The sequence below is a fragment of the Cupressus sempervirens genome, chromosome 3 (genome assembly GCF_028749045.1).
Source record: "Cupressus sempervirens isolate cs-2001-9-10 chromosome 3, ASM2874904v1, whole genome shotgun sequence".
Taxonomy (NCBI): domain Eukaryota; kingdom Viridiplantae; phylum Streptophyta; class Pinopsida; order Cupressales; family Cupressaceae; genus Cupressus; species Cupressus sempervirens.
Genome location: NC_143120.1, coordinates 360,718,494 through 361,006,851, shown reverse-complemented (window position 1 = coordinate 361,006,851; position 288,358 = coordinate 360,718,494). Strand labels below are relative to the sequence as shown.

At 35.2% G+C, this 288,358-nt stretch overlaps 1 protein-coding gene across 2 annotated transcripts; it reads right to left on the bottom strand.

Moving 5' to 3' along the window:
- Positions 1–59,875: 59,875 nt before the first annotated feature.
- On the bottom strand, positions 59,876–203,853 carry LOC149566492 (Nucleotidylyl transferase superfamily protein). 2 transcript variants are annotated; one of them, XM_089819810.1, is made up of 12 exons: positions 203,496–203,853; positions 165,268–165,387; positions 164,935–165,120; positions 143,869–143,920; positions 140,330–140,395; positions 140,042–140,128; positions 133,530–133,622; positions 113,255–113,335; positions 112,837–112,908; positions 111,044–111,112; positions 110,717–110,827; positions 59,876–60,221 (listed from the first exon to the last, which is right to left on the bottom strand). In XM_089819810.1, the coding sequence occupies exons 1-12, from the start codon at positions 203,708–203,710 to the stop codon at positions 60,171–60,173; spliced, it is 1,203 nt and encodes a 400-aa protein (XP_089675936.1). In that variant the 5' UTR covers positions 203,711–203,853; the 3' UTR covers positions 59,876–60,170. The 2 variants fall into 2 exon arrangements, with proteins under 2 accessions (XP_089675936.1, XP_089675937.1); XM_089819811.1 differs by lacking the exon at positions 165,268–165,387.
- Positions 203,854–288,358: the final 84,505 nt, after the last annotated feature.

The following is a 288,358-nucleotide window of genomic DNA, read 5'->3' as shown; positions in this document are numbered from 1 at the left end:
TATCTCTATGTAATACATTTTGACTAGTTGCAATAGAAAACAAAGAAGAGGAAAAGAAGGCCAACCCAGTCAAATTCATCATCAAGATTTATAAAAAAATTGAGAAAATAGAAAGGGAAATACAAATTCAAATAACGGGTAAGAATTAAGATGCAAAAAGATCATAGGTAAATATAAAGGATTTGTAATAGACAAATTATATAATGATATTGAAAAGAGAAATTTAAAACAATAAAGTAAGATGATTGATGCAAGCTAGCAGAAGAGAGATCTAGCAATTATGATCAAAACATAGAGAAGAGAAGTGCATAGTGTAGAATAAATAAATTAGAGAGTGCAAGGGATATGACAGACAAAGAGTTCCATGCCCATATCAAAGATGTATTTTTTATCTAATAGCTATAACTTGTAAATCCCTAGATAGGATGGACCCTAACAAACTCAAAGTTTTAAATCCTCTTACAAAGTAGACTCTTGAGTTCTATAAATCCTCTTATAAGGTACATATTAGTAGATTTCTTTGTACTTTTAACAAGGTACAAAGTCTCTCCTAATAGGGTGGACCCCCAAAAGGTAATTGTATGCTCTTAACTAGACAAATTCATTTACTACATTACTAAAGATTTGTGGGTAGCATCCCCACCATAGTTTTTACCTTCTAACAAATTTTTTTCACAAGACAAAAATTATATTGTTATGTATCTTATATATGCAGTGAATTAAATTTATTATTCTTTATTCGTTGATGTCATTTATATGCTTAATAAGTTGGAATTTGTCAATTCAATTATACAAATCAATAGTAAAATTTTGCATGTATTGATTCATCCCTCCCCTCCTCCCTCTTAGTACCAATTAATCCTTACAATTGTTATCAAAGTGTTGGTTCTCTTGGTAGTAATCCTAATATCTAAAGGGAAAGATCCAAAATCATGGAGAGGTATGAATATGAGAAAGAGTTTGAGAAGCAAGCTAATATGATTAATGAGCTACAATAAAATCATAGGAAATCATTTGCCATAAGAAAGGAGCTCAATATGAAGCTGAATGAAAGTCATGACTACATAAAACACATGGACAAACTATCTAAAGGTGCTACATCAGAAGAATTAGAGAAATCTATTGAGAAACTAATGGAGAAAAATGAAAAGCTAAAAGAAATATTCAAAAATATGAAAAGGGAATTGGGAAGTCATTTAGTTAAAATGTGTAAACATCAGGAAAGGAAACAATTCTTGAAGATGCTAGGAAACTCATTGAGGATGGAATGAGGAATGTTGAAAATGCACTACATGAGAAGTATGCACAACTCTTTAGTATATGGGTGAGTGCACCAAGATGGTGTACAAAAAGGGGGGTATAAGTGGACTTTTTTTTTTCTGAAATCAAGTAAACCTCAACTTGGATAAGAAATTTGAGGGTCATCCACTAAAAATGACAAGATGTGTAACCCATATAAATTGTAGTAATTTAAATATACTTTATAAACTACTAGAGTTTTTACAAAATGGATAATATTAGGTTGGTAAAACCCTGTGCACATGAAAAATAGTTCCTGATTTTTTAGAAAATATAACATAGTTGTTTTTGTGTGCAGCACAAAATACATAGTTATATTTAGTATTTTTTATTTCCCTTTGGTAGGATGATAGTTAAGATTCATATCAAGAAGTTGTGTATTTTTTTGTAATTTTATGATGAGTATTTTTTTGTTATGAATTATTGAATAGAATACATCCTAATATTTTGGTACATGTTCAGGTGTTGAGCATAACTTGCATCAAAATAACTGAAAATGGAAACTTTTTTTTTGAAAAATGTGTATGTAATCAAGTGTTAATATGTAATTTATTTTGAATTTGGTTAAGTATATCAAAATTTATTTTTAAAATGGTAGACATATTTCTGTGAGGAATGTCAAGGCATTGGTAAAAGTAATTAAAATTTACAATGTTAGTGTTGTCCAAAAAAATAAAAAATTATACGGTTAGAAAGCTAAGAAGGCATGTAAGATTATAGTGGTGATTTTAGAGATACCCACTTCACCATTAGCGTACCTAATGAAGACAAAGACAAAAATTCATCTTAGAAGATGAAAAATGTCTAAAGGAAAAAAATGGAGGGAAAACATTCTCACTTTGTCCTATCCCCTCCCTCTCTTTCTCCTATCCCCTTCTCTCTCTCATTCTCTCCATCTCTCTCACTTATTCTATCATATTACCTAATCTCTCTCTCTCTCTCTCTCTCTCTCTCTCTCTCTCTCTCTCTCTCTCTCTCTCTCTCTCTCTCTCTCTCAATATCTCCTATCCTCCTCTCTCTTTCTCCTATCTCATAATCTCTCTCTCTATCTCACTCATATCCCCTCTCTCTCTTTCTCCTATCCCCTTCTCTTCGACTCTTTCTATCATATCCCCTAATCTCCCATAATCTCTCTCTCTCTCTCTCTCTCTCTCTCTCTCTCTCTCTCTCTCTCTCTCTCTCTCTCTCTCTCTCACACACACACACACACACACACACACCCATATCCCTAATCTCTCTCTCTCTCTCTCTCTCTCTCTCTCTCTCTCTCTCCCTCCCCTATCCCCCTCTCTCTTTCTCCTATGCCCTTCTCTTTCTCACTCTTTCTATCATATCCTCTAATTCTTCTCTTCATGCCATCCTCTCTCGAGATCTCTCTCATTATCTCTTTGTCCTATACCCTCCCTCTCTTTCTCCTATCACCTTCTCTCTCTCTGTCTCATTCTCTCCATCTCTCTATCACTCTTTCTATCATATCACCTAATCTCCCCTAATCTCTCTCTCTCTCTCTCTCTCTCTCTCTCTCTCTCTCTCTCTCTCTCTCTCTCTCTCCCCTATCCCACAATATCTCTCTCTCGTATCCCTCTCTCTCCTTTCTCTCTCATATCCCCTCTCTATCTTTCTCCTATCCCCTAATCCTTTCTCCATCCTCTCTCTCTCTCTCTCTCTCTCTCTCTCTCTCTCTCTCTCTCTCTCTCTCTCTCTCTCTCTCTCTCTCACTCACTCATTCTTTCTCTTTCTCTTTATCATATCCCCTAATCTCTCTCTCTCTAATATCCCCTCTCTCTCTATCTTTATCTTATCCTCTTCTCTCTCTCTCTCTCCCTTATTCCCTCTCTCTCTTTGTATCCCCTCCTATCTCTCTATCCTAGCCTCACCCTCTCTCTCACACACATTGTGTCCATCACTCCCTCCCTCCTTCAATCTACCTTTGTGTAGTAGTAATACAAAACTCGATTGAGTTATTTATCCATATGGATAATGCAGTTAGAACTCAATAACCTAATCAGGTTATACAAAAATCAATCAAGTTATTGAAAACTATAAATAAAATAGCATGTCAACAGTTATTATGTTGTTTCAGTGCAGTACACCAAATTCTACTATTGTTTCACATGTATTTCTATACCAGGTATGCAAGTGTATGTTTTTTTGTACTTGGAAATGCTAATTTTTTTACTTTCCATGTGTCAACATCTTATTTTATGTTAGATCTTATGATTGAGCATAAAATAATGATGCAAATTTGTTTAGTTTTGAATTTTATTATTTATTTTATTCATTTTATTATTTGTAGGGTACTTTGCATCTATAATCATGGGAAAGAACAAGAGAGGAATGATTGAAAAATGAGAGGTAGCAAAGACAAAAAAAGAGAGGGTATGAGGAGATTACATGAAGATAAATCATCAAATGCCTCCAATGTAAGTGATGAAGATCTGCATATTGATATTGATGTCATAAATGCACCTAATTTGACAAACAAAAATGTTCAACATACCCCAACTAGAATGATTATGACAAATACACTTACGTCACTTGATGCCCCTAATGTGACATCTCAAGTTGAAATGATGAACGCACATGATGTAAGTAATAAAAATATAGAGCATGCACATATATCAACATCTCCTAGAATAATTCATAGAAAACCAAAGTTTCTAATTGACATTGATAAAAAAAATTTGAAGCCAATGCATAATAAAATGTTCGAAAGAAATTGTAGGAGAATTGTTCAAAATATTTAGCATAACTATTATAAAAATTTAAATCAAAGTGGAATATTCCAACTTGTTGAAATGGTTAAAAATCTGAAATCTAGAGAGACAGCGAGAATTTTGGGGTTAAGAACATCTAAACATAGTAGTGAAAAAAGTATTGTTAGAAATCTCTTTGATACATACCAATTCATTGGTTCAAAATAATGTACTAAAGATGCTAATACAAGTTGAAGGGTCCTAACATCAACCATAATGGGAAAGGAAATGGAAAAAATTTATATGGTAAGCAAAAGAAGTAAATCATTAAGGATAAGTATAACAATGTTACTCAAAGCCTTAGTGAGGCGAGAGAAAATTGAGAATTCTAATGAGACTTCTTTTTTGTCATTCCAAGGTAGACTCCCACATGAGGATAAATTTATTGTTGATGCACTAAGAACATTAATAGATAATTTTCGGTGTGACAACACAAGGGCTTCACCAAACCAAAAAGATGTTGTCAAAAGATGAATTGGAAAAACAAACTGTGAGCCACATGCAAAACATTTTTTTGGATATGACTCAAATCCAATTTTATGAAATGTTTCTTCAAATATTTCATCAAATTAAAATCAGCCAAAGGCTTTTTGAGATGACAAAACCATTCAATGTTAAGATAAATCATACACACACTACATGTTATTGTAGGGTTCATATTGTGTTTTCTGTGTCTATGATGTTTATTGTTATATATGTTGTACTTTGCATACTAACAAAATATTGTGGGAATGTGGTCTACAATTACCTCCTAAGTCAATGAGAGAATTTATTGCAAGTGTACAATGTAAATGAGATGATGGGTGCATTTATTATAAGACCATATGTTTCAAAGGTTTTGGCCATCAATCTGGTGGTTTACAAAAGTTGCATAGATGCCTACATCTAGATAGCACACATGAAATTGGTAAGACACTAGTTTCTTTTAGGAAGTACAAGTCAATTATATATGTTGTTAAAGATGGAAAAAAATTTAAGAGGTGTGAATTAGTGAAAAGTGATGTATGTGTAGCTAATTTTATGAAATTGTTTCAAGAGAAAATAGTTTGACTACATAGGTCATACACATAGAGATATATGGTTAGATGAGCAATTCAAGTTGTGTAAGGACACTTTTCTCTTGGGTACAATTGCATCATTTGTTGAATTTGCTGAAAACTATACACTAAAACCTCAAAATTAAGTGCAACTAATGTATTAAAACTCTATACAAGTGTCAATTTTTGTACACAACATTTATTCATGCACATGATACCACAGAGGATGACAGAAAAGTATTAAGAGAGTATCACTTCTATATCAGCGATGATACAACTCATTCATCGAAGTTTGTGCAAGGATGTTTTAGAGTTTTCTATGACAATTTGAGGGAAAGAGATGAAAGATACAATCAACACATTATATGTTCAGAAAATTGCATTGCACAATTCAAGAATGCAAGGATGTTTTATTGGTTGAGTAGGATGCATGTGACAAGTGGAGTGCAACATTTTTTGAATTTTATTGAGGTGGAACATGGAAAGGGGGAGCATGATGGTGTTGGAACATGTGTGAAAAGAGCCCTTAGTAGAGAGGAATTAAAGTATGAAGGTGGTGCAATATTACAAAATGTTCAAACAAATGTCCAATGGTGTAATTCTATGGTGGGACTAGGTAATACAGGTAAGTCTATGGTTTCTAGATATTTTTTGTTGGTATGTGAACCTAACATTGAAAATTGCAAGATTATTGTACACTTACAAAATCAAGTGAGATGCATTCATTTCGAGGTTCAAATGCAGTGTCACTATCTATTCATACTTTTAATCTTGCATGATTTTTCTCTTCATGTATGCATCATTTATGGGATGAATGTGCATCAAAAGAGTGGGTTGACCAATGGTCTTGTAGACCTTTACATCCTACTGATTCATATCAACTTCCTATAGCACTACAACTCAACCAAGTTGAAGCATCAACAGACTTTGAGCATGTATCTGACCTAGTTGAACTAGGTGCTAAGTTATCAATTTAATACTTGGTTAAAATAGATTACTTTTAATTTTTCCATTAACTTAAACTTCTATTACATATAAGAATAATGATGAAGGAACAAATTACCTTCTATGTCAGCGTATTGAGCCCAAAAAGAAATTGATAGCATGGCTTAAAAGGTAATATTTTTTTTTCCTCTGCCATGAAGATCTCTTTAAGTCAATTTGTCATGTATAATGTATCAATTTTGACTTTAAATTATCTTTACAATTAAATGTAGGTACCCCATCAATAATTCTACCATGTGGTTATTTGAGGATTTTGAGACACAGACATTTTCTTCATTACTCTAACCTTATTGTTGCAACAAATATTCAATTGATATTTTATCGTGGTAGGCCTCTAACAAGAAGTTGTGGAAAGTACATGAATCTAATCATGAGGCAACACTTGATACAATAAGGATTAGAGCTTATCTACAAGGTTCCCTTGATTGATTGTGTACTATATAGCTGAATCATTCTACATATGGTAGAATAATTTTCAAAATTGTGTATATATGTTATGTGAAATGTTGCAACTTTGCAATGATGTGCATATGTAGATGCCAAATTTTCTATATAAATCTGATAAGAGATGTCACATGTTAGACACCAAATTTTGTATATAAAATCGATAAGTCATGTAACATGTGCATATTTATATGCCATATTTTGTATAAAAATCCGATAAGAGATACCACGTGCATATTTAGATGTCAAATTTTGTATATAAAAAAGAGAAGACATGTAACATGCGCATATTTAGATGCCATATTTTGTATAAAAATCTGATGAGAGATGTCAAACTTATGCATATTTAGATGCCAAATTGTGTATATAAAACTAATAAGAGATATAATATTGTGCATTATTGTTATAAATTTTTCCCTTGAACTCTTTTTTGTGGGTTTGATGATATCCTTAGAAAAAATTCAATTATCTTCAACTTATATGGATTTAGATGGCTGTCCTATTGCATTTTTCTCCCAAATTTTCCAAAACATCAGGAAAATAAATTATAGATTTGGATACCCATTTGTCTACTCTACAACATATGCAAAGTTTGGATGGGTTGTTTTTGGATCATGTTCTTTATGTCACACTATGTCACCCCTTTTTAGGCTTAAAATAACCCTCTGATTGGCACAAGGCATGATGATGACATCATCATGAGGTCAATAGGGTCTACAAAGAGTTAGGGTTTGGTTTTTACCATATGTAAGGTTTGTGGCTAAGTTTCAGATGATAGTAAGGCCATTTCACCAAATTGGTTAAAAGTTACAAAAAAATGTAAAAGTTACATTGTGCAACTTTGGATCTTTCAAAAGTTGCTTGAGCAAATTTTGGCAAGAAAGTTGCAAAGCATTGAAGAGGAGTTCCAAAATATGTTCCCCATTCTCATATACCTAAGAATGGGTAGTTACAACTTCCCAAACCTCCATTTGGAACTTTTTGCAAAAATTGCAAAAGTTGCTCAAGCAGCGTTTTGAGCAACTTTACAACTTTTGAGCAATTTTTGCTCTTGACGTCTTTTGGTAAAATGGATCCATCTAGGACTATTCTAGGACCCTAGTTAAGATTCCTAGGACCTATTAAGTAATCTAATACCTTTGTTTCCCATCCCTAACAACCTTTAACCTATTGAGCAACTTTTGGCTTATTGAACAACTTTTGACCAACTTAAGACCTCATGAGCAATTTTGGCTTTTCCTAGAAATCCACGACTACTCCATTAGCTCTGGTTGGTTAGGTTTAGGCTAGGACCAACCTCATTTCAACCACAATGTCCCTTTGATGGTACTGACCACACTGAACAAAAGCATCCCTAAGGGTTTGTAAGCACCATCGGGCTGGGATCTTTGATCGGGCATTTCTCTGAGATTGTGTGAGGTATTGATGAACTATTAGGTGCTACAGGATCATGTTATCTAGGCCTAAAACAACCTATCTCATTTTTTAGAGATTTAATTTTTTTTGGATTTGGTATTCGTATCTAGCCTATTACCAAAAGTTGCAATGTTGCTCAGTTAAAATGAGAAAGGTTGTGTATATTTCAAACAGTTGATCCTAGGATCAAATCATCTTCTCTATTAGCTCTAGTTGGTTAGTTTTAGGCTAGGACCAACCATGTTTCAGACACAACATCACTCTAATATTATCGACCACACTAAATAGAAGTGTCCCTAAGGGTCTCTAAGCATCATCAAGTTGTGATATTTGATTAGCCATTTCTTTGAGCTCGTGCAAGGTATTGAAAAAATTTCAGGTGTTGTAGGATCATGTTCTCTCAATTTTTAGACATTTGACTTTGTTTGGATTTGGCATCTGTATCTCACCTATTGCCAAAAGTTGCAATGCTGCTCAATTAAAATGAGCAAGGTTGTGTATATTTCAAACTGTTGGTCCTAGGATCGAATCATCTACTCTATTATCTCTAGTTGGTTTGGTTTAGGCTAGGACCAAGCTCATTTCAGCCATAATGTCCCTCTGATAGTATTGATTACACTAAATGGAAGTGTCCCTAACGGTCTCTAAGCACCATTAGGTTGCGATCTTTGATCAGGAACTTCTTTGAGCTCGTATGAGGTATTGACAAACTTTTAGGTGCTACAAGATCACATTATCTTGTCCTACAATAGCCTATCTCAGTTTTTAGAAATTCAACTTTGTTTGGATTTGGCATCTGTATCTTGCCTATTGCCAAAAGTTGCAATGTTGCTCAGTTAAAATGAGCAAGGTTGTGTATATTTCAAACCATTGGTCCTAGGATCAAATTTTCTTCTCCATTAACTTCAATTGATCGGGTTTATCCTAGGACCAACCTCATTTCAGCCCCAACTTTCCTTCGATGATATCGACTACACTGAATAGAAGTGTCCCTAAGGGTCTCTAAGCACTATCAGGCTGCGATCTTTGACAAATACAAAAATCATGACATATTTTTACCTTTCATGTCTTATTACATCAAAATAAGTGACATATGATTACATGTTATAATGAATTTGATAAACATGTTACATTTTCTGTATAAAATAATGAATGTTCATGTGTTTGATTAATTGCAAGAAAGTAAGTTAAAATACAAGTTTGTATGCACACATTAAACAAGTTGGATGGAAATCCAAGTTTAATGTATATCAAAATGAATAATATATTATGTCATATCAATCATATAGTTACAAAAAGATGTTATGTCTCATCGGTACAATACAAAAGTCAAATACCCAACAAATGCCAAATGTGTACAATAGAAATGTTGAATGTGGACAATACAAATCTCAAATATATACAGTACAAAAGTCAAATACCTAACAAATGTCAAATGTGTACAATGGAAATGTTGAATGTGCACAATACAAATCTTAAATATATACAATAAAAAAGTTGAATATATGTCAATGTCATGTGATGAACACAACCACATATGTATATCACTATCAATATCTATGAATGTGCACGATCATCAAAATTGAGCCTCTTTGATGCAGTTTGTGGCTTGCCAAGTGTTTGCAAAAGAAAAATTAAAATACACTATCAAATATTTTATCTATAAGTAATATTTAAATAACTAGAAATTGGGTTCTAAATTGTGGATAGTTAAGTTTTTCATTATCTCATCCCTTTGTCCCATAGTTGGGCTGAATGATAATGGTAATGGGCTCCTTCATCAATGGGCAGGACTCCTAACAAAATGATGAGGTAGAGTGACAATGCAAGACACAAAACCAATGAATCAATGCTCATGAGAGGCACAACCATCGATGAATCAATGTTGGTATTAGGCACAACTTGTATGGTAAGAAACAACATGTTAGCATTATAGAGTGGAATTAGGGATTCCAAATAGAGTTTTAAAAAAAATGTACTGCAGCCTGAGCTAGATCTCTCATGCTAGCATGAGGTGCAACCACTGATGAAATAGTGCTGGTATGAGGCACAACATGTATGGCAAGAGATAAAATGTTAGCATTATAGAGTTGCATTAGGAATTATAAATAGAGTAAAAAAAAAAAAATGTATTGCAGCCTGAGCTAGATCTCTCGTGCTAGAAGGAGGTACAACCACTAATGAATCAATTCTAGTATGAGGCACAACCTGTATGGTAAGTGATAAAATGTTAAAATTGTAGAGTAGGCACTAGGGATTCCAAATAGAGTAAAAAGTGAAAAAATGTACTGCATTTTGAGCTAGATCTCCTGTGCTAGTAGGAGGTACAACCATTGATGAGTCAGTATTGATATGAGGCACAACCTATATGATAAGTGATAAAATGTTAGCATTATAGAGTGGCATTAGGGATTCCAAATAGAGTAAAAAACTAGAAAACATACTACAACCTGAGTTGGATCTCTCGTGCTAGAAGGAGGCACAACTACTGATGAATTAATGTTGGTACGAGTCACAACCTATATGGTAAGTGATAAAATGTTAGAATTGTAGAGTAGGCATTAGGGATTTCTATCACACACACAAGCAATCCAAATTGAGATCACAAGAGGGTTCAACTAAGACTCTACATACATACCTCTGACTTCTATTGTGTTTGACCTCATCTTTGATGCTCGAGACTCCTAAAAAAATGAAATGGGAAAGGATTTGCACGAAGTCTCAAAGAGTGTTTTAATAGGTAAAAGATAAATAACACATGTTAATAAGACAAATTATTGATAATTACTATAAAAATGAAAATAACCATGTACTAATTTGTAAATACAGCTATTTAAAATGTATATAGAACAAATGCATACTATAACCTAAATGAGAAGGAAAATATGAAATTTTACCTCTTCCATTGCCTCAACATTGGCAGTCTTAGGTACATTCATCAACTCTACAAAACTAAATTGTTTCTACATATATACAACAAACAAGTCAATACGTATTCATTAATATTAAGTACATGTATATACATTCATTCATAATAAATTTCAAAATATAAACTTGACTTGTATTTAATACCTTTTTTTGTTTCAGTGTTCTAGTTGATTTCCTTCCCTTTCCTCCAGACCTCGAGCTATGTGGAGTACCCTAAAGAAGAAACAAATATAGCATAAGAGGAATCAATAAGACACATCATGAGTTCAACTCAAATTGTAAACTTGATAGGTGTGAAAGTTATGATACCGCATAGCTCTCAAGGACAAAGTTAATGGAAAAAAGCATGGCATCATCAATTTGAGAAATTTGAGCCCCCGACAAGCCGTATAAAATAGTAAAGAGTATTGTTATAAATATGAGATAATGTTGTAAATGGAAAGAAGGCATAGTAACAACAAGAAGATCATAAGAGGGAAAGAAGACACATTTAGGACTTAAAGGATGATATTGGAAGCATAGTTGAAAGATAGTAAAAATTGGGGCTCAAAAAGACTACAACACCTAAATTGAAAACAAAAAGATCGATAAGGAAAAGAGAGATGGAATGAACTTTTGGCACCTTGTCAAGAAATAAAAGTGGAGATTCATGATCTCTACACTCCTAGAAGACACCCTATGTGATATGGAGGTTCTTCGATGCATATGGGTATATGGAGGATGAACTCATGAGGTTCATTAGATGGAGTTAGGGTATGCTAGGAGCAAGATATGTGGATGAGAATTGGATGGATTTGATGAATTTGGGAGGGTTTCAAAGATGGTAGGATATGGAAACGTATTATTGTACTTTTAAGAATACCAATTAAGAAACAATATTTCAAAGCCAATGTATTATTGTATTTTTAAGAATATTTAAAAAACTTTACCTTGGGTGTTCTTGCTCCTAGCCTCACACCTCTAGTAGAATGAGTATTGTGTGGTGTTCTCATACTGCTTGTTGCACCCTGAATTGCATATTGTTTGAACATATCAATCTAAAGTGCTCTATAATTATTATTTTTAAATTACTTTTACAATATTAAGGTGATTAAATAATATCATTTCTAAACTCATGAGGTTCATTAGATGGGGTTTGGTTAATGCTAGGAGCAAGAAATGTGGATGGGAATTGGATGGATTTGATGAATGGGAGGGCTTCAATGATGATAGGAGATGGCAGAGGATTTATAAGCAAGTTGTTAGTGTCATACCAATTAAGAAAGAATATTTTTAAGCCAATGTATTATTGTACTTTTAAGAATATTAAAAAAAATTAACCTCGGGTGTTCTTGCTCCTAGCCTCGCACCTCTAGCAAAACAAGTACTCTATGGTGTTCTCAAACTGCTTGCTACACCTTGCATTGCATATTGTTCACATATCAATCTAGAGTGATCTATAAAAAAATATTTTTTTACTTTTACAATATTTAGGTGATTAAATAATATCATGTCAAAACTCAAACAAACAAACTTGTGTATCTTGTCCACCGAAGGCCATTTCCATCAAATCATCTATGAGTGTGAAATCCCCACCTTCATATGAATAACAAGTATGCCCACAATGTACACATGGATGAGATGACACTCCATCCTCAGATGCCTCCATATCTATCCCATCACATATGTGCTGATAGCTAAAACAAAAATGTTGATTGGGCCCTGAAGATTGTAATGATGCATGTGATTACAATGCAAGTGGAACAAGTGAGGATGGCACTAGTGGTGGAAGTGACACAAGTGGAGATGACACTAGTGGTGCAGGTCATGCTAATGGAGTTGTCATAGGCTATGATGGCCAAGGTTCCATAGGTGACAATGATGGAGTTGTCGCATGTTAAGATGACCCTAGTGCAATAGGTGAGATGATGGAGTTTTTGCATGTTTTGATTACCCTAAAGGTGCATTTGATGATGGTCAGGGTGCCATAGGTGAAGGAAAACCACCTAACTATGAGCCATGCTCAATAATAACATATGTCAATGATGTAACCACATGAGGAGTCTATAAATCAATAAACTCCTTTACAATTGATGCGAGCACAACATGGGGCATGGTTTTTCATGTTGTACATCTCCTCTCATTTTTTGGTACCACCCTAAAAGCCCTAGGTCTATCTTGCATAGAGCCTCTCCCTCTACCTTGGAACTAATGGATGTCAAAGTAATTTGACTTCTCACCAAGGATGAACTCGCAATATAGCTTTCTCAAAAAATATAGAGGCACCTCATAATTATTACATGGTGGTAGGTCAAATACCATATACCACCTATCCCAAAAATATGATCTCATCCTAGCATGAGTACAACAATGAATAGGAAACTTTTTGGTTGTGTGTAATAAGGAGTTGTCAAATATATGATCGGTGAAAAGAGAACATATAGTACCTTTCTTTATGTTTTTATCTTTCACTTGTTGATATGATAACCCATCGACATAAAATGCATGACACCTATCCCTCCATGTACCCCATTTCATAAACTCTCTAGACACCTCATTTGTATTTTGGGACATTTGTTCAAGTGTATTCACTAGGGTTGAGTGGTGAGAAAGTGTAGATGACCACAACCTATTGACCATTTGGGTAATGTTAGCACTATTTTGTGAGTGGTGGTTTATGAGGTACTCTTGTGTGGAAGTTAAATGATGTAATTGTATAAGCAAAGGGTTTATAGGAGGCAGTGGTTGTTGAATGCAAACATTGAGTGGAGGGTTTTGTGGTTGTGTCACAATGAGTGGAGTGTTTTGTGGTTGTGTCATGATGGGGGGAGGGTTTGATTTTGTAGGAGGTGGTCTTTCTTCTCTCCCTCATTTTCTTGGATTCCTTGATGCATCTATATTTAAAAAATTTAAAAATAATTACAAAACTTATAAATTACAAAACCACATTACAAAATTTGATAAAAAAATACATAAATGATGAATAGAATGAAGACTTACCTCATTTGTGGGGCATCATGGATGGAAATGCAATCAAAAATCACTTTTTAAGCTAAACCCAATCGAGTTTTGGTGTTCTCCTCCATAATCCACATTGTTGTTGTCGTTTGAGGGTATAAAAATGCCCTCAAACACAGACAATAGTCATAATTTATACTTTAAAAAACCCAATCAGATTATTAAGTTAGATAATCCAAAAACCCAATTGATTTTTACAAAACCCGATCGGATTTTTTGAATTATATTATTTAATAACCCGATTGGGTTCTACAAAACTCGATCAGGTTTTAAAAAGTATAATGGCCATGCTTGGATGCCAAGCCTGGCTAGCATTTCACTTTTGAATAACCTAATCAGGTCATTGAAAACTCGATCAGGTTATTGAAAATTTTACTTTTTTGGGGGGATGTCCACTTTTTTGTGCACCAACTTGACGCACACACCCATATCACAAGAGAATTTTACTATGCATAACCACCTTCATGAAAAATAGTGGAAAATCAAGAGATTGTAGATGAGAATTTGAGGCTAAAAGAGGAAAATTAGAAACTAAAGAATAGACTACATAAAGAGAGTGATGCAAATGAGAAGATAAAACAATGTAGTGAGAGCTTACAAAAAATAGATGAATAATTGAAGAGCTAGAGAAATCCCAATGCTTCAATTATTCTTGGATAAAAAGGACATAAGCTAGAGTTGATTGGTGAATCATCAAAATAAAATAAAAAGAAGTCTCAAAATCATCCAAAGGCTACCACAAGAAAATCATGTAAGAGATCTAACAAACCCACTTGCTTCAATTGCAAAAAGATTGGCCTTATTGCAAATGTATGTAGAAGAAAGTTTGTCAATAGGGAAAATTCATTTGAAGGTCATTGTTATAACTATTATAAGTATGGACATGCTATCTATGAGTGTAATTTTAAACCTAAGGATAGTAATAATAAATTTCATGGTTACTATTATAAATGCAATAACTATGGACAAAAAGCTAAGGAATGTAGATCTAAGACTTCTAAGTCACTAATTGTACCAGTGAATACTAATAGAAGGGAATGAGTGTTCGATCCCAAATGCCTAGGGTGTGGAGAATTAGGATACATGTTAGAAAATTAAAAATTTAAAGAACAAGGAAATAATTATGGGAATAATCATCCAGTGCTATGTTTTCCATGCAATATGGTTGGTCATGTTGCAAAAGACTACAAATTCATAAATTGGTCTCTTGATAGGTCAGAGAAAGGAAAGATGAAGAACCTTGTAAGAAAATCATAAATGAAATGAAAAATACTTGGATAAATATGGAAGAAAAGTAGGAACAAAAAAAGTCATTTGTATCACCTAGTTCAATTAACTCATCTTCAAACTATGAAGTTTAATTTCTTAGGGGAAGTACACAAAAGAATCCTATATACCAGTCCTCAAAGTTAAGAAGGGAAGGATGAAAGGAGAAGGAATGAGGCTAAGAAATGTTACCTTAACATTTTGAAACTTTTGACTAATCATAAAGGTCTTTAGTCATATTAAGTTGTAACCGATCATACTAATTGGAGAATAAAGAAATTGATAAAGTATTCATTAATCGATGGCAAGACACTATTCTTACTGTTAGTAAAGGTATTGAGGTAATTGTTAGAGACAAAAATGTCTATATTTTGATGATAAATAGTGATTAAGTGATTCATTTCACACCTTTACTTTCATTTGTCTACTCAAGAGAAAAATTAAGAATTACCAAATGATTAATCAAAAAATGTATTAAGATTTGAGCAAGAAATTGTGATTGAATCATGAGCTCTAACTGGTCACTAGCGAAGTTGAAAGATTTGATTACTATTGAGATATTGTTTTGTATCTAAAACAATGGAAAAGAATTTTGAGATGATAGCTTTGATTAGAAATAGAGATGAATCTAAACAAATTTATACATCTTGGGTGGATAGGAAATTCAAATTGCACATAAATGGAGCATTTTCCATGATATCATTGGCATTTCTACAACTAGTTCATATATTCAATCTTATATCCACTACAAAATTGAGGAATTAGGAGTTGAGACTATCAAATTTATTGCAAGAACACGTGCATAGATAGAGTATTGAAAAATGAGCACAAGCATCTATAAGAAAAATGTTTAACCCAAGTTGTAGACATCCCTACTAGGTTTCATCCAAACTGGATAAGGATTATATTAAGTAGGGCACATGATTGGTTTGTGTGGTTGGACAAACCACACAAGATGTCAAAGAAAATCACCCATAGAATAACAGGATTCCAATCACCAAAAAAGGAATGTATAGTTAGAAAAATACCATATCATTTTGTATGTATCTAACCAAATCAAAGAATGATGGGCAAGTCAAGACTATAGAGTATATTGAAGACCTTGAAGGGCATCTTGCTTCAAAATTGATTAGATACAAAGTGTATCAATCTAGCAACTCCAATAGTGTACCAACAGGTGCAGTACATGTCACTTATGAGATTTTAAAGAACAACATGTTTATGACCTATATGAAATGGTCAGGATGCAAATCCTAGCGAATATGAATAGAATAAAGAAAGGAAGAAAATAATCAGTCAATTATGGAGCTATTTTGGTATGTGATTTCTTTTATATACAAAACTGATTCCTAGGCACAGGAAAATTTAAATGGTCAAAGAACATACCACTAACTACAAAAATAGGTGAATTGATATAGGCACGGTGAAAATTATATTAATGTTATGAATGAATTCTTTCATAATTTTCAAGCTAACATGCATTCTCATGTTAGTATTGTACAAATATATATAAAGATACATTTTTATATTGATCCTCAAGGCAATCATTGTATTTTTAATTACTACAAAATACGTATTAATTCATTAGACAAGGTTGGTCGATGATCACTATGACCGAGTCATCCTATATAGTTCAAGTACTGTAATGGAAGACTTATATATATTTTAGTTTATGTCAAGGTAGTAGTTATTACCGAGCAAGTCTATAGTCAATAAGTGTTCCAGTATTATCTGAGTTGTCAAAGAGCAATATATAAGCCAAAATCATTCTTATGCCAAGCACAAAAGAAAACTAAGTAACACAAACTGAGTCGAGAAGAATTGAAGCTGAGCAATAGCATGTAGATTAGACATGGTCAAGCATCAACAAGTTTAAGTGCTAAGTAAGCTAGTTTTGACATGATTGTTCATAATGGGACAAATATTGAGGTAAACCATTTTTTTCATGCTAGAGAGGTTTTTATGTGATCAATGGGTTATTTATGGAGGTGATTACTCATTCTAGGGAGGATCATTAACCCCCATAAAAGAAGTTTAGTCAATCATTAAGGACTAAGTGAGAAAATGAATGTATCTAGATTGTTGATCATGATCTAGAAGCTTCACCTAATGGTTATTTAAGAATGGTTTATGACCTAGTTTTCATGTGTGGAGCACAAGTGATTAAGTGTATGGTTATATGCGAAGTGTGAAGGTGAATTAGGAAGAGTGACCGATCATTGCAGAGAAGAAATGAAGTGCAAGGTTAGAGATAAATCAGATGAGAGAAGTGATTATTGATTGTATAGAAGATATCTTTTATCACCATTGTAGTGTAGACTAAAGGATTGGGTACTAAACCATTCTAGCTAGTGTTTTAGGATGTAAATATCTTAACATAGTGGTTTTAATGGACCTTTGTGAATATCTTAATAGAATGCTCCATTAGTAGTGAGCTAAAATCATTTAATCAAGGTAGATTGTATAATTCTTCTAATCTCTTAATATGGTAGACCCTTCACATGATAGATCATTAGAAGTGATCAAAATTGTAGCCTTAATAGGAGAACTTCATTGCTATAGTACTAAAGACTTTGTGGGTATCATCCCCACTACATTTTTACCTTCACCTTGGAGGGTTTCTACATAACCAAATCTTTTTGTCATGTGTTATGTGTTGTGAATGTTATTCATGCAAGTAGATATTAGATATGATAATACATTACAGTGAATGTTTGATTTAGTTTATGGTGATGTTGAGATAAGGGTTAATGGTGAAGTTATCAATTTTGGTTAATGTTTGAAGTGTTAAAGTTTCAATAGATCTTATGCAGGGAGGAAGGAATAACTAGGGCCAAAGGCACACCCAACTATTCAAACCACTTGGGCAGAGTCAACACAATAGAAATAACCACAAATACAAACAACTTGGGAGACAAAGCAAGTAAATGCATTTGTTCATATATTCATTCAAACATCTATTGCATGCCTAGCTATAAGGCCTTCTGGTTTACAACCACATATATCGATTCAATTGCAATCTACGATGATCAAACTTCACATTATGATCTCTCTTTCTCTAAACCTCTGCCTTTTCCTTCTCTAAGTCTCAAACCAAGGTCTCTTAAATACATGCACAGCCACAAGTCAGCTTGTTGCAAAATACAACCAAATAAATTCTCATATTAAATCCTAGGACAAGCCACAAGTTGGCTCGCAGCAGATATCTAACACTAAATTAAATGCAAAGGTCAATCTCAATAGGAAACCACACACAGACAACTCAGCAAATGAAGACTCCATGAAATACTAACACTAAGCATCCAAATGAACTCAACATCCAAATGAACTCAATAACCACATGAACTCAGCATCCAAAAAAACTCGGCATCCACATGAACTCAAAAACTAAAGGATAACTTGGAAGCCACACGAACTCAACGTCCAAACGAACTCTACATCCACATGAACTTGGTAACCAAAGGATTACTCGAAAACCAAAGAACACTTGATAGCAACTATGAACTCGGCATCAACTAGGAAGCTTGACATCCACTAAATGGTTAGCAATGACTGAGAACTCAGCAATGCAAGACATTGCAACTCAGTAGAAACACAAAAAATTGAAAACATGTAGGATAGTAGCACAACCCAGGATCCTCCTGTATCAAAGAATTGGGGTTGGAGAAAATAATTCCCCTGAATCATTGAGATGTCACAAGCTGAGCTGAATCCAACTTAGATTGAGAAATCCATGGAGCATCTTTGCTAGGTCTGTTTTTCCATTTTACCAAATACTCATAGTAGTCTTTTTCTCTCGTGCTCTTAGTAACTCTCTATTCTATTATCTATTCAACCTTTTCCATCTTCTTCTTAGGATAATCATCTGGTACATCCAATTCATCTTCTGACTCATGATATCTATATAAATCAACAACATTGAATATAGGAGATATATTCATGCCATCAGGTAACTCAACTTCATAAGAATTACCATTTTCAAACTTCCTTAAAATCTTACAAGGTCCAAACTTCTTCATTTTTAGCTTACTGTACATTCCAACAGTAAATCTTCCTTTCATTGAACAAACCATCACCTCATCACCAACTTCAAAAACATGATTTCTTCTAGACTTATTAGCATTCTCCTTATACTTCTAATTACTTTGTTCCATCCTCAATTTTACTTCATTATGCAAAGACTCCATAAAATCAAAAAATTCTTCCCCTATAGCACTTCTCTTTTCTTCACTAGCAACATCCTTCAAATCTAATACTCCTCTAGGCTTCATTCCTGTAACATTCTCAAAAGGTATTTTCCTAGTACTCCTATTCATAGAATTATTATACACAAAGTTAGCTTGTGCTAATACCATCTCCCAATTACTTGGCTTACCTCCAACTAAAAATCTCAACAAATTACCCAAGCTTCTATTCACAACCTTTTTCTGTCCATCTGTCTATGGATGGAATGTGGAACTAAACTTCAAATCAATACCCATTTTCTTCCACAAAGTCTTTCAAAAATAACCAACAAATTTATTGTCTCTGTCAAAAATAATACTTCTTGGTAATCCATGCAATCTCACAATCTCTTTGAAGAAAAGTTCCACAACATGCTCAACATCTGATGTCTTCTTACATGGTATGAAATGAGCCATCTTAGAAAATCTATCAACAACAACAAATATAGAATCATACCCCTTCACTATTTTAGGAAATCCAAGAGAAAAATCCATACTAATGTCACTCCAAGGTTTCCCAAGAACACTAATAGGTGTATACAAACCAGTATTTTGACTTACTCCTTTTGCAACTTGACAAACTCCACAACTCGTTACAAATTTCTGAACATCCTTATACATTTGTGGCCAGTAATACTTATCCTTCAACAAACTCAATGTCTTATCAATTCCAAAATGTCCAGCCAATCCACCACAATGCTTTTCCTTAATAAATTAACTCTCATAGAACTTCCAGGGATACACAACTAAATTCCTTTGAACAACATACCTTTTTGAATGAAATATTCATCTATATGGTGCTTTATTTGGAAAACTAGCTCCAAGAATTAGATCCATACAATGACTTATACTTCTCATTGGAGGTAAACCATCAGGTATATCCTCTGCAACAATCTCCTTCTACTCATTTAGCAATTCAACAATTTCTTCTGGCACTCAGTCAATACTACCAACTGTCACTCAGTCACCACTAACTGGCACTCGGTTAACACTATTTTCCAGCACTTTGTTGTTATTGACACAACTTGGTCTCCATGGAATTATAAAAAAATAGTCTTGATTCTTTTTCATTTCCTTTTCAAATTGTTTCCCATTAACCATGGAAATTCTTACAGTAGTACAATTAACCTCATCTAGACTTTCAATCAAAGGCAACACAATATTTGCTTTCTCCCATTCATCCAAAGAGTATATTGATTCAATCTTCCATCATGTATAGCATATCTATCATATTTTCAAGGTATATCCAACAAAATATGACAACAATCCATAGGCATAATATCACACAAAACTTCATCAAAGTAATGTCCAATCTTGAACTTCACATGGCATTGCTCACATACCAATATCTTATGCTCATATTTGATTCATGAAACATGATAGGGTTTAGGATGCTTCGGTCTCTACAACTGCAAATTTGTAACCAACTCTTCTAATGCCAAATGTGTTGAACTTCCAATGTCAATGATTACCTTGCAACATTTTCTAGCCATCTTACATCTGGTCTTGAAAAGACTTCTCCTAAGGATAGGTTCCTCGTCACTTCCCTTATTACATAAGGTTCTTCTTACCATCAAATTTTCTCTAGCCTCAGGTCCACTAGGTGAACCCTCAATGTCTCCTTGAATCATAACATTTATGTTACCTTGTCCACTTTCAGAGGATCTACATTCAAAGTAAATATGGCCTTCTTTACCACATCTGAAACAATTACCATGAAATCCACCTCTAGAATAAGAATTACCTCTTCCTCGGTAAGAACCAGTACCTCCTCAGTAAGAATCACCACCTTTCCACTGGGTCTTTCCTTTGTCATCATTCTTCCATTTAGATTTTCCCATATCATGCATAGAATTATCAGATCTACCACTTTATCCATAAGATCTACCTCTACCTCTCTGGAATCTACCACCTCTACCTCTTGGTCTTTGTTCATGCTTCTTTGTCAAGATCTCCTCAGCTTTCAAGGCATATTGGTATGCTTCTTCCACACTTTCTAATTTCACAAAACTTATCTCATCTTGAATTCTAGATCACAATCGATTTATGTACCTTGCAATTTTCTCAACATCATCATCCACATGTCTAGATTTGATGTCCAATCCATAGAATTCCTTAGTATACTCCTTCATAGTCATGTCTCTTTGTCTTAAATTCTACATCTTTCATAACAAGCTAACTGGGTAATCAGTAGGAAGGAATTTGTTCTTCACTTTTTTACCATCTTCACCCAAGTTTGGATCTTCTCCTTTCCTCTCCTTTGTCTATTAGTTTTTAAATACTCCCACCATAGTGAGGCATGACCTTTCAACCTTGAAACTATAATTTTCACCATCCTATTATCAGGAGTCTTTTCATAGTCAAAGAACTTCTCCATATCATAGATCCAACCCAAAACAACATTAGTATCCAAGTTTCTATCATAAGGAACAACTTCTACAGCAAGCTTTGAATTTTCCCTAGACAACACTCTCAATAACCTTGCCTCATCTTGATCTTCTTTAGGTTCTAGATTAGGGTTTGGTGCTACTGCTTCATCATCACTTACATCATCAAGATGTGCTCATCTCCTCTGGGTTGTCTCTATAGTATCTAATCTAGTTGTAATTTGTCTCAATGTATCCAATACTGTATTATCATTATTTCCTCTACATCGAACCACCTTTACAAATTAGGTTCTTGCAAGATTGTAACTCTCTACAAGTTGTAGGTCAAATCCTCAAACCTGCTACCCCACAACTAAATTCACTTAGGGTTCTACACAATCCAATCTCCACAAGGGAAAACTTTATGCTCTGATCCACCTGACACAGGGATAGAGGAAAAACTAGGGCCAAAGGCACACCCAAAAATTCAAACCATGTACACAAAGTCAACACAGCAAAAATAACCAAAAATACAAACAACTTGGGAGATAGAGGAAGTAAATGCATTCATTCATATATTCATTCAAACATCGATTACATGCCCAGTTGTGAGGCCTTCTGGATTACAGCCACATATATCGATTCAATTACAATCTATGGTGATCAAACTTCACATTTGTCTCTCTCTTTCTCTAAACCTCTACCTTTTGCTTCTCTAAGTCTCAAACCAAGGTCTCTTAAATACATGCATAGCTAAAATTTGACCTATTACAAAATACAACCAAGTAAACTCTCATATTAAATGCCAAGACAAGCCACAAGTTGGCTCGCAGTAGATATCTAACAATAAATTAAATGCAAAGGTCATCCTCAATAGGAAACCACACATAGACAACTTGACAAATGAAGACTCCAAAAAATACTAACACTTGACATCCAAACGAACTTGGCAACCACACAAACTCAACATCCAAACAAACTTAGAAACCACACAAACTCGGTATCCAAACAAACTCAGCATCCACACAAAATCGGCAACCAAAGGATAACTCGACAACCACACAAACTTGGCATCCAAACAAACTCAACATCCACATGAACTCGACAACCAAAGTATGACTCAAAAATGAAACAACACTCGATAGCAATTGTGAACTCAGCATCAACTAGGAAGCTCGATATCCACTAAATGCTTGACAACAACTGAGAACTTAACAATGCAAGACATTGCAACTCGATAGAAACACAACACATTGAAAACATGTAGGATAGTAGTACAAAACAGGATGCTCCTACATCAAGATCCTTATTCACCCCCCCCCCCCACCCACAACACACAGTATCTTACTTTCCCATTAGATTTCCAACAATTGGTACTATAGGTTTGGTTCTCTTATTAGAAGTCTAACAACTTGAGAGACAAGATCTTGGAGATGAAATCCTATAACTTGGGAAAGACAATTGAGAATAAGAAGATTGATTTGTAGATTACCTTGGGGAAATTCAAGGTTGCTAAAGAGGAGATCTTAAAAAAAGGAATGAGATAGAAATAAAACAAAATAAAACACAATACAAGGAAGAAAGTGTTGAGAACTGACAGAGGATCAAGTGACACTGATGCAAAAATAGAAGATCTACTGGAAAGCAACAACAATCTGAATGAAGAAATAAAATCATTGAAGAGAGAACATGAAATGATGTCAGTAAGGTTATGTGAAGTCGCTGAACAAAAGAACAAGGTTGAAGATGACAAAGCTAGGATTAAAGAAGACAAGAGACAAACCACTACAAAGTTGGATGAAAAGATTACTAAGGTACAAACTTTGGCACATAATCAATTTAACATGGTCAATTAGTTGTTGGGAGCTACTCAAGAGAACACTAAAAGGAACGTGAGATCATAAATCTGAAATCTGAGAATGAAACATTGAAGAATGAGTTGAAGGAAGAGGAGTTCATTTAGAGGATGAATAAACCTAAAGAATCAATAAAGATGTTTAATACAAAGATGAGAGCACAAATAAGACCTCATGATACTTATGGACTAGGATATACCAAGCAAGGAGAGTCATCTAAGAAAGGAGAACAAAGGAATGCAAAGCCAAAGAACAAGAAGCCTATCATTATCATTGTGGAAAACCAAGCCACATAGAAAATATCTACAAGAGAAAATTTTGTAAGTCAATCTCTAAGCCCAAATCCAATGGTTATTGTTACAATTACAATAAACACAGATACTGAGAACATGAATGTATAGAAAAGGTCAATAAGACACTAGGTACTTCTAGATTTTAAGGATACTATTATTCATGTCAGGAAGTATGGTCATAAAGCACAAGATTGTAGATCTAATGTTAAGCATAATTGGACACCTAAGAATCAAGGCAATGTACCTAAGAAAGGTAACAAGATCAATTGACATTATAATACATGGTACGACTGTCAATTATTTGGAGATTATGGTCATATTGCATAAAATTACATAAGGACACATTTCAAAGGAAAATTCAAAAGTTGGATGAATGGTGGCATAGTATGTTACCACTATCATAGGTTGTTCACTTAAGCAAAAACTGCATGAACTGAGTACCAATATTCAACCATGAACAAGACAAGGCCAAATTAAGTAACAGTTGGAGTTGAACAAGTAAGAAGCTAGATGAATCAAACCTAGAGAAAGAAGGAAGATTGGGTGATCCCCCTACTATGAACTAATTAAAGAGGTAAGTATGGAACTTTGTTTCAACATTTAAAATGTTACATCACTTCCTTAGTTGGAATGCATTGAAGTCCATATCAGCATGTTAAAGGATGCAAGAGGATAGAATTTAGCGTTTAAAAAAAGTTGTATTTATACCAAGTTGAACTGTTAGTATTGACCGAGTGTCAGTATTAAAAATTTAATAAGCATTATGAGATTGTGGTAGAATGGTAGTTGTGACCAAGTTGTGGCATTGACTAAGTTGATGGAGTGTAAAAGTATGATATCTGAGTTATCATGTATTGACCAAGACAGTTGTATCTCACTCACTATGAGTATGAAATATTAATGAGGCCCTAAAATTGGTATTATGAGGTATCTATAGGATTTTTGAAGTCATTTTGATCATAAAGCATTCAAGTTTTCAAGAGAGCAAAGTGAATTTGAGCATTTGGAGAGCATTTAGCAAAGATTGCAAGGAGATTCAAAGTGTGTCATCGACAATCATTGTGAACTGAGAAGAAGTTGTGGTTGTCAATTTGTGTAGAAGATCATGATCAAAACCCTGATTTGAAGAAATTAAAATCAATTCATCATCAAGTGAAGCAAGGATAAGAGGTTAATAACAATCAATTAGTTAAGAACGATGCATGTCCCTCACCTAAGTGTTAGCAAGTCCCTAAAATCATGATGAAGGGTGATTCCTTAGGTGCCCTATCATCAATTCCACCAAGGGTAATTATGATTAATGATGTAAGGTCATAATATATGTGTAAGGTTGGAGAAGTGGAAGATTATGAAGTGAGATTAGTGTATGAGAAGTCCTTTGAAGAAGGGGTGTTGAAGGATTAACATAAGAATGTCACCAAGAAAGGGTTGACCCATGTCCTAAATTTCCCTAGGAACTCCAAGGTAGAATGGATTAAAATAGTGTTGAGAAGGATTCATGACATGCAATTATGGCTATAAAATAGACTGGTGAAGATCAACAAGGAGATCATTCATAACGTGAATGGTTAGTCTATGACTAATAGGAAGAAGATGATGAGATGCTAGAGCCAAGATGCAATTGAGGAAAATACTTTGGTAGTCTAAAACAAGGGGCAATTTGACAATTTCCACAATTATTGATAGTGTCACATGTGTTGTAGTTGATCAGGCATGGAAGATTGTTGTTGTCTAACACAAGGATGTCTATGATATACAAATATCAAGAGTGAAGAAGAGTATCAAGGATATCTAAGATTAGGACACTAATTTTCAATCTATAGCCATGAATATAGTTGAGTAAAATCTAGAAAAGAATATGGCAGACAAGATAGTAGAGAAAATTATTGAAGTTAGTGAACAACTAAGTAACTTGGTAAAAGCGGTAAAAGTAACGTTAACTGTAGTAGAAAATATCTTTACCAGGATATCAAAATTTTTAGAAACTATGAAATATTTGGAGAAATAGAAGGAAGAAGCTCAAAAGGAATTGAAGAGTCTATGCAGCCAACATGATCCATTATCAAGTTCAATCACCTTTTTTCAGTGAAGAGATAAATAAAAGAATGAGCAAGACTAGACAACTACAAGATGAGCATAATAGAAAAATGTTGAACATTCTAAAAGTATAGACACTTCTATATCTTGTCATAGAGGCAATGCAAAAAAGCATAAGGATAGTAGAGGAATCTTTGGCACTTCCAAGTGCAGAGTTAATTAAGAAGTTAGAGACATTAGAAACAAGATGCAAGAATGGGTTATTGCATTGGATCATCAGAAGAAAATGTGGGAGAGATCCATAGAATCAACCCAAGATAATTACAAGGTTATCTTTGACATATTGTAAATCAATGGTTAAGATGTTTTTGATTAATGAAAATAGGTTTTAACAGGGTCCTGAAACCCAAACCATACATAGAACTAACAAAAAAGGAATGCTTAAAGTATCAAAAGAAACTAAAAGAAACCAACTAAAAAAACTCCCCACACCAAAGGATAAAACCAATAAAAAGCTAGGGAGTCAAGATAAAAACTAGGACAAGCCAAGAAAAGCCAAGGAACTTAGGAGATATCTCTTAGTATTTCTACTACACTGATTTCTAGCTCCAACAATCTACCAGCTGCCTCCTTCATGTCTAAGAGTTCTTGGTTAGGTTCCAGGGTGTCCTTCTTCCTCATGTTGGATCTAGTACACTTCATTGAGCTATCATTAGGGGTCCTTTCCTTTGCGTTGTGGGGGGTACGGTCCTCCTCCTTACTAATTCTTTTCCCCTCCATTTTGTTAATGAGTAGTTTAATATTCTCATTGGCCTCTTCGAGAATATTATAGCTTTGTTCCATTATAATCTGCATTGAGCTCTCCATCATTTGGACCTTGTTCTTGACCTCCTCCACTCTATTTCCCATACTCTTTTCTTCCTCCGTTATACTATTCTTCAAGTTGTAGTTCTCCCTTTCCAAGCTACTCACCCTATATTTGAGCTCTTGGATTTCATGAAAAATCCACTTGGTGGTGCAGAAGTTGTCCACTGCATTTTTTTTGGCATTTTTGAGGACATCCATATCTGGGTTTTCCTTAGCGGTGTCACTAAAAATCACCAGGGCAGGGTCAATCAACTCTTCCATTTGGATTTTACTCTCTTCATTCTCTTTGACCAAAGTTCTGATCAACACTTGATTGATCCCCATTTTAGTAGAAGTTGTGTCAAAATTTTGCCACACCACATTCCTATCCTTTCCCGTGATCGAGCATCTATATTTGTTGGTTCTGAATTCCTCACAACCATGCTCCTACTCCTCCCTTTCAGTCTGATTGAGGTACCCTTCCACCCCCTCCTTCTCCACCCCTTGTTTATCCTTCTTGGCCTTAGAGAGTTTCATTTTCTGGCCCTAGGACATCGGGACATCATCCTCTTTATTTTTTGACATTTTGATGGTGATGATTCTCTTGCCCCTCTTCCTCTCCAAACCCTCCCCTTCTCTAGGATCCCCCTCTCCTTATGCACTTTCTTCCCTTGTATCCATGCATTTGGCCCTTTCATTATAGTCCCTATCCGAGGAGGTGTCAAGGCCTTGTTTGGGTTTAGGAAAAGCTTCCCCCCCTTCCTTTCCATTTTGATGATTTTTTTAGCAAAGTCACACTGTGGGAAATCATCCCTCTGTAAGTCAATATGCATCTAAAGGTTGTCCTCTATATCAAATGGAAAATAGTCCTCTTTTGACTCTTCAGAATCCCCTTTGTCCTTCTTTCCCTCTTTCCTATTCTTAATTTGTTTCCCCATTGTTGTAGCCTTAAAGAATTCATAGATTAACAGTAAAAGCCCCTCATAGAGTGTTGGATTCCTAGTATGCTTATCTTAATCATCATTATTGTTCTCATTCATAGAGGAGTAGAGGTAGAAGGGAATAGAAATCTTCACCCCATACCTAAAGTGGTTAAGTAACATGAAGTGGTGGGTGCAAAGGTAGTCAAATCCGGTGTCGAGGGAGATATATTTGATGAAAACTTGCAACACGAACCTCCATAGTGGCTTGATGGAGCTCGAAAGATAATGAGTTCCTTTCTTCACCAGTACCTTTTTTTCTTATTGATCCTTTGTGAATTCCACCACCACTTGCCCTAAGATTTTTCTGTCTTTGTAGAATTTCTTTCCCATGATGGGAATGCTAGTAATAGTAGATATGACATCCTCTGTCACTATGAAATCCATACCATTGATTTTAACTATTCCCTCATTCCATCTCTTTACCATAGTCTTGGTAACAGAGGGTTTCCAACCATGGAGTCGTTCAATGAAATTCATGATTTCCCCTTTTTTCAGAATGTTCCACACCTTGGAATGTCTATGCCACTTTTGGGCTTCATCCTCTAGTTCCCTCCCGTGTCTTTCCCCTACTATGATATCTTCCTCTATGCAATCTATATATCCAATATCAAAGCCATTCAAATCCAAAAAAACTTTGGCGCTCCTCGTTTTCTTGGACCTTTTTTCCTTCTTGTGAATTTTCTGCCCGAAATCAATCCTTGCAGTAAGTTGATAGATATGTTTGATGTGAGAAATATGAGTGCTATCATACTTCCACATCACATTTTTTTCACATTCCCCATTAATCACTAACAATCATAATAAATCTACACATTATATTTATGACCATTCCTCGTAATTCATTAACAATCATAATGGATTTTTTATGATACCCAATCTACCCAGGATCCTTTCCCTTTTGATCAACTCATTAATTTCTGACGGGATATTATATCCATTTGTCCACTTAGCCACTTCATTTTACTTGACTACCCAATTAGCCAACCTATCTGCCACTTGGTTGGCTTCCCAGTACTCATGTGCCACATAGGTTTTTTTGAAGGTCTTGAGATGTTGAATGCATTCATCAATGATATTCGTAGTTTTCCATGTTGGCTTATTCTTCTCATTTAGGAAATTAATAATATTTTTTGAATCTCCTTCTAGCCAGAGATATTTCACTCCCATTTCTCTTGCTAGTTTAATAGTATGGTGAGCCGCAATAGTCTTTGCATAATGATTAGTTTGTATTCCAAGAGGGGAAGCAACTGCAACAATTCCTTTTGCAAAAGCATTTCTGATGATGCCTCCCACCCTAGCCTTTCTTGGGTTGCCTTTGGCCACCAATCAAAATTAGCCTTGTACCATCCCTCTGGTAGAAGAGTCCATTTGTATCCATCCCTCTTGTTATTGTCCCTACCCTTTGAACTGAGAGAGGGAATAGGACCTTTGATTTTGGTGTAGTTTTCCATTAAGGCATTAAGGCATTTGTGGAAAATAATGTCTGCCTTTGTTTCCCTATCGCTAAAAATTTTGTTGTTCCACTCTTTCCAAACCCCCCAGCACACATGGGGTAAGGTCCAGTTCCACAAAGCTACGGTGTCACTCCCAAACATCCCAAGGTTTCATTGTTCAAAGAACCCCAAAATGTTGGATGGGAAGCACCAAGACATGTTGAAAAAAAGGAAAAGAGACCAGATATTTCTAATGAAAGGATAATGGATAAAAATATGCTCAACACTCTCATAGTGATTTTTTCATAAAATGCATTTGTTGGGCATCATATTCCCCCTCTTGGTGAGGTTGTCAATCATAAGAATATGGTTTTGGAGCATAATCTAGAAGAAAATATTAATTTTTGGGATGAGCCCTGGGTACCAAGCTTTGGCCCACATAGGTATCATGCCAAAGTTTTGCAAAGTCTCATAGCTAGAGGCTACAGTATAAATGTCATTCATAGTCTCCCCCCAGATAATGGAATCTTTGTTATGGGACAAAGGAATATGTCTAACCATTTCCATCAATGGCTTGAGCTCCTGGGACATCTTAGCTAGATCAATCCACTCATTATAGATCATGTAGTCACTCACCCTGCTCCCAAATCTTTCTATGCAAACAATCACCCATCTATTGAAACACTCTATGTCCCAAAGAGGTCCAGATCTAAGCTAGTCATCATGACAACAATAAATATCTTCACCATTTCCTAGTTTCCATTTCGCTTTCTCAAAGGCTAAGCTCTTTATCCTCAGAAGGCCATTCCAGATATTAGAGCCCCTAGGTTCATGATCCTTACTGATGAACTATTTGAAACTAAGATTAGTAGAATACTTTAACTTTAGTATATCTCTCCATTCACCATTGGAATTGAAGAGTCTACAAATCTGTTTCACTTGTAGAGCATAGTTGAATTGTTTCATCTTTCTAATCTGTAGACCCCCTTTCTTCTTTGATCTGTCGATGTTCTCCTAAGCCACCAAAGGGTATTTCTTGTTCTCATCAGTGCTTGACCACATGAAATTCATCTAAATAGCTTCTATATGAATAGACACCTTAGAAGGGATAGAGAAGAGGCTAAGAGGATAAGTGGGTAAGTTCTGCAAATTGGATTTAATCAGCAACACTTTGCCATCTTGACTCAGAGTGATGCCTTCCCATCCCACTAGCTTCCTATTGAATCTATCAATGAGATTATCCCAAAATTTGTTAAGAGGTTTAGTCTCCAAGGGGAGGCCCAAATAAGTGGAAGGGATTGCCTCAATATTACAACCCAAAATGATAGCAATTTTCTTTTGTCTGCCTAAAGGGGTGTTGAAAAAGAACACCAAACTCTTGTCCCAGTTGATGAGCTGCCCAAAGGACTTGGAATAAGTATTGAGGATGCTTTTCACAATCCTAGCTTCTCTCACCGAGGCCTCACCCCCCAAAATGGTATCATCCACAAATTGCTGGTGAGTGAAAACCAAGGGACCAAAAGAAGGTTTTAGGCCCACTAAATCCCCTCTACTCCTTTTGAAATGTATGAGCCTACCCAAACCTTTAGACAAAATGATGAAGAGGATAGGGGATAAAGGACCACCCTAACAAAGACCCCTAGAGGAATTGAAGAAGTCAGAGCGGGTCCCATTAACCATGACCGCAAAGAAAAGGGTGGAAACCAATTGAGAGATAATCTTTTTCACTCTGGCATTGAAACCAAAAGCTTCAAGAATTCTATCCAAAAACCCCCAATCCACCCTGTCATAGGCCTTAGACAGATCAATTTTTAGCACAAAACCCTCCTATTTGCCAACTTCCAAGGAATGAATAACTTCATGAACCTCAATGATGGAGTCCAGAATTTGTCTACTAGTGACAAAACCCAATTGTTGAGGTGCAATAATCTCTAGAAGTAATTTGATAACTCGGTTAGTTAAGACTTTCACGAAAATCTTATAAAAAGAATCGTAGAGGCTAATCAATCTGAAAGAGCCAAAAGAATCTACACTAGTGACTTTAGGGATCAAAAGAAAAAAAGTTGCATTAATTTCTTTTAGCAGGTTCCTAGCACCAAAAATTTCCTGAACAGCTTTGACAAGCTCAAATTGAATAATTTCCCAATACATCTAGAAGAAAAACATGGGGAAACCATTAGGGCTAGGGGTCTTCTCAGTAGGCAGAGCAAAAACCACCTCTTTAATTTCTTCAAACTTTGGGATAGCCACTAAGGCCCGATTATGAGCATCACTAATAACAATGGGAATGGTGTTAAGAATAACATTCTAGTCCTCTTCTTCCAAGTTAAGGTCTTTAGTAACGATAGTAGAGAAGTACCTGATAGCCTCCTCTTCTATCTCATTATCTTTCCTGATAGTTTCACTCCCCTTTTTAATCTCACAAATTCTATTGGTAGCCCTATGTTTCATAGTGGAAAGGTGGAAAAATCTAGAGTTTTCATCCCCTTCCTTTAGCTAGACCGACCTAGAGCGCTTCCTCCAAAACATTTCCTCCTTCCCCACAATATTGTGAAGATCAACAAGGATTTCCTTCTCAGAATTCATCTTAATATCATCATAACCCAGGGTCTAGATCTCTTCTTGCACCTCAGCAAGTTCCTCCAAAATCCTCTCTTTAGCATGAAAAATATTGCCAAAGTCCATTTTGTTCCATTTTAAAATTTCTAACTTAATGAATCTAAGTTTTTTGGCTACCTTGTACATGGTTGTTCCATCAACCTCTATACCCCACCACTCCTTGATTTTTTCAAATAAGCTTCAGCGTGTTGACCACATCTTCTCAAATCTAAAGGGGAAAGCCTTCTTTCTATTAACTCTATCAAGAGTAAGAAAGATAGGGGAATGGTTCGATCCAAGACATAGCAAGGATGAAAGCTTGCATTGAAATTGACTCATCCAATCCAAAGTTATAAGGGCTCTATCTAATCTCACCTGGATGTACTTTGGACCAATTCTCCTATTGGATCAAGTAAATTTACATCCCCCAAGATCAACATCCATAAGATCCAAGTCCCTTATCAAGTCAGCCAAGTGTTGTCTGCTATCCACATCAGGCAATAATCAACCTAGCTTCTTAGAAGCCAAGAGAGCGATATTGAAATCCCCCATAACAATGTCCTTTGATTCACCCATCTTGGCTACCAAATCAAAAAATAAAATCCAAAAGATTCTTTTTCTATTCTTAGTATTGGGGGTAGAGATGTTTAAAAGAAACCATCTATCCTGAGCCTTAGGATTAAAAAAATTCATGAGCAAAATATTACCTTCATCAAAGATGATGTTAGCTTCAAAGGCTTCCTTCCATGTTATTAGCAGACCACTCGAAGCTCCATTCGAGTCAGTAGTTGTGTTCCTCATTCCTTTACTAAAGGAAATCTTTTCAAATTTTTCCTTCTTCATTTTAGTTTCATGAATTAAAAATAAATCTAGCCTATGATCCCTAATCATATTCCTAAAAAATTCCTATTTTTGGATTCCATTGAGTCCACGTATGTTCCAGGAAATGATCTTCATGTTTTATTTTGGCTACATGATTCCTGGATGGTTCTTTGGGTCCCGTCCAAAATATTCCTCCTTGTTTCTTCCCTTCTTATTTGATTCTTTTTCTTCCTACCTGGGGTACTAGATTTACTTCTAGTATCAGCTTTCATTCTGCTACTCATGACTACAGGTGAGATAAGCGAAGGTTCCCTACTATTTTTCTTTTTCTTATGCTTGACTAATATCCATGGTCCTTCATTTGATTCCTTGTAGCTATCAAAGAGGGCCTCCAATCGGGAAAGGTGACCAGGAGTGGTGGCTAAAACCCTTTCAAGGAATCTATTGACCATTGAAGGGGAGACCCCTTTGTTTGTGTTGTCTTGTGAAAGAGGTAGTCTCAGCACCTCCACAAGAGACCCATCCTAAGCATCTGGAACACAAGAGGCATCATTTGTTTCTATCTTCGTGGTTTCCTCAATGAAATTCTTCCCTACATGCACTATATTACCAACCACATCCTTCCCTCCATTCTCCTACGAGGTGATTTTGGGACTTGGAACAACATCTATCAAGACCCCTGTCATTGTTTGTCAATGAAGCCATTTGATGTGCTTCCTTCTCAGATTCTTTGATTCCTTCTAGAGTGTTATGTTCCAGTGGGGGTTCCCTCTTGTCATTTTTCACAATAGCTTTTTCCTTCCACACCTTTCTGGGTACATCTACTTGGTTTGGGGATTTTTGTTGGTTGTCCTTGTTCTTTTCTTGCTTGTTTAGAGCTTTACAGGCCTTCTCCTTCTCTCTAAATATTGGGCAAGCCTTTGCTTTATGTCCTACCTTTTTGCAATGGAAGTAAGCAAAAGGAACATTCTCATAGTCGATCTATTCCACTCATCTACCCAGACAAGATTGAAACTCGATCACTTGAGGCATATCCTACCCTTCAACTACTCCAACATAGATTCTAGCATACGTGAGCCTTTTCTTGGTTGTAGTGACAGGATCAATAGATAATAGTTCCCCAAAAGAGTTGGTGATGCCATCAAAAACATCTTCATGCCAGTATTCTAAGGGAAGCTCTAGCAACCTAATCTAGACCAGGGCCTGGCTTAGCAAGTCATTATTTAGGTCAAGGTTGGAAGTCCACTTTTGAAGTATAAAATTAGATTTTCCCATTGTCCAATTTCTCACACAAAGAATCTTGGAGTAATCTTCTGGGTAGGAGAACTCAAAAGACATAAAGTCTTTTGCCATAGCTATTACTTCAACCTGACCTTTCAACTCCCATTTGTTTCTAGCAAAAATCCTTACCAAATCAATATTTGGTCAAACACTAATAAATTTTCCCACTAGGGTGGCGGCCATACCTAGAATGTTATGGTCAATAATTTTAGTGGGAACTTCTAAGGCAAAAATCCCCTTATCCTTATCAGATTTATCAATGATCTTAGGGAAAGAGGATTTACCTAATGGTTTGACTCCAAATAGATTAATCCATCTCCCCTAGGCCCCTGGGGCCCCTCCTCCTAATGCCCTTGGTAATGGAACAAAGATAATCTTTTCTCTTGGGTGTGGCTACAAAGAATGTGGGTCCCCATCTTCTATTGCATCTCGATTTCCTTCATCCTTGTCCTACTCAATACCCACAGACTAGTTGCCCTACCCTAGCTTGGTAGTATTCCTACTCGAAATCCTATTCAAAATTCATCCCCACTCCACTCTGCCCTCTAACTCCTCAATGGTTAAGATGTTGATTTACACCTTTGACATTGTTTTCAAAGGGGGAGAAGATAATCGAAGAACAAGACTACAAGAACATATTGGGAGACAACCAAAGGTCCAAGGGGATATGATCTAAGAGGGAGTAGATCGATGTTCTCAAATATTTGAAGTTAACATTTTAAGGGTATTTCCATCAAATACCTAATGGGGGGTTGTTGATATAATTGGTATTGAAAGATACAATGAAGATAACTGGTATTGCCTAATAATTTCTCATAATTGAAATGTATATGACTATAAGATGGTTATCATTAATGTCAGTCATAGAATTCACAGTATTCATATTTTAATTACCGTTGATCAGTGAGAACTATGTTTGTCAAAGGTTACCAAGGAATGGGGTGGATACCTACCATAATTGATGATCACTAAATGAAAATTTGTGATTACACGACAAAGTGTGGATAGCCAAAGAGGTCAAGGAAGAATTATAGTGCATAATGGGATTCCAATAGTAGATACTAAGATATGTATTACCTATCCCTATGTAATATTTTGGACTTCATATCTCATATGTCTTGTCTAGTCCAAGTGATGGACAAGGAAGCAAAAAATAAGGATGACCCAATCAAATTGAGTCATCAAGATTTCTAACATGTTTGAGAAAATAGAAAATGAAATAAAAATTCAAATGAAAGATTGGGATTAAGAGGAAAAAGATGATAGGTAAACATAAAGTATTTGTAACAAACATATTGTGTGATGATATTGAAAGAGAAAGACAAATCAATGAAGGAATATGATTAATGAAAGCTAGAAGAAGATGTTAGAGTAATTATTTTGTTATGCTTATTAATTAGATCATCTTGATTTAGTTAATTAAGTGGTTTATTACTCTAGTTACTTAAGCTTACTCTTAGGTACATATAATTAATATTTTATATTAATAATAATGTGCAAACCTAGTTTTTCTTTCCTTTTAGGGTTTTGTTCACCTTTAAGGTTGAACCTTTGTTCTTTTCATTTTTTATCACTTGGAATATGTTTTGCTCTCACTTTGTTGAGAATTTCCAAGCTTTTCTTTTTTCGTTTTCTGGTTTCTCTTCATTGTAGGATATTTGCATGCAGGTGTTCTTGGTGATCTGTGAAAATAGTTTTCTCAACTTCTACATGGTATCAGAGCGAACCTGCTACTTCCTCATCTGAAGATTCTTGAAGCCACAATTCAGAGTCAGAAACCCCAACTCTTTTGGAGTTTTTTTTCTTCAAAAGGGAGAAGGATGATTTTTTGAGGCACTTTGGGCCCAAACAGACACCGCCATTAGATTCAAAAGGCCATTTGTAGTCAAAATACATATAAAATTTGTCATTTTTGGCTTCTAGACATCTAGGAAAAAAATTTAGCCCCCCAAGAGGCTGTACGAACATGTTTTTCAAGAAAAAATTAAAAGAAATTTAAAAAGGAGCGGCCACCACCATAGAGCTACCCCCACTCAGCCTATGTGCCACTTAGACGGTAGTGCCTCCAACCCATCACCGTAGGTCCCTCACAACCCGCGCGCTGCCAACAGACTGCCTCCACTCCGTCGCAACCAACAAGCGCCGTCAAGTTTTCCTCCCGGGCACCACCACCACTGGCAGACCTCCCTCTATCACCATTTTGACCAAACACGTCATGCCTACATCACTTTTTAGCATTTCCATGTCACTTTCAGACTATCGTACAACTTTTTTGATGCTAACATCACTTTTTTGGTAGCTGGCGTCATCTCGATTGTTCCTCCTACTGATGTCACCATTCTAGTTAGTGAGGTCATCATTCTAACTGTTGATGTCATCTTTGTAGTTTCTGATGTCATATTTTTGGTGTTCAAATTTTTTCATTGGTGATGACCGTACGGGTGTCAAATTTAACACAATGACTGTAATTTTCTAGCAAGGTGGTCTTTTGGAGTAGTAGTCAATTTTTTGGCTATAACTTGAGCATACAGAGGTATTTTTCCAATCCAAAAGAAGTGCCGAAAAGCTGACTCAAAGATAAAGAAAATGGTGCTAGTTTCATTTGATTCTAAGTTCATTTAAGCTCCCTTTTTTGGCATTGAAGTATAGAATTTTTTTCCTCCTTCTCTACATCCGGAATTTAGGTTCTTTTCTCAATTTTTGTGTTTTTCAATAGTTGTTGCTTTATTTTTTAGGGATATATTTATTTTTTGTGGGGAGTTGAATTTTATTTTCTATAATTTACTTTAGAATAAGATCCTTCTACTTCTATCTTCTTCTCTCAATGTCGAATCCTTATGTGATCCAGCTCACACCGCACAACTATCACACTTGGAAGAAACAGATGACTAAGCTTCTCATGTCAAGAGGCTTATGGTCATGTCTAGATGTGAACCAACCTATTCTGTAGTGCCCTTTTGAGTTTCTTTAGCACAAAAACAAAATGGATGAAGCCATGGGATTAATTGCACTGAACATCTCAGATAGTCTATTGTTTCACTTTGATGGTTTGACCACTCCACTAACTATTTGGACCAAATTCCAAGCTTTGTTTGGCACAGTGAATGAGTTCCAGGCACTACAACTTTATGTAGAGTTGACTTCTTTGACACCTACTAATTTCCCCACCATTGAGGACTTCTTGATGAAGTTCAAATCTTTGCGTATAGTTTTGCAGGGATGTGGGAAAACTAAATTAAATGATGAATGTATTTTTTTGATACTCTCAAAGCTATGAGGACAATATCATATTTTCTCTTCCACTTTCTACTCCACTATGGATGCCTTGGGTAACAGACATCAAATGCCTTCTTTTGAGATATTCTATGACAAGTTAACTCATGAGCAGTCCAAGCTCACTCAAATGGATTCACTTATAGGTTCACCATCACAGGCATTACTTGCTAAAGATACATAGGAGTAGAAGTTGAAGCAGATATCTGATTCCTCTTCTCAACACTCTATTGGTCCATCCTCTTCTTCTAAGAAGAAGGAGAAAAAGAAGATTGAGACTCCTTCCTGTTCCTATTATCAAAAAGGAGCCCATGATGAGGCACATTGTTTTCAGAAGAGATTTGATGGCTATGAGAAATAGATTGTAGATTTGCAAGTCCTTCTTCAAAAGAGCTCTATTTCATCCCCATCCTCTTCTACCTCATAGGGGTTTTCCTTTCAGTATTCTTCCACCTCTTTGACATCTTCACTAGATTTTGGATAGGGTCATGCATTATGGGCTTCCATTGCATCCCCTTCCCAGGTCCCTTGGATACTAGGTTCAGGTGCTTCTCACCATATGACATCTTCTCAAGGAGTCTTCTCCTCTATTGAGGCTTCTCCCATTCCTCATATTCTCATGGGCAATAACACTACTCTAAAAATTTACGAGAAAGGTTTAGTTTGCATTCAGGATGGCACATTCAATGATGTATTGATGTATCAGATTACACACAGTGGATCAGGGAAGACAGTTGAGTTCACTGCAAATTTAGTCTACATTCAGGATAATGCAATAGGAGGCCTTATTGCTACAGGGATAGTTGGTCATACCACTTGTCTCTACACCTTGTCACACTTTGGTCCACCATGTCCATTATCGGAGCATACTTCTTCTCTTTCAAGAGAGCATCATGTGGTGCAATCAGGACACTTGAACCTTTGTATTGTTCTTGAGATCACCACTCCACATCCCATTAAAGTCATTTCTTCTTTAGCTCTGCAGGACCCTCCAACTCCACTCATCGAGCCTTTAGGAGCACTTTTTGTAGATTCTATAGAGGATGTGCATCTCCTCTTTCATGACAGTGTCAACACACCTACATTGGGGATCCCTTTTAAAGATCATCATATCTACTCCATTGAGCATCAGTTAGGCCTTCCTGTCATTCAGTGGTTTCCTTGTTCTATGTCCTTGTTTCTTCTGTATTGGAGTTCCATTGTTTCATTCATTTCTATAGGGGCTCCATCATTCTAGGGGGGCTTTGGTGTCTCATCTCTCTCTCATGGGGGTGGGGGTGGGGGGGTTGTTTATGGTTTTGAGAGAGTCTCTTGAGCCATTTTTATTTTTTTTGTATTTTCATCTCTTTTTGGAGAGGGTTTTTTCCCACTGGGTTTTCTCCTTTGTCTCCGATTTATAGAGATTACCTTGTATTGGGTACCTGATCAAACCTTGTTGCTGGGACCCATTTTCCTACTTTCATAGCTTTGCTAGGTTAACTTCCTCTTGAGCTTCACTTAAGGGGGGGGTGTTAGAGAAATTATTTTGTTACACTTATTAATTAGATCATCTTGATTTATTTAATTAAGTGGTTTATTACTCTAGTTACTTAAGCTTACTCTTAGGTGTATATAATTAATATTTTATATTAATTATAATACGCAAACCTAGTTTTTCTTTCCTTTTAGGGTTTTGTTCACCTTTAAGGTTGAACCTTTGTTCTTTTCATTTTTATAACTTGGAATACATTTTTCTCTCACTTTGTTGAGAATTTCCAAACTCTACTTTTTCCATTTTCTGGTTTCTCTTCATTGCAGGATATTTGCATGCAAGTGTTCTTAGTGATCTATGAAGTTGGTTTTCTCAACGTCTACAGAAGAGAGTTATTGTGATTTTTATCAAAACATGGAGAAGATAAGTGCACACTATAGAAGAAACATATCAAAGAGCATAAGGGATCTATCAAGCAAAGAGTGACACACACAAATCATGAATTTAGTTTTTGTTTAACAATTACAACTAGTAAATTCCTAGATCAGGTGGACCCTAACAAGTTCAAAGTTGTAAATCCCCTAACAGAGTTTTGTAAATCCATTTACAAGGTAGATCTTGGAATATATGTGTGTACTTAGAATAGGGTACAAAGTCACTCCTAACAAGATGAACCCCCAAACAGGGAAATCATAATCTCTTAACTAAGAAAACTCATTTACTATAGTAGTGAAGATTTGTGGATACAATTCCCATCAAGGTTTTGACCTTCTAACTAAGGGTTTTCGTGATACAAAAATCATTGGGTTATGTATCTCATATGTATGGTGAATTAATTTTATTATGATTTTCTTTTTTACACCGCTTATATATTTAATAAGTTTTGAGTTAGCAACTCAATCATATAGATCAAAAGTGAAAGTTTGTAAAAGTTTCCATGTATCCCCCCCTCCCAATACATGATAATCCTAACATGACTTTCCTCATATCTCATTATTTTAGAATCCCTTCTCTTGGCAAAAGGAGGAGCTTCTATACCAAAGAGATCACACATTAGTACTTCTCTTTGTACTAATTAGTTCCCTTTTATAGGGGGAGCTTTGGTATTCCTCCTCTATTTGTAGTCAGGTTTTGTATCACATTTCATCCCATTATGTTTACGCCTTCTTGATTTGGGATTTAGGTCTTCCTTGTTAGATCATCCTTGGGCATTAAATTTTTAGGATTAAATTTTATTTGTTTATCAACATGAATATGTCTAAGATGGCTTGGTGTGAAATCATTTTTATTGTTATCCTTTCTCTTATTTTAATCATACTTTTGCGGTATATGATATTTTATTTCATTTTATGATATTTACGTCCTTACATTGTTTTTATGCATATGGTATAATGAGTTAACTAATACAAGGTTTCTCAATAAGTCATATTTCAAACATATTGTGTATTTCATGTGGTTTCCTTATTCATGTCTTAGATCAGAGAAGGATTATGTTAATGAACCTAATATTAGTCTGCCTAATCCTATACTTAATCCTCAAGACCAACCCCTTCATGATCCTCAAACTTTTCAACATCTTAAAATTATTTTTCATGATCTTGATATTAAACATTTCTTAGATGAATGCTCTTCTCCACCATCTACTATCAAGATGCCTATTGTTGCTAAAGAAAATATTATTCCCACTAGTCCTACATATACTATGTTTTCTCATTCATCACATATGCATCACTTTCTACATCTCCCCTTAGAGCTACTTATATTGTGGGTTATAATATTACTATTTAACAAGGTTACAAAGGTTTGGGACTTGGTATTAATGAACATGGCATCAAAGTTCATGTTAATCCTCCCAGACAAAAAAAAATGAATGTGTTATAAGTTTTCTTCCCCTTCATAATTTTCCTCTTACATCCACTCCACCATGACTTCCGCTTCATCTTATTTTACCAACCCCTTCTCTACCTTCTCATGATACGTGTCAAGCTTTAGCCAAGAGACTATATCACCATTTTACTACCAAACTTAAAATGAGATTTTGAAATTTTGTCAAATTTTTTATTAATAGTTTTTCGTTTACTTTGTGGTTGTGATTATTTTCTCTTCACCATTCATGATAAGGTTGAAAAGAATAAAATTTATTGTACATAATATATTTATTCCCCCTTCATAAATACGATTAGCATTACTAACACCTATTGAGTTTCTCTTTGATATGACATATAATGAGTTTGAGAGCCCCGATAGGTTCTTCCCCCTTTTCTCTAAAGGGGGAAAGGATCATCTTTTGTATCTATTCTCATGAGGGATCTGTTTTTCCCCCTTTAATTATATGTTTCTATATATAGTAGTAGCTTTCCTAATGTACATAGCCCCATGTTCACTAATAGGTGTGTAAATTTAATATTGAAGGGGAGTCATTTTGGGAGCTTAATATGTTATCTCAATCTCTCTCTCCTTTCTAGCATCCATTTCCCTTTATGGAACTTGCATATTTTATGATATGATGTTATTCTTTGGCATAGATTTCTTGAGTTACATTCATATGTGCAACTTTATCTTTGCATCATAAGTATGTCCATGTTATAAAATCTATCTCCATTAAGGTATTTTGTGTTGCTTCTCTTTCTTTCTCCAAGATGCATCATCTCTTCTCGTGCCTCTTTTTTTCTATTATGATATGTATTTCTTTCTGGTTTAGGATATTTCTCGCCAGTGGGAATAGTATCTCTTTCTCACAAATATCTCCTTACTTCAGGGGGTATATATTCAATATAAATGGGATGGTCCCTTTAGAAGGTATAATATGGTATCATCCCCTCTTCTCATGCCTCTTTTTTTCTATTATGATATGTATTTCTTTCTAGTTTAGGATATTTCTTGCCAGTGGGAATAGTATCTCTTTCTCACAAATCTCTCCTTACTTCAGGGGGTATATATTTGATATAAATTGGATGGTCCCTTTAGAAGGTATAATATGGTATCATCTCCTCTCCTCTTTCATATCTCTATGGTTTGTATTATTTTATTATACATTCTTATGTTTGCACGTGATACTTTGTTTCATGGAAAATATGATCAACTTTGTTTCACAAATTATTTTGATGTCTTAAATATGTGTGTTTGTCATTCAATAATCATCTATAGTATCATTATTTCCATATTTCTAACTTCATGTGTGATAATTTTTCTAGCACCTTGTATTGTTGTGAATTGTATATCCTATGAGGTATCTTTCCTTAATTCTTGGGGGAAAGATTGCTTGTATATTATTTCTCTCTTTGTCTAAGGATATACTTTTCTTAGTTTAGTGGCATTTATTTATCATGTGAAATTATTTTCCTGTGAGGAATTGTTGTTTAGATTAAGATTCTCTCTTACATACAAGAGGTGTATTTCCCTAATCATTGCCTCTTTTGTATTTGCATAATTATGTTCATAATAAATATCTTCCCTTACTAGGAGATCCAAAGTCTAGCATCCTTCATCAAGAATCATGATGTCACCTTGAAACAAGAGATAAATGGGTGAATAGTGGTTCTCTCCCCCCTTTTTTTTCTTGAAGATGTTATCTTTTTTCATATGCTACTCCTGAAGGTGGATGTCTTGTAAACAAAATCTCTTCATTTCAAGGGTCTCTTATCATAAGTGAAATATCCTTTCATGGTTATCTTTTATTTTAGCTTATAAGAGTCCACTAAGCCAACTAAAGTTGTTGCATGCATTGTTGTTTAAGGGTATATCCTTGTTGATAGAAGTAGGTATCCTTGGTTCTCTTCATTATGATGATTACACATGCATAGCCATCATAACAAGGGGGGCATGCATACAACATCCCTTGTATGATACTTATGATTTTTTTCTTTTATTTTTGTTGTGGTCGATTCCTTGTAGGTTTAAGTGGCTCTTGTCCATCTTTGGGATTCATATTTGCATACATATCTCTACGGATAAAATATTCGTGTCCATCCACAAAGAGCACAAACACAAGAATGGCCTATGGTGATCTCTGTGTGTGTGTGTGTGTGTGTGTGTGTGTGTGTGTGTGTGTGTGTGTGTGTGTGTGTGTGTGTGTGTGATGTGCTCACAGAAATATTTCTTCATGGATGGAACACAATAAATTCATGAGGAGCACATGTACACATGCACACAAAGCCTCTAAAAAGGCACAATTTTTTATAGGATTGACTATCAATCACACAAAACTGTTAGACTATTTATTCATACTAAGAAACACAAATCTTATTGGAAAAGGTAATAATCTCTCTCTCTCTCTCTCTCTCTCTCTCTCTCTCTCTCTCTCTCTCTCTCTCTCTCTCTCTCTCTCTCTCTCTCTCTCTCTCTCTCACACACACACACACACACACACACACACACATGCACGCACGAACACATGTGTGTGAGCGCACGTGCGCACACATACACACAAAGAGTAGTAGTAGATTAGATCATGGATTTTGTATCATTATTGGTGGTTCTCATATTTTCCTATGTGATCATTTATGCTTTTACAATAACTTTTCAGACATGAAATTAGTGGATGAGGCATTTTTGGTCAAGGCCTCTTTCACAAGGTGATTTGGAGTTTGTTTTATTACTAACTCATTTGACTGTGTCATTTGTTTTTATTATTTTCTTTTTCTTTGTGTGCTTGTGCATCAATGTAGAGCTCGGATCCTTAGTTTGGGGGCTTATGTACTTAGAATTAGTGATTTCCTATCTCTTTGCAATTCATGTCATCTTCTCACTCTTCTTATTTCTTTTCCTTTACCATGATTATAACTTGTCTCAAACTCCCACTAAAGTGGGAATAAGTGTATCATCTTCAAAAATATACACTTTCTTCATAAGACATTTTCTCTCTCCTTAGTGTGGTTCGGAACATTGGGACCTCCTGTTGCATTCAATCACTGAAATCAAGGTAATTTCCTCTCTCTCAATTGTTCTCAATACTCTATGTTGGAATTAATCTTTTTTCATGGTCTCTCATTTATTCCTCCAATCTTGAAAATTGGGATTTAATTGAATTTTTTATGTATTTCCTCACATTTATTATCATTTTCCTCTTATCAATGATATCTAGGACCACCATACTATAGAGTCTACAACTTCAAGTAAACATCAAGATCAACCTTAAACCTAGGTAAGGGTCGAGGTCAGCCTTTACCCTTGGGGTAAATTGGTCAACATTTACCCACGAGGCCAATTTTGATTAAGATATTGGGCTCTGATGTAGAGTGTTAACTTTTCTCCTGCCTTGCGTATTTGGCCCATTTGATTGATCCCAATTTTGGTACAAAAGAAGACCTTCTCACTTCATTTGATCCTCAATAACAATCTAAGGTGATCCACCCTATATGCAAGATATTCGACCATAATCCATTTATGCTCAAGCTCTCAAGGTGCATTCAAGGGGTTCTTAAGAAAGAAAGAAAGCAAGGCATTCATCATTTGAGTATTCAAGATCTTTATCATCATCAATCTCTTCTTCTAGATCTAGCTTCTTTCTTCATGGAAGATAGTGGGGGAGATCTATGGTCATTACATTCATCATTAAGGAAAACTTACAAGCATCCATATACATGAGGTTATATCTTACATAATTTCCTTTTGGTTATTGTGTTGATTCAAGGTTATTGTACTAGCATACTTGATCACATGTCAATCATAATTGCATCAACATTGCTATGATATTCTACTACATGTTAGAATTCATTTATCTATCTTTATTTCAATTTAAGGTTGATTCCTTGATTGGAGATTGACCAAGGTAAGCCCCTACCCACCAAAAAAATACCCCTTTTCTTGTGTGCATGTCTATTGGTTTTTGAGTTAGAGCTATGATTGTGAAGCTAGGGTTTCCCTCTTTGTCCAAGTTTTGAATTTTAGAGAATTGGTACAAAGAAGGTCTAGGTAAACTTCATGTGTCCAAGTTGACTTTTTCCTTTACCTCTCTCCATCTTGGCATTGACCCTCCATTTTGGCCTTGACCTATGTGCTTCAACTTTGTAAGGTTCATAGTTTTAGGTCATTTTTGTCAAGGTCTCGCTCAATTTTTGTTTCTATTACAATCTGAAAATCCATTTTAAGGTTTTTATCTTGGTAAGTGTATCTCTTCGCTTTGTCATTTCGTAACATTTACTTTCATCATATCTCATATTTTTATGATTTCTTCTCTTAGGGAAAGGAGGAACAAAACCCCAAGGAACCTTTATACCAAGCAAATCGTGCATTAGTACTTCTATTTGTGATAATCGGATCTCCTTTATAGAGGGACTCTTGGTATTTTTCCTCCATATGTAGTGAGGGTATATACACATTTCAGCCCATCACTAGAATCAGTGCACACTTCCTCTTTGGAAAGAACATGGTGTGAATCCATATAAATTTTTACAAGGTCCTTAAATTATCAAGTAATGAAATTAGTTCAAAACTCTTTAGGGTGTTCCTATGGACGATGCATTTGCATTCCCTACTACTTTGTCTAATAGACAACAGGTTCAACTAGTTCAAAAAATGCAGTGACAACAATATTTTTCTACGCATATATCATGTTAGAGATGAGGAATGATATCAAGGTCATCCTCATGATCTTTGTCAACTCAGGGTGCAAAAGGGGAGCCTAATAGCAAGGGGAAATGCAAGGCAAGAAGTAACCCCATAGTTGACTTGTTCAATTTGTAGTTGAAGAATCAAATTGATGATTCTGTTAGCAAGTTCTTCTTTGTCAATGGCATCCCATTGCATATAGGTCAATCTCCTTATTATAGGGAGATTATGCCCACTTCTATAACACTTGTCCAAATCTTCGATTTGGTCTTTCTCTAGTGTCAATGGATTACCAATAATATTGAGCAAAACAATGAAGACTTTAGAGACTTGGAACAATTGGAAAAATAGGGTGACTCTCACCAAAACTACAAATGTTAGATTAGGGAGGATCTTGCACATCTAAAATAATGAACAACATTGAATTCCAACTCAAATTGCAAGTACACAAGACATATAAACTACACAATTCTTAACTATGGTGTCTGTCAATGCCTTATAAAGGTGCCTCCAAGAAGTTTCTAGAAGGTTACAATGAACTAACATTGTTTTATTTATTATTTTATTATTTCGGCCCCTTCATTATTAAATTAAATAAGTTCTTATGATAAGGTTTAAATTTTAAATTCACTTAATTAACTCTATTAAGTGAATCTTTAATCCTAAAGATTCATTTTACTCTAGCAATCTGTGAATTGTCTGACATGTGTTAAGCTCCAAGATCCCAAATAATGTGTGGACACTGATAACTATATCCATTGAGATCTCTATGTTTGATCAAGACCATGTGTGCTCCCTCCTTAAATCCTATGTATCCAATGTTGTTAAAATCTCCATAAAATTTTCATTAGTCCACTCTCATATAAACAATGCCATTTCTGGAGTTGTCAAGATCTCATTGAAGCCAAGCATCAAACACATTGATGTGCATATCCCAAGATTTCATGTTGTCATGTCAATTGATCAATTTCAAAATTGATCTGGAACCTCAAAGTTAATGTGCAACTTGTTCTTCCCATAAGGAAGTCACCCACATGAAGAGATGAAAATCATGCATGCATCATGCATAACCAAAGGGTGAACTATGTATTCAACCAATTAAAGAGATTTCTTCTACAAGGGATCATTGTTAGAGTCTAGATCTCCATGAAGTTGAGTAACTATTGTTGGCTTGACAGAATTAATACAAACATCTTCTTCATCCTTGTTCTTGTTGTGAAAGTTTAGATGACCTCCACTTGAAGGGACAATTATTGTCCTATATCCTCCTATAGATGGGGTGGACATAACAACTTTTCTTCATCTTCCTTTTCACTCATGGTACCACCAACTTTCTCAAGACTACACATATTTGGCCTTCTTTTGATTCTAATTAACTTTCTAATTCAAGGTCCATCTCCTTTTATTTTCCTTAGGTAGCACCTATCAAAGTATTCGGTAGTTTTGATCTCCTTAAGTTCACTGGAGTATCCATCAAAGATTTTAATAACTTCCTCATGCAAAGGTATACATTTTCTTATTAGAACTAGATGTTTTGGAAATGACAGAGGATCCTTTCTTTTGTTTAATCTTTTTTATATCACTTGGCAATTTAGTTGCAACAATTTTACTATCCCTTTCTTCCATTTCTTTAATCATCCAAGCATTCTACAATTGACATGATTTTGGCTTTGGTACCATGGTAATGTATCAAACGATGGAAATCATTTGATGGCAAGTCACCTAAGGGTAAATACCCACAGAAAAATACTCAAAGGCAGTGATCTGAGGCCAAGTACATGATGGTAGTATACCTTAGGGAAAGTCCCCAAGGGAAATGTACTTGAAGGTAAGTATCCAAGGGTAAACACCTGATGAAAATGTGCCCCAAGGGAAATGTACACGAGGAAAAACACTCGATGACAATGTATTTGGAGTCAAAATTGTGACGATAATGTACCTAAGGGGAAGCACCCAACAATAGTGTACACAAGTGAAAATCCTTCCAACGCCTTCAACCATTAATCATCAGCTCTCTTCAATACTTCAAAGCCTTTGGCAATTAAAATTCAACACACTTTAACACTTAACAATTAAAAATAAGATTACATATTTTCAATCCTTCAAAATCTACATGTAATTTTTTTCTTCGATACAAGACATAAATATTGTAGAATGAATTTGTATAGACATATCCCAATACTAATAAGTAGATAGTGAAAAGAAAGTGATTATACTGAGAGGGGGGTGAATTAGTATAATAAAAAAATCACCATTTTAAAACCTTATCCAAACACTTACTTCTAATACTAAAATAAACAATTATGCACATGAACAAGATAACACAATATTTACATGAAACCCAATGTGGGAGGCAACAACACCAAAATAATTTTTTTATATAAACTTTTTCTTTTACAAGGATTTGTAGGTTACGACCTACTAGAGGCTCCAACCCCTATGTTTATGAGCATTGACTCAATGGAAGCTCCAACTCCCACACTTCGCAGGCTTCGACCTATTGGAGGCACCAACCCCCATTGTCGTCTTTGTGAGCACCAATCCACTCCACACAAACTGAATCTTCACCTTGATAATGTTGTTTCTCTTCAACATGTACATTTCAAACGCACAACTTCCCTTCTTCAATTTGATATTTTTAATCTTTCCTCAGATACTCTTTTATCACTTAGTTTTCTTTATCTTCAAATTAGTCTTCAAAGATATTATTTTAATCCTCTCCCCTTTTATTTCATATTTATTTTCTTAATAAGAACTCAACTCTAATTATTTTTATTTATTTTATATGTTCATTTACTTCTCTTCTTTCTTATTTTATACTTATATCTCATACGCACATATCAATTGTTTCATTTTCTTCATTAATATACTTCCCATTATAGTCTTCTGCTACACTTCAACCATTGACTCCCTTTTTCACACTCTGTTGCACCGCTTACTTCACCTCTTCTATTTTCATTTTTCCCTCTTAGAGACCTCGAATATGCAAATAAATACCCAAATGTGTAGTGAACAAGTAAAAACCCAAATGCACAACGAATAAATAAATACCTAAATACGTAGTGGACAAATAAATACCCAAATGCACAATGAACAAATAAATACCCAAATACGCAATGGACAAATAAATACCCAAATGCACAATGAAACATCAAATGGAACAAAAATACCAAAATAGGCACACCACACATCAAGAAATATCTGGTTTGCACAAAAGAAATCTTGCTCAAACAACAAAACCCCAAATCCATCAGCTCCCAAAAATAAAACTCCAAGAAATTTCAATATCCATGGCTTGTTAACAGCTAAGAAACAAATACTTGGTCTACAAAAAAACTCAACAAAATGAAGTCGATCCAAGATGAAGATTCTTCTCGTCGAAAATCTGTGAATGATGGAGAAAATGGTTCATGAACAGAAGAAATACTCTAAAAAATCATTCGAGCAGCAAAACAATTGAGAAGCCACGGACCTAACAACCCATCAAATTGGGTTTAATAAAAAGTAGGATAAGAATAAGCTATTCTCATTCCATCTTTTTTAGGAATTCTGTTATCTGATTCCAATTTTGTATTTTGCCAACAACCATCAAATTGGTCAATGTGGGTATTTATATTTTCCAATTCCTGCCCAATTCCTACAACCAAACGGAGCCTGAGGACGATAGACTCGCCTCATTGTTTGAGCAGACTGCCTTTAACTAAAGCATTGTTAAAAAGATGTTATTTGGGTATTTGTTCGGCCCTCCTTTTTGGATTTTCAGTGTATCGGATGCCTAAGAAACCACTCGCGAGATCAATTTCTTCACATTCAACTTGTATTCCCACCATCGGTTTTTATAACTCTTTTACGCTTTCCACTTTCCATTTTATAATCAACTTTCTATTCTCAGAGATAACTAGCAAAGAAAATAATAGTTTGCACGGTCTTGTATGGTCGACATTAAGACTTCTAGATGTGATAAATTTAATAAAATAATTTGTCCGACTGCATCATATTGAGTTTTACGTGGGTTCTTTGTACATCTACGTTAAGGAAGTGCATCATCTGTTTGACAAAATGACAATAGTTTTTTTGCCTATAACATAAACCAATAGCAACTTAAAATGGAGAAGGGCAGATAGAGATTTAAGCAATAAGTATTGATGTTCTGTAGATGATATTTTATGAGGTAGAGATAGGCTAGTTTGATATTTACTGCGTATGCATTAGAATTACTAGGGGAAGTTTTGGATCCTATTCTTGTCCTCCAAATGTTAACACTGGTGATAGTGACAAAATTTTGCCAAATCCCACAAACACATCTGTAGGTTTCATGTGTCACAAAAGAACTGAAAGATGCATATTTATAGTTTTCAGTAACTTCAACTAAGAAAAAGGGCAGTACCTTCATTACCAATAATTTCAATAATTCTAGCCAAATGTGTGTTCTAGGGAATGTGACTAATACTGGACAAACAGGATTGTTGAATCATATTTAGAAGACTTTTAGAAAACTACAGGATGATTAAAAAACACAGCCTAGAGCAGATGTATGTGACTTAGTGGAGCACATAGCACAACCACTTGCCAGAAGTTCATAGTATGCCCAAACATTAGATGAGCCAAGGTTAAGAGTAAAGAATTTTCATTCATTAGTGCTAAGGTGGTTTTAGAACTTCAAAATCAGCTTGAGTGATTTTTGAAATACAGAAGTCTTCGTCGAAGGAAGAGCAACATGCTCAGATTGAGGAGGAATTTTAAAAAGCACAACAAAGTGTCTCCATTTGAAATTGAGGCCTTGTCTACGTGAAATTTTTAGTAGAAATGGAGAATATTTCCAAGTTGTATAAGTGCAATACATAGATGTTTGAGACCCGCACTTCTTTAAATTGAGTTGAAATGATACAAATGAAGAACATGTAATTCCCCTTTCCCACCAATTCAATGTTTATCATGATTAATGCACAAATTTTGTTTTCTGGATTTTACTGTTTAGGGAATTTCAAGAAGTGGAATGTAAACCAATCAATCTTCTAATCGTAAACCAATCAATAGTCTTAAAAAAAGATTAACATCAAACTTCTAATTGTAAACCAATCAATCTTCTGAAAAAAGTAAACCTTTTATTCTTTGAAAAAGATAAAGATCCCAACATCATTAAAGATGAACTCGGTGAAATGATGCATTTAAAAGAATCATACTTTTGAGAGATTCAATATCCATGATGGAGATTGAAGCTTTAATGAGCAAGAGAAGGTTCTCGTGGACTCTCATGGTGACACTAATCATAAGTCATCATTACACTCAAACTCCAACCAGTCAACTAAAACCAATCAAAATGCAGTGACCTCTCAATAGCCCTATTGCTTCACAAACAATTTTCTTAAACCTGCTAAGCAAACAACAATTAAATATAGTTACACACTCATATATGTTAACACGGTTTAAAATTTAACCCTCTTACTCTCAAAACTAGTAATGCATATAACAAAATTGATTAAATATATAGGCAGGTCATATGCCTCATTATTCATAATGTCCATGTGGAAAATCAAGTGCCTTATTATCTATAACTGGACATAGGCAGACCAAATACATAAAATACTTCAGTTCCATAGTTATTCATGGATGCAATCTCAATAGTTGTATATACATCTAAGATCTGATTTCTCATATCATATTAAACTTTTAGATCGATCTCCTTCATCAAATGGAGTTCTATTCTATTTCATTAATGCTTGCTCTTATTCATCTTCACAGTCTGCTCTTATAATCTGAATAAAATTATTTTATTGCTACACTTCCTTTTCAAACTTTTCTTACTTATCTCCAACTTTTCTTACATATATACCACAACCTTTTTCAATGGTCACAACCTTTCATAATTACCACAATTTGAAAGAGTTGTGATCTTCATCATTGTTGTCCTTTGAAAGAGTAAATTCCTCATTTCTAACAATTCCTTTCTTCTTACACTATCCTTACATATTTTGTGTTGAAGAAGTCACAACTCTTCATTACATATCTCTTGACTTCGCATTAAGCTTAATTAACTTGTTATTATATTATATTATATCTTTTATTATTTTGTATTCTTATATTTAAATTTTACTATCATTATTTATTATAAAATCCTATTTCTAAAAGGTGGCATTGCAGATGGCTAAATCCACATTGGAGAATGTTGTAATCATCTAATCTCATCTTCAGCCTACAGTAAAGACTTTGAAGGCCTGCCATGACATCATGGATTCACACAATTTGGTCATCTATGTTTGAAACACTTATCACAACTTGTGGTTGCTATATTAGAAGAATACCTTATTATGAATTTAATTTAGTAGTAAAAATAGTATATTTATTTTGTCACCCACGCAGAAAGAATTGCAAGATGTTGATGTGGTCTAAAATCTAAAGATTGGTCTAGAGAGTCGCACTCCCTCCAGTGACCCCAAAAATTCTCGTTATTCCTTTTAAATATGTCTGAATGTATATTGTATTTTAATATATATCTGTTTTAAATGTAGAAGTAATCAACACTAGAAGACTTGCATTTTGTGTGTGTTTGTTATATCAATATGCTTAGTCTGTATATATTAATAGAGCTGCAAACAATCATGAATCAACCTTAAATAGGTCAAATTAATCCTAAGGTCATGATTTGTGGAGCCCTTCACTTTCTCATTTGGTGGATTGGGAAGCCCTTCACTTTCTCATTTTTTTTGATGTTGTGATGATGAAACCCTTAGGCCTTCTCCCTAAATTTAGTACGCATTCTATTAAGATCATCTTTATTGAGGTTCTTCTAATGCAACACATTATTGCATTGATATTTGTTTCATATTCTATTAGCCTCATCTTTGGTTCTAATTTGTATATGGATCATTGATGAATCTTGCTAATGATCCAAGGATTCACGGCCTCATTGCTAAGAGGACTAGAATCATGCTTTCTCTTGTAGTTGCCTTTGTCACCCTTGCAATATCCATTGCAGCATCTGTGCAAGAAGCTAGAAGAGAGAGGCATAAGCATAGAAGAGATGAAATCCCATTTTATAAGATTATTTATCATTCAAATGAGACTGGTTGCCATGACCAACTTCGCATGACTCGAACAAATTTCTTTCATCTATCCACTATTCTTAGGCAGAAAGGAAGCATTGGAGATTCTTGCAACATGATGTTAGAAGCTTTCTTTCATATATTATTAGAGATTTATGACATATTTGGTCATGCTTTATAAATTTGAGATTTCTATATTTATTTCTACCTATGATGAGTCTCAAACAAGGTAAACTTGTACAATGTTGTGGTTTTGACTTTCCTTTGTGCATATGCTCGAACTCCTTTCTTTGTGGTGTTTCATTTTTAAAGCTAAATAGTCATTGTTAAATTATGGCCACTCCCAAATACCAGTTGTATTAACAATAATAGTCTTGTAATATTTTATTAAAAGTGAACTACAAACAATGCTCGTTGAAGAAGCTTCCATGCAAGCCCTTGCAATTAAATTAGTTGTTTGTTCCATCCATTTCATTTTGGTTGTATATAGGTGGCACATACTCTATAGGGAAAAGTTTCTTACAATTTACAATATTTTCTAATCTAGAACAAAACACAAATGGTATGATTGGATTTGTGTACTCTGTGGTTTGATGAAGAATGTTGTTGTTGTGGAGTTCATGTTGTTGTTTGCAATTTAGTTTATTTTGGATATGGCTTAAAATTTTGTTGTTTGATGTTGTTGTGGAGTTCATGTTGTTGGTTATTGTTGTTGTGCAGTTCAATGTTTGCAGTTTAGTTTATTTTGAATTCTCACTATTGTTGTTGTCTTTTACCTGCCTTTTGCTAACCGTATGTTATTAATGTCTTATATTCAATATTTGTTGTCCTTGTAAATATGCTTATTTGATATGCTTCTTTATTTTGGATATGGCTTATATTCAAAATGAATTTTTCTTTTGTTTATAGCATGGCTGACAATACACAAACCAATAATGTACCTTCATCTTCGAATAGGGTATCGTGGTCAAGAGAGATGGAACACAAGTTCTTTGACTTGCTCCATGAGCAAGTCCAACTTGGTCAACAAGCTGAAGGCAGATTCAAGAAAGAAGCTCGGATTGCTATTGAGCAACGCTTTAATGAAGATTTGAAGCAAAATTTGTGCAAAGATAATTTGAAAAATAAACTAAAAACTTGGAAGGTGGGATTTAGAATCATGAAGGATTTGAGAAACACAAGTGGTTTTGCTTGGAATGAAGCTACACAATCTATGGATGCTAAAGATAGTGTTTGGAATGAGCTTTTGAAGGTAAAATGATATATGGAGTTCATTTGAGTTAAGTAGAATTCTATCTTGTAAAGTTAATATTGAAAGTGAAATAACCATTTCATTCATTTTCCCAACATGCAGAGGAAGGAATTTAAAAATGCAAAAGTCTATAAAAGGCAGCCATTCCAATACTACAACGAGCTAGCCTTTATTATGGGAAATGACATGGCAGAAGGTATTACAACTGCCACTGCTCAAGAAACAAAAGAAGGGCATATGATGGATGAGGCCCTCGATCTAGATGATGATGGGGATTTTCGTATACCAGTTGATGACAATTGGATGATGACTTTGCTCAATCCAACCAATCAACTGCAACTACCAAACAAAGAATATCACCATCCTCCTGAAAGAAGGAAAAGCGAAAGAACGCAAGCATGGCCGGTTCCATGGATACTATTTCTGAAGCCTTGAATCAAATCCATGAGGGCATGTGAAAGCCTTACATTATTAAAGTGGATCAAGAGGGTTTTGATTCAGTTGCAAAGAAAATCTATGATGCCCTCAAAGCCATTCTTGGGCTTACTGAAAATACAATACAGCAAGAGCGAAAGACTTCTTGATAATGACCATCTTGGAGAGAATCAAATACATACTACTTAAGTATGGAAGTCTATAGAAGCAAGACAATATATTTAAGGTTTTTGTTAAAACTATTTTGATTACATACAATAACAACCAATTTGTAATGGTTGATTATATACATTTACAGTCATCTTTAAATATGGCTACTTGGTAGCATGCCTTATGACATTTTTATATGTTTTTAATCAACTTTAATTATATCTTCCTTTCTTATTGTATGTTGTATGTTGTATGACTTGAATGCTATATTGTATGACTTGAATTCCTTGTGTCATTGTGAGTTTCAAAAGTCCAACATGTCAAATTACTAGAATCCCCCACCAGTTTGGGACCATTTAGTTCATTGAACACTACATATAGTCACACTTCATTAGCATTTACATATCTAGGCTATAACATTTACATCAGAAATCTCTTCAACCACGCAACCTTGTAATAGTTTTAGAAACTTATGAAAGTGACTGAGAAATCTATTGCTATAGTTTGAGATTATTCTATTCCACCATGAAGGACAATCTGGTAGCATTTTTGTTGGTCAGATTTCATGTATAATGCTATACTTTTGGTTTGACAACAAAAACATGTTGGGTTTTATTTTACTTGCATCTCAACTATAAATTGTTTTGGTCATTGTTCTTACTATATCTTTGCAAAATGAACAATAGCTACATACCAACCTGTTCATTTTTCATCTATTTTTAATTGTCTATCCTCACTATTGGCAAAATAGTTGCTTCATCTATATGGTACATGCATGCAGCCCTATCTGAGATTGTGTGGCTTCATGGGACTAGTTAGTCAATAGGATCCAATGTTTTTAGTTGCACCATTTTTTGTTCTTGATCGTAGATCTTCTGTCACGTGATTTTATTTTAGTAATATATTATTTGTTTTTGCTATCAACACTTTGACAAAAGTTGTGTAGTATTATGTGCATATTTAAAGGTATTACATAATTTATTGTCAAGTAACATGTGTGTTAAGAAAGATACAAATATGTATAGTATTATGTGCGTCTTTCGTAATTCTTCAATAAGAACTCTGATAACCCACATCTACTTGAATAGTGAAACAAATGAGCTAAATTGTTTTAACTTTAGACAAATATTTACAGTTAATAGACCACTAAAAATCAAGCAACTTTATTCCTTGGAGGGTGATGCAAGCTAGTCATTTTTAAAGCTTTTTTCATGTTTATGAAGACCTTTTCACATAGAAAGTTAAACTAATGACTGGCAATATAACAACTCCTGTAACAACTGTAGTGTATGTTGTACCTATAAGCATTTGGTAGTTGAAAAAATATTAAAAACTCACAAACCAATGGTAATGATATCATATTGTGATGTTTTTATCACAATTCCATATGCGAGAACTTGGTCCATGTTGGTTTGCAACATATTATTTTCACAAACTGTAATGGAAATTAAGAACATGTAACAAATGGTCTTAGATTGTCTACTATGTCTTTATCAAGACCCTCCACGATCTGTAGTTCAAATCCAAATGGTGGGCCTTAAACCCCGACCACCAAGACTTCTTAGACATGTCATTCTTGAAGGGGTTGGCTTTTTTTGTGCATTTAAATGTTATGCCCTATTGCCTACCTAAGTGTTTTTGTTATGCCTACTACTCTTGATTTTGGTGTCAATGTTCTTTGTGAATCATCAAAACAATTACAACATTTGCATAGATGAGTTGTGCCTTGTGAAAAAATACTATGGTGGAAATTAATTATATGAAATAGATTTATGAAGTCAATCTTGGATGATCCAAACTTTGACTATTGTCCATTTTCAACACGACTGATCACTACCTTCTTAGGATGTTGTCACTTACTTGACCCATTTGATTTAGACATGGTTAGTAGCAAGATGAATGAAACCACTTTACTTTTTAGTTAAGAAAGTTGTGTCAAAACTTCTAAATATCAATATTAAATAGATGATGTTTGTATACAAATGTATTTTTGATGTTGCAAGGTTGATGGCTTTAATGAATGTTCCAACATGTTGATATGGTGATGGCTCGTGTTTGTTAAAGACATTGAACACATAAACAAATCCTGGAGGTAAATTTTGGTGTTGCCCAAATTTGAAAAGGGTTGTTAATACAATTAAATTTGTTAAAATTAGCATAATAAATGAATTATTATTATACTAAGAACTAATGAAAATTTTATTTTGTAGGGACATGATGGGTGTGGAATCTTTGATTGAGTTAGTGATGCAAAAAGACAAGCACATTGTGTGATGAAGGAATAGAGTGCAAGTGTTGCAAGGCTCTGAAGGCTGAAATTTTAGTTTTACGATGTCTTTTTTCCCTTATAATTGCACTTATCTATTGGGAACATATGCAAAAAAGTGCATAGCTAAAATTTGTATAAGGATTTTTATAAAATGACAAAAGACATTTTTAATTAGATGACAAAAAAGACTAATATCAAATTTGATATCTTTTATTAATTTTGATAAAATTATCTATACAAAAAAATTCTTGTCTTTAGTTTTTAGTCTTGTCATTAATTGTATTTTTTATTTTCTTTAATATATTTAAACATGAAATGATATTAGTTTTGATCTTTTATTCAAATTTATAATTATATTTAATATTTAATTACAATATTATTGTTAATCAAATTATTAAATGTAATCAAAATTTTAGAAAATGCTATCAAAATATTAACTTTCAAATTCTTAAACAATGAACATACATACATACATAAATTTGTTAAAAATAGCGTAATAAATGAATAATTATTATACTAAGAACTAATGAAAATTTTATTTTGTAGGGACATGATGGGTGTAGAATCTTTGATTGAGTTAGTGATGCAAAAAGAACAAGCACATTGTGTGATGAAGGAATACATTGCAAGTGTTGCAAGGCTCTGAAAGCTGAAATTTTAGTTTTACGATGTCTTTTTTGCCTTATAATTGCACTTATCTGTTGGGAACATGTGCAAAAAAATGCATAGCTAAAATTTATATAAGGATTTTTATAAAATGACAAAAAAGACATTTTTTATAAGATGACAAAAAAGACTAATATCAAATTTGATATCTTTTATTAATTTTGATAAAATTATCTATACAAAAAAATTCTTGTCTTTAGTTTTTAGTCTTGTCATTAATTGTATGTTTTATTTTCTTTAATATATTTAAACATGAAATGATATTAGTTTTGATCTTTTATTCAAATTTATAATTATATTTAATATTTAATTACAATATTATTGTTAATCAAATTATTAAATGTAATCAAAATTTTAGAAAATGCTATCAAAATATTAACTTTTGAATTCTTAAACAATGAACATACATACATATATATCACAATTACAAGGTTGTGATAAAGTCGATTAAACAAAGATAGAAGAAACTTAAAATAATTTTTCTATTTTATAAATTATTAAAATATAATCAAACTAAATTTAAATTTTTAAAATTGAAAAAAACTTATTCCAATTCCTATTTCAATTGTTGCAATCCAAACACAGAATATGCTTCTGTCGACTCCTCTTCCAAAAAAACCAAACTTCCAAATGATATTCCAGAACTTGTTTTAGGAATGCACGAATTCCAGATAAAAGCTTATTCCAGCAGAAATCAATTCTACGTTCAGCAATTCCTACAACCAAATAGACTCCAAATGACAAAAGTCTTGTTTATGTCTGACCTATCCTAAAAATGTGACTTTTCAAATCCAAAAGTCACGCCAATTAAAAAATAAACTACCACCACTATTTTTAAATGTACCTTTTCTTACTCGAACATCTTCAAAATGGCACATAGTGAATTAATTTATATTGTAACCAATATGAATGTCTTCAAACGAAGACCTTAGACACCAGCGGTCTATGAATGTATTATCATTTGTACATATATAATACACCGTCGAGGATTCTTCCATCGCACTTTTGAGACTTTCACGATAATTGCCTGTGAGTGTTAGTATAGTAGTGATGACTACTATAAAGTCTTATGATATCCATTCTGCCCGTAAGCTGATACTCGATTTATGAATTTGTTTGTTGCTTGATGCTTGTCAAGTATATGCCTTCAATAGAACACACTCATTAAACTGTGATTTTTGCCGTGTATCTCCTGAACTTGCCATCATAGAGTTTACAATACTTTTCCATTCGAACATCATGTGTATCGAGCTTCTTTGACTGCCATCAGTAATATCCTTCCAACGTGTCATTTGTCTTCTCATCATTGCATGGCTGTTGTCGCTGCTTGAAACCCAATCCATATATAATATAGTTCTCTTATTATATCGGACCATTTTCAATCTAGAAACTCCATTGCGATTTATTGCCGACTCACGATGCCATTGGCACACAACGTGTTTGCTGTTGTATGCATTCGAGGAATCGCAGGCTTGTGTTTTGTTCATTGGCTTTTTATTGGGTCTTCACTAAGACTATTACCTTACGGTAAATATTGCCGCTTCTCCTATAGATTCAATTACCATTGTTTCATCAATATGTCCTCCTGCAATGTAATTCGCTGATAAACTCCATTGCTATACACACGTGCCCTTTTTTTCACCGTTTCTTGCCTATGGATATCTGACATGGGTTTAATATGATCATTGCTTTCTTTTATAATATTTGCTTCGAGCTTGAGCCGATAATCATGATTTCAGTTTTTCATTTTTCAGTGCTCTATATCGACTTTGCTCAACTTTATTTCGAGAACCTCTGCTAGATTATCATATCTGAACTCAGATGGTATCCTATTGGCACTATATTCGATTATAACATTATTCTTTTCAAAACCGGATATGACTCCTCATTAGACGACAAGTCTTCTCCACATACAGATCGCAATCTCATACATATGCGAAACTTATTATAAGACACAAAGTCTATCGCTCTTTGTATTTCTCTTCATTGCAGATATCATACTGAAGCTCTGCATAAATCATACCTTTATAGGATGTATTGAATATTCCCATAGCTCCTGAAGCATAAAACATATGCAATATACATCAGAAAAATCATGTGGTTTACACTTTTATTTCTTCTATATCCGTGGATCACTTGTGAATGCAGCCACTTAATAAATCTTCTTTCGTTTGCTATTGCTTCAAGCTGTTCTTTGTACTCCTTATGTCTTTTGTCAATGCTAAGAATTTCCATATTGATTATTAGTTTTCACTGCCTGTTATTTTATAAATTGCAACTCTAGGTCAATGTGTACATTCTGTTGAATTTCCAATTTCTAAAAATCAGAAGGATGATGCACAGGTGTTAGCTGTCTTTCCCAATCCAAAGCACATCTCAGACTCCATTGTTTTGTTGTTTAAATAAGCTCATCAGATAATTCTTTCATTGTAATCTCTAGTGATTCGAGTCTTTATAATTCTTTATAAACTTTTCAACTATTTCCTTATCTGGTTATTGACATCAATGACAAGATTTCCATCAATCTCCCTAATCGACTTTGACATCAATGACAATACTTCCATCAGATAGATTTTTGATTAGTCAACTTTAATGATGAAGTACAAGGTGAAATATTTGAAACAATATCCCCATGGAAAACTAAGGTGAGAAATGACTGCCACGAAAACTACGAATACAAAAGGCAATATTATATTTAAGATTAGACCTAACAAATCTTATGAAGACATTAGATTGAACAAAATTCCCAACTAAGATTGCCTTTACTTGTTCTGGAGTTATTTTATATTCCATAGATACTAGTTCGAAATGAGTGACGAGCACCTCATCTTTCATTTATGCTTGCAAAAATAGAAAGAGCAACAATTTCACTACGGCAAAATTAGTGAATTTGATTCCATCATTATTTATCCTCCGAATTTTAACTACCTTTTACCAGCAAAAAAATGACTCAAAATATCAGCAGTGCAAGGTAATTAAAAGGCACACAAATTCATGCTGTTAATAACCCTATTACAAAGTGATTGACGTACCCTTGAGCACAAAAATACTGAAATGCTGATTTATTTTTTCAAAATTTATTCTATATAAATAGAATGCTGTTATATGCTCAGGTTTCTTACAAATGCTGAAAAAATCGTGATATTTTCTACCAAAATATTCAGAAGATTACAATTTTAACCAAACATATCTGGGAGAGGCCTTACTGCCATAAATGCATCCACCATCTGCATAAAAATGAAAAGAAATCAGTACAAAATGCCAAAATATTTGTTTGTAAAACAAAACTTGGAAGGGAATTGTTACTCAAAAGAAAGTTTAAATCATAGATCACTCATTTGGCATTCAAAAGTTTCTCACCCAGTTGGGAAAAAGCCTACCTAAAATCTCTAAGCAAACTAGAACGAATAGGATGCACATGGTCCAATAAGGTAATATAGCTCATTCAAACCAACAATATATGATGGTATCAACTCAACCATCAAGAACATGAAGACTGTTATAATTGAGAAAGAGCAAGATCTGAATAAACATTCTAATAATAGGTGCAAGCAATTATTGCTCAGTAATGAAACAAAACAAGAACCCCACTACATCTTATTGGCTTTGCATAAGTTCCAGAATCTTGTAGTGTTAAGATCCTTCCTTTGCCAAAAAAGGTTACACCATATAACATTTGGATGTCAATGATGGGTAAATCAAATATTTGCTAGACTATTTGCTTGTTTTTATTCGAGCAATGTGGCATAAATGAATGTTGATTTCACATAGTCCAACATATATCCATGACATTTTAGAGATTCAGGTGGCTATGTTTCAAGGACAGCAATCAAGTTTGGATGTTTTACTTTTAAACATATATTTGTTTCAAATATACATGACATCAATAGTTAAAATAAAACTTGAAACAACTAAAAATTGTCGAAGGAAGATCCAAAACTTTAAGGTCCAGGGTTAGAGAGTTAGATCTAACCTGAACTAGATTCATGTGGGAGACAAAGGCTCTTAAGTATTTCTTTAATCTTATTCGAGCTAAGAACCAAAGGGAACTAACTGAATCCATTCAATTTGAAGATAAACAATCTTCTGACCCTGAGGTGGTCGAGAATGCCTTCTATAGATATTATTGTTATCTGTTTACCTTTAAACATGGTCCCCATAATCAGCAAGCTCTTAATGATTGTCTTAAACTGATTCCAAAGAAAGTATCTCCTGAGGATTTTGAAAGATTGCATAGACATATTTCAATAGATGAAATTAAAGGGGCCATTGGTTCTTTGGCTAGTGATAAGTCCCCCAGCTTAGATGGCTTTCTTGCTGAATTCTATAAAACAACTATGAGTGGATTTGTGAGGATCTTTTGTCCTTGTATGAAGATGCTTTTTGCTAGAGGCTCTTTGGGGTCAAATATTAATATGGGGCTTATTAAGTTGTTTCCTAAAGTGGCTGACTGCTACAGGAAATCGCAGAGTATAATGTTTGTTTGCTGGAGTAGTCACATGCTGCTTTAATTGATGTTTTCCTCACAGCAAGCGGTTGACATATAAATGCTTTTGAGGGATTACACTCACATAGGGACATGACCCTTACATGGCTTTTGCCGCATAGGGTCATGACCCTTTGTGGTGTTTACAATTAGTTATAACTTAAACAATCTCCCATTAACTTAACAAGCAATTGCAATATCGAGCAAGTATAAACTGCTGATGATAGCAAGTATCGTGCCCGAGGATGATTACCAATACAGGTACTAATGCACAGTATCACATATTATTATTATGGTTGTGCAGATCTCAAACCTGATCACTTGGTGAGGATATGAGGATTAATCTGCCTCAAGCAAATAGATATATCAATTCATAGATTGATTTATCTCATTATATATGAAGCCTGATCTGGGCATAATCACAAGTACTTAAATAGATTGTGATATCAGTATGTGGAGGAAATCAAATGTGTCTATATGTGTGTGTGTGTGTGTGTAAATTTGTTCCATATATCAGATCCAACCGAAGCTATTACTTTAACACTCCCTCTTAAGAATATAGTCTATCCGATTTCCGACACATTCTGCGACAAAACATAGTCTATTAGACAGTCAACCTTGATCTCAAATAACAAGAATCATGATCTCCAGCTCACTCCGGGACTAAAGTAGTCTATCATGATTTACATATTGTCATGACTTCCGGGACAGCAAATTAACGTACTCTATCATGACAATGGATCACGAACTCAAGAAACAACACAGGTCGCATCATGATTTCCAGCTCATTCCAGGACAACTTAATGAAGTCAATCATGATGCTTTTGTTATCATAATAACCAGTACATTCTGGTACAACAACTTAATGAATCATATGATAACATGTCAATCTATTGTTAAGGTCGTCACCTTACAATAGAGACCTTACATCCAAAAGAAAGATCATCACCTTTCATAAAATAATACACATGTGCACAACTGTTATAACAACAATTTATATATATATAGTTATAACAACAATTTATATATATATAACAAAACTGAGATTTAGTCTCAAGAGTTTACATTTGCATCTTAACCATACTAAGTTTACCGCTAAAATATTCGACTTTTAATTTTGCAAGAGGTTTTGTAAATATGTCAGTTGTCTACTCTTCGGTGCTGATATATACCAACATGATAACATTTATGTCCACCACATCTCTGCTATAGTGATAGGGAATTTTTATGTGCCTGGACCTGTTATAGAAGACTGGATTTATAGAGAGTTTAAAGTAGCTTTGATTATCACAATATATAATTGTGAGAATCAAGGGCTTCCCAAATAGTCCAACCAACAACTTCCGTAACCATACTGCTTCTCGAGCTCCCATAGATGCCACTATGTATTTTGCTTCAATAGAACTCTAAGCAACTGCAGATTGCTTCTTGCTAAACCAAGATAACATAGCAGATTCAAGACTAAAACATCGTATAGTGCTCTTTTGATCAGTAGAAAAGTCGGCCTAGTCAGACTCTGAATATCCAAGAAACTGTAGCTCAACATGTTCATATTTTAGACCAAGACCAATAGTGCCTTGTAAGTATCTCAAAATTTGTTTGGCTGCCACGAGATGAATCTTTTTAGGTTCACCCATAAATTGACTTAATGTGTTTGTAGCATAACAAATATCTGGATGAGTATTCACCAAGTACATTAGAGATCCAATTATATGTTTGTAGTATGTAGTATTTGTGGCTTTGGATTCAAATGCTTCACTATTGAGTTTATGAAGATGTCTCCATTGGTGTGGACAATGGTTTACAATTCATCATACCAAATTTGTTTAATATGTCAATAGTATACTTGCATTGGTTTAGGAAGATATAGTCTTCCTTCTAACATACTTCTAATCCCAAAAAGTAGTGTAAAAGACCTAAATCTTTTATTTCAAATTCAAATGTAAGATCTTGTTTACATTTAGCAATAAGGTGACCTTCACCTATTATTAGAAGATCAACAACATAGATAACAAGTATTAGCATATCACCCTTTGATTCTTTGAAATATATGTTATGATCAACTTCATTTCTTGAGTACCCTAGTTTGATAAGGTAACTCTCTATTCTTTCATACCATGCCCTAGGGGCTTGTTTAAGGCCATAAAGAGCTTTCTTTAGTTTACATACATGTGTGTTCTTGTCATGGATGACAAAACCTTCTGGTTGTTCCAGATATACTTCTTCATCAATAACACCATTTAGCAGTGTAACTTAGAGACTCGCACCCCCCTCCCAAACCTTGAAGTACCCATCCCTGAGACGTCCCCACAACCAGTACTTGAGTGCCCAAGCACCCCGACCTCCGCCATTCCGCAACCATGCCGCCGTTGGGATGTGTACTTGAATTTCTATTTGAATTTTGATTTTTGAATGTTACTATTGGGTATGTAATATGTTACTATGTTGAATGTCAATGGTTCTAATTCATGTTGCAGTTTTGCTAAGTTCAAGTATTTTAATTTGGTATGTTCTAGTGAACTACTGAAACATCATTTCATAACTAGCATTTCAAGTTCTATATGTATACTATACAACACCCCTCTCTGGCCCGTCCTCCCCTTGCCACCATCCCCTAGCCGTCCCCCTGTCGTCCCGAAAATGAGGCCCATTTTCCCCGCGTCCCAGAAACTCACCCCAACGTTCCGAAGTACCCCGTACTAGTGTAACACTACCATTTAGGAATGTTGTCTTTACATCCATCTGATGTATCTTCCACCCTTTTGATGCAGTGATTGCAATGATGGTTCTGACAGATGTATATCGAGCAATAGGAGAAAATGTTTCTTCATATTCATTTCCAACCTTTTGGGAGAATCCTCTGGCCACAAATCTAGCTTTATGTTTTTCAATACTGCCATCAGGTACATGTTTAATTTTAAATAGCCACTTTGGGTACATGTTTATGTAATATGTTACTATGTTGAATGTCAATGGTTCTAATTCATGTTGCAGTTTTGCTAAGTTCAAGTATTTTAATTTGGTATGTTCTAGTGAACTACTGAAACATCATTTCATAACTAGCATTTCAAGTTCTATATGTATACTATACAACACCCCTCTCTGGCCCGTCCTCCCCTTGCCGCCATCCCCTAGCCGTCCCCCTGTCGTCCCGAAAATGAGGCCCATTTTCCCCGCGTCCCAAAAACTCACCCCAACGTTCCGAAGTACCCCGTACTAGTGTAACACTACCATTTAGGAATGTTGTCTTTACATCCATCTGATGTATCTTCCACCCTTTTGATGCAGTGATTGCAATGATGGTTCTGACAGATGTATATCGAGCAATAGGAGAAAATGTTTCTTCATATTCATTTCCAACCTTTTGGGAGAATCCTCTGGCCACAAATCTAGCTTTATGTTTTTCAATACTGCCATCAAGTACATGTTTAATTTTAAATAGCCACTTTGGGAAAATAACGGATTTGTCTTTGGGTCTTGGTACAATGCCCCAAACATCATCCTTTAATATGGATTGATATTCCTCAATCATGTCATTTTTCCAAGCTTGAGATTTGAAGGCTTCTTCAACTACTGAGGGTTCTGATTGAGTGGGCTCATTTATATGAGTGACATAACATGAGTGACTACTTGTTTTCTTATTTTCTCCAAAGATTTCATCAAGAGCCACATTATTTTCTTCAATCATTTTCCTTGTCCATAATGGTCTTTCCTTGTTGAGTAGATTAGAGTCATACTTAGGATTAGGGTTTGTGGGTCCATTATCTTCTGTACAACTCTCCCTCTCAATCATAGAACTTTCATCTAATTCTGGGATGGGTTCATCACTTGATTCTTCTATATCTTTAGAGTGTTTATATGCAACATCTTCTTCAATTTTAACATCTCTATTGATTTCAATTGTCCTTGACCCTATAGCCAACAAATATGTCTTTCTTTCCTAAGGGTTCTAGTTTAGTCCTTTTCTCTTTAGGTATATAAATGTATACAGGGCACCCAAAGATTCTTAGGTGACTTAGATTAGGTTTGATTCCTAAGAATACTTTTTCAGGTGTCACATTTTCTAGAAATGATGAGGGCATTTGTTTTAAATGTATACTATAGTATTAGAGGCTTCAGCACAAAATGTTATGTGAAAATTTTGATCATGCATCATGGCCTTGGCTGCTTCGATAATGGTTTGGTTCTTTCTTTCGGCTACTCCATTTTGTTGAGGATTATATGGTACTGTATACTCCCTCTTAAACCCAACAGATATGCAAAATTCTTTGAAGTTTTCATAAATGTATTCTCCTCCATTGTCAGATCTTAGGATTTTAATTTTCTTCCCAATTTGATTTTCGACTAAGGCTTTGAACTCTTTCAATTTGGATAGAACTTCATTTGACTCTTTTAGTTTTAGGAAGTAGATCCAGGTTTTCCAGGAATAATCATTGACAAAGATTATATAATACAAGTATCCTCCTAGAGAAGGTACTGACATTAGTCCACATAAGTTGGTATGGATGAGTTCAAGTACAATCTTTGATTTATGTTCACTATGAGGAAAAGATGTTTTGGAGTTCTTTCCTAATGCACAACCTTTACATGTTCCTTCATGTTCAGATTTTAGGTTGCATATGCCTTTCACAATTTTCTCAATGGGGGGTAGAGCTTGGAAATGCAAGTGACTTAGTTTTCTATGCTAAATCTCATTGTTCTTTATGACTTCATGATTTAGAGCTAGATTTTGAGTGTTACATAGTTTATATAGAATTCTGTCTCTGAATCCAATAGAGATTGCATTTTTAATATTTGAATTTTTAGGCCAAGATAGGACCTTATCTTCTTGGAAAGTGATGTGATACCCTTGATCTGCTAGACCTGAAATAGAGACTAGATTTCTCTTGATACTTGGTATTTAGAACATCTTTTAGTTGTAAGGTTCCTCTAGTTTTCTGTTGAATTGAACAAGTCCCAATTCCTTTTACAGAGTAAGTGGAGTTATCCCCTATTGTAACTTCTTAAGTAGTGTCCTTCGAAGGTTTCAAATTGGTCTCTAAATCTAGTTGTGTCTTGATGCTCCACTATCAATTATCCAGGCATTCTTATTAGAGTTTAGCTCATTTGATAAGGCAAGAAAGAATTGTGAGTTTTCAGGTTCCTTGACTTCGGATATGGTGACTAGGGCTTTCTTTCTTTTTGGACAATACATGTGTATGTCCAAATTTGTCACATTTGTAGCATTGAACTTTTGACAAATCGTTTTTCTTATAGTTTTGTTTTTTTTTCCCTCTTTTCTTAAAGTGTCTCTTCCTTTTATTGTTTGAGTTCACATGTAAGGCTTGAACTTCTTCTTCTTTATTAGGTATGATTCCTCTTGTAATCAATCGTGATTCTTCCTGAGTACAATCATTCTTGAGTTAATAAAATTTTGTTAGAGTAGGACGAGCACTAACCCTTGAATAAAGGATTTTCATGTAGTTGGCAACCCTTTAAGAGCTATCAATGATAATTTTTGATCATCTACAATATTTCTGAGAGTAGAAAGCTTATCTCTTAATTATGATATTCTTGTGAAATATGATGACAGTTTCTCCTTTATTCATCTTAATGTGAAGTAGTTGTGTTTTTAGAGTAAGCAATCTGCTTGTGTTATTGATTTCATATAAAATTTGAATAGTCATGAACATCCCATATGCAATGGATGGTTTTTCTATAAATGGAAGAATGTGATCTTTTACAGAATTAATTATAATTTTCATAGCTTTATTATTGTGCCTTTTCCACACTGTTTTATCTAGCTCATTTTCAGGCATGGTTTTTTTTTATTCCACAAATTGTTCTAGTTTGAGTTCTCTAAGAACGATCATGATACGAATTCTCTAGGATACGAAGTTTGAAGCTTCATCAAGTCTGTCTTCTAACTTGACTTTGTTCACCATGTTTGTATATTAAATAGATTTTATATTTCAAAGAGCTTTGGGAGATGATTTCACAAATTTTAAAACTCTATCTACCAACCTAGCTCTGATACCATGTTAAGTAATCTAGGATCACAGATAGAGAGTAATGGATTTTGTTTTCAGATTCAATCAGATGAGTTCTTTCTTTGTCACAAATTGATATATATTGTTATTAGTGATAAATAAAAATAGTCTCAAACTATACTGAGAACACCAAACTTAGATTGATACAGTATTTGATGAAGTTGATTCTTAACAGCGGGTGTTAATAAATACAGGAAGCTAATTGCTATAGGAAATCACGAAGTATAATGTTTGTTTGTTGTAGTCACATGCCGCTTTAATTAATGTTTTCCTCACAGCAAGCAGTTGACACATATATGCTTTTGAAGGATTACACTCACGTATGGACATGACAAAACGTGGTGTTTACCATTAGTTATAACTTAAACAATCTCCTATTAACAAGCAATTGCAATATCGAGCAAGTATAAACTGTCGACGATAGCAAGTATCGTGCCTGAGCATGATTACCGATACGGGTACTAATGCACAATATCATATATTTGTTACAAACATAAATGGCAGAATACTTGACTTATTAATCAGAGATCAAATGATCTATATATACAAAGAGGAGAGTTGAGTAGAATAGAAACATTCTATTCTAGACTACACCTAAATATTAGAAACATTCTAATATTTATAGAGATACAATAAGATACAATAGTGAGCATTAAAAAGAAACATTAATATTATTCTAATACCCCCCTTAATGCTCAATCTATTTACTACACCAATAGATCCCTTGAATTTAACAAACTTGTCAGGACCAAGGGGTTTTGTGAAAATATCTGCCGGTTGCTCTAAGGTAGGGACATAGAGTAACTGAATAGATCCATCTTCTACTAACTGTCGGATGTAATGGCAATGAAGCTCTATGTGCTTGGTTCGTTCATGAAACATTGGGTTCTTGGCAAAATTGAGTACTCCCTGATTGTCTGAAAACAAAGAAGTTGGACCTGCTTGAGGATTATGCATATCTGCAAGCATCTGATGGAGCCAAACTGCTTCACAACCTGCCTTGACAACTCCTCTATATTTTGCTTATGTAGAGGAGAGTGCTCGTGCCTATTGCTTCTTACTGGTCTAGGTAACTGCAGCAGATCCGATACTAAACACATAGCCAGAAGTAGATTTCCTGTCATCAACTAAGCCAACCCAATCGAAATCGGTGAATCCACTAAGCTGAGGAGTAGCACTCCTTGTGTAAAGAAGACCACAATCTGAAGTACCATGTACATAGCGCAACACACGTTTCGCTGCAATCCAATGATCAGTCTTGGGGTTCATCATGAAGGGTGAGATGTAGCTAACTGCAAAACTGAGATCAGGTCTAGTAGCAGTAAGGTAGATGAGACTACCTGCTAGTTGCCTGAAGAGTGTTTCAGCTACAGGAGGAGAATTAGATTGTACGAACAATTTCAAACCAATCTCCATAAGAGTGGAGGCAAGTTTGCAATCCTGCATTCGAAACCTATCAAGCAAATTTCTGCCATACTTGGACTGAGACAAAAAAATACTGTTGTTAGTCTGCCAAACCTCAATACCTAAACAATAATGAAGCAATCCGAGATCTGTCATATCAAAAGTTCTGCATAGATCTTGTTTGATTTCTGAAATCACATGTTCTGAACTCCCAGTAATGATCAAATCATCCACATAGACAACAAGGAAAAGAATATCATTACCAGAGTGTTTAATATACAGATTATTGTCTGACGAGCTACGTCGAAATCCTTGAGCAACCAAGTACTGATCAATCTTTATGTACCAGGCCCGAGGGGCCTGTTTAAGACCATAGAGGGCCTTTTGGAGTCTACATACTTTTGGTTCTAAACCGGCAACCTTAAAACTTGGGCGCTGTGCATCATGTAGACTTCTTCTTGTAATTCACCATTGAAAAAAGCACTCTTCACTCCATCTGATGAACTTTCCAAACATACTAAGCTGCAATGACAAGAAGAAAGCAAATAGTGCTCATCTTGGCTATCGAGGCAAAGGTCTCCTCATAGTCAATGCCTTCGCGCTGGGTGAAACCTCAAGCAACAAGTCTGACTTTGTATTTGTCCAAGGTACCATCTGCATGGTACTTGACCTTATAGACCCATTTACAGCTAATGGAATTCTTCTTAGGAGGGAGATCTGAAAAAATCCAGGTGTGGTTCTTTTGGAGACTCTGAAGCTCAGCATCTATTGCCTGTTCCCATTCTGGAATTCCTTTGGCCTCTGCATATGTATGGAGCTCAAGGATACTGTGGATGTTGGCCATAAGAGCAACATTAGCTGTGTGGTGCTGAATGCTCTTATTTCTAGAGGTTTTACCCTCAATGAGTTCATCAGGACGAAGATCACTAATTGTTTGAGCCCAACATTTTGGCCGAAGAGTAGAGGAGCCAATATCAGATGCTATTGGAATAGTTGGATGAGGAGCAGGAGCAGGAGCTATATTATCTAGAGGTGGCTGAGGTAGTGTATCAGTAGCACCAAATGACTCATATAAAATAGAAGGACCCAAGTCAGAGATTGCTGAAGACTGAATCTCGAAATGCAGCGGGGAGGCAAAGAGCTGAAATGGTCTGAGTTCCTCATCAAACACAACATCACAACTAAAGATTAAACGATCAATGTTTACATCAATCAGTCTGTAGGTCTTATGTGTGTGACTATATCCTGTAAACATGAGTTTCTGGCTTTTGGAATCCAACTTAGTGTGTTTGGGATCAGGAATCCATACATATGCTAGAGAGCCAAAAACTTTCAAATGGTTGATCCTAGGTTTGCAACCAGACCAAGCTTCCTCAGGAGTCTTATGTTTAACTGCAAGGGTGGGTGACCGGTTAAGAAGATAGATAGCTATGGATACTGCTTCTGCCCAATATTTTCTAGGAACATTTCTATGTTCTAGCATAGCCCTACCCATTTTTGTGATGGTATAGTTTCGAGGCTCTACAACACCATTTTGCTAAGGGGTGTGAGGCGTGGTAAACTGGCGTCTAATGCCATGAGTAGTACAGATGGCAGAGAAAGCAGAAGAACAGAATCCCCCCCCATTATCGGTCCTAAGAGTATGGATGGGGGAACCAGACTCTTTTTTTACTAGGGCTTTAAACTGCTGAAATACAGGAAAAGCATCTGATTTTTGCTTAAGAAAATATACCCACACTTTGCAATTGAAATCATCCACAAAGAGTAAGAAGTACATGTTCCCAGTAACAGAAGGAGTATTCATAGGACCACATACATCAGCATGGACCAGTTGGAGTACTTTAGATGCCCGTCATGATTCACCATCCTTAAATGGTGTCCTATGTTGCTTCTCTGCTTGGCAAGCTCCGCAAACACGATGGTTCTGGGTTTGGATATCAAGTAGGCCATGGACTAAATCATCCCGAGCAAATTGTGCTAGATATTGAATGTTCAGGTGACTGTATCGTTGATGCCAGAGGCTGCTGAGAGCAGATGATTTGGCGATGAAGGCACGCTCAAGGGAATCGCCTAAATCTACAAGCCTATAAATACCATGATCCTCAAGACCGACAGCAAGTGTAGTGCGAGAAGCACAATAAATAATTGAACACTTATTTCCACTGAAAATGACATCCAACTGAGGGGAATGCTTCATAATCTAACTAACAGACAGAAGATTATGTTTCATGCCAGGAACATAACATACATTGAGGAACATGAGTCTTCTTCCTCTGGATTGAATCTGAACATGGCCCTTATTGACAATATTGTATTCTTCGCCGCCTCCAAAGATTATTGAGTCAAAATAGAGAGTGAATTCAACAAACCAATCACGCCTATGAGTGAAATGTCGGGAGGCACTGGAATCTATGTACCAGGTAGAAGATTTCACATGATCTGCAGGTATGTTGGCCATAAAGGCATGGTAGATAGATTCTTTTTGCTCTAAGTGTTGGGCAGTATTGGCTTGTTTTTTAATTAAGTCTAACTTCTGATGCTGCTGATACAGATGCTCATAATATGTGAATATCTCAAATGGCACAAACTTCAAGGTGAGAAAATGAAAGACCTAGATAAATCGGATAAGTACCCAAAAGAGAGCTCGGAAAACCCAGAAATAATATGTTGTCGAAATCCAGATCCGTTGGCTTGAAAATTGAGGTACAAAAATCGAGGCACCCAGAAAAATCTAACAACCCATTTGAGATCTCGAAAAACCCACCAAGAATTTGTAATCAAAAAAAATTCCAAGCCCAAAAATTAGGGTTTTGAAAAAAAAAAAGGGCCCTGGCTGAAAAAGCTTGATAAAAAACTCATATTTCTTGATAATAATGGCAGATTTGTTAAACAAAACGTAGTTGGCTTCCACCAATGGAGTCGTTTTTGGATTGTGAAGTAAAAAATGGCACTGTTTGTGCAAGAAAGACACCATAAACAGCATTCAGAAAAGACTATGCCCAGATTTTTAAAAAAATTCGAAAGAAAACAGACCCAAAGAATTTCAAAAATTTCAGTCACGAAATTATAAGGGTTTTCGAAAAATTCCTTATAATGGCACTGATACCATGTTACAAACGTAAATGGCAAAATAGTTGACTTATTACTGAGAGATCAAATGATCTATATATACAAAGAGGAGACTCAAGTAGAATAGAAACATTCTATTCTAGACTACACCTAAATATTAGAAACATTCTAATATTTACAGAGATACAATAAGATACAATAGTGAGCATAAAAAAAAAACATAAATATTATTCTAATAATATTATTATTATGGTTGTGCATATATCAAACCCAATCATTGTGTGAGGATATGAGAATTAATCTGCCTAGAGCAAATAGATATATCAATTCATAGATTGATTTATTCTCATTATATTTGAATCCCGATCTGGGCATAATCACAAGTATTTAAATAGCTTGTAAGATCAGTATGTAGAGGAAATCAAATGTGTGTGTGTGTGTGTACATATGTATGTGTATGTGTAAATTGTTCCATATACTGATGTTAGATCCAACCAAAGCTATTTACTTAAACAAAAGGGTGGGTGTAAGAAAACATGCAACCAAAAATATTATCATTTCCACATAACTTATAATAAATCTAAAATAAATATGTAATTGAAATCCACATGCAAGAAAATAGGCAACATACCTACAAAAATGTGACACAAGATATACCCTAGGAAACCCTCATTGAGGGAAAACCCCAACATTCAAAAGCATCCATCACCATGTATTAAAAACCATTGCAATACAACCATAGAGACCTTCAAAGCCATAGCCGCAACCAAGAAATCCATGTGAATAAGCATGAATCCACACATCCCATGCCATGCTTCCTACCTATTGACAATTGGCTAATGAGGATATGTAATTGTTGTCATTCATGGAAACACATGATGTACATGTTTATAAGAAACCTCGGAAATAAAGATACTTAGCTTTTGGCTACAGAAAATTGTCCAAGTATGGAATTTGGTATACAACATTGTATTGTTTTGTTTGTAATTTGTTGCTGACATCATATTATGACTAGCGAAGTTAGATGAAGATAGTATACATGTTAGTGATGATGTGTATAACCTCAAAAGTCTGTACGGACTGTACGAAACAGAAATATTCGTATTTTAATGAAACAAAACAGCAGAATTAAAGGAAATGAATTATTTTGTTTACAAAATAATTACTTGTCCAATTAGGGCCAACATCCTAGATGTTTACTCTAAGTCGAAAAAGTGTATTATGGTTTGAGCCGACCTAGCAACAATTTGTGTAAAGGCATGGTTTTTATGCAAAGGACATCTTGCGATAAGAAGTGTAATTGGGATGTAAGTTGTGCAAGTATTGTGATATGCGAAATTACTGTCAAAGGGATATAAGCGGAGTTTGTGAAGCTATTTCGAGATCCGAGATCGAATTGAGAAAGATTCTATATTCCATAAGTCTGATTACTTGTCTAGGCAATGAGCTCTTCTTGTAATTGGAAATGCATGTTTGGGTAGTGAGCTCATCTTGCATCTACTGTACTACAACTCCTAACAGGGTTGGCACAACTCCTAACAAGGTTGGAATCTCCTAACAGGGATTCAAAGTCTCCTAACAGGGACTACTTATACTGAATTAGCTCATTGACTCCTAAGAGGGTCCATCCTCTAACAAGGAACTCATATATCAGTATATTATCTAGTGGGTATCCCTACTGGGGTTTTCTCTTGGCCAGGGTTTCCCTAGTTAACAAAATATGGTATTATGAGTTACCTTTGTGCATGGTTACTGTTACTGTTCAGCATTACTTTATCACTTTGTTATGTATGGTCTAAAGTAAAGAATAATATCCAATTGGCAACTAAAGTTTGTAGATTACTGATTCACCCCCCCTCTTAGTAATCCTTATTTCTAACAATTGGTATCAGAGTCTAGTTACTCAGAAGAGGCTTAACAACTTGAGTAAGATCCCTATGGATATGGAACAGTTGATGAAGAACCTTGAAGAGGCACTTGAACAAATTGATCTCCTTACTAAAGAAAGAGATAAGTTGAAGGACATATATGAAGACTCCAAAGTATACATTTGACAGTTGACGGAAAAGATTGAACATCTCAAATCCAAGCCTAAATCTACTGAATCTGAAACTAGTGACGATGATTATTCAAAGCTGAAGACCGAGTACAAGATTTTGAAGCATGAATTGAAGATTACCAATCTGAAGTTGACTTTGAGGAGTGATCCTAGCAAAGTTGAATCTGATTTGAAGACTAAAAATGCAGATCTTAGAGCAAGTTTGGCAAAGAAGACATCTGAATTTGAAACATTAAAAGAAGATCATGAAGAACTTCATAAGTACAATACTATTGTCAAAGGTGAATTAACTCAGTGCAAGCAACAACTTGAGAAGCTTTATTCTAGCAAAGAAAAGCTTGATGATTCAATGTCAATACAGAGACTTACTTATGATAAGACTGGTCTTGGTTATCTATTTAACATGTCTGCAAAGAAACCTGAGATTAGATTAGATCCGAAAGAAAAAAATAAATCTGATGATAAGATTGAATGCAATCAATTTTCTAATAAGCCCAAAGAAGTTGGTCAAGACAAATCTTGGATGAACCAAAGCAAGTGGAATCTCCTAAGGAAACCAAGTATGAATTTAGAGGTAAGTGTTTTTTATGTAATGAAATAGGTCATATGAAAAGAGATTGTACAAATAAATCATTTAATCATGATAAGGACTTTTATTGTCATAATTGTCATGGTATGGGTTATAAAGCAATTGATTGTAGGAAACCAAAGTATAATAATGATAGAAGGAATAGTAGAATGTCTAGAAATGCTAACCCTGCAGATAGAAGATCTAATGAAAGGACATCAAGAGAAGGAAGACCTTATGAGGAAAGAATACAGATCGTGTGTTATAAGTGTAACAACTTCGGACACATAGCTCAGAATTATCATGCACATGATGATCAACAGAATCCTAGAAGCAGAACACCAGTATGTCAGTTATGCAACAACTTTGGACATACAGCAAAGTATTGCAGAATGGATAGAAACTTCGGAGATAGAAGGAAGATTGGAAGAAAATTCGAAAATAGGAGGAATGATGGGAGAAATGTCGGAAATGACAGAAGGAACCATGAGAGGAACTTCAGAACTAACAAAGACAATGAGGAACAAAGGAATCTAGTTAGTGAACTTTGAGAAGAACTCAATGAGGCATTTGTAAAAGGATCAAACATCTCTAAAGAAAAACTAGAAGATGATGAGACAGAAAGATCGAAGTCAATTATCAAGTCTGATTTAACTAAGTTGAATTAAGCCTGTTCGCAGCACCAGAATTTGTAACTTCATCTAGAGATCGAACTAGAGGAAGCGAAGTTGGAAAAAGGTGTATCAAGTTAAGTTTAGACTGTATCTAAGCTCGCTTGTAGTTTGGAGCTTATCTAAACAAGTTATGAAGGAATTAAGAGTTATTGTTATTACAGAGAAAGTCAATTCTGTAGCAGAAGATGAAAACTATGTTTTTGCTAAGAATTTCGTGAAGCGAAGTTTGGTGGAGTTTTGTCATGATGAACAGTAGCTATGGCAAACCTTGGGTAGCATCTGAAGATTAGATAGAAGATCTTGAACAATTATTTGATTACAGAATGTAATTGACAGCTTTTTCATGTTTGCAAAATGCGCAATTAATGCAAGTTCAAGTTGATGGAATAAATGGAGTACAGACTCGATTTCTACTTCATTGAATACATCCGAAGCAGAAAGCACTCAGAAGCGACTTGTTAAGGCGATTTCGAAGCAAACCCTATTTTCGGAAAAGGTATTTTACTGTTTATCCGCAGAATTTATTCGATAAAAGTTCATATTTGTTTGAATCATGGATATGTCAGTAGTTCACAATGTTGAGAATGAGGATAGACATAAGTTGAAGGTTGTTTCCATGAAACCTATAGAAGGAAACCCTAATTCAGCATTATCCATTACGCCGAACAATGCAGTTTTTTTGGAAGATGTAGGAAGTTGTCTTACCTATAAGTTTGAATCTATTGGGAGTGAATATATGAACAAGGATATGGAATTAATTTTCAACCGCGATATGACTATGAAGCCCAAATTTGAACATTTGAAGGAACTAGACCTGTTTAAATATCATTTCTACCGTGAATTGGACACAGATGAGTGGACACAGATCATATTAAGCAGAATACATGATAGAAAACTATGGATGGAAGATATTGTAGTTGATTTATCAGCCGACCTTATTCATGAGGTAACTGGTCTTGGTAAACAAGGCAGTGTACCCATAGGTGAGAAAATGGTTAAGAAGAAAGTTGAGAGTTATACCAAAGCAGTGTATAATGGAAAGGCTATGGTGATCAGCACCATTAAGCAAGATGATGTAAGATTCTTGAGTAGAGTCATTGCCTACTCTGTATGTGCAAGCTCAAAGATTGATGAATTGTCAGTTGGATTCATCAATGCAACCTACAAAATATATGTAGAGAATGAACAAGTTAACCTCAGTGAAATTCTAAGAATGCAATTACTTGAAAAAACTAGAAAAGATCAAGAAGACTAAGAATGGTGTGTTTAGATTTCAGCCACTGATCAATAATGTATTCTTTCATGTACTTAAAAGATTTCCATATTTGTCAGTCACAGAGATCATGAACAGGGATAGATGTACAATGGAGAAGATTACCGATGTATGCAGAAGACATCCAGCAGATAAGATATTAGATAGTGGGAATTTCATAATGAAGACATTTCATAATGAAATGAGACAGAGATTCAGAATTACACCTACAATTGTAGATAGATTTAAAGATGACATTTGTGTTATGGATGATACAGATTTTACTTATATTCAAGTAGTAGAACCTTGGGCAACATTTCTTGATCCCTTAGGTTATGAATTGAATGATGAAATAGCAATTGGATATATTGATTTATTGTTGAAATCAAAGAAGGACAAAGCTGAATACAGATTTGGAACCTATGATGAAATTTACCTAGTCAGCTCATCAAGCATCCTTGGAGAAGGCATCTCACAAAAAGATAGAGTCAATAATGAAGAAAGTTTTATTAGAGACCGGTATAATTGAGAGTGAATCACAGGCAGTCAGGCAAACCAAAGAGAAAATCTGAGAGATTAGTGGAAGTTATGACCACAAAGACTAAAAGGGTCAAGCAACTAGCCACTGGACCAAGAAAAAGGCAAAAGACACTATTGACAATTGTTGAGTCCAGCAAAGAAGAAGAAGAAGAAGAAGAAATTAAACAAGCTGAGAAGGTAATCACTTCTAAGCAATCAGCAGGAAAAGCACGGTAACCCTGGAAACCAAAGATAGAAAAAATAAACTCAACTATTGCTATTGAAGGCAACTTTGTTCAGATGAACAAATTCTATGATTTGTATAACAACTTTGAGAAAGATCAGATTGATATCTCTACTGTGAGATATATTATAGCCAACAATCTGAAACTCGAAGATATTGAAGATAAACTGAGGCAAACTGAAGAGGAGAAGAGATTATTAGAGGAAGAGAAGAGGAAAGTAGAAGAGGCCAAGCAGAAATTGCTTGAGAATGAGATGAAAAGAAAAGAACAGGAAGAAAAGAAAAGAGTAGCTAAAGAAGAAATACGAAGGAAAACAGAGGAAGATAAGACCAAAAGACTAGAGGAGGAAGAGAAGAGAGAAAAAGAAAGGAAGGAAAGAGAAGAAAGAGAGGAAGAGGAGAGAAGAGTCAAAGAGGCAGCAAAGAAGCAAAGGGAAGATGACACTAAACCTTTTAGTTCATCTACTTCACTTTCACTTGCCAACCTGGCAACTGATGATGACGATCAAACTAATTTGATCTCATCCTTATTAAAGCTTATTTAGAAGAACAGAATAGTGAAGAGCCTATAGAAAACCTTAATAGAGGTTACTGACAGATTACATAGTACTCTGACAGTACAGCATACAAAAGCAGATCCAGAACAAACGGCACAGGCAGTGCTAAAGTCATTTGATGAGGAATTTACTAATTTGTTGAGTGTTGCAGAATCTAAGGCATAGATCTCACATGATGCTAACTTGTTTAGCACCATTTGTTAGAATATTAAAAATGATTTGATAAGTCTTGATACTTGTATCAAGGAACTTCGGAACTGTCAAGAAGATGATAAGATATTGTATATTAAGTGTACCTGATCTTAAAAACTGACTAAGGACACTGACAATCAGATTGAAGGAAAAATGAGTGAGCATGAAGCTCTATCTAGCCAGGTACAACATCCATCTTGTAAAGTTGATGATTTTGAAGGACAAGTGGCTAGTATTCACAATGATATCAAGAAACTAGAACTTCGGAAGGAACAAATTTTGAAGAGCATATCAGATTTCAGAGAGTCTATTGCTTTGAAAATATGTTTTGTTGAGAAACAGTTGGAGGAATGTGTCAAGGCCAAGGACACTTATTCTAACTTTTTGTATTCAGACCTTAATGCAGTCAAGATTGCATCATATGTCTCATGTGCAATTCTCACCTCTATTGAAGCAACCAAAGATACATGGACTAAAGGTATGGATAGTCTTAAGGCAGATTTTGATGATTGCATGAAGATACTATCAGCTTAAGGCAGAAGGACAACAGATTTTGACATTCTGACCTTTGTCATTGATGTCAAAGGGGGAGAAGTACTTTGAGAAAATTGTAGAGGGAAGAAATGCATGAGAAAATTGCAAACTAGGAAAGTATGAAATCATATTGCAAGGGGGAGCATATGTAAAATGAACAAGTTATAATAGATGTGATGTTACTATATTATTTTTGTTAAGTTTTTTGTCACTTAGCCAATTTTCCCTATTTTGTTGCCATCAATGCCAAAAGGGGAGATTGTTCACAATTGGCTAATGAGGATTTGGCATCAGAAAATTGTCTAAGTATGGAATTTAGTTACGGCAGTGTATTGTTTTGTTTGTAACTTGTTGTTGACGTCATATTATGACTAGGGAAGTTAGATGAAAATAGCATACATGTTAGTGATGACGTGTATAACCTCGAAAGTCTGTACGGACTGTACGGAACAGAGATATTCACGTTTTAATGAAATAGGACAGTGGAATTAAAGGAAAGAAATTATTTTGTTTACAAAATAATCGCTTGTCCAATTAGGGCCGACATCCTAGATGTTTACTCTAAGTCGAAAAAGTATATTATGGTTTTAGCCGACCTAGCAGCAATTTATGTAAAGGCATGATTTTTATGCAAAATACATCTTGCGACAAGAAGGGTAATTGGGATGTAAGTTGTGCAAGTATTGTGATATGCGAACTTACTATGAAAGGGATATATGCGAAGTTTGTGAAGCTATTTTGAGATCCGAGATTGAACTGAGAAAGATTCTATATTCCAAAAGTATGATTACTTATTTGGGCAGTGAGCCCTTCTTGTAATTGGAAATGCATGTATGGGCAGTGAGCTCATCTTGCATTTACTGTACTACAACTCCTAACAGGGATTCAAAGTCTCCTAACAGGGACTCCTTATACTAAATTTGCTCATTGACTCCTAAGAGGGTCTATCCTCTAACAAGGAACTTATATATCAGTATATTATTTAGTGGGTATCCCTACCAGGGTTTTCCCTTGGCCAAGGTTTCCCTAGTTAACAAAATATGATGTTATGAGTTATCTTTGTGTATGGTTACTGTTACTGTTCAGCATTACTTTATCACTTTGTTATGTATGGTTTAAAGTAAATATCCAGTTGGCAACTAAAGTTTGTAGATTACTGATTCAACCCTGCACCCCCCCCCGCCCCTCTTAGTAATCCCTATTTCTAACACAACCTTCACAAATGCTCACCTTGTCTTGCTCGACTTTCCTTTTTCCCTTTTGTCTTTCTGTCTTATTACTACAGCTACCCTTATGGCTGCTATATAGTATCAAGTCCCACAAAACTACCAAGTGGTATTACATAAACCATGTGCTACCCAACCCAATGACCCCACATTTAATATTGACATTTAATTATTTTTCCCAATATTAAATAATTACATCAAGAATATCTCATGAGAATCTCTACATGTTGGATGTCTATCTAGGTGCTTCTAGATAAAATATTACATAATAAAATAAAATAATACAATATAACAATATTATGCAATGTGTGCAACACCCATTATCTCAACAATCTCTCACTTGTTGTATACATTGCATAGGATCAATCTATAGCCACATAAATGAACAAGGGAACAATCCCTCCTAGCACATCCACCATCATGGAACAAAGTACACCATGTGTTTCATCTTGGTACTCGCAACAAAATTAAAGTATCCAACATCTCAAACATGAATAAAGCCACCTCCTATTATGCCACTACCACCAGACATACATAGAAGTCATCCAAAGAGAAAGCCACCCAACCTATACATAAGGAACATAAAATCTTGTACCAACTGTAATGTCAAGCACAAACACCTAATTCAAAGGTAATCACGAGTATCTCTAATTGTCAAGTATCCATAGCTGAAATAGCACCCATGACAAGTGTCAAACCCATCCAACTAACCATACTACCAAAGGTACACTAAGTGAATCTCATATCATCAACATATCCAATTTGTAACCTACAATTACAAGTCTCAAGAGCAATACCTACCACATATATATCAAGAAGTTCCCACTACAAAAGATGATGTCAAATCTGTAACCAATTCACTCACAACATCTCATAAAAGTGAATCCATGTAAACTTCAAGGACATCCACAACACATAAACCAATAACCTGTAAGAACAACTCTCATAACAAGTCTACAACACTTTCCCAGGTACTCCACAACCAACAAAAGAAAGAGATAACGGAACAACCATGTCATCTCTCACATGACATACATGAACACAAACCGGTGATCATAATCTCCAACCAATCTCAAATCCAATGTAAGTGAAACCAAACATCCAAGAAGATAACCAAGACTGAAGAGAAACCATGCAAATCACAACCTGTATCATGTCCTACACACACCTCTAGATGTAAATTGTGCAAGTATGATATCCTCCATAAAACCTCAACCAAGAAGCCAAAATAACACCCAAACCATACCATATAACGAATCACATATGTAAGCCTCTTACAAGAAGATCAAACTCATAAACCATTCCTATACCAAGGTATAACCATTCCTAATCCAAGAAATATGCCCAATATAAAACCATCTCCCAAACTCAACTAGCATAACAACAACATATGCATAAGGAGATAACCAATGCTAAACAATCTCTCAAACGAACCCTCCAGAACTAACTCATGTGCCATAGCTCAAGATCAATATCCATGAAAGACGAACATAATTATAATGCACCTAAGAGAAACAATGGGTTATACCTCTCAAGTAGTAAACCATTGAGTAGACCAAGAGCGCGGAATGAGAATGCTTATCAAGATATCCAAGTCTCAAACCAAGACTCATCTAAGAACAATCTCCTCTCAAGTCCATATCAGGTGAATGCCCATCGGACTTCCTGCTGAAACCAAACAAATGTCCGAGCAAATACATCTCTAATCATAAGAGAAATCAGCATCACCGTCGTTTCTAAGTATCCATGAGCACCTGTAACTGATCAATCTATGCCAACTTCAATTGCAACATAGCAATATCATGAAGTATCCAACAAATAATCAATGTACTCAATACCAAAAAACTAAACCAAGATCAGTGTCAAAATTCCAACCATGGCCTCAAGAATATAAACATGACAACATGATCTAAACCATCTCAACCAAAAGAAATAACATGCTCCATATGAACATATCATAACATGCCAACTCTAAATGCATATCAAGAGTATAGCATGACATAATAATGAAACCATCATAATACCAAGGATAACATGTCAAATGAGAGCATAAACTGCACCTTTACCAAGAACCCCATGAATCTTCAAGATCAAACCATCTCCACACACCATGAAGAAAACCATCTCCACATACCATGAAGAACCATCTCCACACACCATGAAGAACCAAGTGCACTATGGAAATGTCAAAGACGCTTATGCACCAACAGGATCTAAGAAAAACCTCCAACATCTGCAAAAACTCAATAAATATATCAATGCCAACAACTCCCACTCAACTGTGGTACAGAGTCACCCATGGCATCACAACATCCATCTCCTGCATGAAGATCCTACAGTTCTGCACAAACACAACCAAAGTGTCAGTACTAAGTGAAGCAAAGATCTCCAAACCAAAAAGATACAAACCAAACCAGGAACTAATCCTACACTGCCACCTCGTCACTGTCACAAGCTCCCACTAAACCGTGTATCCAAGCTATCCATGACATCATGATGAAAAAAAGCATCCTCTAACCATGAAAATCAACCAATGCATCAAACCATCAAAGAACTCAAAGTGCACATCATGAGCTCCTTAAAAGAAACCGAATAACCATGATCCTCAACCAAAAAGATAATATACCACCATAACCAAATCAAAAATCCAAATCAATGAACATCAAGGATGTACCTCTATATCCAATCATGTGATGTCAACATCTATGGCACCATGATCACATCCATGAACCGACCAACTAATTCTCAAAGTTTCCAACTTGTCAGAATAAAATAGTCAACCATAATCCTCCATCATGACTGTACCTGGTAACATCTCATACCTTCTACATGAAGAAAAATCAGCAAATCGTGTGACTAAGGGCATAGACAACTCAAATCCAAGTTACCAATCTGAATATGCATCAATAATGAAATATCAATGGGTAAAGACAACCCATAACAAAGCCATATATGCAACCTATAAATATAGACCGCTTACAACACTACACAACTTGTAGACCCAACAAGTCATCATACATATCCAAACCAAACACTAATAATCATATCATCATGAGACCAATCGGAAATATGAACTGAGTATACAATGACATCAAATCCAAATCTTCAAAATATACAATGTCGTAAACTCACAATGTTACCACAGTAAATATATATCATAAACCATTCAGATCAATATATCACCAAATAAATCATGTCAAATTTGCATCAAATCAAAACCAATGTGTAGAACTCTCCAAGACCTTTCCGTTGACGACTGGAAGTCCAAAATCCAACTTCGTATGCCCAAGTTATGCTCAAATTTGTACTCAAAATAAACAGCATCCGACTTTCAGGCTCTTAAAACCTGACAAAATGTCAAAATCACAGAATCAACCTACCCCATGTTGTAGTGCTTTCAATTAACTTTTCAACAACTATAAGAAGTCCAAAATCCAATATCCTGAGAGAAAGTTATGCTCATTTTACCAAAACAGTCTTTTTACCAAAACCTTTTGAATTTTTCTATCAACATGGCCAAACTATGACATATTATATATCAAAATTTATGGAAAAGCCATCCTGGATCCAATGGTGAGCTCTGGTTTTGCTCAGGAGGTCATTTTTGCAAGCTCCCCCCTAAAACCCTCATTTAAATAAAATATCCAAAAAACCATTTTGACCAACAATTTCACATGCCCAAAACTTGCCAACATCTCATCTTAACAGCAAATCCAAAACTCTCAAATCTACAATTAATAACCTATGAAACTCATATACCTTGCCCTTTTTTTTATCCTCTCATGCATTCCCATGGATTCAATCTAGGGTTACAACAATAAAACCTGGCTCTAATACCACTTATAAGGAAACTTGCAACAAAGAATATTACCTTTTCCACATAACCGATAATAGATCTAACTAAATATATAATTGAAATCCACATGCAAGAGAATAGACAACATACTGATAGAAATCTTTAAAGCCATAGCTACAAACAAGCAATCCATATGAACAAGCATGAATCCACAAATCCCATGCTATGCTTCCAACCTTCAAAAACGCTCCCTTGGCTATCCTATGAAGCCTTGTCTTGCTCGACTTTTCTTTTTCCCTTTTGTCTTTCTGTCTTATCACTACAACTACCCTTGTGGTTGCTTATATAGTAGAAAGTCCCACAAAACTACTAAGTGGTATTACATAAACCATGTGCTAAAACCATGTGCTACCCAACCCAATGACCCCACATTTAATATTGCACGTTTAATTATTTTTTCCAATATTAAATAATCACATCAAATATTATCACAATGGTACAATACAACTCATCAAGTATATCCCATGGGAATCTCTACATGTTGCACGTCCATCTAGGTGCTCCTAGATACAATATTACATAATAAAATAAAATAATACAATATAACAATATTATGCAATGTGTGCAACACCCATTATCTCAACAATGGGGTCTTAGGAGGAAATTAGAAACAAATTTGGTATCCTCCAGACACACAAAAAGACATTCTCTAATTCTGAAAGGCGCGATTCAAGGAGAGGTGTCTACTAAGCAGATCTATAAGACGCAAAAGGAAGATTCGGACATCTTCCACAAAATCATCCAAGGTTGGGGTTTCCAATGTCCTTTCTGTGAATGGTCATTCCTTTTTTAATATTTCTAGTAATCAATTGTTGAACCCAAAAAGCTTTGTTTTAGATGGCTCTTATTTTTAAAAAAACTTGCTATTGGTTCTACTCAACCCTATCCAATGTAGTCTTTGTAATGTTGTTGAATCCTTTGAACATGTTTTCCTTTAATGTCCTTTTACTCAAAAGGTTTGGTCTATTTTCTTAGGGGACCCTCTTGTTTGGAATAGTCGGCCTAGTCTATCCTGGAGTGAAATTCTCTCTGGATATGTGGAAGCTTTTGATTCTAAAATTAACAAATTTTGGTCTATTCTCACCCGTGAAGTTCTTTGGTTCTTATGGAAAGCAAGAAATGAGGATGTATTTCAAAAGAAGGATCGGAGGGATTACTGAGTTTAATATTAAACTCACCCATTTCTTTATTATGTCATAGGTATCTCTCTTCTTGGAAATCACAATTTGTCAGTTTATTGTGCTAGTGCAGAATGGTTCTACTCTCATTTACAACAATGAAATAAGAGCAGCCCGATATTTGAACCAATATAAATACATTTTAGATGCAAATGAACTTATTCAACTGGAAAAGTTGATGAAAGATCTCAATTCATCTAAAAAGGACAATTTTGATGAGGGTTCACATGATGGTTTCTCATCTGAGACAGTTGGTGCTTTTCCTTCACACGATGATAATCCTGTACCTGTTTTTGATCAATATGATTATGAGATAGCTGGATGGAATAGTGAATTAGTATCTGCTAGAGAGTTGGAAGATTTTAATATCAATAATGATTGGGGCATCTAATTACCATAGTAACACGAGGACACGTCCCCCCCCCTTTTTTGCCCCACGTCCCGAAGACTTCAACGCATCAGGGACTTGGGGACTCCATCCCCACATCCCCAACACTGCCACCAGATTCCACCACCTCCACCAAGGATGGGGGACATCCCGATGTTGACTATTTGCAGATTCAACTATTTATGTTTAATGTTCGATGTTCCAATTCAATGCAATGTTCAAGTATTTACTCTTTTACATCCTTATATCTTATATTGCAATACATATTTTCATAACTAGCATTTTAAGTACCATATGCATATATATGCCCCCCCTCCTGTACCCTACCACCATCCCCCCGTCGTCCCCCCACCATCCCCAAATTAAGCCCCTCTGTCCCCCCATCCCGAAAACTCGTCCCCCCACCATCCCCAAATTAAGGCCCCTCTGTCCCCCCATCCCGAAAACTCGTCCCCCCATTTCGTCATCCCCCCGTCCCCCAAGGTGGTGTAACCATGCTAATTACAATCTAGCTATATTGATTGTTAGTCTTTTTTGAAATATAACTGAATAATAGTATGGTGTAAAAAGTGTGTATCTCATGCTCCCCCTTTTGTTTAATGTTTTGGGGGATAGTATTTCCTTTTCTAGCTGTTTTTTCCGAACTGCTCCTAGTTTTTATAGAGACAATCATGTTTTAGCAATTACTATGAACTTATCTATTGAATGATTGCAACTAATATTGGCAAACTCAAATGCTTTAACTATTCTAATATCAAAATAAAACTTGAAATATTGATATGATGTATCAACTTCAATTTTGAAACACAAAACTTGTAGATTCATTACAACATGGGAATTAACATGTGAGTTAAAATGGGGGAGTTTCATATTTATTGCAAACTTGAAATTCATGAGGAAGTTCACACTGTTGAAAGTGTTGAAAATTTCGCTAGGTTAGACATTTTGATGTTGTCATTTATGGCAACATGTCAGTCATATAAAGTGGGCAAATCATGAAGATGAATTATTCGCTTGTATACTTAGGAAATTGTCTAAGTATCACTCAGTTTATCTAGCAGAACAGATAAAGTTTTGATTGGCTAGCTTCATAAGCGTGTCATGGACACGTGCAAAGTTAGGTATGAATCCCTGACACTATGATGATGGCATATGCGAGAGCCCAGGTTTGTACGGACTGTACAGACATAATTATGGTCAGTTTCCCAGTTACAACAATATACAGGCAGAACAAAGCAAAATAGAGAAATGGGTATTTTGGGTTAAGGAATTAATTTGTTTGCGAAATTACTTAACTAATTAGGGATGACATCCTAGAAGTTAACCCTAGGAAGGCAAAAGTTAATTTTGTATTTTGTAAAGTGTATTAAGACATGAAGGTTGATTGGGCAGTAATTTGTAATCGACAAGGTATAAAGGAAAGATTGCTATATGCGAAGTTAGAATGTGCATGTATTATGTCACATGCAAATTCTGATGTATGATCAGAGAAATGCAAATTGAGATAAAGTTTTGTGATGAGCAGCAAAGGCAAATCAGATATTGAAGATATCAGCAGCAGTGTAAAAGAGGTTTTTTCTATCTATCTCACTATATTGTAGAACTACATTGTATATTGCATGTTAGGGCAGTGGGCTCATCTTGCATACATTTTGTATTTGTATATACCAACTCCTAAAAAGGTTGAGGTTTCTAATGAGGCTTCTAAAAAAACCTAGTCCTCTAACAAGGACTGAGACACTATACAGATGTAATAGACTCCTAACAGGGTCAATATCTTTCACAAGATACTTTTGATCAGTGGATCATTTTGTGGGTACCATCCCAACCAGGGTTTTCCTTTGGCCAGGGCTTCCCTAGTTAACAAAATAGTGTTATGAGTTCTCTTATTGCATGGTTATGTTTACTATTCAGCATAGTTAGTTTGCTTTCATATTAAAGTCATAAGATTGTTAATATTATGGCGTTATGAGTTCTCTTATTGCATAGTTATGTTTACTATTCAGCATAATTAGTTTGCTTTCATATGCAAGTTATAAGATTGTTAATAATATTCTGTTTTGGGCTAAAATTTGTAAATAATATTCTGTTTTGGGCTAAAATTTGTAAAATACTGAATCACCACCACCCCCCCCCCCCCCACCAGTATTTCCTATTTGTAATAGAAAGAATATTACAAACTTGAAATATGGTGTTATGAGTTCTCTTATTGCATAGTTATATTTACTATTCAGCATAGTTGTTTGCTTTCATATGCAAGTTATAAGATTGTTAATAATATCCTATTTTAGGGTAAAGTTTGTAAAATACTGATTCACAAGTTTTAAATAGAATGAGATTTGGCTCAAAATAGAACATTTCAAAATATGTTCTCTTTGAAACACGATGGCAATTTTTAGCATCACCTAAAAATAGACCCCTGAATGTGTTGACCGAAAATGCTTTCCTCTTGAACATGGTAGATCCTCTCAAGCTTAGAAACTTTATAAACTTATCATTCTAATGTCTCAAATCTGGCAATCCTTCAATATTCCTAATCACCATATTGACACTCATTTCAAATAGATTTTATAGAACTCTACTAGAAACGAACTCCTCTTTTGTATTTAAAATTTTGAGATGTATAAGTTGAACAAACACTTCACGAGAAACAAAAATCAGTGCTTGATTATACAAGAATTGGATACAACAGTAGCATTAGATGAATATAAATGAAAAATAAAAAAATATGGATGTCAAACTCTTTCGTCAACAGCTATTTGTCGTTAAAACCAACTTTGACACCTGTAAAAACATATTCCATGCCTCAACAAAAGGAAATAACTTGTATGTTTGAATGAAGGACAGTTCCTTCAGACATAGAGTTCCTAACTTTTAGCTTCATTGATCCCTCTCAAGATAGCACCACTTCTACAGATTTTATATTTTTAAAGACCAAAACTGGATGTCAGTTCTCTATATGTGCAATTTATCTAGAAAGGAGACATTAAATAATCAACTATTCATAGAGGTTACTTCAAGCACAAAATTTGGTCAGTATGGTCAGTATGACAAATTCTAGAATAATAAGCATCACTTTCCAAGGTAGCAGCCAGTTTGAAAGAGGCATAATTCACTTAAACAAATCATCACTTTCTTTTTGCTAACCAACCGATGACAATCAAAACTTTGTCGTTTCCTGATTCTTTTATCATACTTTTACAAAATTCAACCACCTTTAAAGTGTGTGCATGACTAACAAGTGTAGGCCTAATGCAGCCATCTCTAACATCACTTTGTTGACGATGTAATTTTGTCATGTCTCCTTTCCAGAACTAGAGAAAAAACCATATTTATTGAGCCTAATGATACTATTTTTGTGACCGCATTAACATTCAAGATGAAACACTTAGTATCCCAAGATGAAACACCAAATATCAAATCCTCTCTTGAATAAAGAAGCTTAGTTGCTAAACAATGTATATGATAGTGTGATCAACTAAGGAAACCCCAAAGTTCCTTCTAATCGGGGACTAAAACTCAGTTTGTGATGTGATATGTTGTGTATCACAAAGGGACTTACAATAACCATTTGGTGGACAAGCTATCAACTTTCTAAATATGAATGATTTGACATTTGGAGTTCTTCAACTTTTTCTAACAAAGAAAATTGAAAAGGGATGAAGGGTTTAGGAAACTAAGCTAACTCTAACAATGTAAGAGATTATTGATGGTGAGATGAGACTCTTAACCAGTCCTTGCTTTTACAAATCAACTATGTTAGGGAGGGCTCTTGCTTCTAAGGATGCGTTAATGACTTTCATATTCTCAATACTCATTCAAATACCCAATGATGGCACAATTTGACTGAACATCTCCAATTGAAGTTAATACTTGCAATAAGGCCAAGAGAAACCTTACATTGATGCCTGCAATCAACGAGTATTAAAATATATAGACACTAGTTTCACCATGATTCACCAACAACATATTTCATACATCTACTTCTACTTCTATTCAGCATAAATGAAAATCTACTCTAAGTGAGGAAATGTAAAAACCATGCAACACTCCAAAACTTCACAAACATTCACCATGATAACAGCAATGAAGAACAAATAATTTCAGCCATTATTAGCAACGATCTCAGGAAGTCTCCCTCTTTATGAATGAGAAGGCCTTGCCTTTTATAGGGATCTCAAATACAATAAACAGCCAAAAGCGATCAAAGATCAAGGGCTAAGATTATGTCAACTAAACCCTAATGTAACTACCACTTCAAGCATTAAATGCTGACCAACTGCAATTGGGCACCAATTTGTGGGTCAATGAAAAAATTACAATCCTTTTGAGCACAATGAGAAAATTGCTTGGGAAGATGTATTCTATGCACTCCACGTGTACACCTAGAATGATTTGATTGAATGATCTTGGACACGTGAAACTAGAACCCTCTAATTGGTTGGAGATGAGTGGGTGCAACCTCAACATGCTTATCTTGCAACTTAATCAATTACTTGGAGATGAAGAAATATCTCTTGATACTTAACATTATTAAGCCTTCATTTGATTGTAGCGACTCGTATTCCCAAGTTGCTTCATCTTCATCAACTTTTTGTATCATTGAAATGTTTTAAACTCGCCTTGATTGCACTTTTGTAGAGGTGATGATTGGACCATTCTTACTGAACTTGAATTTCTGAAGGAATATCAAGTTTGTGATGATTTTCTATCTTTCACTTGATTGTGATGTTGCACAACTTATCCTTCCTATCTTGATAATCTAGACTTGAGCTAGTATTGAAATATTGATCTTCAATCTTGAACATGAACTTCTTGCTTGCACTCTTGATGAATGGCTCACCATTTCTAATCAATACATCTTTCTCCTAATTTACTATCAATCTTCCTTAGATGTTTGTGACCAAATACACAAACCTCCAATGTAGTGCACAGGCAATCCTAGATTGCGAACAACTATATTTGTAGTGGATCGGAGATGGTGAAGGTTGATTCTATGCTCAGTATCACTGACTTGATTAAGCTCAAAGAAATTGCTGTTCAAGAAAATCCATCAGCTGTAAGAATAACTGCAGATATGAAGTTCGCTGTAAGCTCATGCCTTAATATGGATCTGCAAGATGTTCACTTCAGTTTTTGTTGCAGCAGATCACACCTATAAAACATTGCCACCAATCATGAATTTGATCTCAGACTTTCTAAAGTTCCCGATAAATGTTGATGCCTTCAAATATAATGTCCATCGATAATTGATGGTCCTACAAATGTTAGCGATTGAATATAAATTGTATATAAATCGTTGTCTCCAAACTCAATGAATTGACAGTAAACTTAAGGGTGATTATTCGCTGAGGAAATACTTGTTTTCATCTGTTAAATTGTTATTGGGCAATATTTTAATCTCCCAATATTATCAGACTTCGGTGTAAATGCCAATGTCACATCACGCTAAGAGATATGTTTCTTTGCTGAATCACCTTTATGCTGAGTCCACTCACTTTTCTTCCGTTGGATGTTTGAACCGTATGGTATATCTATTGCTAGGACTTGAATAATGACAATGTTCACTGCAGTCATGACTTTAGTCACTGACTAATACAAGTTTATATTTTATACTTGATATCATCTTATATATATTGGTTTGTTATTTATAAAATTAGATATTAAATCTTCGATATTATATTTTATGATTCACTTATTATTTATTATTAAATATTATTTGAGAAAGGAGACATTATAGAGGGTTTAAACCATAGTTACACCGCCCTCGGGAACGGGGGAACGACAGATAAAGAGGACAAGTTTTCGGGACAGGGGGATAGAGGGGCCTTAATTTGGGGACGGTGGGGGACAGTGGGGGGACAGCGGCGGGGGATAGGAGAGGGGGTATATATATGCATATGGTAATTAAAATGCTAGTTATGAAAATATGTATTGCAATATAAGATATAAAGATGTAAAAGAGTATATACTTGAACATTGCATTGAATTTGAACATCGAACATTAAACATAAATAGTCGAATCTGCAAATAGTCAACATCAGGATGTCCCCCATCCTCGGTGGTGGTGGCGGAATCTGGTGGCACTGCTGGGGACAGGGGGACGAAGTCCCAAGTCCCCGGTGCGTTGAAATCTCCGGGACGTGGGGCAAAAAGGGGGGGGACACGTGCCCATGTTACTATGGTTTAAACAAGCCTGTCCAAGGAGTGGTCGGAAGCTAACTCACCCTTGGACAGCACCATCCAAGATGAGGCCGGATTCCGATGTCTCCTTGGATAGCATCCAAGCCTATCCAATTCAAGTTTTACTATTTTACATACCTTATTTGATTCAATGAACTTATTTTTACTTTTTCATTTTCATTTTCATATTTGAAACTCATATTGGATCATTGATTTGACTTTGAAATTCACGATTTAAGCATGAACCCTTCCTTTCTTTGAGACCTGATTTTATGTTTTTCATGGAGGAAGTTAATTTCTTTGCCTATTTGGATATGATTTTCATAGTAGAAAGGTGTGGTTGTGACTTGAAATGCTCATTTTCATTATGCGAATCAACATGGAGTTGAGATTTCACCAAAACTAGTGGGTATAAATTTGAGGTTCTTTGGACATACCTGTCCATGAAGAGATCAGATTCTAACCTACCTTGGGACAAGTCTCCCAAGAGCTTTCCCTATCTTTGCCAATTAAAACATCGTTTCCCACATGCAAAATCCCTCCTCTTTTCATCAATTCAACCTTTCTTCATGATTTTCTTCTTGTTCCACCTTCAGGTCTGATCAAAAGATCTCATAATTTTATGCTTAGATTTCATCTTGTCATACTTTGCATTCTCATGTTGATTCTCTACCAAATAGTTGTTTCCATCTTGATCTTGGTTCCATACTTCCAATCTTTTCCAACTCTAAATTTCTTCTCTTTTGCTCAGATTTTCATCTTTCTCACATCAAATCTTATGGTTATTAAGGGTCAGATTGAGATTCAAGTGAGCCTCCATTCTCCTTGTGCAACTTCATCTTCTCAAAGATAAAAGCTTGAGCATTTCATCAACCTCTTCAAATCCTTTCATGTCAAAGTTCACCTACAGCTTGCTTTCGCCATGGAGGGTCTAAATACTGAATGCCTTGATTCAACTTTCTTCTATGGATCTGACTCCCAAATAGACAAAGTTGATCAAACTCGTCCTATTGACTTAGAGATTCCAAAATTGACACTTTACTAAGGTTACCTACAACATTTCTTCTACTGCCAAGCGGAAAAGAGGGTGTCCCCATTTGCAATGGGTCGATGGTGTGAAAAGATTACAATAAGGCCCCAATCACTTTAGGCCACTTTAAACCATATTTGGGTCCTATGTAGTGTTCAGACAAACACAGTTTGTGGAAGATATTGAGTATTCTTCAAATTCAGATCTGGGAAAACATTGAATCAAGGTCAATCAATAGGGAAAACCCACATTTTATCAAATTGAAATCAGTCTTAACAGGTGCATATTGCAGATTCATGGTAAAATTTCAAAGTCTGAAAGTGAACCAAGCCTTCTAGGAGTTTGAAATATTCAAGATCTGAGTCTATTTACTCAAAATTTTACTGAATTTAGCAAGATATATGATTAATGCATTTTCAAAGAGGAATTTAATTTTAATAGCAGGTGTGATTAAATTGTTCTAAATTGAAGCTATCATTCAGTCTAGGAGCAATCAGGTTTTGAATTCAAGGAATGTTCATAGTAGCTATTTGGGGAGAGCATTGTCATCATGAGCTTTATTCCCTAGCACCAACACTTTTTGATTTGAAGTGAAAAATGTGAAATTCAATATCTAATGAATGGTGCTTTATTGCAGATCAAGGATGATGGGAGATAAAAATAGAGTGAATTTGAAATCAAAGGCGGGAGCTAAGGATGGGATGAATCAGAGACAATGGAGACGAGTACAAATCAAACATGACTTGCAAGAGATGAATCTGGAAACAAGTTTTACATCAAAGTCAAATAAAATCAATGATAGAAACCATGGTCCTTTCAATATGAATCTAGTGAGAGATTGAATGTCTCAAAGCAATCCATTGACATGAGTAAGGAGGATGGAGAAGAGTGGAATAGTGCATGCAGCCACCTTTGCACCAGAAATGCAAATTAAATGTGCCAAAAAGTATGATTCATTATCAAGATAAATACTCACCCAAAGTGGAGCCTTCTAGTTGCAATCACAGCAGATGATATAAGGGGTGCATTCAACATTCTCTATCACAAGGATGGCATTTCCAAAGGCAAAAGAGAAAGCCTTGAAGACTTTGACAACAAGACAAACACCTACATAATTTTTGTCCACAATGAATGGCTAGCAGGAGCAAGGAAAAATGTCAAATTGCTAAAGTTGACAAAATCAGATTTCAAGGAAGAAATTGGAGATTTCGTCCTCACACTGAACTGAATTACGGGAAGTCCACATGATACCCCTTTGAACCATGGATGTGCTATTTCATTGATAGAATAACTACTGCAAGTAAGATGCTCAATTGGACAATCATGATCGGTGACAATTTGGACAATTTGGACCAACGGTGAGGACTGTTGAGGAGGCAAAGGTGTTCTACATGAGACAATTGGAACAAGACCAAGACTGTACAGGGTATATGATTGCTACCCACAATTGTGACTTCAAAACAATTATGGCTTCAAAATTGCAAATGATGTGTTTTCCATGCACAAGTGATGGTATTGCAAGGTACTCCTCAAAAATGATTATCAAGGAAGCTGAAGATTTAGTAAAGAAGTATGGCTTGTGGTACACTCAGTTTACCAAGTTCAAAGTTCACTTGTAGCAGAATATTAGGGAGTACAACATGTCCGAAGAAGCTTCCAAAGTTTCGACCAAATAAGTTAGTGATAATGGAGGTTGCGAGACCGTTGCTTATATACGACAAGATCTTCAAGCATAAGCACAGGACAGGGGCATCTTTTCAATTCCACCTTGGGAATTCAATTAAAACTTGTCCTTCACTTCAGGCAGAAGAGAAAGTAGAAAAGGAGTTTGAATACTATTGATTGGGGATGCACAATGCTAGAACCAACTTTGATCCATATTATCAAATAAAGAAAGCTTATGGAACCAGATACAAGCATCTGTCACATGTGGAAGATCATTAGGCAAATGCAGATGATGACCATGAAATAAAGAGAAGATTATTTTCCAGTTTTTTAGTGGAGCTGATTAGAACATGCAAGTGATTTCAGATTCTGGATCAAATAAAAGATGATGGGAATCACCTTCAAGATGATTATGAAACAAGGAAAGATACTATTTCCGCAATTAACTGGCTAGACAAAAACAAAGGAAGTTTTGATGGTGTGATGGTAACAGTTAATACATATACCCATGCATGGTTGAACTTGAACAAACAGATGGAAAAGATGCAAGCAAGAGTGATTCCATTCATTTACGAGCAAATGCAAGATGTAGAACAACCTAACAAAGAATCATCTGGACAACCACAAGAGGCATCAAACAGACAAGAGAGTCAATGCAGCAAGAAGAGAAAAGGTAGTGGCAAGGCTTCGCAAACAGAGGGAACCAAAAAGAAAGAGATTATGGGCCAAGAACCACCACAGAAAAAGTAAAAATCAGGAGCAGCTAATACTTACTCAAGACAAGTGAATGTGACATCCGCAGCATGGAATGAAGCGCATGTTGAGGTGGTGATTGAAACAGAAGAAAGTCAAAGTCAAAGCTTCGGCTATTCTCCCTTAAGTCAAAATGAGCAAGAAGTAGACTCTTCTCCCGAAAGAGCTGAAGATCATCTAGAGGAGCAGCATAATGTGAACAATATTGAGGACATTCCAAAAGATGGTAAAGTACAACTTCAATGCCAATGAAGATGTCAATATGTGAGCCTAAGATAAGAATCAAGCGGAGGAAAATCAGGAAGACAGACTAGGAGAATTCACTGCACCAGCATGGTCATTAGAACAGATGAACGGATGAAGAAAAGACAAGTGACAGTTACACAGCCAGTCAAAAACATTGAGAACCTTTTGGCAAATGATGGACAAGAGAAAGAGAAAATGCCAGCTTGGACACTTGATTGCAAAGAACAATCCAGGGACAGTACAGGCTGCAGTCCCAAAGGTGGACAAAGCTATAGAGGATATGCTCCCTTCAGACTATGACATTGTAAAACATGACTTGGGGCCAACCTCAAAGAAGCAAGAAGTTGAGGAAGCTTATGGATCTATTCAGGTTCTCAAAGAAAAATTGAACAACGAAATCAAAAAGAAAGGAAATACAAAGAAGAGGCCAGATAGTTGAAAGAGTACATCAGGATGTCAATGAATCTAATCCAGCAAGCTGATCAGACATTTATTCCTCCAATCACTTTTTCTAGTGAATAAATGCATGGATTGGAAGGGGTAGGATTGACAAGACAAGAAGCAAAGAATTGGGTTGTTGGAGCTCTTGAGGGAGCAAACAGGTTTGTTAGAAAATTTGTCAAAACTTATAACTCTGTCCTTTCTTTCCAAGAGAGGATTCAAGCAGTGTTTAAGGATTGAGAAGAATTCTCCCAAGAAAAAGGACTCTCTCTCTCTCAATTGCAAGCAATAATGGAAATACCACAGTACACCTTGACATAGGCATGAGTCTTGGAAAAAGGATGAGAGATTGACTTTCAGGGATGGACATCAAGCATTGTCACTAGGGAATGAGATTCTCAAATAGGTAGAATTCGATTGTTCAACAGGGAAGGATACAACTCGAGATCAAAAATGGCATCCTTATGTGCAATCTACATTCAAGCATGAAGTGGAAGACAATGCACAGCTAAGTATGGATCAATTGCAAGGAAAAATGAAAGATATCTACTTCATGGAGGCAAACCCAATCATGCTAGAGCATTTGAAATAGGCTACATCAGCTACCACATTTACGAAGTCAGTGGCTATCTGCAATGCTGCTAAGTGGAAGAAGACAAGTTGTGCTTATGCACTTTGTAATGACCCGTACCAATACTGTAATAAACCCAACCAGCACTGTACTGTCCTGAACCCGATTTTTCTGTTTCTCCTTTAAATGTGAATCTCAGAGTACGAACCCACTTAACAAATAACCAGCAATATGAATAACAGATGATATTCCAGATAGATATTTGCTCAAACTCATTCTTAAATAACACATTCAGAAATACATCCACATGCAGATGAAAATACGAATAGCAAATAAAACCTGAACTCTCTCCAATAAATCTGTCTTTTCAAAGAGATATTAAAGACTCAAGCATATGAAAATGCAGTACAAATCAAAAGCACTAAACCAGCAACCTTTCAACAATCTGAAAGCATGTTATTGCCTTATATAGCAGCAGTATAATAACCAGCAACTTCCAGATAACTTCTAAAACATTATTGTATTATACAACAGCAATACAATAACCATCCAACCACAATCCAATCTTATACACAAAGTTTACAATCAGATTGGAAAACAAGAGAAGAACCTATAAGTACAACGAGACACCTATAATGATATCTCCACAGACAATGGGTTTGCGTCCACTGCCTGCGTGCACGAGGGGCTATGTCCTCACACGGGCTGAAAGCTGAAGCTTTCTGAATGACTCTCACAAGAGAGAACTGAAAATCAGAATAATAAATCAAGCATACCCAAAAAGAAGGGGTCTCTTCTCCTTTTATTCTCGCAACAATGACCCTTCGACTCCCTTTCTGGGTTTTTCGTCTTATCTCTCCTCGTCCTCTTGTGACCACTTGGAATATTAATTTGACATTCAATAATAAACTTCCAGCTCATATGGTCAACTTAATATTGTAAATAGGTCCCTTCTTAATATTTCTAATGTCCCCAAAAAGAAGGGACATTAGACACTTGATTTGGAATATCATGAATATAGGGTTAGATTTGTGTCAGGCCCCTATGGATAAGCTCAATAAACAAATGTCTAGGTTCATTGAATACATCAAAAAGGAAAAACATAAAGGGAATGATTGCCTAAATAATGAATTGTTGAAAGCTTAGTGGCATTGAATTTTCTGATTGGCCCATTTGTTGGTTTTTTTTTGGTTTCTACCAAACCCATTTCCTCATTGGTCTATAAAAGCTTTGTAATTTCCTCATTGGCCCACAAGATGAAGCTTCATTGTATTTGTATTAATACTTAATCAGTGTAACAAGAACTTACATTAGGACTTTGTTGGAAATGTTGGAAAAATATGGGCCATAGATCTCAAATCTTAGCCATTCATTGTAATTAAGCTCCCTATATAAGGCTTGCACCTCTCATTTGTAAAGAGAGATTGTTGAAGAAATTGTTGCTAATAAACTACCAAATTTTCTCCTTATTCATTGTTGCCTTTACATGGTGAATAAATGTGAACCCTTTGGAGTATTGCATCATTTGCTACATTCCTCATTTAGTTTAGAGTTGCTTAAGTTGAAGTAACAGTTAGAATAGCTCAAGTAATTGGATAGATTGGATGACAAGAGATTTTGTTTTTGTTGAATGCATGGTGAAACTAGTGCCAATACCTTTTGGTATTTGTTGATTGCATGTACAGTGCAAGGTTAGTCTAGGCCTAATTGCAAGCACTTCAATTACTTGATGCTCATTGATTCACATTACTTATGGTTTTGATGATCATTAGAAATTTGAAAGTCATACTTGCATCTGTTGCAGATTTTACCCTCCTAGGTGAAGTTGACTAGGTGAAGTTAGGACTGGTTTGGTCTCACTGCAACATCAACATCATCTTCCATTAGTAGAAATAGTATTTCAGCTTTCTAACCCATATCCCATTTGTACAATTATTTCGACTAGAAGTTAGAAGTAGTTGATGCCCTCCTATCGCCATATCATTTGCAAGTTAAATTGATAAGTCTAAGTGTACTAGCATAAGTCCCCTTGCATGACCAGCATACAACAGAACCAAATGAGCTCATCTCCACACTAAAGTTGCAAGTCCGCAATTTGAACCTTGGAGTCGCCTCTATGATCTTTAGTGCAATCTTAGCATATGTGGGGGATTTTGATCAAGAAAGGATAGAGTGGTATGGAACTTTATTCTATGTTGGTTTGGTCATTAAACACTTATCAACAGACTCCTTCAAAGGGCAGACATAATGAAGGGATGTGACTCTTCAAAAAGGTGGTAATCATGAAGATTTGTGACTCTTTCAAAGAGACACAATTATAAAGGGATGTTACTTTCAAAGGGCATAAATGATGAAGGATTTTGATTCATCCAAAGGGTGTTAATTGTGGAAGGTTGAAACTTTCGCAAAGGGCAGCCATGATGGAGAGGCGCAGGTCTATGACTCTTCCCCACATTGGAAGATATAAAGGGAGAATGCTTCATTTGAGGACATCCAAGGGTGAACAATTCATGGAATAATATATTATTGTCAAAGGCAACAATGGACGCTAGTGACTCAATTCTAATGAAAGGCGGTGACCCTTTCACCAATAAAAGAGATTTAATTCCAAGTAAATAAGGAGCAACAATAAAAGAGTATTATTCAGATTTTGGTAGCAGACGGAGCAGAAGAATTCCATTTGATAAAGGAGATTGATCTAAGAGATCAACCTGATATGAGAAATCAGACTTCAGATCTTTATACAGCTTATCTCATCTTATTCGAGTAAGAATTACATCTCCAACTACATTTTTGCTCCTGTTTCATTTTGGATTTGTCAATCAAGGGTAAAGTATTAGGTGATCCCAAAAGGGGACATTGCATGCATTTCTTTATATTTGCAGGCAAATCAGATATATACTTTTTATTGGCAGATTGAAAGGCATTTTCAGATCATATGCAAACCTAATTGTGGTAAATCATGAGGATTTGTTTCTGTTATTGCATACATTATTGTTGATTACATTGGCTGTCATAAATAAAAGTCAGATCTGAGACTACTATGTTGGTGTTTTCATGTTGTTGCTGCCATAATATATCCACCAGTCATTGCCCAATTCCATTTACATATTTAATTAATTTTAGTGTATAAACTATACAGGTTTCATTAAACATTGGTGAATGATAGTACAGTCATCCATAAGACATTGGTCACGGATCAAGAGTCTTATTTGATATTATTATGTTGCATTTGAGGATGTACACCAGCATTATGGGCCTTGAGGGTTTAAATTTGCAGTTTGGAAGCATAAGATTGATTTACAAAGGTTTTTATTATTGCATTATTACTAGTTGGTTTGGCATCTACATTTGTCATTTTATTATTGTTTCAGCTTGCACGTGTTTGATAAATCATCCATTTCCTACGATATCCTATAATCAACATTACAAATACATCACTTGCTGACTAATCATTCAATATTCCTTTTGTCCTTTTCCTATGTTGATATCAACCATAGAACAGACTAGCCAATATCTAAAAAGTGTCCCGCATTCTTTGTTTTCCTAGGTGCAAATTAAGGTTATTGACCACCACTTTTCAATTAGCAGATCTGAAAAGAACACTCCGTATTCGTAACTGCAACTTTGCAATCTTCACAACAACTTTCAAAAGAAAACATAATTTTTTTTAAAGTGCACTTACTCGGCATGTCTTGTCATGTTCTCTGGTTATTGCATTCTACATGAAGTCTTCATGACATGGGACAATTTTATAAAATTGACACCCATCTTTAGAAATTGATAAGACCTTTGAAAAACTGTGACCTCTGATTATTCTACTTTGGCTCTATTCACTTGCATAAAAAAATCGTTCTTCATTGATCTGGCTCTCTTTGCTTTGGCTGCAGAAAACAAAGTGACAAAACACCTCATAAAGTGTGCTTTAATTTTCTAAGTCTTTTCTTTGACTGTAATTTACTTCATTCAACATTACCTCTATTTGCCAAACTCCATCCTTTCAAAGCTTCTGACTAGGCCTGATTTTTACAATATCCAAGGCCCCACTATTTACATATATGAAAAATAATCTTCTTTTGTTCAACCAGACATGTTTCACTATAAATCTATCCATGCCAGACATTGCTAGTTGGTTCGCAGGGCATTTGACTTCAATTCAAAATTGCCCAAACATTGTTCTAAATTTTTGGTGTTTGAAGAAGTTATAACCTATTGGGGTTATTACAATGGTATCAGAGCGGTTTCCTGCCATCCTGTGGAGGTCTTATTGGGAATGTGGAATAGTCAGATAGAGAGGAAAAATGTTTGACAAAATGAATGCCGGTCCAGATCAGGGAAAGGAAAGATTCTTACAGTTATTAGACACCTTAGCACAGGGACAGCGATCAGCAGAGCAAAGAGCACAGAAACAGAGTCAGAGATTTGAGCTTATGATGCAGATGATGGCTCGTCAAATGGGGTTGAATGCTAATGTGGGTGGAGGAAATAATCAGAATGGTAATAATCAGGATGGGGCACATAATGGAGGCGAACAAGTTGGGAACAATTTCAATCATGCACCCCAGCAAACTAGGACAGTGAGTTCGAGGCCCATGGTTCCAACATTCCCTCCTAGAGCTCTAGAGCAGCCCGTACCAAAGCCCCAGATCACTGATATACAGGACCAGTTAAGGAGAGATTGGGAAGCCGGAGGTCCAGATTTTATTGCTGCAATCACCTTTAGGGAGTATATAGATGTGCGGATGAAGCATATGCCACGTGGACATGACAAGAACCAGAGCTATGAGCTACAAAAGAAAGTAGGGAAACTTCAATTACCATACTATGATGGCTCAAGGAAGTCTACAGCAAGAGCTTGGGTTCAAAAGCTTGACACATACTTTCAATTGAACCTTATGCCTGAGGAAGAAGCCATTAAGTATGCAGCAATTCACCTGGATGGGTTAGCACACAAGTGGTGGCATCATGGTATGGTCACTATGGGTCATGCACACATTACCTCATATGTGGAGTTTACGAAGAGACTGATTGAACGCTTTGATAGGCCTAAGGATCATACCTTCCCTATGACAGGCAGAAACTTGTATGAGGAGTTTAACAGACATGCTGATTCAATACAGGGAGACATTAGCATATCTTCAGGTAATGATTTATCTGCATCATCTTCACAAGTAGAAGGGGTTACAGACGTGCAGGTTGAGCTAGAAGGTGATATCACAGGCACACCGGATTGTGCGATTGACACAGATAGTGATTCCAGTACAGTTGGGCTGGATGAAGTTACAGCAGTTGAGGATATTGTCATGTTTGAAGATAGTACAGTTGATCAGAAAGTGAGCATTCAGGACTTTGCAGAAAGTGAGTATCAGGCACAGTTGGATGCTTCTTCACATGAGATAGAGGCTAGCAACTCTTTACTTGGTTTGGCACGCCAGCTGAAGACAAGGGACAAGAATATTGTCACGGATTTATCTCATCATGATAGGATAGATGGATTGATTGAGAATCACATTTGGATGATTCAACTGCAGGAGAGACAGAAAGCAGTCACAACAGGTTCTTCTTGTGACAACTTACAGCAAATCAAGGAAGGCATGGAGGCAATGAAGTTGGCTCTCCAGGATTTTGAGAGACATGTGGACGAGCATTGTCTTGAGGTGAGTTCAGTTCGGGAGTTAGCGCATATAGCAGGGACTCAGTTTTCTTTTACAGTCGGGTCACATGATGATGATATGAGTATGTCTAGCATTCACACTCTGGATTCAAAGATTGTAGACAGGTGCGTGAAGTCAGTTGGTATTGTTCACATTACTCAGGTGAGAAGTTTACTTGAATTGCCAGCTGGTTTCCGTTCATGGATTAGATGTTGGGATCCTTATCTTAGTACTTGGGATCGTTTTGACCAGAGATATCTATCATTCCTTGGTAGTAGTATCTATTGCATCATCATGGACTTGATTAGTAGTTTGCAAGGTGTAGTTCTCATCCATGCCAGCAACTTGTTTGATGCTGGAATTAGTTTTTACACACCTGTGTTGGGCATTGTTCATATATCCAGTCGACCATTCTTGTTGGAATGGGTTGATGATCTCTCAGATATGACAGAGTTTACAGAAGAGTCCCAGGATCTGAGTATTACAGATGATAGCTATTCCGAGGTTACTCCTTTGGACAGTGTACCAGGGATAGAGTATAGGAGTTCGACCAGTCGGCACAATCATGTGTCTAGTCAGCTGAGAGTTGTTGAGCGAGACATTTCTATCGCTTGCCAGCATTTCGACGCTGCTCGTCAGTTGTTAGCAGTTTATGGATGGGGTTGTCCTACTAGTAATGAGAAGGGAGGTAGTTATCTTTCCTTGACAGAGATCCACTCTTTATGGGAGGCTATTCGGATTCTGAGACAGGATTATATGCAGTTGGTAGCCGACAGAGATTATCTTATGGAGTGGGGGAGTACTGCATACGATGCATTATTGGCCAAGGAAGATGAGGTGAGTCAGCTTACTCAGCAGCTCGAGGTGACTTCTAAGATTCTTGAGAGTACACAGTTGGCTTTCGAGGAGTCACAGTTTCATTTGGCTAAGGTGACCATGGAGATAGAGCGACAGCAATCCTTACCAAATTCTGTACAGTCACAAGCTGTGGTGTCTAGTGATCCGAGGATGTCCATGGTCGAGATTGTTAGAGACAGTGGAGATGGGGATGCATCCACCCTTGATACTAACATTGGCATATCGGTTCCGTTCCTACTAGAGTCAGGTTCAGTTGAGTTGGGTGCTATAGCAGATTGTTGTGGTATGCTTGACATGGTGGTGGCCTCTAGTACTGATGGCACGGAGACTAGAGGTGTTGTATCAAAGATCATGTGTGATGTTGGTGAGCCGGTAGTTGGCATGGTTCCTGCTAGTGATACTACTCCCTTGGCGATGTCTTCGGAGGTAGTAGTCAGTTCCAGCTTGGTTAGTGATCGATTGCAGTTAGTTTCATTTGGGTTGCAGTCTGAGCCACTGACTAAGATTGGCGCATTCTATCGGCATTACACTGTGAGGTATGCTCATCAATTTACCTTTGATGACCATGTTGATGAGATGATGATACGGAGATATACTTTGATTCCTAGTGCTTGTCATCAGTTATGGGATGGTTTGACGCCACAGGATGAGAGTTGTGATGGGCATGACATGGCAATAGGTTTTGCGGTTGATAGCTTGATAATACATGACTTAGAGCAGGAGTTTGGGAGTGATGCTTCAGCGGTTGTTATTGATTCTACTCCTTTGGCTATGACATCTCCTGACTTAGCCGGTGATCAGTCACAATGGGTTGTATCACTTGTTCATGGTGAGCTGTTGACTGGGGTTGGTTCTTTTTATCAGCATTATACTGCAGGGTATGTACATCAGTTAGCATTTGATCCTTGTGTTGAGGAGTTGGTGGCAGGCAGATTTGGTTTGGGTTCCATTTCTTGCTGTTTATCTTGTGATGTCTTTTCACCATCAACGGTGCATGGGAGTTATGGTTATGAGACAGTGGCCCGTAATCTACAGAGTTGTGTTCACTGCAGTAGATGTACAGTGTGTGGATTCTTTGTATTTGGTGCAGTTTCATGTGGGAGTGGTCACCATTGTTGCAGAGTTGGATTGTGCATTCCATATAGACCAGTGGGATGCGTTGATGGTATTTATTGTGTTTGCAGTTTGGGTTATCTACTCTACTTGGGTTCTGATATTTGGGGAGCTTGTTTCTCGTGGGTTCCTGACTTTGGAGTTTGGGTGAGTTGTATTCGCCAATTTGATTATGGTTTCCTCTTGGTTAATTTTCAGAGGTTGTTGCAGGAGCCTATGTTGACTGACAGTAGTATAATTCATGACTACATTTGGGATCCAGGTGGATTGATTGGGTTGTTGTTCGGCCATTGCTTAGGGACAAGCAATTTTGGGAAGGGTGGACTGTAATGTCCCCTTTTTTAGCATTCATAGCATGATGTTGTCTTTAGCCTATTTCCCCACGGTCTCGTAGGCTAACCAGGACATTAAAGGGGCTTAGAGGCCATTTGGCTTAGATAGTTTCAGTTGCAGGTCTTTCTGAGGGGTTTTGAGGCAACTTTGGGCATACTTACTATTTATAATAAGTCATCTTGGGCATGGGTGGACATCCAGTGGTAGCGGTATGTCGATGGTAATTGTTTAAAATCGGCAAGAAGACTTATTTATCATTGATAAGATTTATTTTGCATTGATATTTTATAAAGTTAAATTTAAATATTTAACTTTATTAATACATAGACTATAGTTTGTGGGAAATATTTAAATTAAGAGAGTCCCTTTTATTTTATAACACATTGGAGACATAAGTTACATAAAGGGAGTTATGTTTTATCCCACATTGAGAAAACGAAGGATGGAGCTCTTGTGAGAACACTATAAAAGAAATGGAAGAGCTTCTTTTAGGCATGGTTGGAAATATCAAAGAAATTGGAGAATTTTCTGGAGGTTATGTCTCAATAGTTTGAAGGACGAAATCCCTTCAAGCTAAAAATCTTGACACCATTGAAAGATATGGTCTTGAGATTCAACAGGGTAGCAATTCGTAAAAGCAAAAACGAAAAAGCAGTCCGAAAAAGCGGAACCGAAAAAGCAAGCGAAAAAAACGAAATCGAAAAAGCAAGTGAAAAAAGCGGAGCTGAAAAAGCAGGCGGAAAAAGCGGAATCGAAAAAGCAAGCGGAAAAAGCGGAACCGAAAAAGCAGGCCGAAAAAGCAGTTCGAAAAAGTAAAGCAGAAGGGGCAGCATTGAAGGAAAATTATTACAGCCATCTACAACCAGGTTCCCTTGTTAGTATTGTTTTTTTTAGGGTATTATAAGTTTCAGCTGTAAGTGTGCATTATACCAGCATTGTCATTTTGGTAATCCATGTAAATGCCAAAGTCTTGGCCATATTTCATGAGCATTGTATTAGAAATTTGATTGCAATCAAAAAGATAATAGTTGCTGGTGTCATTTAAGCAATTCAATCTCATTATTTATCAGCTAGATAGTTTGCATACCAACTGTTTGAAAAAATGCCAGTTGGCTGTAGGTGTTCTTTTCTCATGCTTAGATCATAATATATGCACTGAATATTGTCAAAATTAGGAGCACACTCATGTTAGGTCATTGTGTAGTTCATTGTAATCTTCTATCACTAGATTCTCATTGATGCAAATTGAAAAAAAGTCATTTAAAGCAAGCTGAAATACTATATCAGTCATATGTCTCTTGCATGTGAATTGTTTGACAAAATTCTTTGAGCCTTCAATCAGCATCTTTGAGAGCAGATTTGAGGAGGGTTATTATAGTGGTATCAGAGCTTGCTTGCAAAGTGTTTGACGAAATGTCAAACAACTGAAGTATAAAGATTTTTGGTGTTTGAAGAAGTTATAACCTGTTGGGGTCATTACAATTTGCTCACCTACTATTGAAATGAGATCCACAGAAAGAAACAGAACATCCATATTCATCTACATTTGTTGACTGAGAAAGTCTTTTTTTACATTGTTAATGTCTTTACAAAATGAAAGTTTTTTTTTTTCATTTTTCTATTCTTTTGTTGTGTTGTTTGTAGATTCAAAGAATGGTTGCAAGTGCTTTTAGCACCAGAAACTCCCTCTTCAAAATAGACAGATGCTCCCCACTATGGAAATATGTAGAAATGATTCGACCAATGTGGGGTGGAGGTTATGTGTGGATTTGCAGCGATAGTGAAAAGGAATCTAGTAGCTCTTATAGTAAAGTGAAAGCACATTTGTACTTTATTCCTCAAAACGGCATTAAATTTCATACAGGGAAGCCAAGTGTTCATGGGGTGCTACCAAAAACCTTTCTTCTTCCAAACCACATTGTGAACAAATATATTCAAGAACAAAAACAAGTAGACGAAGTTGTTGGGAGGGAAAATTCTCGTCCTTTGCAAAATGCTAGGAAAAAGAAAAAATGTCATCTATGGTTTCAGCTACCACTACCAATGAGCCACTCGCAAAGGGCCATACATTCTTGCATTATCCCCAAGAACCAATTGAAAAAAGCAAGCAAAGGGACCCTTGTAAACATCATTTCAAAGACGTTGCCATGCAAGCCATTGCGGGATGCAGCTATGCAAATGGATTGCCATTTAATGTTGTTCGCTCACCGTATAAGCAAAAAATGGTGAGAGCAATTAATTAGGCTCCAGAGGGGTTCAAGGGCCCTGGTTTAAGATTGTTGGATAGACGGGTGACTAGTGAAGAGGCTTCCATGCAGCCCATCAAGGATTCATGGTTCGAAACAAGTGCAACAATAGTATCTAATGGATGGAAAGATGCGACAAATTCTCCTCTGTTGAATGTTAATGCAATTTCCACAAGAGATGCAATGATTATGAAAGTTGTGGATTGTGAAGGAGAGGTGAAGGACTAGCCTTCCATTGCAAACATTCTCATCCAAGCCATTGAGCAAGTTGGCCCTCAGAATGTTGTTCAGGTAATAACCGACAATACCAAGAATTGTAAGGTTGTCGGCTTATTGGTTGAAGAGCGCTTCAAACACATTTTTTGACATCTTGTGTTGTGCACTCACTCAACCTAATGCTGCAAAAAAATTGGCACTAATATTGAGTGGATTAAAAAATATATGAAGACGCACATGAGATCCAAATGTTTGTCACAAACCACCATATGACGCAAGCCATATTTAGACAATTCTTGAAATTGTAGTTGAAGGTAAGTTCAATTGTTTAAAATTTGAACATGTTTTAGAAATCTAGGTTCTTTAGTAAGCTTTCTATGTTTGTAAATTTTAATTTTAATCTTGATTTTAATTTATGATTGTTTTGATCTGAAAATACGTTGTTCAGGCCCACTTTGCCTCCAACACTATTGTTTTGAGACACCTTGTCAAGATTTAAGAGGCATTGTCTAGAATGGTAACCTATGCTGATTGGACAATATGGAGGCAATCTAATAGTGCCAAGGCAACTGTCATTAAGACATTAATACAAGATGACTCTTGGTGGGTTTGTGCTAAGTACTTTTTGAAGTTACCAAGCCTATATTGAGCATGATCCGATACACTGACATGGATAGGCCTTTCTTGGGTGAGGTATATGCTGGCAGTGATTCTGTGATTGAGGATGTTAGAAATATCATAAATTAGAGAAAGGAATATCGTGATGAGATGTTCTTCAAGGAGCTACAACTAATCATGGTAGAGATTGGTACAAAATGACTACCCCTTTGCATCTACTTGTCTTTGCATTGAGCCCCAAGTTCTATAGCCAATCGGCCCTCACGGGGAGTACCACTAGAGTTGCCCCATATAGAGATCCTGAAATTGCTCATGGATACAAGGCAGCCCTTTGAAGACTCTTTTTCGTGCACCTACAACCCGCAATGAGGTTTGAACTCCTGAGTTTTGCGAGCACCAGTGATTGTGGTCTTGAATCTCTTTAAGACAAGAGCAATGTTGAGCTCATAAATGGTGGTACTTCTATGGACAAATGTACAAGCACCTACAACCCATTGCCATTAAAATGTATCACAAGTTCTTTAATCTTAAGATTCTAATTTCTAAATTCTTGTTGATGAATATTGAATTTATATTTTAAAACTTTCTTTTCAATACTCTTAACTCTCTAATTTCAAAATTGTAAATCTTGATAGGTTGCTTGTTCATCATCATCTGAGAGGTGCCGAAGCACATAGTCCTCATCCACTCAATAAAATGCAACCAACAAAACTCCAAGAAGATAGCTAATTTGGTCTTTGTGCATTCAAACTTGAGGCTCACAACACAGAAAGAGAATACTTACCAAAAAGGGAAGACAAAGCATTGGGATGATGAACTAGAGTCTGCAGAGTTGGAAGCCCACTTTGATGCACTTGCAATTGATGATGGTGATAATGAGCTAGCCACTTAGTGATGTTGAAGCTGATCCTGAGGCTGCTAGTACTGATTCTAGTAGCACTATTTGTGCTTCTAATCTGCAATAGCATAATGATGATGATTTGTTTGATGAGTATTTGATCATAGGTGGCTGATTTTTAACGTTGACATTACTGTTTTCTAACTAAAACATTGATATGGTGTATTTTGACATTTTGTTATGTCATTAGAGCTAAGTTGTTAATATATGTGGTGGTGTATTTTGCTAAGTGGCTTTAATATTAGTATAGTGGTGTATGAACTTATTTTCTGCAACATATTTTTACATATATATAATTAAAAGTTGAAAAAAAAACCTTGTATGGACAAACCCAAACCCAATCCAAAAAACATTTGGATGAATGTTGAACCCGAATCTAGAACCCGCATCTGTACCAAAGTCCGAACCGACAACTTAGCTATAAACCTTATGTCTTTGAGACAATCTCTCTTCGGTATTCAAATCTCAGCCTCCTCATGTTAGAATAATACAACCATAAGTAATCTGAAAAGTTGTTTGTTTGATACACCTGACCATGAAACATCTTTACAACTTGTCTAGAAAACAATTACACTGATCTTGTCATACAAATGGTATTAAATTGATGACAAAACTGGGCATCCAATAGCACAAACATCAAATTTTAAATCGGTACAACATGCCAATAGCTTTGTTGGGATTCTAATTACTTCATTATATTACGACAATGATGATAGTGATGATATTTTTGAAGACCCATATGACATTTATTATTGAACAATGAACATCTATCATGAATTTTGAACTTAGACAAATTGACAATGAAAGACAAACCCAAACACCCCCAAAGCAATTGTTGCTTCTATATAAAACCCTGTAGCGAAACCCAAACTTGAATTTACAAAAATTACACAATCATAAATTTGAGGTATTTCTATTGGCAATTTATATTCAATCTTTCAGAGGATGCTTTTGGTAATATAAGATTACCACATAGTTGTCTCTCATTTTGGTTCAAAATAGATTTTTCGCTAGACTCAAAGGATAATAATCTAATTTGTTTTACAGTCTAAATCCCATTTTATATTAGACTTTCACACTCTGGCCTTTTTGAGTGTAGCCAACGTTCTCTTCTGAAATTGCAAACGTATATAATTTAGGCTTAGAAATATAGCAATTAAAATTGTTAGCACAAATGCTGATGGCATTCCTATGAGGGAGTATCCTAGCAGTTCTAGAGACATGGTTCAATTTTTATGTGTTGCATTCATGACAAAGTTTTTCCTTGATGTCAACATACTTCTTATTCTGTGAAACTAGCAGAACAGAAGAGAGAGTTTGGCTTCGCGCAGTTCAAGGATTGAAGATCACCTTAAGCACATTTGAGGATATGTTCTACAGTATGTGTAGATGCTACAGTTAAGAGCGCGTACAGAAATATGAAGACTAGACAGAGTTATGAAGAATTTAGTGAAGGCAGCTTCCAAACAGTGTTTTTGGAAAGCGGGTACTATTGCTTGGATTTTATATCCTCACAAAGATGGAATCTGGTTGAGCGAGCTAAAAAAAAAGTTGAAGACATAATGAAGATGCCTTGGTTAAGTGAGAATAATCCGATGTTCATCATATGGAAAGTTATTAAGACTGTGAGCCAATAGATTGATTGTAATCTTGAAAAGATGTAATATTGTAATGTAATGTGTATTGTAATATCTTAAGGATGTCCTATATTACTATTGTAAATTGGGAAAGCCTCAAGGCCAACTCAATAATTTGCTTTAGGACTTGGTATAAAGGAAAGATCATTTCCATGTGGATAGGTATCCGATGCGGATATTTTGTAAATAGTGAGATCACATTGGTGGTATGTGAGCTTGAATGCGAATATCTTTTGGATCGGAGCAAAGATTGGTGCAGTTGAGGCACAATGAGCTTACAAGGAACTATATTTGGCAAGATAAGTTGTTGTTGGACAGTTGTTGATTCACACTTGTATTATTCAGTGAGGATAGTATAGAAGTTGTTTGGACAGTGGGTCCAGCTGACTTCCCTTCAACTCCTAATAGGGTTGGCACAACTCCTAACAGGACTCATATGTATTGATTGTATTTCATTGACTCCTAACAGAATCCATCCTTTCATAAAGAACTTTTATATTAGTACATCATCTTGTGGGCATCATTGCCACTGGGGTTTTCCCACTGATCAAGGGTTTCCCTCGTTAACAAATCTAGTGTTATTGTGTATGGTTATCTTTCTATGGTTCTTGCATCTAATATTTACATGTGTAAGAATTAATAAAGATAAATATCGTTATGGTTGAATCATAGTGGAATCCAATGCCATGTATTGTCAGCTGCACTTTGTTCTTGTACATCTAAGTTAAAAACAGAAATGACATAGATTGTCCTTAAATGGAGAACAGCAAGACACTAATGACCAAAGAAAAACCTAGATGCATTGAAGAACACTAAAAAACTATAAAATTGATGCTAAAAAGACATCAATCATAAAAAAGAATCATTTAAGATTTGATCTTTGTTAAAGAGTCCAAGACAAGTTACGAGTCAATGGTCCAAGAAGATCTCTCAAAACAAAATGTTCCAAACCCTTGTAATCCTAGTTCTGTAGTCAAATATGAGCTTCAATCCACAACTTTAACTTCTATACAATTTCCCATTACCTCATCTGTTACCGTGGCTCGAGCTTTCCGATGTCGCTCAACCATCTCTGTCAAAACTTCAATAAGCCTTTTCTTAACCTCTCCAGTTAGCATTCTTCCAGCCCCATACTCCTGTATTAGTGTACACAACACATATTAATACAGTAGATCTAATTGTTTTAATCAGACCACTGATCATCCAGTTAAATAGATTGTTGCAAAAAAAACCTTCCGCAAATGAAGTGAGCACAAAATACTGTTTAACTCACCCACTAGAAATGAAGAAAAAACCACACAGATAAAGCAGTAATTAGAATGAACAGTTAGAAGTGGCAAATGTGAACAAACCTGTTTAATGTTCTCCAATTCAGCATCATCGTCAAGGAAAAAGCTGAGATACTTTACAGGTATATCCACCTAATAAAAAATTCATGACAGGCACTGCCATCAGTATCTGTACACATAGATAATATAAATTACCCAATTGCCTATACTACAATGAAAAAATATACAACTCAAGCTGCTAATAAACATCATCTTTCTACTGTAGAGCATGCTAATCCTACTAGTACCCCAACTCACCGAGGAATATGAAGAGGATATTGATGCTCTATCAGACCTTGGATAAATTTACATCTAAACTTCTCTGGTTAGAATCTTCTCATGGAATAACATTTAATAAATACCAACTGCAAAAATAGATCAGCCAAGGCAAAACCATCCTTTCTCAAGCTTCAGGAACTAAACTTTCAGAAAAGAGCATGATCAATTTCAGAAAATGTAGTGTGGTTATTACTACGAAGCATTTGTTTACAAGGCAGTAGGTAGAATCAATCCACACATAGACATTGCAACTTTCAATTTTGGCATAGGATTGGAATAGGTGGAAAGAGACAAAGAGCAAGAGAAGACAGTGAAGTACACTATGGACAACAAAAAATTTGGATTAAATGTGAAATACATATCTTTTATACTTGTTTCTATCATCATTAACTTTGAAGATTTTGATAGTCCTAGTCATAAAGAGATCTACAAGTCCATTCATGATGGGTTTTGCCAAATAAAGGGCTACCATTCATGAGAAAGACCCCACCTGTTATTATACACTGAACATATTCACCCTCATCCAAAAAGGTGGAAGAATTTGAACTGACCTCTACATACGGTTGCATATGTTTTGAATCCAAAATGGTTTCTGTATAAAAACCTAGTTAAATTCTTCCCATTGATGACCATAAGATGACTAGTGACCTTATGAAAGCCTTCAGAAATCTATATCCCCCAAGGGAAACTTGATTGATCAGAATTCAGCAAACTAAGTTTAACAAACAAGACGGCTTCAAGACTTTGGCAAGGATTGATAAGCACGCTTTGGCAAAAGCCAAGCAGGGTGGCGACGAATGTATGAACTCCAAGATTGTTAAGCACAATTGCCATTTGTCTTCTCTTGCAAGTTTCTAGTTCCTCTATTTCTGAAGCAAATTGATCTGCATGTAGCTTTATCCACTCACCAAACAGGAATAAACTTGCATCTAAAAGAGCAAAAAAGATTGCTGCAATGCATAATGCCTTGCATCTCATTGATCACAGGACCCCTAAGTAGAAGTAAAGCCTAGTGATATGATGGGATGTAAAACCTAAGGAGCCATGAAGCAACAAAATGATGATGAGCAGGGTGTGCGAACAAGGTGGGATGGCAATGGGAGCACATTGCAAGATGATACAATTTCTTCTAACAATTCCAATGATGAGCAATTTCCTAGACATTCGGTCAATGATGAAGATGATTGAATTTTCAGCTTGTTTCTCAAACAAAAACAGATACAAATGTCTGTTTTTGCAATTTCATTCTCTTTTTTCACTTATCACGTGTAGACTAGTTGGTAATTTTTACATTCAGTTTATTTGCAATGGATTCTGATTTTCAGCTATTCCGGTCATTGTTAAATAATTACATTTCATGTATGATTCAACAATTGGCATTGTTTAGTTGTTATAACTTAAAGTTGATACATACTATTGATCTATTGTTGTTGTTAGTTAAAAAACTGCTGTCCCAAGAAACCCGTCCCCATATCTTCCCATCCTGGAATATTGGAGAAAAAACTTAAAAAAAACTCAATCAAAGAAACTAATAATACCTCAAGATTTGCCCCATACTTTCTGTGAATTTCTATTGTATCTCCACCTCCAGAGAAGGCATATTTGTTCACCTGCAGCTCAAAAACGTATTTCAGTATGTGGTTTCTTCTATATTTCCCATTAGTATCCATCTATCTTTCCTCTTACTATTTGTACTATTTGCTAAGCAATTCACTTTCCACCATTAATGCCTATCTCCCTAGAGATTTTCAGGAACTGTTCAGCAGAAAAATAAATATCTACAATAAAATTGTGTGGTCAAACCTTATTTTATTTTAATTTCAACAACCTCCCAAATTTCATTGTGATAACAAGAAGGCATTATTGTTACTTAGCATTACTAGGCCTGTCAAATTTTATAATTATTTGATCTCACCCTAACTGGCAATCTTGGAAAACAACTCTGTCACACATCACCTTGTTCTTGATCTCCTTGGGCAAATCAGTAACATAGATTGCTGTTGTGGAATCACTTGCGGACATCTTTCCTGTCTCGCCCTAAAAAAATATGAACAAAATCAGTGCAAATATCGTGAAATACTTAATTGAAACTTTGGAAGGAAGAAAGGTGGCTAAAAGAATAGAGCAAAAAAGGTGATTTACCAACTTTCAACTCTGATTTATATATTGCCAACACCATCCACTGAAATTAATTTTCAGAATTTCATGCAAAGCTTAAAAAAACTGAAGATATATAATAAGAGGTTGTCTTCCTTGGCGCTTTAGGGGCATACAAAAGTAAATGATTATTCTAAAAATATTAAATACATATCAAGTAAGATAACATCCCCTGTATAAAACAAATATATATCTCAAAAAGATTACTAATAGAATTTTGTTGCATATGTCTCAACCTTTTCCAGTACCTATATAATTATCTCATACATGTCAATTGTACGAAGATAAAGTTAGTATGCAGGATGAGGGACACAAAAGTTTATCAATGGGTATAGCCATTGAATTTCTGGAAAAATGTATTTCTGTAACCAACAACCATATGCAATAACAGTACAAATGCATCCAAGTTCTACACAGTTACCAGTCGCAGCAGAATGAAAACAAAACCTACCTCACTTGCAACTTTCAGAAGCTCAAAAACTATAGGGGCACTAGAGAAAATCCTCCCTACAAAAGGATAAGACAGTAAAGCAAAATGGACATCACATAAGCGCAAACTGCCGAGCCATCCACAGGCAGAATAGCACTGCTGGAGCTACCATTAAACTAGGTGACTAAAATTCTACACTCTACAAAGTTACAAACCAAAACCCCTACAGCAAGTTTTTCTCTCAACTTGCTCCTGAGTAAGACAGCACTACCATATGAGGACAACCACTTGCAATTGAAGGAGCCAAGCAAATTTTTTCCAGCCCACAAAGGAGAGGCTGCCAACTAAATATGGTGCTTCTAAGTTCAAACTGCCATGAGCTTTGAGAGCCACAAACTTTTGGACATTTTTTGCTAAAAAAAGAAAAAAATTCTTTCAAGCTGCACTAAAGCAAATAACTAATTCCTCTATGATCCTTTTTTGTTTAAGTATACCAATGATAGCTCTTGATGGAATCTCTTTCTTCTTAGAACTGCTTACAACTCTAAAGTAACATGACCCAAGTTCATTCTATGCTGCTTTTATCATTGAGACTCTCCTTGTACAGATGCTGCTACTTTTCCAAAGCTCGTCTGATCCTTTTGACAAGGAGTTGATTGCTGTAACTTTTTCCTTTTTCTTGCCTTTAATATCATACTATGCTTCCCAAAAAAAGATAAAGAAATTTACAAAGATAGATAACCAAATTGCATATGCAGTAACAGAACCATAGACATAGAAGAAGGAACAAAATTGATCAGCCTAAGTCTACAGAAGATAAATCCTAACCACAAAAAATTATTAAAAAGATACAGAAAATTTATCGAAGTAGATTGACAGTCCTGCAGCCACTACTTAATGGTCCAAATTTGGCAAGGGAGACTCAAAAGTAAGATAAAACATGAGAGCACAGAAAACATAAATACAGTGCATGGGATATACAAGCGGACATGGAATGCATTGTTATCTTAACTTTAGGCATATAATTCACGAAGATCATAACATCATCACTTATTTAATCAAAAAACAATCAATAACCGAAGCCCAGTTTTTGTTACATCCCAAATTTTGCCTAACTTAAAAATGCTCTAATAGCTGTTGAGATTTCATGTGAAATCAGTTGACTGGTAAATTAGTTAACCAATATGATCAAGTGAAATGGAAATATGGCTATTCGATATAATTTTATGTGAAGATGACATGTTAGATAATCGTTATGATGTTATTATGATTATTTATTAACTTGAAATTATAGAAAAGTTGGTTACTCGTTATATTTTTATGAAAAGTGAAATGGTGGTTAATCGTTATGATGTTTTAAGAAAATGATTACTTGTTATAGTAACCTTGATTTTATAATGAGGAATATGTTATTACCGTGGCAATTCTCTTTTGCATGAGCGTGACGAAGGGGGGGAAGCATTGCTAGTGAGGGAATTGGGTGAGGGACACCAATCCGCCTATGGGTCGACAAGTATGAATTCTAACCACCAAGGCTAAGGGGTAAACGGCTAGGCAAGCAAGAGTTTACTATGGATTACCATGAGCTAACCTGTGAATAAAAATATATTATTAAAGAAAAGATCCCTAAGTATTAAATTAAAAACTAAGAACTAATGTGTTACCTTATAAATTGGATGATCTCAAAGCTTCCTGTGATATTTGTCATGTTTTAATATAACAATACCATAGTATCTACATGTGCTTGCATATGTATATGCACATATATGTAATGTATGTGTAAATTCGAATGAGACATATGTATACGTCCACTTAACATATTACGTATACATAGATACGTTGTTGGAATATATATATATATATAGATATATATATATATATATATATATATAGATATATATATATATATATATATATATATACGTGTGTACATACATACACAAGTATAGGTAGGTATAGTATGGTAATTTTATATTGAGATATTAGTATGAGTTTTTAATACTCCTTGGCAATAGTTTTATTAATTTATCTTGAGCGGCCATATTTCTATAATTCATTGGGCCTTATATTGTTCGGTGGTCATTTTAATAATATTGCCACATATATGTTGATGGCTTTTGGTTGTAACTCCTTGCCACCTTCATACTTTCTTGCTCGTAACTAGGCATGCAGCCGAGCAAGCAAAGATCTATTTTGTGCAATGCTTCATATTGAGCAACAAGCATATCATCGGCAAAGTTTTTTAGAACTTCATATCGCTTGCATTGCCTTTACACATTGCTTCACGCATCCTCGTCCCACCTACGAATCCTTCATTTTTCTTGCAATCGCATACACAGTTGTTATTTCCATATTGCTTTTGATAGTTCTTTCACCATAGGCACTGAGTTGAGCGTCACCGTGGTGTAACCATACCACAAGAATTATCTTGTTCATATTGCCATACAATGTCGGACATCCTGCTGGAATATGCAAGCATGGAGGTGTCGTGAGAGGCATCGGGAATTATTTGTAATACTTTTTTCTGCTCTACGATTAGCAGCCTTGGTCCTATTTCACCAGCATTGCTTAACGACCAACAGAGCATTTCAAAAAGCGGCACTATAGTTAGGTCATGAAAATATTTTGGCTTGATTATGCTCTTTAAATTTGATATAATGAGGCTCATAGTTATTATCCTGGAGTTAAGAAGGCAATGTTAACATTGATAGAGCCTTGATCTAAAATGATCTAATGATCTTTCATTTGTATAAGATTTGTAAATATGCTCCAAATCGAGCAAACGATGGTATTCTGCATGTATACATTTTCTTTTCAGAATTATTATTTAACTTGGAATAATATCTTACAGTGCAAGCTTATACAGAGGTATTTGCTATATATTCTCTGAGATAAGAGACAGCACCCTTGTGAAAGTTGAGCATAAATTACAAGTATTATGAATCTTTTGTAAAGCTATAAGCCCACGTCGGGCAGAATGCATTAGCTGTAATTATATAATGTTTAGACAATCACCCCATAAATTCATCAAGGAAGACTAGCATGGTAGAGACGAAGGGTGTGCATTGATAACCATTGAACCACGGGTTATCCCTACATTATAAGAGAAAGGAAAATCAGTAACAAATAAGCAAGTAATAAAAGTGTTTTAAAACTGAGTCAGCTCATGGTGGTCTATTGTATAGGTCTTGTTGTCAAGTCGAGCAGTGGGTGATCGGGTACATAGTGCCCACACAAATCCTTGGCCAAGGTAGGTTAGTGGCATGCTTGTTACTTTGATCACTAGAGGTCAGGGTTGCTAGTAATTGGATAGGTGCATGGAAGGTATCCAAAGCCCAGTTGGTTGTCTAGCCAACACTCAACACTAGGATGCTTAGTAGTTGGACAATGGTGTCTCGAATCTAATCCTAGGGTAGGGAGGGCTTCTCTCAATAGAGATTGTGTGAGGATACTTAAGGGTCCGCGGTTGGGAGGTTGAGCCCTTGGAAATGCTTCTCCTCTCTTCTAGATGCCCAGGCTTGCACAACTCAAGGATAAGATCTGCATGCAAGATAACTACATTTCGGGTATTTTACTTTTATATTTTCCACATTCTAATTTATGTATTGTAGATGATTATTATAGTTAAGTTAGTTCATGTTCATTGGATTAAGAATCGGTTAAATCTGTTATTCATTATACTTGAATATATAAATTGAAATGAAACTATATTTCATGTGTAAATGATACTGTGGTTGTTATAACTGTCCTTCTTATGAATCTGAAAGGAAGTGTTATTTTGTTATTTTATTCTTTTAAAATAGGATTGGAAACATTAACATACTACAGTTTGGTGAAAGGCATTCCAACATATTACTGTATTTTGGAGTACAAATACAATGTCACTAATAGTAATGAGGCAAGGATAAGCTAGGAAATCAATAGACAGACTAAATGAACAGATTTGAATACATCACGAGGAAATATATCAACAAACATTTCAAGCACTTGTCAATAACAAGGAATTCCAAGAACATTTCAATGCCTTTAAAAACAAAGTTTCAAGAAGCAAGGACACGTGCAATTGAAGCATCAAGGGCAGATATTAGGATTTGGCAATTCATTTATATAGCATGCAATTTAGAACAAAGTTACTAGTTCGCTCAAAAAATGTTCCGATGCTAGGTCTGGTATGGACCTAGTCCAAGTTTTGAGATGGATGCCCTATCATTTCTAAGAAGGCCATTCATACCACAATACGCTTAGGCGTGTTGTAGAGCGTACCTAGAAAAATCTAGGGGCAATTGGAAGGACCCATGGAGAGCACAGGCAAGACTAGGTGCCAAAATAAAGTCTTTGTATTCCTGTGTTAGCCTCCTATATTTACTTGTCTCTTAAAGTGATAATGTTATATTTGATGTTCATATCAACCACTTTAGTTAGAGTAAATTTCTTATATGGTTTGAACTTTGAGTTATCAATTGTTCCTATATTAGAAATATTGTTTCTAATCTCTTTATAACAAGTCTTTCTCTCCTTAACAACTTAAATGACCTTTATAAACTAAATATAACAATATTACTTTAATCTCGTCAGGCCTCCCTCAATCGTCATTCAACTAACTATACCAAGCTACCTCCTAAATTTTACAAACTCGTCCCTTAATCCTCAATTGGAACATACAGAAACATAACAGATCCCAACTTCTATGTCAAGGAACAAAGGAAATGATATCATTCTTCTTGTCATCTATGTGGATGATATCATCATTGCTGGTAGTGAGACAATTGATATGACTGAATCACCAGAAGTGATATCTATGTGCACTAGAAGTGATATCTATGTGGATGACTGAATTTGTGTTTAACATTTGAAATGACAGATTTAGGTCTACTGCATTATTGTCGATGTAAAGGTTTGGTATAGGAGTGCTAGCATTTTCATCTCAGTTAAAGTATTCCAAGAGTTTGCTAGACAAGCTCTGGATGCAAGACTACAGAGTCTCATCTACACCTATGAAGAAAGGGCTGAAACTATCACCCAAATCAGACTCGCCAATAACAAATGAGTCAACTTTCAAGCAACTAGTTGGCAGCCTCATATATCTTAGAGCCACTAGACATGATCTAAATTATGTTGTGACCTACATATGTCATCCATGACTGCCCATAGAGCAGAAAATTGAGTTGCAGTGAAGTGAATACAAAAATATGTGAATGAGACACCTGACTTCAGTGTTCTGTACAGCTGAAGCAAAAATCCTCATTTAATTGGTTTTACAAACTCAAATCTGAAGGTTCTACTAATAAAATAAAGTCTAATTCTGAGCATATCTTTTGTTACATCCCAAATTTTGGCTCCATTTGAAATGTTCATATAACTGTTGAGATATCATGTGAAGTCTGTTGACAGGTAAAATTAGTTACAATCATGTGAAATGGTAAGATGGTCAATCCATATAATCTCATATGAAGTTGGCATGCTAGTTAACCATTATGATGATATTTTAATGCTATTTTGGAAAGTTGGTTATTATCATGAATTCATGGGAATTGAAAAGGCGGTTAGCTGTTATGATTGTTTATGATTAATAACTTGTTATGGTAATATGATTTAATTGTGGAGAATTTCCTTGTCGGGAGCACGTCAAAGGGGTGGAAGCATTGTCAAAAAAGAATTGGACACAAGGGCACCACCATTACAAGGCAAATAGGTATGAATCTTGAATCGCCATGGCTAAGGGTAAATGAATAGGCAAGCAAGAGTGTACGTTGGGCAATACCATGAGCTACTTGGTGAAACATATAAAAAAATATATAGCTATCATTATCAAAATTCATGTTCAGAACCATTACCTTTGTTGTTCTATGATGGCATCTCCATTTTTCTTCATCATTATATATATACATATATATATACACATACACATATGTATATATGTATATAAATGTATGATGCCACCATGATATTAAATCTCTAGTTCGTCTCTAGTCACATATGTATAAATATATACATGCATATATATATTAAGAGAATATGAGGTTAAAATAAATCACAATTCTCCAAATTATGCACATATATAGATATACGTATTTTAATAGGTACGACCTTGGACATAATGATAGCGTGATGACATCATTTTGAAAATTATATATATAGAGATATTTGTTTTAATAAACTTTTCAAAGGAGCTCTTTAATATTTTTCAAACTTATAAATCTCTATGAGAGACGTCGAGTACATTTGGCGCCCCTTTCTTTTTAAAAATCAGTGAACTCAAGAAATCGAAGATCTCGTTTTAAAACTGCCACCATGGGCCACGGCTCAATTTATAAAACTTCTCACATTGCCAAGGACAACATTCAGTTTTTTCTTTTCCTCTCGGCTTTCTTTGTTAGATGAAAAGATCGAGTTTCATTTATCTCATGGGTTTCTCCGCATCAAATTTCTAGCATGTCTTCTACAGTTCAGACAACTTGAGCCGCTCAGTCAAGACTTCCTGAGTCTCACTGATTATCGATCAGGTTAAGTTGATATCATTTACCTTATTTTTTCTTATTGGAAATCGATGCCAATATTTATCATGATAGATTTAAACATGCCATTGTTCCTCTATCAAATATGTATCAATGTTACAAGTGAAGTATAGGTACTCGGCTCATGTTTGTCAACCTTCTTTTGTTTTTCTTCAAGATCAAATGCAAACTAATTAGCATCAGAAATGAGTCGAAATGCACAATATGTGTCTCTCATAATGAACAGTTCTTTCTTATTACACGTTTGTGAAATATCTTTGATTAATCAAGTGCGAATTCTGATTCACAAGAATGGGTTAATGCCAGAATTGATTTATCATTTTTGCATCAGTTGAGTGCCAGCGATGTACTGCTAGTGGAAGAATTCCATGCTTAGTAGAATGATCGAACACAAATCAAAACTATCAAACATGATAATTATATAATTAAACTCTAAGAACTTCCAAGTCAGCTCATGTTTGTCCAGTATGTACCCTGTTGTCAAGTCAAGTGGTGGAATTAAGTACCAGGATGCTCAGTGGCTGGACAAGGTGTTCCATGTCTATTCCGGGTAGGGAGGGCCTTTCTCGAATGAGATTATGTGGAGATATTTTAAGGGTCCGCAGTTGGGAGGTTAAGCTCTGATAATGTTTCCCCTCTCCACAAGATGTTAGGACATACACCAGACAAAGATAAGTTATGCATTCAAACGTTTGTTGGTAACAGGTATTTTACTTTTATGATGTTTATACAAGTAGAAGATATGATGGGTTGATTTATATCATCAATTCAGTTAGTTCCTTTAATAAAAGTAACTTTTCTCGTCAATGTAATTGTTAACCAGTTAGATCAGTTGATCTTCCAACTAAACATGAAATATATCTATATGCAAGAGATAGGTTTATCTCAATGATTGTTATTTCATTTTTTCATTTATGTCAAATGATGAATATCAGCATATCTTCTAACTGTATGTTATTGCCATAGTTAGCAATGGAAAGAGAAGGGATGATACAGTGATATCTGATGCCCTAATTGATAGAGTGGTATCTGATGCCCTAATTGATACAGTGGTATTTGATGTCCTAAATGATATAGTAGTATTTGATGGTATTTATCATTTTGATAGTGGTATAGCTATTTGTTCCTAAGCGGTATATATGGACTAACTTGGGTTTTGCAGAAGCATCCCTAGATGGATTTCAATTTTGAATTCTACAGTATGTAGATTTTAAATTCCTTGTTAAATTCATTGATGGTGTTTTCAATTGTAAGTTATAAAATTTCCGTTTAACTGATTGTGACCATTAATCTCATTCATGTGAACATATTTGTTATAACAATCTTCCTATGAATATGAAATATTCACTGTATTCTTTGATATGACTAGTTGTTAGTTAAGACCTCGAAAAAGTGGATGTTACATCTTTAGTCTTGGTATGGGTGCAGTCACATGGACCAGTAAGAAGCAGCAGGCAGTAGCTCTTTCCTCAGTAGAAGTTGAGTATCGGGCAATAAAACAACATGTAATGTAGTTTAGTTTCGAAGGATGCTTTCTCACCTAAAAATGTCTCAAGCAAGGCCTTTGCCCATGTACTATGACAACCAAGGGGTGCTAAAGCTTTCCAAGAATCCAATCCTCCATGAGCAGACAAAGCATTTACAACACCATTGTCACTTCATACAAGTGCTTGTTGAAAATGGATTTGTGGTGTTGTATGCTCAACCTAAGGAACAAACTGCAAACATTCTAACCAATGTCTCTAAGCCCAAATAAGTTTGTAAATTTTAGGGGGCATCTAGGTGTAGTTTGTAGAATGACCATTAACAAAGGGAATTAAAGCTATAAAGTTATATTTAATGGTCAACATAAAAAATAACTCAACACAAAAACAAACACAATTGCCTAGTTTGAATACAAAACACACAAACCAAATGCACTTGCTAAACTTGCATTCTTGCTTGTCATTACGTATCTGATGCTAATGATGATCACTAAAGGTTTTGAAGAGGTTGGATTGTTATTCCTATGTGTGCACAATAGCCTATTTTCTACCAAGCAAATGTGGAGGAAGATTTTTGGATTGGAGGTTAGATTTTTTCATTTTACAATCGAACTCTTTTCTTTTGTGTTACATTTTTCCAAAATTAAAAGAGTTAGGTGACATCATATATGTTCTCACTGTTTTCCAAACTTGTTGTCATAGCATTTACAATGGCGACCAATTCTAGCTCTATGAGACAACCCAACTTCTAAAATAACCCAAATTCACGCTTGTGGAAGTATGCTAACATTATAGAAAAGCTTCCAAAAGACAAAGGACATGTTTGTATATGTAGTTTGTGTGATGTCAAATATACAAACTCATAAAGTCAAATGAAAACCCATTTATGTGGTATTCCTAACATGGAAATCAAATATTTTTCAAGTAAGAAGAAAGCGCCTGTGACAACAACAAGAGTGTTGCAATATTTTAAAGAGAAAAAGCAAGCAAACAAAAGAATAGCCCTTTGAACAAGTCATCCTTCAGCAAAGAAAGGGTCTTGATCAAGGAGGTCCCCTATTTGCCCATCTCTTAAATCCTTAAATTGCTATAAAGAGCCACCCATTTTTGGCCACACATGAAGAGACCATTACACATAAGAGAACAAGGAGGTCATTGAAAAAGACATTTCTAGTGGTAAATACTTTACAATCTATGTGTCTATGCAATTGATATTCCTTTCATGTTATTTGGTTACCATATCAATAAGAGATGGTAAGAAAGATTAGTAAGGCTCCAAAATTCTTGAAATGACTTGGGTTATGAGAAGGTGTGAAATACCTTGTTGACAGAGATAAGTCCATTAAAGTCCATTATTCATGGATCAAGACAGAGATGTATATTCTTATGATGGATGGATGGATGCCAAATACCAGCCCTTGATAAATGTTATTGCAATGTCCACTAATAGAGGTGCGTCTTTGGAAGTCGTAGATTGTCAAAGACAAGTGGAGGATGCACAATTTATTGCTAGCGTCTCCATATAGGACATTTAGAAATTTGGGCCCACTAGTGTCGTTCAAATCATAATAGACAACGGATAAAATTGTAAAGCAGCTAGTTTTCTGGTTGAGGCACATTATTTGAACATTTTTTGGACACCTTTCACAATCCACTCTCAAACTTATTCTTCAAAATAAGAACAGCCAAATTGATTTGATCAAACTAATGTATATTAAGGACAAGTGAATCCATATGTTTATCACCCACATGTTGTAGGTCATATTGAGATCATTCTCCAAACTAGAGCTGTTGAAGGTAAATGAAACAGTACAACTTCCATGTTTCAGTTTAGTAAATTTTTTTTTTAATATAAATACGTTTTTCTTTTTTTCTTTGTCTTTTCTTTTCTTATTTTCATATAAGTTGCTAAGATCTGACTTGCCTCCAATGCATTCATCTTGAAATGACTTGGGTTTTGAGAAGGTGTGTGATGCCTTGCTAACGAAGGAGGTAAGAATTGTAGTAAGAATCATTAAAGTCTATGACTCGTGGATTGAGACAGAGATGTCCATGCTTATAATGACAGAAGCATACCAAATATCAGCCCTTGACAAATGTTATTGCAATGTGCCCTAAAAGAGGCATGTTTTTGGAAGTCGTGGATTGTGAACAGCAAGGGGAGGATGCATAATTTGCCATTTGCATCTTCTTACAGGCAATTTGGGAACTGGGGTCTAATAGTGTCGTCCAAATCATCAATAAAAACACAAAAGATTTTAGAGTGGTAGTTCGTTGGTTGAGGCATATTTTGCAAATTTTTCTGGACATCTTACATTATCCACTCTCTCAAACTTATCCTTCAAAATATGAACAGTAAAATTGATTAGATCAAACAAGTGTATATTAAGGCCAAGCAAACCAAATGCTTATCACCAACCACATTATGCAGGTCATAGTGAGATTGTTCTCCAAACTAGAGCTGTTGAAGGTAAATGAAACAATACAACTTCATTCTTCACTTTACTAACTTGATTATTTTAATATAAGATGTTCTCTTATTTGCTTTATCTTTTTTTAAATATAAGTTGCTAAGACCCAATTTGCCTCCAAAATAACACTTGATGGGTTCTGTCGAATATCTTCTTAGTTTCATTGAGCCCATCATGAGAATAATTCATTTAACTCACATGTGTAAGTCATGCTTGGGAAGGGTATATGATACAAACTCGGTGATTGATAAGATTAAGACCATAAATGAAAATAAGCAATATCCTAAAGGATTTTCTTCAAATTGGTGCAGAGAATTGTTTTTTTGCGTTGTTGTAATTAAATGTTCTTAATTACACTTCACTTAAGTTTACTTAGGATAATGTATTTTCATATTAGTTCCACTTGAGGTGGAGTTTGTTGTCATCTCATACCTCTTTGCATGTGAGATCTACCTATTTCTTTTATCACATTATCATCCTCTTATCGTCGCACATACTTTGTTGTACAATGGAGGGTGATCCACCTTTGGTGGACATGTGATTACACCTAGTGTAAATAAGTTATCACATGCTTATCTTCTAATAAGCATGCATTGCCTATATATTCAGGCACATCTACATTGTACACATCATGAATATATTGATCTGGGCATCCATTATCATTTCATCAATATTGAATCAATCGTTCGATCATATTATTTTCTCTCTTATTTGCACTATTAATTGAGCTTCTAGGTCTTGGCATTTTAATTCTTTTCTATGGACAAATTATTACATGGCACTAGAGTCATAGAAGGTTTTATTGCATAGCTATTGGAGAGTTTCTTGCTTCAACTTTTCAAGGTCCATGATTCAGATCCGGGATTAGTATCTTGTGGGAGTGTCTTGAGCAAGATCGGACCTCACCATTGCGCATCTTGGTAGCCATTCCAGTGAATTTTAAACTATAATTTGCCTATATCAAGCAAAAGTCATATTTGAGGCAAAAAAATATCGCAAGTCAGAACCCTAAGGTCCGATCTGCAAAGTTAGTATCGAGTTTTGGAAATTCTTTTTGAAAAGTTTAAAAAAAAATTCAGATCTGCATTTTTTATTTCTGAATATTATTTTCTTGCAAAAAATACGGGACATCCCTCTCAATTTGTCATTATATTATCAGTGTAGGCCACATATATCTGTACAGGTCAGAGACCAGGCAACCACATCCCAGTCGCTGCCCCAAGCAAACCTGTAATACAACATTTTTGACTGGCAATCAAGGAGCTAATGCAATTTACATTAACATTGGAGAGCATTCATATTAAAATAAAAAAGTTTCAAAATCTGGGTGAAAGGACCCACAACCCCTTGCACTATTTGTCATCGTTCGAGCTCACACGAGCCCCACCAGCCGAGCTCCTTAGTGTCTACCGAGCTCTCTGCACTCCACTCCAACTCAGGTCAAGGGAACAAGGCATCTCATCTCCAATCCTCAACGCACAGCACCTACTCAACAGTCACTCCAACTCAACTCTGTTATGATCTCCCAACATGAGATCCTATATGTCATTTGTTGTAGTCCTCTGAGTTGAAGTCCAAGCCCAGCTCAGCTAGGCCCAGTGTAGTCATTGGGGACGACCCTCCTAAGAAAATCCGACATTCGATATGCCATTGACATTCCTCAATGAGTCGAGCATCTAAGTCTGCCAATAAGCATTGACCATTCCGCCCTTCCTTGTCAATATTCTTCAAGTTCAACTCATCTGACCCTGTGTTGTGCATTCGCTGCTCAGAGATCAACTCATCAACCCTTCAATAGTTCAGACAACAGACCTCGCCAATTGCAACATCATCGATTCGACATCTGGGTTGCATCCCGCTCATGTAGTAGAAATCTGTTTGCAACATTGGACATCAGACAACAGAGGAGCAATCAACGAAGCCAGCTCGTACCTGCTCATGTGCACACCGAGCCAGCTTGTTTTACTAATATCAAAAGGTTTACAGCCCAGTCAAATCCTGCACATAACGTGGATCCAGCTGTCACAAACCTCGAAAAACAAAAATGTCTAATATTAACTTTGTACGTGTAGTTTGTGTAGAAGAATGGAAATCTGCTGTTGTTAACTGTTATTACTCCTGCTGTGGAGACTGGAATTCTGCTCCTTGTTGTGCAGAAGGGAAAAAAATCAAAAGGCTTCCATTAAATGAATAAATTACCTTCCACAATCAGGCGCCACCCTCTTATCAAAAAGAGATTTCTGCTTTATTTTTTTTATAGTTGTCCTTTTATTCCTGAGGGAATTTGTATCTCATATCTATCTCCATTTAAGTTATAAAATATTTTATAGACCATATTTGAAGAGGGCCAAATTGTCAAAATGGGTGCCTCTTCTTAATATACAAGATCTACCAGAAATTTTATGATTAAGTTGGCCAAATCTAAGGTCAAAATCAGTCATTCATTCTTTTAAGACATGCTTGTTTGTATATTCCCATGTGTGCCTCTATATATGATTACTTTTACTTTGAATTTTTCTTTTACATAGGTGCATGTGCATATACTTCATACATGCTTGTATATTGACATATAGATTATCAAATCTGCAATCAAGTATGTTTTGTCATCCAGGGGAATGCCTATGTTGCACTTTCAGAAATCTGCCAAAAACCTTCTATCTTCCTTTGACCAAACACACACCTAAGCTTCCCTCATGCACACCTAAACACTAGCTATCAATCATTATTTCTCCCTCAAGTGCTTAAATGAGGTGCATGCCTAGACCACTAGCACACACCTACAAATTATTAACATAATAATGTAATGTTTGTAATGGTCATCTTTGGTGAATTTAATTTCATTAGTTGGTTTCTATTTTCATATTCCGTTAACAATTGTTTTTAGAAACATCGCTTTTTACTTTTCTAATCAAAAGAATTTCGCCTCCATTATTTAATATCAAACAATCAAGTTTTATTACATGGTATCATAGTGGATCTAGGCTAAGTCCCTCACGGTGGAACTTGTATGTGCTTCTTGTGAGTTGCATGTTTCTTGCATGTGATGTTTTCTGCACAAAGTGGTTTTTTTTTATATCTTGTGATGAAGTTTGGCCATTTTCTTGGGTATTTTACCACGCAAAATTTGGTGTTTTGCTACATGAAGATTTTTGTGCCATGTTCTCTTGTTTGTCACAATTACAACCTATTTTCTGATGATGGTGGTGGGTTTTCTTTGATGATGGGTTTTCTAATTAGTGGGTTCGTTTCAATAATTTTGTCCTCAAAACTAATATTGTGGGTTTTCAAAAACAATCCTTACAAAAAATTTAGGAGGGTTTTATAATTTTCGTCCATAAAAAGTTAGTGGATTTTGTGCAATTGTTTGCCTCAAAATCATTTTGTCAAAGGGTTTTACTGTTTTTCCCGAGAAACAAAACTTCATCTTATGATTTGTGTCTCAGATTTTGTCTTGGGTTTTGATTGATTTTTTTCTTCAAAATGCGTGCTCGATTAATTCAATTTTATCCTCAAAAATTATTTCAAAGTATTCTAATGAGGAGAGGGCAGCCTTCTATGCATCCATGGCCAAAAGACCTACCTGTAGGGTAGTTAGTATGATGACCATTAAGAGAGGGTATTAGAATACTAATATAATCTTTCTAATGGTCATCTGTAGTGAGTTCAGTTTTATTAGTTTCTATTTCATATTCAGTCAGCAATTATTTCATTTAGAAACACCATTTTATACTTTTCCATTTAAGGAGACTTTGTCTCCATTGTTTATTATTAAAATATCAAGTTTTACATAAATGGCCTTAGAAATTTTCCAGATCTTCATGGTATCCGCCATTCCAAAAAGTGTGTCTTTCCACATACTTGGAGCACCTATGGAGGAAGCGAGGTCAGCTTTGGGTCTGTCTCTTTGTGTTCTCTTTTAATTTTGAACTTATTTCTTCTTTTAGGCATGCACTTGAATCGAGACATGCACACAAACACATTGATGTGAAACTCTCTTCATTCTAAAGTGTGCTTACCTCCCTCAGTGCACATCTATACAGCATATTTCAAAAAGCCAAACATCCTTTAGTTAGGTGTGTGCTTTATTCTAGGTGCACACCTATGATGCTATTTTTAATTTTGGCTTGAACAACATTTCCTGCATAATCAAGTGCATCCCTAAGACCCATACTCACACCTTGATAATGCACAACTTAATTTCTGGAAATCACATCTACTTAACATGGTGCACCCTTTGAGATCTAGCTTTTAAACAAACTTCTCTTTCAAGAACTCTACTCCAACATGATGAATGACTTAGAACTCACAATCCTACAAAGATTAGAAAAGGTAAATATACAACAATTTGCACTTACAAGTCTACAGCCACTTAGGATAATGTCTTTGATTTGAAACTCAATGCAATACAAAAGTATTCATATGGGTACGGCAGAGTTTGACATTTGGAATGGGAAAAATATATAAAACAAAAACAATCAATGTAGTAATGTACATATCTGAATTGATGACAATACAGTTTTCGCTTATGTTTAAAAATTACCTTCAACATGCTCAAGCCAAACTCAAGGCATGTGTCCAATATCAGAACACAATCACCAAATATACATTAATTCCATATGTTTCTCAATATGCCTACAGAACTGGTCTTAATTGTACATCCTTTGATCCGGTTGTCAAATTTCAACAAGTTTTTGCCAGCTTGAGCAAAACACCTGTGTAAAAGCTCCCAAAAATGATACTACTTTAGCTTCATAGTTTGTGAAAAATATTAATCTTCCTAAACATAACTGTGTTAAACATCATCTCTGTAAGCCTATATTTGAATCTAGGTGTATTATCAATAGAACTTGACACCCTTTCTAACTTTTGGGTAGAGAGAGAAATATATCCTGTGGAGAAAACACATATCAAGAGATAACTTGCTAGAAATGCCAGAGCACTTCATGCAACGATACGCATTCCACAAGATCATATTTGCGAACTTGGGATACTCATTGAAGTTCTCCAATACTCCCAAGAAATTCATGTGATTAAGTCTTTGCAATAATAACATGCAATTTTTCAAAAAGAATCTTTCAACGAGTTTAAATGTAGAACTCACAAGTATCAGGCAAATCTAACTGTCAAAGTCACTAGGATCTGGTTCGAACTCCTCTATGCCCTCATAATTGTAGTAAAGCCCTAAATATTTATTCTCTAACTAATAAATGCCCTTCCTTTTTGAGAAGATCGACCTGAAATTATCTAGAAATCATATTTTTATCCTCCTTAGACCTTGCCTCAAGAATCCTCTACCCTTTTGTTCAATTCAGCCACATGTTTGTCCTTCACACACCTAAATGTTACTGCAAAAATCCTTATTCTACCCTCAAGACAAGATGTGCCATTGTCAACTAAATCATAGTGAGATTAATGCTAAGAATAATGAGATTCTTCACTGCATTTCTCTTTCAGCTATAGTCTTTCATACATTTTTTTCTAAGTTCACAAGTTTTAACTAGGTCAAATAAATTTTGGTCAACGGAATCTGAGTCAAGTCCGAGTATGTAAACCATGCACAAGACCATCAAGATCAATCTTGCTAAGTGAGTCAACTTCTATAGGAGGTTACAACACCCACCTTCAATGGAATCCTATGCTCTAGCTCCTAAAAAAATGCACTCAAAGACATCCAAACAAAACCTTCATAGACTTTGACACTAGTGGACCACATACGTCAACAATTGACATTATTCTTATTCTTCCCAACCAAAGAACACTGAGGAGGCATCCAAACCTTGATGGTAGTGGATTCCATTTGCAAACCTTCGAGGTCCAACACTTAGCAAACAAAAGGCTAGGATAGATAGGGTACATTAACTCAAATCAACCCTCTTTAATGGTGTGCATGACATGCTAAAGATGCAATAGAGTTGAGAATGATTGTCATTCACCTCATACCATAGGTTGTCAATTTCATTGCTACAGAGAGGCATTGGTCTGCATATAACTTCACTAAATCTATCAAACCTTAGCCATACATTGGGACATTTATTCTAAAGATGCCACACAAATTGCTGAGAAGACATGGGTGGAATTTGTTGTTAGAAACAATAGTCCACCAAGATAACTGAGAGGGGGGGTGAATCAGTGATCCAACAATTAAAACATTTATCTTCTTTAAACAAACTTAACCATTCAACCAAGGTAAACAGCAACCATACAAAGATGCACATAGACAATTACACCAGATATGTTGACTAGGGAAACCCTTGATCAGAGGGAAATCCCCAATGGGAATGATGCCCACAAGATGATGTACTAATATAAATATTCCTTGTTAGAGGATAGACCCTGTTAGGAGTCTGTTACAACATTTAGTACAATGAGTCCCTGTTAGGAAACTTTGAATCCCTATTAGGAGATTCCAACCCTGTTAGGAGTTGTGCCAACCTGTTAGGAGTTGTGGTATAATGTATGCAAGAAGAGCCCACTGCCCAAACATACAATTTCAACTACAAGAAGAGCTCACTGCTCAAACAAGTAATTTATTGTTATCTTCTTCTTTCCTCTGTCCTGTCAACCAGACCAATCACTGTCAGACCTTGTAGACCAGGTCACGAACCTCAGATCCAAATATCAAACCTTGGATCACTCAACAAAACCTCAGCAATGAAGTTTCCTTCACTTCCGCACTGCTCTGCTCAACTTCGCATTCTACACTCCCTGCTGCTTTTCATCAATCATTCAATCATATCATCACACTTATCCACATACCATGATAAAGGAAAATGTCCTTCCTTTATACCGAGTCCATAAAACAATTCCCGAGTCGGCTGTTAGACCTTCTCAATTAATTATTATAGGACCACACTAAGACCACGTTACACTTAGCGATAACCTTAATCTTCTACCTTGCAACTTGAATAACTTTCCATACACGCAATATTATGACAAGCAAGCTTAGCCACATCATCCTCAACATGTCTTCTTCATGTCCTCAACCTCAATCCTCAAGATATCAACTCTGCTAAGAGATATAACAAGTTTACCAAAACATGCTTCTGTAAACTCTATCTCAGAACAAACATCACCATAACTTACATAACTTCTTGTAGACTTATCCTTTCTACTTCCGACATAACTGCATATACCAGATACTCGAAAGTATCTCCCATAACCTCGGGTGGTTATCATGGTCAACTAGTCGTCTGTACCAAATTAATCTTTCCGCTATTCTACTATCAAATACCACAGAAGACATCAAACATGCTATGTTGACATCAATGACAAACTCAGTCATGAATGTAACATATCATCATATCATCAGCATTCATGCTTCCAACCAATCTTCCAACATTGGTTAGGGTACCATAGGATGAGTCAGTCCCTCTATATGGAGTGGCCCAAGTTCAAACTCTAATTTTGATGCAAGCAAAGATCAAACATGGAAGCAAGTGATCTGAGTTCTGTTTTTATTCCTACATTTTCCGTCATTTTGTAGTTGTAGCCTTCCAACCTTTTGTTATACAATTTATACTTGTTACATATGCACATTGACAATGACGACAATGAAATTTTCTGAAATTGTATATCAGCTCTCGTGTGAAATCTTAATTCAAATATAATGTTATGTCATACGGTTATATACAAAATATAGTGAACACCTTATAATGAGGATTATCAATATTTCATTAACTTTTTAGCTTTCTTTTTTAAATTTCCGTACCCTACTATCTCCTGCCAATTAAAAGCTAGCTTTCCCCTGCTGTCCCAGAAATGTATTCACACATGTTCTTACATCGCTCTCCTTCAAACATCTAATTGATTGCTTAAACTAGTACAGAACTTGTTTCTTTCATTTAGATCTGTATGTTGATAACTATTATATTGTATGTTGATCACTAACCAACATTTCAAATTATTAACAATGTGCAATTTGTTATCAACAAATCATATTATTTATGAAGAAGTGATTTCTCCCATGTAGACATGACTCTTTGCCTCCTATATGACTTGAAGACAAACATGTAAAAAAATTAAAACTGAACTTCTACCTCGCATTAGAATTCAAAAATAACAACACCTTGATTTACCAAACATATTGATGTCTTATAATCATTATTATCAACAAAAAGCTTATTTGTAGAAAAAGTATCCAGAAAATTTTAAGGATAATAAAAAATTTCTAGCTTGAATGTGTATGTAATTCCAATTGAATCGTATGTTTTGTGACCTGATCTGAGATAATACAATCACTGTTTTATATAGAAAATCAAAAGAAGGGTAATGTTTTCCATTCCTAGTATGATATCGCACAATAATCCTTTCAACATTAAAGGTAGAAATCATCAATAATCACTCTAATATTAAACTAATAACGATCAAAAGATGTGTAAAGAAATTATCACTAGCACATGCACGGCCAGATATATCTGCATGTATTGAATGACCTATGTTATATTACTAACAATTGCTAAGACTCCAGCCAGAACCTTTGGCATCTGGCCTTCAAGTGTATTGCAATTTCTTTAGTATTTTTTTCATGTGCTATTTTCTAATTCCATCCTGTGTATTTAATGGAGATCAGATTTGGTTCTAAATACTAAATACTAATAGGATGCATTACCACTATTTGATTGAATGAGGGATGGGAGCACATTATAAAATTCTCTTGTATTAGCCATGGATTAAAGAACTTTAAGGTATGATCAGATTGATTCTATTTTGAAGTATCTTTGTTCGTACAATGATGCCCTTAATTGAGTGCGAATCTGTTTGTTATGCATCAGTTTCCTCCACATTAATATAGCAATGAAATTTTTCCTCAAATTGACGAATCAAAATTTTTCAATTAAAATTAAAATTGCTCTAGTGTCCAATAGGTATTGATAACAGTTTACCTTCCCCCATGACAAATTCTTTAAATATAGCAGATGTCCTCAACCCTTAGTTGTTTGCAAAAATATTGTTGATTTTTGGTCTAAGAAACCATATATACATGCTGTTTGCCAGAATTATGACACTGGCACATTGTTTGCTTGGTGAGAGTGAAGTGAAACCATGTTCCACGGCATCCACACAAACACTAACTTTTACAGTTTATATTGTAATCTTAAAAATACACATATAATTTTATAAACAAATTACTTGAAATAAGAGCATAAAAAACAAAGCAATAAACTTGTAACAAACCTGAAGTGCAGGGAAGAATAAGGACTCAATTAGAGCAGGCTTTTGACATCCTATTCGTGGAGCAACATCACGTGTCATTCTAAAATAAGGATCCTGTATAAGAATATAACTAAAAATGTAAACATAAATAGAGTAGACCGAATCTAAAACCATAGCATGAAAGGAAACATACTGCAAACAAAGGTACAGAAAGAAAAAGAAACCAGAATTGTAGCTTCTCTGTCCATGATAATTTCTCTGGGCCATGAATAAATTGAACATTCAAAGTAGTACCTTGGCAACAGTGCAGGCTAGTACTAAAACTCAAATGTCAATAAGAATTTTGAAAAGAAGCCTATAAATATTCGTTCAAAGAACTAACTTTTCAGTGAGTCGTGGTACTTTTACCACTGACACAGGCCCCTTGGAGATAAAGCAACAACTAAAGGTTGTTTTAGGTCATATCCAGAGGCCAATTTGGTTTATGAAATCTCCTAGTGGAAGACCATGGGGATTAATTTCCATTTACCATATGTATTGTTCAAAGTGTGTACCCCTTTACTTGACCTCCTGAACAAGCTAGCATATAAACCGGATCTTGTCAAACCACTTATAGCCAGAGTAATAATAATAAGGACAATGAGGATGATTCTGAAATGTCTTTTGATACTTAAAGCAGTCATATGACTTTGACTTAAACTAAAATTCAGCAATCTGGAAACTAGTTGTCAATTTGGAAATTGAAAACTCCTGAAAACAGACCATCATTTCCAGAAATCTCGGGACACAATATTAAATACTAAAAATCTGAATAGTTCATGTATTTTTCACAGCACAGTTCATCTACTTCTTGTCAAGTCTGACTGAAGATTTTCCAAGTCTAAGATTCTTGCTGATATTTTTGCTTTGCTCCTTAAACACTAATGTAAAGGTGTTCTATAAAGTACCTAGAAATCATCTAAACAATCAATTCTATCAAACTTACCCATAACATCAAAGACTGTGTAATATGATCCAGGATTTCATGCCCATGGCAGAAACCTAACCAAACCTCAGCCTTATTCATATGCTTGCCAACCAGAGAACTGTACAATCGTGATTCGTGATGGTTCCTTATTTCAACCAACTCAAGGAAAAGTTGCCTTTGGAGAGTTCTATGTCAACATCGACTTAGCTTACTCTGGTTGTATACTTAGTATCATGATGTAGCATTTGCCAAATGCATTCTATTCAACTTAAAATTTGTCATGTGGCATAGGAAGACCATGGTCTGGTTAAAAATTAAAATGAGCTTAACCTACATTTCTAAGGTTTCCAAATAACTTGCTATATTGTTAAATATTTTGCCTCTGAAATCAGCTTAGTGTGCAAGGGAAGGAGTAATATCTTAATTTCTGCTTCTTCAGGCTGTATGAGAGTTAGATATGGACAATTACAAGTTAGAGCTATTAGAAGATCACTACTTTTATTTTATATTCAGCCAAAGACTTTGAGAATCAGACCGTTTTGGAGATAATGATAGCAATCTATTAGCTAATACAATGAACAAAGATGTGTCATCACAGGGCTTGTTGCTACTTACTTTATGCAATTCGTCAGGTAGATACATCTCTTTGAGGCAAAGGGATAGACAAAATTTTAAGTAATGCACGGACAAGCCATTCAACTCTTTAATATCTATATAAGACGGAAACCAGACACACAAAAATCTCCAAAAATATATACCCTTTTTTTTTCAAATATTTCCAATGAATGATTTTTCCCAAAACATCCCGCCTTTTTAAAAATCGTTTAATGCAATTTTCAACATTTTTTTGTATTTAAATTGCACAAAAATCACCATCGAAAACCTTAATCAATCTCCCACCAACTTGTGAAATCTTTAAAACCCATGCAATGGCAAAATATTTTATTGATGGCACAGTTGTGCAATATTTTTAGTGCAAAACTATAAAAGAGAGCTCCTTGGAACATGCATAGAAGAAGCAACTATAAACGGGCAAGTTTTTGATATAATGCTGTTACAAATATATTCTATAATTTCAGACCATATCAATATTACTTAAACAAAATGCAACCAGTGCATACATATTACAAATAGATGAATATTTAGTTAATAAAGTTTTGAGTGTGTACATCACAAGGATCTTTCAATGTAGATTAACAAGGGAAAAAAATGTTAAATCTATGTTATTTTGGTTGGGTTTCCATCCAACTAGAAGTATTTTAAATTTATAACAAGTGAATGGTCTACATTCCGGGGTTATATCTCTGCTCGCTGTTCATTCTTCATGTTTTGGGTTTACATTGTTTGGTTTACTTCTATGTACATTCAGATGCTAGGATTTCTGTCAATTGCATCAATACATTGTTGTAGATGGTAATTATATAAAATAAAATACTTTAACTAGTTGTTAGGAAAAGTCATGTATCAAGGATGGCGACGGTTGGCTCTCGTAACCAACCTGAGCCCTATATGTAGGGATCTTAGTGAATGGGAAAGGGCATGGTAATTCTGGACATCATTGGTATTGGTAATGTAAACTCTTTGGTACAATCAATAAAGATATATTTTTCCATTTGTGTGTACTGTTCCATTTAGTGGTATAAATGCTGTGATAATACTGTAAACTAGATTTGGTACAGAAGTGCCATACTTGGCAGTAAATTCTGCCATATTGGCAGAAACAATTGTCATACATTGTGTATACTTTTTATCTACATCAAATGTTAAATTAACTTTTCAATGTGGATATCAAAAGGATCTTTTAATTTAAATTAACAAGACAGGAAACATTCAATCAATTTTATTTTGATGAGGCTTCCATCCGAAGATAGTATTGCACTGTTATGAGATGCAAATGATCTACATTTTGAGGTTATATTTTAGCTCACTATGTCTAAATATTTAATGTTTGCTTCATCATAATATCATGGTTAAATTTTGTGTCTATTTCTTATCTTGATTTTCTGCACAACTAAATCATCATTGTGAAGATTGGTTGATTATTTGGTCCAAACAACATTTGATTGTCTATCTTTCACTACAACGATAACCTTGCAAATTAGTTCTAAACTTCGTAAAGAAATAATCCATATCCTTGGCTAAATGGCTTGAAATTAATTTAGGCTCTCTATCGTACCATTGCTTCGCTTGATGACTACAATAATGTATAGATTCACTTTTTTACATGGGTTCATTACTAGAAGTGGAGCGATAATCTTACGTGTAGGTCATCTTTGTCTTCATTAAATTCTATCCTTCTCTCAAGTTACAATACGAAAACTCTTCATTGCATAAAAGCAACAGGTTGATGTTTCAATGTATTACAAAGTAATTGGTAAATATTTGCTTATTATGAACAATGATCAAGAGATCAACTTATACAAGAGACTGAACGATGTTTCCTTAAGAAACAATCGTAAAGAATAGAAACATTCTATTCTAGAAACAAGAAACTAAATATTAGAAACTTTCTAATATTTACAGGAGATTACAATAGATAACCATTAGATACTAAACAGAAATAATACAAACTATCTATTATCGTAATACCCTCCCTTAATGGTTAATCTATCCAGAGCATGAAGCTGTTAAAAGGTGTAAAAGGCAGATTATGTCTACTCAGCATGCTCCGCACTATTCACTGTGGGCTACAAACCAGATTGCTTAGATAGGGCAGCTAAGCACTTCCAAAATTCTAACTTCATGTGCCCATACTTGTGGCAAGAGTTACATTGAATGTTCTTTTTCCTGGAGCCTTCTGAAGCTGGAGTAGAGGACCTCTATTGAGAAGACTGTTGTGAATGAGACTTGCACTAATCCTTCTAAAAGGATTCAGCAACAAAGGCTTGCTCTGTGGAGGGGGAACTGGAACTACTACCGAATTGTTGTTTCCATTGATTTTGCTGAAGAATAAGGGTGCAAAGATTTGTGAACTTTAGATCAACACCAATAGAAGTGATGTTAAGAGACTCGATAAAATCCTCGTAGGACTTGGGCAAATTTTTGAGGTTATGACCACAATGTCCTCTTCCTCCATCTTGCGTCCAATGGCAAGCAACTAATCACGGATTTCCTGAATTCTATAGAAGTGTTCCTAGAGCGATTTTTGTTCATCCATGATAATAGAAAACAAAGTATTCTTGAGAAAGAAGGCTCTGCTTTTGTCTAAAGTTTCTTGAGACGCTCCCACATCTCGACAACTATTTTGCCGGATGGAATCTGAGGGAGTTGATCATCAACTATAGATAATTTAAGAAGCGTCACTACCTCCCAATTATTTAGATCCCAAATAGCCTAATCAGTAGCAGCTGCAATTGGACGCTTTGTAACACCCAGAACAATCTGATCAATATTCCGATATTCAAAGATTGTTAGTATCTGTTGCTTCCATGTGTCATAATTTCGACCATTGAATTTTGAATTGCCCTCAAACAGAATATTAGTCGGAGATGCCATGGCACATTTTTCAGTGAAAAAGTGTGAAAATCTTTGAAGGCACGTACTTTGAGGCAAAAAAGGGAAGACCCAGAAAAAATGAAAAAGTATCCAGAAGGGAGCTCGAAAAACCTAGAAAAAATATGTTGTCAAATTCTGGATCTATTGGCCCAAAAAAATTGAAGCACCCAAAAAACACAAACAACGACCTAGCTGAGATCTCGAAAAACCCACCAAGAATATGTAAAAAAATTCAATCCAATACAAAAAAATTAGGGTTTTGACCAAAAATCGCCATGGCTGCGAAAAAACCCAAAAAGGTGGTTGAAATGCAGAAAAAATGTGTTTTATGGGTCAGATTTGAGGCGTGAGTGAACAATAGAAGGTTGTAAAATCCTAGACGCCTCCAGCAATGGCAATTGGAGGCTGCAAAAAACCTCAATAAGGAAAAAATGGCACACGGATTATACAGGCTCAAAAAAATGATGATATGAGCAAAAAAAAATGTCATGATTTGCAAAGTCAATAGCACCCAAAAAAATGGCACGATTTTTCCAGAGATGAGCAGCAAAAACAAAAAATTGTAGGGATATAAACAACAGTTGCATAATAATGGTCGTGAGTAGCAGACAAAACCCTAGCTCAAAGCAGATATCACAGAAAATAATTTCAAAAAATATTGTTTCGATAATTTCGAACAAGAAATTATAATATTTTTCAAAAAATTCAAAGAATTGGCTCTAATACCATATTACAAAGTAATTAGTAAATATTTGCTTGTTATTAACAGTGATCAAGAGATCAATTTATACAAGAGACTAAACAATGTTTCTTTAGAAAGCAATCATAAAGAATAGAAACATTCTATTCTAGAAACCGAAAACTAAATATTAGAAACTTTCTAATATTTACAGAAGATTAGAATAGATAACCATTAGTCACTAAACAGAGATAATAACCCACTCTTGCATCAAGATGTCCAATCTTTATGACATCAAAACCTTGGATATTGTAATTTAGTTTTCTTATTTGATTTTATGCATATTTATACTAAATATGTTTTTTGTATCTTCTACTTCTACTTTATATGAGTCAATAGTTAGACTAAATTAGAAGGTTTGATTTAATATCAAAGCTTTTGAATGTGACTTGGTTTTGTACCCAGAATCTTTGAAAATGCATAATCTCTAGCTGTTATGAGAATTGGTTTCTCTTTTATCAATTGATTACATTTTTATTTGGGTGATATATTGTTTGACGTTTCCTACTTGAAACTTTTGCAGTTATAAAATGTAGTTTTTTATCCTACTGGGATGCAAACATGTTTATTGTAGTTGTTTCAAGATCTCACTAAGTTTTCAAAGTTTTTTATGTAGTGCAGTCTCTTGATTAAACATTCTTTTAATATTAATATTAATTTGGAATGTAGCGTTATGCATTTTACCATCCATTCACATCATACAACAAGACTAGAAGCATGCTCGCATATCACTCAATGGAATGTTTAAATGTTAACTTAGCAATAATATTATCAACTTCATACATAACCTACCAAAGAAAGTAGCAAAGCTTACATGCTACAGTGCATTCTACTAGTTTATACAAACTTTTTATTTGGACAATTCACGGGCTAAACTCTCTATTTTATTCTCTATATCTTTATACTATGAAAATACTTTTAAATTTCAAAGACATGTAATTTTTGTCTTTTTCAGCATTTTTAAAAAAAATTCTTCATATCCATTTTTTTCTTGAATTTTCCCATTTATGTCATTTTTTCAAAAAATCTTATACTTTCAGTTTGCAAGTTACTTTCCCAAAAGCTTTTTGCTACTATGCCATAAACTATGTGTATGATCTCATAGTCACAGCAGTCATTGAAGAGAACAGGTTGCACTTGTAATAAAAAAAAATCTATTATCTATTTTGCATGGTTAAAATAAATATGATTTGCATCCTAAACTCCATCCGACCAACCTAAACCACCTCATATTAGTTTGTCTAGTAGCAAACCAATAACAGGCATAAGATAGCAAAAAATCATGACTGAATTTCATAGCAACATAATCAAAATATCCTGACAATAAGTTACCTGATCAATTGCACATGGAATCAAACACCTAAGATTACTTTTGTCACCAAACAAATGAGGGAATGAAGATGGAAATGAGGGAGCAGCCTGCAATATGATCAAATTTCATGTTATAAACTTACATATCAATTCACAAATTAAATAGCAACCTCCATACATGGAGTACTAGCGAAAGTATAAAATGGTAGTGAAATATAAAAGTCTGGAAATCAATATTTGACAGAAAATCTTCCTTATTTCTGCTGGATAATGATAACATCAAGGAAGAGCACTTATTTGATAGCTTACTTGTACAGGAGGGAAACTGACTTTTCCAATGTGATCCTCCCCATTGAATCCAAATATTGCCCTTACCTGCATCATTCACTTAAGGTGAAAATGGACTCTTGTAACTAACTGTACTTTGATTATAATTATTGTGAATATTAACATGAATTTTGGAAATTAATATAACTTATTTTTTCATTATTTCATGCTTTAACTCAATTATATCTGTAGATTAACTTGGCCTAATAAAACACTCATGAGATTTCCCAGCTGTAACATTGGACAATTTGTTCATGTTCAAAATTAGAATTTGAATCGTTGATGGTAACTTTTCTCTTAGCGTATCATTTAGTTTCTCAAGTAGAATAGGATGATAACATACAAGAATTAACCACAAGCTAGTCAGTAGTCACAGTAAGTGTATGTTAGCTGCAATAGATCATAAGAATTAATATTTATGCAAGCTAACATAGATGACTATAAGAATTAATATTTATACAAGCTAAGTCATCTATTATGCATAGTTTTGACATCACCATAGGAACTATATTCACTTGTTCATTGGTATTTTCATTTTGCATATTAGTTGCATTTGTTACAACGGGTGAAAACTCCTAGATAAACTTAAATGAGTCAATATTATATCTGACACTGAAACCTGAAATGCAATAAAATATATGTTGACATCAATGACAAAACTTTCATTAATACAACATCTCTGCAATACTCCCAAGTGCCAACAATATCCTATATTCCTAACAATCTCCCCCTTTGGCATTGATGGCAACATACAATGAAATCCATCAATCCAAAAAGTGAACAACAAAATACAATTTTTTTAATATCCTCAACATATACAATCTTCAAACTTCTTATGCATGTACCTTACCAAATGAAAGGTTTTTTCACAAATTCTCTCCCCCATTTGACATCAATGGCATAGGGGCCATTATACCAAATACGAAGAAACACGCATTAAGAATGCACCTCATCTAGCACTCATAAGGCGCCAATAGGAAGAAAGACTCAAAATGAGTTGTTTAACTTTTTCTATTGCAAGGCAGGGACAACATCTCTCTAACACCAAGGAGACAAGAAGTAGGCTCGGGGACCCAAAATAGACTCGAATCGGGGTAGGGGACAAAAAATAGGGAATGAGATCAGAAGGGGATACGTGATAGATTTTTTTTAAGTCCTGCACAATGTTTTATAAATATCATTTTTGGAATGTATAACATTCATTTTTTATATATGCATTATATTTGACATGAAATGACAAAATTAGTATTTTTCTCTATTTTTACAAATAACACATTGATTTTGCCAGCATGTTTCCCGTTTTAAACACAAGCAATTCAATTCCAGTTAAAATTCTACAAAGCCATGTCATCGCCATGTAAATGGAATGCTACTTTGATTAAGATTTACCACAAAGCATACATTGCTCTGCTCCCAGCCTATTTCAGTTACCATGCCTTTGACATCACATTCAAATAAAGTATTAGAAATCAATACTCCAGTGACCTCCAAAAGAGCATCACTATCTGTGCATTTACTCCACAATTGATGAAAATGCATCTCTAACAATTGTTTCTCATTTTACAGCCAGGATAGCATTATTCTCCACCATGATCATCATATCGCCCTACTCTTATAGTGTTAAATTTTAAAATCCTCATTTTAAACTAAAGTTTTAAGTTCTAAATTTTCAATTAAAAAATATATCAATATATTTAGTTTATCTTTCACTTTATTAATATTTTACGTTTTAGCCATGTAAGGTTGGTATGTGATTAGCATCCAAATCTTGTTTAAATAAAGTTGCCATTTATGAAGATTTGAATTTCACCGTCCAAGCCTTTACAAACCTCCGAAGTCTTCACTTAAATTATAGAAACCAAATTAGATGCATTTTCGTGCAAGTTGATATCAATGATCTCACATGTTCTGAAGAAGCCAACTCTTATGCTGACAAAAAGATTAGTAGAATGTAGGCAAATAGCAGAAAATACTTTGTTCAGATATTTAATTGTTACTGTCATAAGGATAATTGTCATCTTGCTGACTACTCTTCCCTTTTGTGATTGCTCATTATTTTAATTAATATAATATAACCATTTATTTTCAAAGAGAATATATGCTATATTTTAAAAATATTTGTTTTACAATAATTAGTATTAATGTATATTTTAGATTTTATCTTTAGGTTGATCAAAAGATTTTAAGCATTTTTTATTTTAAAAATATTTAGTAATATTTTATTATTTTTATGATGAGCTGGCTATTTAAAGTTGAATACAAAAATATATAAATTTTTATCGGTCAAACTCAATCAGAAATTATTTCTCCAATTTTATTAGTTGGCAAACTTGTTTTGAATTTTATCCATGCCAGATTCAAGCAACAACACAGACCTTTTAACTTTAAATAATTTTTATCATTAGCATCAGCATAATCAGCATTTATTATGTTCCACGCCAATACCAATACAACGACGAAAGGGCCACTGCATGGTGCATTTAATGGTTGGTTGTTTGGAAAGTCATTTTTGGAAACAGGGAGGGATGGCAGTACACACACACAAACATAAAATTGTACAAGCTTAGCCAGTGCATGACATCAAAATTGAAGTTTAAACATTCATATAATGCATTAAATTCAAGATTCAATGCTTCAAATATAGCAGCAATAAAAAATTAAAATTTCATTCTTTTAATTGCAACAGAAGGTTCCAAGGCTAAAAAGTTACTAAATGTCCAACAATAGATATCGCAGTACACAAACATAAAATTGTACAAGATTAACCAGTGCATGACATCAAAATTGAAGTTTAAACATTCACATAATGCATTAAATTCAAGATTCAATGCTTCAAATATAGTAGAAATAAAAAATTAAAATTTTATTCTTTTAATTGCAACAGAAGGTTCCAAGGCTAAAAAGTGACTAAATGTCCAACAATAGATATAGCAGTAAGATTTATAGATAAAAATATATATAAAACAGTTAACAGATATAAGTATAAAATGCAAATTGGTTTTGGTAATTGTGAGTTGCAATTGAGTGTGTGGCTTAGCTGTAGGAAGGATTGAGGATTAAGAAGCAGCAAGGGGAACCCAACATCATATTTTTTATTTATTTTTTTATTTTCCATGTTAAATGAAAGAGGATGGCATAGACATCCCAAGCCATCCAAAGAATAGCTAGATATTCTCAGGTCCCCGGGATGCTGCAAGGGATTGGAAAGAAAAGTTTGGGTGGGTAGGCAGTGGGGGAACACATCCTGCTGTAATTCTATCAAATTTTATTATTGCTGCCATTCAAAGAAAGATGCATGGGACTGAATAATCATCTCTTTTACAAAGATAAATAAAAATGATGTATATGACCATATTTTACTGCTAGTTTTCTCACTCCATACTCTGAAAAATGGTCCCATAAGTTACAAACTCCCCTCTATTGTGCTACCATTAAAAAACTTTATCCAACAGAAAGAAATAAAGCAATTTATATTTGAATAATCAAAAGAGGGAAAGAAAGAACAGCTGATGCTATCTTACCTGATTCAAAGTAACACATTTCCCAATTCTAACCATGTTCTTGTAGAAGGCACTGTACCAAGAGCAACATTATGACAGATCGATGAGAAATTTCCACAAAAATTACCAATATAAACCAAAACATATTTGATGAAAATGAATGCCATCAAACAAGTCCACAACAAACTAGACTATGAGAGGAACCATGCATGCATGTGCTAAGTATGTGTGGGACAGGCAGAGAAAAAGAGTGGGTGTATATGTTGAACAGAAAATGAAAAATCATTCTATAAATAAAGTCTACATTTCACCTCCCTCCAAGTCCAATCTTCTCTACTACAGTGGATTGCTTACTTTCATCTCTTAGGCCTAGGTAGAATCAAGAAGTCTCCAGTGTAGAGAAATTTAATGACCTCCCCAACAAGTCTGCCCTCTCCAAACTGAGATCTTGCATAGCTTATTAATCCCATCAAGTCTCAAAAGACGATCTGATATAAACTTGTGCATCAACATGCATCAGATGAGCAAGTCTTCCAACCAGAAAAGGGTTTAACCATTACCTAAGAATGGATAAAGTGCAAACTGGGCTTCACAATGGATGAAACTGATAAAAGATTGTGGATTTAACAAAAAAGGCTCATATTGGCTGAAATAATCGGATCTGGATCGCAAAATCAGTGCAGAATTTCAAGAGTGTAATGATCAAAGTGCATTATCACCTTCCTAATGAAAAACACCAATTGAATGGAGCCCAGCCATGTCTGCTTCCATATCACATCCTTTTTTTAACTGCATTATTACAATAGATTTTAACTCATTTGAATTTGAAGAAAACTACAGCATAGCTTGTGTTTAGCTTTATCCCATGAGGGAACGCAAGATAGAATACCTGGGCAAGTTGTCTAACCTAGTACAGGCAAACTCCACCAAGAAGACTATCATAGTGAGAGATTCTGAATTTCCTTTCCCTATGACCCCTTTTGACCCAAAGACTATCAAACATGTAGAACAAAAGCTGGTCATGGTTTTTAATATCCTCTGCTGGATTTGATCAGAAAATATACTTTGACTGGCAGGAATTCTGTCAAATGGTTGTCTTGCAAACAAAGGTCTTGAGCACGGCACTGTTGTTACACTCCTGCAATATTCATCTTTTTACTTCCTTAAGGAAATGGATTCATTTAACCAAACCTTTTAACAAACAGTTGATAGACACCTGACTGCTGTGAGTAAAAAGTAAAGATGCAGTACCAATTTAACTAAAGTTTTACAAAGATGATGGCCATTCATAAATGAGATTCAGGCATTTCGAAACTCCTATTTGCTGCTGCATAAATAGTTGTAGATTGCAATGCAACAAGATATGGGGAATCTACCCAAAAACTATATAGATGCGAACTGGGAAACGACTATGCATTAGAGGATTGCAGAATACATACGTGTCTGCTAGTAGAAGATGTGCTTACACACAGACCCAATTTTCATCACTGGAAACTGCCGACAGTTGGAGAAGAGTGTGGTGTTGACGTGAGAGGCCACTGCTGCCGCTGATGAACCTTCCTGCAGTCACCACCAGTCCACATAAACTGCTCCTGCTATTCTTTCTTGCCTGTTACCTTTGTCCTGAGGAGTACTCTGCTGTGTATCTGCTATGGGGCGTGGTTATGTTACAAACTACTGCTCTCAAATTCTATGCCGATCCCTGCTGTGAAGACTGCTAGTGGAAGCCGACTAAGATAGACCAACCCGTGAGCATGGAGAGCAAAGTTCACACTGAGATTTACCTTGTTTCGGTTATGAAAAGATCACTTTCTTGCCTGTTAAATAGCTTACGTCTGCTGCTCTGATCTGAATGTTGCTACCACAGACTGCCCTCCTCAGAAACACGTTTCCTTCCTCCTACGTTTGAAACTCCAGTCTTTTACTTTCAGATATTCAATATAACTAACCGAATAGTTAGTCCAGAATGAAGTGTGAGTCCCTGGGTTTGCATCTAGTCTCACTCTTTTCTCAAGGGGTTTTGTCCTCAAGAAAATGCCAAGTACATTAAACCAACCCTTTTGGAATTCTGAATAACATAACATCTCATGGTACCAATCCCAATGCAAATGCTTTCTTTAATAACCTCAAAGTGTGGAGAGATACAAACATCTTAGCAATGTGGGATAAAAAACTATTTTGTCTTTTAGTCACTTAAGTCATTTTGTCTTAAAGTGATTTTAAACTATAAAATACTTTATATTTCAACTCAATAGAATAAAGTGACTTTAACCTTAGAATTTTCCATTTAAAACCTACTCCATTGAAACCAAAACTTTTGTGACTGGATGGCATCTTAAATCACATGCCGTTAGCCTATCCGGATGGAAAGATAGACCAACTGTTAGTTTTCTCGGATCGTTGCTGCAACGGTACTAAGCATTGCCTGTAATAAGGTATATCTTTTCCATATGCAACATCCTCTCATTTATATTGAGCATAGGTGAATGAATAGACATGTCTATTCAATAAATAGATAATTAATAATACAAACTTATATATATATATATATATATATATATATATCAAATAATAAGCTTATATCTCACATAATATTATATCACATATATAATTATATGAATAACCATAGAGTTATCTGACAGAAGCTACCAAACATTAACACCAACTAGGCGCCAAAATAGCTAGCGCGGAGAAGGGGACATTATGGTCCTCCCTTCCCCAGATTGCTTGCCCTCAAGCAATCTCAATGTCGGATGTTGTAGGATTGACTCGCTTTCCCAAGTGGCATCCTCATAAGGTAAATCCTTCCAACAAATCAAATATTCCTTGATGGACCTATTACGCAGCTTCCTCTCTTTGACCTCTATCACCTATGCTAGAACTAATACAAGCTTCTCTTCCTTATCGAGCGGAGGCAACTCTATGGAGGGTACTATATGCTGGCCCATCACTTTCTTGAGACATGAAATGTGGAACATGTTATGAACTTTGCTTTCATCAGGTAAATCTAACTCATAGGTGACCTCACCAACCCTCCTCGTAATGTGATATGGACCAAAAAAATCTTGGCTGAAGTTTTTGAGACCCACTCTTCTTCAAGGAACTCTACCTGTATGGTTGGAGACAGAGATAAACCACGTCACCCAACTCAAAACTCCGCTCAATCCACCAACGATCAGCATACATCTTCTGTTAATTCTGGGCCCGTAGAATGTTCTCCCGAAGAGATCTAAGGATATCCTGTTGATCCTGTATCCAATCCCCGGCTAGTGGTGCCCTGTTGTCCTGCAAAGCCAGGTCTACAAATGACAAGGGCTCGCTGCCATAGAGAGCTCGAAATGGATACATCTTAATGGACATGTGGTAGGAGTTGTAATAGTACTCCCCTAGATACAACCACTTAACCCAAGCTCTTTGTTGTGGGCTGAAATTAACTTGGGCTCTCCCTCCGGCATAGCCTTAAGGATCACCTGTCTGCCATCCTATAAGAATTCCAGTTGCATCTTATCATGATCAACTGTGTACCTGCCAATAGTTTGCAACCACTGTCTACCCAACATGGCATCTAACCCATCCAAGTCAACCACATAAAAATCTACCTCAAGAAGGAAATCATCAAAATGAATTGGAAGTCCTGACACATTCCCTGCACATCTCAATCTCTCACCTCCTACCACTCTAACCTCAAACTCGAGTATGTCGTCAATCTATAACTTCCTCTTAGTAACCCATCATGAGCTTATGAAGTTATGCGAGGCACCTGTATCCAAGAGACATATATTACACTGTCCTCTAACAATTCCTTTCAAAAGAAAGGGGTGTCTCATGGGATCGCTAGAAAGTGATGCTATGATAGGAGGTTGTCCCTAGGTGCCTTCCTTCTTCCTCTCTCTAGGTGGTCAATCCTCATTCTCTTCCTCGTCACTATCATCAACATATCTGCCCTCCTGTTGCTCATTATCCTCCTTTGAAAGTACCTCTACATAATGTATCTTGCCTTTGCCAAGGCATCTATGATTTGGTGTCCATGGCTCTCTGCAAGTAAAGCATAGCTTCTTCCTCCTAAGTTCATTCCACATCTCAAAGTCCATCCTAGGAGGTATAGCCTTATGCTGGTTTTTGTTCTTTTGGAATGAAGTGGTCCCCTTATACGTTTTCTTAAGAGGTTGTAATATCGAAGAGGGTGACTCTAGATTGTGTGGGATCTTAATAGCATCATCCAAAGTGTTTGGTTTAAGTACCTTAACCAAACCTCTATATCTATCCTGTAAACTCTTGATGAACAGCATTACCTTACGCTATTCTGACATATCTGGAACCATCACCGAAATCCGATCATTCAGAAATCCACCCTGTTGTAACTGTGTCAAATCCCTATAATAGACCTCTATATCCTTCTTGTCAAAGCGAGTAATCAGCTTAGAGCTGAAAGTCTCAGGGACGTAATAAGACCATGATCCTAGGTAACCAACCCATAATGCCACAAATCATATGCCGCTCCCTCTAAATGCATCGTAGCAAATCTGATGGCTTCTATCTCTGACATAGGTTTAAGTGTTAGGTAAGTGTCTAGCCTGTGAATCAAAGCTCTCACAAATGTCTTACTCCTGCAATTAAAAGTAGGGAGAGATAGTTTGTTCATAGCATGCTTTATGTCCGTGTTTGGTGCTCTAGGTCTCCTATCCTGCTGTTGTCTTTCTGTCTCCCGTTTTTTATTTAAGTATTGAATAAAGGACATATTTTGCTTAACTAGGTCAGGAAACAAATCACATTCATAATACATCACCATAACGTTTTCTGGCAATAAGTTTGGTGCCACTGGTGTTGCTACCTCTTCCTCTGCATTAAAAACGGGCATTAAAAGCATGTTTGTGTTTCGTGTAAGGGCCCTAATAACTCGGGGTGATCCTACCACACTACCACCTCCACTGTAATGACTCGGAGCTGCCCTGTGAGTCGGAGCTAACTGCTCTGCAAGCTACTGAAGTACATTAGCAATGTTGTTCTGTCCATCTCTGATGGCCTGCAAAGTTTCCCTTACTTCTCGATCCGGGTCAATTTCATTACAAGCCATTTGAATGTCGCTTGCCTTTTCTGCCTGTTCAATTTGGTCAACCTGTTTAGCCTGTTTAGCCTATTCACCTGTTCCAAAAATTAACTCCTCATCCATTGAATAACTATACTCAATGTGAATCTGCTCTGAAGACTCTGCTTGTTCCAATTGGGGTTGACTGAATTTATAAGGTTTCTTCCACATACCTCGCTGTCATTTTTCATTATTTATTCCAACCTATTATGTAGTAAATTTTCCCACAAGATGGCAGGACCTATGGCTCTGATACCACTGTAATATCCTCTGCTAGATTTGATCATAAAATATGCTTTGACTGGCAAGAATTCTGTCAAATGGTTGTCTTGCAAACAAAGGTCTTGAGCACGGTATTGTTGTTACACTACTGCAATATTCATCTTTTTACTTCCTTAATGAAATGGATTCATTTAACCACACATTTTAACAAACAGTTGATAGACACCTAACTGTTGTGAGCTAAACGTAAAGATGTAGTACCAAATTTACTAAACTTTACAAAGATAATGGCCATTCATAAATGAGATTCAGGCATTTCGAAACTCATATTTGTTGTTGCATAAATAGTTGTAGATTGCAATACAAGATGGGGGGAATCTACCCAAAAACTATATAGATGCAAACTGGGAAATGACTATATATTAGAGAATTGCAGAATACACGCGTCTGCTAGTAGAAGACATGCTTACACACAGACCCGATTTTCATCACTGGAAACTGCCGACAATTGGAGAACAGTGTGGTGTTGACGTGAGAGGCCACTGCTGCTACTGATGAACCTTCCTGCAGTCACCGCTAGTCCACATAAACTGTTCCTGCTATTCTTTCTTGCCTTTTACCTTTGTCTTGAGGAGTATTGTGTTGTGTATCTGTTATGGGACATGGTTATGTTACCAACTACTGCTCTTAAATTCTACGTTGATCCCTGCTGCGAAGAATGCTAGTGGAAGCCGACTAAGATAGACCAACCCGTGAGCATGGAGAGAAAAGTTCACACTGAGATTTACCTTGTTTCGATTATGAAAAGATCACTTTCTTGCCTGTTAAATAGCTTACGTCTGCTGCTCCGATCTAAATGTTGCTACCACAAACTGCCCTCTTCAGAAACACATTTCCTTCCTCCTACGTTTGAAACTCCAGTCTTTTACTTTCAAATATTCAATATAACTAACCGAATATTTAGTCCACAATGAAGTGTGAGTCCCTGGGTTTGCGTCCAGTCTCACTCTTTTCTCAAGGGGTTTCGTCCTCAAGACATGCCAAGTCACATTAAACCAACCCTTCTGGAATTTTGAATAACATATCTCATGGTACCAATCCCAATGCAAATGCTTTCTTTAATAACCTCGAAGTGTGGAGAGATACAAACATCTTAGCAATGTGAGATAAAAGACTATTTTGTCTTTTAGTCACTTAAATCATTTTGTCGTAAAGTGACTTTAAACTATAAAGTACTTTATATTTCAACTCAATAAAATAAAGTGACTTTAACCTTAGAATTTCCCATTTAAAATCTCCTCCACTGAAACCAAAACTCCTATGACTGGCTGGCATCCTAAATCACATGCCGTTAGCCTATCCGGATGGAAAGATAGACCAACTAGGCGCCAAAATAGCTCGTGCGGAGAAGGGGACATTACATGGTTTCAATTAAAGAGAAAAAGATGCACGCACATGTCCCCTAAATTGTAGATGTACAGAGTGTTGTTGAGGCATTAAAAACTGCCAAACTTGCAATGTAACACCCAATCCCATTGCCCACTAATACCCAAATTTGACCCAACGTGTTCGAACTCCATTTGGAGCCTTATTTTGGTCTTCTTCACTGACTTTGCTCTCCAGCCACAAGTTTTGACTTTTGCATGGCTTCATCGCCATTTTCCATTGGGATGGCTTACATTCAGCCTCCATCTTTGCAATGGTGTGTCTCCATTATTTGGCTCATATACCTTCACTCTATCGAGCTTCTAACTTTGAGATTCTTAGAGGGGAGTCTCTCACCCTCTCACCTTGGATTTTCCTTGAGCATATTATGACATTCTAATCACAATCTTGTTATCATGTGTGATCTATTGTTGTCTACTATCATTTTTGGTTATCTATCTGGCTGTCCGCAAAGGTGGAAACACCAAAACAAAGGTTTGACAGTGGCAAGCTCCTACACAACCCTTAACCATTTTCCATATTTTAGTGTGTACAAGTTTGTTGGAGAAAGGAGTAGAATTACTTGTGGGTTTAATGGACATCTTCTCGGTCTTCTTTGGTTTATAAGCCTTTCCCATCACCATTGTCATCCCACTTTATCTATACTTGTGTATTTTACCTATTCTTGATATTTTTGCACTTTACTTTCTAGACTTTAGTTAGCATTGTTATTTCACTTTTCTTGGAATTTGTGCCTTCGAATCTATACTCTATCCATACAAGATGAACACACATTACATTCACATTTTGTAACCACGCTACCATTCGCGACCCGTGTTGGTGTCTAGGGCAGTGAGCTTAGAGGTTTCGGTGTTCGTTCTCTGTGACTGGTATTTTCATTTTCTATTGTCAAAATATTATTATCTCTTAGTAGCATAATTTTAATTAGCTTTCTTGCATACAATGTGTTGACTTGTCTTAAATATCGTTATCATTTAGTTGTCTAAATCCCCTAACTCACCAGAGAATTGATTAAGTGAGGTGGCATAAGGGATGATTCATCCTTCGAGACTTTAGCTGGTCTTGAGGTTGGTGAACTTTTCCTTAACATTTTGGCGAGTCGGACATGAACTAATGCCTTCAACATCAAACCTTTCCCTTTTCGAGTGGAAGTCCCTTTGTGGAGATGGTGACGATCACTCCAATTTCGACACTTACCTAGAGAGTATCTAAAAGTAGCATCACTTTCACCCCTCTAGATGAAGCATCTAATGGAGAGCCCTCTCCCCTCTATATCCTAGCATTGATCAATGGTTGCCTTTATTAGGGGCATCATGGTTGATCCAACATGTCGGATTGACCTTATAATCGAGAAGATGCTCTTTGTCAATGATTTGAATTGTACAAGGTATGATTTTTGTTTTGCATTATGGGCTATCACTTCCCCCTTTGGGATCCACCGCCTGGATGGTGTAAGTAGGACTCAAGTCCTTTTCAAAATTTGTTGTCATTTCAAAATTAGACCTCTTCAAAATTAGGTATCCCCTGGCTTGTATCCATGGGAGTCATCCCTTTGAGTGTGCATAAGTGCTTGAAGTTTCCTCATGAAGGCATTATTTACAAGATCTGGGACACTACTATTGTCCTTATGTGTGGCATGAGGGTTTTCTCATTGATCATTTCCGGCCTATTCTAGTTGGGCTCCTGCATCCCCAGTAGGATGCTTCTTTTCTGGCTTACCAAAATACAAGGCCAAGGAACTAAATCTTAAAACTACAGTAGCTAATCTCCTCCTCCTATCCCACCTTCCCATGAGGCCCAACATGCTTCATCCTTTGTCCCTTCTTTGTCGAGGATTCGGGACAAGAATGTGTCTCATGACCCCCCCCCCCCCCCCCCAAAAAAAAAAAAGAAAAAATAGAATCCCACAATTTTAGATAATTAAAATATTAAATAAAAATATATATAATAGTAATATATCGTATGATTAAAATATACATATAATATCACCATTAATATATCTTATATATATGAATGATAATAACATTATCAACAACTATATAAATATATATTTATAATATATAATTTATAATCTTTTTTATTCAATTCAATCATTAATTTATATCATATTCAAGATAATCGTAAGATCTAGTTATTATCTAATTATAAACATTAATAATAATATATAATCCCAATATAAATCTCATATTAACCAAATAACCTTGTTATTATAAAATTGATTACACAATAAAATAAATTCTACATAATACATCACGCCAGTCCCCTTTGGCACATATATATACATGCCCTCCTAATGGTAAAAGTAATATACGAAGGCGAAAACAATATAAGAAGTGCATAAGATATATATATATATATAAAGAAAAACGTGAAAACTCCTAAGGAGACTAAGCATGGCAAACATTAGAAAGACATCACAATTTTCATAAAAATAAGACAAGGAAAGTACAGTCGAGATGACTTTAGTGCCATTGGGGGGTCCACATGATATGCCACGTCATCACTTTAATGCTCAACCTATATTCAATCGCCACCTTAATGGTAAAGGAGTAGGAGGTACTTAGTTGCGGAGAGTAGGGAGTTGGTAATGGGGGGTAAGCAAAAAGGATATGAGTAGAAAGGTGATCAAAAAGAGGAATTCGAAACAAAGATCAAATGGTACATACACACCCTCAAGGGCATTGCCAATGTGGGGGATAATTTAAAAGGAAGCTAATAACAAAGTCCAAGGGAAGATAAGAGCATTGGGACAAGGAAATACATGGTGAACGGATCTAATAGAAAAGGTGGGGATTTTAATAAAAATGCCATTGATAATGGAGAAGACAATTTAAAATATGTAAGAAGGTAATGCATGAATAAAGGATAGGAAATGATTAAGTGTGGTCTGATCACCCTAATTTGACATCAACATTCCCATGACATAACAATTTACGTCATTCAAGAATCAAGAGTAATATTGTGGAATTGGGATTCGAGGATTAACCCAAAAGGAAAAAGAAAATTTGGAAACCAAATGAAATAAGAGCATTGGATATGTGTAGGGAAGTATAGAGGAAAGAATAAAATTAAGGGACCATTGAAGACATAATGTGGCATATGGATATTATGAGAAGGATATTCAATTAAATATGTTGGCTCTGATATACATATCATTGTTTCAGAGAACTTCTATATCAATGGGTGAATATATATATATATATATATATATATATATATATATATATATATATATATATAGTGTTAAGGGATAGACATTGTATTATTCTTTTTGGCATATTAAACATATTTATAAGTTATCCACAAAATTCTAAACCTTAAGGTGGTAATTAAAAGGGAATTAAGGGTAAGCCTCTCGAAGGGGACATTACAATGTATCCCATGGAAAGCCTCCTCGTCCACCTTAGGTATCACAACCTTGAGCGATATCTTTTGTTCCCCTATTTGTACCCAGTGCAAACAAAGGAAAGGCACCCATGTTGCCTAAACCCAAGGTTCGTACACCTTTGCCTATCCCAATCATTACAAACATACCTTGCCCTTCTATTTATGGCAAGGGTAGGAAGTCACCTAACACCATACCCTCTCCTTTATCACCTACTCCTCAACCTTTGAGGGCATCCTGAGTTACTCATGCTACCCATAGGATAAAGAGTAAGGGTGGTTGTAACTGGGCCAATAGTTGCTATGTCGGTGATACCTCCTACTCCATCAATGGGCCCTCTTCTTTGTCAACAACTCTCTTCTTTGTTGACAATTGCATCAATGACCACTCTTATGGAAAAAGATGCCTCTAGGCCCTCATAGGATTCTCAACCCAACCTTGACATACATCAAAACCAACCGGTGCATGAGCATGGTTGTCACAGCCATTGACAAGAGAGGGCCTCGATACATGAGACCGCTGCAAGCACAAAGAGTGCATCTTTGCAACCTGTGTCTGTTGTCTCACTTCTACTCCTAGCCCTGCTCCCATTCCCCTCTCAATTGCTCCAACCTTTCGCCCTATGACCTCCTCCATCTCACTTCCCCTACTTTGAGAGTGATCATTGGGCATTGTGCCAAGTAGGTCCAAGTCTTCATCTCTCCATTACAAGAGTTGTCACTTATCACGTCCTTACTAGATATCCCATTGTTCTCTATGCTCGTGAATATGTTGCACACCCAAATGGTATCTAGCGCAATGATGTTCACCCTGCCCACACCAACACCATCCCCTAATCACCATCCTAACTTTCCTAGGGTACTTAAGCTTGTTACAGTCTATCAAAGGGCTTTACCTCCATCCTTTAAGAGAAAGATCCTATGTTGGAGTTCTCTCGTCACAAGTCTACTCTGGCAAATCCTCTTTTCATTTCTATTCTTGTAGTGGAGGAAGAAGTTTCGGCTTCTCCCAAGTCTGACTCCACCCGTTTTGCAAAGGTCGGTGGGGCATCTTTTACATCTGTACCTCAACATGGGTCGCTTGCAAGCTATGAGGCATGTGTGACCATTGCAAAAGCAGAGAGTGCATCCTTGGAAACTATCTATCACTCCCACTTATGTTCTCAGCCCTGCTCTCACTCCCATCACAGTTGCTCTAGCCTTTTTCCCTATGACTTCCTCTATCTCACTTCCCTTTGCTCTGAGTGTGACCATAAGACCTCGAGCCAAGCCAATCCAAATCTTATCTCTTCTTCACAAGAGCTGCCACTTATCACCTCCTTACTAGATATCCCATTGTTCTCTACACACATGAACATGTTGCACACCAAGATGCTATCTAGTGCAGTGATAGCCACCTAGCCCACACCGAGTCCATCCCCTAACTGCCATCTTAACTTTCCTAGGGTGCTTATGGTTGCTCCAGTGGATCAGAGGGCTTCACCTCCATCCTTTAAGAGGAAGATCTTGTGTCGGAGTTCCTTGTCACAAGTTTGCTCCAACTTCTCCCGGGTTCATCGTCACCCCTTTCTGTAGATGTTGGTGGCGCATCTTCTATATCTACACCTCAGCATGGATCGCTTGCAAGCTATGAGGCTTGTTTGTTTGAATTGATTGAGGATAGTTTGGCAATGATGGCGATCTTCAGATGTGATCTCTCTCACTTCCCTCAATGGCGCTCTTCGATGAAAATGTCGAGGTTGCCTCATACTTGGATCTAGCTATTCATGGGCAGCCTAGGACTGTAATAGCGATCGTATCATTGCAATCTCAACCTCCCTCCCCATATGATGAAGATTGAGGGCAATGATCTGCTAGTGGACAACCTATGAAGGTAGAAACCACTTCTACATCTTTAGATTAAAGCATGTTTGCATGTGTTCCCAATGCTTGTCTTTTAATGTCGTTCCCCTCCGAAGGACCCTTGTACTCTGTTGGTACTTGGAAATTGAGAGTTGTTTATTGTACATCTATTTTTGTTGTCTTTTTCTTCTATTTCTCGTGTCTTGAATTTCAACATTTGGGGATGATGCAAAGGGTCGAGGGTGTGTAGGCTTTCCTTCCATGTTGGCCCTAATTTTTATTTTTATTTTTCTATCTTCATGTGTTATTCTTCACATCCAAGCATGTTGTTTATGATGTAATACCCCTAAGAAGACAGATATTGCATATATTTACCCCTTTCTTGGTCTTGATGGCCATGATCATTTGTCTCCTGTTAGGAACAGACATTCCATGAAACATCTCATATGTTGACATGTCACCCCCCTTAGAATGTCCTTTGCTCCCCTCTAAGTAGCAAAGTCCATTCAAATGGGGGTTGTTATATCTATTTTATCTATTTGTCTTATTTTCTAATTATCATGGTGTCTCTACATCAAAGGTTTTTCTAGGGAAATTCAAAACTTTTTATCTTTATGTTTGCCTTTGTGGGAACTAATCCACTATCTTGTTTGCCTTTGAGGAAACCAATCCACTACCTCATTTGCCTTTGGGTGGGTAATCCACTATCTTATCCAATCTCACTCTATTGTAAGCTTATCTAGGTTTTGTTGCATGTATTGGCATGATCTAAGTTGCCCTATCACACAACTATCTAGCTTTTGTTACTCGTGTAGATGCATGTCTTAAGTTGCCCCATCGTAACTATCTAGCTTTTGCTACTCATGTAGGTGCACAATCTAAAGCTGCCCTATAATGCAATTATCTAGCTTTTTCTACTCACATCATCGCACTATCAAAATCACCCTATCATATGGCTATCTGTCACAACACAACTTACCACCCATACTAATGCACCAGCAATGGTCTTTATCCACAAGATGTCTTCATCTTGCATGCTCGATATGACTCAACAACTCCAGGTTTTCTCACTAGGGGCAACCCTATTAGGATGAAAACCTTGCAGGTAAGTCAAGTAAGTTCTCTCTATTTTTGCTCTCATTCTCTATTATGATATGCTTGCTAAAGTTGGGGCAAACTGTAATGCCATAAATTTGCATCCCTATGTAATTTGTCATCACACCTTGTTCCGAACTTAGCTTGAAATTTGAAATTCTATATCATCCTTTGCACCCCTCCAATCTTCTTTGTCAACCACCTGCTCCAAATCTTGGCCACATGGCTTGGATGGTCTAGATGTGTGTGCAACGTGAAGATATTCGTTAGCCACACACTCGTCCTGCGAATCTGCAAAGTGTCATTAAGGCATTACAAATTGCCACCTTTGCATTCTAACACCCAATTCCACCACCAACGCCTAATTTCAACCTTGCATGTTTAAACTCCATTCTAGAGCCTCATTTTTGGCATACGATTTATCCATCTTTGCAACATTGTGTCTCCATTGTTTGGTTCATCTACCTTCACCCTATTAAGCTTCTAGTTTTGTGAATCTCGGAGGACTCTCTCAGGCTCTCACCTAGTATTTCCGTTGGGCATGTCATAACATTCTTATCACAATATTATCATTTGTTATCTATTGTAGTTTTTATTATTTTCAAATATCTATCATCAAGTATCTATGTGGTTGTCCTTGGAGGTGGAAACACCAAAATGAGGGTTCGACTACGGCAAGCTCCCACGTGGCCTACAACCACTTTCCTTATTTTAGTTTGTGCAACTTTATAGGAGAAAGGAGTGGAGCTACAAGTAGGCTTCATCAACATCTTCTCCGACTTATTTGCGTTGTAAATCTTTCCCATCACCTTTGTCATTTCACTTTATCTCTACTTGTGTAGTTAACTTGTTCTCAGTATTTCCGCACTTCACTTTTTATATTTTTGTTAGTATTGTTATTTTTCTTTTCTTTCGATTTATGCCTTGGAATATGTACTATGTTCATACAGGACAAATGTGCGTCAAGCTAATGTCTTGTATCTACATTGCCATCTACAACTTGCATTGGTGTCAAAGGTAGTGAGCTCGTAGGTTTTGGTGTTCGGTTTTTGTAACCAATATTTTCATTTTTTACAGTTGAAATACCATTATCTATTAGTTGCATAAAGTTATTTAGTTTTCTTGCATCTAGTGTCTTGATTTTTCTTAAATCTCTCTATCATTTAGTTGTCTTGATCTCCTAGCTCACTAGAGCACTAGTTGAGTGAGGTGGCGCAAAGAACAGTTCATCCCTTGAGACTTTAACTGGTCATGAGGTCAGTGAACTTTTCCTTCACATTTGCAAAGCCATCATTCATTCAATCTATATCAACTCACCCTAGGGAGTATGGAGACAAGAAATTGACTATGATAGCTTACCAATTAGATGCTACGAGTGTAGGAAACTTGGATATGTGTTTGGAAACTCCAATATTCCAAGAAGGGTATACAAAGAGCTTCTACAAAAATAGAGAATTACAAACCCATACAAGTTTGAACACCCAAAGAAGTACTGGAGAAGTGAAAGGATGCCTTTTATTGAGAAAGGATTGTATGTTTCTTATGGAGAAACACCCACCAAGTAATCAAGAAATTGTTGTTCAATAAGTAGAAAAATCCCAAGATGCAATCAGATAGCCAAGTTGTAAAGAAAATCTCCAGCAAATCAAGGAGAGATGATGAAAATTCAAAAGATGATGACCATGACAGCTTCAAGGAATTAATGGAAAAAGTTGTCTGAATGGGAATCTATCGAAAAAAATGAGCTTACCACTTTGCATAAATCTAAACAAGAACAACTAGAGGTACATAATCAAGAAAGGGGGAGGGAATTCCATAAAGGAATCCATTCTTTATCCATGGTATGGATATTAACTATTCCATACAGGATTTAAAGAAAGAGGTATTGGTAAGTAACAAAGAAAATCTCCAGCAAATCAAAAAGAGAAGATAAAAATTCAATAAGATGATGACCATGATAGCATTAAAGAATTAATATAAGTTGTCTAAATAGGAATCTAGCGAAGGAAAATGGGCTTGCTAGTTTAGATGAATCTAAACATGAACAACTAGTGGTACATAATCAAGAAAGGGAGAAAGAATTCCACAAAGGCATCTGTACTTTACCCAAGGCAAGGATATTAAATATTCAACTAGGAATAGATAAGAGGTACTTAACAACAAGGAAGTCCAAGAATTTTTTATTAAAATGTCTCAACTCCAATGTCCATGTCTCAACCACATATAGTTATTTATAAGTTACAACCATCAGTAGAAAACCAACAGCATTGAAGCTCCAGTAGGAAGAAACAGATCTCCTTGAAAACAGTCAAAAGAAAACCATTACACCTTTTGGTACTTATGTAGGTAACCAAATTTCCACAAAGAGTCAATAAATACTTTGCAAGGACCAATAACCATTGCCATACACTGTGATTGAGAATCTAACAAGGTGTTGTGTCGCACTAAATGAAAAGAGTTAAAAGTAAGAAAGAAGATCTATTATTGTTGTAGAATAACCTTCTAAAGAACCTTCCTTGTAGTTATTGAGGAGATTTTGGATTGACATTGTTAGAAAGAAGCAATAGCTTGAATTTAGCAAAATATTAATTATTTTGCCTTCAAATATTTGGCTTATTTGGGTCCACCTTATTTGGTATGATAATGCAGTTTTGCTAAACAAAGTTTAACGATTAGTGTACAATATCAATTATAGGTATTTTACTCATCTTTATTTCAAGTCTAGGATCCTTTTTTAATCTAATAATGTGGCACTAATAGGTCCACACACATGTATGTTAACTTCAAGAGATTTTACACTATCAATACAGACCCCATGTAAGGGGCACATTAGTATGCCACCAAAAAACATAACAGCCCTAGTAACAAAAGTAAAACCATAACTCAAAGACCCACACCAAAACTGCTACTGACTGAGACATAGTAGAACACAATGGGCATATGCAGCATAAGGCCAATAGACTAGAGACAAGACCAACATAACATATGCTAGCATTTACATAGCCAAAGTCAACATATATCAAAAAATGGGAGGCAAAACCCACCCTAGGCTGAGACTCACCCAACCTCATCACCAATACAACAACCTTTGACACACCATCCTTCTCTTCATCCCATGTGTCATCATCTAACTAATCACCTTCCTCGCTAATGTAGGAGCATCCTAGGGAAGTTGGCAAGCCTACATGATGGAGTTGTTTTGAGCTTGGAGTTGAAGGACTTGGAGTTGTTTTGAGCAGTTCTTGGTTGTAGTGTTGGCCAAGGGGCTCGGTCTTTGAAGGAGCTCGACATAGATTGTTGCTCGGCAATGCCTTGCGTGCTCGGTCTCTGAAGGAGTTCAACATATACTATATTCTTCAATTGCTACTGTGTTGCTCGGCTTATACTTCATTGCTAGGCAAGTATTGTTGCTTGGCAATGCTTGGAGTTTTGCGACGCTCGACAATTTGGCTTGCAAAATGGAGTTCTTGCGGATTTGATCGGATGACTTAGTGCATTTAATGTAGGTAGCATGTGATCGAGGTGTGGATCAATCTGGAGATGTGTATGTGGAGTTATTTGGGGCCTGGATCTTTATCCTAGGTGCATTTAATGGGTGTTGTGATCCGACTAAGGCATTGTGTATTTAATATCTGTTGCAAGCCGACTTATGGCTCAAATATGTATTTAATGTAGGGGTTTATTTAATTTGTAACTTGCTAGGCCGACTCATGGCCTAGTTGGGTATACGTAGAGGATCTTGTGGAGTCTTGAATTGTTATTCAGTTCAGCATGGAGTTGCTGAGAGGAGCAAAGTTGGGCAAAGCTAGTAGCCGAGTGTGGCTTGGAAAACAAGACGGTTGCTTGGTGGCTTGCGAGCACAAGTTTAGATTCTTCTTGGACTTCTCTACCAGATTGTGGTTTTGGACTAGCTAGTGGTTGGAGCTTGCAAGGTCTTGCAAATTTACTACTATAATTGCTATGTATTTGACCGTAACCCAGGAGGTCTTACAACTGGGCATGTTGGATGTAAATGTTATGATTCTATTGTGAGAATTGGTGTTATTCTGGATCTAAATCTTTGTGTTATTGTTTGTATTCCGCTGTGTAATTATTTACTAGGGGCTAGGACATCTCCTGTGGGGATTCTCTTGCCTTGCACTACGTCAGGTGGTATCAAAGCGAAGGTTTGACTTGGTTCGAGATTATTAGAGTTGAAGGTTGACCTTGTGAAGCTGAAGGTTGATCTGGGTGGTGATTTCTAAATTTGGGCTTACGAAGATCTTGAAAGATGCCTCCGAGTAGATTGGAGCCTAGGGCGATTGAAGACCTCTGCGATGTTGTGGAAGCAAGGACCTCAGAGAAGGTTAAAACAAATTTCAGATCTGAGATGGAATTGATGAAGAATGAGATCATGAGAGCTCTTGCTGGTGTACCTAGGAATGTGGGTACTAAAGATAGTTATGAGGAAGCTCCTAAAGACTTTGAAGTTGCTAGATCTAGTGGCGAAGACGAAACTGATCGAATGGATAGACCTATGGAAGATAGAAATGGTCAATTGGATAGATCTAGATCTCAATTGAAGCTGAAGCACAAGATGGATGTTTCTAATTTCTCAGGTACTTTGAATCCTGAAGACCTGATTGATTGGATTGGCAAATTGGAAGACTACTTTGAGTTAGAGGATATTGGAGATCCGCTCAGAGTGAGGTTGGCACAAACTAAGTTGAAAGGACATGCTACTTTATGGTGGAAAGAATTGTAGAGAGATAGGGAAGAAGAAGGTGAAATGAAGATCACTCGCTGGAGATTGATGGTGACTAAACTGAAGGCTACGTTCATTCTTGCTGATTATGAACTTGAGTTGTTTAAGAGATTGCAGAATCTAAAACAGAAGGATATGTCTGTCAAGGCTTACACCGAGGAGTTTTATAAGTTAACAATTCGGTCTGGACATAAAGAATTGTCTAAGGAGAAGGTGGCTCGGTACATTAATGGTTTGAGATTTAATATTCAAGATGAGGTTGGTATGTTGAAGATTGATTCGGTTGAGGATGCTTATCAGTATGCGCCAAAGGCAAAAGATAAGTTGAAGACATCAAGGTAGTTCCAGATGGAAGGAGAAGCAAGATCACTTGGCAAAGGATAAATTGAGTGCAGAAGATGAACCAAAACCTATTGAGCCGAGAAAGAGGACGGGTAAGGTTGCCATTAAAGGTAGTTGTTTTCGTTCTGGTGAAGAAAGACATAGAGTTTATGAATGTTCCCAGAAGGCTGGTGATAGAAGAGTTGTTGTGAATGAGGCTGAAGACTCGGTCAATGAACCTAAGAGGCAAGGAGAGAACTTAGTGGCTCGGCTAGTACTGTTTGGTAAAAGGGTATAGGAACCTTGTCAAAGGAGTAATTTGTTCATGACTTGTTGTAAGTCTGCTAGTAAAATCTGCAATGTTATTGTGGATGGTGGCAGTACTTATAACCTTGTTGTTGAGGAGACAGTTCAAAAACTTGGTTTGAAGCGAGTAAGACATTCTTGTCCTTATAGGATTGGTTGATTACAAGATGAACATGCTTTGGAAGTGAGGAAGCAGTGTCTTGTTGATTTTCAAATTGGGCAGTATAAGGATCAAGTGTTGTGTGATATTGTGGACATGAGTAGTTGTCACATATTGCTTGGTCGACCTTGGCAATGTGATTGCAGAGTTGTGCATGATTGTGTCAAGAATATATTTACAGTTGAGAAAGGTGGAGGAAGTCTTCACTAATTCCTTTGCAGAATGAGGAACTCAGTAGGAGGAACCTGAGCTTTGGGGGTCGAGTTGAGTTGAAGGATTCTGAGAGGGTTAGAGATCAGCATGGAAAACAGACCTATACTACACTGAGAATAGGATGTACAGAAGCAGAGCAACCATGTGACTGTTGCTGGAAAAGATTGAAAGAAGTGGAGTAAAGGCAAGAGTGTGCAAGTTGATAACTTGGAGCATATGTATGTGAAGAACTAGTTCGGGATTTATGTGCTGACTACCGCTGCCCGCAAGATGTTCTTCTAGCTGAATTAAGAACATCTTTTCGCTCTTTCGCTCCTGGGGTGTTTGATGCAGAAGCACAGCATCCTAGGGAAGTTGCCAATCCTGTGTGATGGAGTTGTTTTGAGCTTGGAGTTGGAGGACTCGGACGAAGAAGAGGTTTGCTCGGTTGCTATTGAGCAGTTCTTGGTTGTAGTGTTGGTTGAGGGGCTCAGTCTTTGAAGGAGCAAGGCATAGACTATGCTCGGGAATGCCTTGTGTGCTCGGTCTCTAAAGGAGTTCGGCATATCCTATGGTGTTTGATTGCTACTGTGTTGCTCGGCATGTATTGTTGCTCGGCAATGCTTGGAGTTTTGTTGATGCTCAATAGTTTGGCTTGTCGAATGGAGTACTTGTGGATTTGATCGGACAACTTGGTGCATTTAATGCACGTAGCATGTGATCGTGACATGGATCAATCTAGAGATGTGTGTGAACTTATTTGGGCCTTGGATCTTTATCCTAGGTGCATTTAATGGGTGTTGTAAGCTGACTACGGCATTGTGTATTTAATATTTGTTGCAGGCCGACTTGTGACTCAAATATGTATTTAATGTAGGGGTTTACTTAATTTGTAACTTGCTAGGCCGACTTATGGCTTAGTTGGGTATAACTAGAGGGTCTTGTGGATTCTTGAATCATTATTCAGTTCAGCATTGAGTAGCTGAGAAGAGCAAAACTGGGCAAAGCTAGTAGCTGAGTGTGGCTTGGGAAACTTGAAGGTTGCTTGGTGGCTTGCGAGCACAAGTTTAGATTCTTCTTGAAGTTCTCTACCAAATTGTAGTTCAGAACTAGCTACTAATTGGATCTTGCGAGGTCTTGCAAAATTACTACTGTAATTGCTTTGTATTTGGTCATAACCCAGAAGGCCTTACAGTTGAGCATGTTGGATGTCAACCTTATGATTCTATTATGAGAATTGGTGTTATTCTGGATCTAAATCTCTGTGTTATTGTTTATATTCCGCTATGTGATTATTTGTTGGGGGTTAGGACATCTTCTGCGGGGATTCTCCTGCCTTGCACTGTGTCACTTGCCTTCCTCTACCAGAGTGTTATCCCACTAAGCATCTCCCAACGCCACCCTCTCAACACAAATTTAAAGAAAACTAATTCCCTTTGTGACCTAATTGTGCCTTGCCACCACATCCATACTAATTCCCCAAATGCAAAAGCCTACAAGGGGTCATCCTCCTCGCCAAGGCAAAGTCGCATCACCCCATCTATAATCAATGCATGTCCAAGAACAACACAAATGCCTAAGTCCTTCATCCCTCCACACCATTTTTGACAAATTAATTTCCTTGTCAATGAGGGCATCATATTCTCAAAACTCCCCAACATCATAGAGCATAGCAATAATAATGGTGTCCACGTTTGAGTTTACTTTATAAAGGTCATTACCACCCAAATAGAAATCCCCTAGCACTAATCATGCTACATGAAGCACAACACCAACCCCCAATTTAAAGACCTTCATTAACCTCTGCTCACATATATCAGCGAAAAAGGCCATTTGTCTTCTCTCCAATCATAGGCAAATTCATAAGCCCATCTTTAGCAAATACAAGCTGCTTTTTTCAAGTTTTTCTCTATGTTTGTCCAGCTTCATATTCCATGCAGATTGGACTAGCTGTGGCATAGGACAAAAATAGCTATATTTTGGAAATACTGCTGCTTAAAGTGGTTATTTATTACAGAAGTCTGTTAGGATCTTTGCACAATGCAACGATCATAATGTACATTTTCTTTTCCAAATTTAATCTAAATGCTCAACTTCTAAATAAATAAACAATCTCCAAGGAGGATAGACGATATGAGTGTTTGCAAACAGTGGGGATAGAAGACAAGCGGCTTTCTAAGAATTCAATGTGGTAAGAAACAAAACAACCCTACATGAAGACCCATGACAGACATTTCGCAAAATTCATATTAAGCATAAAATTATATTATGGACCAAATATATACTCACCCCCCAACATAGTCAAAATCAGAAAAGATGAATGTTCGAGAAATGTCAAAGCCACAAGCAATTATATCTTTGGCATTTTCCCTTGCGAGCCTTTGGCTTTCTTCAACTGTAAGATTCTTCCACATGCACTTCTCATCATCAGTGAGCTGGATCACAAGTGGTACTCTAAATGCATCTTGTAAATACCTGTACACAATATGCACATTAACAGTAAGGAACCCAAATGTAATTCTTTTACCAATGTTTGATGTAATTAATATTTACAGCATAATCAATTTGACATACAATTAGAATTGATAAAAGTCCAAATTAATGAGGATATGAGATGTGTACTTTGTAAACATAAATGGAATTAGATGTCCCAGATGCAAAGCTTCTGATGATGGTCCTCTGCCTGTATAAAGGTAGAAATTTTCCCCTTTCTCAAAGGCATCAAGAATTTTATCAAACTCCCTGGATATGTGATGAAAACAAAGGTCTGCGGAAGTTAAAATTAATGAACAGTAGAAAGCCCAAGAGATGTGACTTCCATACATATTTTTTTCTTGTTTCATTAAAAATCAAATGTGTTTTTAAGTCCATGTCCTGCCACAATTGCTACAAAGAATCCCCATATGCTTAACAAGGAAACTGCAACTAGAACATAAACCACAGAGATGCAATTAATTACAAATTTTACAATATGATTTAAATAAACATGTTTTGGTGAGGTAAACATATTAACAAATTGCTCAAAAAGACAACAAAGGGATGTACAATTGAGCAATCAACATAAGTTACAGAAGATAAATAACTTCAAAATTATACACCAACCATTACTACAACCTAGCATTCCAAATTTGCAACTAATTATCGAATCAATTAGTAAACTAGCATGGCTTTTGAATCTCTGATTCCACAGCCTTGTGGAAACCATCTTATAATCAAGACATATTTTGTTAGCTTGTACTCAATGGGTCATCTATTGGGAATTTGGAACCCACTTATGATATGATCACTAATAGCACATTTGATGAAACAAAATGCAACCACCAGACAGAGAAATACGAATATATCCAAGGACAGAAACATGTCAATAATTTGAACAGTTCAGAAAAAGTCAACCATCATGATCTACTCACACTGAAGGGCCTTTAATTTGAGACTTCAGCATTTAACATAACTTCTAAATAATGAGTATCATTGATTGTATTCAATGTATTCCTCCTGAATCTATAGTTTATTATTTCAAGTTATGAATCCATTCGCAGTAGCATAAAATTGACTGTATTAAATGGATTCCTCCCGAATCTATAGTTTATTATTTCAAGGTATGAATCCATTCACAGTCGCATAAATTGTCGATCATTGCCAGGCACCTAGGCCATGCCAAGTGAAAATGGTACATCAGATTTTCAAAGGTCTGGTAACCAAGAAAAAATTGAGAATAACCCATGTCATGTCTAATTTAGATTTTCCTAAATTTTCCCTTAAATATAATAAAATCCATAAATTTGATAAGATAGATATTTCTTCTTCTACAATTATTGATTTTCTTTACATCTGCAACATTTAATGCAACTGGATGTCTTAGGTAAACAATTTCAAATCTGCCTAAGTCAGGGGCTTTTGTCCACCAACCTAGCAAGGAAATAGAAAACAACTTTTCCCCTTTAATTTTCAGGCCTGGAGAGGTTCTGACCTCATGCTGTTAAGGCACAGTCTACAAACCAGATGTATTAATATTATTTGATATCCTTCCTCAATTCTCCTTGCTTGAACTCTCTTTTATGCCCTTTGCCTCCAGGGGATGTACCTCCTCCCCTGCATTAATATTAGATATTCCTTAAACTGCCATTGCTCCCTGAAAAACCACACAAACCTATTGGGAAACTGTTTTCCCTTGGGAAATGTAGTGAACCTTGATTGACTTTGTTTTCCCTTCATAGACAAAGTGGTTGCCTATACATAGCAATTTGCAAGGAGCGAATATCTTTTTCCTGCTATGAAATTAAGTAGGGGGCATTACAACCCATGTGTTATTGAGCCAGATTTTTTCAAAAGTCCGGTCAAACACAGACAATTATGGGAATAACCTGTGTATTAATCAGCACCAAGCACATCAGTCATGACCTAACTTACCAGTTCGAGTTTGGTTCCAAGTTCAAAGTTTGAGAACCGGTTCGCAAGTTCGTCAAAATTTTGGAAAGGGGTTTTGGTTTTTCTGGGTTTCTTAGTACAAAAAAAATAAAATAAAAAATAAAATATATCTATACATATATGAAGCATGAGTTAAAATTAGAATGTAGCATAGTAGCATAAAGACATTTTAACAACAAAAACACCATAAACTTGTAATCATAGTGATCATACCATCATATAGTTCAAATAACAAGTTCAACATCAAAAATTCAAAACATTAAAAATATATCATAGCATCAAGTTCAAGTATCATTGTTTCACGTTCATTGTTCAACTAATGGAATAAAAATTTATTAATATTCTAAGTTCTTCAATCTTCATCTTCTTCTTCTTCTTCATCTTGTTCTTATCCAGCATTAGTTGACTCAACAATAAAGCTAAGGCCAATGGAATCAGCAGCAGCAGCAACAATGGTATCGGCATCAAATCCTTCAAAATCATCTAGTGTAAGCTGAGCAATGGAAGCATCCAAGTCCACAACCTCTGCACCTACATCCCACTTCTTTGTATACTTTACTCTTGTGCAAAAGAAGGCACAAGTTGTAATGCACAAATACCAAATTATCTGTTTTTTCTATTGCAACCTATTGCGCTTCCCTGAGTGGATGAAAGAAACCATAGACATTATGAGGAGGAGCAGGTTGCTTCAACAACGTGGAAAGCAATATGAACATGCATGATCGGGATTCTCATACTCAAACAGTGCATGATCAAGATACATATACATAGACCATCCATGATCGGGAGTTACTATTAGGATCGTATTATTCCACTCCCTCCGTCTATCAAAAAATTTGATAAAAGTTCTCATTCATATGCTCTGTATTATCATATTTCTATGGAGAACGGTTCCGTCGAGGAGAGGCGAGGAGATTCTGCCAAATATAACTTCTCTGATATTGTTGTTCGACTTCATTCCTTGAGAGCTTATTCTTAAGTTTAGCCCATGGTATATTCCTAGAGGTGTTGCTTGTGCCTATCATCGAATGACATGGCTTCAACATGAGATCTTCGCTTTTGAAAAGGCTTGTGAGAAAGTTATGCCCTTTATTATGTAACCGTCAGCAAGTTTGGACATTGCCCAGAAAAGGCATTATTGTTGGAAGTTGTTAGAGTCGCCGCTTTAGAAAATTTTATGATCTCTGTCATTGATGCTTATTCTAAGAAAATGAAAAGACATCGTGCTCTTTAGTCACCATTGCTAGTGACGGATTATGGAAAACGGAAATTCTTGTGTAAAATTGGCTTTCAAAGAATGAGCGAGTTGTAAAGGCGTTCTATAGTCATTATCGTGCGTTGCGGTTAGAATGTGTGATATGTATTCTACAAATGTGGTTTTCTGGAGAGTATTATGATTCTAGTTTTGTTGAGAGTGGGATATTTAATGCTATCAGCTACAGAGTGTATTATGGTTTCTTTTATGAAAATAACTCTTCTGCATTTGCATTCCCACATGCCATCGAGTATGGAGCCTGATGATTGGGTCAACGATTTATAGAAGGTGGATTGTTTGTGCTAAAACTCATTCTCCTGCAACAAGTGTTGAGAATGACTACCATTTTGCTAATCCTTCTATGATCACCGCTTGTGTAACAACTGAGCAAATTCTTTTGTGTCCTCACGTCAGATTAGTGGTGAAAGAAATCGTAGGTGGAACCATCAAATTAGTCGGATTTTCTTTTTACAACAATGGCAAAGCAGTTATTGCCATGTCTTTTCTCATTCCTAATGAGCAGTGACGTTCACATGCATATTCACTTTATATTGGACTTATTTGATACACCTTCAAGCAAGAAGAATATTTCTCCAAGAGTCCGCAATGATCAAAATCTCCTTCTGTTAGATTCAAAAGAATCTTATATGCATGTATGAAGACGGATTTTAATCCCAATCGCCAAAGATTGTGATGTTTTACATGCTTTGGTATAGTAGATTTTTGAGACTTGTGTTGGAAAAGAGTTTCAATTATGATTTTATGTGTGAAATCAACAATAAGATTGTAAGATCAGCTATGATAACTCTTTCACTATGCGATAGTGAACATCATGTTGAGAGATTCCATGATGTCATCACCTTGAGAGATTCTGTGATGTGAGTTGGATGTCATGTTGAGATATTCCATGACAATTCAAGTTGAGAGAGTCCGTGATTAAAGACTTAGCTGTGAGTCTTACAAATCTTTCAAGTTGAGTGATTCCATAATTATTAACAATGAGTAATTGTTACAGTTGTCATGTTGAGTGATTCTATGATTACTAACAATGAGTAATTGTTACAAGTTTTCATGTTGAGTGATTCCATGAATATGATTGATTGTTACAGGGTTTCATATGTTGAGTGATTCCATGAATATAAGTAATTGTTGTAGGTTTTCATATTGAGTGATTCCATGAATATGATTGATTGTTACAGGGTTTCATGTTGAGTGATTCCATGAATATAAGTAATTGTTGCAAGTTTTCATGTTGAGTAACTCCATGAATTATGTTTTCAATTCGTATGATCAGAACTTATCATTGACATTTTTTGGTTGCAACTTTGTGTGACTGTTCAGCTAAAGATCTCTCTCTTGCTAAGAGGGAGTGTTAAAGTTTGTAACTGCAATAGAGATTTTTATCTCTCGAAATCTGGACGTTATTATCGTTATTGTCATCTTCAGCTGAAAAGGACACTTAAGTTTAATTTGTAATATTAAATGTAAATAACATGTGTCATACACATGCATTGAGGCATGAATATCCGAAGAGTTATAATTAATTATAGGAGTTATGGGAATCTCAAGAGACCTTCGGTTATAATGTGAAGAGTCTCTCCTATTGTTATATATTTGCATAAGCAAAGGATATTGTACACTTGAAGTTTATTATCAATAAAATGATTGTTTTGTTGTGTGGTTGGGTTTTTCCCTTCATTCTCGAAGGGTTTTCCCAACGTATTTCTGTGTGTCCCTTGTATCCGATTTGGTTTGCCTTATTGCTGTTTATTTCTATTTTTGGGATAAATTCAACATGCACCTTTATTAAGATAAGGTTTAGTATTTGTCATTCATTTTTTATTTAAAGATACCATAATCAAAAATTAAGAAAATGAAAAATAATTTTTAAATTAATCCAATTTAAGAGTATAGTTTTCTTTCAACAATTACTTTTAATATTATAAATATTTCTCCCTTACACATATATAAATCTCACAAATAATATAGAAGTAATAATATTTATATAGATATAGGCAAGAGCCTACAACACAACGGTAAATTGTGAGCCTCTTATCTGGGAGGTCTTGGGTTCGAAACTACTCGAGATTAATTAATAATTGTAATAAATAATCATAACAAATAATAATAATTAACCTTGGCTTCGGCCTCTTACCGATCAAAATATATATATATATATATATAACAAATTGATTATATTTAGATTCATCTTATTTTCCTAATGTAATATATGTGCTCTATATATTTATTATCATCCCAATATACATAGTGCACAACTATTAATTATTGATTTATGCCTGTGTACTTTAATTATTATTATATGCAATGGACTACCTTTATAAATAAATATTAATTAATCCATTCATATGGGTTCAAAACTACTCGAGATTAACTAATAATTGTAATAAATAATCATAACAAATAATAATAATTAACCTTGGCTTCGGCCTCTTACCGATCAAAAAAAAAATTATATAGATATATTTAACAAATGGATTATATTTAGATTCATCTTTTTTTCCTAATGTAATATATGTGCTCTATATATTTATTATCATCCCAATATACATAGTGCATAACTATTAATTATTGATTTATGCTTGTGTACTTTAATAATTATTATATGCAATGGACTACCTTTATAAATAATTATTAATTAATCTATTCATATATTTGTTCTAATTAAAAGGAAAAATAGCCTTAAAATAATTTAGTTTATCTTACATCAATGTAATATCAACATTTTATGAATTTCAATTTAAATACTTTTTCATACCAAAGTCAAACAAAGGGAAGGAAGGGCTGCCGGCTGGGCTAGGGTTTTTCCCTAGCCTGTTCTTGGTGTTTGATCTTTACTATTTTTCTGTTCTGTTTGGATTGTTAGCTACTGGACATAATTTGCGTCGGTGTTTTTGGAGATCTTCTGCAGTCAATTTTGGATTGGGGGTTTTATTGTTTGCATGGCAGGGCCTGGGATTTCTTCTCCGTTGGTGAGAACAGATGGTTCTTCTCCAACTATGCATGCAATGCAATCTGAATCGTTTTATTCAAGGGAGAGCTCCAAGCTGAAAAAAGTTAATGGTTGTCTTCCGCGTAGCCATGATCGCCCTGTTCTGGTTATTCCTCCAACGGCTGTAATGGAGGACATTGATTATTGGACCAAGCATGCTTTGATATGCAAATTTCTTGGAATCCGGATTTCCCTATCCGCTCTTGAGGCATGGATCCGCCGCTCTTGGCAGGTGGAAGGCGATATGGAGATTATGTTGGCAGGGAATAGTTATTTTTTTGTTGTATTCTCTTGCATGTCTGATCGTGATCGTGTTTTTGAAGGAGGCCCTTATTTCTACAACAATGTAGGGTTATTTGTCAAACCTTGGCATTCAGGTTTTAATTCTGCTGAGGATCTCCCTTCAACAGTGCCAGTTTGGGTTCGCTTGCCTCGTCTTCCCTTGGAATTTTGGCGTGAAGACATCCTTCGACAAATTGCTGCTTTGTTGGGGAAGCCAGCTGCGATCGCACATCAAACCCTCGATAAAAAGGCTATTTCTTTTGCTAGAACTTGTGTTGAAATTAATTTGAATAACCCATTACCAGATTCTTTGGAAATTTGTCTGGGGGATTCTTCTTGGGTGCAGCAGTTAGATTATGAATCCCTCCCTTTCCGTTGCCGGATTTGTCATGAGTATGGTCATTTACTGCGGCAGTGCCCCCGTAACTCGAGTTTCAAAGGAGTGGATCGGTCTACAGCTGGAAATGCTGGTGGTTTGGCAGATACTACAAGGAAAGGACAATCTCAAATGGTTAATACTACCAAGGGGATGAATCCACAAGATGCTACAGGTAAGGGTAAGGCTCCAATGCAGGATAAGGATGGATTTACCCCTATTCGTCCTCGAGCTAAGGGACGTGGTCAAAAGAGGCCTTTGAAAGAAAGATTATCTGATTCAGGTTTTAACCATTTTGAGGTGCTGGATAGTATGGTTCTAGAGGAGGGTATTCCTCCTCCTATCTCTTCTGATCCAGCTTGCCCAAATGAGAGATTTGTTCCTAATGATGCTTGTGGGCATCTCAAGTTGTAGTATATCAGAATTGTGAGGTTCCTGTAGCTCCTGTGACAGCGGCTCTGGTGACTCCTGCAGTGTTGGAAGATGATGATGTTGTTTTGGCTGACTTGGTTAAGGATGTGCTACCATCAGGTAAGGGCAAGGGATCTCCTCTCCCCTTGGGGTTGCTGCCTCGACCCTTTAAGCGGGCTTCTTCTTCTCCCCCTCTAAGGAGTGGGCGCAAAACAGACCAAGAGAAGATTAAACTCACAGGAGATATATTGATTGAGTCTGGTCCAGTGAAACCTTTGGATTCTCATTTTCCCAAATCTACCCAATGATGATTATTCTCTCATGGAATGTAAGGGGGTTGAATAGCATCCCTAGACAAAAGGCTATTCATAACTTGGTGGTTGATCATAGTCCTAATGTTTTTTGTATCCAAGAGACTAAGCTCTCTGTGGAGTCTATGGTCCAACATGCCTCTAGTATTTGGTCTCGTGGCCAATGCCAGTGTGTTGGGGCAACAGGCAGTGCTGGTGGTTTAGCTATATTTTGGGATCCTCAAAAAATTTCTCCTCTTGGCTGGATGTCTTCTCGCTCAGCTCTCTCTATGGTAGCTTCTGCTCTAGACTCAGGAGAGGTAATCATGGTTACTAATGTGTATGCACCTGTTGATCTTGTGGGAAAGGAGGAACTTTGGGAACATATTCAATATGTTAGAAATTGTCATCCTTATCATCCTTGGGTGTTAGCAGGGGACTTCAATTCAGTTTTAAGTCTGGAAGAGAAGCATGGTGGTTTGGCTAGATTGGGGCCTTCTTCTGCTCTTCTTCGGCAACACATATCTCTTTTGCATCTCTCTGATGTTAAGCCTTCTAATGGCCTCTATACCTGGAATAATCGCAGGACTGGTGTTGCTGCTATCTCAGAACGCCTGGATAGATTTCTTGTTTCTTGCTTCTGGCTTAGTGGCACCCTTACTATCTCTTCAGAAATCCTTGATTGGAGGGGTTCAGATCATTGGCCAATCAAATTTTCCGCTATAGGGGCTTATGTTCTGAAGCATCCTCCTTTTAAGTTCCAGTTGATGTGGCTTCGTGACTCCTCTCTTCATGATTTTGTTTTTTGTTGGTGGAAAGATGGTGCCCCTGCATATGGTACTGCAATGTTCTCATTTTCTAAAAGGCTTCAATATGTTAAAAGGCAGCTCAAGATATGGAATAGGGAATGCTTTGGGAATCTTCACTTTATGAAGAGGCTTGCTCAAGAAAATCTTGATGTCATCACAAGGGAGATTAAAGATCGAGGTTTCTCGGAGGATCTTGGCCAGGCTAAATCCCTTGCTTCTAGAGCTCTAGAAGAATGGGAACTTCGAGAGGAAATTTTTTGAAAGCAAAAGGCTCGAGTTGATTGGCTCCAGGAAGGTGATCGAAACACTGCCTTTTTCCATAAAACAGTGCAATCTCGCCAGAATCAGAGCACTATCTCTTCTTTGGTTAATTCTCAAGGTATCCAACTGAATTCCTTGCCAGCGTTGTTCCAGGAGGCTATTTCGTACTTCTCTACCCTCTTCTCTGAGGACTCTCCTCCTGCTGATAATGAAGAAAATATTATTTTGTCCTGTATTCCTTCCCTTATCACTCAGGAAATGAATGATTATCTCATGCGTCCTATCTCTTTGGAAGAGCTGGAGGCAGTGGTCTTTGGCATGCCTAAGGGGAAGGCTCCTGGTCCTGATGGTTTTCCAGTTGAATTCTTTCAGGAATTTTGGGACATCATTAATCATGATTTGTTGGAGGTGGTTAAAGAATCCTATGCTAGCAAGCAGATGCTTCGAGCTTTGAACTCTACATTCTTGACTCTTATTCCTAAGAGAGAGGGTGCTAATCAATTGGAGTTTTTTAGACCAATTGCCTTATGTAATGTGGTCTACAAAGTTATTACTAAGCTGATTGCTGAGAGACTGAAAAGGTGGCTTCCCATTATTATCTCAGAAGAACAAGGTGGTTTTGTTGCTGGAAGACAAATTTTGGATGGGGTGGTTATTGCTACTAAGGCTATTCACTCTATGGCTACTTCAAGGGAGAGAGCCATGTTTGTTAAGCTGGATATGGCTAAGGCCTACGATAGAGTTAAATGGAGCTTCCTAAGGAGTATTCTTCTTTCTTTTGGATTTAGCTCTGACTGGGTGAGTTGGATTATGACTTGCGTTACTTCTGCCTCTTTTTCTATTCTTATTAATGGTCAACCTTCACAACTATTTGGTGCTTCTAGAGGCCTCCGCCAAGGTGACCCTCTCTCCCCATATCTATTCATCATCATGGCTGAAGGCTTGGGCAGATTCATTAAGCATCAGGTGTCCCAGAATTCTATTCAAGGCTGGCGGTGGGGTAATGGCTTACCTTCTCTTTCCCATCTTCAATTTGTTGATGATTCTGCTCTTGCCGGTCTTGCTAGGATCAAGGAAGCTGAAGCCTTTCGACATGCTTTGGACGTTTATTTGGCAGCTTCAGGCCAGAAAGTTAATGAGCACAAATCTTTCATTTACTTTTTTAACACTCCTGATTCTATTCAGCACAGGATTGTTGGTATCCTACGGTTTCAGATAGGTTCACTTCCTTTGACTTATCTTGGCATTCCTATTGCTGTTTCCAGGCAGCCACGTCTCTTCTGGCAAAATTTGATTACCAAGCTTCAGGATAAGGTAAATCATTGGACTCATAGATGGCTTTCTACTGCTGCCCGGGTTACTCTTCTTCAAGCTGTTATCCAAGCTCTTCCTACTTATAGAAGCATGGTTCATGCTGCACCTATTTACTTTCTCAAGGAGTTTGATGCTCTTTCTCGACAATTCCTTCGGAGTGGTAATTTGCGTAGAACTAAATGGAGCTTGGTTAATTGGGCAACTGTTTGTAGGCCTAAAAAGGAGGGTGGTCTTGGTCTTCGTTCTGCTCTATTGAGTAGACAAGCTTTGGCTGCTAAACTTTATTGGCGATGGTGCTCTGGACAGCATCAACTTTGGGCTTGTATTATCACTCATAAATATTTTCATGGTGCTGATCCTTGCTCTGTTTCTGCACTTCCTCTTGAAGCTCGTGGCTCAATGGTTTAGCATACTTTGAAGACAGGTGCGATGTTGGTGAAGAGGGGTCTGTTCTGGATATGTAAAGGAGGTTCTCAGGCTTTGTTTTGGTCTGATGCTTGGGATGGATTCCCTTCCATTTTATCCATATACCCTCATCTTCAACCTCTTTGTGACTCTTTTCTTGCCGCTGGATGGGATAAAGTGGCTCATTACAAGACTCCTTATCAATTGGGACCTGTTGTTGGTTATAGATGGAAGCATTCCTCTGATTGGCCTCCTGGAGGTACAGACATGGATCGTCAGGAGCTTTCTCAAATTCTGGCCTCTAGAGAGTGTTCCTCTTTGCTTGGTCCAGATGTATTGGCTTGGGGCGGTACCTTGTCTGGTAAATATCATGTCTCTGTTGGGTATCAGGAGATAACTAGACAATTATTTGGGGATGCTAAGGTCCCTTGGTGGAAGCAAGTCTGGAATAAAGTTTCTTGGTCCAAGTGCAATTTTTTCATGTGGCTAGTGGCTCACAACCGTTGTCTTACCTGGGATAATCTTTGTAAACGTGGATTTCAGGGCCCCTCTTATTGTGTTTTGTGTGGTAATGGAGAGGAGTCTGTCTCCCATCTGTTCTTCCATTGCTCCTATTCTACTCAGATATGGCACCTTTGGTGGAGCGCTTGGGGTTGCTCTTGTCGGCATGCTTCCTCTTTGCCTGAATTCTGGGCTCACTTGGGTAGTGCTCCCTCCAAGTCTTCTTCTCTCCATGCTGCTTGGATTGCTGGCCCATCTTTCATGCTTTGGCATATCTGGTTGGAGAGGAATCGTCGCATATTCCAAGATGTTCGGCTTGGTGTTTTGCATCTTTGGTGGAAAATATCACATTCTCTCCAGGAAACTATTCTTGTGAAGTGTGAGCTTGATGGGGGTATGGATCCGGTTGATCTTGCTATCTGTAATCGCCTCAATTTTCATCTGCAGGATGGGGTTGCGGCTCATAGGTTTCCTTCTATGTCCAGGCAACTTCACCATCAGAGGAAGGGTCGGGTTAACCGGGATGGGCACTGGACTCCTCCTCCCTGTGGAGTTCTGAAAATTAACACTGATGGTTCTTCTCGTGGGAATCCTGGTCCGGCTGCTATTGGCGGAGTGGCTCGTTGTAGTTTTGGGAATGTTAAATTTTTCTTCTCAATTCATAAGGGTGATTATACTAACAATCTCATGGAAGCTCAAGCTATTTTATATGCTGTGGAACAGTGTTGCTTGTGGGGATCGAGTAAGATTATTTGTGAGTCTGATTCCCAGGTGGTGGTGAACATGCTTTCTTCGCAAGAGCTTGAGGATGTTAGTTGGCAGCTGGCCACTGTTGTTAAGCAGATTCTTTTCTTCTCTTCCTCTTTTCAGTTCATTAGGTTCAAGTATATTCCGCGAGAATGGAATAGACCTGCTGATTGTTTAGCCAAATGGGCTTCTAGTCATGATCCGGGTTGGAATATTAGGGATAGGGGGCAACTGTCCTTTGAGATGGTGCAAGAATTTGATGATCTTGTTGCTCAGGATCGAGCTCCTTGTTGAGCTCTCCTTGTTGTATTCCTTTCTGTCTTAATAAATTTTTACCCCTCTTTTTGCAAACAAAGGGAAGGAAGAATAATTACGTACCTTCATTATTATGGGTGGGTTTAAGTACAAAAATCACCATTTTTGCTGCAACATTTCTTCTTATTAGAAAACCACTTTTCTTACCTTTCTATCATGCAATGACCATGCTTTTGCTGGTTTTTTGTTTTTCCTCCTTTATTCGCTTGTTGTATGCTTAATTTATTTCTTTTTCCTCTATGTACACGAGTCTCATCTAATAAATAGGTGATGTGACCCCTTAGAAACGTCATGTCCTCATATTGCCCCAAGAAGAATTTGGGCAGTAACTTTAAATTAGTTTAGAATTTAAAGTTAGTGCAGTACAATAATATTAGTTTAGATTGTTACTATTATAGGTATGGTTCATGTATTTAAATATAATTATTATTTTGATTGTTATCAATTCAATTTTAGTAATTAATCAAATCAGACATCCTTTATATACATTTTTATTATTAAATTTATATTCGCTTATTTGATTATCAGTTGTTATTGTTACTTTTAACAACAGTTATAATATCATATTATTGATTAATGATATCAAATAATATTTTATTCATCATATAATTATGTTCAATATATATTTATATTTATATTGGTCATAAGTCCATATGGGGTCATCACAACCTTACCACAACTTGTCTTCCCTTGTTCATAGACAACAAAACCTTTTGTAAGAAAGAAATATATATTGTTGACCAGGAAGCAATTTAAGATAACCAGCCTTTGTTTCATTATAAACAATCAAATAAAACTTACATTAATTGAATCACAAAGCAGTCTAAAAATTCCTATACCAAATATATTCGTTGCATTTGCATGGATTAATGTGTTTTAAAATCCTAATGTAAGTTAAAATTTCTCTATTAACCACACAATCAACTGAACTGGAACAAAATCTATCTTATCTTATAAATACTGGGAATTATTATCTCTAATACCATTTTATTCTTCCTGCATAGATATTAGTACTAATATCTATTTTCCTTTTTTCTGTGGAAATCAATCTAAAATTTGACTCTTATTATGTACTTGTGACATGTATTATGGTCATTAGTATTCACCTTGTGTGATTTGATTGGTAGCCCATCATTGTGATTAGAAGAGGCAAATCTTTCAGTTGCACCAAATAATGTAGAAAGAGTGGGTTCCTTAGATTTCTATTTCTATTTGAAGGCCATTTGTCTTGAAGATGAAAATGAAACTTCAAACAAGATTAGATCACTACCAGACAGAAGTACTTTTCACCTATTTGTACAATTATATAACACTGGATGATAGAAGTTCTTGGCTCACCAACTTTCACTAATGGATCCTAGAATTTGTTGCATAAATTTGACATGTTCCAACGATCACATAAAACCTTTGCACAATCAAACTCTGGACATAATTTTACACTTTACTTATTTACTTGCATAAATTCATCTCGAGGAACACCTTTTCTTTTCCAATCATCACTACTTGATCAATGTGAGAAGTACACTGTTGGTAGTGAACTAGCATCCCTTACGAGATTCGTGACATGGTTTTACCACCTCTTGTGAATTCTATAAGTATAGCGGTTGTATCGGGCACTAATAGGTCGATTGTTTGTTGCGATGGCAACCACACTTGTAACAAGTGAAATGAGAGCTTGGTCACAAGTTCGAATATCCTCCGTGAGTGATGCGGTTCTACAGCGAGTAACACTTCAGGGGCAAGGGGGGTTATTGGTACTGCATCAAGGTCCCTCACAGGATTTCTGACATTGTTTAACCACCTCCTATGGACTCTATAAGTATAGTGGTTATATCATGCATCGACAGGTCAATCTTTTGGTGCAATGGCAAGCACACTTGTAACATGCAGTTGACCTACAACTTTGTTTGTACTAATCATTAGTACTTCTTTTGATTCTTCAACATCCAAATTCAAAATTGCAAGTACCTTACATCATTTGGTATATCATTTTCTTGTAAGCCTAAATGCTTTGGAAAATGATTCCATCTTGTCAATAATATATATCATTGGAATATATTTGTGCTACAATTTCTCAATGTTGGCAATTTCTAAACTCACACAGTTTCAGAAATTTCTTGAAAAAAAATAGTAAACTAGACATGTCAATGGTATCATTGGCAAAGAATTTACATACCATTTCAACCAGATATGTAAAATTTGTAGGCTGAAACTATAATATTTATTGCAGGAATTTCTCATGTCTCATATGATGCTCAAAGTTAGATGACCTTCCCATTTTTCTTAACCATTTTATTTTTCTTTGCTTCGGAATGAGAAGCAATGTAAACCACATCATGGTGAACTGATAAATTTCCATCAACATTAGCTTCATCATCTTGAATGCACTGAATGACAGGGTGAAATTGTTGAAACTCAAAATGATAGTTTCATTTGAGTCTATTTCAATGACTGAATACTTCATGTCATGTCTCTTTTTTGATGTCCCCAATTTGAAATACAAATAATAATTGAATTAAAAAAATCAACATACTCTATTTATAATATATTATTGAAGTATTTAAAAATGATAATATAATATGTAAGTATATTAATATATTATAAATAAAGAATTCAAATAACTGATATAATCATAATATTAGTAAATGATATTATTATTTAAATAATAAATACATAATATTATCATATATAATAAGATTATTGTTGTTTCAAATATAAATATAATATTTCATAAATAATATTATATATACATAATAAGATTATAATAAATAATAGTAATCATAATATGGAATATAGAATAAAATAATAAATAAATAGATTGGTTAATTAGTTAACAAAAATATCAGTATACATCTATTATTAGTAAAACAATATCATGCTGTCTTCCAAAAGGCAAGACTCTAAAAAAGGAGAGATATATATTGTAATAAATCACAAGGGAATAATCATTCAAATATATTTTATGGAGTGCCCAATTGGGGACATTACATTGCAGACCTAGGTAAAGAGTAATGAGAGGAAAAAGATCTAATGTGCACATTATCCAGTAGTCATTACATTGTCATTTCTCTCAAATCATCATCCATATTTTGTAACAGAGACAGGAGCCTTTCTTCCAGAGCCTGGTTTAGAACTTTTCATTTCTTCATTGCTTTAAATCCAATTTGGATCTGTTATTATCACTTTGCAGGCTGGTAAAACCAATCCTCTAGTACCACTTTTATGAGCCTCAACAAATCAGAACGGAAACTGTAATGTTCTAGAAACAAAGCCATCTACAAATTTCCAAATATAAACTTATAAAATGTGAAAGGAAACAAATTGAAGAAATGAACTTCCTATTAGAAATAACTCTACTCTAATTTCACCCAGTAAACAGAGCAGCCCAAGCCCGTGGGTGAGCCAGTCTTGATTTTGAGGATAGCCAATCTTCATGTATGAAATCATATAATATCATTCCAAATAGTCATTTCCTTGTTACAGTTTGTCTTGCTAGATTAATATGCAAGGAAACCATCTTTAAAACTTAAGAATCGGTTTGTTAAAAATCCTTTGCTTGACCACAATGCAATTTAAATATCATTGGTAAATGCTTAATCACAAACCAATCGAACAAGTTATCTGAAAAATCCATCTATAGCTTATGCATGATTTTATCAATTATCAATTCTTAGAATTAATTAAGTCTTCTCTCTCAACCGTGAGACTAAATAAACTATATTCTACACAAATTTTATTCTTATCATTTATTTGCTTGGATACTATCTCTAATGTCAAACAACTTGGTGCACACCCTACATGCTTTTCTGGCCTATATTTGTCATGGTCCTCACCTTCATGACCCTGTGTGATAATAGTTCTTTGTTCTTTTGATGTTCTTCGTTCTTTGCTTATCTACACCCTACCTCTCTGCTTGGATACATAGCATGCTTGCTCATGATAAGGACCTGCAATCTTTGAAAAGACAGTGAAACATCACTTTGATCTCATAATAGATGGGACAACGGAAAATAAAGTGGGTCTTTGTTTCCATCTCCACTAAGGTACACAAGTGACAAATATGGTCCTCTATGGCACCAAGTCTAAAGGGGTGAGCCCCAAACTCAACTAAGATAATACTATATGAAGTGGAACAGTAGCATCTGATGATACACCTAAGGAAGAGCGTATGGACCCACTCAATCAACAACCAATCAAAGACAAGGAGGGAGGAGTCCCAAACTATAGAACCATATAAAACTATCAATCTAACCAAAGAGTCCAAGAGGGACAATTTGGAAGTGGTGTCCTGAAAGAGATGACTAAGGCACTACTTCTCCAACATGGCAAGGGAACCCAACCCTTATTAACCCTAGGTTGAATAGCGGGTCTCAAGCTAAAATGGGGACTAGAGAACTTGATCCCAAGATAAGTGTATGAAGAGACAATCTCAATCACCTAGCCCTCGAAGTAAAAGTGGAGTTGAGAGGCCTTCTAGGAGTTGAAGACCATAACTCGAGTCTTACTCAGGTTCACAACAACATGACGTTGATCACAAAAAGAAGCCAACCCATCCAGAAGCCTTTGAAGCCCCTCGGGAGAACAGGCCAAAAGAACCACATCATCGACAAATAAGAGAAGAGATCATGACTTGATGCAATTAACAATCGTCGTCGGGGAGTGAGGAATCATGGATGAAAGCCTCCAACTCATTAATGTAAATATCGAACAAAGTAGGAGGAAGAGGGCAGCCCTACTTCACCCCAATGGTGTTCTGAATCTGATCTAAAAATCCCTCCAGTGTCCTAAATCTGCCCACAACAGTATCATAAAACCTCATGATCGTTGTCAGTAATGTCACTGAAATCACAATGTCTCTAAGCCTCTAAAAAAGCGTCACCCAAGGGATAGAATCAAACGCCTTGCGAAAGTCTACAAAACAACAGTAGACTTTCACTGAGCGGTGTCAAGCCTCACCAATGATAGTTTGGAACATCAAGATACGATCTATGGTCTGAAAATGTGCCCGAAAACTAGTCGATCTTGTTGGGTATTTTGGGTAGATATTTTGTAACCGACAGTTTTGGGTAAAATTCAATCACAAAATAGGTAGACCAGACACAACGTGTGAGACAGAATCTCTCCTACCTTAAAGGGAAGGCTCCCCCTTCTCACCGTTCCCTGGATAAACTCAAGGTAAGCAAGAAGTTGAGAGATTTTGAAATGGTATTACCAATATTCTTTCTTCTTAGCTTTTAGAAAAGAATCCACTTACCTGCGAAGCAAAGTAATGGGCAAGATGAAACCTCTAACTACAATTAGTTTTGCTGATAGGAAGATTATCTAGGGGCAGTACAACCTTCCTTCTCTTCATAGTGATCTTGCCCAACCATGCAGGCAAACTAAAACCTTCATCGGCTGAATCAGGTAGTGCCAACCATTGACATTCATTTTGATTGTATCTCCGTTGTGACTGAGCATGCTTCAGTCCGCACAGATGTACGAGAGGTGCCTAATGAAAAGATCTTCTCATGAATTCTTCAAAAGAGTTCATCAAAGTATCAAGTTAAGAAACTTGACCTTCCATGAGCGTTGGGAAATCTTCAAACATGTTTCCCAAATTCTTGCATTGCTCAGTTGTGAGAATAGGAGTTGTTGAAGAGATAGGAAGTGCTAATGTGTTTATTTCTGAGGTAGGGATGATAGGTGTGAAAACAGTGGAGAAAGAATCCACGACATCATCTATGACACCCAGTAGAGGTGTTTCCTGAATGGATGGACCTTGATGTGGAGGGGAAATGATTATAACCTCTCCTTCCTCTTCATCCTAGTCATCAAGTTCTTCTCCAGATTCCTCCTCATCAAGTTCTTGAGCTTGCAAAGATTTTTGTGAGAGTTTTGGAGGTGATTTTAGACCCCTTCCCGCCTTTCAACTTAAACTTGAGGGATTTAGCTGAAATGGAGTAAGATGCACCATCTTTGCTTAAAATTTCTAGTTGGAATTTCCTTTCAAGTGGTCCAAAACTACCACAATCTACCACGAGCTTAGGAGTCATCCTCTTTAGGCCTTTGATTTTTAACCATTTGTTGGTATTTGTCAAGATAGATTGAAATCTATCAAAGATAGATACGCCTTCTTTCTACTACCAATGTATGGGAAAAGGGCACTACTTGTCAAAACCAGTACGATGGTATTCTGGATCAAGAATATTGCCATCATCTTCAATCTGAAGATTGGATGGGATTTCAAGCATGTTAAGATCAATGATCTGCTGCAATGTGAGTTTGTAGTAGTCCATCCTCATGATGTCCAGTTCTGTGCACGAGTCAACCCACATGTCCTCTATGCGATCAACATGGGTGAATGCTCTTTTGATCATTGAGTGCATTCCTCGATAATCAAAATCATACCTAGCCTTAAACTTCTTACAATGTGATAAGTTGAAGTTCTGCCTCCATATTTTTCGCCTTGTAGACTAAATTGATCATATACTAACCAATTACCAAAGGCTTGGCTGTAGTGATACCAAATCCTAGCTTATGTTGAGTATTTTGATACGATTGCACTTCCATGAGTTGTCTGGCTAATTCCATCAATATGATTTTATCAGTAGCATATCTCAACAGAGTATATGGTTCTCCTTTGAAATAGCCAACTCTCCAATAAGTGAAAGTTGGAAACAGCAAAAAGATAGCACCAAATTGATTTACCCTATTCCAAGCTTCATTTGATACTCTCCTAATTACCGGTTGTTTATTAAACCGACACCTGAAATGTCCAGTTAAAGCATCTTGGACTCTCCTATAGTGGTATTTGCTATGCGCCAAGATGATTTGATCATAATATTCCCAAATAGGAACTTGAAGCCGATCTCCTTTGGTTGACAGCCCTAAGAAAGATCCCATGGATGCAGCAATGTAGACCAAGTAGGAGTTCATGTCAAATGGTGCTAAGGTTCCCACATTGAGCAATTGTTCACAAAGTGTGGTACTGATAAGATCTCCCCAAAAGATAGGTTCTTCATTATCAAAGATTTGGAAAATGAATTTGTACATCCATGGCTCGAAGTCACTGGAATATTCGAGATTGCATGTCTTGCTAAGGAGAGTAATCAAGTCCTTACACTCTGGATAGAAGTTAGATCAGTGAATAGTTTTGGGCCATCTTGAAATATTGTTTCTTCTGACCTTCAGCCAATATGCATTTTTATACTTCTAATAATCTACCTTCTTCTCATTCCACAACTCCAAAGATTTCTCCTTTGACAAATCCACGCACTCTACATTTTGAGGAACTTTAAAGATTTGTTCAATAACCTCTAGGTCAAGGCTAATGACAACCTTTTCATCTGCATCTTTGATTGTCTTGGTCTTTGGACTGAAGTGTCGTGCACATCCTAAGATGAATTCTAGTTCCAAGGTAGCCATAGGGAAAGTAGACACCAAATGAATATTACTTTTCTTGATGCATCTCATTTCATGATTTGAAGGAGCTTCGACCCTTTGTATAACATGAGCCATGTCAACATGCCTGATCCCTATGTCAAAAACATTATCTAGAGGTGATGAAACTTGAGATGCAATTGCATGAGCTAACTCTTTGTCAAATTGGTGCTTCATATTTCCTTTGGATTTCGTGGATGAGGGCATATCTTGTGTTGCAACATGAAAATTCCAAAATGTGAACACATCATCAAAGGATATTGATTCCGTAAAGACAGTGATTCTTGACCAGCAACAATGGATCTATAAGGGACAATATACTCGGAGTACGGATTCAAAGGTATTATGCAATGGCTTTGAATGGAAATAATAAGCATATGCAAAGGGCTGAAATGAGATTTAGAGAGATGGAATAAATGTGGGTGAAAGACGAGTTCTTATATAAATGCTTTGAGAGGTGTAGGCTAAGCACGTGAGAATGCGTGCAAATGAGAGTTTTGGCTTTTAAAGAGTGACCTTTAACCAAAATCGGGTTCTTTGGATGCAATTACATGTAATCGTTATTTTTATGCAAACATGCAATTAGGTTCGAAGGATGGAAACGCATGTAAATGAGAATGAAGAATGAGATTACATGTAAGTGCGGATGAGGGATGAGATTACATGTAAACGCATATGGAGAATGAGATGCAATGTGCTATGACATGTAACGATGGATGTGGAATGAAACAATGCACTTGCATTAAAAGGTGAAAAGTGAAATGATCTTGTGTTCTTTGCAAAGAACTTGCAACTTCTTCGAAAAGAAGAAAAACAAAACAGCTAGCAAAACAACCAACAAACTAAACACAAAACGAAAACATAGCTTTGGTCTTTGACTCAAACATGACAAGAACAAAGTTGCTCTCTTAAGCAAATTCAAACTTAGAATTTGGGGAAATTCTAAACACTCAAAAATGGAAGTTCTCATCTTATTTAAAGAAAAATTGCACTTTTCATGGCACATCTTGGGACAAATGTACAAGGATTAATGAAAAGATGCAGTGAAATAGGAAGGAATTGAAAACTTCAACTTACTTGGTGATCAAAGAGCCAAATGTGGAGGATTGATAAGTTTGAAAAAAAGTTCTCCAAATTCAAATCCACAAGAACTATATTGACTCCTTCAACTTTGCAAGTGATGGACATTAATGAGCAATGAATGGGCATTTTTGCATGGATATGCAAAAAAGGTGCTCTAAAACCCCCAATACACAAGTCGCTTTTGCTAAATATCAAATAGAGGGACCTTTTTTTGCCAAAAATGTGTCCTTGAAATGCCATGACATGGGTCGTTTTTGACAATGAATGGCAAAAACGTGTTCTTTGATAGCAAGTATAAGGCTCAAAACCTCAAAACGATTGATATTTGAGCAAAAACATGATCAATATTGCCACAAATCTGGGTGCTTTTTGCAAAAACGTAATCTCAAAACACCATGAAATGAAACGCTTTTTGCATGAGATTCAACGTCTAGGGCATAAGAATGCATAAAGAGGCAAAAAAGACCTTGGTCTCATGGATTTCAAGCCATATCATGGGCGGATCTGGAGTTTCTTAGCAAAACCATGTTCTTGGAGATCAAGAACATGAAAAATTTTGCCCTCTTTTGCAAATTCATGGTCTTAAGATGCATTTGCATGTGTTTCAAAGGCAAATCGCACTCTATAAGGCAGTTTGCATGTTTTAAAATGCATGGAAATGAAGGCAAGAGGCAAATCACACTCGATAAGCCTCATTACATATTTAAAATGCAAAGTAATTGGTTTCTTATACAAATCGCATTCTTGGAGTAGTCTAGATGCAAATTGCATTCTAGGAGGGACATTAAATGTTTTAAAATTTGTCAAAAAGAAGCATGTAGTGCAAAATCGCACTCTTGGAGGGTTACTGCATGTTTTAAAGAGGCCTTTAGATGCAAGTCGCATTCTAGGAGATTTATTGCATGTTTTAAATTCCATGCATTTACATGTTTAAGTATTTCAAAATGCCTTTCTAGTGCAAAATTGTGGTCTCTAGAGGCATTTACATGTAAACATGTAAATAGGTTGAAAAACATGTATATGTACAACTTAAGTGATCAATTGAGCGCATGTCTAATTGATTTTTGAGGAAATATCACTTAATTGGGTCAAAAAAAACATTTGCACTATATAGTTTAATTACTATGTGCAAATATCATTTCAAAAAGTAATATCTAGCTTAGATGTTTTAAATAAAACATAAAGTAACTAAAAAGATAAATCAAACTATATAGTAAATAAAGTCACTTAAGTGAAAAAATTTAAAAGCAACTCAACATGAAAATATAATATAAAGTGCTCTATAGTCACTTAAGTGATGAAGTAACTTAAAAACTTAACATAAAGTGAATTTATGTTATATTTTTCAAAAAGTGAATGTCAACATTAAAATATAACATGATTTTTTTTAAATCATGCCATTGCATCTGGAGAGTCCAATTTTTGGGCACTTATTTGGTCATATCTTTTGATTGCCAAGTCCCATTAAACCCTAAGATAGACCAAATCGAAGGGAAAACCGAAAGCAATGATTTGAGCAAAATCAGAAGACCAAAAGCAAACAAACACACACTTAAGAACCAAAAAAATGGACTTTGAAGGCTTCAAAAGTCAAGCATAGAACTTGACGAAAGCCTTTAGTAAAGGATTCATTATATCAATTGGGGTCAATTGGTTGATCAATGTCAACCAATTAAATAATGAACTAAACTCGGAGCAAAACAAAACTAAGTTGAAAAAGTTTTGTATTGTTACCTACATTTTGTGGTGACAAAATGCAGGACAACAGGTTAGATATTTTGCAACCGACAGTTTGTTAAAATTCAATCGCAAAATAGGTAGACCAGCACAGCATATGAGACAAGGTTTCTCCTACTTTTATGGGAAGGCTCCCCCTTCTCACCATTCCTTGGATCAACTTAAGGTAACCAAGAAGTTGAGAGATTTTGTAAGGGGTGTTACCAATATTCTTTCCTCTTTTTTTTCAAGAAAGAATCCACTTACCCGTGGAGCGAGTAATGAGAAAGATTAAATCTCTAAACTACACTTCTATCTAATAGTTGGAAACGGTGATGCCGATAAACCAACACCAACTCAAAGCCTGACTAAAAGTGTACCGATTTGGCTCCAAGTCTTGTTTATCTAATTTATAAGAAAAGTCACTACCATTAGGGCACAAAGACTTCCAGAAGTAGGGAATTCTAACTATTTTCTATGAATTGAAAAGGTAATATAAGCTACAATCAAAGCTTCTAGTCTATATATTACCACAATTGCTCCCAATCACAACTTTGGCTCTGATTGTTTCTTAACTCTTTATGCTCAATTATTTAAACCATACAATAATAATATGAATCAAAAAAGACAGACGCAAATTAGAGTCAAAGCTTCTAATTTGCGCTTATCACAATTGCACTCAATCAAAGTTTCAATTCCAATTGCTTCTTTGTGTTCACTTTTCATCAAAATAGTACTGCTCAATCAAAGTTATGCTTGCACAGTTCTTTAGAGCTTTCTTGCATACAATAAAAGATGGATTTTACAATGAAAGGGGCATTCCTTCTATAGCAAAAAGAAGTGAGAAAAAGTGGGAGCAACTCAACCAGATTTGACCTAGTTTAACCAGGTGAGAAGAATTATTGGCTTACATGTCTGAAGGACATGTAAATCGAATTACATGTAATTGCATCTCATGCAATTCATCCTCTCCAAATACAAACATGAAAAATAAAGAAACAAGAAGACAGAAGAAATGGAACAATCCTGGATTATTTTGATTCTGAAGGGCCTTATACTTGGTAATGCAGTCACGCACTATGGGAAGATCTGAGATCTTTATTGTCTTTGATATAGCTTCAATTCTAGTTGTATTGGTGTATGCTGATTTTACAACCTTGTAATTTGCTGAAAGAGAATCCCATAGGCGCTTTGCTACTGATTTATATGCAGTGAACCTGTTCATTGTGTGCGATCCAAATTCTTTAAAATCAAGCTCAACATTGACTCTATTTGTATACTTTGAGGTCATTTCCTCTTCCGAGACCAAGTTGTCATGTTCAGTAAGAACATTGCATCTCATTTGTTCCAAATTGCACATGATCTTTGTTTCAATTGATTGATAGTCTTCTAAGGTTACCTGCAACTTTGTCAGAAGTTTTCTCAGCGTCTCTTTTTTGTGAAACATGAGTCCCTGACATCTATAGAACATTTTTGAAGATGGAATGACCTCACGTGCAATTATGTCATCTAGATCAGCATTAGCCATTTAATCATAATCACACAAAATCTCTTTCAAGGTATCAGCTTCTTGATTCAAACAAGTAATCAGGTCATGTGACATCTCTTCAACACCTCTGATACATTCAAAAAAAATGACCGCTTCTTTGATGGCCTGAACTCTTTTAGAGACAGCTTCTCTAAACCAAGTCTTTTTCGCTTCAATTATCCATTTTTCCTGAGATGTTTGAGACGTGGTGACTATATGTTGTGAAGATTGCTGACGGATGCCCTCATTTAAATGAGTAACTTCCCACTTAAGCTAATTCTTCTTCTCCCAAAGTTCATGATTGTTTTTAGATACATTGGCAAGGTCATCTTGGGCGTCCTCCAAACACCCCACTCGTGATTGTTTACCAAACTCATCTGTTGACACAAGGATAGTGGCTACCATAGACATTGATCCTAAGTGTATTTATGTTGTGACTATGCATGCTTCAGTTTGCACGGCTGAATTCATAGGTGCCTGATGAGAAGATTTTGTCATAAATATTTCGAAACCAGCCATTGAGGTATAAAGTTGGGAAACCTGACCTTCCGTGATAGTTGAAAAATCTTCAAACACATTTTCCAAATTCTCACACTGCTTAGTTGTGAGAATAGGAAGAGTTGCCAAAGAGATGGGGAGTGCCAACATGTTCACTTCTGAAGCAGGGATGGTAGATGTAAAAATGGTAGAGAATGAATCCACATCTTTGTCAATATCATCCAAGAAAGGTATTTCCTGAGTAAATGGAACTTGAGCATTTGTTGGTCGTGGAGGAGATATGATGATGATCTCTCCTTCATCTTCTTCGTCAGATTCTTCTTCGGTTTCTTCCTCAAATTCTTGAGCCTACACGGGCGCTTGAGAGGATTCTAAAGGTGGTTTTGATCCCTTTCCGCCTTTGAGCTTAAACTTGAGAGATTTAGTTGGAACTAAGCAAGACACACCATCTTTGCTTGTGCTCTCCACCCGAGATGTTCTTCCAACTCATCCAAAATGATCACAATCTACCTAGAGTTTAGGATGCAGTCTCTTAAGACGATTGATTTTCAGCCATTTGTTAGTATTTGTCAGGATGGAGTGGAATCTATCAAAGATAGAAATATCTTCTTTTTGTTGCCAATGAATGGGAAAAGGACAATGCTTGTCAAAGCCATCTTGATGATATTCTGGATCCAGAATGTCGCCATTATCCTTCATCTAAAAATTGGGTGAACTCTCAACCATGTTGAGGTCAATGATTTGTTGCAATGTGAGCCTGCAATAGTCCATCTTCATGATGTCCAGCTTTGTGCGCAAGTCAATCCATATGTCCTCTATGCGATGAACATGGTTGAATGCTCTCTTGATCTTTGAACGCATTCCACAGTAGTCAAAATCGAACCTAGCTTTGAATTTCTTCAATGTTATGAGCTGAAGTCCTACGTCCATAGTTTTGCCTTGTAGACTGAATTGAGCATAAATTGACCAAACACCAAGGGTTTGGTTGTGGTAATACCGCAACCTGGCCTGTGCTCAGTATTTTGATATAATTGCACTTCCATGAGTTGTCTGGCCAACTCCATCAGAATTATCTTATCAGTAGCATATCTTGGTAATGTGTATGGTTCTCCCTTGAAATAACCAACTATCTGTAACATACACTATTTCTGGGTCTTAATTAACAACTAACATACTCAAAGAAATACAGTTATTACTTCATTTTCATAGGAAAATAGTTAAAACAATTTCATTCATGTGAAAGAGATTGATGGTTAAAATCAGTTAAACAAAATTTCTTAACTAAGAACTTAAAACACCATCAATGAATTTACTATAAAAATTAAAATCCACATACCGTGGAATTTGAACCAAGAAATCATTGTAGGGATGCTTCTGCAACCACCCAGGTTAGTCCACAAATACCACTATAACAATATCAAATAACAACTACCATCCAATACCACTATATCAGAATCAAATGACGATTACCATTAAACACCACTATGTCAATTAGGGCATCACATACCATTGTATCAATTAGGGCATCGATTACCATTGGATCATTTAGGGCATCAGATACCACTGTATCAATTAGGGCTTCAAATACCACTGAATCAATTAGGGCTTCAAATATCTCTGTATCAATTAGGGCTTCAGATACAACTGTATCATTTAGGGCTCCAGATACCACTGAATCAATTAGGGTTTCAGATACCACTGTATCATTTAGGGCTCCAAATACACTGAATCAATTAGGGCTTCAGATACCACTATATCATTCCTTTCCTTCCAATTTCTTAACTATGGCAATAACTTTAGATTAGAAGATATGCTCATATTCAATATTCATATAAATGAAAGACTAATATAACAATCCATCAGATAAATCTATCTCTTGCAACTAAGTGTAAAATAACTGCAACGATGATATAACTCAATTAATCTTACCTTCTTGCATATACTTCATAAAAAAAAAAAAAAAAACCTATTTCCGACAAACAATTGAATGCATAGCTTATCTTTGTCTGACGCACATGCGACAACTTGTGGAGAGGTGAAACATTGTCAAGGGCTTAACCACCCAACCTCAGACCACAACTTATCCCCACACAAACTCTAACAAGAAAGGCCCTCCCTACCCGGAATAGACAGAGAACATATTGTCATCCACTAAGCATCCTAGTATCAAATCACACCACTCGACTTGACAGCAGGTGAATACAATAAACATGATCATGCATAAGCTATTAAATGATTCCTTTTAAAAATGTTAAACATTGTTATGTCATAACTTATTATGTTTCATTTTATTGCAGATTTCTTTCTCTCACCTCTTCACCCTTTTCCTTAGCTATACTGCCGAGTGAGTCCCAGGTGTTTGAATCTCAAAGCAACCCACTTTTTCTATTGATCCTTGACTAATAAAAGAATATTATATGTTTTCCATCTTATCACAAACTGTGACTTGAAAGAATATGTTCTTGAAAACTAGCGGAAATATTATTGACTCTTATTTCCAAATTGTATATTTAAATCGTGATTTTATTGCATCTTCAATAACTCTTTCTCAAGAGGTTCTATCCGATGATTATAACTACAGTTTAACTATTATGGAAATCGGTAACCAATAAGAAATGATAAGAAGCATACAGCTATGCTTGGATCATGATTGATTATATACTTCCAGCTATTCACAATCTGATTTGAGAGATTATATTCTTTAAAACTTGCAAAATTAAAAATCATCTAATTCCAAAGTCTATTGGAAAACTCTCCCATAAGAGATACTATTCAACTGGATAAAATTAAAGTAAGAAGAAAGTTCATTATAAATCACAGGGATTATTCAGCAAGTTAAATAACATGATTATAGACATAAAGAAAAGAGGTTCCCGTTCCTAGCCGGCTGCTATAGAATTGTTTTTTAAAAACTTTGGAAGGATAACTCATGACCTGATAAGAATTTGATATTGTTCTGATGAACTTGAAATCTGATCGGTTCTCTCCAATTGTTTTGAGACGTTACTTGTAGAGCATATAGCCTCTGATCTTTAGCCGGAATGCTTGCACAGCAAGGAGCAGTAACTTGAACTGCTTGATCAAGGCTTCAATGGACGGTATTGCAGGTATCGACAGTAAATAAGATGAGGAGAAGTCGGGTATGGAGCAATGAAGTTTGAAACGCAAAGCAGAAATAAGTCGAGAGAAAGGAATATGGTGCCCAACTCCTCTCACAACTTTCATATAAAGGAACATGCCATGACTTCTTGGCTTCCACCGGTTTAAAAGATTATATGCAAATTCAAATTGCCAAGTGTTTAAATCGATTTCAAAAAGAAAAGAATTAAAAGGATCGAAGAAGAGTTGGAAAGTTATAATTCCAACATTATAATAATTTTATATTTATATATGTACGTGTAAATATATTAATGGGGTGACATCACTTTATTAAATTATTACAATATAATGGTGCCATTTCATTTTTATAACTATATGTACGTATATAGATATATCTATTATAATAATAAGGTGAAAGGTCATATTAAATCCTTTGAGATACATTTTATAATTCAATTAAATTATTTTATGTTTTAAATTATTTATTTAATGGTTTTATCGATTGTATCCTAATGTTCAAGTCGCTAGGTCCTCAACCCATTTGTCCAGTGATGGTGATGCCCTGTGCCTAATTCTTTTCTGACAATGCTTCCCCCCTTCGACGTGCTCCCTACAAGGAAATTCTCCACAGTTAAATCATATTACCATAACAAGTTATTTAATCATAAATAATCATAACGGCTAACTACCTATTCAATTCTATGAATTCATGATAAATAATTATAACAACTATCTTACCATTTCGCAGAATTATAACAAATTTAACTGTCAACTAACTTCATGTGAACCTTAATGGCTATATTTTAAATTAGGTCAAAATTTGGGATGTAACACTCTCAAATAAGTGAAAGTTAGAAACTGCAAAAAGATGCAACCATACTGATTTACCCGATTCCAAGCTTCATCTAATACTCTTCTGATTACCAGCTCTTTATCAAATTGACACTTGAAATGTCCAAAAAATGCATCTTGGACTCTCCTATAATGATATTTTCTCTGTGTCAATGTGATTTGATCATGATAGTTCCGAATAGGAACTTGAAGCCTATCCCCTTTGGTGGAAAGTCCTAAGAAGGATCCCATGGATGCAGCAATGTAAACCAAGTATGAATTCATGTGAAATGGCGCTGACATCCACACATTAAGCAATTGTTCACATAATGTTGTACAGATAAGCTCTCCCTAGAAAATGAGTTCTTCGTTATCAAAGATCTAAAAGATGAACTTGTATATCCATGGTTCAAAGTCACTGGATTCCTTAAGGCCACATACTCTCCTAAGGAGAGTAATCAAATCTTTACATTCTAGCTTGATGTCAGATTTGTGTATTGTCTTGGGACATGTGCAAAAATTGCTCATTTTGACATCCAACCAGTATGCATTCATATACCTTTGATAATCCAACTTCTTCTCATTCCATAACTCTAGAGACGTCTCTTTTGACAGGTCTACGCACTTTGCACTCTAAGGAACTCTAAAAATCTGTTCAATAACCTCTAGATCTAGGCTAATGATAATCTTACCATCTGCATTCTTGATTGTTTTGGTCTTAGGACTGAAATGTCGAGCACATCCTAAGACAAATTCAGGTTCCAAGGCAGCCATAGGAAAAGTAGACACTAGATGAATCTTACTTCTCTTGATGCGTCTCATCTCTCTATTAAATGGAGCTTCGACCCTTTGTAAGAAATCAGCTATATCAACGTGTCCAATCTCTGTGTTGGGTACTTGATCCAAAGGGGATGAGACGAGAGATGTAGGTGCGGATGCATCAGCTAACTCCTTATCATAGTGGTACTTAATCTTTCCTTTGGACTTCGTAGATGCAGGCATATCTTATGATGCAACATAAAAATACCAAAGGGTGAATAAATCATAGGAGGGTATTGACTCCATGAGGATATTAGTCTTTGATTTGGCAAAGATGGATCTACGAAGAAAAGCCCAGATTTCTCCATTCCAAGTCATGAAATTTGTCTAGGAAGAGGCATTTTTGAGTGTCAAATCATATTCTTGCATTTGGTGTTCATGTTTCTTGCATTTACATGTAAACATGCATTTAACATGAAAGTCGAGTTTGCACAACTTTAAAAGACCAATTAAGCACATGCTTAATTGATTTTTGAAAAAATATCACTTAATTAGGTCAAAAATAACATTGACACTATAGTTTAATTTATCATGTCCAAATATTATTCAAATCATTTAGATGTTTTGAAATAAAACATAAAGTAGCTTTCAAAAATAAATCAAACTATATTAAGTGAAAAATTTTAAAAGCAACTCAACATGAAACTATAACATAAAGAGCTCTATAGTTACTTAAGTGATAAAGTAACTTAAATGATATGATAGATTTTAATGACGTCCACGAGACTAAAGTAGTCTATGGGACCCATGCAATCACCCTCCCGAGTCAGGAACGAAACTAGTCAGTTGCAAAGTTTTGGTTAACTTGTCTCTCCTTCTCTGAATTTTGATAATCAAATCCGCTGTTCTCTTCACTTGATCTTCCTTGAATAAATAGTTGAAGTCCTTGTTCTGCAGTATTTTTGTATAATCAGATCTGATGTCGTTGTAAGCCAGTTTTGACAAAGTGTTGCTCTGTCTCAACTATTCCCGTATTACAGAATAAACATGTTCTGTCTGCCCACTCTTCCTTTGGAACTTGCCATCTACCAGTTTCACATCGCAGCTGATGTGAACTAGTTCTAAGTTGTGCCATCAACATTTTTGCTTTCCAGTTAATAGGTGCCCTTATAAAGGCCTTTTCATCATGACTAGAAGTGGGATTAAATTCTTTAATGTAATAAGATTTTTCCCGCCCTATGTGTCTTGTCCACAGAATATTGCAAAATTTTTCATTGACAAACTTCTTTATTTCTTTAATGTTATCCAGGCAAGTTTGGATGTTAATATCCCATTTTTGCATCCATTTGTCATTTTGCTTCATCCATGTGCTTTTCCGCCTCACAAGTTTTTCCTCTATTACCAACTTGGGCCAACAATGTGTTTCCAAACCTTTGGTTTTCTTTAAATAGCTTAGCATCCGGATCAATGCGACGGCTTCTAATGGAAAGGAACCCACCTCCGCCAAAAGGATTTCATACGGAACTGTGGTCTTGACTTTAAGATTGCATGTGATGAAGTGTTTTTGAATTCTTTCTACTTGCCGCCATTTCTGTTCAGACATACTACTGCCTCACACTTCACATCCGTATAGAATAATCGAAGTGACCAGCAAACCAGACAGAGTTTTCATGGTCGTCCAATCCCATAATTCTGTGTTCTTGCACTTGTTTTGTAAAGAGTATAACACCTTCCAGCCCCCTTGGATCCTTTTCGATCTGCAAGTATCCCAATTGAGTTTGTTATGAAAATCGATGCCCAAGTATTTGTACTCTTCCACAATCTCAAGGGGGCTATTTTCAAACAAAAACTTGTCTTGTATGCCCCTATTCTTCTTTAGTGAGAATATCATAATTTTGGTTTTGCTAGTGTTAACTTGCATTCCTACTTCATGACAAAAAATTTCTAGTGCTTTCAAGTGCTCTTTCAAACCTTTAGCTGTTCTAGCAAGAATTATGAGATCATCTGCATATAAGAGCAATCTTATCACGAAGTGGGCCAGCTGCACCCCCTCACCATTGGTCTTGTTTATCCACTCTTCTAACTTGTCAATATAGAGCCCGAATAATGTTGGAGAAAGCGGACACCCTTGCTTAACCCCGATGTTGCTGTCAAAATCTTCTGATAGCCCTTCTGTCATTCTGATTTTAGCTTTGACCTGCTCATATAATCTGTAAACCGCTGACCTAAGTTCTTTAGGGACTTCCAGCTCTACCATTCTATCCCATAGTTTATTACGTGGCACTGTGTCGAATGCTAATTTAAAGTCCACAAAACAACAAACAGCCTCGTTCCCCGGAGTGTCCCAAACTTTCTCTATCAAATGTCTGAGAGTGATGCCGTGATCTATAGTAGAGTGTTTCAGTCTAAAGCCCGCTTGCCCTTTTGCACGTTTGCCTTCTGTTTCAGCCCAATTGCTGATTTTTTGTTCTACCAAGCTGCCAAATAACTTGCCAAATAGTGGATTGATCATGATGGTTCGGTAATTAGAAGGATTGCTTATATCTCCACTTTTGTGGAGTGGGATCACCACACTTGTTGTCCATTTTACAGGGAAACCTTCTCTATTGACACTGTTGAAAATCTTAGTGATGTGTGATGTAAGGATTTCAGCACCCCATTTTAAGTATTCCGCTTGTAGCCCATCTATATCTTGCACTTTACCAGTAGCTAACCTCCTTATGCCTTGAATAATATCCTTTTCGCTGAATAACTCCCCTGTAGTCTCTGTTTCCATGGTTCTACATTCTCCAGATCACATTCGTAGAGAGTCTTGGCATATTCCAGCCATTTGGTTCCTGTTATGTTATTCTCTATTTGAGTTTTTCTCTGCTGAAGCTCTTTCCAAAATTTAAAAGCATAGCATAAAGTCAATTTATGTTATATTTTTCAAAAAGTGAATGTCAACATTAAAATATAACATTGTATTTCAAATATGCAATTGCATCTGGAGAGTCCACCTTTTGGGCACCTAAATGGTCATATCTTTTGACTGCCAAGTCCGATTAAGCCCTAAAATATACCAAATCGAAAGGAAAACTGAAAACAAGGGATTGGATGAGACCAAAAGACTAAAAGCAACTAAAAACTCACTCAAAAATGCAAAAAAGGACATTGAAGGCTTCAAAAAACAAGCATAAGTTTAATAAAATAAAAAATGAAAAGGACTTGACGAAAGCCTTCAATAAAAGGATTCATTATACAATTTGAGTTCGATTGATTGATAATATTAGCCAATTAAATAAATAATGAACTATCTCAAAGAAATACAAAAGTAAGTTAAAAAAGCATCGTGTTGGTACCTACATTTTGTGGTGACAAAATGCAAGACAACAAATCTCTCACCCTACAATGTCTCCTGTCAATCTCTCTGGAAAGGATAGTATTCAACATTGTGGCCTAGAGTTTGGCAGAGGTATGCCCAATCATGATGGTCTTGTAGTTACCGGTGTCTGAAACCAACTCCAATTTATTAATCAGATAGATCACATGCCTCGACCAAGAGTGCGGGAAGCTTGTGCAAACAACTCTATTAAAGAGCACAAGGAGGTAGGACCCCAAAACCTCAATACCAAGCTTGAGGAGCTTTGCCTAGAATCCTTCCTCATCTGCCGCTCTACTACATCTCAAAGATCTGACAACCTCAAAAATGACGGAGGGGGTAAACAAGTAACAGCAGAGGGAAGGGGTGAATGGGGGGTTTGCTAGGAATGTCGTAGAGAGTAGGGGCATGGAAGGCAAGAGATTGGGGGGGGGGGGGGCGGCGGGGGGAAGGTGCCCCAGAACATCTTCAAACAATGAGTAAGTGTGTCACAAAGGGATCTATACTGTAAGGCAATGTACACATGCTTCATGTGGCACAGAAAGCGATAACATAAGTGCTGCAACTAGGAGTAGAAAGGAGAGTGGGCAACGAAGGTCGAATGCAGGGAGCAGTGCAAGTCCTTGCAATCATTGTCAAACCACTGGTTCATGCGGCAAGTTTTTCGACGCACCGTGCAGAAAGGGGAAGGAGAGGTGTGGTGGGGGATGGAAAGGAGAGCCAACTTCAAAATCGCCACAACCAAAATGTTGAACATGGAAGAAGCCTAGCCAATATCAGAGAAGCGATTTCGGGGGATAAGTCGTCTAAGATGGATGATAAAGAGGTCACGATCACTCTTAGGGAACGAGAAAGAGGTATGGGGGCTTAAAACTGCGGGCAAGGAGTGGAGAGTGGGGCAAGGGGTTGAGAGGAGAAGCGGATAGAGATGCTGAGGAGGGCATGATCGGCAAGAAGGAGGCAGGTGATGATAAAATGGTTGATGGAAGAGATGAAAGGAGCACAAGCGAGGGCATAATCCACAACACTCACACCAGCACAGTGGGGCCAACATGTGAAAAGCTCAAAACCAAGGTAGCAAGAGAGACCGTTTAGGATCACTAAGTCAAAGGACTCGTAGAACTGGAGGAGGTGGCAGCCATAACTCAAGAGCGGACCACAATAATCTTTGGAGAGGCATTGAAGGTTGAAACTGTCGAGATCAGTCTCAATAGTGCAAATCAAGTCCATACCGTAGTTATGAAGAGGAACCTAGAGAGTATGTGCATTAAAGTCACCGAGAATGATGATGTCACCCAAGACAGAGAACTTGGAGATGCACTCATGCAAGTCCAAAAAAGGGTTTTTGACTTCAAGACTGTGCATAGCGTACGAAGAGGAGGCCAATGGAAAGTAGCAAACAAACATGAAGATGTCTCTGAGATGGCAGCTAGTATAGCTAACACGGATCCACATGAATCTAGAAGATGTGTCAAAATGAACTACTGAGGTAACACTTAAAAGGCCACCTAAACCGTGCACACCTTGCCTAAGGCCCGAACCTCCTCCCTACAAACAGATAACCACTGGTAACCAACGAATCCAGGGAGAGGATAGGTAGGGCTCTCATGAGTCTTAGTAATGGCCAAAATGTCAACAAAGCCCACAACATCATGGAGGAGACCAAGCAAAGACCAAAGAGTACCATTGTCATTCCAGCAATTAACAAGAAGAGAACCGGTAGAGGGCTTAATCTTGCCCAATTGCTGGCGAGAATGTCATTTGGCTATGAAAGCTGGTCTCTAATTCCAACCACGAGGAGGTGAATCATGAATAAATGCCCTGAGATTATGGATAGCTGCCTATTTCCCCTTGCCCCTCACCTCTGCCACCAGATCTCTAGAATGTTTCAAATCCGATGCTTGAGATCTTGTGAGATCCTCATCAAAATAGATCTTAGTGGGAAGAGGGAATAACTTCCTCTTCGCCCTAAGAGAGCTCAACCTATCAAATACAGAGAGAAAATGAAGGAAGAAGGTGTCATTTAGGCCGAACCAACATCTGTCCAATGCAATATTTACAAGGCCAAGTTGATCACATAGGAAAGACTGTCCAATAGTAATACGATATGTTGTGGTGTGAGAAAGGTCTCGGACCCTCTGGTTGAGATCATGGGCCCGCCTCACTCGTTCCTCATTGAGTTTCCCCTAGACCAACTTTTAGACTCCCGAAAGAGGAGTGGGGCCGGTGTTGTTGCAAATGGAGGCCAAGGATTTAAAATGTTGTTCAATTTCAGGTAAAAGGGAATTCTGCTTGGCGACAAGCTTTGTTTGTTTATCTTTAGTAGTCTCCAACTCCCCAAGCTGTTCAATAACGGAATCAACCTAGGTCTTAATAAGAATTCCTGATTGATTGTTGATAGTCATCAATCATAAGCAAGATATTTTTGTAGCCTGTTTTGAGAACTCAATAAAAGATCAATATTTTTGAGGGATGGGTTTTTCACCCTCATGTGGTGGGTTTTCCCAGGATAGATTTTGTGTCCTCTGCTGTTGTGTTTTGTGTTTCAAATCTTTGCATTTATATATATTCTGGTTCAAGATTCAACAGTCTGGTGCAAAATAATCTTCCTTTCAACATAACGAGAAGGGGTACAAGACACCTACTCCACATAAGTGGGATGTTACTCCAGCAACTAGTGGCAAATGCAAAGAAAATTGTGGAAGAACAAAGAAGGCAGAGTCACATGTATTGATAAACCATATTATCATATGGGTGGACAGATGGGAATTGCACACTCTTCGACTTTCTAGCAACATCAAATGGTGAAAAAAACTATCAAGATATAGATTTCTATACATTATAAATTAAAGTCTCTTTTTCCCAAGTTTGAATTGTGTTTGACTGTGATTGATCTACCATTACATTCTAAAGGAGATGACGAGTTGTTGAGGGAAACCAAATATGTTGTGTGGCTATAATTTTCACTCAGGATCCTTCACTGGTTTTGTGTTCCCTTGGCATTATATTTAAGGCATAAGAGGTGTCAGTGAAAATAACTCAACAATATGTAGTTTCGAGAACTACAATTATTATTGCTTTGCAGAAATTAAGATGTTCATAACACGTTAAAGATTTCTGTACAAGTGCAGTCAGTGGGTGTAAATTTAACTTGGTATCTGCTATTCGCATCCTCCAAATGTATGTCGATATTAGAGCTCAGAATTTTGAAAGAGAGATCATTTTTGTCTGCCATTTTCCTTAGTGAGTTGTGGCTTTGGAGCTTGTTTCCCCTGTTGAATGTGCAGAATGCAGATTTGGCGTTTCATACTATGAAGTCTTAAATTGGGAGCTTTAGAACTGGGTATCTGTATAGCCTTGGATATTTGAGCAGATACATTTTGCTACAAACAAAAATGGTAGCTTTCAGAAATTTGGACCCTCCAAGACATCGTGCATGTTAAGCACTCATGGCTTGATTTGCATTAAACAGGGTTCACTCATGTTTATCAGTTTAGCCCACTGAGTTGGTACAGAGCTTGCTTTCACTGCTGGATGAGCAATATACAGGTTTGTTGCTTTATGTTCAGTTGCAAACTCTTGAACTGGGCTGTCGTACTGGATGGCTATATAGCCTTTGAAAGGAAGATACATTTGACTGGAATAATAGATGACACATAACGTTCATCGCTCAATTGGCACAATTTTCAAAACATTTAGCTAATGTTATTGCCAGATTTTATGCCAAATGTAAGTCTATATAGATATTTTTCCACATATCCTTCATTATAGTTCTCTAGGCTTTTGGTGGAATTAAAGCTGGGTCGTTAGTTAGGGAAGCATCGCATTCAGTTGTAACCTTTGGTATTTAAGATGATGTGAAAATGATCTCGACAACCTCTGTCATACTCCTCCCAGAATGTGACTGGACGGAAAGCCTGGAGAATAGTAAGGAGATCAATCAAAAAATAGTGGGAAACCTATTTTGTCAGGTAGTAGGTGTGAGTGCACTATTAGACTCTTCTGCAATAAAAGAAGTGAATAGAAAGTACATACCGCTTAACATAATACCACAATGTTATATCTTCTTCAGGAATACAACAGTTACTAACTGGGCATTCAGCAGTCATCTTGAAAAGCCTCTTGCCTGACCTATGAACTACTTTACAGACTTATTTTCTGTGGATTATAATCAATGCTGAACATGTTCTGATTTGTCTTGTTCTTTAGTCTTTGTAAATTTTTAAGAAAATTCAAATGACAAGTGTAAACCAGGACTTGTTATCGCTTTTCAGCTGTGCCACCCTGGAGCTTCAGAATTGAAGAAGGATCAGAAATTATGTGCCTTGTGAAAAATGGATTTGTGTGCATGTTTTAACTACAAATGTAACAATTACTAGTGCTTAACATTACAACTACAAGTAATGAGTAAAAGTAATAAAAAAAAGGACCATTGTTACACTACACTATAGCAATTATTGACCGCACTCATCTATTACATATTTTCCCCTATTGCACATGATTTTACCACTTTGAGTAGTGTTTAATTACATTCTTGTAGTTGGATTTATGAAACACGTTAAAATTTGTGAAAATTCAATTAACCTCGAGGCAGGTGTAAATAATCAACAAAATCAACCACAGAAATCAAAAAATTAAAGTAACAAAAATTACTTTATACTAAAAAATGACTGATGAGACTCTAAAAACACATTCACTTAATTTGCAATCATAAGCAAGAGAAAAAAGAGTTTTGGAGCTAAAATCACGTCATTGAAGCAAAAATTAACAAATAACTTAAACAATAAACATTGATTAAATCCTTATTAAGCAAAAATAATTGGATATGCTCACTAATTCTTGCTGATATGCCCTAGAAATTTCACTGATTTATATTTAGCTGGTTTAATTTCAGGGTCATTACTAATTCTGGATTTAAATAGTGATTATCTGTTCTCAAGGCAAGTTTGCTGGAAGTCGAGAGATTTATAGCCTAAGAGGATTACAGGACAATCTCTTTAGGCTTTAAAAATTATATAGCATGCCAGAATGTTGTTCTTGGCATGGTTCATTTATTGATAAGTAGGAGATAATTTCCACAACTAGTCAAATTTTTTATATTGCTATCAGGATTTAACTGTGTGATTTTTCAGTCAAACTCATTGACCCATGTTTCATGAGTAGTGATTCAACATGAATCCATCTCTCATGAGAATAAATGGAACACTTAGCACTCACTGGATCTAGGTGATACTCACAAGGGTGAAGCACCGGGACTTCCCGAGAGCACTCACTGGATCTAGGTGATGCTCACAAGGGTGAAGCACCGGGACTTCCCGAGAGGTCACCCATCCCAGTACTACTCCAGCCTGAGCGCACTTAACTATGGAGTCTCCTCCATGGTTAAACCCAAAGCTTGCAACCCCATTTGCAAAACCTTCAAAGTGTTGTGCCTTATGAACCATTCATTAGAAAGCCCCTTAAGCTCATCAATTGATAAGTAGGAGATAATTTCCACAGCTAGTCAAATTTTTGATATTGCTATCAGGATTTAACTGTGTGATTTTTCAGTCAAACTCATTGACCCATGTTTCATGAGTAGTGATTCAACATAAATCCATCTCTCATGATGAATAAATGGAACACTTAGCACTCATTGGATTTAGGTGATGCTCACAGGGGTGAAGCACCGGGACTTCCCGGGAGGTCACCCATCCCAGTACTACTCCAGCCTGAGCGCGCTTAACTATGGAGTTTCCTCCATTGTTAAATCCAAAGCTTGCAACCCCATTTGCAAAACCTTCACCAAAGTTTCCTCCATGGTTCATTTAATTTTTTGTATGGAGGGGGAAGTCATTATCAAACGTCATTGATCTCCTATAACAATAAAATCTACAGGCTTTGCAGAAGCAGGATTGTTCTTAGATAATCAACCAAGCGAGGCATTTTGAGATGGCCCAAAGCAATCAAAGGCAAAAAATTAGAATCCCAAATTATTAAAACATCACGACCATTGTATTGTTGACGAATTTTACTATTTAATATTGAGAAAAATAAATATTAGGGTATCATTAAACTGCCCTACATTACTATTTTTTGAATATTGATACAAAGTGTTTTACTAACTTATCGGTATTAATGCAAAGTGTTTGGAAGAAAGACAGAAATACCGGTGAGCGAAGAAAACACCACGGCGAAGGAAAACATGGGCAGGCTTGCCGGTTAGTTTTTCAACTCTCTGCACGATCGATTGATCGAGCTTCTGACAACCGAATTGAACAATGAGTTTATCATAGTCAATTCGGCCGCCTTCCTTAGAAGCTGCAACTTCCCATGGGGTCACAATCTGCTCCTGCTTGTCCCCTTCAATTTCCTCTTCTCCCATGTTTAGCTCCTGTTATGTTGCACAAGACTGCAGAATAGTCTGTAATTGTAGAGTTTCGATTATGGGAGGGCGGAATAGAACTCAGAATCTTCACTATCGTGGTTTAACTTTCTGAAACAAGAGAAAACAGAAATTTCTTCCTTGCATTATTTACAGTTTTAGTTAGAAGTTTATACTAGTCCAAAAAAAACTAGCGGTTGTGATGGCCTGTTGAATGAGAGCGCTTCCTTGATGGCTTATGGCCTATAGGAACTTAGTTTTCCTTGGAAATCGCCATATTTCCTAAACAACTATTTTTATCCTACATTCCTATAGGCATTTTGAAGGGCCGCCGAGCACTCTAAATGCACATTTAATAGTGTATCTATCTTAATTAGAATCCAAAATTAATATGAATACGAATTTGTTTTGATTAATTTTAATAGGTTCACATGTGTATTCAAATTATAAGATATATCAATAAATAAAAAATATTAGTAGATATGAAATAACAAGTAAACTTAAAATTGAATAATATCAATTGGGAGAATTTAATGTCTTTAAGCATCTTAATTTTATGCATATTAGTTTTTTAAAATTATAATTATAAATATATCAAATCTTTAAATGTAAATTTGTAGTATATTCTTATATATGAATTAAGAGTTGTGAAAGTGAAGAGAAATGGTCGAAGATCTAGCGAAAAAGACTAACGAAGCCTTTGTGGATGAGGATTTCAGAAAGGTCGTGGACCTTTATTCATAGGCAATACGCCTAGACTCTTCCAATGCCATATTTAATTAGAATCCAAAATTAATATGAATACGAATTTGTTTTGATTAATTTTAATAGGTTCACATGTGTATTCAAATTATAAGATATATCAATAAATAAAAAATATTAGTAGATATGAAATAACAAGTAAACTTAAAATTGAATAATATCAATTGGGAGAATTTAATGTCTTTAAGCATCTTAATTTTATGCATATTAGTTTTTTAAAATTATAATTATAAATATATCAAATCTTTAAATGTAAATTTGTAGTATATTCTTATATATGAATTAAGAGTTGTGAAAGTGAAGAGAAATGGCCAAAGATCTAGCGAAAAAGACTAACGAAGCCTTTGTGGATGAGGATTTCAGAAAGGTCGTGGACCTTTATTCATAGGCAATACGCCTAGACTCTTCCAATGCCATATTTTTCATCAACAGAGCGCAAGCTAATATCAAGCTCAAGAATCTTATAGGTTAGCGAAATTCAATGGCATCTAGAGCAGAAACTAAAGGTGTGAAATATGTGAAATACTACAACAAACGAAAAAATCAATTAAACACAAGGGCATGAATAAGACCTAACTTGCAAATGGCTTCGCATTCATACCAAAACCCTAGCAAAGGAAAGGAAAAACAGGCTGGAACATGCAGTGATCCTCCTTCCTGCAAATACTCTCATCCCACAACATGCATTTATGCTATCAAAACAACGAATTCGTTCTTTGTCTTAGATAAGACAAATAGCCTGATTCAGTCGGTCAAGAAGCGATCAAATGTCCTAAAAATTGGGGTCATTCAAGAAGAGAAGTTGGCAAGAGGTGCAGAGAAGACAAAGTCTCTGATTCCGTCAAAATCCAAGGAAAATAGCAATGCCCGAGTAATTCTGAAGTCGAAGCATGTAACGCCCCGCCAAGGGATCCAAAAGAATTAACCTAAAGTTTTACTAAGTTTGTCAAACATTTTTATTTTATTTTTAAACAAGAAAGAATAACATACACATCAAACATAAAGTAGCGGAAGCAATAACATACAATCATCTATAAGCATACATAACAGGTTACATTCCTTAAGGATCCCAAGACATTGAATCACATTTAAATATAATTAATACTAAGTCTAAAAAATACCACATCCATATGAAAGAATAATTAAAAGTCCAAAGTCCATTTAAATAATATACATTTGTTCTAAATGCCACTTGGCAATAAAATTTGGAATGCGCAATCATCCATTGTACATGTCATAGGGTATGAAAGGCTAAAAGAATATACATTTATAAAAATAGAATTACATCATCCTCTAGGGATCCATGATACAAAGTACAATACAATAAAAGAAACCATCCATCATAAAGATATAAACATCCATGTTAAGATAAAACCATCCATCATAATGATACTAAGATAGAATAAAAGGAAATGTAACAAGGAAACTCCAACCACGCCATCAACAGAAGAATCTCAATGGTAAGAGTAAAAAGCACTACCACCTGACTACGTGGAACCTAAATGGACCACTCCCACCGCGCTGAGGAGATAGTCTCAAGTCTCAAATAGGATATCAATCCAAATATCAAAAGTACTCTCTAAGTCCAAGAAATCCTAAAAGTAATCTAACTCAAAGGTTCCAAGATAAATCGACATCTATACCCAGAGGCACACAAAGACACATAGGGAATCTACTATGTAAGCGGGCAAGTGTCATCACACGAATCATGGTAGAGTTACCCTAGGAATCTCTCAGGACCACAACCCCCTAGTGATCCCTATGTGGCCACTAGTATCCTCTCATACTAACAAGGCATACTACGGATGCAAGGTTGCAACCAAGCATTCTCTCTACTCCCATCCTAGTCTGTACTAGCACTCGAGGGATGGCCGAGAACATACAAAGACTCTTATTAGGTTCCTTTTATTCCCATTTAGTGTAGTGTTTTCACTTATTAAACAACTTACAATGGGTTACCCTGGGAACCACTTAGGGCCCTGACCTCCATTACAAGCCACTTCCCAACATCACATATAGATAGCCTACCCTAGGCTCATAAAAGCACAACTCAAAGAATCATAGTAAAATCACCTCAGTCCTATACAAGTGACTGAAAAGCATCAAAAGATAATTCACAATAACACATCAGTTCTCTATGAGCAATTGGAAAGCATCCCAAAAATATTGATCGAAGACTCAAATGGTTAAGTCGAATATGTCGTAGCATGACGTCACCAAGAACAAATCATACCAAACACCTTAGTCCTATAAAAGTGACTGGAAAGCAATCCAAATACAACTGATCGAGACTAAAAATGGTTAAGTCAATTAGGTCATGCATTCACCTCAGCCTCACACAAGAACATTGGAAAGCAATAACAAACAATATATTCAAACTCATCATAGAGCATACCAAACACATTACCATGGTTGGGTATAAAAGATCGAGGATCAAGTCATCATAACATCACACTCACAGAACCCCCAAGCTTCTAGTAACATCTTAAGACTGGTCAAAGCTAGGTTAATCCAAAACCAAAACATAGACAACATATAGATAACAAGTGTAGGTTTCATAGTTTGGTTTGATATTGAAAACATATAGTTGAGTTAAATGTAAGGTTTCAGTTTTTGTTTCAATGTATGTTTTCAAGTAAATGAGATTCTCAGTTTACCCTACAAATTAACCCATTCATTTATTTGACTCGAATATAGAATTGCCCCCATTATTTAAAGTCAATTTCCAAAAAAATAATCTAAGGATAATTATTCATTTATTTAAATTATTAAAATAATTCTCATTGATTTTTAAATAAAATAATTTACAATTTTTTTTAAATCAAAATTATTAATAATTAAATAAATTTATAACTCTAATAAATAACTTCCATTATTAAATAAACATATTTAAATTTAATTTAATTAATTAATAATTATATATATAAATAAATATATAAATATCATTTAATTAATTAATATTAATTAAATAAGTTTATTAATAAATTTAATAATATTCTGCTCCAAAATAGATTTAATAAAGTCAAGATTAGCTCTGCTCTACATATGTGCAAAAATGTTGATCTCTCTCCAGCCCACAAAAAATTCACGAAGGAAATTCCTGCAAAAAAAATGGAATGGGAACTCCAATGGCTAGGGGAACAATTGGCAGAAATATTTTCAAGCCAACGCCCGAAAATGGCGCCAGAAGGGACCCCAAACCACACAAGATGGAAGATTCGAAGTAAACACAGGAAATAAGTTTGAAATTTTTAATTAGATCGTAGAAGAGCCTCGCAGCCAACAACGGATCAAAGGGCATGAAGGTCAAAAGAAAGAAAACACTACTCAGGACCCCATTTTGAAGATCCCTTCCTCTCATACAGAGGTAATTGAAAGTCCAAAGCATCAGTTCTTCACCGTAGAAAAATTAGACAATCAAATCTGCATTTTTAATTTAACAAGAAATGCTCGTTCGAAGAATTGCAAATCTTCGCCTATTTCACCGAAACCATTACACCCGGCAACACCTCGGGTGGATAGGCTTCCTCTAGGTCAGATTCTTTGGGCCCTTACATCCCCTCGCATTGTAGATGTAATAACAAACCACCTACAGTTAACTCTAGCCTGCCTCCAAGATCAACCCTTCGCAAAACGGAGGATGAGGCTGTTAGAATTTCAAACAAAGAAGTCAAAGCCACCTGGAATAAATGTCTAAAGGGAGGAATCTTTGCTATATGGAATGGAACATGGAAAGAGTTCCCTCTGTTATTTGACTGGCTGGAGGAGAATTGTGAGGATCAGGTAAGTATCTCCTCTTTCTCAGATAATACTCTATTTTTACAATGTTTTGATGAGTCCGTTAAAAAAGAGTTTCTCTTAGTATCTGAATGTTTTTTTAATGGTCACTGTGTTAAATTTATAGATTGGTTTCACAATTTTAATATAGAACAAGTAGAATGCTCTCTACCTTCCTAGTTTATTTTGCCTTCTCTCCCTCTGGAGCTTTGTCATGAAAATATCATTAAATCTATAGGGTCTGTGGTAGGAGAGGTCAAAGGTATCGATGCATATTTCTATTACTGTAATAATGTCAAGGTGCTAATCAATGTTAGTTTTAACCATCCAATTGAATTTAAGAAAAAATTTATAGCCAACAAAACATCATATGATATTAATTTTTAGAAATACAAAGGGAAAATAGTGGGTATATTAAGATTTGATGAACTTCATAAAATCATGCCCAAAATCCTTCCCCTTACCTCAGATTTTAGAAGCAAATTTCCTTGGATGAGAGCAATGAAGAACAAAAGACTTAGAGCATTAGAAGAACAAGACTCCCCAGCAAAATACCAAATTTATGATGATCAGAAAGGGGGGACGAAGTCCAAAGCCACAAATATGGTTTCACCAAGAAAAATAAGGCTTAAATCTGTAATAGTTTCTAATCCTAAAGAGTATATAGAGATGGGCTTGGATGGAATATCCTCAAAGAGGCAGAAAGGAAATAAGAAAAAGGATGCAGATAAACATGGTAAGGAGGCAAAGAAAAATAAGATTGGAAAACTTGACACCTCACAAAAGCAGCAAATAATCAAGGATATAGCAGTTAATGTCCTAAAGGAGCGTGCTTCATCATTTACAAGAATCACAGGTAAAATTTCAGAGCAAGAAACATTGATATACAATGCTCGTTCAGACCACAAAGAAGGTTGCAATGGAATGAGTGATGGAAGAAGGAGGAATCATTCGAAAATAAATATTAAAGAGGGTTCCTCAACACAGGTAAATCTGAAGGAGTCCACAAGGAGCAAAGGAACTGATAAACAAGGAGAGTCACAAATCAGAGCTTCATAATCAATAGAGTTCCATGATCTAGGTGAGGTAGAAAATGATCTTCTGTTCTCCTCACCCAAGGTTAGGACGGAAGAATTATCATCAAGGATAGGAAAACAAGATGTTCAACAGTTGGCAATTGATATAACCCCTGAGGCAGAGCAATCCACTCCAAGAATCAAAGGCTTCAAAAGAGCCTCTAAATTCTAGTAGACACCCGATGATCAGCCCACCTCACCTTTTACTCCAGTAGAGGACTGGGCAGAAACACGGTTTGAGAATAGAAATCCAAAAGGATCTATTGTCAAAGAATTTCAGCAATTTCTAAACAAGGATCTAAATTCTACTCCAGAGATGGGAGCGTCAGAGGTTAATGAGTATAGTCTAGAGTAGCTAGCAGAGGAACTTATACAGGTCTTTGATTTTGATAACATAGACAGTAGCACTACCTCTCAAAAAGAGAAGCTGGTACAAAAGGTTATCAAATTGGGAGGAGAAGATTACACGATTGAGGATCTCTGAAGGGATATATTAAAGATTGAGATGGAGGACATTCTAATGAAGTAGGACAAACAAATTAGGACCAAGCCAAAAATAAGTCACAAAAAGGACAAGATAAGCATGGGGAATTTGACAAAGCTAGAGCATGGCAATTTGGAGAAGGATGACCTTAGGGATAAGATATGCAAGGAATTAGAAATTGAAGAGTTTGAAAGAATAGAGAATTGCATCTCTCCAACAGCATAGGAATTGGATGTATATCAGCAAGAGATCGAATTATAGATGAATCAAGAAGGCCTGAGCTCTCCAATTTATGGCAAGCCTAAAGAAAAAAGGAGCAGGAAATCATTGAAGGAGTTATGAGAGGCTGAAGGACTAGCCAAGGAACAGAGGAAACTTGATGAGCTTCTATATATGGGGAAGGGGAAGTGCCTTCCCAAGGCACCATGAGGATTACAACTTGGAATGCCAGGGGACTAAACGCCCCTAGCAAAAAGAGGCTAATCAAATAATACCTAAAGAGTTTTAATTCAGAAATAATTTTAATACAACAAACAAAATTAAACAAGCTAGAAGGCACTAAATTAAATAAGATGATAGGTTTTTGGGACTCAATCTTCTTAGAGGCAATAGGTGCTTCGGGTGGTTTAGGAATTATTTGGAACTCAAAGAAAGTAGATTTGAAACATCTAGTGAGTAGCAGTAATTGGTTGTGTGCTAGTGTACAAAGCTTAAAATCTAATAAGAAAATTTATTCTTATTAATTTGTATGGTCCTAACAGTATAACAAGGAAAAAAATTGTTTGGGACAAATTAAGTATGATTTTATTAGAGCATAAAGATAGCTCGATTATTTTAGGAGGTGATTTCAACACTATTCTAAGTTTGGATGAAAAAATAGGAGGTTCACAACATCTTTCACTTTCATCTATAGATTTCAAATTATGGCTTAATAAACACAGTTTGCTAGAAATCCCATTAAATAATGGTATATTTATGTGGAATAATAAAAGAAAGGATAATGCTTATATTGCGGAGAAGCTTGAGAGATTTTTTATAGTAGGTAACCTCACTTCTTATAATAAGGATTTCGAGTCATCTATCCTGCCTTATGCAAGATCAGATCATTTCCCTATATGTATGGAGATATTTGAACCGTCTAAACCTCCCAAAAACCCTTTCAAGTGTGAAAAGATGTGGTTTCAAGATCTGAAATTTCTTGAACTCATTAGGAAATGGTGGACTCAAGCGAGCTTTGAAGGGTCTAAAATGTTCATTTTTATCTCTAAGCTCAAACTGTTGAAAGAAAACATTTTAAGATGGAATAGAGAGCACTTCAACAATATTTTCAAAGAAAAGTTGGAGACTGAAGAAAAACTTAAAAATCTGAATCAAGATATTATAAGACATGGCATGAATTATGAGATAATATATATTAGAAAAAGAACTTCTCATGAAACAGGAAGATATCCTTTCAAAAAAAGAGACCTTCTGGAAACAGAAATCCAAGGAGAAATGGTTGGATGAGGGAGACCGTAACACAAAGTTTTTTCATAATTCAACTATTTATAATCGATCCCTAAAGAAAATTACTGGTATCACGACACTGCTGGGTTTGTGTGCAAAGAACCCACAAGAAATAGCAGACATGCCAGTATCACATTTTAAAAGTTTACTCAACAACTATGAAGGTTCAAATAGGGAGGCCCAGTGCAGAATGCTGAAATTCATTCCAAAATTGGTTACACCTGAAGACAACAAAAATCTAAACAGACCAATAACTTTGGAGGAGGTTCAGACTGTGATCTTTAGCATGAACCCAGACAAATCTCCAGGGCCTGATGGTTTCCAAGCCTTCTTCTTCCAAAAATGTTGGGACATATTAGGGGAAGACCTATGGAGAGCGATTGAATCATCTCAGAACGGTGGTTCCTTGCTGGCAGAAATCAACTACTCTTTCTTTACCTTGATCCCTAAGAAGGATGGACCGGAACACCCTGATGACTTTAGTCCTATAGCCTTGTGTAATACCATTTACAAAATTTTATCAAAAGTTTTGGCTAATAGGCTCAAGGTAATCATGCCAAAACTGATCTCTAAAGAACATACAGGTTTTGTTCCAAGGAGATCTATCTTGGATGGCATTCTTATAATTCAAGAAACCATTCATTCGGCTTCCATAGATAAGGAAGCATGTATGTTTATGAAGCTAGACATACAGAAGGCATACGATATGGTCGATTGGCGCTTTCTCTGCAAGGCTTTGGAAGCTTTCAATTTTTTACATCAATGGGTTAACCTTATCTTCAAATTCATCTCCACCCCTAAGATCTTTGTTCTTATAAATGGGATGCCTAAAGGCTTTTTAAAAAACTCTAGGTGTATTAGACAAGGAGATCCCTTACCTCCCTCTCTTTTCATTCTAATGGCTAAAGCAGTCTCTGATGCATATCTAAGACAAAAGATCTCCAAAATTTCTATAACCAGAAATCTTCCCAACATTACCCATCAATAGTACGCAGATGTTACAATTTTACCCGGCAAGAGCTCTGTTCAAGAGGCTTTGGGTTTTAATTACAATCTTACATGGATGCTTTAGGACAGAAGGTGAACAAGGAAAAGTATGAGATATTCTTCTTGAATACCTCCCCAGAGATGGAGAATCGGATATGTAGGATTATGGGATATAAAAAGGGATTGTTCCCATGCAAGTATTTGGGGATTTCCCTAGAAAAAAACTCGAGGCATAGCAAAGTTTGGCAAGACACGATTGGAAAGGGGGATAAGTGGATTGGAAGCTGGAAAAATGAATGGCTCTCTAAGGTTAGTAAGATTACTAAGATCAGATCGGTCCTCTCAACCATTCCAATTTTCCCTATGGCTTGTCTACCTCTCTCTAATTGGATGTCCAAGAGATTTGAATCCAAACTTAGGAACTTTCTATGGAAAGATAAAGAAGACGATAAGAAACTTGCCCTTATTAAATGGGACAATTTATGTAAACCAAAAGAGTGTGGGGGTTTAGAGATTAAGAAGCCACAGTGGCAAAATGAGGCTTTGGGAGCTAAACTTGTTTGGAGGTTATATCAAGAATATGATCACAAATGGGCTAAGATCTTATATTATAAATATCTAAATCCGATAGATCCGGAGTCGCTATTCAGGGTGAAAAGATTTCTTAAAGGGTCAGAGTGTTGGAATTTTATGTCTAAATGTCAGAAAATTATTAGTAAATTTCTTACTTGGGATGTGGCAGCGGGTGATAAAGCCCTGTTTTGGGAAGACTCTTGGGATGGGCTTCCCCCAATTCAATATTCCCCCAACATTGATAAACCTAAACTTAGGTTGACATCTGTGTGGGAAAGTAAGGTAGGGGATTATAAGATTAAGGAGGTGTTAGATGGGGTTCTGCGATGGAGGTGGTGCTCTTTGGATGGGTTAGATTTTGATCCAGATTCAATCGTAGCCTTTGAAAAGATTATCTCCAATAGAAACATCAACCAATTTGAAAGGTCAGATAGTCTTATTTGGGTTGGATCAAAAGATGGAATATATAGTGTGAAACAAGGGTATAAGGCCATCATTCACTCTTAGCAATGGAACACGATGGAGATTCCTATAAAATTGTGTTGGGATGTGGCATGTCTTCCTAAGGCTGGCTTCTTTTTATGGCTTGCCCTTCAAAATAGAGTTCTGACCACGGATAGATTATTGAGATTTGGCATTATCGGCCCTCATTGGTGTGTCCTGTGTAAACATAGCAGTGAAGATGTAGATCATCTTTTCCTCAATTGCCCTTTTGCACTATATTGCTAGGAATGGCTCAAGACTCGACTTGAATGGTCAACCCTGGCTTCTTTGTTCATGGCCTACGAATTTGGCCTGTGGGGTCTATAACAAGATCTGGAATATTTGCCCATCCATAGTGGTATGGGAACTATGGAAGGAAAGAAATCAACACATTTTTAAAGACAAAGAGCTGAATATAGATAGATTTCTACTTAAACTAGAAGCATCAATTGTGGAAGTTCTAAATGCTAATCTTAGGAAGACTTTAAATGTAGAAGGTCCATTCTCCTTTTAGGATTAACTCATGAAGAAGAATTGGTCTAATCTTATCAATCCACCTCTGGTATACTCAGCAAGTAATAAGGAGGCAAGGGCTAATTGTAAATGGGCCCCTCCTCCTTCAGGATGGCATAAATTGAACTTTGATGGTGCTGCAAGAGCTAACCCAGGAGCAACTGGTGTAGGATGCATCATTAATGATGAGGGTGGCCACTGGATAGCAAAGCTAGCTTCCCCTTCCTCCCTCATCTAATAACGTGGCAGAATTAGAAGCTCTTGAGAAAGGTTTACAACTCTGCTATGAACTAAGCTTGTCCAAAGTTTTCATCGAAGGCGACTCTCATATCATCTTGAACGCTATTAGATAGAAAAAGACCCCTAATTGGTTCTTGAACTCAAAGCTCCAAGAAGTTCCAATACTATTGGAAAATTTTGAGGAAATCCAAATTAGTCACATTTTTTGAGAAGACAACTCGCTAGCTGATGGGCTTGCTAACAAGGGTGCGGATGGGGAATCGCTCTTGGTGTATAATTTAGCTTAACTTTCTTCTTTGTAGCAATACCATTATTAGGACAAGCCATAATGTATAATTTGTTCAGATAGATAAATAAACATAAAATATTTAAAAATAATAAATTAAAAATTAAAAATTAACAAAATAAACAAATAAAATAATTTTAAAAATAAAAATAATAATATTAAAAATATGAATAATAATTAATCAAATTAATTAATCAATAAAAATTTAATAAAGTTAATATAGTATTTATAAGTGCTACGTCTCCTTTACAGTAATATTGTTATTAGGACAAACCATGATGCATAATTTGTTAAGATAGATAATAAGACATAAAAATATTTAAAAATAAATAAAAATAAATTAAAAATTAAAAATAAATAAATAAATAGAAATAATTTCAAAATAACATTTATAATAATAATGATTAAAAAATATAAAAAATAAAATTAATAAACATATAAATTAATAAATTTAGATATTCCTTACACGAATCTCATACCACCAGTTTGTGTTATGGTATATAAGTTAGGTAATTATACATTTATAAATGAATAAAGCTATATCTAATATTGATTTGCATATTATATCACCTTCAATTTCGGTATATACACAAAGTCTTAAGTCCTTCCTATCATTGGTCTAGCTAGACTGAGATTTCCTAGTGTCTTCCAACTCAGATCATGTAAATTCGCTCCATTAACCAACTTTAGGATTTTGGAAAGGTATCATAGCCAAGTCAGGTATTGAGGAATTTATCATATGTTGTCTTAGTACAATGAGTTAAGGCACTGAAGCATGTGAGCTGTCATCAATAGTTGACATGAGTGTCTCAGATCATCGCCGCTTTGAAGCATTTATTATAATTTATGGGCTACACAAGCCTCGGCCAGACTATGATGGGATACAGCTGGTGACTGGTAGTGAAGTATTTGGAGGTTTTCTTGGGCTGCAGGGCTTAATATTTTCTTTCACAATGTTATTTTCCTTAGCACCAATGGATTCAAATGTATATGTTTATCATGCGACAGAGAACAGGACTATGGCCTTTCTAGGGAAAGTTAAACCTGAAAGGTGGAGTCGCCTCCTTAGATCTGTAGATGATATGACTTGTTTTGTTGTTAGTAGGTCGATAGGGGAAGATGTATTCAACTATAAGGCAACCTGGAGAACCAACAACTCCATAATTGGCTCTTTCATAGGTGTCATGTTTAGGGCAAAAATTGAAAGCGAAGACATAGTCAAGCTTTGTTTGGATATCTTCAACCATGTGTGGAGGCATGGGTTAGAAAAAGCAGTCTTTAGCATTGATGAAAAATTTAGAATCCCATTCCCGGAGAAATATATTGGCCTTCCTTTGGGTGCGGCAAAATTACAGACTACTCCCCGTCGTCAGTCTGTCATTGTTAGGGACAATCTGGCCTTTTATAAGGAATGACCACGCATGGAAGCCAGCATTAACTTCCTCTTGTGCTAGCGAAGGATTAGGGTGGATGTTAATATGGAATGGGTTATCAATTGTCTTACCATGTTCAAGGCATATGTGCAGCCAGGTGTAGATTTGAACGACCTCAACGCTTTGGATTTCAGCATCCTCAACTTGGAAAAGACGAACAGAGCCAAAGTGTATTTTGAATTTCCTCCCAATGTTGCCATGGATGATACAGATAATGTCTTAGAGGTGATAATGGTCACTTTGAAAAAATAGTTTAGGACTTCAATTACTTTTTTGTATCTAGTAACAAGAAATAGTTGATATGTATCTAAATGCACAAGTTAGTATGTAGTAGGTTACTAGGTGTGTCTATGGTTTGTTATATAGTATAGTATAATGGTGTGGTGAAATTTCTGATAGTATAGACTCAAACTTTTATAATGTTAATATATTAAATATATTTCAAAATCTACTAGGTACTTTTAAGGGACCAGATTCTTCAAGCCCTGCATGTATTTAGCAATAATGGCATGCTTAATTTTGATTCTCAGGAAATGAAGCATATGGATAAAGATTTTTTCTTAAGAATTTGAGATTATCTGTCAATGGAGTTTTAAATTTGTATGGGTTGATGATAGCATGAGATTCATTTTTGTTATTAATAGGTGGGTGCTTAACAGTTAACTTATGTTTGTTAAAATAGACTGCATACTAGAACTCAGAATGTTCCTGGATTAGTATGATTGATGGTTGGATACAGAGAACCTCAATTCATTTCTTTAGTTTACTCCACAAAATTAGATTTCATAGTAGGTTCTCCTTGTTTCAAGATTGGTGGGTTTTAATAGCATTCTGCAGAATTTCATGAGCATGTAGCGGTTAATTCTCAAATAATTGGGAGGAGTTTATGAAGTCTACATAAGGTATGAAGAGTTTTACATAATTGATCTGAGGGTTTTTAACTTTGAAGCATGTTAATCCATATGACCGGCTGGATGCATGATTTTGGTTTGTAGTTAGCAATTAGTGTAAGTATCTGGCTACTTCCCTATGGTATATAGTTTTTATATCGGATCTTTGATCAGTATGATTTAGGGCTCCATATAGGGCTCCTCAACTAAAATTTTCAATTTATAACTTGGAACAGGGGATATCATAGTAGGAATTTCTTTATTCAAATGCTGGATGTTTCTTTATTTTTTAAGTCTGTAAATCTCGTAAGTATGGATTGTAAGCATACAAAGTGATTGGAATTTGATTACAGTAGTATCTTTTTAGATTTGAGGGATTGGCATATCCTCTATTGCTTACATAAAGCTCTTTATGTAAAAAATGGAAATTGCTATTTTGAAGTTCTGTAAAGAAGGAATTGATGCCCAAGCATCAATCTATTCAGGGATTAGTGGCTTCATTCCTAAGATAGTTTGGCAGTTTTAGATAACTCTTTGAGTTAAGTAACTTTAAATTTCAATCTAGTCACAATATTAGGATAATAGGATTAACTAATATGTCATTGGTTAACTAGGAGTTTAATATTTAATATTACCCCCTTACAAGATAAGGTAATGTAATTATATTTCATTAATGGTTTTCCTTGTTTAATTTTGTGAATTGGATTAACTAACCCAACTAATGATTCATGTTATTTTGGAGATAGATGTTTTTAGACAAGTATATTGATGAAATCAAGCATTTGACATTATTATTTATAAGATGGAAGGAGTCTTTAGCTATACAAATTTTCCATGGGAATGCCCATGTGTTATTTTCTGTAATTTAAAAGATCTGGGGTATGCCCCTATCAAAATGTAATAATATAGGACGTAAGTCCCGGGCAAGACTAGAAGTTTTCTTCTCTATTCTTTCCTACCAGTGCTCATTTGAATGGAGTAACGCTATGTATCTTTAATTTACTTTTAATAAAATGATCTAAGGTTGTGGCCGTTTACAGATATATATATATGTATATGTATATGTATATATATGTATATATGTATGTATATATATATATATGTATATATATTAAATTATATATATATATACATATATATACATACGTATATATATATATAATTTAATATATATACATATATATACATATATATATATATGTATGTATGTATATATATCTATATATATATATGTATGTATATATATCTATATATATATATGTATATAGATATATATACATATATATGTATATATATATACATATATATGTATATATATATATATATATATATATACATATACATATATACACATATACATATATACACATATACATATACATATACATATATACATATATATATACATATACATATATACACATATACATATACATATACATATACATATACATATACATATATACATATATATATATTATATATATAATATATATATATATATGTATATATGTATATGTATATGTATATGTGTATATATGTATATGTATATGTATATATGTATATGTATATGTATATATATATATATGTATATATATATATGTATATATATATATATAATTTAATAATATTATTTTTAAATAAAACAATTAAAAATAATAATAATTAATAAATAAAATCAAATTTCAAACTATGATCGACGTTTATTTTAGAAAGGGCCGCTGGCCTTTGGACTTGCGATGGCAAGTTTGATTGCTGCTATGACTGAAAGTTCGACCTGCTGCCGCAACCATAAATGGCAGGTGAGTACGGGGGGGGGGGTGTGGGGATTTCCCACCCCATTCCAATTTTTTTTCTTAATAATTTTTTTTAATATAAAATTTGTTATTTAATAAATGAATTAAAACCCCTCCCAATCTAATTTTATTTTATGTAATTTTTTTAAACAAAATTCTTATTAGTACTCTGATAGAAAAATTACAGCAAACCAATCAAATTTTTAATTTAAAATTTTTATTTCTTTTAAAACCCTTCCCAGTTTAAAACTAATTATTTCTAAATCTATAGAACGAGGATTTTCTAATAATTTCAATCCTTACATAGATAGAGAAATGATATGAATACCAGTATATTCAGATGAAAGATTGAAAGATTCATTATAAACGATCTTTGGAATACAAATATCAACAATCACAAAGAAGACAAGATTATCTAAATAACATAATTTAACTGGGTGAACAAAACCGAGAATCTACCTTGTTCTGATGCTAAAATTGCGAACACCCAAAAAGATTTGTGAGAGAAATTTCTTCTCTCAAAACCTTCTCTCTTCAAAATTTTCTTCTCCAAAATCCGTTGTCCTCCAGAAATGAACCCTCAATTGTTGATAATGAGTTCTCTCCTAAAATCGGGGCACCAATTGTGCAATCACCCGAGAGGACTCCTTGCTTATTAGACTTTAACTCTTTATTATCTTTATCTTTTCCATGCACGTTTAATGCATTTAAAATATCTTTATTTATTTTCACTTGACTTCTCTTTTTAATTAATTTATTAAATTTTAATCTCATGCACACATTATGCAATCTTAAAACTTTTAATAAATTAATATCTTTTCACTTCTTAATTTATTTTCAAACTTCTTAATTGATAAAATATTTATTAACTTAAATAATAATAGTATTTAGCATTTATTTAAAAATGAATTCTAAATATATTATTATTAAATTCAATAAATAGTATCACATCCTAAAATTAAACTTATAACTTTATCTTTAAATTTAATTCTTTCTATTTAATTAATTTCTCAATTAATTAAATATTAAAAATACGATAATAATTTTCCATTAAATTAAATCATTAATTTAATAATTTAATTTGACTTAATTAATAGGAAAATCACCAAAGACTCATAAAACAAAATACGAAAACCCATCATAGAAAAACACATACAAGATCAAACTAAAGGGTTATAATCACGAATCAATGTCATTCAACACATTTAGAATGTAAAATAACTCAGATACTTGTCCTATTTTTCTAGGACAAATGGCTTAAAGGTTTAGGATTTGGACTTAAGAATCTATCTCCCCTCTCTTACCATTGAAATAATGCAATAGGGTACGCTCATCCTGGCAATTCAGGGAAGTCGATGCCCGGTACTTGCAATCTACATAAAATCCACACATGTACAAACATAATATTCTAAACTAAATAGGCAATGGCAGGAAGTGGTGCATCATGTAGATCCTGACTAGCAGGTGACTATGACTCCTTTAACCACATTAGAAATGTCATACATAAAGAAAACATACACGCACACCATACACATGTAGTATGGGGTAAGTATCCATAACAAAACATGTATAATAAACCATCTAACTAATCATCATCAATAACTGGAAACATTGTAATAGTCATCATACATACATGAAGTATAGAGTATCATGTAATCTCATCATATATCAACTGAATTTGAAATACTGTCTGATAATCTCAAAATAATGCTACTAATCATCAAGCATAAAACTAGCCTAAAAGAGTTTAGAAATGATAACAAAATGCAAACTAGGGGTGGACACTACAAAGTAGGGTTTTTTCAGCTCTTGGCCGATCTTTTTCTCTACTTTGAATCTTGACAAACAAATTCATTTCTTTAACCTTACCAAATATGTAGATAAAAATAAAAAGACTTTGTTCTCCCAATAGACAGGATTTCTATCAGATTCCTTATCAGAGCCCCCGAATCTACTTAATAGTCTCCCTCCTTTGCCTTCTCCTAAAATCTATATCCCACCTCATTGCAGGAATCCCGCCTCAAAACATCTTGTTCTGCCTGAGAAACAACCACCCATGGTTCCTAAACACATCTCACCAAAATCTAAAGAAAAGATCATTATTATTAGTAATCAGAACAGTGAAGATTGATGGAAAGAATGCCAAAATTTTGGTATCTTCGCATTCTAGAATGGGTCTAAATCAGAAATGTTCAATCTCATAAACTAGGTAAAGGAGTTCTGCCAAAACCAGGTAAGTATCTCTCATCATTCTGATACATTAGTGTATCTGCATTGCATTAATGAAAATGTTAAAAAAGATTTTCTTTATGTTTCTTATTGTTACTTCAAAGGATTTGATGTTTAATTGAGTGGATTCCAGATTGTAAGGAAGAAAGGCTAGACTTTTTTATTCCAACTTGGATAACCCTTCAATCTCTTCCTCCAGAATTAATGCATATAGAAATTATCAAGAAGATAGGTTTTTCTATGGGTGATTTGATTGGTATAGATGCATCTTTTAAATACTGTAATAATGTCAGACTCTTGATAAACTATAAAGTAAATATCATGGAATCTAAACCTATTAAAGTAATAACAAACACAATTATACATAACTTAAATTGCCTTAGAACTGAGGGTAAAATTTTAGAAATAATTAGATTAAATGATGAGAGGAAAATTATTTTTACAAATATTCAACTTACTAAAAATCTTGAAGACACCTTTCCTATTATAAACATTAGAAATCATAGAGAGCACCAGAGAAATGCCATTAATGAGAAAAACCTCCTAAAGACAACTTTGGATTTAGTAGGGATAGCGGAACTAGATATTGAAGATGGTACAACAAGAAAAAACAAGTCTACTCGATCAAGCTCTCCCACTAATACTAATAATAGCTCACTTCATATTCCCAAGAAAGATTTGGAAAAAGTGGTAAATTGAAAGCTAAAAGAGGTAGGAAATCTTTTAAGGAACTAAGAGAAGCGGATTGGTAGGCAAAATAGAAGCAAAAGATCAATCAGTTATTTAATCCAAGGAAGGGGAAGATCCTTCCCAAGTCAGCATGAAGATCTCTACTTGGAATGCTAGGGGTTTAAATGCTCCTAGCAAGAAACAACTACTAATACAAAACCTAAAACAATTTGAATCTAAAATTATTATGTTACAAGAAAATAAATTGAATAAGGAAAAAGGAATCAAGCTAGATAAGAAATTAGGCAACTGGAATGTTAACCTACAAGAATCTAGAGGATCTTTAGGAGGTTTAGGCATGATATGGAATCCTAGGAAAGTTACCCTTAGTATATTAAATTCAAATAATTCCTGGATGAGCAGCAGAGTAAAAAGCTTAAAAACTAACATATAGTTCATCTTAGTAAATGTATATGGTCTAATCTACAATATAGACAAAAAAATCCTATGGGAAGAAATTAGTACGTTTATTAATGAACACAATAATGAAATCATTCTTTTAGAGGAAAAATTTGGAGGCTTACAACAAACCACCCAAGCAACTAAGGATTTCAAAAATTGGGTGGAAGGTAATAATCTAACTAATGTTCGTATAAATAATGGGAAATACAATCAGAACAATAAAAGGAAAGATTTCTCCTATATAGCTGAGAAATTGGATAGATTTTTTATCAAAGGAGAACTCAGAGATTTTAATTTCAACACTCAATCCTCAATTCTACCAATAGCAGGATCAGATCACTACTTTGTTCGAATTGTTTTAGTTGAACCAAATAAACCTATTAGGAATCCTTTTAAGTGCGAAAAAATGTGGTTTTTAGACAAAAAACTTTATGGAACTTATTAGAGATTGGTGGAAGCAAGGCAATTTTAAAGGTTCTAAAATGTATATCTTTGTTTCCAAGATGAAAATGATAAAAAAAAAAAAACTTAAATGGAATAAAGAATATTTCAATAACATATTTAGGGAAAAATTAGATATTGAGGAAAGATTAAAAGAACTAAATATCGAAGTAATTAAAAAGGGGATGAATAATAATAGCTTTTATTTAGAAAAAGAATTACTTGCTAAGCAAGAAAATATATTGGCAAAAGAAGAAATCTTTTGGAGACAAAAGTCAAGAGAAAAATGGTTAGAAGAAGGAGATTGAAACACACAAAAATTTCATAATAGTACACTTCATAATAGAGCAATTAACAGAATAATAAAAGCCAAAGATCCTTTGGGCATAACCATAGAAAATCTTGATAAAATAGCTAAGATTTTCGTGAGTCACTTTCAAAATATTTTAAATAAGTTTGATAGCTCGAATATGGTAGCTCAAACAACAATGCTTGAAGCTATACCTAAAGTGGTCTCGCCAGAAGAAAATAGAATGTTAAACAAACCCATCACTATGGAAGAAGTTAGATCAGTGTTATTCAACATGAATCCTAACAAATCTCCAGGACCTGACGGATTCCAAGCTTTCTTCTACCAAAAATGTTGGGATATAATCAGTCTAGATCTCCGGAAAGCCATTGAAGCTTCAAGAAATGGTGGATCATTATTATTTGAAATCAATTTTACTTTTCTTACCCTGATACCTAAAAAAGGGGATCCTAAAAATCTAGGGGACTTCAGACCTATTGCTTTATGTAATACTATATATAAAATCTTATCTAAAATCTTAGCTAATCGGCTTAAACTGATTCTTTCTCAGCTTATATCTGAAGAACAAACAAGTTTTGTCCTAGGCAGATCAATCATAGATGGATTACTAATTATTCAAGAAATAATTAATTAAACCAATAAGAATCAAGTGGAAAACATGTTCAAGAAATTGGATATTCAGAAAGCATACGACATAGTTGATTGGAGGTTTTTATGTAAAACCTTAGAAGCCTTTGGATTCTCGCATCAATGGATTAATCTTATCTACTAGTGTATTTCTACAACTAAAATTTCAGTCCTCATTAATGGAACACTTAAAGGCTTTTTTGAAACTTCAAGAGGTTTAAGACAATGAGATCCCTTATCCCCGTTTATATATATTATTATGGCAAGAGCCTTTGGGAGAGCAATAACCAAAGCTCATTCTAAGGGGAAAATAAATGGTATCACCGTAACTAAAAATATTCCCAATATTACCCATCAACAATATGCAAATGACACTATTCTGCCAAGTGAAAGCACCATAAAAGAAGCCCTAAATATCAAGTCTATCATCCAACTATATATGGAAGCATCTGATCAAAAAGTTAATGTAGCCAAATCTAAAATTTATTTTACTAACACCAAACCTGATATTGAAAAACATATTTGTAACATTTTGGGGTATAAAAGATGCACATTTCCATGCAAATATTTAGGAATAGAGTTAGAGAAAGGAAGTAAATATAAAAAGGAGTGGAGCTTGATTCTTGAAAAATTGGATGCAAGGATAGGAGGCTAGAAAGACAAATGGCTGACAAAAGCTGGGAAAGTGACTAAGATCAGAGCAGTTTTGTCTGCACTCCCAACATATCCATTATCATGTCTTCCTCTATCTAAACACATCAATAAGAAGTTTGAGGCAAAGCTTATAAATTTTCATTGGAATGACTTTGATCATTCAAAAAAATTAGCTCTCACAAAATGGGATAATATATGTTAGCCAAAGGAGCTTGAAGGCTTAGGGATAAAAAATTTAAGTTGGCAAAGTGAAGCATTAGGGGCTAAACTAACCTAGCGCCTTTTTGAAGAAAGGGATCATAAATGGGCTAAAATCATGTATAAAAAATACCTTAATGCTAATGATCCCTACTCAATCTTTAGAATGAGGTCCCTTCCAAAAGGATTCGAAAGCTAGAACTTTATAGCTAAAACTCGAGCCCTTATTAGTAAATTTCTCACATGGGATGTGGGTAAGGGCGATGAAGCTTTATTTTGGGAAGATTCATGGGATGGTTATCCCTCAGTAGATAGTATGAGATTACCAAAGAATAGTAAAGAGAAATTCATCAAAATTTGGGAGAGCAAGGTCAGTGATTACAAAACAAGGAAAACTATTAATGGAGTCTCTAATTGGGAATGGAAATCTATGGAAAATTTGGATATGGATCCAGCAGTAAAAAAGGCATTTGAAAAGATAATCCAAAAAAGAAAAGTAAAGCAAGTAGATAGAAAAGACAATCTCATTTGGGCAACAACAAAGGATGGCAAGTATAGTGTCAAACAAGGATATAGATCTATCACTAATTCCCAAAGATGGGAAGAAGTGAATATTCCACTTAAACTCTATTGGGATTCATCCTATTTGCCAAAGGCATGATTCTTTTTATGGTTGGCATTTCAGAAAAGGATCCTAACTGCCGACAGACTTTGAAAGCTGGGTATTGAAGGTCCATCTAGATGTGTACTGTGTAAGCAAGATGGTGAAGATTCTGATGACATCTTATATAGTTGCACATATTCAAAATATTGTTGGGATTGGCTTAGATATATGATGGGTTGGACCGCTCCCATGCCGAAATCCTAAGTGGATTTCCTCAAGGGATGGCCAATAGAGTGTAGTAGTGGTATTTATAGTAAATTATGGAATATTTGTCCATCTATCCTTATGTGGGAAGTGTGGAAAGAAAGGAATAAAAGAATTTTTTGTGATCAAGATATGCAGCCAGAAGAGATTATTAAAAAGATTGAGGCTTGTATAGTTGAGACTTTAAATTCTCATCTTAGGAAATCCCAGATAGAGGAAGGATCATTTTCTAGCTAGGATGGATTAATGAAAAAGAAGTGGGTAAATCTAATTAATCCTCCACTTGTATATAAAAAGAAGAATAAAGAGGCTAGAGAAAAGTGTAGATGGACCCCTCCATTGATTGGGTGGGCCAAGTTAAACTTTGATGGAGCCTCAAGAGGTAATCCTAGTTCTGCAGGAATTGGATGATCATTAATAATGAGTTGGTAAGTGGATTGCTAAAAGGGCTAAATCTATAGAACCCACTACTAATAATTTAGCAGAATTAGAAGCCCTGCAAGAAGGTCTTCAAATATGCTTAGATATAGGTTTACCTAAGAGTATTATTGAAGGAAATTCTCAGATTCTCCTAAATGCCATTAGGAAGAGAAAGATGCCTAATTGGGTTTTAAACTCGAAATTGGAAGAAGTGCTTAATATTCTAGATCATTTTTCAGATTTTCAGATCCTTCAAATTTTTAAGGAAGGAAACAAAAAGGCAGATCAGTTAGCAAATAAGGGTACAGATGGTGAAAATATTTTAATATATAATGATCAAATAAGTAGTCCTGCATAAAGTAAGATAAATAATCAAAATCCAAGTTATTGTTCTAATTATGACTAGATAAATCTTCCAAATGAGACCTAAGGATAATTTAGAAAATAAGAATTAAATAATATAACATTTATAGTATTAGTAAATCCACTTAACATTGTATTGGATTTTTTCAATAATTATTATTAGACTTTAGATGTCTTTTGAATATATATGTATCATACTGATCATATAGAAAAGATAGAAAGAAACAATTAATAGGAAGGTTGGATTCAAGCAATCCAGTACCATTTGGTTAAACTTAGAATTTTATTATCTTCAATCCATAAATTCGAGGATTTTATTTATTAATATTATTACTAACTAAATTAATGTGTTCGTTAAGTGTTATTTTTGATCAGTAGGTTAATAGGAGGAAATCATTTCTTTAGAAGTGGATCCTACCTAAGATACTAGATCTAGTTGAATTTTTTAATTCTCATTTTCATCAAAGAAGTTTGATTGATCAATTTTATATTATGTATCTTCTTGTACTCAAAATAAAATATTGAAATAGTCAACTGGGGTACGCCCCTTTTAATTATGTAATAATATAGGACTATGGTCCTAGGCAAGACTAGAGGTTTTCTTCTCCGTTATTTCCTACCAGTGCCCGTTTGAAGGGAATTACTTTATTGTATTTATTATTATTATTAATATTATCAAGGCCTTGGCTATTTACTGATCATATATATATATAAATTAAGAGTTTAAAGTTATTAAGATTTTAGATATTAATGGATGGAGTTTTTCAGTAATTTCTTATGTATCATAGTGGAAGATGAGAGGTTCATAATCTATTGTTGTAGGTTGTTACTTATAGGGGGAATTATTATTCCACATTTGTATTAACTAATATTTTATTAGTCCCTGTAGTTAAGGCAAAAGACTATAGTTTTCATGTGCATTGTTACGATTAATATTTTCTTAGAAATTGTGCTGGAAAGTTTTAGCATATGGTAAATTACTTGTTTGATTATATTAATTAATTTTATACTATATTATTTTTATTTTCTAATTGGCTACAACTATTTTTCTTCATAGTCTTTTTCCAATTAATTGACATATTTGATAAAATATTGCATGTCATTTACAGATGGAACTTTCAAAATGATAAACATTAATCATCTAGATTTCCACATGTCATTACGTGGTGGAAGATGATGACTTGATTTCATTTTAGTAGTATTTCACAATGTATACTCCCACAATTAGATCCTCTAGATCTTTTTCTTCCATGGTCGCTATATGTAATCACAATGAAGGAATAAAATTGGAGTCAATAATTAGGGCTGGTGTCTTTGTCATTGATCATCATCAAGAGACACTGCTTCCCTGTTAGGTAATCTCTTCTCTGCTATTGTATCTCGAGCATTCCATTGATTATGATCTTAAAACTATTTATTTTATTAGTTTCAAAGATACATTTGCCAGAATGCCTTAATTTTAATCATCTCAACTTTGGAGTAATTTTTTATCAAACCTTCCCTTAAAATGGCTTGCTAGATGAGGCCTACTGATATTATTTAGATATGTAAATTTTTGGTTAGCAAATTTTTGAAAGTTGTTTTTATTCCATGCATCCCATTGTCTAGATGTTTTAATTGGCCTAAACTTGAATAAATCAGAATTGATATAGACATCAAATAGTACTTTATTATGGTCACGTTGCCTAGTTTGTTATAGGGTTTTATGCATACAAAAAAATCATGTGTGTTAAGAATAAATTGAGGTATAACTTTGTGATGTTTATAGTTTACATATTGAAGCATGTATCATGTTGTGTAGGTCTCAGTTCTGTAATCCTCATAATTGTTGACATAATATTTTTGTAGATTCGTCTAAATAGAAATACACTACTATGGAGTACTACTTGGCCAAGGGAAATGAAATAACTTGCAAGCCAGTTTTTACTCAACCCATACAAGGTGATTCTCGCATGATTCATCAGAAGTGTTCTCTTCATTTCATACATCTCATTGTCAACTCAATGTGTCAGTAAGAAATATCAACAATCCAAATTTTTCCCTAGCTTTGTAATGTTTCATTAAGTGACTTCTAGTGAAGCTTAATGTGTTAATAGGAAATGTTTTTTTCCTAGATTTGTAATTTTTCATATATTAGGTGATTTCCATATACATTTGTGGCACAATTTTATGTAGATAATCATCTTTTCACTTGATTTGAAGCCTAATCATTCAATAAGTTAGACTATGGAGGTTGTTTAGGAGTATGAGACATATTCAATGTAATTTTGTTTCCATAGTACAATTTAGTGTGAATATATAATATGCATTTTAAATATTTATTAAAATGATACATGTTGCAATAGATTGATAAGAATGTATCCATGAAAACTTCATGAAAGAAACACCCAAGTCTTTGGATATAAAAGAACTGAAAGGTATACAATTATTTTTCCATTTAAATACCTCAAGGGATCTAGCTACATGTGGAGTAGTGCGGAGTAGTTTATGCACAATTTTTAACATACTAGAATCATCTCATCATCATCATGGTGTAAAAAGATGTTGAGGATACTTTAACAACTGCCAATAGCCTTCTCCAAAGATTACCAAGTATGACTTTTTCCACAAAGTTTGTAAGGAATTTCAGCAAACCTGTTTCACACATATTTTGTAATCTTACAGCTCACAACATAATCTTGTTGAGTCATCATGTTAAACAATTCACCTTCTTAAAATATTTGTTTTCTTGGGTATTTGTTATACAACATCTGATAAGCTTCTACATTGATTATGTTTTGATGGAAGTCTGCTCTCTTTTTTTATTAGAGATAATAGTTTTGAAGTTTGTGTTTATAGGCAATTTCATTTGCCTTAGATTTTCTATTGCATATTTTCTTATGATTTAATAAATAATATATTACTTCAGAGAAATATCTTTGTATATAAACTATAAAAAAATGTCTTTTTCATAAAATTGAATTGCATTTCTCTTACAATTGACATGCACCATGGCTCTTGCCTCTTCTTTGTGTACCTCCTTCCTCTCTTTTTTCTCATCATGTTCTCCACATCTATCCTCAATAAAATGTTTAACACTTGTATCTAACTTAAGATACCTTTTAAGGGTAGTGCAAGGTGAGGTGCTTCTAAGGAGGTTGAGAAGATATGACCTTTTGGACAAGAACCAAGAAAGGACAATTTTCTTCAAGCATTAATGGTTGAGAATTTCTTGGAGTGTTGTCTCCAAACCCTTGTTCAAGTGTTTCATGGCCAAGTCCATCCACCACACTTGCGACCTTATCAAGCAATGCCACATCCGACAATGGAACACATTTTCACTTTGATTAGTTGCTTTCTCTATTTTTAAGGTAGACTAATGTAACTAGTTAATATAATTTTTTGAGTGTTAGTATCATAATTATCTTTTTATCTCTGCATCTCTATACATGAAACAAGGCCTAAAATAAAATATCACTATCTACCTATAAAGATGAAAGAACAGATAAAAAAAAAATCTATATCTTTTACTTTGTTCTAAGTAGCTGAGTACTTAGTGCAAGTGTACAACTAAGAATTAGGCCAAGGCTAGAATATAACAGGATGTCGCTAATGACCGCCATTAATATTTGTGATACTCATAATTTTATTCATTGTGATGATGAATGTTGACGACGAACCTTCTGATATTTATATTGTGAAGATGATGGGTGAAACTATTTTTCTATGTGACTCAACTTTCCTCAATGCTCTTAGATTTCTCATACTTCATCTTCATTCTTCATTCTTCATTTTTCAGGTTCCCTACTGTATGTTTGCATATATTTGAAATGTTCATTCTAGGGATTGCATTTTTATTTAGACATATTTTAATTTAATATTTTCTTATATGTAATTTCTTCCACTTTACAAATTATGATGTGTATGATTCAAATTGTAATTCAACATTATTAATAAAACTAATTTATTTTTAGTTTCTCTTCACATCTTTAATATATCTAGATTTTAAGAAATTGTAGTTGTATTAAAAATTATCAATTATATTGAATTAGATTGTAATAAAATTTATTAAATTCTACTATTTTACTCAATGAAAGAAATATTTCTTTGGTTGCTCGTATTGTGCTCTTAATTTTTAATAGCTTAATCTTAAATTATTAAAATAATAAGATGTATTTTTCCTAAGTGAATCTGGAATGGAAAGGTATGGCAATCAACAATGTTCAGATATCTTGTGTTGATAGTTATGTAATGTGTGTATTACAAATCATATTTGGTTATTTTGTTGATGGATCGCACTATGCTCCAAAATGTCAATGACAACATTCATATAATAGTTCCTTTGTGTCTGTAAAATGTTAAGTTTTTAAGCTTGCCGATTTGATTATTAATAGTTTCTTGGTCTTCTTAACATCTCTAAGGGCTTATCAACAACCTCCATATCAATTATTTTTAGTAGAAAATAAATAGTCTCAAGATATCAAGTAGAGCTTTTATTTTGAACTTTCTAATCTATTTTTTTGTTAGAGACATTCATAAATTGATTTTACTGTGATTGAACTTATGCCTTAGTGATTAAGTGTTGTTTAGTCTCTATGATAGTTACAAAGGTATTCCATATAGCCAAATATTTAAAAATGAGGTCCCAGAAGGTTCTATGCATCTTCTAATCTCCCTTTTCTTATTTGATTACTTTTATTTACTCTCCCAAATGAGTGCAAAACTTGGTTAAAAATAATTATTATTTGTATTTAAGTTGGTTAGCTTTCATATAAAGTTAATTATGATATTATACTTTTTCTTCTTAAAAGTTTCATAATTTTGTTTAATATTAATTTTACAAATGATTAAAAAATATTTTTTCTTTGTAATACTTTGTATTGAATCAAAAATAAATTGATACTATCTATAAACTAATAATAAATTTTATTTTGGAAAGATAATTTATGCAACCTTTTATGTTATATTTTTTATTTACATTTAATTTTTTATTTTAAAAATAAATTAGTTTAATACTTTTTAATAATAAAAATATTACAATTATCATGATTTTAAATGTATTATATATATTTTATTTATAATAAAATTATTGTTTCAGATATCCTAATTATATTAATTATATTCCAAAAAGATCCATTTTTGTATCAGAAATGTTACATAGTTGATTCTCTGGATGATGAAAATAATAGACAAGAAAAAATAAATGCAATAGTTCATCATCGTGATGTAAGATCACTCAAGAACAGAGGAAAAATTGCATGTTCCTCACCTACTGTCCAATCCTCACACGAGGTAGGGACTCTTGCTCAACTGAGCTCTTGTTTTGATATATTTTTATTTAATTTTTAAAATATAATAATTGAGGTTAAAATTATGAATATAAGGGGTTGACCTCCTAGTGCAATGAAAAATTCATTATTGTTACAAGTTGTATTGATACGACGTCCCATGTTTGAATACCCCTGCTTGCAAAAAGGAGACTATGTCACGGTGGATCCATTCATGGTGGAGGTGTGCGTTGTCATGGCTAAAGGGAGATATAAGGTGGTCGCGAGAGTGGAGAGATAAGGTAACAGGGAGGTATAAGGGTTGGCGTCAGCTAGATGGTGTTCACATCAATTAGTGTTTAGGTCAATGAAGATGGAAACAACAATGGTTAGCTCTCATGATCGTCATTGAGCTAGGAGTACTCGTAGACCTTATGTCAGACCCACGATGGGTGTTAGTTGTGTCCATCAGGCTTGGTGTCCCTATTGAGCTTCCATACTCACATGTCTTCAATGTTGGTTTCAGGGATGAGGTCCCCTAGCTTGTGGCCTCACTGGTTCGTAGCTCTAATAAAAAATAAATTATGAATTTAAATATATTGATTTTTTAATAATATTTATTAAATATATGAGACATAATTAATATAATATTAATATTTTTTATTGGTAAAAGGCTAAAATTCTAAAAATAATTTAATTAATATAAAAATAGAAAAATAAACTTTGTTTTGTACAGAATAAAGAAAACCTTATTCTTATTCTTATAATCTCGGCATAGACAAGCAAATTATTTTTATGAAAACCAAAAAGGTTCTCAATTACATGTCTTGATTTTTAAATTTAATATTTTAATATTTTAGTTTACAATTTCACTATCTTTTTTAGTAGGGATGTCTCACTCATCTAACCAATAGATTTATTTGACTCAAAGTTTTTAGCAAGGGGACATCTTGTGGGCTTACCAATTAATAATCAAAGTATTAAGGACATGATATCTCCTTCTATTATTCTCAGGTCATTGCATCATCACTGATAGAACTAGAATCTATCCCTCTTCTCCTTATGAAGCCTCATACATTTGGGTATCTGCAAACAAATAATTCTACAACATTTGACCCAAAGATTAGTAGTATAGATCAAATAGTATGATAGCAAAAAGAGAGAAGAAAACTTGGTGTTTACCTTACTACCTTGTCATAGGTTCACCTTACTTCCTTACTACCTTTAATTCCTGATTTTAAAGTAAAATCATTGACTTATCTAAAATATGTGTATTCATATATACATCATTTGAATAGATAGGCTATTGTTAAAAAATAATAGATAGCAAAGAACTATTGTTTATCTTACTACCTTTGATTTTTAAATACTAGTATTACAAAAATCATATTGACTCATATACAGATAATTGTTGTAATCACACAATAATAACATTAATAAGATAAAGACTCGTGTTGAGAAGCACAAATCCCTTCTAATTAATATATTCCTTCTTTTCATTGTCTAGACATTTGCTTATCAAGAATATAATTAGGAGAAATGTGGCTAAAGTGATGAATATATTAAGTATAAAATTTCTCAGCTTTCATTAGCAAAGAAGTAATTTCTTAAAAAATGAAGATAACTAACCACCTGCACTATCCTTCTTGGACAAGTCATGGAGGTTACACAATTGAAACCAAACCTTGTATAGAAAATAGAAAGATTTGTCCATCCCCATTAGTTTTGTTTATCACAATATCTCAAATTAACCCCCTTTTTTTGAAAGGGTAAGAAAAAGAAAAACTTGTCTCAAAAGAAATATAATAGAGCCATACTAAGTTAATATGAGCTTTCAATAAGAAGAAACATAAGCATAAGCCACTATGAGCATTTAAGGCTTCCTTCTTGGTGCTTCATAATTTATCAATAGTACTTCCATAGTATCTCAAAGTAATCAGCAATCCAAAAATATAAACAACACAAAAAATTTCTAAAAAGTAATAGAACTAGGATTTATCTGAGCATTCGATAATGCAAAACCATGATCATTCACCTTTAGATTTTAAATGTTTTTTCTTCATTAAGAGTTATCAAAAATAGGTAGCAAATACTATATAATATTTTATCTTAGAGAGTCCTTACTAGGAGAAATTGCATGTTAGTCTAGTTTCAAGATAACAACTAAAATATAGAGCTATAGCTAAAAATATATTGTCTCTATTATGTATAATATTCTACCTAATCTATACAAGGGTTCACTATACTACCAAAATTGTGAGCCACTTTCTTATCTACGAAAATATATTGTTCTAGGACTATTAACTTGACTTAGCCATGGATGCAAATTGCTTCCCTAAGATCCTCAATAACATTGGCATTGATTACATCCTAAGCCACACCTTGATCTTCAAAGTACTCTTCTAGCCGATTCTCTTCAATGGGATTGAATACCTCAAACAACATCTTTAAAAACTTCATGTTTCTTTCGATGACGAGACTTTGAATCCATAATCCTTCCATGTCCTTTGAGAAAATAATGGGATAGGTAGTAACCAACAGTTTCAAATCATCAATTTTGTGTAATTACCATGTCGAGGAATAGTAATATCATTCCTAATGCTAATCACATGGCCCTATTCTTAAATGTAACAATCTAATGATATTTCAATAGTGAACTCCTTATCAAAAGTCATCTATTTGTTTTAGCTTCCAAGTTTAATGGGTGTCTCCATGGTAGACGAATAATGAAGGCCAAAAACCAAGATCAAAGCAACTAAGACAAGCAAAAAAATCTTAGGACGAGTTCTTAAATAGACTACTAATATTCCCATTATGATAATCATATGCTTTACATCCCCCAACATTGTGAATCAAATCAAATATGTTAAGGCATGTAAGAAAACTATTCTTTTATAATCACAATGATAGGAAAAAATGAGTAATAAATGTAAGACATCATTAAGAGAGATCTTGGAGAGAGAAGGTTGAAAAGACAACCAAGGACAAATAGTCAATGATATAATTGGTAAATGTGGTCTTTGATTATTATAGCTATGTAGTGCCTCTCATGTTTGTAGTTTGTACCTTTTTTATTTTGATTCAAGAGATACTTGATACTCTTATTATTTGTACTTTGTGATGACCTAAGGATTGGATGTTATACTTTGATTTTAGTACCATAGATGCTATACTACTATGTTGTTTAGTTTATCATATTTGCATGTTGATGTCATTTTGAGATGACAGTAGGTCTATGAGGATATCTAGTTATCTAGTATTTTGGTCATATCTCTAATTCTGTTATCTGATGGATTTTATGCTATAGTTATTTACTTCATTCTTGTCTCTTTATGCTTCATGCGAATGTGAGTGATGTAAATGGATTATTTAGGTATAACTAAATAAATGGTTAAATTAGTTGTTTAATGCATTTATTGCTTCGACTATGTTATTATATGCAATTACACTTGATCGTGTGTTTTAGTGTGCATGATTTATATCCTTGGTAGTGGTACCTGGAGTTAGTGATTCAATTATTCATATTTTATCAATGTTTTCCCTATATGGTCAACATATCCTTATTTAATTTTTTACTTAAACCTTTCGGTGATTATTAAAGCCGAACTCATTTGCATTATGTGATTAGACTAGTGAACGTGTTTGTGCATTTAGAGGTTCGCATTTTCACAAAAGTTGTTAAGAAATTTTTTCTGATTTTGGGTTTTCAATCTTTAATTTTTATTGAATTTAATTTCTGGTAGCTTTGCCTTAGGTGAATTCCTATTATGAGGGATAACCTATTTTCGTTTGGGTTGATTTGGAGTCTAGCTAGTCTAACTGGCTATTTGCCCTAATCGATTATTCACTTGAAAAGTGAATAAGTATGAAAAGAGGAATTTAATTCCTCACTTTTCAATTTTGCACTTTAGAAATTGGAGAGCTTTTTTTGAAATCATTTTCTAAAGGATTGGTTTTCCGTTTGTTGTGAGAGCTACGGGCGTGGGATCTTCGTGAGGATGGACTGGTTGGATCCAGTTCAGGGAGACCTTGCTTTACTGCCATTTTTGACAGTATCTGCAGGTTATTTATTTTACCTATTTGTTTTCCATTTTAGCCCTTTTGGTTGTCAGGTAGGGCTTTCCCATTTTCTTGTTTCTACTTCGTTTAAGTTTTTGTTTCTGGTAGCAGTTTGTTAGGAGGCTGAGAACTAGTGTTCCCCTCCATTTATGTTTGTTGGTTCTGCCCAGTTGGTCAGGTGTGAACATTTTCCCTATTTTTGAGATGGGGGTTTGGGGTTTCACATTTTTATGCTGGCCATTTTTGCATACAATGTCCGAACCCAAATTTTATTAGATTTTCAAGGATTTTGTGCCCAAAAACCAAATGGGTTTTAATTTCAAAGTTTTCTAGTTTTGGGAGTTTTTACCTCGTTTTGCATGCCACCCTATTTTCTCGGGTTTTCTTAGCATGGGTTTGGTCATGGACTTGGATCATCTGTTTGGATGTCATTCAGACCATTGTTGCATTTTTATGTTGCATTGGGATGCATTTTGCATTCGTCCTCCCAAGACTGTTTTCGGTTGAGTGATATTTTGTGTTGTGCTCTCATCTACTCATGTTATGATCTTTGTGATGGTGGTGCGCTACACACAAGTATGTGTGCGTACATTTGTTGGGTGATTTATTACGCCCGATCTTCTGTGGTACTTTCAAGAGCTATGATCATTGGGTTTGGGTTGGGAATATGCATGCCTACGGGCACTCATCATTAGATGAGCATGGGTAGGGGAGGGTAGCATATGGAGGGGGCTTCTATCTCACAACCTAGTGATCATTATGCCTAGAGGGTTGGTGGAAGAAGTTTTAATCAAGTGATAACTAAATAACACATTGGGTGGTAATAAACTTAAGATAATAATCTATGCTAAAGCCTTTCCGTTGAGGGAGTTGAATCTGCATGATCTGAGCTTGGGCTTTTGGATGCCAAGTGAATCTCCATGATGTCAACCTCTACTTAGTAGCCAATTGAGTGTTTGATCAAGACCTATAGTTTATGCATTGTCTATGATCTTGGTTTCAATCATCATACTGTTTGGCATGAGTGTTAGCCATGGACGTCTGCTTTATGTGTGTTTGTGGTTGGATCATTATCACCATCAGCATGACGGGAATGGACCTATGGGTTCTATGTGGTTGGGAGGCATAACTACTTTCACCACTGTTGGGGACCAATGTACAAAGACGATCTACTATCCCAGTGCTACTGTTTCTTGATGTTTTCACTTGGTACTTCGGGTTTTGGGGTATGCTTTCTTGTGATTTATGCTTTCATTGGAATGCTTGTATATCATGTTTAGATGATGTTAGTATTGACGCATTTCCTTATTATGATGTTTAGCATATGTTAGGTGACGAGTTTGATTTGTAGGATTATCTTGTGCTTTACTTCTAGCATGTTAGATTTCCTTATTCTTATGTTGTAGCATATTTTAGTGATGTCCTCATAAGATAGCTCGACAATCTAGTTAGTAGTTTAGAATGTTACATGAAGGAGATGGCTAGGACCAACGATGCTCTTATGATGCTATTATGGTTGGGAGGAACTGCGTACTTAGTTTGGTTGTTCTATTCATTGTGATGTTGTTTTAGTTTATTGCGATGTTGTTTTAGTACACTACAATGTTACCTTCTGTACGTTCCCTTCACTACTATGATAGATGGTTAGATTTAGCTTCCGTATTTTAGTTATTCGTTCAAGTGTCTTTTCCTTGATACGTGTATTTGATACTCCCTAGTGTGGAGGAATACTTTTTCTAGCTTTCTTCCCTTAATGTTTTTTGGTTTGCTGGCGAAATTGTAGTTTCTCATGCGAGAATGCAAGTTCTCACGTGGTGTGTTGGGTTTTCTCACGCAGCTTCTAGAAATTTCTTGCACGAAACCCAACACTAATTTTAGGTGTCTTAGTTGTTGGGCCAAGTGCATTCGCATGCCTTTTGGTGCACTTCCTCGCACAAATGGCATTTTTTCGCGTAGTGTGTTGCACTTCCTTGCATGAGAATCTATCAATCTGTTGTCCTCGCACGAAAAATAGGGGGTATCTCCTCTAGTTTTCAGGGATTGAATTTTGGTGCTTCTAGTACCCTTTGGGTTTGCTAGTATTTCCTTGGTTTTGTAGTTTAGAGATTTTAGGTTCTGCTCTCATAGTGGTTTTTCGTCCTTCAGTTGGTCATGTTAGTTCGGGTAGTGGTGTTTGGAGATTCATTGGTTGCTAGGATGGTGGTTAAGTCTTCCATTGTGATCTTTGTAATCCTCGTATGTTGCATGTTGTGTACATCCATACTTGTAAAAAAGAAAATCTTGGCTTATATTTATCCTTGTTTCCAAGGATCTCTTGGTAGAGCATTACAAGCTAGGACGGTAAATGTGATCAGTGAAAGATATAATAACCAAATACCATATCTATAGAATATTGTTTATTTATTTCTAGTATTTTAATCATTTCCATATAGGATAGTATTAAAATCCCGCAACCAAATATAGACACAAGGATTGTATACATCATTAACTTGTATTTTCAAGCGATGTTCTAATTATTATGGTTATTCCTAAATTATTCTTGTCATAATTATTATTGATTGGGTTGGGGGTAAGAATAATTTTTCTTTTCTTATTACAACCCCCTTCTAAGATGGATTAATTAATTATATGGTCATCTACCCCTTTATTCTAGTCAATTCATCTACCCTTTTGTTACCTTATTTACAAATATGATTAAAGGCAGATTAATTAAAAGTTTACACGAGGTGGATTTCTCTTGAAAGCAATGCATCAAGCTCTCAACTTGCCATAGTTCCTTTCCTATGTGCATTAATAACAAAATTATTGAATCTCTTTCAATAGCCATATTTTTAATGCCCAATTGTGAACTTAGTTTAATCCCTTCTATTAAGGTTGTTAATGACCCTTGATGTTAAAGGCTACCCCAATAGGTTTTTCCTTGCTGGAAATTTCCCTACCATCTCTATCATGAATACAACATCCTTTACCAATAGCTCTTAGGTTGTCTCTAGATGCACCACCAAAATTTAGCTTAAACCAGCCTAGTTTTGGGGCTTCCCATCTATAATCCCTTCTCTTTACATTATTTTTGTTGCCACCTTGACCACAAAAGGGGGGGATTTTGAGTCCCTTAAAACTTTTTTTTTCTCTTTTTCTCATCCTAGGGAGTTTCCTTTAAGTCACCCCCATTCAATTAGAGGAGCCTACTATTAAAAGTTTGAACAATGGTAGCCTCAATTTTAGTAGTAAGTTGTTATCATTCCATTTTTGTCCTTAAAACTCCTTATATTCATTTATTGTCATGATTTGCATAGAATGATAAAGGGTATCATAATCCACAAGCCTTTATATATACAATTTCTTTTTGAAAGTCGACGGGCTTGAAGCAGATTTAAAATAGAATTAGGTAATGCAAGGTTCACCCCAAGCTTGTTACATAGCCAAAACTAGTACCAATTACAAAATTCACATCCCAAAAGAATGTGGTCATTATTTAGCTCTACCTTTTCAGAAAGGGACATGCAATAGTTCCCTCATGCTTCATAATTCTAGACTTATCAAATGTAAGCATTTTATCTTGAAGGATCAGCCATGAGAAAACCCCAAATTTTGGGATACATAATTTATCCCAACTCAATGCAAAGCAATATTAGTTTTGGGTCTTAGCATTTTCATACATAGATAGACGTATCCATCCTTCATATTATAGTCCCTAGTCTTTGAGTCATCCCATACCAACATGTTTGATTTAGAATTGAAGGCAATTAATCTTTTCGCCAAGATCTTATCAAGGGCCTTCCTTTTCTAATCCATAATATTTATTCCATTCATGGTCATCTAATTCCATCCTTTTCAAATATCCCCTTCTAGAGTCCTAATGTAGTACTTAACATATTGTCCCCATAAAAATTCCCTGAGTGGTCTAGCTATAGAGAAGTTTGCCACCTTATAGATGGCCTTATAACCTTCCCAGGAATCTGATAAAAAAAGAGCTTATTGCTCATCCCTAAGGTTCCATGTTGATTTTTCTTGGATGTTATTTCTACATTCAAGTATGAAGTTCCATATTAGGAACCTCTACGAGTGTTCTTGATTCAACTAATGCTAGTTGGATCAGGATTCTTCATATATATTTTAATTAAGAATTCTACCCCATTTTAGATGATAGATTTTAAATGTTATGCATATGAGTTTGACCCCAGGTCTTTACCATATTCTCTAATGTTTTTAATCCCAAATCCCCTCACCTCCTTAGGTATAAAAATGTTATCCCAGGCAAGTAGAGAGAGTTTCCTATTTTCTATCATAACTTGCCAGAAGAAATTTCTAAAGAGTTTATTAAGGCTCCCTTGTTTCATGGTTGGTAGGTTTATGCATGAAAGAAGATAGATAGGCATTACTGAGGGAACAAATTTCAACATCACTTCTTTGGCAGCCAAGAACTACCATTTCCCTTTCTGTGATTTAGTACACTTTCTAAATTGTGTATTCTTTTTAGTATTTAAAAATGATATATCTAATTTTTCTTGAATATTTTTTTTTATCTAGAAGCTATAGACTACATATTTGAGGCTACCCTATATGCTTTAGCCTCATTGGTGTGACCTTGCCCATACAACATAGTATCATTAACAAACTATTGATGGGTGGTAGGATCTATACCACTAGTTATGCTTAGACCTTTTATGGATCTAAGACTTCTCAAATCAGTTAGGTATCTCCCCGAATCAATTTAGAAAAGGGGGCATAGGGTCCCCTTGTAGAAGTCCTCTAAACATAGGTAAAAAACCTTCTAGAAATCCATTTACTATTATGGGGACCTTAGGGATGGAGATACATTCAAAAATAAGATTAATCCAAGGCTTTATGAACCCGCAAGCTTCCAATCATTTGCATAGGAAGATCTAGTCAACTTTGTGACATGCTTTCTTAATATTGAGTTTAATCAAAATCTTAGGGTTACTATTTTTTTTTGTAAAGAGTGAGTTTCTTCCTAAGAAATGATGATTCCATCATATATAGATCTTTCAGGAACAAACATGTTTGTTCCTCACTGATGAGGGTGGAGAATTTTTTTAAAATTCTATTAGCCTAAGTTTTCATCAATAACTTCTATAATGTATTACAAAGCACAATAGGTTTGAAGTTGTTAAAGCTTTCTACCCTATCATTTTTAGGAATAAGGGTGAGAAATGTATTATTAACTTATTTAAGAAAGCTACATGAGTTCCTTATCACTTCCAAAGCACAATTATCTCGTCTCCCATGAAATACCAACATATTTTGTTTAAATTGTGTTAGAAACCCATCAAGTCATGGAGGTTTATCTGAGTCCATTTGCACCAAGCCAACTTCAATTTCTTCCTTAGATTTTTTTTTCCATTAATATTTTATTTTGATTGACATTTAAATTAGCTTTGGTATATTTTCCAATATATTATCCTGACAATTTATTTGTGATCCTTCCTAGTTATTTATAATATTTTTAAAGAAACATACCAACTCAGAGGCAACATCTATGAGATCCTCAAGAGTTATTCCATCCATATTCTTAATTTTTGTAATCCTATTCAACAATATTCTCTGTTTGATATTGTTATGGAGGAACTTTATATTTTTGTCCCCCTCATCCAACCATGTTCTTGGGACTTTTGTCTCCAAAACACTTCTTTAGCTACAATTTCTTCATATATCAACATTAAATTATTTTTCCTTTAAAAATAGATTTTCATTCATATTCCACTTAAATAATTTTAAGTTCACCTTTTCTAATTGATTTTCTAGTTCTTCTTTAGTTTTATAAATGTTGCTTAAGTGCTCTTGTTACATTATATAGTTTAAATTTAATTATCATTAGCTTGTTAATTGCTCGTTATAATCTAGAGTCAAAAGACCTCAACCTCTTTCCACCATTCCCTAGTTTAGACTTATAGAGAATAATATTTTAGCTACTTTTGTTCAAATTCAAATAGCACCTTTTGAGGCCCCTATCTTCCATTATTTTTAATAGGATTGGGTAATGATTTGAGCCTAAAATTGGCAATGTCCCAATTTCGAAGGTGGAGTTGAAATCAATCATACTTCCATGGAGGAAGAACCAATCAAATTTCATTTCTATATTATTTAAAGCCTTTATTTAATTATTCCAAGTAAAAGCCTTGTCCTTAGTTTCTCTTTCCATTACGGATGATTTGTTAACCCAATGATTGAAATTAATAGTGGCTTGGGAATTTTTTGACAACTTCCCCATTTCTCAATATATCATAGAATTGCATTAAAGTCTTCTCCAATTATACAAGTTTGGTTGGGGATTGACTATAAATATTGACTAATCTCAGTCCAAATTATCTATTTATCATCACTCTGAATTGGGCCATAAACATTAATCAAAATAAATTTTAAGCTACTATTTATATTGGTTCCTTGGAAGCTAATCCAAATGTTCTAAATCCTATCTTGATGCAGGGAGATGACCCTTAGATCCTAGACAATGGTGAACCACCCAAATGCACCCTACATTTAGATACCAATAATTTTCCTAAGTCCTAACTTCCTCTTAAATATTGTTACTTCATTTGAATTTAAATTGGTTTCTTGTATTAATAATAAGTTAGATTTGGAGTTAGATATATAACATTGTTTGTTATGGGCATTGAGGCCCCTAAAATTCCATGTTAGAAACCTTTAATGCTTCCATGGGAAGGATCTTCCCCTTCCCTACATAAAAGATATTAGTTATCTTGGTTTCACCTTTGCCCTTATCATCTTTGTTTCTTAATTCAAATATTGAATTACGTCCTCTCCTTTTATATAAATTTTAGCACAATCTATGGTATCCAAGTCACCCTTAATTTGATAAATCTCCATGATATTATCTTGTTTAACCATTATAATTAATTATTTCATTTGATCATTCTTTGAAAATTTGTCTCCTCCAAAATCCAAAAGTTTATCTACTAGTAGTTGCTTTTTGAAGTTAGATTCCTCCACATCCACTAATCCCTTAGTGAAGTTATTTATGAGAGATGATATGATGAATTTATGTAACTTCCATCTATACTTAACTTACCATATCACCATTCTAATCATAGAGCATAGGTAGTAGGTAGATAAACCAATCACACACACACACACACGCGCGCGCGCGCGCACGCACACACACAACTTGAAGTTTTTTGACTATTTTTTCAATCATTTTAAATTTATTTATTTAAAATTTTATAGTATAATTAAATCTTATTATGAAAGGGTATACGACAGTCCTTCCCTCCCAAAATTGCTTGTCCTTGAGCAATTCAAATTTTATAAGAAAATTTTAATGTGAGTATCTTTACTATGCAATTTTAACATTAAATAATGTATTTAGGTGATTTTCCTAAGGCCATCTTATAATTCTTCCAATTTATGTGTTGATATCATGTCTTTTGGTTAATTCTTATTTATTCTTTCATTTAAGATTTGCCAAAAAAGAACCAATTCATTTGAAAATATTAAGTATGGGCATGAATGTATAAAGACACGAATTATACACTTGATGCATGAAAATATGAAGCAAACACATTAATGCATGAGGACATGGAAAATACACATAATATACATTAATAGATTTCTAATCAATGAATTATTCTTTGTTTTATCATTTCACCCTACAAGATGGCAGGATCATGCTTTGATACCATTGTAATGTACCCACTATAGGTTTAGATTGGAATAAATATTACTCACAAAATGAATGTCAGAATTAAACATTAAAAAATCCAACTATGACTATTATACCCTCTACCAACTATAAACACTTCCCATGGTTTGATTGGAAACTTCTTATCAAGATTGGTCCTAGGCTTCCCAAAATCCCTTCACAAAGGCCTTTGTGGTATCATTTAATGATGGTTTTGTCATGTGGCTGAAGGATCCTTAGGGTTAGAGATTATGCCTCGAAAAATGAGATATTATTAGCTCCTGATACAAATTTAGGTGGGCAGTATGAGAGAGATTGCCCACATTTTTTTTTGCATTCACCTGTTAGGGTTTCCTTCTTCCTTTAGCTTTCAACCAACACATATCCCTCTTCATTATTATCCATGGCTCCCTTTCTATTTTCTCGATTGGAAATAGGATTTGGTGGTCCCTTTCCCCCAATTTTTTTTTCCCTTACAAAATTTTGAGATGAATTTGGTAGAGTTGTAGATTCTTGGTCATTTAATTAAGGCTTAGGGCAACTCAGAAGGGGATTTCTATCTTGTGGAAAAAACCAATGATCTTTATTTGCTAGAAGAGAGAGAATTTTTGTATTTTATAGGGGATTGATCTACATATTTAGTCTTTTTGAAAAAGCTTTTTTGCCTATCTGCCTTTGAAGTAAATTTTTCCTTAGTCATCAAGTTCACTAATTTCCCAGAGTGCAGAGCCATTTTTTTATAACATCTATACATTTTATTTTACTATTTCAAAGCAATTATTATTTTAACAAATCAAATTAAAAATATTCCTATTCAATTTTTTATTTTATTTATCAAAGTCTAAATGCAAAAAAAATATAAAATATAATTAGTAGTTAAATTAAATTAATTTTAACAATAATATTGGTTGATGATTTTCATACATTATGGGCGCTTATTAGGCAACAAATATCTTAAAAACATGGTATCATATTGGATGGATTTTGAAGGTGGTTATATCATTGATTTATTTTCTATTAAATTTAATAATAGAAATTATAAAATAATAATTTATAAAGTAATTTGATTTCTTACATTTGTAAAATACAAAGTTAAAGTGTTTATTTAAGGTTATTATGTTTTCAAAGAAAAAAGGAGGTATTTATTTACTATCAGTACCACTTGTGTTTAGTTGATTAAACATTGTTTGATTAAATAATATATACTATTCACTCAAATAATTGAAAGCATTGTTTGCATTAACTAAGTTCCAAGAACAAAAATTATGTTACTTTGTGACTTCGTTTTTGGCATGGCACTAATATGTTTGGCAAGATAGCTTTTGTGTTTATGCCACAAGGAGGATCTAGTTTTCTACAAGAGTTACATTACATAAAGAGCCAAGAAAACATTAAGGGAAAGTTGAAGGTTATTTTAGGCAGAGAGCATGGAAAAGCTAAAAACAAGATGTAACTGTAGTATTGTATTATTTTATCATGCCATAAAAAGGATGAAATGTCTATTTCTTAACCTTGCCTCATTATTGTAAATGGAATGCTTGTAAAATAATGTAATTAGGAGTTTCCTTGGTAATTCCCCATTTATACATTAGGATGTTTGAAAGATGACATAACAATAAGGATTCCTCTTTTTGGGCCAAGATCAAAGGTTTTCTCTACCTGACTCTTTCCTATCCATGCTTGTAGTGAGTTGGGTTGTAAATAGGTTTTATTAATAAAATAATTTTGGTTTGACCTTTTACTAATAAAAAAAGATTTTAGACAATTAAAAAATAGTCATATAAATTACACTGTCATTAAGTTGTATTTATGAAAATAAAAAAATAAAAAAATAGATATGAAGATATTTATTAGTAATCACCTTATGTGTTTTTATGTGATATTAATTATTCTTCAATGACTTGTGAAAATATCTCATTTATGTTCATGTTTTAAGTGCAATATAAATTCTTATTAGTTTGGTTTGCTTATTTTTTAGATTAGATTGTGTGAGAATTTTTTTTGATGAATAGTCCTTTTCAATTAATAAAATTTACTAAGATTACAATTCACAAAAAAGGGGCCGGGGGATACAGGATCACCTCGCGAATGAGTTCAAACGGTCAAAGCCAGAATAAACAACATGGCCTCAGCCATAAACTATAAACTATTCATTAGAAAAAAACACTTTTAAGCTGCCAAGGTAGTACCAGCAGAGGGAGGAGGATCATCTTTATCAAGAAATCCCCACACATCAGTGGGATTGTGAGGCGGACTAGGATTAGTCCAACCGTCAATAGCATCAGCAAGGTCTGGGGTAGTCGCAGTCTCCGCATCCTTTTTGTCTGGCCGTAGAGGAGAAATTGCTAAGGCTAGCCGAGGAAACTTGCCAGAGTGCACTCATCCAGGGGGAGGAGCCGGAGACTGGCCAGAAGCCTGCCCAAGGGGGGGGAGCTGGGGACCAGCCAAAACCACCACGTGGTAGGGAAGCAGAGCGACACCTCCAACCGCCATGACCACCATTGGGAGAGCGGTGGCGGGGACCCTGGGAGCGCGGCGTGTGTGAATGGTGGCCAGAGGATTGGTGTCGGGAACGGCGACCGCGAGATGAAGAGGCATCAGCTGAGGCATCCAGAGGCACTTTGGCAATGGTGTAAGAAGCATTGCCCCAATGATTTAACAATTCCTATAAGTGTGCAACCTCCAGGGAAACTTTATTAGCTTGCACCTATATCTGCATAATGACATTGTTACAAATGCATGCCTTAGTGTACATTGCAATGTTAACATCCAAAAAACTGTGAGTGAATAAAATTGCATTCCTATCTTTCCATAGAGAAAACAAAATTTCCATCCTGAAAGTATGCCAAATCTAGGAGAACTTCTGAGGAAATCTGGGGGAATCACCTAGCAGGATCATGTGCCATGAAAAAGGTTCGGGCCTAAAAGGCTTGAAAAAATCATGAATCCAGTGCCAATAATTCTGAGCACGCTTGCAAAACCAAAAAATATGCAAAAAGGACTTAGGTTGGCCACAAAAGGGGCATCTGGGATCAGGAACCCCAATGTGCTTGAGCCGAGGCCCTAGGGGAAGACCTTGGAAGGAAAGGCACCAAGCAAAATGTGCAATCTTAGGTTCTGTAATGGCACTCCAAATGGTGTCGAACCGTTTTCTCCATTGCAAAAGTGAAGAATGCAAATGCCACCATTGATTAAGCATGTCCACCATCGGAAGGTGGTGCGAAAGCCATCTGTATCCCATATTGAGCTTATAATTGGTAAATGGAGTGGCAAGAAACCACTTCCAATCATACCACCAAGGACGAATAGACTAAATCCCCACTTTATGAAGTAAGTGCACAGGGATGGAAGACATCAGAAGGTCATAAGTCTGGCGATTGGCACGAACAAGGCGGTATTGAACTTGCATATCCTCCCATGACTTGAAATTCATGGTGACTCTTGAAAAAATGTCCTTGGTAGTGCGGAAGCCACGTTTAAAGAAACACAGAGCACTGGCACCTTGTGTCTTGGCAAGAGGAGTACCCTGGAAGGCAAACGGGGGAGACCACTAAATGTTTTGTTGATTTAAGGACAACCCATTGTGAAACTCATCACCAGCCTAAAGAAGCCAAGGTTTAACAGCTTCCCATGCTTTCCAAATGCTCTTAATAACAAAAGAGCCCTATATGACCACTAGTTCGCACATAGTGAGAAGGGTCTAAAAACCAATCCCCTTCCATGCCGGTCTGTTAGCAGGGAAGCCTGAAGAGATGCAATGCCTAACAAGAATTTTCCAGGCTTCATCTCCAAAAATAGCTCTGATAATCCATTTATCATAGAGGGCAAGGCCCTGCTTCCAAGTGGAAAGTAGGCCGAGACCCCCAGATTCCTTTGGGAGACAACAGAAATCCCAAGCAACTCTGTGAAAACTATGATGGTCAAAACCAGAGGCCCAAAGAAAATCTCTGAGCAAACATTCTAATTTGAGATAGGAAGCTTTGGAGGGAGCCCAACAAGAAGAATAATACACATGGGTTGTAGCCAAAATCTTAGAACAAATTTGGAATTTACAAGCAAGAGAAAGCGGCTTAGTGATCCAATAATCAAGCTTTTTGTTAATCTTTGTAAGCACAACATTCCAAAGTTCCACAGGGGAAGCCTGGAAAGCAAAGGGAATGCCAAGAAAGTAGAAGATTTCTCCATGAGTAACCCATTTCCATTGGAATTGTCTGAACCAAGGTGGAGCTGGCAAAAAAGACTGTCGGTAGCAGAGCATTTTATGCCATTGAATGGCAGAGCCAGAGGCTTGACAAAAAGTGTCTAGAAAAATTAAAGCATTTTTAAATTTTTTTTCATCTTCAAGAAGAGTAAGAAAATAATCATCAGCAAAATGCCCATTGACTAACTGGGAGGAAGAATCAGGCAAGGAAATGCCATGGACCAGTCTTGAAGACACAAAGTGAGAAAATAAATAACCAAAACCTTCAGCAGCAAGGACATAAAGCGCTGGAGCTAGCGGACAACCTTGTCTGATGGAATGAAAAAGTCCAAAAGCTTTAGATTGCAAATTATTGATGGTGATGCAAGCATTATTGTCACCAAAGAGCATCTCCACGGACTAAAGAAAATTGGGACCAAAACCCATAGCCTGAAGCATAGCCAAAATGAAAGGCCATTCAATGCGATCATAGGCTTTAGCAAAATCTATCTTTAAAAAGATAGCCTACTGCTTGGACTTACGAGCCCATTTCATACCTTCCCAGACAACAATGATGTTGTCAAGAATATACCTGGATTTGATGAAGCCAATTTGTTCAGGCCGCACAATTAGAGGAAGCATATGGCAGATTTTGAGAGAGAGCGCCTTAGCAATGATCTTATAAGACACATTCAGGAGGGTGATGGGCCTCCAGTTGCAAATGTCCTCAGGATCACCAGCTTTAGGTATGAATTTAATATTGCCTTTATTTATGATTGCTCCTAAGCTTTTAGAATGGTATCCTTCAAGATAGACTCTGTGCAGATCAGGACCAATTTGCTCCCAAAGATGTTTGTAAAATTCACAGGGAAATCCATCACACCCAGGGGATTTGTCATCCACCATGGAGTAAACTGCCTCTTTAAGGTCTCAGAGGGAAATAAGTTTCTCACAGAAAGCGCGTTGCTCAACCGCGAGACAGTTTGGAGTAACAGTAATACACTTTCTGAGAGCCTCCTCCTGAGCAACCGAATGGCCCTGCGAAGCAAAGACGTTGTCATAGTGAAGAACAAAAGCTTGTAGGATGTCAGGCAAACTGGAAAGAACATCAGTTCCCTATTTTATCTTTTTAATCCCAACATTGGTATGACGGGCTCAGAGAGCCTGGAAGAACTTCTTCGAGGCTTTGTCACCAACCTCCAACCAGTGGAGACAGGCTTTGATTTGAGCTCCTTGGGCAGCATAGTTATCAACAATTTTCTTTTCATGGCGAAGCTTGGCAAGCTAAATTTGAAGATCCACATCAAAGGGGTTGAAGGTGAGAGCTTCAAAGGCTTTTTTGAGGGCAAGGGTGTTGGCTTCATAAGACTATTTTCTAAATATTGCCAGCTGACGCCCGTAGATGTGCAAAAATCGAGTCGTTCTGGTAATGGCATCATTCCACCATTGAATCCAACCTCGATGGGAATGTGGACGTGGTTCTAAATTCCAGACACGTATGTGGGAGATGGTGGAAGCATGCAACAACATAGACATGTTGAGGAATAATTGAGACTTGGCCACTTTGGGGACAACTGTTTGCCAAAAAATGCCAAAATAAATGGGATAGTGGTCTGACAATGTCACATCTGTCAGGGGAATGACAGGTAGATCACGATCTTCAAAAAAGGAAAAAAAAGATTGTGTCGAGATCATAGCACGATTAAGACGTTTCAATATGCGGTCAGGACCGGCTCGAAAATTGGACCAAGTGTGCTAGGCCCCACTATCATGACGGCGGCTAGTATTGGGATCAAAAAGGCCCAATTTATGACACATGTAAAACCAAGCTTCTCTTTCTCCAACTATCCAACGGAAAGGCAGAATGCCATCTTTGTCAGAGGCCACTTCAACCATATTGAAGTCCCCACACAGGACCCAAGTAGCTGGCGGCAAGTTGTCAGCGAGCCAAACTCACATTTGTGCCCTTTCCACAGCATCATTGGAAGCATAAACATTAATGATTCCAAAAGAATGATTGTTAATGGAAAGAAAAAGCCAAATAATACGGTGAGTGGGGTCAGAACCGTGCAAGATAATAGCAGAATGAAGGCGAGGTGACAGGAGAGTAACTACACCACCTCGGCCAGCTTCATGCTAAGAAAAAAACATGACGCTATCCTGCCAAATGATGCGGCATGCAGTAGAAAGCATGAAACTAGAAATCTTAACTTCTTGCAGGCAAAGAAAATCTAAATTCCCAAGTCTATGATGGGTATCTTGGACATAGTACTTTCTGGGGAGGTCTGTAAGACCTCGAACATTCCAAGAGAGGAAGTTCATGAGAACTCTTCCATACCATCCTCGTCCTCCAGAGAGGAGTAACTATTCTGCAAAAAGGTAGAAACCAAGTGGAAGTCAGACGAAAAATCCTCTGAACTTACAACCTGCTGTTTTACCCCTGATATCTCTGCACATCCAGGAGGACTGCGAGAACGCCTTGTTGCTGGTGGTACAACGGAAGAGACTGCAAGAGGAGAACAAACCCCAGGCAAGGATGAGGCCCTGGCGGCTGCCTTAATCCCCTATGAACCAGGAGGGTTTGAAACCTGCGAAATCGAAACAAGTGTAATGGAAGCCGCTGGCGTCTCCACGCTAGTAGGCACTGACACTTCGGTGGAAATAGGAGGAATCATGGTAACTGCCACATAGGATGGCTTAGGGGCCAAAGGATTCAAGGCAGGCTTGCCCTTGCGCCCAACAATAACCCATTCTTCTTTTTTTCCTTCGACCTGTTTGACAGGCGTCGCTTTAGGCTAGGGTTTGAACCTAGGCGTAGCCAAAGGGAAATCCTTGATCTTGTGTTCCACAGACTGGCACCTATAACAGGTGTTAGGCAGGTTCAAGTAAAGCACCTTCTATGAGAAGGTTTGAGCACCAATCTGAATTTCTATAGAATCCTTGAGATCTTTAGAAAGATCAACTTCAATGCAAACACGCCGCTGAGGGCGAGCATTAAAAATTTTCTCTGGCTCCTTGGTAACAACTTTGCCAAGGGCTTGGGCAATAGACTCAATAAAAGGCCAGCAGGGCAAGGGTAGACCTGGGAATTCGACCCAAACAGGAACCCTAAGCTTTTTATCATCCGAGACAGAGAAGTCTCGGGACCATTTCTAAAAAACAAGTAGAGAGGAACGCACAGACCAAGGGCCGTTAGTAAAAACCACGTCTGCTTGCGACGGGTTAGAAAAGTGAAATAAAAATAAACCTTTGGTAAGGTTTTGCACAGCGTCAAGGCACACTCCATGAGGAGTCCAGCTTTTGTTGACCCATTCTCTAAGCATAGCTTCAGGAGGAATCCTACCAAAAAAATACCCTATCAAGGTATGTTGTTCTAACCAGTCACATGCAGCATCAAATTCTTGCAAAGGAAGGAAAATATCAGGATTACCTTCAGGACAAACTTGCGCGGGCGTTTGTTTGGCGGCGGCGCCATGGCAGTCTGGAGCAGCAGCGTGAATACCAAAAACAACTGGTTCATCGTTGGCCGGAGCCATTATATCCTAACCTAAAGCTCCTGCAGTAAATGCGGTATGACAAGTGCCGACAGAAGGGGAGTGCAAGCAAAGGGCCGTACACAAAAAATTGAAAGTTCGCATGAAGCAAGAAAACCCTAGCAAAGCGAATTCAACTAGCTTGTGAGAAATTTTAATTCATCAACATTTTGAATTACACTTTGTGATTGATCATCAGGATCAACTCTCCTTTGAACTATTATGAAATCTTCTCACCATGATGATTCAAGATATTGATGAATAAAAAAATCACACAATCTAGTCTAGAAGAATTTTAACATGGCTTGTAGAAATTTGATAACATTAATAATAATGTTTAATATTTTAAATTATTCATAGAGGTATAAAAGAAGAATTAATGCTCAACTTACTTTGAAAGTCCATTACTTCCAACTATGGTTTTAGAGTCATATCATAAAATATGATACCATATTAGATGTTTTTTTTCCAAGGTATCCAAAATAATCTCCAAAAAAGTGAGACTAATCATAGTGCATTAGGGATCCCATACTTGTGTAGTTGATTTGGCATCACATGATTGATTTATTTTTAGAAAAGGGCATAAATTTCATTCAATTGTGGGTAGTCATTATTAGAAAAAATAATTTTAAAGTCACAACTATTGGTACAATATTGTCAAAATTGTTGTATACTAAATCAACAATTTTGGGTATCAGATTAATAATATATATCACAACCATTGGAACGTGTTGAGGTATTGGATATTCTCTCCTAGTTAGAGTTAAAAATTCATTAAAATGTGTGAAGATTCAACGAGTCTTAAAAAAAGAGTAATAAATTAGTGAATTCAATGATAGAAATTTAAAAAAAAAAATTGTTGTAATACCCCTCCTTTAATATCATTGTAGTCTTCGTTGTTAAAGTTCTATATAACTATGTTGTGGACATGTTAGCCCTTAACTGATATTTGAAATATAATACTTTGTGATGTGACAACCAATCTTGCTCACAAACCCTAAGCTCTCTAGGGTCTTCTTAGGTCTTCCACCTAATAAAATAGGGCTTCTTTCACACCCTATGCCTTTGAGGATTCTATCAAAGAGATCCCACTTCTTCAACTGGTGCACATCAACACGTTAGTAGAAAATTGCTCAAACTTCCACAGACACACAAATAACCTCAATGCTCGTTGTACCTTTCCATTTGGTCAAATGAATACCTAGGCATTCCTTAGGTTACTCATCAACATAATACATGAAAAACAAGTGCAAAACCCTATTCAAATTGCAATCCATAGGGCAATTTGTACTCAATTGCTTGGAAAAAGGCTACAAGAATTAGCCCTCCAAACGCACTAAAACTGAGATATTTTGAAAAATACCTTAAAAAAGGCCAAAAAAAATTCACCTTTCTGGATACCCTTTTCGAAGTACTTGAATATTTTCTATTTCTTAAGCTCCTAACTTGTCTATATAGCCCAAGCACAATTTTAGGCTTAATTCGAGGGTTTCAAGGATTTTGGTGTTGTTTGGGTTTTAAACCTCCTAAAAGTCCTTACCAAGACTCTTCCTCTAGATTGGAGTTAGCCCTCACCATCTACTTACTCACCACATTATTAGATTGAATAATTAGACCTTTTAGTCCACTCCAAATGCTCTTTTTCAGATTTGTGATCCTTAACCAATCATGGTTTGGTTGCCTAGGGCATCACACTAAAAATGCTTGTTGTGCTTCCCATGGGATCTCCTTTCCTGTTAAAAATTTAAAAGGAGTCTAGTTACAAATCCCAAGAGGCTGTACACTTCATATGGTGGGATATGGCCCTAGCACTCCATTTTATGCTAGCTGCCCGGTTCAGAACAACAAACTGTTGGAACACAAAATAATTATTCTAAGCACTACAAACTCTATGAAATGAAAAAAAAATTTAAAAAAATGAATAAAAACCTCCAGTAGAACTTCCAACTTAGAAAACCCTAAGTCTGATCCATACAAAGCATTAAAAAACACCCAAAGCAAGAAATTGTTGTAATAAAGAAAATGTTGATTACAGTTCGTACACTGTCATTTCTCCCTCTTCCAACCTCTTGAAAAGGTTTAGTTTGAACCTATAGAGGATTTGAATGTATGTTTCCATCTAATTTAAGTGGTTAAAGGTCTCCCACAAAGAAATTTCTCTTTTTGCATAAAAGTTGCAAAAGTTGTCAATGGCAACTTTGCAAGAAATGAGCAATTTTTGCAATTTTGCAAATTATCTACCCAAACTTGCTCTACTTGCTACCAAAATTTTCAAAAGGCCTAATATGGATCCAAAACACCTAATAAGGACCCTAAAACACTTTGTTTCCCTATTTGGCCCTCAAAACCCAAAAGTGCTCTATGGAACCAAATGGGCACTTTTTGAGCAATTAGGAGCAATATTGCATTGTGGGACTCTTCAAACCTATTTAACCCCACCTTAGGACCAAGTTGATCCTATTATTACTCTAGTGATGTGGATAGCATTACTAAAATATAAAAACAACAAAGAAGCCCTAGGTCTACCCTTTAGCCTACCTAGGTGCTCTTACACCACTTTGTTATATAGAGTAATTGATTATACCAAATAGTAATGGTTACTTACTTGTAATGGTGATACTTTCATGCGTCTATTTGATGATTATGATTACATTCCTAATGATGATTCTTTAATTATTCTTAGTAAATATAATTACTTCCATAATAATGTCATATGTGTTGGAATCTGATTGAAATGTTCATAAGCAAAGAAGGGAGATTGTTTCTACAGATTGTCTTTAATCATTGTTTTGTCACTGATGTCAAACCCACTATTTTCTGGGATGACAATTGCTTATAAGATCCAAGAACCATCACTTAGTTGATTGGTGAAGAAGATTTAATCAATAAGATGTAACAAAAGCACCTAAGGGAAATGTTGAGTTATGGTTTTGTAATGAAGTGCAAAGATCAATTAAGACAATGCTAAAATGGTGTATTGACAATACACTTGAAGATGAAGAGGTTGGCTACACTTAGAAACTTTAGAAGAATAAGTTGTAGCAAGACTATCTGCAAAGCTTGACTTCATTAGTGGGAGCCGAGCAAGTTAGTTCAAGCCAAGCAAATTTCCAATGGGAGCTAAGTAAATGATAAGTCTAGAGGGAGCCAAGCAAGTATCAAGTGCCAAGAAAGTATTAAGTGCCAAGCAAGTATCAAGTGTCAAGCATCAATAAAACTTAGTTGATGCCGAATAACACAATATGTGTCAAGTGTTAGAAAGTCAATAGTGTCGAGCTACTAAATTATTTGAAAAGTCGTAGATTTGCCATATCTGAGCTAAAAAGTTTGTTACCTTGAAGTTTTTGAACCAGATGGAAGATAAGGATGCTTAGCTGGTGGCATAAATTTCTAGGTGAATCATTTTTGAGCAAATACAGCTGGATTCCACATGAAGTTTCTAGAAGAGACAAGATATGAGGTAGATATATTGTATCCTACCTAACCCATTGAAACCCTAAAATTTGAGAGGGAAGAATCAAGCAGGAAAGAGGATTCTAGATTTCTATTTAAGAAGTCACATGCCAAGAAGCTAGAGTTGCTAGTGTGCCAAATTGCAAAGTGGTTGAAGGGTTTCAAGGAGAAGGAAGAATAGAGCACAGAGACTCTGCTTCGACAAGTGGTCAAAGAGAGATGATTGCATTGGCATAATGAGCATGGAGACTCAAGGAGACAAAGCTTGAAAGGAGGACAAGTTGTTAGAGCTGCAGTGACTAAAGCCAAGCAAATGTGTGAACTGAAGTGAGATATGAAATTTGCAAGTTATGTTGTGAGTTGTATCAGATCAAAAGCCCTTATTATTACTCTATAGCAATTGTAGCAGTTAGGATAAATCCTATGGACTTAGGTTGGTTTAATAGCCATGTTGTAACTCCTTTAACAGGGTGACATTCCAAGTGAATGTTCTAAAGTCCTTTGACCAGGCCCACTTCTAACAGGGTGGTTAAATCCTTTAACCAAGTCACGTTTAACAGTGTGTTGTAGCCTTTAACAGGGTAGGCCTTTCATAGGGCATCACTTCAGAAGAGTGAAAAAGGAGTAGCATGTTAGTGATGGTTTTTCCCAAATTGGGTTTCTACATAAATCATTGTGTTATGTGTTGATCTTGCATGTTTTATTCCTGCATATTGATTTTCAGTAACTTGCTAAGATGAATGTTTAAGCTTGGATGCATGGATAATTTAATGGGCTCACTATACTTAGTGAAAAATTTTTACTAGAGCATTTGGACCTTGGATAACTAATTCACACCCCCCCCCCCTCTCATTTATTCTAAAGTATTTCTAACAATTGGTATCAGAGCTTTTCTGCTGATTTGGTTTAAAGGCACTAGAAGCAGAAAATATCAAAATGCCCAAGAGAGAAGTTCCCAAGCTCAACAAAGATAACTTTGTTGCATGACAAAGTTTAATGAAGCTGCATCTTGGATCTATAGGTGATCATGCCCAAAGTTCAATTGATATTGAAAAAGTTGATCCAACTGGTGCCCCTACTATAGAAGATTTGAAGAAAAAACATGAGCACAATCATGCAATGTTGGAGACTGCTTCTGCCCTCAACTATGTTGAATTTGATGAAATCAAAGGATGTAACTCTACATTCAAGATGTGGAAAGCACTATCAAATATCTATGGAGGAGATTAGAATGTCCAAAGAGCAAAAAGAGAAAGCCTCAAAGGAAAGTTTGATGATGTGAGAATGGAGGAAGGTAAGAATGTTGCTCAGTATTTCTCTAGAATAAAGGAAGTAGTAAGTGCAATAAGATGTTTGGGTGGTCAATTAGATGATGATACAATCAACAACAAATTCTTAAGAACTTTTCTCCCTATCTATGCTATTGGAGTATCAGCTATCCAAGAGTTAAGATGTGTACCAGGAAACAATCTAAGCTTTGAAGGTATAGTGGGTAGACTTATTGCATTTGAGTTATCTAACTTTGATAACTACAGACCTGAGAATGTTGAATCTACTTTCAAGGCCAAGCTATCACTGAAAGATACTAAAGAAGTGAAATCAAAGAGGAAGGGAAGAAAGACAAAATATGCATCTAGTGACAATAGCACAGATGAAGAAGATGTGGAACAATTGGAAGCATTGTTGGCTAGAAGATTTCACAGAGGCAAAGGAAAATTCAAGGATAAGCTACCTATCATTTGTTATAATTGTAATGAGATAGGACATATTGCTACAAGGTGCACACAGAAAAAGAATTACAAAGAAAGTAACAAGTACAAAAATAGCAGAGAAGATGATAAGAGAGATTAGAAAGACATTGCTAAAGAAGAGGATTCTAATGATAACGATGATGAATTTGTCTATGTAGCCATGAAGGATCAGTCTGATGAAGAAGATCCTACAACATTGGTAATTTGTGTAAACAAGAATGACAGATGGATCATAGATAGTGGGTGCTCACATCACATGACAGGAGTCAAAAGCAAGTTTGTTAACTTTACTCAGTATGATGGAAATAGTGTTAGATTTGGAAATGATGCTCTATGTCAAATCAAAGGAAAATGTTTCATTAAGTTTACAGAGAAAATTTCATATGTTAATGCATACTATGTTGAAAGATTGAACTACAATTTGCTGAGTGTCTCACAGTTAGGCAATGTAGGATGCAAAGTAGAATTTGGAAACAAAACAACCAAAATCTATGACATTGATGGAAATTTGATAGGAAAAGGAGACCAAACTAAAAGTAATCTGTTTTACCTAGATATGGAAGATGTTGCCTGCTTTATTGTAAGATTTGATGATGTGTGGTTATGGCATAAAAGGCTATGTCATGTCAACTTTGATAATTTGGTTGACATTAGCAAAATGAAGAAAGTCAGAGGTATACCTAAACTGAAGAAGCCTGACAATACAACGTGCAAACAATGTTAGCTAGGAAAGATGACTAAGTCAAGTTTCAAGAGCAAAACCTATACATCCAAAGAAGTACTTGAGCTAGTCCATACTGATTTATGTGGTCCAATAGAAGTGCAAAGCTACAAAGGAGACAAATATATAATGTTCTTTGTTGATGATTATTCTAGGATGATGACTGTCATGTTCTTAAAGCAAAAATCTAATGCTTTTTAAATGTTTAAGTGTTATTTGGCCAGAGTTGAAAAGGAAACAGGGAAGAGTGTGAAATGCTTGAGATCAGATAGAGGAGGAGAGTTCATATCAAACGAATTTGAGACATTTTGTAATGACAAATGAATTAAGAGAAAAACATCAGCTTCTAGAACTCCCCCACAGAATGAAATTGTTGAGAGAAGAAATAGATCAATGATTGACTATGCTAGAACATTAATGATGGAAAAAAATGTTGCTCTAAAGTACTGGAGAGAAGTTGTAAGTACATTTTTCCACACTCTGAATTGAGTACAAATCAAGAAAGGTACAAGTGCAACACCTTTTGAATTATGGTATGGTCACTCACCCAATGTAAAGCATTTCAAAGTATTTGGTTGTAAATGCTATATTCTTAAAGATTCTAGAAATGGAAAGTTTGATGCAAAAAGTGATGAAGGCATATTCCTTGGTTACTCCACTAGAAGTAAAGCATATAAGTGTTTAAATACTAACACTAACAAAATTGTGGAGAGTGCAAATATAAACTTTGATGAGCATACAAAAGTTCAAGTTGAAGAACCAAAGAAACTAGAAGAAAATAGAACCTTTGTATATTTCTATGAAGGAATGCCTGTTGAAGAGGAAGCTGTTAATCAAATTGGGATCCAACATTTTTTTTTAGTTTTAGGCGAGTCACAACTAGTGAATGCTGAGCTACATTTAGAAGCTGAGTTATAGAATGTAGAGAATGCACATTCTAACTTTGAAATCAGTACACATGGAAGAGATGTAGAGCTACCTGACAAAGATGTGCATAGTGACTCTGAATCTAAAAGACCAAACATGGAAACAAGGTTATCCAAATATGTGAGAAGACATCACCTTGCTGAACAAATAATTGGTGGACAAAGATGCAAGACCAATGACAAGGAATAGACTAAGTAACGAATCATGTCTGTTAAGCAAAGTTGAACCTAAAATAGTGAATGATGCACTACAAGATGATGACTGGTATAAAGCTATGGAAGAAGAGATTGATCAAATAGAGAAGAACAAAACTTGGAGTCTAGTTCCCAGACCAGCTGATAAGAATGTGATTGGTACTAAGTGGGCATTTAGAAACAAGCTAGATAAAAATGGTGAGATCACAAGAAATAAAGCTAGATTAGTTTGCAAGGGTTATGCACAAGAAGAAGGACTAGATTATGGGGAAACATTTGCCCTTGTTGCAAGAATGGAAGGAGTAAGAAATCTACTTGCATATGCTACCTATAAAGGTTTTAAAGTTTATCAAATGGATGTAAAGTCTACTTTTCTGAATGGTATATTGGAAGAGGAAGTCTATATTGAACAACCAGAGGAATTTGTTGATGAGAATAACAAGGATATGGTTTGCAAGCTACATAAAGCACTCTATGGTTTGAAGCAAGCACCTAGAACATGGTATGAGAGACTTCACAAATATCTTGTGAAGATAGGATTTGAGAAAATAGTTGACAACAACAACCTGTATATCAAGGAAAAAAAAGGTAAAGATATTTTAATTTCTGAGATTTTTGTTGATGATATAACATTTGGAGGAAAAGATGCCCTAAGCAAAAACTTTGTTGATCAGATGAAACATGAATTTGAGATGTCAATGTTTGGAGAAATCAAATTCTTTGTTGGATTACAAGTACATCAATTGAAACATGGCATATTTGTGACCCAATCAAAATATATCAAGGAGATACTCAAAACATTTGACTTAGAAGATTCAAAACTAGTTAGTATACCAATGCTGACAAGACATAAGTTATCTAAGAATGACGATTCAGCTGAAGTAAACCAAACAATGTATAGATCAATGATTGGAAAACTACAATATGTTGTACATAGTAGACCTGATATTTCTTTATCTGTTGGGATAGTGGCAAGATTTTTTGCAAATTCAAGAGAAAATCATCTTATGGTTGTTAAGAGAATAATGAGGTATCTAAAAGGTATAGATGATTTTGGTTTATACTACAAGAGGACTGAAAAGTTTGATTTGAAGGCCTACACTGATGTAGATTGGGGAGGTAACACAGATGACAAAAAAAACACTAGTAGAGGAACACTTTTCTTAGGAAAAATATTAGTCACTTGGACTAGTAGAAAGAAAACTTGTACATCATAGTCCACAGCTAAAGCTGAGTATGTTGCTATTGCTATTAACTGCACCAAAATTATATGGATCAAGCATTTGTTGAAAGGTATGAAGGAAGAGATAACTGAACTTATGATACTCTATTGTGATAATACAAGTGCCATCAACATATCAAAGAGCCTTGTGATGGATGCCAAAATAAAGCATATTGCAATCAAGTATCACTATGTAAGAGAATTGGTAGAAGACAAGCAAGTGAAAATGGAATATGTCAATAAAAAGGAACAAACTGTTGACATCTTCACAAAACCATTACCTAAAGATGCATTTGAATATCTTAGAGGTAAGTTAGGGGTGATACCCCCAACCAAGGCTGCTTAAGTAACAACAAGACTGCCTTGCATCAAATGAGTTGATTGTTTAGATGATATAAGTTGATGCAAAGGATACTTACTTTAGGCTTTGCCTGAAGTAATCAAAGTACTGAAATTCCAAACAAGTCACAAGCAAGGTGACAGAGGGAGATATTATAAGTTCTTGTAAATGCTACACTTGCATGATAAGATCCTGAAACAATGTGTCTTTGGCATTGTTGTCAAAGAGGGAGAAATAACAAAAACTGATCAGATCATGAAGTGGAAGAAATAGTAAAGGAGAAACAACACATAAGGAGAAATAGTAGAAAAGGACAAGAGATATGAATGGGAGAAGCAAAAGCAAAGAAATTAGGATGACAGATCTAAGAGGGAGTAGATCAAAGGGAGATACTAAAGTCAACAAGTTTTCTTTTTGGCATTTGACCTACTATTTTAGCCTAGTTAGTATTTTGTTAACTTGGTTGATTAGCTAGTTTTTATTTGGTTGATCAGTTTGGTTTGCCATCAATTCCAAAGAGGGAGATTTTTGGAATCTGATTGAAAAGTTCATAAGCAAAGAAGGGAGATTGTTGAAGTAAAGAAGGGAGATTGTTGCTATAGAATGTGTTCAATTATTGTTTTGTCACTGATGTCAAACTTGCTATTTGGTGGAATAACAATTGCTTATAAGATCCAAGCACCATCACTTAGTTGATTAATGAAGAGGATTTAATCAATAAGATGTAACAAAAGCACCTAAGGGAAAGGTTGAGTTATGGTTTCGTAATGAAGTGCAAAGATCAGTTAAGACAATGATAAAATGATGTATTGACAATACACTTGAAAATGAAGAGGTTGGCTACACTTAGAAAATTTAGAAGAATAAGTTGTAACAAGATTGTCTACAAAGCTTAACTAAATTCATTAGTGGGAGTTGAACAAGTTAGTTCAAGCTGAGCAAATTTCCAATGGGAGCCGAGTAAGTGATAAGTCTAGTGGGAATCGAGCAAGTATCAAGTGTCGAGCATCAGTAAAACTTAGTTGATGTCGAGTAACATAGTATGTGCAGTGTCAGAAAGTCAATAGTGCTAAGCTGCTGCATTATTTGAAAAGTCGTAGATTTGCCAGATCTGAGCCAAAAAGTTTGTTACCTTGAAGTTTGTCAACCAGATGGAAGATAAGGATGCTTAGTTGGTGGCACAGAATTCTAGGTGAACCATTTTTTAGCGAATATAGCTAGATTCCACATGAAGTTTCTAGAAGAGACAAGATATGGGGTAGATACATTGTATCCTACCTAACCCATTGAAACCCTAAAATTTGAGAGGGAAGAATCGAGCGGGAAAGAGGATTCCAAATTTCTATTTAAGGAGTCACAGGCCAAGAAGCTAGAGTTGTTGGTGTGCCAAATTACAAAGTGGTTGAAGGGTTTCAAGGAGAAGGATGAATAGAGCATAGAGACTCTGCTTCGACAAGTGGTCAAAGAGAGATGATTGCATTAGCATAATGAGCATGAAGACTCAAGAAGAAAAAGATTGAAAGGAGGACAAGTTGTTAGAGCTGAAGTGACTAAAGCCAAGCAAATGTGTGAACTGAAGTGAGATTTGAAATTTGCAAGTTATGCTGTGAGTTGTATCAGATCAAAAGCCCTTATTGTTACTCTCTAGCAATTGTAACAGTTAGGATAAATCCTATGGACTTAGGTTGGTTTAATAGCCATGTTGTAAATCTTTTAACAGGGTGACATTCCAAGTGAATGTTCTAAAGTCCTTTGACTAGGCCCACTTCTAATAGGGTAGTTAAATCCTTTAACCAGGTCACATTTAACAATGTTGTAGCCTTTAACTGGGCAAGCCTTTCACATGGCATCACTTCAGAAGAGTGAAAAAGGAGTAGCATGTTACTGGTGGTTTTTCCCAAATTGGGTTTCCATGTAAATCACTGTGTTATGTGTTGATCTTGCATGTTTTATTCCTGCATATTGATTTTCAATAACTTGCTAAGATGAAAATTTAAGCTTGGATGCATGGATAATTTAATAGGCTCACTATACTTACTGAAAAAGTTTTATTAGGGCATTTAGACCTTAGATAACTGATTCACTCCCCCCCCTCAATTATTCTAAAGTATTTCTAACAATATGATATGCCTTCAAATGATGATGATGATTTGTTTATATTATAATATAATGTTACTTATATTTGTGATTATTGATTACACTTACCCCATACTTGCATGTGTATGATGTGTGTGTGTTTTTTTTTTTTTTGATGTGCCTAATGTGGTCAAGGGAGGGAGTTGTAATTACACACAAGTCAGGATCTACATGATGTATCACTCTTTGTCATTACTTGTTTAGCTTAGATATATATGCACATGTACATGCTCATCTTTTATGCAAGTTGTAGGTACATGTGCCCTTTCAATACCAACTAAAGTCCAATTACTTGTCATGAGAAGGAGGACATTTGTTTGACTACCTACCCTTTAGTAACCCATGAGTTTTTCTTTGTGAGTGTTGTTTGACTTTGACTTTGGTCAAATTTTCTTATGTTTTTTTATATGGGGTTAATTGTGTGATTTGCTTAATAAATGGTTTAATATGATGCTTGGATTAATCTTATGATATTCCAATTATTAAATATCACTTTTAAATTTTTTTTACTAAAATATGATGTTATTTAATTAATTAGAAATTGCGAATAGTGGCATGTTGTGATGGTTAAGTTGTTGTGATGTTATCCTTGCCATCAAGGTTCAAATCTCATGGGGATGAGGTCCCCCATTTGTAACCTCACTGGTTCATAGCTCCAGGTCAAAGCGTTTACCCCTCTTTAAAAAGAATTAATTAAATATGTTCTTTAATTTTATTTTTTAAAATTAAAATCTAATTTAAAAAATTGGAGAAAGAGAATTAAAATATTAAAGAGTAAATATTGATTTCTTATAATATTTTAATTAATAATAATTAAATTAGAGTTACATTTAAATAATAGACTTTAATTATTATTATTAATTAAACTAATAAATAATGATTCTAAAAGTGTCACGTAAAATAAATAAAGTGGAGAAAATAAGAAAATATTATTTTATATTAAAAATGCTTTGAGTGCGCATGAAAAAGATTTATTAAATTAAGCTATTAATATTTAATTAAAAATAAATGGCTTTTTATCAAATTAAAAATTAAGAAACCCTAATTAGGGTTACAACTCTTTATTAGAGGTTTTTTCCTCATTTTAAAGATAGACAGGTTTTGGGAGAGCAATTGGATGAAGAGTTAGAATTAGTTGGTTTACACAAAGGTTCATGGTGATTTAACATTGAAGTTAAAGAGTAAATTCAAAACTTGAGAGTATTTTGGATCCCGTATTTTGAGCTTTTGCTATCTTGAAAATTCTATTGGTAGATTTGAGGTAGGGTTTGAGAACCTTGCAAATCTTTCTTTCAAAAAGGTTGTCTCCTTCATGTTTATTAGGTTGTGCTGTAACAATTATTAAAAATTTTGAATGAGTTTTATTTGTGAAATTCAAAAAGGAAATTACTTCTGGGTTATATTGTTTTTGTGAAAATGGGAGAAAACAATTTTACTCTTCTTGTGTAGAAAATTCTCATAAGACTTAAATCTAGAAACCTTTTGTTTTAGTATAAGCAAAACCATGTTGCATGAAACCTGTCAAAACCTAGGTTGTTCTTTAGAAAACTCACATGTATAATAATTAGAAAATATGAATATTCCTCTAATTTAAAGTTTGTATTAATTATCATTGTAAATAATTTATAAAATTAAAAGTAAAAGTAAAAGATAAATTAGACATTATTATGCAAATTAGAAGTTCAATCTAATATCTATAATTTTTTGAGAAAATTATACGTGAAAATATATTTACATATTTTATAAAATTTATTTGTTGTGAAAAGAATTATGTTTAAAAAAGAATATATGTAAATCCATGTAGTTATGTATGTAAAGGAACAAATATATTTATGCATGTGAAAATGAATAAACACATGTTAGAAAAATTGATTTAAGAATATTGTATGTTTAAGAGTCCATAGGCATGTGAAAATAATGCATGTAAGCTTGTTTGTGTGGAGAGAGAGAGAGAGAGAGAGAGGGAGGAAATTATTTTAAAAAATTAACTTTTAATTTCATTTTTTAATTAAAATATATATATATATATATATATATATATATATATATATATATATATATATATATATATATATATATATATATATATATATATATATATATATATATATATATATATATATATAATAGACGAATTTTAACAACAAATGATTTTATTTATACAACTAATTTCAGTTAACTCTTGGTGGAATATAATCTTACTAGATGTTTGCAATGCAAGTGTAGTTGTAAGTTAATAAATATATAATTATTATTTAGTTATATTTTAAGTGAATTACAATGAAGTTAACTAATATAATGGATGTAATTATATTATAATTTAAGTTGAGTTATTGAAGTAAGAGTTAAATAGAAATTAAATATTAATAGTGGACTTATATGGAAGTTAAAGTAATACTCTAAGAATGGTATAATGCTTTATATTATTAATTAAGCCATTTATAATCTAAGATCATTTAAATTAATAATAGCATGATAATATGAAATAGTTTGAATTGATAATGTTTGAAATACAATAGGGAAAATAAATTCTGGGCGGAGGGGGGGTTGTGAATCAGTCCTTCAGATCTTTAACCCTTAAAACATTCACCACACATCCATCTCACAATTTGCACGTAAATTGAAATACCAAACTAAGCATATTCATCCATAGCATGAAATCAAATAAACATTCAACACATATATGACACAAGATATTTGGTTAACAAGAAACCCTCCAATTGAGAAGGTAAAATTGGGGTGAGGATGACACCCACAAGTCTTCACTACTGCAGTTGTAAAGTGTATCTAATGAAGGTTACAATGTTTGATCATAAACTATGATCTACCCCGTGAAAGGTCTGCCCTGTTAAAGGCTTACAAGATTGTTAGATCGTACCCTATTAAAGAATTTCAACACCATGTTAGAAGTGTTCCTGATTAAAAGACTTAAACTTACAATGAAGTAAGCACTTTATTAAAGGATTTTCAACAGTTTGTTAGGACTACTCTGTTAAGAGATTTAACTAATTCACCTATTAGAATGTCTCAGCAATGATCCTGTGGTTAGCACTCTGCTACTAGATAACAGATCACCTCTTTGCATGTATCTTTGATGCTATCTGATCATATGTATCACTTCTATCCTCTAACTTCTTTCCTTTGTTCTCCTCTAATTGATTATGCAATTCATAACTTGATGATTATCACAACTCCTTAGCCACCATGAATGCTCTATTTATGCATGCAAACTTCTCTCTTCGCACATACAATGTTTTAGGATTTTCCTTCCTTAAGAAGACCTAGGTGACTTAGGGTTAGGTATGAATCAACGATTGTGATTCATCCATTTTTTTGCTCAATCCATCCCTTTAATTGATTGGTTGCATGTACTGCACAGAGTTCCTCAATATAGATTCGTTCTTGTCATCTAGAATCATAAAACAATCCTTCAGTTGGCTAAAAAATGGTTTACATAAAAGTTTGTGCCATTACAAACAACTATGTCCAAAACTATTTTACTCGACACTTGAAGTCTCTGATGCTCGACATCCACTATATCTTAAATGTTGTAACTCAGCCTCTGAATGACTCGACATCCATTGATCACTCAGCATCTAAATCACTCAGCATCAATTGTCTGCTCAACACTTGAGTGACTCAACATTTACTATTTACTTGGCACATACTGTATATCTTGCTCGACATACACTATCTGAAAACTTATACTCAACATACATTACTTGTTCGGCATGAACTAAGTTCTATCTAGTGAATGATTTAAGTGTATTGTCACTCATATGTCAAAACCAATATGAGATTAACAATCTCCCCCTTTGACATGAGTGGCAAAAACACTTGGTCATGCATAAATAACATTAACTTATGAGCATAACTCAAACAATCTCCATTCAATACTCGACTTACATATAAAATTTGAAAACTTCAAAATTTTGCAAAATTTGTGACTTATCAGTCATACCTCAAAATTTTATAAATCCCCCTAAGTTGATTGTTATTTTCTGAATCTGAGTACTCTTGTTGAGTAAGTATATTATATTATTGTGCACTATGCTGGCTCTGTTTCTATACTGACTCCCCCTTAGTTTGGTCTCCCCCAAAACTTATTCATTCTCCTCTTTTGTCTTTTTCAAAAGTCATTCTCCCCCTTTTTGACACTTATGTAATGGGTGGTACAAAAATAGTGTGTTTGTCTAAGAATTATTTATGGACCTCCATGATGATCTTTAGTGATGCATCCTAGTTGTCATACACTACCTCTAGAGATTTGATTTGAATATCTAACTCAACAACAAGGTTAACTAGGCCTTCATGAGTAGAAAGATGGGGATCTTTCCTCATCAATATTTCTGCAAAGGCTAGTTCCTTATGCAACATCTCCATGTGAGGGGTCAACATGGTCTGGATGCTGATCAGTGTAGCCTGAATTTTAGCATCTTGAGCTTGTAATACTACTAATTGACCTTGTGTGGATAGTAGATTTCTAAAATGAGACTGACTTTGACCAGGAGATTGTTGTATGATTTTACCTATTGACTTCAAATCTCCCTGCAAGTGGTCAACATGTCTTTGCACTTCTTGTGTAAACAGAGTTACATCACACAACTTGGTGTAAAGAGAGAAAATGTTCTCTAACACCTTCTTCACACCATCAATTTTGGTTGATAACTCAACCTGACTTAGGGAAATGACACTAGATATCTTTTCATTTACCTTGGCTTGGAATTTCTTCTCAGAGCATTCTAGTAATTTTACATTTGTGTCCAGGTCTTCATCATTTATCTTCTCCACAATGTTTGTCAACTGCTCAATGATTGGCTTTTCTTCATCAGGTGCAGGTAGGCTGAATGCATCAAGAAATATGTCTTTGATTTCATGTAGTTCTTTTTTCTGCCTATTCTCCCTTCTGAGTAGTTCTTGGTGTTTCTTTCTGGCTAGAGCATCTTGCAATATGCTCATTTGCTCTATGGTGATTGATGCAAGATCAAAATTTGGAAGTTTAATCACCTCATCTAAGTTGATATCATTATAAGATGTAACCTCATCAACCTTGCAATTGTGTAGGTTCTACACTTGGCCTATGAAGTGCTTGACTAGGAATAGGAGTAGCAGTATTTGGCAGGGTAACCAGTGTTTGAATTGCTATATGTTCCTCTAGTTTCATAGTCAAGAATGAATCTTCAGTCCCATCCTTCTCCTTTTCTAGTGATCTTTTTTTCACCTTATGCTTGTGTTGTAGGTGCAGTACTGGCTTCTTGACCTGTTTGGACTAGTGTCCCATCTTTCTCAATTGTTGAAAGTACTTGTACTAAAACATTTTGCACCAATGTGTTGACATGTGATGTCACCATGTCCTTCCTTTGATATACTACAATAGGCATTGTAGGTTTCACTTCTATAGATTAAGGGGGGGCAATGGATAATTCTTGAGTTTTCTCCCCTACAGATGCCAATTTTGCCTTCTCAATTTCATCCACTCACCAATACATGATGATTGCATAGTTTTGCCTTGGTGGTGGAATCAATCAATATCTTCTTCATATCCTCCTTTGTTAAGGGATTGATGTTCTAAGTGGTGTTTTCAATGACATCCTTGATCTTTACTATTTCTACTTGTTGATCCACTTTGTCCACATAAGGGGGATTGACATTTGATATATGTACCTATGGTACATTCTGATCTCGTTGTTGCTCTTCCTCAGTTGTAGCCTCTATATCTGCTTCTTTATTAGTGCCTTTCTCATGTCCTTCCCTTATAGATTCGTCATTTTTTATCTCAACTACCTCTTGTTCAACTTTGTCTTCACCTACTTCCACAGGTGTCTATTTGTTTGGCTCATTTGTTGTCACCCCATTTATCAATTTCCACAGCTGGGTGGTTTGTTAGACAACACCTTCAATATTGTTCTGTAAAATGTTAAAGGCTCTGTATTTTGGAGAAAATCTCCCCTTATACTTATTAATGGCCTTTGTCATTGTAGACTTGTCCAAGTTTGGCATTACTCTTGCTAGAGTAGTCTCTCTGATATTCCTTTTAGTTATGAGACTCTATTGCCACCTTTGCTCAACTCTGTCATATAGACTTTTGGGTAAAGAGTTGGAAATCTCAATTAGAGTGGTCTTAAAAGTTTTCATCATGGCATATACAAATTCTTCTACTTTATTCATTTATACCTTCCCAAGTTTATCAAACTCAACATATGTGAACCTTGATAAATCAATTTTTTTTTGATTTTATCACACAAGTTGTCCAAATCAAAAGAGGGACTATGACTTACCACTTTGAATTGGTTGTTTTCATCTAACTTAGTCCTCTCCTCATTTGATTCAACTGGAGCTATATATTTCCTCCTTTGCCTTTGCTCAGGTTCATCTTCCTTGGTAGTTTTACTAGCTCTCTTGCCTTTAGGCTTCTCAACTTCTTGAGTCTTCTTAGTAGTAGCTCTTGTGCTAGCCCTAGTGATAGAAACTCTAGGCTTTTGTTGTGAAGGTTTCACAACTTTCTTGGATTTTCTTGCTGCTAGCTTCTTTTCTTTTCTCTTTTTCTTTTCTGTAGCAATAGGTGCTTCGTTGGCTTCTTCTCCCTCAACACCTTCATCGAATTCTGCTTCTTCTTCTCCTTGGTCCTCATCTTGACCCTGTGTGAGAGCACGTGTATCTTCTTCATCATCTTCATTATCCTCTTCTTCTTCATCTCCTTCTGCCTCTTCACCAAATTGTTCCTTGAGCTTTTTCACAATTTTGTTCTTCTTCCTCATCACAGAAGCTGTATTCAAGTCCATTGTGATTTTAGACTAGGCTACATCATAGTTTCCAAATGCAGTAGCCTTCTTATCTACTTCCTCTACCAGTAAAGCAGTGATGGCTGTAGATGCTTCATCCACATTAATTTCATAAGGCAATGTCCTGAGCCATCTAACCCTTGGAACAACAGCTTGAACATAAGTGAACTCAACATCAACTAGAAAACAAACATCATTGTAATGTTTCTCTACTAGTGACACTGGTATTCTCAGTATTTGTTTCATTGACTTCTTAAAGTCTTCAAAATAACTTGTCCTTATAGTCTCAAAATTATCTCCAAGTTGCTCTATGTATTCTCCAATCTGCACTGCAATAGACCTGTTGGTCTTCCAAGAAAATTTTCCAAATGAGGGAAAAGCATTTTGCACATTGAAAAATATACAAACAAGTATTGAACCAAATTTACATTGTTCACTTTTTGTCTTTCTTATGGCTCCCAAGTTTTTTGATAACTATTGGAGTTGTAACTCGGCAAGGTCATAAGAATGGTCCTTCTTTACTATCTTATAGCCTAAATCCATAGCCATACATGGTATACTATTCAATTTGCTAGATTGAAATAACTTATGTGCAATTACTCTTATTGCAAATGCAATTAGGGGATCAATGATTGTGTCTATGGTCATCCCTCTCTTGTTCCATACTGCCCATGTATTCTTCTCAATTGCCTCTTTTACATCACTCCTCATAGTCTTTGGTCTGTCTAGGGTAGGATACTCCATTACTCTTTGAATGATCCTCTTTGTGATCTTTATAGGGCCATCTTCTAACCATATAGAGTTGTCATGTATTCTGCTAAGAACTATCTTAATCCACTTTATCTTGAATACGATAGGAAAATCTAGGGAACAGGTTAACACTTTTCTCTCGACAATTTTGTTTTCCTCTTTCAGCACTCCATTTTCACACAATTTTCCATACAAGTCTCTAATTTCCATGTCTCCTATATTCCCTACCTTACAAGTGTAGCAACACCTTACATATTGTATCATTAAAACTTGTGGTGGTATCAGAGATAATGCATCAGACGGGTCTCCTTTGTATGTAATATTAGGAATTGCCCAAAAATGTGGCTGTGAAATCTCATTACTAATCAACTGTACATTTAAAACTTCTTTTCCTTCCTTAACCACAACAACAGAAGAGCTAGACATCATTACAACTATCTAGGGTTTTCTTAAATTCAAACAGCGTAGCTCGACACACGATAAATACCTTAAAAAATATGACATTTGGCGGTGAGTAGCAGTTGAATCCAGTTTGCAAACACTTGAATCGATTCTCCAATTTGCCTTATATTCTTCATGCTCTCTTCAATCTTGAATGATTGCAAATGAGTCAAAAAATGACCATATAACCCTTGAAACTTCACAATAAATGCTTAGTGCTTACACAATTGTAAGCTCGAGTCCAATAGTAATTTTGACTCAGTCGTCTTTCGTGTAATTTCTACCATGCCTAGCAACCACAGTGAGCTTGTCCAAAACTATCACCTTCAATAGCTCGACATCAACTAAGTTTTCACTTAGTAGTAATAGTGAAACTTTTCATGCTTGGCAACAACATGAAAACTTATAGATTTCTTCTAGGTTCTAACCAATACTTTGCATCTTACTTCATGCATATATGATCTTTTCAGAACTGTATCCTTGGAGTTGATGTATAATTTAATTTTGAAATATCAGTCCCAAACATACCTCTTGATTGCCTAGTTGGGGGTGGTGTGATAACCTGATCCATTGGATGAAGTGATCACATCTAAACTTGATGTGCTGCAATCTTCCTTTTTCTTCCATGTCTTGTTCATCTGCACTTTGACTTCTTCAACATCAACCTTTCCTTTTCCTTTATTGAATTCATTGCTAGGTGTTTTTGACCTTGTTGGACAATTTCTACTTATGTGATTAGTCTTCAAACAGCTAAAACATGTAGTTTGGCTCAACCATCTACTGTAGTCACTTCTGAAATGTGTTCTAATGCAATTCTCAGCAATATGTGCATACTCTTGACAATAGTGACAACTATACCTTGTATTGTAATCCCAATTGTAGGATTTGTTAGTATGGTTTACCTTAGCTTGCTTGTTTGATGACCAGCTCAGCTTGGATCTACACTCATATACTCGATGTCCATACTTCTTATAGTTGTAGTAGTAACCTTCAAATCTTTGTGTGCTTGTAGTCTTGGTCTTGCATTCATGTGCTTGATGTCCCTGATTGTTGCACTTATGACAGTTACCCATGAAATTTTTCTTAGGGTTCTAATTTGTATTGTTGCTCTTGCAAACATTTGTTGTATGACCTATCTTTCCAGGATTACGACAAGTAGGTTTGTAGTTCTTACCTTTGTTGTTTCTTTGTTCACCACTTTTAGATGATTCTCCTTCTTTAGTGCTGGTGTATTCCAATCCAGTAGTATCATCATTGGATCTAGGAGATCTCATCAATTTCTCAAAATACTTGATGGCTTCACTAGGTTTGTTGAAACTTTCAACAAATTCTTTTTCTCTTTTCAGATCATTTCTTAGTTGTTCATTTTGTAATTTCAAGGTTGTGATATCAATATCATTTCCATTCAATTCATGATTGGTAATCATCATTTGATTCATTATTTCCAGTTGCATGTGAGCAATCCTATTTACCTTCGATGTCTTCTTTGCCAGTCTGTTGATCAGTATCCTTTTGCAATCTTCAATCATGACTCTGTCTTCCTCAACTTTATTTTTCTACTCGGTCACTTCACATAGCAATACTGAGTGGACTTCTTGTTCTATCTTAAGATTTCTAACCTCTCCAGTTAGGGCACCATTCTTTTCCATAAGATCTGCAACTGCTACATCAAATTCACTTGAGTTTCCATCTGCAAATAATTTAGTAGTGTATTCCTCTTGGTAATTTTTGTCATTCTCCTCAGTAGTTATCTACTTTCTTCTCTTTAATGAGTGCTTCAACTCGTCTCTTTCTTCATTCAACTGATGTAGGGCAAGTGGGATTTCAATTTTCTAATTCTCAATAGTCTTTCCCAACTTGTAGACTTCAATCTTCAAGATCTTTCCTTTCTAGAGAACACATCTTTGATACCAATTGTTGGAAATACAATAGGGAAAGTAAATTATGAGAGGGGGGGGTGCGGAGTGAATTGGTCCTTCAAATATTTAACCCTTAAAACATTCACCACACATCCATCTCACAATTTGCATGTAAATTGAAATACCAAACTAAGTATGTTCATTCATAGCATGAAATCAAATAAATATTCAACACATATATGACATAAGATATTTGGTTACCCAGAAACCCTCCAATGAGAAGGTAACATTGGGGTGGGGATGACACCCACAAATCTTCACTATTGCAGTTGTAAAGTGTATCTAATGAAGGTTATAATGTTTGATAATAAACTATGATTTACCCTGTGAAAGGTCTGCCCTGTTAATGGCTTACAAGATTGTTAGAACTTATCTTGTTAAATGATTTCAACAACCTATTAGAAGTGTGACTGATTAAAGGAATTAAACTTACAATGAAGTAAGCACCCTGTTAAAGGATTTTCAATAGCCTATTAGGATTACTCTATTAAGAGATTTAACTGATTCACTTGTTAGAATGTCTCAGTAATGATCCTGTGGTTAGCACTTTGCTGCTAGATAATAGATCACCTCTTTGCATGTATCTTTGATCCTCTCTGATCAAATGTATCACTTTTTCCCTCTAACTTCTTTCCTTTGTTCTCCTCTAACTGATTTTGCAAGTCATAACTTGATGATTATCACAACTCCTTAGTCACCATGAATGCTTTGTTTGTGCATGCAAACTTCTCTCTTCGCATATACAATGTTTTAGGGTTTTCCTTCCTTAAAAGTATCTAGGTTACTTAAGGTTAGGTATGAATCAACAATTGTGATTCATCCATTTTTTTGCTCAATCCATCATCCCTTTAACTAATTGGTTACATGTATTGCATAGGGATCCTTAATATAGATCTGTTCTTGTCATCTAGAATCAAAAAATAATCCTTAAGTCAGCTAAAAAATAGTTTACATAGAAGTTTGTGCCATTACAAACAACTATGTCCAAAACTATTTTACTCAACACTTGAAGTCTCTGATGCTCGATATCCACTGTATCTTCAATGCTGTAACTTAGTCTCTTAATGACTTAGCATTCATTGATCACTCGACATCTGAATCACTCAGCATCAACTGTCTGCTCAACACTTGAGTGACTCAACACTTACTATTTACTCGATACATACTATACATCTCACTCAACATACACTATCTGACAACTTATGCTCGACATGAACTAAGTTCTATCTAGTGAATGACTTAAGTGTATTGTCACTCATATGTCAAAACCAATATGAGATTAATAGATAACATATTAATATTTGATTAAAAATTAAATTTTTAGTTAAATATTAATATATTCAATAAATTACTAGCACTAATATAATTATAATATTGGTTAATCATGCTAAATTAATATCTATGAAGAATTTATTTACACATACCGTAGGGGTTTATGCATATTTTGAACATAAATTCTTATAGTCAAATTGAACCTTAGAATATAAATTAATAAACTAAACTTGTATTATTATTGTGATTTTTGAGTATATGACTTTGTTGTATTTTCTTTTATGACATTTTGGGCTTATGTAGTTGGCCAATCAGTATTGCACACCAAAGGCTCTGAGATTATATTTTCTATATGAAATAATATAACCATTTTCATGTCTCAATTAGTCTGTGTATGGTTTGGAGTGTAAGTGTGAATAATCGTTCTAGATCCAATCATTATGTCTTTTAATCAAAGGGGGTGACGACCTTTATTTTTGTTAAGTTTGATTTACCTAGTCACCTAATGTTATCATTTATGTCGATCTATGTTGTAGGTGGTTGTGTTGCGAAGTATGTTATTTTATGATTCAATATATAATTTGAATGGTTATATTTATGTGTGATGTACTCTAGGATGGAAATGGATGTTATAGATATTGGTTTATTATTCTCATGATTATGAGACTTTATGGATTGTTACTATGATTATGTGATATACATTATGGGATGGATGATTCTTTGAGATGTTATATTGAGATGGATAATGAATCTTTGTTTGGATGAGATGTTCTTTCCTATGCTCTATTATTTTACTTTGGAAAATTTCGTGATTATAATTAATGAGAATATTTTGGTATTATTTGGATTATTTTAAATGGAGCATTAGGATAGGTTATCTAGGTGTACAGGGGTGAAGTGTCTTGCAATGGGGGTCTGGGCCCTAAGTGGCTGCCAGGGTAAATCATTGTAAGTAACTTAATTAAGTGATAAAACTACACATTGAATGATGGGTTTAAAAATAAATTAAAAATATTTAGTGTTCCTCACCCATGCCTTGAGCACTAGTATATGCTAGGATGGGAGTGAGAGAAGACGCTTGATTGCGATCTTGCATAGCTAGCTTCCTTGTTCATACGAAAGAATTACTGATGCCGCATAGAGCCACCACTAGGGGGCGAAGTCTAGAGAGACTACTTGGGTACCCTTAGAGTTGACTCATGTGATGGCACTTCCCCATATGCATCTTAGGTTTCTTATTTATATTTATATTTATTTATTTTTTGTTTTGGGTTGCCTCTGGGATAGTCTTTTGGTATGAGTAGTACTACTTGTTGTAGAGAGCTTTTAGGATCCTTAGCTAGGATTTGTGTTGTTGATTTTATGGTTTGATTATCTATGTGTGGATCGTACATTATCTCCCCTACCTAGTGGGAATGGGAGCATGACTAGGTGACCATGCAGTTGGGAGGTGGTGACTTCTTAGCATTTGGGTCCCCCTCATATTGGCATCGATATTGGATGTTCATTAATGTAGTAGTACCATTATCATTCTTTTTATTATCTTGGAGATTTCTATTCATTTGATGTATCTACATATCACGTACCTTGTATCCTGAGATCCTATGAGATGATGTATGGTAATATTTTGTACTTGTATTTATTGTTACATACCTTATGAAATGTGCATTGGATATACTTCATTTTATTGATTCTACTTATGTATTTTCCTATGAGATTATGTTTATATTTTCATCATGGCTATCGACATTGTACTTAAGATTAAAACTAACTAACAAAACCTTCTTAAATGTGAATCAACATGAAGGAACCCTTGAGGAAATGAAAACTGTATTTGTAATTGTTTATATGTACTTGAAGCATAAGTGTATATTGCTTTTGCATTGTTATCTTATGTTATGCAAACTTCGCAAAAACAATTTAGTAAAATATTGTAACATATTAAGTTAATTTCTGTTGGGTTCCCGAGTGGGTTGTTACAATTATACTCTAAAATGACTATTGGAAATCTAAAAATGCATTTGATTAATTTGTGAAAGAGAAACAAAAAAGAGTTTCCAAGATAAAGTCACCTCATTAGAGGAAATAATAATAAAGAAAGAAAAATAATAAATATTGATTACATGCAACATGGTAAAAATTGTAGCAGTCTTGATGCATCTAAAGAAGCTTGTGGTATTTTTGGAAGAGCCCACCATTAATCTGGAGTATCTTGCCATAAAACTAAAACTATTGGGCAATGATTGGTCTCTAATTTTAATCAATAGGCCATTTAGAAAATGACGTCTTAAGTATCAAAGGTATCAATAGAGAAGTGACAATTTTGAATCAATTATTGGTCCTTCTAAACGTAGTCAAAATAGAACCTTTGAAACAAGAAAATAATGAGGCACCATTACAAACATCCTCATGTTAATTTTCATAATGAATGAAGAGGCGTGGGGGGTGTGTGGTATATATAGGAATTAAGAGATGCAAAGAAAATGGAAGAGTAAAAAGGAAAGATAGATGGACATCTAGATGGTGAATTAAAGTGATAAAGGAGATGAAGACATGAGGAATTGTAGAGGGAGAGGGGAGGGAGATAGATGAAGAGATAGATAAATATTGAGATGGAAAGGAAAATGGGGAAGAGAGAAAGAAAATATATATATGTATATATCATGGAGAGAGAGAGAGGGGGGGAAGGGGTGGGTCATTTTGCAAAAAAAAAACTTGGGCATAACAAAGGTTTTAATAAATTCAAATTGAGAGAGAGAGAGAGAGAGGATAATATAGAGAGAGTAAACAATGGAATATAAAGGTGAGATAGATATGGATGTAAGTTAGGAAAGATATATGAGGTGTGATATATATATATATATATATATATATATATATATATATATATATATATAGAGAGAGAGAGAGAGAGAGAGAGAGAGAGAGAGAGAGAGAGAGAGAGAGAGAGAGAGAGAGAGAGAGAGAGAGAGAGAGAGTCATAAAATTCTTATTGTAATGTCTTAAAATGGAAGCACCAATAATTTAAATCCTTTTAGCTCCTCCCCTTTAGTGATTTAATGGTCCATGGATGCATTTGTTTTCAAATGACTCTTTTTCCCACTCTTTCAACTTTTCCCCAATTATTGTTGTGCAGTTTTGAGACTCTGAGATTATTATTCCTCAAAATAATCGTAGTATATGTCAACCTAATCAACCTATACCTGATATAGATCAACCTAGTCAAACTATAATGGTATAGGTTAACTAGATCGACTAGATCAACCTGTACCCTGACCTTTTTTCAGTTTTATCTTAGGTTTTTAAACTTTTAAATTGGGTGACCCTATCAACTTGCTTTATTTTTTATCTTGAAAACTAGTATATAAGGAAGTTTGGGAACTTCATTTTGATAATGTATACATATATACAAGAACTCTCACACTCAAGGACATAAAGAAAGCATATTCAAGTTTTTCAATGCAATTTTCAAGCTCTTTTTCAAGGATCCATTATGAGCATTCCTCTTCAAGATCTAGCATTTTATTGGCTATCAGGGGAGGAGATCTATATTATGGCATTCATCTTATTCGTCCTTTATGCGCATATACATACATGGCTCCATGATTTTGTATTAATTAAAACCATTTAATTTGTGGAGATTTCCTATATTCATTTTGAGGACTCAACATCAACAACATCTAGCAATAACATAACTCTTCCTAACAAGGTTTTTATCAAGTAAGGTTAATCATTACATTTATCTTACTTATTTATATGTTTTTTCATACTTTTCCCTTTCAAGGTTAATTTCTAAATGTATTCTTGACCAAGGAAATCCACTCGTTCCCAACAAAAAACATTTTTTCTTATATACACGAACAAGCTATTGGAATTGTAAATTTGGATTCAGAAACCTATAGTTGGAAACTTCCATGAGATCTTAGGTCAATTGATTTTTTACCCTTTGGGAATGTGGGCATCAGGTAAAACATATACTAGTATAGGTTGACTAGGTCAACATGTACCTAGAGATTTGCACTTTCCAGGGTCTTCTAGATTTTATGTCTTGATTCCAAATCTGTAGTGAATTTTTGTATCATAGTTTCTAGTCATTAATTTTGTAAGTAGAAAGGTATCTTGCACTGTTTCTCCTTAAGCTCTCTCTCTCTCTCTCTCTCTCTCTCTCTCTCTCTCTCTCTCTCTCTCTCTCTCTCTCTCTCTCTCTCTCTCTCTCTCTCTCTCTCTCTCTCTCTCTCTCTCTCTCTCTCTCTCTCTCTCTCTCTCTCTGAGCTAATTTATTGCTTCATTAAGATTTTAGGGTAAAAGCGCAATCAACTGTCACACTTTTATTAAGGAAAAGGTTAACACCAGTAAAACTGATAAACTTTAATGACCAAAAAGTAATATTTTTGTTAGTAATTTTAAGAATGATGTAAACTAATGAAATGTGTAAAACAATGAGAATATTATGAATTTAATTTAATTTTTTAAAATTTAAGATGATTTTTTAATTGCTAAAAAATGTCGAAAAATAGAGGTTTTACTTTCTGCCAAAAAACTATATGCAAAAAAAATATTTTTTGGTCAAAATTTAAAATATATGTCAAAAGACGTATAGCTAGTGTAGAAAAAGAGAGAGATTTTTTTTTCCCTATATTTTGTGAGTTGTAGCTTTTCAAAGTCAAACTTTTCATAACTTGATAGTTTTCATCTTCCAACATCGTTCCCTTATCAAATCTATTCCAAACAAAAAACAAATTACATATTCTTGAAGAGGGCTCTCTCCTCTAGTGCAACATATACATTTAATATTTTTTGGATACAATCAACTATTTTTTTTTTTTGAATCTACCTCTTTTGAAAACTTAATATACTCACTTACATTATTTAATAAATTAAATATTATTTTTCTAATCCAAATTCGAGAAAATTATAGGCTAAGATTCATCATTGAGAGATCTACGAAATTGTATTTTTTGGTCTTTCATGTTTGTCAAATTTAAATTGGAAAATTGGGCCTTAAATTCTAAAGTTTCATTAACATACATATTTGGGTGATGTGGTTGCCACATGGCAAACCATATCAAGGGACTCGGTCGAGTCCCACTCAGTTGAGTACCACTCGTCCAAGCCAATATATGGGTCAACCCATTGCCTACGGTCACATGGGTGCTACCACCTCATATAAAAGAGGAATCAAAATAGTTATTTTCAAATCAAATTATTCAAGTAATTCGCTCCTAGTGGTTATTTGGCTACTTAATTGGTGCTTTGGGACGAGGTAGTGGAAAACCAATTTTTTTATAGAGTACTAAAGTGATTTATTTGAATACTTCAAGTGTAATGGGAAGTCAAAGAAAAAGGAGGAAATATGGTCAAAAGAGAGATGACAAAATGAAAGGACACACAAAACATGCTTGTTAAATTTTTGATGACGAAGAGGTACCTATTAATGTTGAAGAAAATGCAAGTAAAGCTCGAGAAGACGTTGGTACCAATAACCAAAATATTTTTTCTGGCATAGATCATTTGATGGAATTGAATGAAGATTCTCTTTTTAATCAAGTTTCATCTAAAGACATGGTACCTAGTAGCACAATTAAATTGCATCTTAGAAAAATGTGGGAAGAATATTTTGAGAATAAATCTTTCATAGGGAAAGCACAATTATTTGTCAGACTAGTCAAAAAAAGAGAATTGGCACCAGTTTTGGAGTTGTTGGGTGTTGACAATAAGAAAACCTTAGGAGGTCAAATAAAAGAAATAGTACTTGAAAATTTTCTTGATGCTTTGAATTTGTTAAGAGTAAACGTCAAGGTGTCAATTTAGTTGATGTATGTAGAGAATTGATGACTATGATTTCTAGCAAGAGGTTGACACGTAAAAGACAAGTTCAAGCAATTTCTAGTTTACTAAATGTTTCAAGAAGAACTGTTCTAAGATATATTCGAAGGAGAAACATGTTAGATGAAAATATTGAAAATAATTTGGTAAGTATTTGTAGACTTCCTTGAAAAGATAGAAATTTTTAAGATGTAAGAAGATGTGTCACTTAATATTAGACTAGTCACTCTCAAGTTTCATCTAATAGAAGGGAAGTTATACAAATAAGAGATAAAGAGATAGGTAGAAATATTTCACATGCAAAACATTTTGTTGATACAACACAAAGTGAGTTGTTCAATGCATTCAAGCAAGAATTTCTAGATGTGAAAATCAGTCAAAGAAAGTTTGAGATGTTGCAGCATTCCTTCATACGTATCGTGAAGCTTGTTTCCAAAATCATGTTGAGTTTCATTTATATTTGCAATCATATGAAAATTTCATGACATAAGTTAATAAAGATATGGTTATCCATGGAAGTACAACATAATTTGTGAAGTCTATTCTATGTGATAAATCAGATGATGCAGACAACTTCAAATTCGAGTGTATAAAAGGTGGAAAACCAATTTTAATATAGAGTACTAAATTTTTTTATTTGGGATGAGGTAGTGGAAAACCAATTTTTTTATAGAGTACTAAAGTGATTTATTTGAATACTTCAAGTGTAATGGGAAGTCAAAGAAAAAGAAGGAAATATGGTCAAAAGAGAGATGACAAAATGAAAGGACACACAAAACATGCTTGTTAAATTTTTGATGACGAAGAGGTAACTATTAATGTTGAAGAAAATGCAAGTAAAGCTCGAGAAGATGTTGGTACCAATAATCAAAATATTTTTTCTTGCATAGAACATTTGACGGAATTGAATGAAGATTCTCTTTTTAATCAAGTTTCATTTAAAGACATGGTACCTAGTAGCACAATTAAATTGCATCTTAGAAAAATGTGGAAAGAATATTTTGAGAATAAATCTTTCATAGGGAAAGCACAATTATTTGTCAGATTAGTCAAAAAAAGAGAATTGATACCAGTTTCAGAGTTGTTGGGTGTTGACAATAAGAAAACCTTAAGAGGTCAAATAAAAGAAATAGTACTTGAAAATTTTCTTGATGCTTTGAATTTGTTAAGAGTAAACGTCAAGGAGTCAATTCACTTGATGTTTGATGACTACGATTTCTAGCAAGAGGTTGACACGTAAAAGACAAGTTCAAGCAATTTCTAGTTTACTAAATGTTTCAAGAAGAATTGTTCTAAGATATATTCGAAGGAGCAACATGTTAGATGAAAATATTGAAAACAATTTGGTAAGTATTTGTAGACTTCCTTGAAAAGATAGAATTTTTTAAGATGTAAGAAGATGTGTCACTGAATATTAGACTAGTCACTCTCACGTTTCATCTAATAGAAGGGAAGTTATATAAATAAGAGATAAAGAGATAGGTAGAAATATTTCACATGCAAAACATTTTGTTGATACAACACAAAGTGAGTTGTTCGATGCATTCAAGCAGGAATTTTCAGATGTGAAAATCAGTCAAAGAAAGTTTGAGATGTTGCAGCATTTCTTCATACGCATCGTGAAGCTTGTTTCCAAAATCATGTTGAGTTTCATTTATATTTGCCATCATATGAAAATTTCATGACATAAGTTAATAAAGATATGGTTATCCCTGGAAGTACAACATAGTTTGTGAAATCTATTCTATGTGATAAATCAGATGATGTAGATGACTCCAAATTTGAGTTTATAAAAGGTGAATGCATTCATAATGGACATTTACAAAAATTTCCATTTGAAACTAAGAATATTGATGTTATGAAGTTAGTTTTGTGGAAGAGGTTTGAATACGAAACCTAAAAAACAAGACCGGAGAGGAATAAAAAAAATTGCATTGAAGGAGAGTGGATTGCTCTACCTTGAGTTTATGAACACATTTCACACCATGCTATATCCACATATTCATCATTGTCATGGTGCACGATTTCTAGCCAAACAGTTTCGTGAATCTAAAAATTCTTTTTCACCTAGTTGTATTTTTTCAATTGTAGATTTTTCTAAGAACTGCACATTTTCCCCTCAATCTCAACTTCAAGCACAATATTGTCATTCTAACCAAGTTGCAATATTTGTACAAGTTACTTAAAAATATGCACAAGTTGATTTGGGGTAGAAAGTACTCCAAATGAGTGAATTATCATCAGGGAGGTGAATTTCTATATTAGTGATGATCAGGTACATGCTAGGAGCTATGTGACTCATTATTTTGAAATGTTTTTTGATGATCTTTCACAATGCGAAAAAAATGTTTCACAACATTGGATTTTGGTGGGTAAGTTATAAATGTATTAGACCTCTAGATTTTAAAAGTTAATTTTAAAAGTCATATGTCATTTAAATTTAAAGCTTATCTATCAATTTATACATGTACATGTACATATTATATCAACAAATGTGTATTGTGGGGCACTATGAATTTGAAAAAGTGTTTAACTAATTAGTAATGCAGCATAGTAGATGCAATGTTGATTTCATCTATAAATTATTTGAAAGTGGACATGGGGAAGGAGTGCGTGATGGAGCAAGAGAATGTGTGAAGCATGCACTTTAAGAACATGAACTTCAAGGTAGAAAAAATTGGTTTTTATTTTTTAAATATTTCATGTAACTCATTTTCATTTTTTTTTTGCAGATAACTTGATAGAGAATTTAAACAAGGGTGCAAGCGCCAAAGTTCCTGCCTTTGTGATGCTTGCCAAAAAATTAGCTAAAGTGAAGGAGTAGGGAACAATGCATATGGAGCTTTAAAATGCAAATGTGAGAAAAATATTTGTATTAAACATATTCACAACAGATAAACAATAGAGATATGGAAAACAATTTTTTGCTACTATTGTGAAGGAATATGCATATAAAAGTGTTGAGACATGTATGAGATGGGTGGAGTGACATAGACAATTTTTTTTTGATCATATAACATGGATATGGAATTGACTGTGTCCCATTTAAGATGAGTGTCTTCAATTTGGTGAAGCATCCCTAGACCAAAAAAAGGGAGATATGCGAGTTAAATAGCAAGCAAGAAATTTGAAGAAGTGACTAAAATGATAGAGAGCTGTTTTGAAAAGATAAGCATACCAATAGTTATGTGGGTATGTGGTCATATTATACCATGGAACTTTCCCCTAATCATGTTTTTCCTAAAGATCGGTCCTACTTTGACCTGTGGATGCATGATAGTCATCAAACCTATAAAACTGATGCCCTTAATTGTACTTTAATGTGCCCATTTATTTGGTGAGGTATGTGAAACATAACTGAAGATGACATATTTTTCCCATATATTGTTAAGACAACTCTTCTATTCAATTGTGAATGAAAGATACACACTAAGGTAGAAACAATCTTATCAATAATTAGTTAAAATGGTACCAAAACACATTAAATCATATTTAAACCTCTTATCTTCATTAGTCAAGAGGAAATGTAGGCTGGAATACCTTCTGGTGTCCTTAATGTGCTCCTTGGTTTTGGTTAAAGTACTGGTGTTTTCATAAGCAGTCATGGATATTGATAAGGTGAATTTAATATGTATGGTGCTGGCTAATCTCTAAACAAAATGTGCTGAAGACAAAAAAAAGTCAAACATGATTCTTTTTCATATTCACGAAAACACAACAAAATTTTCTTAAAATTTTTGTTGTTTTTTATCACAAAATATACTGATCATGAAGATCAAATGCTAAAACTTTCAAAAATTTTCATTGTGTTTTCATTTTCTTAAAATTTAGTGAATGGTGCAATTTGTAGGGAGGATAGCCGCATCCTATATGTATTTTTGTTTAAAAATTTATTTTATTTAAAAATTTTAAAGTTTAAATTTGCTAAAAGATTATTAGGCTATACACAAAGACTAGAGTGAGAAAAAAACATTCTTTTCTAAGATTTAAATAGTTCAAAATTGTGAGGCTACTCAACAAAGGAAATTCATTGCTTTGAAAATTGAAGAACTAGATGATGTAAATTTTGTACAAATAAAATATGTATTACTTGATAATCATTATACAATGCTAATTATATTTAAAAATTTATAAATATTGAAATAAAATTTTATATTCGCAAAAAAATTAAAGAAAATTTTGTTCTTAAAAAAAATATGAAAGCCTAGAGTAGGTTCATCAAAGAATTAAATTTGTGATTTTATCCAATTATCAGCTTAAAATAAGCTACAATAAAGGTCTTCAAAGAATATCGATCCTTGAGAGGTCTTCAATTTGAGAGATATTTTAGTTACTAAGTGAGCACTCTTTGAGGAGAATTCTCCTCCTATGCCACTTCCATCTTCTAGGGGTGACGTCCAGGGTTGGAGGTCTTATTTTTTCATATCTGTTGGATAATTCGATAGTCTTCAAAACCGGTTCACCAAAAAAGTTCGCTGGATAAAGCCCCAAATATTTTGAAAACCTTGCAAAACAACTATTACTTTTGGAATTCATCTTTTAAAATTCCAAAGGCTAGTTTCAAATTTTTCCAGATCTAATTCATAGTCTTATTTGATAGACAAATATTTTTTTCCAAATGATTTTGCAATGGTTGTCAAACCTCAAGATCTCCAAAACTGGAGTAGCAAATTAGGCGATCTATTGCATATTAGATCATACATGGAAGAGCCTCATTATCTTATTAGCACAGAAAAAAGGGAAAGTTATCATTATTCATGACATGCATATTTTTCAAACTTTAAAAAACAAAATGAAATATTCATGTCATTTTTATCTGAAATATGACCATAGCACCAAAAAGAAGTCATAGGTTTTTTGAAAAAAAAAAAAAAATATATATATATATATATATGAAATCCTGTAAACTAAGCACAAACCCTACAAATTGGGTATGTAGCAAAGGGTTTCAAAAGTTAAAACAAATGAAATGGTACAATTACAAAGCGATTTAAAACCTTAGAAAGGTCAAATGGGTCTAGTTCAAAGCAATTGAAAAGCTTGAAAAATAGAATTAGATTCTATATTCTTACATTCTGTTAATAAAATCCGAAGATGTTAATAAAATCTGGAGAAGAAACAGGCCCACTAAGAATCTTTACAGACTGGCTAATCTCAAGACAAAATGCACTAAAGACCAAAAAAAAAAAGAAAAAAAAAAAAGTCAAACATATTTTTTTTTTCCAGATTCCCAAAAACCCAGTGAATTTTTTTTCTCACATTTTTGTTGTTTTCAATTACAAAATATGCAGATCATGAAGATCCCAACATCATGTCCAATCTTTACTCATGTACAAATCTGAAATTTTGCTTGTGATTTGAGCCTAACAAAATTCTCAAAGCCGAAAACTAATTCAAATAAAATATCAACATCTCTGCCTAGATTAACTAAAAATTCAGCTAAATTATGAAAAAACATGATGATTTATATACATTTCAAATACATATATGAATTTAGTACACCTTGGAGAAAAAGAAAAGAAAAGAAAATGTAGAATAACTTCACCAATTAAATCAACGAAAAGAGTGGGCATTATTATCATCACGCTCTGCAATTCGTCAACATTCAATTTTAGGGATAAATTTACCATAAAGCTACTTGAAATTTATCAACAGTTGAAATCCAAGGATAAATTTATTGATAAAATTTTGAGAAAATCATCAACATTTACAATCTAGAATTGATTTGAGGCGCCTAGAATCCAATCCTGCACGAAAGCTGGCCCTCTCTAAGAATCTGCATATTCAAAACAAAGAAAGAAAAATAAATTGAAGGCAACTGTCCTCACTGGTGCTTAATTTCAGGATATGAAATCAAAATGAATACCTCTTATCATAATAGACTTTGTTTGTGTGATACCAACGTTAGAAAAAAATTAGATAGTTTGGACTGCTATAAAACTTGTATTTAAAAGAAAAAAATATATAATTTGGACTGCTGAAAGCGTAATGCTTGGTTAAATGTTTTTCCAGCTATAACCTGTCGCTAATTATTTTGTCCAAAATTGAATGGATAATATTAAATTGATATAGCAACAACTGGAAAAGTTAAATTCACTGACCGATTCCATGGTTGGGTTTGTCCAATTTGTTATGATCAAAACTAAATCCGCAGTAGAGAAAATACAAGGGAGTGTCTATTGAAAACCTTAGTAAGCTCAAATGGGTCTAGTCCAAAGCGATTGAAAAAACTTGGAAAAAGAATTAGATTCTGTATTATGTCAATAAAATCAGAGAAGAAAGAGACCCACTTAGAATCTTTACTCCAGACACAATTCTGTGAATTTTGCTTGTGATTCTAGCCTTAAAAAATTGTTAAATTTTCACACAACATTACACTCGACATAAAATTGGGCTAGAAACAAAAATTTGAGATTGAAAACTAAATTATGTAAAAAAGAAGCAGTTTTCACCTGCAGAAAAGTTTTACAGATTGCTAATGCCGACGGAGTGTGAGATCGGCAGCTCTTTGAATTTATGCTTCAAATCTCCCTGTTTATATTGCAGTAGTGATAGCGATGCTTCAAAATAAGGACATCGGGTTCATTTAATAATATTAAGTAGTATTAATATTACTATTAAATGCTACAGTGCTGATGCTACCATAATTTTTATGCATAAATATATATTTTTATGCATAAATATATATTTATCTCATTGCCTTTTTTCTCAAAAGCTAATTAGATCTCTAAAAGTTATATTTTCCAACTTTTCAAATATAATTTATTTTATAGAACTTTAGTAAACCTATATATATGTACAATTTTTTTAAAAAATTATGTTCTCTATCAAACTAATATGGAATCTAATGATTCCACTAGTAACCTACCAAAGGCAGGGACTAATAAAATTGTTGAATGGTGTCGATCTCATTTTTCTATTTTGGACACAAAATACAACAAACATTATTTTTGGAAAGTGAAAGGTAAAAAGGTTTGAATTCATCTAGATAATTTAAGTTAAATTTTTTTTTTTTTTAATGAATTCCAACTTGTATATATTTAAATTACTTCTTCTCTATTGTTAATAGATAATTTAATATCATATTCTTATGTACATGCTTGACAGATATTGATCGATCTAATCCATATAATTGTCAACCCATTGTTGGTATTAGAAATATGCATCAAGTAATGACTGCAAGACAACATAAGCCTTTATTGATTCAAGTAGGAGATAAATCATATCTTTGCAATGACTCTGTTGAAAACAATCCAATGAATCAATGCAAGAACATTGAAAATGGATATGTTTCACAATGGAATTTGAAAGAGTTAATTATGAATACTCCTTTTGAAGAAGATGATGAAAACCTAGATATTCATGATCTTGTATGTTTAGTTGATTGCAAATGTGTCTCTAATTTATTTGTTATCGGTGTTTGCGTCTGTGTGTTTGTGTGCACATTTATATATACACATTTGTACATGTATTGGTCTTTTCTATCAAACAATAAAGTTATTTATCATGTACATTAATGAATTTAAATTTATATACATATGTATAATCTAGATTCATGTGTGTACATACAAGTGATATTTTTGTTGTGGTTGTTAATACTGAGAATACAGAAGGTGTGGACTACTATCTTCTTAGATGCACTGAAGAAAAATACAAGTTGCCAGAACCAATTATATATAATGATGGACAATCTTATCCAACCAGTTCAGTTGTTATCAAAGGCACATATTATCAAGAAGAAAAGATTGACAAAAATGGAATTCAAGTTATTGAATACATGTGTGGCAAGAAAGTTCTACATTACAATCACTTTGTCATAGCGATAAAACTATAATTTAATATAGTGCCAAGAAGAGGATGTGGCAAGCAGAAGTGGAAGTGGCATTTTGAAGAGCTTGAAATACTTTTGGAGAACATAAAAGATAGGGAGGATCCAGACTATATGTATCAAGAACTCTAGACTATCTAGATTACAATCAAATGTGAAGTTGAATTTGAAAGTGAATCCATGTGGATTTGATGTTTCAATCACTATATTATTTTTGGATGAGTTATTTATTTTGAAATGACTTAACATTTTTTTGAACTATATTATGGTCTAGATATATTATATACATGTACATGACATGAGTGAGTCCGTGTGGCTTTGATGGTTCAATGAATATATTATTTGTTGTCAAGAGTTTTTTGTTTTGAAATGAGTTTACATTATTTTGAAAGTTTTTTATTTGTTTGTTTTGAAATGAGTTTACATTGTTTTGAATTTTATATTGAGATCTATATATATTATACATACATAAATGAGTGAATATATTATACACACATTGTTTTTAAAGTTTTTTAAATATGTGTAATGTAAATTCTTGATCAGTTCAATAGTCCTATAATATATTTATTGACGAGTTTTTAATTTCTTGGTGACTTTATGTCCTATTAAGACACATTAGGACCTATTAGAACCTATAACACACATTAGGACCTATTAGAACCTATAACACACATTATGACCTAGTAAACTTACTAGGTCTCTTTAATACAAACATGCATCCTAATTATTTATATGTGTGTACTATAAAGGGGTCTCTATATGTTGTTGAGTAATATAAAAATCATTATTACCTAATAAAATCTATTAAGCTCTATTAAGACACACTAGGACCTATTATATAAGCTATAATACACATAATTGCCTAGTAGACTCACCAGGTTCTCTTAAGTCAAACATGTATCCTTATTACCTATATGTGTACCATAAGGGGTCCCTATGTGCCATTGAGTAATATAAGATACATTATTACCCAATGAAGCCTATTATGTCGTATTAAGATACATTAGGACCTATTATGTAAGCTATAACACACAAAATGACCTAGTAGACTCACTAAGTCCACTTAAGACACACATTTATCCTAATTACCTATATGTGTACCATAAGGGGTCCCTATGTGTTGTTGAGTAATATAAGAGTAATTATTACCTAATGGCACCTATTACACCCTATTAAGACACATAGGGACCTATTATGTAAGCTATTCAACACATAATGACCTAGTAGACTCACTAGGTCCTCTTAAGTCAAACATGTATCCTAATGGCCTATTTTTTGTACCATAAGGGGTACTTATGTGTCATTTAGTAATATAAGACTCATTATTACTCAATGATACGTAACGAACCCTTATTGCACACATATAGGTAATTACAATACATGTTTGTCTTAAAGGGACCTAGTGAGTCTAGTAGGTCATTTGTTTGTTATAGCTTACATAATAGGTCAATATGTGCCTTAATAGGGTGTAATAGGTTTCATTAGGTAACAATGAGTCTTATATTACTCAACAACACATAGGGATGCCTTATGGTAAATATACAGGTAATTAGGATACATTTTTGTTGAAGTTGATGAAAGATCAACCCCACAACTCCCAAGAATCACCTACATGCAAACACCTATCACAAAAAGAGAGAAGAAAAAGCTATGGAGGTTGGAATTTCCATATCCATAGATGAGACATTCTTGATGAGCAAAAAGAGAAATTGTTGTCATCAAAAGTGAATGAATGTTATAATTACAAAGAGAGGCCATCCTTATAAAGGAGATTAAATCCCTAAAAGGTAAAACCTAGGTTGCGTGATAATAATTAATTCTTCATGATAATAATTAATAAAAGAATTAAATATTTTATGCCCAAAGTTTAGCTTAAGTAAACTAGAGATAATAAGTGACTTAATAATTAAATCAATATGATTTAATAAATAATTAAATCGATATGATTTAATAAATAATTAAATACTTTATTACTCTAACACCCCCCTTAAGACAAACTTAGGGAGTAGCTGAAAACCTAGAAACTGCTACTGAAAGTAGAATTGGGCCCGAGTAACAAAGTCCGATGAGGTACCCAAGCACAACCAAATATCTAAAAAGAGGAGAAATAGAGAAAACCACATGGGAAAAACCCTACTCCAAAAAGAGATGGAAAAAATGCTAAAAGAACTAGTGAAGGACTAAAGAAGCCTCCAAACTAGGGAATGTCCCAGAAGATAGGAACAAAAGATGATAATGAAGAACACCACTGAAGCATGAAGTTGCAAACACTGCCAAACTGTTGATCTGAAGAACCTCCATTGTATAGAACATGACTAGGTAGAGAAGACTAAGTCTAAAGAGATGATCAATCGAAGATGG

Bases quoted from the DNA above. Each gene is read 5' to 3' on its own strand.
- LOC149566492 (XM_089819810.1), bottom strand. From the start codon at position 203,710: ATGGGAGAAGAGGAAATTGAAGGGGACAAGCAGGAGCAGATTGTGACC. The intron at 165,121-165,267 runs GTACACATCTCA...TATTGTGTACAG, and splicing joins ATTCCATTTATGTTTACAAA to GTATTTACAAGATGCATTTA. The intron at 111,113-112,836 runs GTATTATTAGTT...ATTTTTTATTAG, and splicing joins AGTATGGGGCAAATCTTGAG to GTGGATATACCTGTAAAGTA.